Source organism: Neolamprologus brichardi, chromosome 1, assembly GCF_056152115.1.
Source record: "Neolamprologus brichardi isolate AB-2024 chromosome 1, ASM5615211v1, whole genome shotgun sequence".
Taxonomy (NCBI): Eukaryota; Metazoa; Chordata; class Actinopteri; order Cichliformes; family Cichlidae; genus Neolamprologus; species Neolamprologus brichardi.
Genome location: NC_142104.1, coordinates 17,613,171 through 17,875,301, shown reverse-complemented (window position 1 = coordinate 17,875,301; position 262,131 = coordinate 17,613,171). Strand labels below are relative to the sequence as shown.

Here is a 262,131-nt window from a genome sequence, read left to right as displayed (position 1 = left end):
CGATCTCGGTCCTGCGCAAAGTTCTTGAACTACTTGTAATTTCTTTATAGCTTGTTAGGAAATAGGTGCAGCAATTGTTTGTGATGTACAAACATTTGTGGAAACAGAGTATCTCCCAATTATCCCAAATGACTAAGCAGCACTTCCACCACCGTCATATTGTAGCTGTTGCTTTATCTGTTCAGCCATTCGTGGATATATTTGTGTCAGCATCTGTGGATGTAGAAGAAGCTGTTAAATCACCCTAACTGAGAAGGTTCACCTCAGAGGTTTCAGAAAAACAAACCAATAAATTAAACCGATATAAATAGTTGTTTATTAGTTCAGACAAGTTTGCAACCAGGATGGTGACCCTGAAATAATCCGAATGAAACAGTACAAATCTTTCATGTGAGTATAGGTCGAGTGAGATTAATCTGTAATATGGGTCAGTAATGGGGTCAAACCATTTAAAAACTGCCATTGTAAAAAGTAAGTTGTCTGGATTTTCATTATTTTGTTTAATACCATTCGAGTTTGATTGTCAGTGATCCAGTTTTCAGCTATAATCTGCAGAATCAGAAAGTTAAATTCCACTAATCTTTTTTTCCCTGTTTGCCCGTCTCCATTAACACCACCACCCCACACACAATTTAGACCACAGAGATTCATACAGATGTACGGTTTAGGAGATTTAATCCAGCAAAAATAGGAAAAAAATGGATAGGTTTGTTTAAAAAGTGTGTGTAAGAGAGAGACTGGGTTGTGTAACTTCAATATATTTCTTTCTCTGTGTAATATTCTTCTCCATTCTGCCTTTGCAAATTATGCACACACACATACACACTACCAAATAACTGAGTGTGTGTTGTTTCTGTTGATTCTGACCACGGGCCACTCTGGACTTGAAGTCATGCACAGTCAGTTAACTCAGTTCGACTCTCAGCAGTAAAGAATCCGCGAGACAGCGAGACTTTGACGGGCGATCGGCTTGAGTGAGGAGAGACTACAGACCGCAAACAAAAGAATTTGATTATTTGATTTTTGCTTTTATTTCAGGGTTGAGCAGAGTGTGTCTGTAGAGTAAAGATGTTGACAGTGAAACTCTCATTATGCAACAATAAAAAAAATAAAGACAGCAGGAAGATGCTGGTGAGGAGGGACATGTTCATCAGAGGGAATCAGTTCAGTCAGTTTTCTTTGTCTGATCTCACTTTCAGACAAGCTGTCTTGCTTGTTAGTCTCACTCTGCGACTTCAATCGCTAATCTGTGACAGAAATAAAATGGGTTGCAGTAAGTATTACCATTCCACAAAAACATACCTGTCAAAACAAAAAGACTACTAAACTCTTGGTTTTATTCTGTGCCTAGTTTTCATAATCCTGTTTCACATTAAATTTGCAAAGTGTTTGAAAAAGCTCTGCAACAGCTTCTGCAGCAGGTTTTTATCTGATCAACAGTGTTTTTCACCTTTAGGCCTCACGTGACTTCAAGGCTAAAGGGAGTCAAATAAAACAGCCTGCTGAGGGTTAAATGTCAAACACATGATTGATACAACAGTACAATAAAACTGACTTTTTTTTTCTTTTTTACAAAATACCCTCTGTGCACAGTTACACATTTTTTCTAATAAAACTATCAGAAAGCAAATAAAAAGACGATCAAAATATAAAAGATTATCAAAGGGATTAAACCTGAATTATCAGCGGGGGTGTGACTCCTGCCATTACAATACAAAAACGAGTCTGTTTATTAATCAAATCCCCAAAAGGAAAATAATTTCATAATAGGTCCATCTCACCCTGATCACCTACTCTTTGGGGTAATAAAGGAGATACAGAAGATACAGGTACAGAAAAATCAAAACAAGGACAAAAAGACAGATTTTACTGCAGAGCTGTACAGGCATTAAATGCTGCAATATCTATATGAATTGCTCTGTGCAATAAGGGTTTGTGCAGCCTGGGAGGCTGGTTCCTTTTATTTTTTGTTAATTTTTATGTCTTCATACACTTTTATATAGTTTATAGGTTTTATGATTGTTGCGAGTGATCTTCGCATTGCTGAAATTGCACTTAATTTTGCTGAGCATGTTACAGTGACAATAAAGATCCTGTCCTATTCATTTAGAATAAAACGATTTGAAGGTAAGCTAAAAAGCTGCTTGTGTACCTCACTGTTTATGTTTTTTTTTTAAACAACAAAAAAACAAAGACATCGTGGCCAAAATGCCAGAGGTGAGGACTGAATATGGTACTAGTTGGTGACATCATGGGTGACTACTTTCATCTATGATAAGACAGTCTTTTGTATGCCTATTACTGACAAACAGCTTCTCCTCAGTTGTTTTGTCAGGTCCCACCTGTCTGCTTGACAAAGCAGTTCCATCAACCATCATCACTTCGATGAATATATCAGCATGTTTTCCTTCATGATATTTGGTCAGTTGATGAAGCTGTCAAAACAGATGTTTTGCCAGATGCTGTATCATCTTTGTGATAGAAGAAGATAAAATTGGAACTAAGAGCTCAATATCTGCTGAATGGTCTACCAGGGTTCTCAAAATCTTCAACTAGGGGTAGCTCATACTCACGGCAGATCTGTAGCATCACAAACAGAGCTCCCGCATCGAAGAAAATTCATTTTTCTCCATCAAAGCCTTGATAAGTTTGACTTCTTAGTTTCTTGAGTCTTTGAAAATGTTGCCTATAGACCTCTGGCACAAGCTCATAGACTTTGAAATGGCAACTTCAAGTTTCTTATGGTCAAGACAAACAGACTTTCTGAGCCTTGTTTGGACCTGAAGCTAGTGGAGTGTGCTAGCTATCAGCTCAAAGACCTCAAAGTAACAGAGGGTTTATTTAGACTTCTGTGTTAAATCTGAGCTATAGCCTACGCTGTAACCTGACTTGCACATCCGTGGAAATGGAACTACACCACACAGCTCCCAGTCACTATTGGGCAACCGTGGCTCAGGGGGTTGGGAAGCTCATCTGTAACCAGAAGGTTGCCGGTTCGATCCGCAGGCTCTCTGTCCTGGTCGTTGTGCCCTACTGCCTACTGGTGTTGGCCAGAGGGGCTGATGGCGCGATATGGCAGCCTATATGGCAGGGCTGTGGCTAGAACTGTAGCTTGCCTTCACCAGTGTGTGAATGTGAGAGTGAATGAATAGTGGAATTGTAAAGTGCTTTGGGTGCCTAGAAAAGCGCTATATAAATGCAATCCATTTTTATTATTGTGAATGTTCAGGACTGTTGACCTGTCCACCTCCAACTCTGTCTTGAGCTGGTACTCCCTCTCAGCTGGAGCTGTGCTAGATCTCTACTATACTTCCACACCAAACAAACTGGTTAGCCAATGCTAGAGTTATTACCCAGTCTAAGCCTAATTAGCAAGCTGAAACGCTATCCACACATTCAGCAATGACAGTTTGACATTGAGGCAGAACTCAGTAGTAATAACCTTAATAGAGCTTGGTATGGTGTGAAAACCCTGATAGGACTACAAACTAAGGGTAACTGTAACATTTCTTTAGATGGGGTTACCTCTACCTTTGTCACATATTAACAGTTTTTATTTTAGCTTTGAGAATCTTGATTGTTCTATGCAGACGAGTACAATAAGAAAAAAGACTAACACTCCTACATTTTGTATGATAATGGGAGGTAGCTAATCTCTTTAGACACACTAAGGTTAAGACTCCTGGATCTGACTACATCTGTGGACAGGTACTGAAAGCTTGTGCTGGTCAGTTGAGTGGGATTTTTAATCACAGTTTTTCACTTTCTTTAGCGTTTCAGATGGTACCTAAGACTTGGAAACATGCTGTCATTTTTCCAGCTGCTAAGGGCAGTTCCTCTAAGGTACTGAACGATTTTCGACCAGTGGCTCTGACTTTCTTTAGTGATGAAGTCCTTTGAGAAGATAATTAAGAAAGAGATTTTAATGCAGGTTGAACATCACCTTGACCCCTTCCAGTTTGCATATAGGGCAGGAAGATGTTTGGAGGATGCTGTTGTCACACTCCTGCATTTCTTGCATAAGCATCTTGACAGCCCTATCACTCATTCAAGATTATTATTTGACTTTTCACCTGCATTCAACAATTTAGCTCCCCTTACTTGCTGATAGGCTTTATAATCACTTTAAGCTTGATCCAACTCAGTTGGGTGCTAGACCTTTTGACTAATAGGTCACAATGCGTAAAGGTGAACAGTGTACTTTCTGATGTGCTCTCCTCTTCTACTGGATCTCCCCACGGTTGCTGTTTCTCACCCCTTCTGTTCATTCTGTATACGAATGAGTGTCGCAGTAATTTCACTAGCAGACACATCCTGAAGTTTGCTGATGATACAGTGATGACATGGGCAGGTTGTAGAAGATTTTGTGGATTGGTGTGATGAGTCCTTCCTTCCATTAAATGTGTCAAAAACAAAAGAAATGATTATTGATTTTTAGGAACTCTTCTTATAGCTCATCAACTACTATCATTAAAGCTGCTGATATTTAGATTGTGGAGAGTTACAAGTATTTAGGGGTTGTTCTCGACCACAAACTGTGTTTTGATGCCATTACCAAAAGTTCAGCAAAGACTATTTTTAAGGAAAATTAGATCGGTCTCATCTGAAATGTTGTCCTTGTTTTACAGAAGTTTTATTGAAACTGTTATTTCTTTCTGTATCGTTGCTTGGTTTGGTAACGTGACTCTGTTGGAACCTTTTGGTAAAAACTGCCAGCAAAATCTCAGGGCATTGGCAAGTCTGAGGCAACTATAACAAGCATGGGCTGAGAAGGCTCATTCTATTGTTAATTGCTTAACCATCCACTTCACAGTGAGTTTGACTTGTTGCCCCCTGGCCGCTGTTTTAGAGTACCTGTGAGGAAGACTAAAAGACCCCAGGTTTCCTATATCCCTACTGTAACCTGTCTCCTTAATGGTAAATAACTGTCTTGTGGCTTTTTATTATTGTTTTGTTTACTCTTATTGTTGCCCTTACTGCTAAACTAATTTCCCCTTGTGGGACAATAAAGTAATTAATTGATTTTTGTTGCTGGATTGAAACACAAAAATCAACAACTACAGAACTTACCTAACATAAACGTAATCTTCCTATCCATTAATATCCTACTATTAATAATTATATATAAATATAAATTATTTATATAAATAGTAATTATTTATATAAATATAAATAATTACTATCCTACATTAATAGCCAGGTTCAAGGAGTTTTTAAACTCTCTGACTTCAGTGGCTGGAGCCCTGAATAACCTCCCCCCAACAAGGATGTAACTCCACCAAGGATTATTCAGAAAACAAAGGCAAAATTAATGACTGATACCTCAGTTAGACATTCACTTGTCTTAACTGTGTGAAACCATAGAAAGCTCTACAAAGGTAACTAAACATCCAGGAAACTATACTCATTAAAACAATGTTTGGCAAAAATTAATGAAACGTCAAAGCTGTTTGACTCTTTCAGCATAACCCATAACCTTGGCGACCTGGTCATCTGTACGGTCATCATGAAGGTTCCTGTTTATAGATTTTAGAACCAGATCTTATGGATGACTTCGTTCATCAATAATTTCTCATTTCCTGTGATTTGTAAGCAATTACACCAGGTTACGCTGTACTTTCGTCATTCACTGTGTCAAATATTTATTGAACAGGAACTTAAAAATATCAGCTAAGACTTCCAACAAGGAGGTCACTGGGAAGTTCTGGAGTTTTATACAGCAGGTGACTTCTGTATGAAAAGAGAAGTAGATTAGTTTGTGTAGTAGACAACGTCTGAAGACTTTGATCCACAGGGAGCGCGAGCCCTTCGGCTGAGCTAACACAGTTACAGAGAGAATATCAGATTGCCTGTTTACCACAACCACAGATGACAGTCTGTCAGACAATGGTAACTCGAGCTGGTTCAGAAGTCCTGGCGAGTGATTAGAAAGAAACAGTTAAGTAGAGCCTGCCCATGTCCACCTCAGAGCTAAGGAGAGATCAAGGCAAAGGAGAAAGTGTTATGGTTCTGGGTGTTTTACACTGCATTTTTAAAATTTTGGACCTTTGTTGATCCTGATGATTATCAGTTATCCTCAGTTTGTTTCTTAGTTTGTTGCTGTGTTTTTCAGCTTTGTGATTTTATTGCAGTTACTGTTATGTTTTTGATATATCGTCTTTCACTTTACCCTGCCTTTCTGGTGTTCCCCATGTTTTGTCAGATAGATATTACCCTGTCTCCCTTTGCCTACATCTCTTCGTTTAGCTATTTAATCCCTCAGGTTGTTTTAGTTAGTTGTCACATCATCCTATTTCTTGGTTCTTAGTTTCCTAGCTCCCGGTGTGTTTTTATGGATTTCACTTCACCTTCAATAAAACATTGGTTTTATTGGATACCTGCCTGCCTAAGAGTCTGAGTTTGGGATTGTCAGTCTTCACTACCCCTTAGAGGAAAAGGAGAAAATGAGGGGAAAAAACTAAAAGATTACCATGCCAACATCCTAAACAAAGAAATTATACTTTCCCTATAGCTTAATGTAGTCATTGTTAACATGCCAGACTGATGGAGGCCTTTAGTTTAAAGCATTGCTGTGCTTCTTTCAGGCTTTTCTGCCAGACACGCTCTCAGAGATTAGGGTGTATTTTAACCCAAATCATTTTCTTAAAATTCAGTCACATTTTTACGTTGGCTAAGCCAGGCAATCTGAGGCTGGAAACTGTCACTAATGCAAAAGAAGGAAATTCTCTGAGCCCTGTGACACACTGGCGACTTGTCCAGGGTGTCCCTTTCCTCTCGCCTTATGATAAGCTGGGTTAAGGTCCAGCCCCCACTCATGCCCCGTGATGCTGAAGAGAAGCAGAAGAGAATGGATGGAAAGTCTCTGGGGGAAAACCTTGAAGGGAAACCACTTGGTCATGCTCAGCACTGCATGCTTGATGACTATAGAGACTCTTTCTAGACTTAAGATAACAAATCAGTTCCAGTTATTTACTTGCCAAAATATATGTCATGTTAATATAATAAAAACATGCGCAGCACATATACACTGGTGAAGTAGTCATTATTATTATATAATCTCAGAACAGATACTAAATAACTACGTAAAACGCAAACATGCAGTGCTTGTAAAAGTTGGGTGAGTTTTGATAGTTACGCTCGAGGAATGTGAAGGATGACAGTTATGTATTATCTGTGACAAGGCGAGGAACAGAGCAGAAATAAACAGCGCTAAGCAATCACAGAGAACATCTGCTCTCTGTCACCAGCACACCACAGCGATGCAAACGAGTTGCTCTCTCTCCTCCTGCAGATGTTGTCTGACAGCAAACCCACTTTGTCTGTCTTATACAGGAAAGATGGATCATCTAAAAGCACACAGAGGAGAGGTCAACCTCTGAATTAGAATATGAGACACGAGGCATAGCACATCTGGCATGGTAGTAGCAAACAATGCTTTTACAGTATGAGCAAGGGCACAAACAAACATCGACATGTGGAAAAGGCACATTTTAATCTGTGGTAACAGCTCCCAGCAAGCAGCTTGAGAAGTTGCTGTCATGGCCAAAAGGCTTTTCAGAATCACAACCGAAAGCAAAGCCTTCTAAAATCTGCAGAGCAGTCACTGATAGCAGTGTCACGCCACTGTTTTCTGCAGCATTAGTAGAAATGTTAAGAGAAAAGACATTAAAAAACCCCATAGATAAGTAAACTATGACTGGCTGTTCATATAAGTCGCCCAGTGAGATAAAACCTAAATCCTAAATTTCTGATTGCTGCAGATAATATTTGAAGTGATACATACATAATCTTACATTAATTCTCGAGACCTTACTGAAAGAGAGTATGCGGTTTGGATGTATTAATCCTACTTTATACAGCTTAGGAGTCTGTGGGGAAAGAAAAAAATGCCACAGGAGGAGAAAGGAGGCATTTAAGGTTACAAATCTTTTTCTGTGACAGGTGTTTTCCATCTTCAAACAACAGAAACCTATTAACCTTTGAAACTCAGCCACACTTGGAGTGTAAATCTTTGTTGATTCTAGGGAATAAACATTTTAGTTCTGTTATAAAGGCTGTGTAAATCTTGTTAATCTCTAGAGACAAAACCAGCAGGTAAATCACCTTAGCACATGGGACTTTTTCCTTTTTCAGCCCCACCAACTGCACATATAGAGCCGTCTACACTAGAAAACATTTTCTTTCATTTTGATTGGTTGGCTTTTTGAATGTGTGGTTTGTAAGATGCTATTTAGAAGCTCTAGTGACACAGGATGGCCCATGGTATTTGTGTGTCGACAACCTTAATACAAATAGACCAATCAGCTTTTCCTGAACACAGATGGTTCTGTCGCATTAAACATGAATGTGTCCAATTCCAACAAATCAAAAGGTTATTTATTATATATTTAATCAGGTTACAAAAGCTGCAATAGTAAGTCAACATTTTAAATAATTCAGTTGGAGGTGGTCTGGGGCTGCGTTGCTACTTCAGGATCCAAGCAACTTGCTGTAATTGATGGAACCATGAATTCTGCTTTCTACCAGAAAACCCTAAATGTCCTGAAGCTCAAGTACACTTTGGTTATGCAGCAAGGAAACAATCTGAAACACACCAGCAAGTCCAGCTCTGAATGGCTTAAAACAACAAACCCAAAATGAAGGTTTTGGAGTGATCTCGTCAAAATTTGACTTTAATAATAATAATAATAATAATAATAATAATAATAATAATAATAATCATGTTAAGATACTTTGGCATGACCTTAAAGAGGACGTTGTTGCTCGAAAAGCCTCCAATGTGGCTGAATTTAAACAATCCTGCAAAGAAGAGTGGACCAATATTCCTCCATAGTAAATGGTAAATGGCCTGCATTTTTATAGCGCTTTACTCAGTCCCTAAGGGCTTTACACTACATTCAATCATTCACACACTGGCAATGGCAAGCTACATTGTAGCCACAGCTGCCCTGGGGCGCGCTGACAGAGGCAAGGCTGCCGGCACCACTGGGCCCTCTGACCACCACCAGTAGGCAAACATGGGGTTAGTATCTTGCCCAAGGATATTTGGCATGCAGCCAGGAGGCAGCCTGGGATCAAACCACCGACCTTCTGATTAGTGGTTGACCTGCTCTGCCACCTGAGCTACAGCCACCCCAGTGTAGTGTAGTGAATTAAAAAGTGTTTGATAATCTGAAACATGTAAGTGTGACAAATATGCAAATCCTAAAACTAAGTACTAAATACTTTTAACAGTGCTGTAGTTCAGACTGAATCAGGTGACCCTGACCCATCCTAAATTATGCTGTGATAAATTCAGGCAGCTGTGCAACTGTTTTACATTCACTAAGATTCACAACACAGTAATATTCTTTACAGCAGCTGGTGTTGGCAGTGCACCTCCAGTGTAGCCAAGAACAGAAGCCCTTGGTTTTAAGTAATTTATCTCTCATAGTCTGATACTCATAAATCCACTTCTCTGAAATTCTTCTCTTGGCTCCAGAGATGTTAAGCGCTAATGGAGCACATGGTCTGACCCTTTTGAGTATGTGACATGACTTTAGATCTTCAAATGTTAGCTGTGCTTAAAAGCTGGCAGTTTCTGCGACACTAAGGAATAAGTGTCAACCAAATATTAGCAGATGAGGTGCCAGTCCTCAGATAGACAGCTATAATCCCATGTTTGTGCTATTACTGCTATTAAAACATCTAATAAAATGTGAAAGCAAAGACAATGTAAAAAGACATACTACTGTCATGTTCAATTACTTTCTCAATAAAAGAGATAATGTTAAAAAAAAAAAAATCTGACTATAGAGAGTCACAGATTAGTTAGTTATTAGTTATAATTAGTTATTTTAATCGAAGTGCTTATGTTATAAAATGTTATTTAACATCTATTTTTTGTTTTAACTATAAAAGCCTTAAAAATGGGAAAACAGAAGATTGGAAAAATCTTGGTCTGATGAGTCTCAGTTTCTTCTGTGACAGATGGTTCAGAATCGCATCAAAAGTTTAGATTCATTGTGGTTGGTGTAATTGTGACATTTTTGCTTTGGGCCCCTTAATACTAGTTAAGCATAATTTAAATGCCACAGCCTACTTGAGTGTTGTTGCTGAACATATCCTTCCCTTCTTGACTCAGTGTGCTCATCTTCTTATGGCTGATTCCAGCTGGTTAAAGGAGAATTAAGGTAAAATACAGTCCAACCAAGTAGACACGTATAAATATGGAAAAGGGCATAAAAGGTAAATACTGAGTGCAGTCTGATGGTTTGTGTGAGACGTGGCTGGTATTTCCACGTGGTGTTATACTGGGATCATGTACAGTTAATCATATTGACAAATCTTCAATTGGGCACATAAAAGTAAAAAATATCTATATAAAAATAAAACAAATATATATGTTTTCGACACTGACAGTGTTTGAGGGGAATTTGAGGGAAAAAAACCCAAAGCCCAAAAGTCTAAAATGTTAATCTGACATTGCTAAAACCCGCCTGGCTTGTATTCTGAGCCAACAGCTTGCACTTTGAGCTCATTGTCTAATTTTCTGTCCAGAACATAAACATGAGGCAAAGCCAAAGCCTAAAAATGTGCAGCTGCCAGAGTGAGTGCTGGAAGCGGCTGTGTGTTTGTTGGGTTGCACATGTGTGTGTGTGTTTTTATCAGTTTGGCAGCTAGATTATAGACCATATGGACCACATTGGTTTTAGTTTAATTTGATTAATTTGCTTCAGCGTTGAGGATTTCACTAAGCATTTATTCTTTTCTACAGTTTGAACAATTCTAATCAATAACGGATGGATTTTTGCTCATTGCAGGTGCTGTTAACTGCACACTGGTGCCTCTCGCTCTCCCTGCCTCTCTGATGGGGTCTCGCTTTTTGCTTGAAGGCACATCAATAGTTTTCTCTTCAACCAGTGAATTGGATTGACTCAATAAAAAGGATTGCCTGCAGGGGCAGAGGGCACAAATCAGGCCACAGGGACACTTGTTGTTCACACACACACACATAGACTCAGAGTACAGTAGACGTCCATCTGACGGTGTGTTTGCTCGGGTGTGTGTGCTGGGCTGTCTATATGGGAGTGCTTGCTGTGCTTCATTGCATTTGTTTATGGAAACCTGTCAGCATGCAGATTCATCACAGCTGCATGTGTGTGATTCATGCTCGTACTCACACATTCATTTTTTGCCCCCAACAACACTGATGCTGCAGAGTGGATGTGCACGTTGGAGAGGCACTGCTTCCCACACTGACCGATGCTCCGGCTTCAATGCTTCAGTCAGGGCCACAGCCTAAAATAGACCACAGACTGAAGCAATGTGATAACAACTTCTAGATCGAGAGTATTTTTGACATATTTAACACACCAGCATCAAACTGAGGGACTGAAAAATGAAGCCAAAGCAGAAGTGACAAAGACTCCAATTTCTCTTGTTAACCCTTCAAACTCTAAAAGCATGTTAATTCACATGTTAAATGAACTCACATGTTAAAATGTGACTTGCATGTTAAAATGTTTACAGTCAGGCACCAAAGTTATTTTAGTCTACAGCCAGTCATTTGTTTTTCAACAAATATATAGACACTGTTTTCCCCCCCACAACCTTTGTATTTGTATTGCATAAGGAGTTAGAATTGTGCATTATACTCCCAAGTACACCCTACGCTCACGACTGGTGTTTGCCAGATAGTTGTGAACTGGTTTCTAGGCCTATGAGACCGGGGCTTATTTACTTGAGCCTGCACTGTCACCACGATTGTCACATGTCCAAAATGGAGGACAAGTTAATGTCATGTGGTCAGTGGTCACATGTCTAGAAAAGGTCAAAACAGTGTATGCTTACTGAGCTAACTAGCTCAGTAAGCTCCTAGCTCCTTTTTCTCCACTGTTTTCTATAAATGAAAAGTACCCACCACCATGAAACGTCTTCAAGTAACTTAAGTCCAGACGCTTTTCTTTGCAAGCTCCTTTGACTACGATGACCTAGATGACTGAGAACCTTCACAGACATACCCACCATCTCCACCAGGGGTCCCCAATCCCAGTCCACGAGGGCCGGTGTCCCTGCAGGTTTTAGATGTGTCCTTGATCCATCACCGCTGATTTAAATGGATAAATTACCTTCTCAACATGTCTTGAAGTTCTCCAGAGGCCTGGTAATGAACTAATCATGTGATTCAGGTGTGTTGACCCAGGGTGAGATCTAAAGGTGCACAAACTCTTCTGTAACCTGCAGTGCTTAATTTTTTTTGCTGACCTATGAAGTTGTTAGTTCACATCACTCCAGGGCTTGTTATTGCATGATGAGTGCAAATAGTCCCTTCTTGTCTCAGGTGACTCTATTCCACATGGTAGAGTTGTTTTCCAGTGTGCTCTTGGGAGGTCCACATCTTAATTGTTCCCTGTGGAAAGGGGAGAAGATGTTGTCCTGCTTTCATCTGTGAAAGCCACATGCTGATGTTTGGGTTGCAGTCTGTTTAGCTTCTATCTCCACAGGAGGCCACAGTGTGGAGGCAGAGAGTGTGAGATACTGTCTGTGAATCTGTATATATTTGCTGCTTATACAAAAAGCATGCACAGAATGATGATGCAGTTTTTGTCACTGTAAAGTGTTTATCTCTCGCGCTGTTAAGTCACAACATAATCTGCCAAAAAGAGCGAAAATTGGATTCTGCTTTATCTGTCTTCAGCGTAGCTTTTCAGCCTCTGGCAGCTCAAACTTCTCTGATGATTTCACTATGGTTATTCAGTCCACATTGTTCGGCTGATAAAACTGGCTGATTACGGCGATGAGGCACACTGTCACTCTAATTTACACAAATCGTACACTCCCACTCTGACTGCTGCTCAGCTACATTAACACTGGAGCAAATGTGTGGCAGTCAAACCCAGAAAGCGTAATTTAATCTACATGCACACTTCCACACAAATAATCCCGCCATGATATTCATTCCTACTAACAATATGCACATTTGGCATTTATTGTTTGTTAGAGCATGTAATTATGCAGTTGTAGATGCTGCCATTTCAGTGGCATCTCATAAGAGAGGAGGACTTTGTAAAATTTCAAATTTCAATCAATGTCCTGAGTGATCAGAAAGAGGCTTGTGGGAGGTTTGGTAGAGGAAGATGTGAAATAGCACATGAATGTGGCTAAACTGAATAGCCATGAGCTTGATTACTAGATCCAGGAAGTCTGTGAGTGCCCCCAAACATGATACCTACTGTTATCTGTAGAGTGTGAAGATGCCACCATAGTATCATCAGACCAAGAGTTTGTGACGGCACAAATAAAATAGTACCCTTATAAAGTGCACTTTGCTTCTCAGTCACAATTGTTATATATCATGGTAGTGGGATGAATATAACTGTCATAGCTGATGCCCTTGCTCTGCCTCAGAACAAGCTGTTCTGCATCACCCTGATCATTTCAGCTGCTTCATACTTGCCACAGTGGATTTAAATCAGTGTTCCTGCTTCTCTCTGTCACTTTATTGCGCTGCCTTTTATTCAAATTTTCTGTTACCAGCGAGATTTTTATAGTGGCACAAAGAGGGTGGTAGTTTTTTTGTTTTTTTTTATCCCAGCTGGTCCACCACTTTGGTCCAGACTCTCTGGATATCTAAACTACTGCTCAGTGTTCTTTGGATGAAAGAGCCAGACAATCTTTTGTGACTTTTCTGGGCCTGTTTTAATCCCTGAGGCATTAAATACTGTTTTGTCAAAGCAGCTGATGTATCATCATATTTACACAAAAGGCCTTCTTTGGCACCAGTATGACAGTGGCCATGCTAGTAGACTCATCCCATCTCTATGGGGTCTTAACATCGGGGCGGGGGGGCTGGGAAGAGATGCTGGCTGTCCGATTGGCCTCCCTGCTGCTGCGGAGCCTGGGGCGGTCTGCTTGCCTCCACCCCGGAGGGAAGGGTAACATCTCTTGGGTCTGGGTGCCGTTTCCCCCTCTGGGGGCGAGGATACCTGGACCCGGGGTATAGAGTATGTTTGGGGAGTGTGATTGTGTGTACATGTCCATTTACGTTTATTCCTACGTTGGGTGAGTGCTGAGTGTTTGTATATGTGTGCATGAGGGTGGGAATGCATGTCTGTGTCTGTGTGTGCCTGTTTGTCTGTGTCTATATGTCAGGTCGGGTCTTAGACTCCACCTCTCTGGGAACTCCCAGGCCCTCCAAGTGTGGAGGCCTATCTCCCCTCACCACACTCCCTGCTGGTGACTGATGCCCTCAGGGGTCGGTGCATTGTTGGTTCTTGGTGTCCGGGGCTGGGTGCTCAGGTCATGTGCCAGCTCACTCCCGGTGGCTACTTGGCGGGGCCTGGCGCCTGCTGCTCGGTCAGGCCTCTTCCGGGGCGCGGAGGGCCCTCGGGCCTCCGGCCTCTGTGCCTGCGGCTCGGTTCACTCTGGCACAGCTGGCTGCCGGCGGAGCCGGCGGGCACGCCAGTGCAGCCCCCTCTAGCTTCTGCCCGGTGGCTACTGGGTGACCCCTCGTCTGGGGATCCTCAGCCCTTCCCATGAAGGTGGCACGGATGCCCCTCCGGTGGTCCTCCTTGGGCTCTTGCACCCTGGGGCCTCTGGATGTCTGGGGCCTGGATCTCCTCCATGCCTGCTTCATGCCCTGGGGGACAGGGCTATGGCTCTCTACATCCTCTTGCAGACCATTACATGGGGAAACCATTTGAATACAAGCGCGCCGATCCACACAGGTGTGCACACGGGTGTTCACTGTTCGTAGACTTAAATCACACCTTTCTTGGCTGCTACTTCAAAGCACATTGTGCGCTGTCTGTCCTGCGTGCTGCACAACAACATTCAATATTTAGTATTTACTGCTGTTTACACTTAGCTAGATTAATGCGATGGTGTTGTGTATAGTATGTTGCTTTGTTTTGTTTTTTTTGCTTGTTTTCTATTCTTTTTCTCTCAACAGGTGATCCAGGAGATATTTTTTTTACCCCCCTTTCTCACTGTCCCTCTCCCCTTCTGTTTTTCTTTTCCTTCCTCTTTCTTTCTCCCTTTCCTATCCCTCACTCATGTCTGTCCCGTCTGTAACAACTGAAAATAAAATAAATAATAAAAACAAAGGTCGATCAAATGGACCAATACGGCAATGCCATGATGATCCATTTGGCAAAATAAATCCATTGCGTATCCTTGTTGGTCTTCAGACAACAATTCTGACGGCTAAAGAACCAAATGGGACAGGCAAAAGAAAAAAAAAAAAAAAAAAAAAAAAAAGACTCATCCCATCTCGAAATATTGGGGATAGACATCTTTGGAGATTAGGCATAGAAAAAAATGAGACATGTAGTAAGACAGCACTTTTAGTGCTCAAATTGAGGAGAAAACTCTTAAATAAGTACTAATCCATTTACCAGTTTCTATGGTTGCTGTATTATTTGGATATAGTTCTTTCAGTGTTTTCAAGTCTATTCCTTCTGCTTAATTTCTGTGCCCTGAGGCAACTGTTGTTGTGATTTGACACTATATAAAAAATAAACTGAATTGAATTAATGTCTTGACTCCTCATATCTGACTAAAGGGTTTGTATACCTGTCTGTACTAGTTCTGTATTTTATGCCTTGTACTGGTGTCTCTTACTACATGTAATTCATCTCAGCTATCCCCTGTTTCTTGTTCCCAGTTAGTCCACTGCATATAAATAGTCATATCAAATTGTTTTTGTGTATATAAATAGGCTTGTCAGGTTTTTTCTCTTTATATAATTAGTCCTGTCAGGACTATTGAGGTGGCTGTAGCTCAGGAGGTAGAGCAGGTTGGTGGGTTCGATCCCTGGCTCCTCCACTCTGCATGTGTGAATGTTGTTAGAAAAGCACTCAGTTTAGAGTCAGTGCTTGGGAGAATGGGTGTGATTGGGTGAATGTGGCATGTTGGATGCAGCGCTTTGAGTACTCCGGGAGAGTAGAAAAGCGCTATATAAGAATCAGTCCATTTACCATAATTTCACTGTAAATGTTCCTTCCAGATATATTTTTGTGTACATATACCCCTGTCAGGTTGTTTCTCTGTATGTAAATAGTCGTGTCAGATTATTTCTCTGTGTATAAATTGTTGTGTCAGATTATTTCTTTGTGTATAAATAGCCCTGTCAGATTTTTTTTCTGTGTATGGTTAATTAGCTTCCTGTGTTTCTCTGAGATTCCAGGTCATCTCTTGAATCTCTTTTTTTAAAAAAAAAATGTATTTAGTTTTTGGACTTTGATAACGGCACATAAAAACCTTGGTTTTGATTTACATTGTTAGGCTTTGCATTTTGCATTTGAGTTCACCTCAGCACAGTCCACTTTAACACTCATCCTGTCCATGGTCAGATTGGACTGTGGACCACAGTTAAATGGCTTCCATGTAGGAGAAAAATAATTTCTTATATGGATGGTTAGGAACTTAAGATGAAAAAATTATTACATTTTAACACTCAGAGGTTGCTGTAGAAGTAGGTGTAAGAGAAGGTGATATGCTATTTGCTATTTGTTCTTTATATCACTTGATTTCAATAATTTAATCAATTTTTTTCATGGTGGGTTTTTTTCTTCTTCTTCTTTCATTTATTTTCCCATCCTGGATTGCTGTTGCTCACATCCACCTGTAAACTTTATCAGAGTTCAGCTGATCTAAGCTAAAAGAAATGCCAGTGAGTATTTTAGAAGGATAAATGTTCAAGGCTCAGTTATTTATGAACCAGCTTCCTCAGTACGCATACCTCATGCACCCTGACCTCTCTTTTATGTGTGAACCTAAATTTATTCTGTTGTAATTAATGTGCCATATGGGTCACATTATTCATTTGTGTGCTGTTTGTTTATCCAATATCAAACAGAGATGCACAGAAATTCAAGCATTACATGTTGGCATGCAATAGCTGAAGCATTTTGGATTTCAGAGCATGCACATTAGTGAGGGGCTCATTAGGCAGGTATTATCCAACCCACAACCCTGTCCGCACTCCGCCTCTCCCTTCAAGTCAGCTGATATAGGCTCCAGCTCCCAGCAACCCTAAGTTAGAGTTTTACAAAAAAGGATGGATGACTGGATAATTTATCTCTAAGCACACTGGACTCTGCTTCATCAGTGTTTCTTGCTGGCTGCAGTAACTCATGCTAATCAGCAGTAGTGTGGATAAGCAGCGATGAGCCAGGGGCTACATTTAGACAAGGAGAGCATTCGTACAGCTGCATCATGTTATTTGGACGACGCTAATGTTTAATATAATACGCTGCAGCTGCTGCATCTTTCGCTCTCCGCTGTCTTATCGCATAAACCCCACACAGCTTGCCCCCAAATTAAATGAACAAATAAAAGAAAAACCTTTGCTGTACTTACTGAAAGGGTTGCATTTTGTGTTGGATCACGCTCACACTTTTGATTCCCTCCTTCTTTTGGATTAATGTCAGCCTTCTTAACAAAATGAATGGAACCTCATCCTTGGAGGCTCTTTTACAACATCACAGAAAAAACTTTGTGTGTTAGAAACACATGAAAGCACAAGGCCTCTTTCACCCAAGCCAGAAAGATTTATAATCTGAATCTGAATCTTTGGATGCACTTTCTTTCCTTGTGGAAAAAAAAGAGAGGTGAACAACTGAGAAAAACAGTTTCACCGATCAGAGCAGCACAGATGCAGAGAGAGAATTATCCTCTACAAATACCATCAACCGACAGCGTCAACCTGCAGTTACCAAACAATCTCCTCTTATTAAAATTCAGTGGATATTCATTCATATACATCCATGTGGGAAAAAAAGTTTTTACATAATCCTGTTAAAGGTCACCCTTAATGATTCCACAGGAAGCAAGAGGGCAGTAGCAGCCAGGTGCTGCAAACAAATGCACTTGATCATCAGCAAGTGTGATCACCTCTATAAAAGCACAAGCCTGATTGAAATGCTGTGGTGGGACTTCATGAGAGCTGTGATTAAGCAAATAAATGAAAAGCTCAAAGAAATGAAGTAACATTTCAAAGAAATGCTATATGAAATTCCTTTAATATGATGTTAGAGACTAATAATAAGTTTTTGGTAAATGGACTGATTCTTATATAGCGCTTTTCTACTCTCTCGGAGCACTCAAAGCGCTCTATACAACATGCCTCATTCACCCAATCACACCCATTCTCACAAACACTTTATCTATACTTAGTGCTATTTAACTACATTCACACACATTCATACTCCAATGGATGCATCGGAGAGCAACTTGGGGTTAGTATCTTGCCCAAGGATACTTGACATGCAGACTGGAGGAGCCAAGGATCGAACCACCAACCTTCCGATCAGTAGGTGACCTGCTCTACCTCCTGAGCTACAGCCTGAGCTACAGACACCACTTTTTGCTGCTAAAGGTGACTCAACAAATTATTGAATCATATGGTTTCCTTAGTATTTCACAGGACTCCCTGCAGTCCTGTGAAATACTACACTAAGTTAAAGTTTTCTTCACATGACTGTATATTGAAGCTACATTTTGACCACATGCTGGGTCATAAATTTGTTAAATAATCAGTTGTCTTTATGTGTAAACTTGTGCAGGTTTTGTGCTCTTGATCCTGAATAATTCTACATAAAACCAAAGATGCTATTTTGTTGTTGCCTTTCACAAAATGTAATCAAAGTGAACTAAAAAGCCTCTTAAACACCTGGCTGTCTGCACCATCCCCTCATCCTGATTTCATTTTCCATTTTAGATATCAACACTGAGCCACTTTAGCTAATCTAAATTTCATATGATATTTTTAATACACCGCTAACCAGATTGCATCATTATCCATAATCTGCAAACCACGAAAAGTATGAGTGGCATGCAACGCAAACACTAACGGGGGAACCGTCCTGATTTAAATTCATGATGCACGTGCACATCTTCACATGCCTTTTTTGTGTTTGGATAAGTCAGATCAAAGTCAGTTTAAAAGGTGATCAGTGGTCCAATAACAACCTCATCACTTATCCATCTTCACTATTCAGGGAATCGCTTTACTTCTGGCACTTTCATCAGAAAGTGCTCCGAGCTCTGCAAACAAATCCTATAAATTCTCTGATCATTATTCATACACTTCAGGCTTTAAGAGGGGAGTTCCTAAAAATACCCCCACTTTTTTCTGTCTTTCACACATACACAGTATTTACATATGCATTTTATCCTACACACACACACGCACACACACGCACACACAGAGACTTATAAGCTGCCCTCTCCTGCTCTCTCTCCTTCTTTTTTCTTCCATTTCTCTGCAGCACACAGCTCTGCAGTGAGGAGATAAAGTGTCTCCTTCTTTTTCTTCTTCTGCATCCTCATCGTCTAAGTCCCATCCCCCAGCACACCAACTATCCTTCTTTGGGGTCCAAACCAGAGAGGGATAAGAACCACAGAATGAGGGGAAGGTGAGGAAAAGGGGGACAACGGTGCACTGCAGAATGAACAAAAGAATTTAGGTGATTTAGTGGCCATTCAAGAACAGCTACTGCTGCTGCTGCTTGGATTGAAGCCAAGTACGTGTTTGATTGGCTGGGGAGACTGAGTTCCCCTCTCACCTGCACAGGTCGGGAAGATTGATGCTAAAGGGTGTGGAAGGTTGAGAGGGGAGGAGGTGATGGAAGGAAAGACAGATGGGTCATCTCAAAAGAAAAAGCAGTGGTGTAGGGATTTGTGAGAAAGGATGGCCCTCAGCCTTTCATTTTTATGAGTTCTTCCTCCTCCTCAGGTGTGCTTGGACATTAATTTAACACTTTATCTGACCATTCACATTTCAGGGAGATGCAGGACTGGCAGAGACAGGCATGACATAGATGTGAGTAGATCCACTGGAGCCAGCAGGGCGCCCTGCTTTAGAATAAATTGTTTGATGTAATTTTCCCCTTGCGGGAGCAGCAGGATTGGATGATGTATAATGATCCTTCTATGAAACCAGCAGCCTGGACGGCAGTTAATGGTGACTCATATACAAAGCCCAGAGGACACCCCCCCCCCCCCCTCCCCAAACACACACACTCCTCCTGTAATTGGTCTTCTGCTGTTGCTCTCTTCGCGGTCGAGACGCCCCCGTGTGGCGCACAGCAGAAGTGCGGGCATCGCGGGTGGTTTAAAAGCCCCGGCTGAGGAGGCGCATCCCACAGACCCGAGGAACTCTACACCGGGAAAAGTTTACCTCCAACTACTGTGGACGACTTAAAGCTGGGAGAAACAGCAAAGATGGCAACTCAACCGCAGCAGCCGCCCCAACTGCACCTGGCTGAGCTGACCGCAGCGCAGTTCATCGACATCTGGAAGCATTTTGACGTAGACGGTCAGTGCGCTCAAGTGTCCGCCTGTCTAATGACTGTGGAACTAGCCATCGGATCAATTTGTGTTTATTACTAAACAGTAATTATGTAGAAGGTGGGGTTGAAATTAGTGCATATAAGAGAATTTTGTGTCCAGCTAAAGTTGAAACCCTTTTGTGCGTTAAAAAAACATAATTCAGCGACTGTAAAATGTAGTAAAAATCTGCAGAATCAGTGCAGTAATGTCACAAACTGCAGTAAGAAAATTAACTAATAGGTTACTATATATAGGATACATTTGTGATATGAGTAAACAGTTTTTCTATTTTACTTAGTAAAATCCACCAGATTAAATCACTGTAGATCATTTACGTTGTGACTTTATTTACTATAGAAATGTGTCAGGGGGTCTGCAGTGGATTGTAAAGTTGTGTTACGAAGAGGATGCTGAAAAAGAGGGCGAAGGGAAAAAAACAGATCAGAAACAGTGAGAGGAAGGGCTGAAAGATAGAAAAGAGAGAGTGAAGGGGATATAGGGGAGAGAGCGATGTGGATGCAGAGGAGGGAGGGGAAAAGGGGTAGCAGGGTGGGGGATGGAGGGAGCGTGAAAAGGTAAGAGATGAGAGGATGCAAGAGTGAAGGAGTGTTTTTTTCTCTCTGGATTTTGTTGGGTGGAGCTTACAGTGAAGTGGAGAGTGGATAGTGTGTGTGTGTGTGTGTGTGTGTGTGTGTGTGTGTGTGTGTGTGTGTACTTGTACAGCTATCGTTATGAGGATCAGTTTGAGTTTTAGACCACTGGATTGAGGACATGTTGGATGATCCTGTCTATCACAGCCCTCCACTTGCTTTTAGGGTTAAGGATATAAACAGGTTCAGGTTAGGGTCGATGTTAAAAGATGGCCATGTAAATGTGCCAGAATGCATGCTCACTGGCAAACAGTTATATTCACTTATATTCATTAATGCAAGTGTTAATGTAATTTAATAAGATATAGGTATTTTTACTCTGGTCTGTATTTATCCATCTATATTGTTTTAGTGTGAGCTGTCGCATTGGAGAACAAGTGGAACTTTCTGTGTGGCATTTAAAGCACCAAAACAAGCAAACAAGCAAATAAAAACCTACCTTGAACTGTTGAGAGAGGTTTCAGGCCTATTTCCTACTTAGCAACCCAATCACTCTCCAGGAGAAAGTGACCATCTTCCCATGCCTCCCATGAGGGGCTCATGTGTGAGCTGCAATGTTAGCTACAGTCATGTAAAAAACTAGTTACACCCTACCTGCTTTCATAGGAATATGAATATGCAGCTAGGTGCTGCTGATCAGGTGACCTTGATTAAATGCTTATATGAGGACGTCTGCTGGTCTGAAACATTCACGTGTGTTAACACAATACCGCAATGTTCACGGGGGTAGACATCCCAGTCAATTGACCCCAAGGCTAGATGTCCAATGCTCAGAGAAACTGCAAAAAGCCCAGACTTTAGTGGCCCCAGTTAGCATGTTAAAAGTTAAACTAAAAAGCCAAACAAGTATGACTTGTTCGAACGGGTTGGCAGGACAAACTCTCTTCTCTCTAAAAAGAACGTTGCAGCACAGCTTAGTTTTGCAAAGTTGCATGTGAACAACCCACACAACTTCTGGAACAATGTCAATTGAAGCAGAAATGTTTGGCCATAATGCACAGCACATCAGCAAGAACACCTCAGGCCAGCTGAAGCTACTGAGGTGTTCGTTGGCGGGGGTGACGCGATGCCACTGATATGAATGAGCTTGTTAAACTTGTTACAGTCCAATAACTCCAGCCGTACTTATCTTGTTCATTTTGAATCTTTATTCCACTTCCCTCTGTTGTATTTGATGTCAACAGTTCTCTTTATCCAACACCATATCATGACAGCACAGCGGTCACAAACTGTTTGCTCCTTCCGAACAACAACACACCTGCCGCTAATTACGTGTGTCTACCTTAAATACATGTCCATAAACACCATGTCGTAAAACACAAAAGGTGACCCCTAGCGGCATACATAAGGTACCAACATAAAAAATGGCTCCTACATCAGCCGTTAAGCATCATGGTGGAGGGGTGGTGATTTGGGCTTGTTTTTGCAGCCACAGGATCTGAGCACCTTAAAATCGTTGAGTTAACCATGAACTGCTCTGTATACCAAAGTATTCTGGAATCAAATGTGAGGCCATCTGTCCAGCAGCTAAAGCTTGGCCAAAATTGGGTCATGCAACAGAACTATGATCCCAAGCACAGCAACAAATCTGCAAGAGAATGGCTGAAAAAGAAAAGAATCAACGTGCTGCGATGGTCCAAAGTCAAGACTTCAACCTGATTGATGTCCCCTGAAGGTATCTTAGAAGAACTGTAACTGCTCACAACCGTCAATGCAGTGAAGCAACATTGTAAAGTGGGCCACAGTGATAAAGCCATACAGAAAACAATTACTTGAATGTATTTCTGTGACAGATGTTTCTACAGGAACAGTCCTGATCTTTAGAGAACTGCAGCTATACGCTTTCTTTGTTTTGTTTTGAGGATGTGGATAGTAGAAAGAAAATTCTCAGTGCAAGCATGATGAATTTTTTTTTGAGTATCTGGGTCATGATTTCAAGAAAAAGACCAGATTTTGAAATGCATTTTCAAACTTTGAAAATTACAAGGCAGGAGGAGGCAGACATTTCTACAGCCAGCATTTCCGAAACTGGACAGTTTGCACTAAAATAAATATGAATATAGCGTAACTTGCATCACAGAGGAAAGCAATGATCAGTGTAATTAATTTTGAGGTAGACTTCATTATAACATATCTTTAAAGTAACATTAAGTGCTCAAGGTGGAATGAAATTTTCAGTGTTTTTTATTTTAATTTCTAAGATTTGAAATGAAAACAAATCTTATTTTAGTCTATAAATGGATCAAAACTACAAAAGCTGTTATATCAGTTTCAAGGAATAAAAGTAAATAAAATTCCTAAGTTTAGTTTAAGTTTAGTTGATGCATATTTGCAATTAGTGATATTATATCTGATATACAAATAGATATTCGTTTAACTGTGGGGCAGCTGAACTGCAGAAGAGTGCTTTCATCGCCTCACTTTGTTTCACGATGAGCCGATCCAGCTGTACATATTTTCATTTTGCAACTTCAGCTGAAAGATTACCCTCTGAAGCCATTGAGAAAAAGTCATGACCTTTATTTGTCCGATAAATTTGCAGTTTGTTTTCATCAAACAGCACAGCCTGACAGTACTGCAGTGGCCCACAGAGCTTTCACAATAAGCCTCACTGTAAATCCTGCTCCCTTTCAACACTTTAGTTCATTTTAACCCCAATTTGTTCCTAATCTAAGTTATTTTTGTGGCTTAACTGTGCCTGTAGAAGGAGAGGGTTAGGAGCACCTCAGTAAGGGTGAGGAGTAATTAATTCCCCACTCCAAGATGGACTCAATTGCAAAAGTGAGAGAAATGAGTTAACCACAACCTCGACAGTCTGTTTTGGGTGATATGTAGGCAGTGCGCTTTTGTTGACTAAAAGGGCATCAACAAATTCCTTTCTGTAGTGCAGCAAGGATTGTATAGTTACCAGACGGATGCAGTCACAGTGACACTAACCACCGGTTTGTAGATTCCTTCTTGGAGACCTCAGGTTAACCAGTTAGATTTTCTGAAAGCATATGTCATAGGTGAAAAGTGATAAACTGAGGACATTGCACCGGATGCTCAGTCATGAGGTAGTCACATCCTAAAGTATATCCTGCTGTATTATAAATTCTACTCTAAATGGGACCATATTAATGCAAAATGAACATTGCTTTGTATTAAAGAAGATTTTAAACTCATGATTGGTACCACAAACTCACGGGGAAAATGTTTATTAAGTTCATAAATCACTGTCGAGTATGATTATTTTCTTATAGATTTTTATTAAAAAACCAGAGGAACTGCCCCCTGTTGGTCATTAAAAAAAACAACAGCCGGGTTTCACTTTTCAGACCCGGTGACTTTATCCATCTTTGATATAAAGTGTATCCGACAGAAAACTTTGCTTTGCAGTGAATTAAACACAAAGAATGAATCAAATTTTCCTCTTTGTCATACAAACAAAAACAACTCATACAGCTGATACTGCAGCATGTAGTGCCTCATGAGGGTTTGTGTTCACACCTAGGGGTGAAACACTCAGGCGCCCTTTCTGAGAAATCTGTTTCCCACATGACCCTCTTTTGTCATTTTTAGTCATCGTGCATCAGCTGAATTGTTTCCGAGGTGTCACTGAGCAATCAGCAGTTGAGCTGTGTTTTTGTTTGGGGAGAGAAACGACTGCATCTGCTCAGTGTGCAGTGGTGCGCTCCATGTGACAGCTGAGATTCGGACTGCAACATAAACTCTGGCAGCGGGCGCCGATGAGCTGAGAGGGGTTGCTTATGTAGGCCCGGGGTGCGGACATATGATAGAAATATCACCACAGATTATGCGCTCTTTTCCAACCTCCTTAGCATCCACCCATTCACTTTCTTTGCTGGGAGGCTATCACATCTGGCAAAAGGTTAAAGGCAGTGGACACCCTGGTTTGAGCACCACTCCACCACAAGGCCAGCACAGAGAGAAAAACTGCCACGATCAATTTAAATTAACCAGTTCTGAAAGATAGTGGGAGGAAACAAGCACCCACTCACGCACATAGAGAACGCACAACATCCACATACAAACGCTCAAATCCACTCTTTTCACTATGAGACAACTCTGTACCATATCATTTAATAAAATGATATAAAATAAGGATTCCTCCTTATTTTAATAAATTTTATTTTAATACCAAAGATATTTTTTGTTTTTTGGACACAATGAATTTCCGTGAATTTTATCTTTGCTTGTTCGTCCACTCGTTCAGTTATTTATCTATACAAGTAATAGTGTGATGCAAAAATTAATGGTCAGACTGTTGACCCTTTCTCCTGACATCTTGATGACCAGATGATTTTTATAGCTTAAATTCTGCAATTTAAAAGCTTTCTATCATTAATTTGCACTTTGATAGAGATTATGGTCGTCCAGCCATTTTACCATTTAAATCCCAGCCTCTTAGAAATAGTAAAAAATAAAGGGAATCTCAACTGAACATCACTATATGCTGAACTGAGGCTGTGTAGTTTTTGCATGTTGTATCTTTTGGTTTTTTTGCACCCAAAGCTTTGTAATCTTTCTCTGAAAAACTGACATGTTTATGTCGAAACATACCATAACTAACCCGTAGCCCAGATGGTGACATGGAGCACCTATCAAATAAAGTGTCCAAATAATGCTGGGCACCGAGATGAGAGGAAGGGAGGAAAGGACGAAGAGAGGGAGAAAACGATCAAAAAGGAAGGGAGATGAGAGGATAAGAGATTAAGAGATGAAGATAGGAGCATAGTGCATCTCTGCATTTTACTCTGTTTTTATTTCAAATAACCTTTACATCGATGTCTATTTTTGCAACATAAAAAGCAACCCCTCCCCCCTTGGTATAGTACACAGATGGGACTCATTCTTATGATTAAAAAGAGACTGGGGAGTGTAATTTATGTTACCGTGTTACTGGCAAACCAGTGAAGTAAATTATTGTGTTAAATTATCTCGGGTCATGTGATCATCATAAGAAGCACAAACCCAGACAGAGGGACAGGATGCCCCAATAAGCATCAATCTGACCGAACACTTTCACCCTCTTAGGCAAGAAAACGAAGCGCTCATTATGCTGCTTACACTCTGGCAGCGCTTGACTGTTTTTTTTATTTATTTCAGCATGACACTGAATCGCCACACAGCTAAATATCAGCTTAGCATGACCTTGTTTTTGTGTAACATACCTTTCCAGTTCATCAGAGTGAGTTTTACTTCTGTAGAGATGATATAGCAGCTGGTCATCTTATTTCCCAGTGTGGCCGTCCTCCAGGATTCACTCATATCTTGTCCAGTGGTCATTCAGAGTTTTATTCAGATTTTTGTGCTGATTTGATGGATGGACCAGCCAAATATATTTAGAGAGTGATTTTGGTGAAGCTGTGGGCATGTACAGGCTCCATATACACTCCTGTAAACTGCTTACTGGGGTAAGAGGACTTGAGACTGAACTAGAGCTCAATGTTTGGTGGCTGTTGCCAAATTTAAAGAACCCCTGGTGACCTTTAATCACTCATCCACATCTGAGTCTTTAATTAAACTTTTGAACAGTCAACAAAACTTGAGGCGACTTAAAAGCCTCATAACATCATTTGTGCCAAACTAATTTTGTTCCTCTGATGCGCCGCAGGAAATGGTTACATTGAAGGGAAGGAGTTAGAAAACTTCTTCAGCGAGCTGGAGAATGCAAGACGAGGAGCAGGGATGGTGAGTGTGTTTACTCTTTGTACATCCATCAGTTTATTTTCTTCCACTTGTCCAATTCAGGGTTGTGGGGGTGTTGAAAAATTTGTCCCAGCTGTCATAGGGCAAGAGGCAAAGTACACCTTGGAAAGGTCGCCAGTCTATCATCAAGAGACAGACAACCATTTACGCTCCTATACACACCTACAGTCAATATAGAATCACCAATTAACCTAAGGTGGATGTCTTTGGAGAGAAATGGAGGCAAACTCCACATAGAAAGAGCCTGAATTTGAACCCAGGAAACCCGAAGCTTCCTGTTGTGAGGCAACAGCACTGACCACTGCACAACCGTGTTGCTCTAATCAGTTAATATAAATGGACAACTTGTCTATCGCTCAGCTTCAAGTGAAGTGAAGTCAAAATTTATCCTTGTATCATATTAGTTGACCAGAGTGCTGTACAGGCTGTTATATTATATATAACAGTCACTAAATTAAAAATAAATATGAACTATAAAATAAAATATACAGTAAAAAACATAAACCTTGATTGTAAAATATAAATCTTGGTTAAAAGAAGAAAAATAAAATAAAAAAATATTAGAAGTAAATTGCACAATAAAAAATATCACAAGGTGCTTTATATTGCAAGCTAAAAACACTACAATAATACAGAGAAAACCCCTGTAATCAATGCAAATTTTGCCTTTATATGTGCAAAATCTGCGTCACTTTATCACGAGAATGTGCATGTATTAATTTGGTGATACAGAAAATGTATAAATGTTGTTATGCTTGATTCTAATGTGCTACAAAGTGGATTTGACTCTGTTAGAATTTGAGCTATTCGAACACAAAATACACAACAAGAATACCCGTTCAGTCACTAAAATTAATTTCACATTGATACTAAAAACTAAACAAACTAAAGTGATTCTCACATTTCCTTCAGCACAAGACTGCGGTACGGTAACATTTTAAAGTTTAAATGTATCCAGTTTAAGGTTTCAGAGCTCTAATGTTCTGCTGCCACCTCAGAAATAAACACCACCATTAAGAGTGCATTCAATTATAATTGAATTAAAATCTTTGTCTTAGCACTTTATGCACTAAATCCCAAGATAAATGATTCTCTCCAACATTTATCTAATGGCTTATTTATAAAAATGTTGCATTATATTTTTTACCACCATTTTATTCATCATTATCATCATCATCTGATAATGTCTCAGATTGGAGTGGATGGCACTCATAGGGATCATTTTGTGCAGATCAAGAGTCATATGGCCGCGAAAAGCCACTTTTTATGCTTCTTCTGCCCCTCTGCAAAGGCAGAGCGTGTAAACCTAAAAGTATTCCACTGAAAGCCCCAAAATCATGTATTTATTTTTAGCCCATGATGTGCGGGGCTTAGAATAAAGAGGTTGAGAGCTGGAGGAAGAGAGCTGTCTATTTTCAGATTGTGGTGTTTTGTTCTGTTTTCAAGAGTTATGCCCATTACTAAACCTTACTCTATAAGAGTAACCTTTCTTATATTTCATATATCTTGATAAGTGTAATTCGATGTGTTTGCAGGATCCCTCACATGCCACATTCAAAGAAAAGATGAAAGAGTTCATGGCCAGCTTTGACAAGAATTCTGATGGGAGAATTGAGATGTCAGAGGTGAGAACAATTTATTTTCTTAGAAACTTTTTATCCAGCCTCATTCATCCTCTTTTGTTCCCTGTTTGTCTTCACTGTGAACGGCAATTGTTTATATGAAGCCTACATTTCAAATGCTTCACACTCTCTAACTACAAACCAATAACATAACATATGTGACGTTGGTTAATAATCGTCCCATTTCTTCATGTATCACTCTGCAGTTGGCTCAGATTCTGCCCACAGAAGAAAACTTCCTGATCTGTTTCAGAGAGTTTGTTGGATCCAGTTCTGAATTCATGGCAGTAAGTTGGCATATATGCACATCTGTGTCCCGGGCTTTAACTGTTGATATGCAGCGAGCACTCTTACATAACCCTACACATTTGGTCAGCCAAGCTCATATTCTTATCCAAAGCCATTCAGTTGAATGTAAAGAATTAGCCTCCTTCCTTCTGTGCTTCTTTTGAAGTCCCATATTTTGGAGGGAAAGTTGCTCAGTGACTAATAAATCTTAGTGAGCTATGAAATTTGCTCACAATCGCCTCTAGTCCGTGTGCCATTACAGCCCGTCCTGTGGGACGCCCGTTCAACTGACTCACATTTCCTTTAATTTTCCTGCCAAGTTAGGACACCTGTTTCATACAGAGACAATCCACTAAAGGTGTGAATTGTTAATTAGAACCCTGGATACTCATAAAATATTCGATATTGTCCTGAAAACTGCTGTGTTTGAGATCTAGGTCACACTCACGCCTGGCAGCAGAATGACATCACTGATGTGCATAAATTCTCTTTGGCCATTTTGATGAATAGTTGAAATAACCTAAAATTAGAAGCAAATAGAAAATAGAGTAAATAGTTATTTGATGACTCTGAGCCTGAGAAGCATCTTTATATCACCTATAATGGATTAATTACATTGAAGGAGTTTTTCCAAAGATATTTTAACAACTTGTACATAATAAAGCAGAGATTTCCTGTTTGAGAGAAAACATCTGGTGAGCTTAAATTGTAAATAAACTGTACAAACACACACTTGATGTGCACTACTTTAGAAGGTTTTTAGTGGTGTGATGTTCAGGCTGTTCTGTGTGTTAAAGCTATTCTCAGATAGCCATACATTATGAATGGAGCACAGCTTTGTGCAGGGGAAACGCAGAGAGCGCTGGAGGACTTTTAGGTATCCATCTTTGATGAGGTCTTTGACAGAGTCAACATTAACACAGTGTTTGTTTTTACTGGAGTTTTTATGAGTGTGTAAGGATTTAGTTTTATTATTTTACTGTCAAAGTGGTTAAAGATGATATGGTGTTTTCTGAAAACATTACTCTTGTCCGGCAGGCCTGGCGGAAGTATGACACTGACCGCAGTGGATACATTGAATCGAATGAGCTGAAGGTAAATCACAAATAAAGCAAAAATAAATGTAGTATCATTATGCAGATGGACAGTTTTGTTGGTTTTGTTCATGCATTTTAGAAATCTTCTCTGCAAACCATTTTCTTCAGACTCTAGGTAAATGTGACCCAGTGTGTGACCCTCGTATGTAGTCTTCTTCATGGACTATCCATGTATGTAATCCTAAACAGATTGAGTGGCTCCATCTCTGCATGCAGACACGCTTTGCTGCATCCACATAAAAGCATTAATTCAAACTTTAGGTCTTTTCCTCATTATTCAGGCCTACACAACACTGAAACAGCAAAATATGACTTCAGTAGTCTCTATGTGTGCTACTATACAGCAGATTGCTGCATGGGGCAGTGATCTGTGCAGTAAATTCAAATTGATCACTAGGGCTGCAGTATTGCCCCTACATGTGATAATAACTAATTAATATCACACGTAGGGGCAATTTACATAGACACACCAGTATTTAAGACATATTTAGAAAATATTTTGACTAGTTATACATGTCATTTTCCTTTCACAACCAAAAGGCAGCAGTAAGTAGATAAAATGTGGAGTGTGACTGGCTGTGCAGCGAATACACTAAACTAATCTGTCCTTGGTTGAGATGATTCATTTCTGTGTGTTACGCTGTTGGAACAATCGGTGCTACTGATTGAACTACTCTGAAACTGCACATGGACATGACACGCTCCATTAAAAATTCTGCCATGTGAAAAACAAAACGTCAACTTGAAAATGTCTGTGAAGGTTCTCACAGTTTGTTTTCAACTTGAAAACAAACACTCAGCTTGCTCATCTAATCAGTGGCTGAGGTGGTTATTTTGTTCTCACTTCAGGGTTTCCTGTCAGACCTGCTGAAGAAGGCGAACAGAAACTATGAAGACAAGAAGCTTAATGAATACACGCAGACGATTGTGAGTGCCACGAGGCAAAGATTGCAAAGATTGCAGCCCATTAGCACAGAATAACCCTGTATTTCTGTGGGCTAAACACTTAACTGCCGCATTTAAGCTCCCTTGAGTAGTTAATATGTGATACATTACTTCAATAATTTCCCTGTTAATTTTCTTTCTGTGTAGCTAAATATGTTTGATCTTAATGGCGATGGGAAGCTGGGCCTCTCTGAGATGGCCAGGTGAGTGTCGTCTTTGTGTTATTTGTATGCTAGGAACATTTTTAAAACTTTTCTTTAAGGACACCGTTCACATGTCTGTGTTTCACCACAGGCTCTTGCCGGTCCAGGAAAATTTCCTGCTGAAGTTCCAGGTAAGATTATACTTATAAGCGACAAAAGCCTGTTCCTTCAGATCCCGTCAGTTCCTTTTGATGTGAAAAAGTCAGAAACTGAAGAGCTCTCCAGAGATTCAGAACAAAATTATATATGATAGCTAAATATATGATAGTCTAAGTTCCCCTTCTGCGGCCAGATGGGCTCCATGTTTCTTGGTGTATTGGGATGGGATTTCTAGGTTCAACATCTTTCTCTGTGAATGCCTGATTGAGCTGGGATTTTGTAAACCACTGAGGCAGTCCAGCCAGGCAGATAAAACCTATCTGGCAGGACAACAACGTTGGTCAGGTACAGTCATGTAAGAAAGAAAGGTTTCACAGGAAGAGGCTTAGTAGCAGCTAGGTGCTGCTAATCAAATCTGCTTGATTAATTGATCATCGGGAAGTGTTAGCAACGTTATACAAAAAAACAGAGGTTTTGGCAGTTCACTGGTCTGTAGCACATCTGTAGCACTCAGATGTGTGTTAATACATCTCCACAAACTCACATAAAAACCCAAAACCCACATCCCAGATTCTACAGACTTCAGTTAGCACGCTAAGTGTTAAAGTTTGTGACAGTAAAATGAGAAAAAAGAACAAGTGTGGCCTGTTTGGCAGGGTTTCCAGCAAAAAGCTTCTCTCTCTAAAAAAAAGAAAAAAAATGGCAGCACATTTTATGTCTTCAACGTTACATCTGAACGAACCACTAGACTTTCAGAACTATGTCTTTTGGACACTTGCATGTCAGCACAAACACCTCATACCACCTGTCAGTGCAGTGGTGGTTGAGGATTGATGATTTTGGTTTGTTTTGCTGCCACAGGACCTAGGCACCTTGGAGTCAATGAGTAGACTATGAACGCATCTATATACCAAAGTGATCTAGAGTCGGATGTGAAGCCATCTGTCTGACAGCTAAAGCTTGGCCCAAAGTGAGTTATGCAAGAGGACAATGATCCCAAACACAGCAGCAAATCTACAACAGAAGGGCTGAAAAAGGAAAAAAATCAACGTGTTACAGTGACCCAGTTAAAGCTGAGACTCTGACCTGCTTGAAAAGCTGAAGAAGTCTGTTACGTAGCACTTATCAGCAGGTGTCTGTGTGAACCTTTAACTCCTAGTCACTCCTGGGAACATGCACCACTGTTCCAGGTTTTCTCCATTTGTTGATAATGGCCCTCATTGTGGTTCAGTAGAGTCTCAAAGCCTTAGAAATGGCTTTATAACCCTTTCCAGGCTTTGTTTCTCAGCTCTTCTTGGGCTCTTCTAGCCTGCTTCAGGGTCTATTTAAGTCACGTCTTGACTATACAGGTCTGGCTCAGGTGTGGTGAATGAAACTGAACCCAGCTTCCCAAAAAAATGTGGTTAATCACAGTTAACTCATTATTTAACAAGCGGGGGAACACTTTCTCACACAGCGGATTGGATAGATTTTTCCCTTTAGTATTTACTCAGGTTATTTTTGTCTAATGTTTATTTTTTTTGATGATCTGGATCATGTAAGTGTGACAAATATGCAAAATAAATAAGACATCAGGGAGAGGTGAAATACTTGTAAACAGCACTGTAGAAGATTATTATTAAAAAAAGAAAACATGACCTCTGTGTGTATAGGTTTCACCTTTCTTTCCACATATACATCCCATGTGTACCATGTCATGATATGTACAGCTGACTTGTGAGGGCAGATCCGCAATTTCTTTCGGACAGAGGATTAGTCTGTCTGCTGAGGATTAACTGAACTCTAGTCCCAGTTATCATAATCTGCATGGATTAATATCGGTTCTGGATCTGATGGGGCTTTTACCGCTTTCTAGAAATACCCATCAGTTTCTAACAAATTTCACTCCTCTCTGTTTTTCTCTTACACACAGGGTATCAGACTCACGGTTAAGGAGTTTGACTCCATCTTCACTTTCTACGATGAGGTGAAAACAGCATCTTCCTCAGCTTCTTCTGTCATAGTTTATATTCCCTTCCTGTGTATTATGCATGGTGTGTGGTACCTAAACAGATGTGTGCAGCTGTGCTAGCAGCTTTGTAAAGCTGTACTGGAGCTAGTTGCTCAGATCAGAATGCTAACACCCTTACAGATAACTCTGAATATCTTACATTGTCAAGTGCTTGATGATTTTGTTTTGCTCTCTACTATAAATGTCACCCTCATGGGGATTGGTGGAAAACTGAGGATCAAATAATTCTGGATCATCATCACGGGGAAATGTCTTGGCAGTCTATATAATGTCATGGATTTGGGGATAGAAACACTAGTGACTGATCCACATGTCACTGCAGGGATTAATAAAATCATTTTGATTTGATTATCATACAAAGTATCTGTGAAATACTTTCTAAACAAACACACTGGGTCAGACATGGACACGCTGGGGAGATTATGCCTCTCAGCTGGCTCAGGAGCGTATCTGTGTTGCCCTGGAAGAGCTGGAGGCTGTGACCAGCGATAAAAGGGTCTGGGCATCCCTGCTTAGGCTGCTGTTCCTGTGACCCGGGCCCAGATCAGCGGTAGAAAGTGGATAGTTTTAGTTCTGCTATCATCATGGGAATTTCAGTCTTTTGTTCTGCTTTAGTACAGAATGAATTACTTAAAAAACAAATTAATAGTGTAATGTAAAAAGCATCTGTCCTAATTAACAAAGAGGTAAGGTCTTAGTGTCTCAGTCTTAGCCTCAAAGAATTGCTGTGAGTGTTGATGAAGGGTGTACTGGCAGGTGTAGATGGATGGAGGAGGTTGCAACTCCTTGGCAATACCGGTAAGTCTGGATAACAGGTAAGCACAGCAGAGCCAGGACCCAGGAAAAAGAGGAAGACATGCAGTCAAAGTGCCTCATACAAATGAGGGAGACGAACAATTTGACGGAGTTCTGCTGTCCTTCTAGCCACTAAGTATTCAGGATAATGTGATTGAACACAGGTGTAGATGGCTCCCAGTGGAGGCCATGACCGAAGGGAGACTGAGGAAAACGTCAGCTTACTTCACCACCTGCACAGAAAAAGAAACTAAAGAAAGCACAATCGATGACAGAAGAAGGAAAACAAAACCCTTTAGCCTGGACCATGATAGTATCTGATCATGAATGAAAAAAATTGAATTGATTTTTCACTCTTGATGTGTTGACTGAGGGCATGGCAGAAGTAGCTCGTTGATAAGAAAATCATGGCGTCCCACACCTTCAAGAAAGACAATTTTTCTTTTATTAACGGTTTCTTGGTGAACCGTTAATGCTGCAGCTGCAAATACAGTTTTGGTCGCAGTATAATCAGAGTAATTATTTTAAGGTCATTTTTAAACTGAACAAATATGACAAATATGTACAGATTTGTACACACGAAACGTTTCTTGTGCAGTTTGTCACAGGATTTGTCTGCTAGCTAAGTGCTCAGTTGTTGTAAATGTGCGATACTGAAGGAAGAGCAACACAGGACGGGAGAGAAAGATGAGAGAATGTTTTCAAACACAAGAGAAATTTAATACATTGGATGTCCTAATTATGTTTTTGTGAAAAATCTTGCAAAAGTAATTGAAGTGTACTGTTTTTTGTATTGTTTAAAGGTTTCATGAGAATATCAGCTAGTTTGGCATATTTTGTGCAGTATTTTGGGGAAGATTACAGCAGGCTGTAGCTTACATGGTCAATGTTTGGATGTACATCAAGGGCAGCAGACATCAGTTTATATTTAAGGTCATGATTAGATTCACTCACTGAATTCAAATTTTTGCTTTACAGTGACAAATGGTGGAAAATCAGCCGAATAGCTCATGAAACATCTGCGTATATCTTGTTTAATTCAGTGGGATTATTCACAACGTGCACACTAAGAAACTCACAAAACAAGTTGTTATGTGACTTATTTCTAAGCAGTGTTTTCCCCTATGCTGCACCTCTACACCTGATCCGGTTCCCTCACCTGCTTTGATCCCTGCTTTTAGGAGAAATTTTCCTTGTCTGTATAATTCAAACCTCCTCTCTTGTCTCATCCACCAGGATGGTAACGGATGTATTGATGAGCAGGAGCTCGATGCTCTGCTGAAGGACCTCTGTGACAAGAACAAAATGGTAATGAATAGTCAACCTATTGATTAATCAGTTCAGGTTACTTGTCTACTTGCTAAATATAGAGGAGAGAGGAGATTGCTGTAGTGTAGAGTATGCTTATCCGCTGACTCGGTGTGCCCGTGTCATTTATGGCAGGACGTGGACTCAACCGGACTGGAGGATTACAAGAAGAGCATCATGGCTCTATCAGATGGAGGGAAACTGTACCGCACTGAGATGGAGATCGTCCTCTGCCGGGACTCCATGCTGTGACTCCTCTGCCTGGACTCCATCCTCCCCCCACGGCCTCCTCCTTCCTACCTCCTGATGTAACCTGCTGCATGTATGACCCCCAGCCTCGCTACACCACTTAGAGTGAAGACAAAAACGCTCCTGAAAGCACAGTGTACTGCAGCCCTGCTGTTTAGTCTTTGTACCATCAGAGTTTCTTCTTCTTCTTTTTTAAACATGCAGTTCAATAGTGAGACAGCTAGCAATGACTAAAGTAATATATTGAGTATTTATTCATTTGATGTCCCATTTTTGATATGCGTTTCTATTTTTTAATTAATTTCTGTCGACATATGTTCCCCTCCTGTTGAATTCAAGTTGAATGCTTCTGTTGAATTTGTTTATTTATTTCAAACTCATTCACCATTTATTATGATGAGCTTGTTTTATTTGATGAGGCTTGTACTGTTTACTAAAGATATTACCGAAAGAATGAATAAATATAACATGACAGCTCTTGTCCCAGTTATTCATTCGCATCAAAAGAAGTCCCACCAGCGCATAAATACTGTTTTGTTACACGTCAACTATCAGGGGGATTGTTTCCACTGTGCCACAGCTGCCGCAGTAAGACGTTGATGTAGTCTGTTCTCACTCCTAGTGTCTCGTGGCAAGTACAACTGCAGGACAGATGCCCAGAGCAAGAGTGTTTTCTCCAGAGCACTCCACCTTCACTTTCTAATCTCCTGGTACCAGAAAGTGTGATGTAAAAAGAGCTTGTGCTACTCCATTTTTTATAGAGGAGAGCCTCAGAGGCACTAGTCTTTGAGATGAAGTCAGCAGAGGAAGACGAGCCAGAATACAAACAACAAAACAGCAGTAGGATGATTGCCTCGCTCTTTCTGAAACAGATATAGCAAAAACCTGGTATAATGCAGCAAAATATAAGAAATGATTGGTGATGTTAGTTAACTGGAACATAGTCTCCACCACAAAAGTGATCTTCCAGATATTTTCTATAGATTATGTGTGGAATAGTTCACCAAAACTGGAATAACATGAGTAAGAAGGCTGTGAGATTACACATCACTGGTATTTACATACTGGCAATTTTCAGTTGCTTTCTATATGAGAAGAGGGTCAACACCCCCCCGTACTTCAGCGCAATGGAACAGTCTACCTTTCATCAATTAATCATCAGCTCTTTCATCTTTAATTAAACTCACTATCTTTAAAGCACACCCCTCCATGTACACCATCGCTGCCACTGCACACACTCTCAAAAAGTGCAGCAAATCTTAACTGTCACATACATGTGGGCATGCACACACACACGTAACTTCCACAGCAGAGCACAGAGTGAAAAACTGGGCTGCAGATCGAGCTGTTAACTGCTGACAACAAGGAAACGAGAGTTATATCCGCTCTGATTCCCTCACACTCATCAGTCCCACTCGGCGAGAGGAATGAGACAAGCAGATGAGAGCCGTGAGAGTGTTTATATTATACACACACTCACACAGGTTTTGAGTTTAAAAGCATTTGCTATGGAGCTTTTTTAAAATCTCATATATATTTATCTTTATGTTATGAGCAAATTATGTTAATATTAGAGGCTGCTGTAAAATATTTTCCTGTAGTTCTGTCTGTGCAGAACCCATACAGCCTGGCATTTCGTTTTTACGTGACTTATTCCATCTTTATCCTCTTTATCTCCTGTTTTACATCATACATTGCATTCTTTAACCTCCAGAGAGTCAAGCTTTTGGTTTGGGATGCATTTTTAATTCCCCTGAGTTATTTGGAATTAGTTGGACTTGATAAGTATTTGAATGCAATGTATGTTTTACATCATACATTGCATTCTTTAAGCTCCAGAGAGTCAAGCTTTTGGTTTGGGATGCATTTTTAATTATTAGTTATTTTATGAGTTATGAATTATGAGTTATTTGGGATTAGTTGGACTAACCATTGTCTTTGAAGAGAACATTGTTTTTTCTTTTTTTTTTAAACTATGCGCTCATATGGGTCATTGGCTGTTTCTACAGTACAACACAATTGTTTAACAAGTTCAAGAACAACTTTATTGAGTAAAATGAAGCATAAGGTGCAAAGAAACCAAAATGTAACATCCCAGTATGGGGACACAGGGTTTCAGGAGGACTCGCAGATACTTTACAAATTATTTTTTTCAAGTTGATTCGAGCATCTACCTCCTGGATCATGTGTTTCAGGCCCAACCGGGAGGAGACCCTGGGCTAGACTGGGACACACTAAAGAGATTATGTCTCTCAGATGGTTTTGGAACTCCTCACTGTCTTCCTAGAAGAGCTGCGAGTCACTGGGGAGACAGAGGTCCCTGCTTAGACTGCTGCACCCACCACTCTGACTCAGCTTAGAGACACAAACCTGATGTGTGGCAATTTTTGTTTTACGTCTTTCCACTGGTGCAGCAAGACTTGTTGAGATGTATATTAGTTTGATTTTTGCAGATTTCATGCTGCCTGTAAAAATCTGTACAAACGTTTTTTCCTTCTTATTGTCTGTCTCTTGCCCTCTACCTAAACCACACCAAGAACCGAAACGCACACTGAAGTGAAACACGAATATTTTTTATTTGAGTACCCTGTTTTAAATCTACACAGCTGAAGTCACAGTACTATTACAGGACAATTAAAAAGCAATAATGATGAATGCACTCATAGGTACAATATATAGTGTTCTTTGCAGCTGGATAGCCACAATGTGCATAATAACGACCATCCAAGCTTTTTTACACATTAAAATTCAAGGAAATATTGTTAAGGGCCCTGCACTCCCTCACAGGTGTTTCATTTATTCTGCTTTATGAGACCTCAGATTAACAATGACTGGAAAAAGCTGGGAACCAAGTTTTGATCCCAGTAAGAGTAATAAAACTATTATCCACTTTAGTTTCAGGGTCCTGGTTTGTGCATCCGGACTCACAGTGTTATGACTTACTGGGGCTCTTTAATAGAACAAAGCCATCATTTTTCCTGCATGTTTATTCCCAAATAAAATAAACCTCCTCCAAATGATTGCTATGAAAAAAAGACCAGTATGGAGCAAAGTAGTTGTTTATGTATGCACGGCTTCACATACTCATATATTCCTCCGATCACTGAGAAAGATAATAAACCTTACAGGTCTTAGATTTTTAAAAAAAAGTCTCTTTATTTCCTGGGACTGTGCACCACAGCAGACTGCACCAAACAAGCTCTATCTTGTTAGGAACCCTGTGCATCACCAACATGATTGCAAGAAGAATAAAACAATTGTGTACTGATATCTTCCTATTATGAAACTTTGTTTTCACCACTGGAAAGAGGATTTTTTTGCCATCTATAAATCAGAATTTCAGGTTATTATCTCAAATTTTTGACTTATTACCTCAAACTTCTGAGAAAATAACTAAACCCTGAATATAATAACACAATTTTTTGACTTATAGACTGAAAAATGTGTTTTCAGTGGCAGAAATGAGCTTCACTTGTTTTGTTCCTGTATATTTCTGTCAGTATTTCTATTGTCAGATTAAATTTGCCGTCAGAATTCTTTGCGTTAGTTTTTTTCCAAATAATAAAAATAAATAGACACTATTTAAGACACTATTTTACATTGTGCCGATTACTAAATGTGATAAATGGACTAAATGTAATGTTTGTTGGTTCTCTGCACTGCTTTGTGTCCTTTTATAATCACAAAGCTCTGCTTCCTCATATCTGTCCCTCTCAATCTATGAGCTCAGAACCTCACAGAGAATAAAGAGAAGTAAATAATGAGGAATTTTCATAAGCCATAGCAACAGAAACATATCACATGTATCCTACGTAATATTTTCCTAAAGGGCCTGTTCAAAAAATCTCAGCTAAGCAGTGAAACATCACTCAGCATTACAGTGAATAACAGGCTTCTCTCAACACTCCTTCCTCTATTCTTTTGCTGGTGCTTTTCCATTTTAATACTTCTTTCCACTCTGATCTGTTTACATCACAGTTCTTCAGCCTCCTTCTTCTCCTCATCACTTAAACTTCTTTCAGCTCAGTGGTTTTAGCAAAAATGTAGGATGACTTCAATTCTGCTTTGGGGTACGATTTAGTAGCTTTAACATTTTATATTACTATTTATTACATATTTATATTACTTGAATCATACTCAGACAAACATATGGTGCAGTCACTAATGATGAACCTTCAGCTCCAATCTATTCCAAGTCAAACCCTTGCATGTTACTTGTGACTAAACAAAAAGAAAAAGCTAAAATCTGCATTGCGCTCCTCCTCATGTCTGTCCCTCTCTCTGATGTGGGTTTGCTGGAAATATCCATATCTCCTTTGCACACTGGCAGTCCCACATAAGCCAAGTATACGTCCTGTTCTGTCACTGTGTTGGTGTGCCAGTGGAAGCTGCTGTTTTCTGTCAAGTTGCAGAAGAACGTTTTATGGACTTCCAGGCTCTGCTGTGTGATGCTCTTCCAGATTGCTCTTTCCTTCCACACAGACTGAGTGAAAGCGGGGTCGTTGTTCTTGCAAACTTGTTTGCTTCTGGAAGAAAATAAGCATGACTGACATCTTCATGTAGAGCAGCACTGACTGCAGAAGCCCCTTAACATCAAACCACAGCTCATTCGTGCACACTGAATGATTAGAGGGACACAAAGAATAAGGGTGTTTAACAGAAAAGGAGTTGGGCGACTGGATGTTAATATGGAAGCAAAGACTATTGCAATGCGTTTGTAAAGGTTGGATCCCAATGTAAACTCTCAGTCTTCCTGTCATTTGTTATGTTAGTGGAGCTGTTTAGCTCCCAGGTCACATTTGTGGGGTGCTGGCAGTTCTGGGCGGCTGTGTTGGGCTTTTCTGTGTACAGTTTACACACAGCCATGCTCCTGCTTTCTCTGGATGCTGACTTACTCCCACAGACCATATGCATGCATGTTAGCTTAATTGATGATTATCTATTTGCTAGGAGTGTGGATACGAATATAAATGGTTGTGGACCGGCAATTTGTACTCTGCCTCTTCCCCTGGATAAAACTGTCTGGATAAAAGGTTGGATAAATAGCTCATTTGGATCGTTGGCTGGTACACATATAGTGACATTTGACATATGTAGGTCTCCATCTAGTGGGAAGAACCTGTACACGGACACAGGAAATGGCAATTCTTAATTTTACTTCCTTGAAAGAAACAGCACAATCTTCTGCAGTGTTTCAGGTACAATCGTGTGCTTGATTTTTTATGTTAAACACTAAAGTGTGAATAAACCCCATCTTCTAATATTTTTCACAGTGATCATCAAGATTACTATGGTAAGGATGTATAAAGCTTTAAAAAAGACAGCCATAGTATGAGACACTGCCTATTGTCTAAGGAGCTTGGAAAGTAAAGCATCTGGACTTCTTTAAAATGCTTGAGGACGTTTCACCTCTCATCCGAGAAGCTTCTTCAGTTCTGACCTTACAGTCATCAGAACTGAAGAAGCTTCTCGGATGACTGAGAACCTTCACAGACAGACACTGCCTATTGTGTTATATTGCCCTCAAGTGGAAAATCAAGTAATTGCAGAATGCTGTTAATATGTGGCGGCATCGTTCCTGCAATCATTTTATTTCTTATTTATATTAAGTAAAATACCTGATTAGCAGGCGGTGGCTACAGATCATTAATCTGTCCTTATCCTTCCTTATCACGTCTACTTTTTTCTAGTGTTTAGTCATTTGTGGTAGCATGGGCTCCTGCTGCCCATTCAGCTTGTAAAGGTAGTCCAGCTCCTCCAGGATGACATCTAAACATGCTGTTGCAAGAAGGTTAGCTTTGTCTCCCAGCAGAGACAGCAGCATGACCCGAATTTGCTCCTTTGTATGAGGAGGATGAGGAAGATGACTGCCAGAGCCCTACAAAATGACCTCCAGGAAGCTTTAACTGACTTATACTGTGATGACTCAGTGTTCCCTTAATTATTATTTTTTAAAGTTTGTATTTATTTGTGCATATCCATTATGGTCTGTTAATCATTAAATCCAGAATCAGAATACTTTATTAATCCCTAAGGAAATTATGTAGTTACAGTTGCTCCAAGACAATAAGAACAGTAACAGACTGAACTTGATTAAAAAATATATTACAAAGTTACAAAGTAATAGTAAAAGTAATAGCAATAAAATATACAAATTGCTCATTTATAAATATCCAGAATATTACAGATATATATATGACTGACATTTTACTCTAATTTAAATTCTCTCTCATTTAACAAAAGATGTAATATATATATATATATATATATTCTCAATTACTTTTTCTACAAGTAAACAATGCCAAAAATTAGCATTCATGGTAAAAAAAAAAAAAAAAAAGAAAAAAAGGAAGAAAAAAAAAGAAATTAAGTTATCAGGGAACTAGGAATCATCTTAGACTCACATCTAAGATTTGAAAGACGTGAATAATGTGTGCAGAAAAATCCTGCTATAACCTAAAACTACCAATCACATGACTGTAAGGTCAGGTAATAAATTTATTTAAAAATGAACAAATACATTGGTTTTTTTTCTTTTCATTTTTTAGGAAAACAAAGTATGTTTAGCTTTAAAAGCCAACCTAAGGATTATTTTAAAATACATACAACGCCATGCTTCCTCAGTACTCAGAGATATTTTAGTGTCCAGACATCAGCACTGCAGTACAAACAGCACACAGGCCTCAATAAACAGTAACTGTCACATCACAATGCACAAAATCTTGTCCCACCATCATTAAAAGAGCAAAGGTTGTGATATAAAAATGCAAACCAGTTTCAGTGTTTTCAACAGAAGCAATAAACTATGGCTGAAATAAAAGCACACCCACACTATAACTCTGTATTCAACTTGAGCTTTATTTTTATATCTGTTTCATATTTTTATATATGGCTCCCTTTGTCTCACCTCAGGACAGGTGTTGTAAATTAGCTGCAGTGCATGTGGTGCTTGTGCATAACTGGGTGTTTCAATGCAGTGTTATTATGCCCGTGTCAAATAAATCAATTCCCCTGAAAATTTAGTGACTAAAAAGACGTAAAGCTCCTCTATTTGAGTCAGATGGCTTTTATCCAGGAGACGTTATGTAAATTAAAATAAGATTGCACTGCTCTTGTGTGGATTTATGTATGTATAGTGTCCCCCTCCCTCCTTCACTGCCCTCTCCATGCCACACTACTCTAGGAATTAAGAGTCAGATTATAATATCCAATTTTTTTTTAAAAATTTTATTTTATTTTCACTTGCTACACACGGGACAGACATGACTGGGGGAAAGAAAAGGGAGAAAGAAAGAGAGGTAGGGAAAGAAAAACAGCGGGGAAGAGGAACGGTGATAAAGGGCAAAAACCAACAAAACAAACAGACAAAAAATACATATATCAATCACCTGGATCACCTGTTGAGAAAGAAAAAAGAGAAAACAAGCAAAAAAAGAGAGCAATATAATAAACAACATCATTGCGATAATCTATGTGAATATAACAGTAACTACTAAATATTGAATATTATTGTGCAGCACGTAGGATTGACAGCGCACAGTGTGCTTTGAGGTAGGAGCCAAAAAGGGTGTAGTTTGTGTGTGTGAGCACCCGTGTGTACACCTGTGAGCATGAGCGCGCTTGTATTTAAAAGGTTCCTTCATGTAATGATCTGCTAGATGGTGTGGGGATCCACAGCCCCGTCCTCCAGGGCATGAAGCAGGTATGGAGGAGATCCAGGCTCCAGACATCCAGAGGCCCTCAGAGCACAAGAGACCAAAGAAGACCAACGGAGGGGCAGCTGTGCCACTCTCCCTGAGAGAGCTGAGGAGAGCCCCAGATGAGGGGTCACTCAGCAGCCGTGGAGCAGAAGCCAGGGGGGGTTGCAGTGACGTGCCCATGAGCTCTGCCGGCAGCCAGCTGTGCCAGAGTGACAGAGCCCCAGGCCGAGAGGCCGAGAGGCCGAGGGCACCCCACCCCCGAAGGGGCCTGAGCGAGCCCCAGGCTCCAGGCCCCGACCAGCAGCTACCAGGAGTGAGCCGGTGCGTACTTGGACGCCCACCCCCGGACACAAAGAACCACCAATGCACCGATGTCTGAGGGCGTCTGCCACTGGCAGGGGGAGTGGTGGGGGAGATAGGCCTCCATACCTTGGAGGGCCTGAGATGTCCCCAGAGAGGTGGCATCTGATACCCAACCTGACATATAGACACAGACAAACAGGCACACAAATACGAACTTCCATTCCCACCCTCATGCTTTCATAAGCAATTACTCAACACTCACCCAACGTGGAGACAGACATAAAGAGACATTGTACACACAATCACACTCCCCAAGCGTACTCTAAGCCCCAGGTCTAGGTACCCTTGCCCCTGGAGGGGGAAACTGCACCCAGACCCAGGTAGTGTTACCCTCTTCCCTGGGGTGGAGAGAAGCAGACTGCCCCGACTCCGCAGCAGCAGGGAGGCCCCACACTCCAGACCCCAATCGGATGACCAACTCCTCCTCCTCCTCCCTCGCCCCTCCCTGGGGCCAGCTCCCCCGCTGACCCCAGTAGGCACCCCCATACTCTGTAACCCGCCAGGGCAAGGGGGCCCAGGCCCATCCGGGCCGGGACCCAGTACAGCAGCGGAAAACTGCACCCACCCCGTCATCCACTCATCTTCCAGACTACACAAGACAATAGACACCCAGTCTGAGTTCTTCCTCCAGCTCTCCTATATCTCCCCCACCTGCAGAGTGAGTTCCTGGAGAGAGGGGACCTCCTGCAAGATGTAACAGCCTCCCCCACCAGTTGAAGAGCCCCCCAGGTGGCTCGATGCACTGGCGGCACCCCGCACCAGGGCTGAGCCCTCATACACCCACCCGCCAATAATCCCGGGGACACACCAACCAGGACCCAAGCCCCCAAGCCCAGCCAGGTCCCCAGCCCGGCGACGCAGCACCCCCAGAACCCCACGCCCTCCCCGGATCCACCCAGGGGCAGCTAGGCTACCAGGTCAGTAACCCACCTCCGTCAGCACAGACCCTCCCCTAGCCCCGCTGCACGCAGCCACGAGGAAACCATCACCTAAGAGCAAAACAGAGCCCTTAACAGGCCATGACCGCAACCCCGGGTTGAGCTCTCCAAGGAAGACGCTCCTGGGGAATCCCCTGACGTTCCATATAATAATATCGAATCTTAATCTTGTATCAACTGAGCTGACCCCGTACAGCCAAACTGTGTTATGGCCTCCTTTTACAGTGTGGACACTTGAAGTTATTGTAACTGAGGGAAGCAAATAAAAATGTTTGTTGGCTCTCCATAGGCAAATAAATATGCAAGCAAACACAGTCATTTTGCTTCTGTCATTTGAAGTGACAGCCACGCGGTGTTCAAAATGATGGACAATGTACTTAACAAGCTGGTAAAAGACTAAAAATTTCCAAAAAACCCCACTGATTTCCACCCACTTCACCCTGCCTGTACCTTCTTCTACACCTCTCTTAAGCACTATCTGTTGCTTTGCATGGCTGAGCCCAGGTATTTAAACTCATCTATCTTCACTACCTCTACTCCTTGCAGCTTCACCTCTCCACCTGTCCCACTCTCATCAGAAATTTTGCTTCCACTGACTTTCATTCAGTACTCTCCAAGATTGTGTTCTCTCTCTCCTGGATATCTCCATACCTCCAAAGATGTTTTATCTGCACCAACCACTTTCAGTTCTTCATCTTCTTCATAGATGTCCTCACCTCCTCCTTACTAATCATCCACACTTCCTGATTCACTAAAGTTCCATCTATCCATCTCTCATGTTGTTGTTTTCAAAATTATTGATACACATTTATTTCAACATTCACCTTCATTTAATTTGTTTTCTTTTTAAGAAATCTGGCAAATATGTCTTTTTCTAGCACACAGAAATTTATAATTAAGATCCACAGCGAGATGAAAGTTTTACCAGTGGCGGTCCTAGCCTCTTTGGTGCCCTGGGCGAACACTCCCTTGGTGCACCCCCCTCCCACGCACACACACACACACACACACACACACACACACACACACACACACACACACACACACACACACACACACACACAAATAAAACATACTAAGGATTGTACATTAACATAATACTGTTGTTGCTGAATTTCACCAGAGAAACATACACACAGACACACACATATATGAAGAGAGAGAGAGTATGCATAGTATGCAAATGGCTACCAAACAGCCATTCCAATTCGTCATACAATGAGAATAGGACAAATCAACTATTGACAATGACTAATTAATATTGTGCTGAACACAGTCAAAAATTCAGTAAGCTACATCAGTGTCTACTTTTTAATATCATAGCCAAGTGACACTTCACTATCCCTACTAATAAATGCTATCTTGTTGTATTTCTGTTGTGGTCAGTGCTATCCTCTAACACACTGTGAACACTGCAATAGTTACACCCTTTTTACACACGCTCTTTTCTACTCTCTAATATTCTTGTCAATTTTCTTGATAGTTATTTATATTCACCTCTGTTAATCCTTGATATTTAATGATAATGATCTGTATATATTAGTGCTATTTCTTAAATGTGTAAAATCAGTAACATAATGTATTGTTTGGAGCTTAGTCTGTTACTGTTACTATTTTTACCATTTCTTCTTGGAGCAACTGTAACCCACATAATTTCCTTAGGGATTAATAAAGTATTCTTTATTCCCTCAACCCAAGGATCACCACAACATGATCTAACACACCTACACCTTAGTTCACAGATTCACTTTGTCTAGGGTGTATTTCTGAGATTTCACACAACCCAGGATTGAAATCATGAATACATAATGGGCTTGGATTTACAACATTATAAATGAAATGTGCTCTATTTGGAAGCAGCAGGGCCCCCATCCTCTTTCGACGGGTTCTGTGTGAGACTTTAAATCATCAAACTGTAAATTTTAAATTGTTATTGATCCCTTTACCACTAGTCCTAAAGTGTATATTTATTTTCTTACTCTTCTTATATTTATTGTTTGTTTACTTGCACTGCTGTAACTGGAGCCTCGTCTCTCTATATACTGGACTGTATGTAGCGGAGATGACAATAAAGTTTACTTTGACTTCAGCAGCAAGCAGGTGCACCGAGGGCTCTCGCGCTCACTTTTCGTGTATAGAATTTCGAAAAAACATCGGTGCAAATTATAAGTCTGTATCATGATGTCTGCTGTTTTCGTGTTTGTTGTTTTGTTTTTATTTTCTTTTATTATGCGAGCTCTAGCCAGCCAGAGAATCCCCCGCCGCCCTGCCCTCTCCTCCCTGTGCCGCAAGCAGCAGGCGCACCTCGCAAACGAGGACGCCCTTACTCCCAGCGAAGGGGCGATAGAAAACCGATCGGTGCCTATGCCATCCCTAAAATGCGCTGGTTGTAGTGATGGGTCGTTCGCGAACGAAATGGCTCTTAGAGCCGGTTCTTTGACGTGAACGATGCGATCCGTCACGTGGGGTTTTTTTTCTTTCTCTCAGCCTCTCTCTCGCACTTTTTTTTCTGCTTCACTCAGCACACGAGCCTTGTGCTTTATGCTGGGCAGAGGGGGGAGGGGCGGTAGTTACACTCAGTAGTAGCACAGGAACAGAACCAGAGGGAGAGACAGAGAAAGAGAGCCAGGGACAACAACTTCACATTAGAAAGGTATAGTAATCATCCACAACTATTTTCAGTTGCAGATGATAAAGGATTCAGAAAGTTTATTCATGCAGGCCCATATGACAGAGAATATGTATGTTCTTTTCGTTTTCATATTTTATTTTTATATTTAATTGTGTTGTGGTTTGCAGTGTTTTGTGTTGTTTCACGTTAAATTTGTAAAAGGAAAAAGCTGAAAATTTAAATAGTTAAAAGTTGAAATGTGAATAGTTGATTTTTGTATTATATGATTTATTTATTACATTTTATGTGGAGTGAATAAATAAAAGTATATTTACGGTGGCCCCTAGAGACAAAGCACATACAAACTTCAAATCACGTACAAACCCTGAAGCACGTACAAACTCCAAAACACGTAAAAACACGTAAAAACTCAGAAGCACATAAAAACTCAAAACACGTACAAAAGACAACAGAAGTGCTCCAGGATGCTAGGGCGCACTGTTGAGTTTTTGTTACCTAGTGGCTACACAAGCCAGCAAGTACCAACGACCAGATTTGGTGTGTGGTAATAACAGGTAAATGAACATTTTTTTTAAATTATTTGAATATATATGAGTGCCTGTGTATAAATACACAAACAATACACACATGCTTTCAATTGTATAATTTAAGTGATCTAGTAGCTCTGCTTTGGAAGTTCAGTTCATGCTAGAAATGTGTTTTGGAGTTTGTACATGTTTTGTCTCTAGGGGCCACTGCATATATTTATATATAAACATATATAAATAAAACCACTTTTTTTACGTTAGTAATTCCTTTTGTGCATAATTTTATATTATTGTTAATAATAAATTAATTAAAGCAACAAAACAACCTGAAGAGCCGGTTCGGAGCCGAAAGAGCCGGCTCTTTTTAGTGAGCCGAACCGAAAGAGCCGGAAATCCCATCACTAGCTGGTTGATGTCGGGGCAGCATGAGTACGAGCATTTTTTTTTTTTGCCGATGTCTGTGATGCCGCCTCCCACCACGGGTAACCGCCCGTGTCGCCCGTATCAAAAACCGCTACTGAGTTTTACTATCTGGTTTCTGTGTGTATCTATAACAAATTACTCACGCTTCTTCTCCCTTTTCTCCTCTATAAATACAGACCAAACGACACCGTACGATCACTGGCGACTGCTCTGACGTCAGCGCGTATTCAGAGCGTAGGAGCGTGGTCTCGCCTGTCCTTCACATCCGTCCACATCCTTCTAGGCTCGCCTCCCAAACGCAGCAACGATGGCTCTGCTCAAGTCCAGCAAAATGGTCTACTGCCTGGGGAACATCTCCCCGTCCCTGGGAGTCCTGTCCACCCGCAACAGGTAAACGGCAGTAACGTGGACGTTCAGTTCGTTAAGCGCCACCTACGTGGTCGCATGAACTGTCACGTTTTGCAACTAGCTCAATGAACAAACGTTATTTGAAGGTTGACGTTACCTTATGTTTTATGGTGGAGCTTGGTTGCTCTGCGGTTAGTGTAGCCCCAATAGCCGGTCAGCTAACCTCAGACTGAGGTCAAAGGATTTTTAAACGGCCTGCTGTTGTCCGGGGTTTAGCATCTGCTCCCAGGTAGCAGCTAATATGTAGGTTAGCGATGTCCTCTTGTGACTTGATGGCCTGAAAGGTCAACAGCCATTGTTTAAGACAAACTTTCTCTTTGCTTACCTCTAACCTGACCTCAAAACAGTAACTTTGAGTTACCACAACTTTGAGTTGCTGTTAATGAGGTTAACGGTACTGATGAAAGTCACGCTGGTGTGTTAGCACCGGAGCATGGTGGAGACTGAAGCCCAGCCGGATTTGTTACGTTATCAAGAGCAGCTTAAGTTTACAGTATTAAACAGTTAACTTTATTGTTAATAAACGGTTTCGCCTTTTGCTCCTGAAAACATTTTGAGTGACTTAAACCATCGCGATAATTTCAGTTGCACAGTTTGAGCTAAGCGACTTGTCGTAGTTTGTAAAGTCGTGCGAGCTGATTGGCTGTCGCTTCCCACCTTTGAGCGCCGATTGGCTAATTTCTAGGTGGAAATTGAGACACTGGTGTGTCCTTTCAGGGTGTGCTTGGAGGACAAACTCGTCCTCAGTTACTCGTTTGTGCGATTAAAATATTTAACTTCAAGCTTTCGTAAATGCTGAGATTTGTGAACGTGGGAAACTGTATTTAGCTTACTCCTTCACTGCAGTAACTCTAGGTTTCGTTTTTCTAGCTTCTGCTTTCGTGATTCGGTGTCTTATGTTCAAGCACGCAGCCAGCCGTCATTGTGTAATTTTAGAGGGTAATGTCAGAAGTTGATAGGGGTGAACAACAATATTGCCCTTTACCGTGCCACAAAGGCCTCTGCTCTGCTGATCGCTGATAACTTCTCAGTAAATATTTAAATGAACGCTGAAGTTTGTCTGTTCAAAGGTTCTGCTTGCATGCACACTGCAAGTGTGATGAGACAAATGAACGCAAATAACACTTTAGTTGCTACGTTCCTGCTGTTAATGTCAACAGTAGTATGTTACACACAGTAAAACTAATACTGTTTGTATAGATGTTAATTAGGTGAAAAAAAGTTTGTGCCAAATGATAGGAAAAATATTTTAATGTCACTTTAGAGACACTTGCCCTTTGCAAAGTGTCCTGTCCTAAATTTAGACTCAAGTTTAGAAAGTAGAAGAAACCTGATACAATAACATGTCTGTGAGGGCAAGAGTGCAGCAAAAGTAAAATCATGCCACGTTACAAAAACGTGATAGTGGGTGTGGGTTTTCTAAATCTATGTACAAACTGAGATGTATTGTATTAATATCAGTTGACGATGTGAAAGCAGAAAAACGCCCAATGAACTGATTGACTTTTTTCTCTTCTTCTTTCTTTTTTCCAAAACCCATATATCCCCGTCTATGCTTAAATCAGACTTCAGTCTTTAGTCTGTGTTGTAAAATGTGAGATTGAAAAATAAGCCTTTCTAAGCCATTTGTCCCAAGGAAGAACTTTAGGTATCTGTCTTGCTTTCTGTAGTGTGTTTGTGTGGGTTTTTTTTTTTTTTTTTTTTAAATAATTACTAATAAGTACTGTTAATAAGAAATTCAAGGACTGTTTAGTTTCTTTACCTTAATCAGCCACTTAAACAAATATTTTAATTAGCATCAAGTATTTTGAAACAGCAAAAGATCAATAAGCTTAAAAAGAAAAGAATGATATTCAACAAGATGATGCTGAAAGCTGGAAGAGCATATAAAGGAAACGGTAATACTCGCTCAGTGGAATATAATACTCCACTGAGTGTTTGTTGTCGTGGGAACTGGGTAATTATGGCATTTTTGATCCTGATTAACTGTCACACTTGTTGTTGGACTCTGGACTTCCTGATGGGATTATGTTTCATGATGCTTGTACCAGCCAAGCATGTGTCATTCATGCGTCTCTAAGTCAGTGTGTTATCTCCAGGTCACATGAGGTGTTAAGCTGGCATTAGGCTCTGCAGCATGTTTCTTTTTTCTTTTATTGGCCTTTTCTGGAAAGGGGACCATCTACAATATTAACATAAATGTTGCCATTTGATGCATTGTATCAGTTTTAGCTTACTGCTAATTTGCATCTGCAGTCTGTTGGCAGGCTACATGCATTAAACTGTACAAGGTAATGGCACCTTAAAAGCAGTTTGCCCCTCTTCAAAGATGCACTAGTATTTGTTTGTGACCACAATCTAAGTACTATACTCATCTGCTTTGGTGCAGCTCCTGGTGGGGTGGAGTGCAGATGGGTCCCCCTGATCCCATCCTGGGGGTGACTGAAGCCTTCAAGAAGGACACAAACCCCAAGAAGATGAACTTGGGAGTGGGAGCCTACAGGGATGATCAAGGAAAGCCTTTTGTCCTCAGCTGTGTTCGCAAGGTAGATCCACCTCCTGATTAAATTATCAGATGCAAAGTGTGTGTGTGTTACATACATGCATAGATATGTATCTGTGTTGCCCACATACACACACCATTGTCAGCTGATGAAAAGGAGGATGTTTTATGCCTCATTTTCTTTGCCTTCTTCTAGGCAGAGGCTATCATTGCAGCTAAGCAGCTGGATAAGGAGTACCTTCCCATTGGTGGTTTGGCTGAATTCAGTAAAGCCTGTGCTCAGCTGGCTCTTGGTCCTGAAAATGAAGTTTTGAAAAGTAGCAGAGTAAGTTCAACTTAAAGTTCAGTTGACGATGGATAGTTTTTGTCTTTTAAAAGAAATCCATATCAGTACAGCAGTTTTCTTCTCCTGACAGAGCGTCACCGTCCAGACCATCTCAGGAACTGGATCTCTGCGTATTGGAGCCAATTTCTTGGTGGGGTCTTCTTGTATTGATCACCTGACATTTAAAACCTGTTTTTAAAAATGAGGTTTCTTGGTGTGCTATAGCTCATCAGCTTTTCCTGTGTCACAGGCTCGATTCCACCCTGGGCCACATGATGTGTACCTGCCCAAACCCTCCTGGGGGAACCACACACCCATCTTCAGAGATGCTGGCATGCAGCTCAAAGCTTACCGCTACTATGAACCTTCCACCTGTGGCTTTGACTTCAAAGGAGCGCTGGATGACATCTCTGTAAGAAATGTGTAAAATACATGCATCAAAAGAAAATGAAACATGTTCAGCATTTTTCCCAACAATTTGATTATTGTTGATTATTTTATCCTTTTTGAGTTGTCCAAATGATATCTATGATTTTGAAGAATAAGTTCGAGAGTAGTGATCAGATTTAAGAAATTTTCCTTTTATTGGGAAAGGAACGCAGGACATGGGACTCTGCTTTTTTACTTTTGTGGTGTGTAGTGCAAACGGTGTATTTATACTAAGAGCCATCCAAGAGGACTTTGGTCTTGCCCCACTTTCTGTTTACACACAGATATCAGGGAAGTTTCACTGGGCATAGTGTGAATTGTTGTTGCATCAGTGTATGAGGCTCTAATAAAGATTTGCTGAAATGTTCATGTAATTCTCATCCCCTTATCTTAGTATTTCCCAACCACTGTGCTACAGCACATAGGTGTACCGTGAGAAATGATCAGGTGTGCTGTGGAAAAATTATCTGGTTCCACATCTGGTAATCCAAGCAAGTGGCTTGAGTAACAAACAGAACAATTACATTCTCTTCCACTAGAGGGCAGTTCAACTACCTGCTCTAATTAAATCAGTTGCCTACTGCCAGTAAAACAGAAAACAGGAGAAATTGCATAATAGTCATGCGAGTGAGACAACACAGCGCGTAATAGCAATAGATAAGTATTTGAAAAGAAAATGTAGTGTATCTGACCTGGGTCCTGGAGTAAATTCCAACCCAGATGAAGGCCCTAGCATGAGTAATGGTCAAAGACAAAGCTATTATTAATATGCTTTTTGTGACATTTTTGTTTGACTTTCCTAATGTGAAATATGTGCCATGGCTCCAAAAGGTTGGGAAAACGCTGCTTTATCTCGTGGTGAGGAACCACTTCATGTTAGTCATATCTAGTGCATGAGCAGTGTAAGAGTACTGCTGCTGTGAGAACACTGTCAGGTCTGTAGTGTGTGGGTTTTTGTAGGCTGACTAACTGAAACCCTCGTTTATGTTGCAGAAAATCCCAGAGCAGAGCATCATCCTGCTGCATGCATGTGCCCACAACCCCACTGGTGTGGATCCAAGGCCCGAGCAGTGGAAGGAGATTGCTGACATTGTGAAGGTGAGACGTTATCAGAGGTTCTGAAAATGCTAATGATGAAACGGTTGCTTTGCTTTTATCTCATGAGGTCTCTGACAGTTAAGACAGCAAAATGGATGAGCTCTGCATAATTAACTGCTGTCTGTCTTTGTTCATCCACCACCACTCTTATAGAAAAGGAACCTGCTCGTGTTCTTCGACATGGCCTACCAGGGCTTTGCAAGTGGAGACATTAATCGCGATGCCTGGGCTGTCCGCCACTTCATTGAAAACGGTCACAACATTGTGCTGTCGCAATCCTTTGCCAAGAACATGGGACTCTATGGTCAGTCAGATTCAGTGCAGGCTCTTAAATGCAACACGATGGGTGTTTTCTGTTCTGAAATGAAACATTTGAGCAGATCTATCTTGATCCCTTAACAAGACCCACTGATACTAAAATATATTTATTTGGGTACAGCAGTAGTCCTTTTGAGTTTTGAATGTTGTCACACTTGTATGGCAACACTTATCCTCACTGTCCACATATGGTTAGAATAGTTTCCTTCTACGTAGTCTTTTATTTCTGTTTAGTGGTGTCTTGCAAACAGTCTGTAGGTGCATTACTGCCACCTTCTGACACTAGTGCCACATTAAAACCTACATGAGTCTGGGAAAATGTGACTAACATAAGAATCGCAAGATATTTAATTACACACGTGCGTGTGTTTCTGTCATCCTTGCTTATTTTTAACCTGTTCAATTTTCTTAAAATTGGTTGTTCAGTAGAGTTGGTGGTTTATCTTGTATTAAACCCTGAGTTTTTTTTGTCATCAGTGTTTATATTTTTTACTTGCTGTGCATGTTGACAGGTGAACGTGTTGGAGGCTTCACTGTCGTGTGCAAAGATGCAGAGGAGGCAAAGAGGGTGGAGTCTCAACTCAAGATCCTCATCAGGCCCATCTACTCCAACCCACCAGTGAATGGTGCCAGAATTGCAGCAACTATTCTCAACACGCCAGAGCTGCACTCACTGTGGTATGACCTTTTAAACATGGACATATCCACAGACGACCCCACTAGGGTTTAAATACTGGGCTCTTTCCTCCTTTAAGCTTCATGCAGAGGTTTCACTTCTCATCCAAGAGGCTTCTTCAGTTTTAAAACCAAATGAAGCCCAGTTGCTTTCTCTTCAAGCTCCTTAGGTTATCACAACACTGCACTTATGCTGCGTTCCTTTGGCCACAGAAATCAGAGCTGGGAGTGACACGACTACCTCAGTTGAGCATGTTCCAGGAGTAAAGTCAGGTTTTAGAGACACAGTTCCAGGACCTTCAGGGATGGATCCTGGTCAGTGCTCTATGCGCTGCTGCCAACTAGCAACTTAAACTCTGACACATCAAACTAATGTAGTCTGAATACTTTGGGAACGCTTCAAATCTTCAGCGTGCCCCAAAAAGGTTGATGCTTAGTTATGTGTATTTTTTTTATTTTTTATTTTATTTTTTATTTTTTTGTGTCCAGGCTGGAGGAGGTCCATGGTATGGCTAACCGCATCATCAAGATGAGAGAGCAGCTAGTGGCCGGTTTGAAAAAGAATGGCTCCTCCCACAACTGGCAGCACGTCATCGACCAGATCGGGATGTTTTGCTTCACAGGACTCAAGCCAGAACAGGTACTGAGACGATTAATGGCAGAGCAGGCAGAGAAATTGATAAGTTTTCATATTTAAACAAAGTGTAATGAATAATGTCATTCAGCAATAAACCTCACAGGTCATATCAGAGGAGAGTTTATCTCTTAGGAAAGGGACTTGCCTTTTGGCAGGCCCACTCTTACAGTCATATCTGTTGTGTAAAGCTGCTTTCTGTACTGACTAAGGTTTCACCGCCAGGGGGTAATGGTTTACTGCTATTTAACTTTTTAGTTGTTCCAAAGTTTAGTGGCGATTTGTATTGTGCAGGTTGCATTAAGAATGTGGTCTTAAACGCCTGCTGTCTCATTTAAAAACATGCATTCTTCAGTCTTATTTGTTTGACATTATGAGTCTTGATCCTGTAGATGAATGTTTATTTAAAACAAACAATAAAAAGTGCCTTTTTCCTCTGCCTCATTTGTGCTGTGTTTTCTTTCCCTGCAGGTCGAGCGCTTGACAAAAGAGTTCTCAGTGTACATGACCAAGGATGGCAGAATTTCCATGGCAGGTGTGACCTCTGGAAACGTGGGCTACCTTGCAGACGCGATCCACGCAGTCACCAAGTAGAGTGGATCGTGCTGGGAGAGCAGCAAAAATCAGAAGGAGCAGCACTAAAGAGGAGCTTCAAGCGTCATTTATTCTGTCTCCTTCATTCCACCTTTAGAAAACTTCCTTTTTTTCTTTTCTTTTTTTTCTAAGTTGTAGCCTTTTTGTTTCCTGACTGGCTTTCATCATGAGTTAAATTTGGAACGCTTGCTCTTGTTACAGGCACTTTCTTTCCTCTACATTTCACTAAAGGCTTCCCCTGCCAAATTGAGAGATTTCTTCCCATGACTGAATCATCTTTGCTTATTTATTATCAGAAATGAACTGTTGGCTGTACATTCGTGTCCTCCTACATGTATACTCTATCTGCTGTGGGCCCACACTCTAAAACGTTGAGGAAAAATTACCCAGGCGATGCTAGGCGGAGATGAGATCTCTTGTTCTTTGTGAAAGCTTGTAGTTGATCTGAGGTTTTCCTTTTAATTGTGGAGTTGTAGCACTTTAACCTGTGAGGCACTGTTTGAGTCTCAAGACATCACTGGCACTTCACTGGGCTTTACTGTACTAATGGGCATCTGCCAATCATGTAATCTCTTTACTCTGTGGATCTGCCCTAACAATGATTCAGCAGTTTACTCTTTATCTGTTCTGTTTCAGTAGAATTTGAATCTGTTTGATTTCTGTTTTAGTGATTACAGGGCAGCGGTCTCTCTCTGCTGGTCCTCTTGTAAGCCCAGATACAAACAAGCACATGGTTCAGCGTTGAGAATGGAGACAATAAATCTGTCGATCTCACTGCGAGGAATTTTTTTATTACACAAAACTTAACTTGTTCATCTCCCCAAATGAAAACTCTGTACTCTATGGTAAAGTTGTGTGGGGTACTTTCTTCGGGGGAACACAACAGTTCATGATGCACACACGCTGTTCATTCAGATGAACATCATGTTTTTAGTGTGTGAATCTGGACTGGGAGACACAGATGGCAATACAAAATGTGGGGTTTGCCCGAGTCTGCTCATACTTCTGGTACTCTGCCTCCATGTTTTTGCATTCTCTCTTATGGATCGTCGGTCTTGTACATCATTGAACAAATAATAAATCATTATAGAGTAAAGATGTGAAACCAGTCAATTTTGTCTGTTTACTTCACATTTACCCACCACATCATGCTCAGACAACCTACATCTTATCCCAAGTGATGGATTATTGCACTGAGGTCCAGGGCAGTTTCCTCACTCTTTGTTAGCTATGATAGGCTAAACTTGTATATAATGATCTTGACTTGCATAAGCACAAACAAAAGTACAGAGTGCTCTGACTTATCCATTTGCTTAAATGGATGTGGCTGCATTTTCATTGGTCTTTAAGTTTCTGATATGTTCTTGGATAATAGTTTACCCATGTAAGAAATGGTTACATGCGCCCTTTGTTCTGTTTTATTGACAGATAACAGCAATAAACAAATTTAAAAGACCACCTGTCATAAACATGATACAAACACCTTTAAACTAAAAATTATTTTAGGCAAAACTGAATTCATGTTCTTATAACCAGTTTGAACCAGCACACTGGATTCCTCTGAGAAGTCAGAAATGAACAACAGAGCATACACATATATTATAGAAACACAAAAACCGGTCTTTACCAATACTTTTAATTAAAAGCATAAAATGTACAGTAGTATATTTATAGCAAAAACAAAGGTTAAGTTAAAAAATTGGATTGAAAAAAGACAGGCTGTGCAAAAGAGTACGTTATATGTTCGCCATAAGTTTAAGAAACAGCGGCATTTAAGGAAGGGTAGAAACAATTTCCTGATTATGTCAAGAGTGAAGGCCTCAGGTAATCCCACAGGGTTTAAGAAAACGACAGGGGGAACTACATTACCCACAATTCTATTGTACCGCATGTGACTTGCTCGTCACGGTTACGGTCAAAACACTGAGGTCTCTCATTTCCAGCGGTGGCGGCATAAGGTAGGATACGAGCACTTTAGTCTTACACGAAACAGAGACGACTTTTTAATCCTTATTGTGAGTAACGCGGAGGCGTTTAAATGTGTGGACTTGTTGTTAAAAACGAGATCTCTTTAGCTCGGTGTGCTGTTTGCTAGCTAGCTAATGTAGGCACAATGGTGTATGGGTGTATTGATAAATGCCTTAGTGAAAACAAAAGCCTGAATCTGGCTACGATAAAAGGTGGATTACTTGACCAGTGTCTCCTGTAGATACCCGTGTGTGTGTGTGACAGTGACTGTGTTGGAGATCAGCTGGACACAACATTAATAAATCACCTCCATGCTTTATTCCTGGCAGCTTTGCGTGTTCTCCTACACTTCCTGCCGTACGCTTATTAGCTACTTTATAAGAGATCCACTTGTAAAACGACTGTTCTCTAAAACGTATGTTTGTTCTTGAGCTCACTGATTTAGATTTTTTTTTAAACATGGTGATTATAAGAATCATGTCATCTTTCTAAAATGAATAGTACCCCTTCACTGCCTTAAACTGGGTAATTTCTACATACAGTATATTATGGACTTCTAGGAATCAGTGAGCAGAAACTGTTTTACCAAACATGACTCGTGATTCAAACCACTTTTTTTTTTTTTTTTTAACTTCCCCATCTAATGTACTCAGTATGTTATTTTGATACCACACTTCTCCCAAATGCTTCTAAATGCAGGCAATATTGTATTACAGCTCAATCTCCAAATGGCTTCACCATCAAACCATCACCGTTGAGAAACCTCAGCTGGCTCCTGACTGGACATAAATATTCATCTGCAGCTGGGTTATATCTCGTAGCTTTCTTTCAAATTTCCTCACCTGATTTTCTGAGGTGCTTAACGCATCCCAGACTGAGCTGCACCCTGGTGACTCATGGCAATTAAAAATGATGTTGAGGACTGGGGTGGTGCTGGCAGCAGTGACTCTGGAGAAAGGGCGTGGCTCTTGCAGAGCCCCAGCGTGGATTCTGTTCGGCAACCCGAGTCTGACAGGAGGAGCTCGGGGGTGTCACCAATAGGCGCTGTTTTCATCGTGGTGAATGCAGCGCTGGGAGCAGGTCTACTCAATTTTCCTGCGGCCTTCAATATGGCAGGAGGTGTAACTGCAGGATTCGTGCTTCAGATGGTGAGGAGATTATGCGCTTCTGCTACACCTCTTTTGTCTTGCACGAAGCATGTATGTCATGAAGTACAGTTAAATTAGGATTCAGTTATAATTTGGTCTGCTCAGTTTTTATGAACTACATGCATTGATCATCTATAATATTAAAACCACTGAGTGTTGAGATGAATGGATCCTGTTTTTGTCCTAAAAGGTCTTGGGTCCTGGCATGGTCCTGGTCCCATGTTACTTTGAGACATACCACACACCTTAACATTGCTAGAGGCCAAGCACATCATTGGATAGAAATGGAAGCATCCTATAGCAGAACAATGCGTTCCATCATACTTGAGAAAATGCTTGGAAACAGCTTTAGAAACACAACCACGTTTGGTCTCCAATCTCCTGACATCCCAGTCTGACAGAGCATCAGCGGGATGTGCCAGAAGAATGTGAACCACACAAGTCACACCCTTTAATCTACGAGATCCACTGGCAGTGTTAGAGTATCAGACACCAAGGGATGTCTCGTGTTCATTGCCCAGTCCCCAGACCAGTTTTGGAGGGTCAAGAAGGACCTCCAGAATATAACTCTGATGTTTAATGTTGTGGCTGATCAATGTATACCCTCATTATACTGAGGGTGAAATATTTTTTGGCACTAAGAGAAGCTGAAAGGAAAAAAAAAAGTTATTTTATGTCACTACCCACAGTTATTATTAGGTTAGCTGGAAAGTGAGTCAGACTGAATATAGCATGAGCTTGTTCATTCCCAGAATATAAGCACTGACAATCAGAGCAGCTGCTTTCTCTGTATTCATGTGACAGCATATTCATATAGTGCTGCTTTGTGTTTCCTTGTGTTTCAGTTTATGCTGATCTTCATAATCACCGGGCTGGTGATCCTCGGATACTGCTCCCTGGTTTGTGTTGCCCCCGCCCCCAAACTTTCTTCACATTTCACTTGTTTTTCTTATATTTTCTCTGCCATGTTCTGGACCTCGAACTCCGAACAGTTTTGTCTCTCTTTTGTCTTCTTCCTTCATTCGTAGTGAAACAAACTGCGCAGGCTTCTTAAGTAACAACTTCTTTATTCTGTGGTTGTAATCCTGATCATATGGATAGGTTTGGACTTTCACTTCCTCACTAGCTAAGATTTGTGCTTACGTCTCGCAAAACACTGGAATAAAAGAGTAAAGCTAAGACTGAGTCAGCTGAATTAAGTAAATTTTAAGTGATGCAACAATATCCGCTGAAGAAAATCATTTACATTCAGCTGTTGGATGGTTGCTGGCTGTGTAAATGTGTGAGACTCCAACCTTAATTTTGCCAATAACTATGCAGACATCGGTAAATCAAGCTGTGGTAGCCAAGATAAAGTGTTTTTCTGTGTCTTTAACCTGCGTGCTGGCAGAATCCAATTAAGAGTGACTTGAATTACTCAAGTAGTAAACAGCGATGCTCCTGCTGCTCGGTTGTTTGTGGAGTTATGTAGAAAAACCTGTTTTAAATGCCGCACACTGCAGGAGGACTCCATGTTCTCAGTGAGTGCATGGATACATCAGTTTAGGCTTGCGGGAAATATCACAGGCTTGTGTTGAAAAACCTAATTTGGACAGTTAACCTTTGTTTCAGTGGCATTGAAACTCAACGGCTAATTTAAGTGTAACATTTTAATGATGATGATTTTAATGGTGGCAAATGAAAATTTAGGTAAATAAATACAGGCTACAGATGTGATTGCTAACCTTGTGAATTTAACTTGTGCAACTTTGTAAATTTTTTGTGTTAATTGAATAAAACCCAAATCACATAGGCCTAGAGACCGATTGCAGGCCATTTAGCAACCATTGGTTTCTAGGGGAAAAATGTGTGTGTGTGTGTTTCTTGACTGGTTGGTGAGTGATTGCTGGAGCTTGCTTGTCGAAATTGATGGTGAAGAGCTATATGGTGCTGACTCAAACACCTGTTTTTGGTTGCTTTGGTTACCATTGGAGAGTAGTTGGTGAGCATTTGAAGTGGGCGACTGTGATGATCTGCAAACCAACCACAATAAGGTGTTTGGGTCACCACCCTCTGTGCTACAGATTTTACCTAGTGACTGTCTCCAACCACCCGCCAGCCAGTTGGGGAATATACATTTTTCCCTAGGAACCAAAGGTTGCCAGGTGCAGTCACTGACTGGTCTCTAGGTCTGTTTGACTGGGGTCTAAGTGAGCGATAAACTTATTAAACATTAAGCATAAATGAGATAACCTGTCACAATTGTGAGTTAAAAAACATGTACACCCTCAACAGTCAATAGATTGCATCACCTCCAATATGGCAGGCAACTCTCGGATAATGAAGTCACACGAGAAACCTTAGTATCACTACCGTGTACCTACCTACTGTTTGATCAACGTCCTTTTTTTAATTATCTGTCTTTTTTATTCAGGTCAGTAATGAAGCTACTTACCAGGAAGTTGTTCGAGCCACTTGCGGGAAAGTCACAGGAGTTGTATGTGAAGTAGCCATTGCCATCTACACATTTGGCACATGCATTGCTTTCTTCATTGTCATCGGAGACCAGCTCGATCGCTGTAAGTGTACTTTATCAGACTGGTTAGCTCTTTTGTTTCGTCTCTAGAAAACCAAAACCTCTAAAACTGGAATGTAAAAGTCAAAAGATGCACCTGAATTAAATTTAGCTGTTCATCTCTTCAAAACCATCTTTAAAAAAAAATAAAATTCTGGCTACACAGTCGTTATTGACCACAAGCTCTGTTTCCTGGGTTTGACTCTGTGTGACTTTGACCACTTCCATAAAATGAAATCTGAGGTGAAGGATTTAATTTCATGTAAAGGACAAGATCCAGCGCACGCTGCAGAGGCAGGGACAGGACAGGACTTCCAGGAAGCCATCAAAAATATTAGTGACACTTAAAGTGGTCTGGGGTGGACAAGAGTATGATCTTTAAAAGGAAGATCAGCCAAATTTAAATCATATAAGGTTTTGATTTATTTTATTTATCTTTACACGGCCTAATTCATGAGATGTTCCGATCATCTCCTACATTTAAATGACATTTCTGCTTTCCTTTTGCATTTAGCTGTGATGTATTAAATAGGGGAAGTCTTTCTGTCATAGAGCAGTATAAAAAAGGCAGTGTCATCAATGATGAGGGCAAAGAACATCAGAGATGACACTACTCAGCTTTTTCGCTCCGTAAACGTGTCTCTCATGTGATTAACTCAACCCAGAGATGCTGACAGCGTTTAAAAGAATTCAACTCTGGCCTTTTGCTATTTAGAAATGAATGAAGTGTTTGTGACTTAGATCGTCTGCATTTCTACATCCCTCCTGTGTGTACAGCAGTTTAGCTAATCTCCTGCTCTGTACCCTTCTCCAGCAAACAGCAGATTGTACTCTGGCTCTTTCTCTTTGGGGCCTTCTCAAGTGTTTTTGAAATCCTTATTTTTTTGTTACAGTGATTGCTGCAGCGGGTCATAATGCAGAGGGTGAAGCCGATCACTTCTGGTACACTAACCGCAAATTTACCATCTCTCTGACTGCGATACTGGTCATTCTTCCTCTCTCCATCCCCAAAGAGATTGGCTTCCAGAAGTATGCCAGGTACAGAACTTTGCCCCTGTTAACCTGCAGCTTATTTTCATTCTGAGAATTGATTTCTTCTTCTTGTTATTATTATTATTATGTTGTTTTTTTTTAAAATTTACACTGATTATTTGAGTTGTTCGTTTTTTCTCTGGTAGTACTCTGAGTGTGATGGGAACCTGGTATGTTACCATAGTGGTCATCATTAAGTACTTCTGGCCGGACAAAGAGGTGACTCCGGGCTATGTTCCTACCAGGTGTGGACACATTTCACAACACTTTCTAAACATCTGCATCCTCATCTGGCTTTGTTTGAGTTGCTAAATCATTGTGTTTGTTACAGTTCTGCTTCCTGGACTGCAGTTTTTAATGCAATGCCCACCATATGCTTTGGCTTCCAGGTATCTCCTCATTTGGTATCATTTGATGAGATTTTAAGTTATGTGCCTTTATGATTGGACTTTAATATTAATAAACTGTATCTCCTGCCTTCTCCGTCCTGATCTCCGGTCACAGTGCCATGTCAGCTCCGTGCCAGTGTTCAACAGCATGAGGAGGAAAGAGATCAGACCCTGGGGGCTTGTTGTGACCTTCAGCATGTTAATCTGCCTTTTTGTTTACACTGGAACAGGTATTGTACATATATACTGAATAAGATGCATGTTTATAATTGACTTTTAAATACATTTGAGAAACTACATGTAAAAGGTACTTGAAGGTATTTTTATAGCATGGAAATATATTCCAGAAATGTAGTCAGCCTGCAGGTTTGCTTTTTTACAGTGAAACGATCCTTGGTGTGATTTTTGATTTGTTCAGGTGTCTGCGGCTTCCTGACATTTGGCTCCAGCGTCAGTCAGGATGTGTTGATGTCGTACCCCCCCGATGATATCGCCGTAGCCATTGCGAGAGCTTTCATCATCGTCTGTGTGGTCACCTCCTACCCTATTTTACACTTCTGTGGCAGGTAAGACACAACAAAACTAAAACGTGTGATACTAATGATGAAGCTGTAGTTGATATCTGGATATATTAATGGGTCAAGACAATACAGCAGAAAACCATATGCAGTGTAAAGATACAGTGGACTAAAGGTTTCCTCAGCAGAGAATAGAGTAATACTCACTGTGTCTGTCTGTTTCTGTTGTAATCTGAGCGTCTCAGTTTTTCTTGTGGCTGCTTCAGCTGCACATGTGTCTGAGTGCATATTGTTTCCTCCATTTCTAACTGTATTTCCTCCCCTTCATCTTGAGAAAAGCTTAAAGTGAGATGGCATAATCAAAATAAAGTATTTTATTTGTATCCCTTGTGAAAAATAAAAGCGAAGAACACTCTTAGGATAAGCAGCAGCTAAGTGGTGCTGATTGAAGGCAGCTGATTAATCGAGTGTAATCAAGCGTGATCACCCCTATAAAGGCAGAAGCTTTAGAGGTGGAGAGTGTGTCAAAACATTCCACAAGGCTCGCAAAATTTCAAAATCTCTGGTAGCCCTTCGGGCAGGCATTCTTCAGTTTTTGGTAGCCCAAAATAAATTTAAGTAGCCCGAATAAAAAAGAAAGCTATTTCTTAATGTTTTGTTTCCTTTACAATATTATACATTAAAGTATAATATTGTAACGGAAACAAAAATTAATCAAAAAAAATTGTTAAAATACAAATCACAACAACTGTATAAAAATTACAACCATCAACTCAAATACTTGGTTCAAATTGAACAGAAATTTCTATGAACTGAAAGAACTGTGTAGGACAGAATCAGTCTGTGTCAGATCCTAAATCTGAAATTTCCACTGAAGTCACGGGTAAGAGGTAAGTGGAACCAAGATCTAGGCCATTTGCTTTTTGAAGTTTGCAAAGAGTGCTAAATTTTGCCAATATAGTTCACTCTTATAGCACGCTGTTCTAAACAGCTTTTTCAGGAGTTCTTGTTGTGCTTGGTTTATTTTTAGTATGTTTTTTTGCAATTGCTGTTTGTTCTGGGAACGATACTGCAGACTGGGCAATAATGCATTTCTTGCATTTCTCATGGGTTCTGATGGGGTCTTTCTTAAAATTACTGGTCCCAGTAACAAAGGTGCTTGTCGACTCAGAAATCAAATGAAACTCACAACACACCTGGCAGAACATCATGTTATTTAGCTCGTCATATTCCAGCCACAGAAATTCTTTTGTCCATGAAACCAAAAAACCTGCGCTTTCTTTTTGCCTCATAGTCTGATTTGTTATAACTTTTCCGTTTTGTGGTAAGCTTTTCTTTGGCTGCCCCTTCTTCACCCTGACCTGTCTTATTTGGCTGAGCAGAACTAAAATACCAGCGTAAATCCTGCTGCTTTTACACACGTACTTACATAATGGTCAGCGATTCTTTGCGCACTCAACCTCTCACATGTTTAAGCCTGCTGCAAGAGATTTCACTTGTCGCGTTTGAATAGTAAGCTAATGAGTGATAAGACGATGTCAGAGGAATTGGTGCGCAATTAATCGTCACTCACCAATCAGTACTGCTGCTCCCTACACACCGTTCGCGCGATCGCAAAATGAAAGTGAAAGCAAAAAACAAGCGCAAATTCAAACGCGATTTCAATATGTCACATATTGACAGTGGCTCATCGATGCCAATGACATAATTACTCAGCTACATTGGCGAAAGAATGCAAAAGCATAGGCATATATTTTCCTTCCTACGATAGCCCGACGGGCAGGGCTGAGTTAGATTTTGGTAGCCCGACTGGAAAAATCGCTAGCCCCGGGACGTCGGGCTAGCGATTTTGCGAGCCCTGGATTCCATAATCTTCACAGGAGTGGACGTCCCAGTAAGTGGACCCTGAGACTAGACCCCCAATACTTGGAGAAACTGCAGAAACCCCCAAAGCTACATCTCAGACTCTATAGGGCTCAATGCGCATGTTAAATATTAAAGTTAATGACAGCACGATTTACTAGAGGAAAGCCTCTTCTCTCTAAAAATAATGACAGCATAGTTTAAGTTTACAAAGTTGCAAATGTAAGGAAAAAAATCCTGATGTAAAACCATAAACATTCCTATTTTATGTGCCCACGGTGAGTCTTTACTGCTAATTTGCTGCTCTCTCTCTCTTCAAGTGTGTATTTGTCAAATTAGACACACATACGGGTTGAAACACACGTGATGATGATTATGGGTTCAACATCTGTTGGCTTACTGTAGCATTTTATTGCATCATCCAGTGTATTTTACCATGTGAGCATTTCTTCTTCTTCTTCTTCTTCTTTTTTTTTTGCTCTGCTCTGTTTCCTTTACTTTATTTCTTTCCTATATTTATTACCTATTTCCTTTAGTGGTTGCATTTCAAGTGTCTAAAATATATAAACTGATTTTTATTATTTTTTTGGTAAGGCTCCCATTTAGATAATTTTATCAACACATGCACCGAGCTTGCATTTTCCAGCTGTCAGTTCTTACTAGTGAGAAACTTATGAAGCGATATCTGTGAGATTTCTCACTGCAGCCTGTTACTGGCATCAGATAATTTACATCTTTTCTGTTTTGGCCTTTTTGTCTCCTGTGATTTTTCTTTTTTTTCCATGCACTGAGATGCATTCAAATTATTGCCAGCAGAAGAAACTGACCATATTTATGTATTTGTTGTTGGCTAAATATAATCTGTCCTCATTAAATAATGTTTATTAGTGATTCTAGGGTTGCTAAATTTTCCAATATTTAGAAATAGAAAAGGAGCATTGATGTGGGATTTGTTTCAGGTGGTACCCCATGTGTAGTTTTTAAAATCTGTATCAGATGATTTAAAAATACAAGCCAGAAAAAGTCAAAGGGATTGGTGGTATGTCCTCGGTGTGTTTGTGTGTACTGAAGTCCTTGTTTAGTTTTTATGGATCTTTTCTTCTCAGTACTCTGCTGTGGTCATGTGTTGTTCTAGGGCAGTTATAGAGGGACTTTGGCTGCGTTTCCAAGGTGAACAGGTAGAGGTGTGTGTACGCCGTGAGAGGAGGAGGAGGATCCTGCAGACGCTGGTGTGGTTTATCATCACCCTCGTCCTTGCCCTCTTCATCCCAGACATTGGTCGAGTGATCTCTCTGATCGGAGGACTGGCAGCCTGCTTCATCTTTGTCTTCCCAGGTACACTGCACGCCATCTGTTCAGGTTTTCTGTGCAGCTTTTATTGACACGCTGTAAAGCCAACCAAGTGTTTCTTTAAATTTACAGGTTTGTGTTTGATGCAAGCCAAACTCTCAGAGACAGACGTCCGATCTGCAAGGTGAGGCACTGCTGATTTCTGGTCTTGTTTCTGCTTGTGTATAGAATTTTTTTTTTTTTAAATTTATTTATTTTTGAATCATGCAGTGGTTATTTTGCATGACGCTCTTTTCTCATCAGCTGACTACACATTCAAAACCTCAAAAGGCCCTCTGCATGTGAGGCTGTCATTGAGCTTGTGGGCATATTTGCACTCTTTTTAAAACTGCATTAATACTGGATGCTACATTATAGTTACCCTTCACAATTAAATGACTACAACAGATTACATACAGCATACCTTGATCTTAAGTGGGCCAGACCAGTGAAGCTCCCGTTTTTGCCGTTGTAAAAAGGTTTAACTACGTATTTAATCCCGGATATCCCTAATCCCCCCAATATAAGAAAAATAAGTGCAGTTTCAATAGTACCTGCCTTTTTCTACATATCAAAGAAATCCTGCTGTGATGACAGAAAAGCGTCAGCACAACTGTTTGGGTGTAAATGTTTAACATTGCAGAGGCTGTTCTGAGAGCTATTGATCAGACTACCCCTTAATTATAAAGCAGAAGGTTTTTGTTAATTTACAGAAAATGGGCAATTTTTTATTAATTAGTTTATTAATTACTGTGGAACTGAAATTTATAGAGTAAATATTGAAAAAAAACCTATTCTATAACTTCATTGTTTATCTATTAATTTAGTGCGGTATGAATGGCCATGGGGGACGTCTTTATTAGTAGCAAAAGCTGTAAAACTGGATAAGCCCGTCTTTTATGCCACTGTGATTCTGCATCTGTTTGATCTGTGACGAATCAAAGTTGAAGAAAAACTTTCCAGTTGAACACTTTTTAAAGATTCTTTAATCTTTTGACATTGGAGCCACATGATTCACTGTCATTATTGCAAAAAAGGTTATCCATGCTCAAACGAATGTATTTGCTCTCTTTCACAGCTGGCACGGGCTGGTGATCTTCAGTGTCGCCATGGTTACACTTGGAGCGTTCATATTCGGCCTCACCACGACGAACTCCATCTACCAGGACGTCGTCAACTGAAGGGAATGTTTTTCATGAGCCAGTGCTGCTCTCAGGCCTCTGGATGATACAAAGCATCTCGTGACCAAAAAAAAAACAACAACAACAAAGACAAACATCACCTTCTCCGTACTGACATGAAGGTCTAGAGAGTTTTGCTCAATCGGGGGGTCACCCCGTCATGCCGAGGGAATTCAGACGCTTCTAACAGCATGTTTCATGTGTTTTACTGTGTCATTATTTCCAGAGGGGACACACACTCCTTACTCCCCTCTGCGGATGTAACAATGACACGTTCCTGTTTACAAGAGCTGGAGGACTTAATCAGATTGATTATAACAAAAGAATTGTACCACTTTGTGTAATTTAATTAGCATGTCATAATGTAATTCATGTTCAGTACTAATTATGTCGCTGCTAATAGTTTGTCTACTCACCAGTGTAAAAAACAAAAACTGAATTACGTGATAGGTTACCACAGTAGGACAAAGCATATTAAATGTATGTAAAGGCGTAGAGTGGCATTAATGCAGAGCCAGGGCAGTTTGATTATGAGGTTTTCAATTATAGGGACAAAACAACCAAACATACTACACTTTAAAACTGATTTAGAAATGAGTTACTTTTTTTTTTTTTTGTTTATTGGTTTGTGTAATTTATTGTGCTATAGTACAAGGTAGTTTTACAAGTGAATTTTAGATTAGATTGTATTAGATTATTTGTACAAATGAGCAAAAGCCTACAAAGATATGCTCATTGAAGCCAGTGTGTAAAACAGGGTGAAAAGTGCAGCTCGGTGTCTGCACAAATGAGCACCACCTCCACAGGTTTGTAAAGAGAGGGAAGGATGTAACCTTCAAAGCATTCACTTTGCACTTTATTTACACAAAAGGGTTTTAAGACACGGCAGGAAGGAAACTAAGTGAACAAACTGCACATGTGACATTTTAAGTTAATGTGATGATAGAAATAATTTTACTTTTTGTTTGCCTCAAACCAAAGTGGGAGCTTTCTTTTTTTTCCTCAAATATCCCAAAACTCCAACACTAAAGACGTACAGAGCACAGATCACTGACATGGTTAAACTACATCAAATGACTTTACCCCTCATCTTTGTACCAACTGTAACTTTAATAACCATTTTTGCAGTACATGTTTTTTTTTTTTTTGTGACTCTGGTGATTTCATGTTTATGTAGTTATATTTTTCCCGTTTAATGAAACCCAGCAAGTATTTTTGTGAACACAACTGACAAAATAGAAAAAAGGGACTGTCAGAAACACGGGTATGCTACATGAGACTGCTGGACGGACACATTTATCATAATTGTGAAGAAAAACTACAAAATGAAAATTTCTTAAAATACTAAGTGCTGGGATACTTTTTTTTTTTAGACAATCATTGTTATGATCATTGTGTTTTTATGGTTTGGTGCTTTAACTTGTGTGTCAAACTTAATTTATCGATGATCAGCTGCATTTACGCCACTGATTAACAAAGCATTTGCTAATCACAATCATGTCCCTGTTGTCTCATAAAAGTGACTTGAAAATATGTTAATGGGAAGATTTGGTAGAAATATTTTAGTGAACATTTAATGCTACTTCAATTAATGAGGTGCAGTTAAAGCATGTGAATAAATGTAGACTGCTCAAATCTCATGAGTTGAACAAAAAATGTAATAAAAGACATTGAATTTACTTCGACTTACAGTTTTTGATCGGAGTTAAGGCATCATCAGACAACACGTTTAAAAAAAAAAAAATCCTTTTACATTGTTATTTTATTAACACGTCAACCATAAGGATGAAAAAAAAAAAACATTTACATAAGTGCCACAGACAGTACTTTATATACTTTTATTAAAGTTCAGCATCAAGTAACTGGACTCAGATCTGTCTGAGTCAATGAGAAGAAGCTTTGCAGAAACCACAGGATGCAGATGGTTCTTTTATACACAAGTAGCTCCCGAATTTACTGACAAAAATGGTAAAAATACACACGAACCAGCAGCTTTGGAGCGGGTTTGTGACCAAATCAGTTGTTAACTTCAATCTAAACGAACACAAGTTTCACCCATAAAAACAGATTGAGGGCAAAACAGTTATAACCATTTAATAACTATGGGTTATTCATTTCTTTGTTAATTTGATGAATTAAACTTTTGGGCACGCCCCTCCCCACAAAAAACAAAAACAAAGAAAGTGTTCTCCATTTGTTCTGTCAAGAGCCAGGCTGACAGCCTTGACCTATTAAAAGTGGAGGTAACTGAAAATGAACAAGTGCAGTACCAAAGAGTCATTTTTACATCTCAAATTTATTTCCCTGAGAACAACAATAACAAATAAAGAAAAAGTACATTCTCCGACTCAGTAAGGGGAATTTGTTATGAAAGACTGAAACATGTGGAGAGCTGGACCCGGAGCCCACTGAGGAACCATGTGACCTGCACCCTGAAACAGATCAAAGCAGTATTTTGAGTAACTGCGACATCTTCACATAAAACAAACCGACAATGCAAAAGCATTAATGCTTACCTTAACAGTCAGAAAAGTGATGTTTCCAAACATCTGATAAAAGCCAGCAATTTGGTCCTCATGAATCCAGGTTTGGTATTTAGTGGTTGCCTAAGAACATTTTAGTACAATTAAGTAGTGCCTGTAATTGGTGTGAAAAAGTATAATTTATGAATGTAGAATTAAAGCTACCTTCAAGCCGAGATCCTCCACGAACCACTGGTCACCCAGAAAGTTGCAGGCCATGTCGGTGTCTCCGTTATAGACGAGCGCACGGAGGCCCAGAGAGAGCAGCTTCAGGTACACGTCCTTCATTGTTGCATACAGCACTTTGTACTGCGCTCCAACTTTATCACTGCAACAAATACATACTTATCGTCACGGAAATCACACCATGCTAATTACAATCATACTCTGCATTCAGTCATTAGTTATTCATTTGTGCTTTTTCTGTCCTGTCTTCCTCCCCTCACCCCCATCGGTAGCGTCAGCTGGCCGCCCCTCCCCGAGCCCGTTTCTGCTGAAGGTTTATTCCTGTTAAAAGGGAGTTTTTTCTTCCCACTGTCACCAAGTCCTTGCTAACAGGGGGTTGTCTCATTGTTTGGGTTTTTCTATTATTTTAGGGTCTTTACCTTACAAAAGAAAGTACAACAACAGGAGGCCGTTGCCTGATTTGGTGCTATATAAATATAACTGAACTGAAGTGAACTGAACTAAGATAATGCTTTAAATGCGAGGGCCCTGGAAAGTTATACTGCCTTTGAGAAAGGTGTAGATTTCTTAAAAAGTGAAACTTAATCTTCATTTCGCCTTCCATCAACACCATCGTCCACACCAGGATTTATTTGAACTTGCTGTTATTGGCAGAAATGCTGATATATGTGAGGATGTATACATATAGAAGCCTCAGTGTCTGAGTTTATTGTTATTATTATTATTATTATTATGATGATGAGGAACAACCCACCATTAGAGAGCCACAGTCATGTGTTTACACACTTTCTGGAAATCCAATAAACTTCACTTCTCAAATATCACTGTGTGTGTCCTATATGATATATTTAACTGACATTTTTTATTGTAACAACCAACGATTTATACAGGAAAATAATGACTATTAACAAGGTTGCCCAAACTTTCGCATCCCACTGTATTCAGTAAAACTGCAACAAAGAGGACTTGAGGTGCACACATAGCATTATTTATCACCAATTTTGCAATAACCAGAAGATTTCATTATTTGCCGTACCTGCAGATATCCCAGGGAGGCAGGATAGCTGGAATGTGCAACGCTTTCCTCACGTCACCTCTGTTCAGCCAGTTCATCTGGGCTGTGCTGTTGATGCAGGGTGGGACTTCACCCAGAGTGGTGGAGGAACTTCTCTGTGCTGAAAACTTCAATAAACATTATCATTAAAACCCAGGACAAGTGAAGGACAGACATGGAGTTCACGAAAACTTGTTTTTGGAGGGTTACCTTGTGTGTATGTGGGTGATTCCTGTAGTTCCTAAACAGAAGACTCATGGTCCTCTCATAGACTCTACTGGATCTTCTCTGACCTTCACAGTCCAAGTAAAGGGCGTACTCATTAAGTCCACTATTATAGATGAGACCAAAGGCCACGTTTACCTGTAAAGGAGACAAAGAAGTATATGTCTGAAAGACTCTGAAGTCAACATGAGAAATTCCCAGTTGATTAAGGCAACAGTGAACACGTTACCAGTATCGTGCATGTCTCAGAACTGGAGTTGTAGAAATTGCAGGTCCCATCCTTACAGCAATTTATGTTCAGGTCACGCCACAAACTGCACAAGAAACAGCTCTGCATCAGCTCTGTGCAAATGATCTCTTAACTTGAAGGCAGATTACTTCTGTCATATTTTTATATGAAGAATGATATTAAAATGTAAAAATTTTAAATATGCTTCCCAGCTCCTGACTTTAATAGGAAAAATAATCTAAGTGATCAGATTTTTTTTTTTTATGTAGCAACTCAAGATAATTTATCTCGTGTGTAATGGAGCATGCAAACAATAAACACCATTGCTTCATAATAAAACAAGAAACCTTGGCAAAACTTACTCTTCTCCAAAGAGGCCGTGGTAGTAACCAAAGTAGATCAATGACTGGTCATTGAGATTAAAGCTGCTGAGGCCATTTCCCACTGCAAAGCCCTGGAAACAAGCAAATGCGTCACTTTAAACCACGTCAGTGGGCACAATATAGAGGAACAACTTCTCCTTCATCATGAAACTACATTAAGGAAATGAGGCAGATGAAGCATCTCACCTTAAAGTTTATTTTGGCTTTTCCCGTGGCCACAAGGAGGCTGAGTGTTGGTGCATAAATTCCACCGTAGCTCTCCCCGAAGATGAAGAACTTGTTCTGACTGAAGTTTGGGAACTTGGAGAAGAAATTCTGCAGGGCTTTGTAATTATCTTGGGCAACCTATGATAAACATTTCACATGTTTTCACATTTCACAATCACTTTTTCTTCCTTTGTAAAAATCTGCATTGGTTATTTAACACACTGAACTCACCTGGTCATCATCAGTTGCATATTTCTCATCATCAGAGTAGGAATATCCCACACCTGCAGGAGACTCGACATACAGCACATTGGCAATCTTGTTCCAGCTGAATTCGTTCTCGTACAGCGTAGCCCCATCATCATTTACCTGAAAATCAGATTCAAGACTTTTCTATTGAAATCCACTTTACTCAGTGCACGAGTATAGTTATGCACACAGTGAGCAAACTCACATGAAATGGTCCATTCTCTGAGAGGAACCCATCCAGCGAGCTGCAGCCAGGGCCTCCGTTCAACCAGAGCACCAGAGGGTCTTTGACTGGGTCCCTCTGAGAAGTTACAAACCTGCAGGAAATCAGGACACAAGCTATCACAAACTCAAAGTTACTCTTTCCAACTAACTAGATAATCTCTTGTGAATAGTGAAAGCAGATCTGCAGGCAAGAACGAGTATAATAAGGACCAATTGCTCCAATGCACTTTAACCTGAGAGCCAATACAATAATTGAGCTCAGAAAACCTTTGACACCACTCACACACCAAATAAGACCCAAGCTAGAACCACAAGAACAGTTTTGTTTGTCTGCATCAAAACCCGTGATCTAGAGCTTTTCTTGAAGTTCCTCAGTGATTTGGTGTTTAAGTTCAAGAAACCTGCTCAACTGGTTTGTCTTTCTGATTCAGGATAACACAAGGTGCTGCTGAAAACATGAAGTCATGTTTACCAGGCTTACATGAACTACGTAAGGAAATGCCTCAAGTGGACAAAAGCAACAGAAGCATTTAGGTGTACCGCTTAGTTATTGAATCCAATAATTTAATGGGATTGTTTTATGGGATTGTTGTGGGGCCCTTTAGTTCCAGAGAAGGAAAATTGTAATGCTTCAGCATTCCAAGACATTTTAGACAACTTTGTAGGCACAGTTTGGTGAAGGCCCTTTTCTGTTCCAGGATGGACCAAAGTCCATAAAGGTAAGGCCTGCACAGAGCCCTGACCTCAAACCCACAGAGCACCTTAGGGATGAACTAGAACTGAGACAGTGAGCCAGGTCATCTCCTCCGACAACAGTGTCTGACCTTACAAAAGCTCTTCTAGATGAATGGGCAAAAATTCCCCACAGACACACTCCAAAATCCTGCAGGAAAACTGAAAGCTGTAACATACCTGCAGATGGGTTTAGGGGGAAAGTATATATTATTATGTAGGTGGCCCAGTACTTTTGTCCATATACACTCAGGGGTAATTAATAGACTCTGTATTAGTGGGAAGAACGTGAAGGATGTACTTAGTTGTAATTAATATTATTATAAAAGCTGATTATGAGCCGATTATTTTCCCTTTTTTTACATTTGGGCTCTAAACTGAAAACTTAATCTGGCTCCCGTTGCAGATAATTTGTATAAGAGGTAAAAGTTTGCTAAAGTTGTTTATATTCTGTGTGCGGGATTAAAAAGAAAGCTTTGCGTGTCTCATCATAAAGAAATAGAAGTGTATATATACTGCATTTGCTCACAGAAACCACCGCGGTGTGGGCAACCTGTCATGCTCTGACGACGTTTCTGGCGCATTTACCACCGGTTCTTACCAGTAATGGAGAAACTTTCCAGGCCGTGCCTGCAGGTATCCTGACCACTGTCGGTAGTTCGGTTTGAACGTCATTCCGGGCAAGTGAGTCACTTCGTCCGGATGGTACTCAGCCCGCGAGCCGAGCGGAAACACGGCCAGCAAACACAGCAGCAGACCTCCACCGAGCATGGCTGAAGCCCGGGTCATGTCTCAAACACAAAACGAACCCCGAAAATAAATCCCTGCGCTCAGCGAGGAAAGAGGAAGAAGAAGCGTTCACTTCAACTTCCTCAATTACAGCTCCGCGTGAAACTGAACGTCATATGACCGGCGGGGTGGGTCACATGACTCACATGGCGCTGTCGAACACAAATGTTGAAGTTTAGAAACAGGTGTGAATAATTTAAATGACAGTTGTTGGTTGTTGTTTTTTAAGTTTTTTGTTTCGTTTTCAGTTTTACTTTTTATTGTTGAAAAACTAAACTAACTTTTAGTTTTTAGTAGTTTCACTGTTAGCTTTTTCTTTGTTAATTTTTTGTAAATAAAGGACATTCTCTATTTTTCAGAGTAGTTATAATAATAAAAATGTAGCTTTTTGAATGCAGTAGACATCCCAAATACGCCTAAGTATGACAAATCTGACAAGGGCTGAAACGATTCCTTGTTACCTTAATTTTGTTATATTTACTTTTAGTAGCACTGTTATAAAATATAATCCAAGTGCCTATTTGCTAAGTATATATTAAAGCAATATTAAAGTGTAATATTAAAGGCCAGCTTTGAGGGTTTATACACTGTGTTTTAGGTCATTAGACTGCTTGGCGACATGAAATTGTGATAAACAGGATCTTTAGTGCAGACTTTCCAGAGAGTCTCACTCATGTTTGTGCTGATAGATGATAACAACAGGAGACGACCTTCGGGTGAGTACCAGACGTGGGGAGCGGGGGTGTAGAGTATATTACACTCATCCTGTTGGTAATGCATTAGATTTTGTAGGAGGCTTCGCGCTGTGCACATCTCCCTCCCCGAAGGTTTTGTTGAATAAAGTATATATTTTGAATACACTGAGTTTGCGTCTTCTCTATCAAGCCTGAGGACAAAAGAATCGGGTCGATAGTACTCAATATCCAAAGCAACAACGGTGACAACAAAAGACAGTGGAGGAGCTGGTGAAGACGAGTGTCAGGGGTGCTTTGTGAGGACAGAAGAGTGAGAGGGGAGGTTTATGGGATATTGGTGAGGTCTGCAGTGATGTATGGTGTGGTTTTGTACTGCCATAAAGACAGGAGGCTGAACTGGAGCTGGCAGTGTTGATGATGCTTAGATGTTCATTGGGAGTGGCCAAGATGAACAAGATTAGAAAAAAATGAGTACATCAGAGGGATGTTGAATATAAAGCTGCCAGGCAGGAGGAAAACGGGAACACCTCAGAGAAGACTTGTGGATATCGTAAAGGAGGACATGCAGAGGGTTGGTGTGACAGAAGAGGATGGCAGAGGAGGCAGATGATCATCTGTGGTGACCCCAAAAGGAAGCAGCTGAAAGAAGAAGAGGAAAGATGCTGGTAAAAGTGGAAGTTCAATTAAGTTAAAGCTTTTAAACCCAGAGTATGGGACACAGTGTGACCAGTTTAGAGTGGTGACTTTTGCACATGCAGTTTTTATTTTTGTTGTATTAAATAAATGCTTCAAAAATAACTACTCAGATAAGTGCCTGGGGCCATTTCAGGATGGTAGAAATAGAGTAGATGAGTTAAATGACAACTCTCTGCCAAAGGATTCAAAGCAGAGACATTTTGGGTGACCAAATTGAAATTTACTCCCAAGGCGTAAAAGCTGCTGTGCGGGTTTCTGCAAATTAGAGCTGATCAAAATGTAGAACATGGCCGTAGTACTAAAGGGGTACAAGGGAATTCTGTGCAGTTCCTGATAACAGTCCCTAATCCAAAAACAGTCCTAGTGGGACATCTGATCCCTCTAATGATAAGGAGCATGACCAGGTTTCTGGATTTTAGCACTACTATATCTTCCATGACTCTGTTCAAAAAGTTTTTATCATTCTCAAATTGCAAATCTGGGTTTATCTATGTAACACAATATTATTATCCAGTAAATAATTGTAAATAATTATTTCCTGGATATAATGACTTATTTACTCATAAAAATGTAAATAATATACATTTATATACATTTATATGGACCGGTGTTGATGATATGAAGCTGGCTGTAGTTACAAAGTCAAGGTCAGGTTCCAATCACTGAATATAAATTGCTGTTTTTAACATAAAAATGCAAATACATACAACACATTTGCATTTCCACTAATACCAATTTTAAATACCAGATGCTTTTCAGATTTTATTAAAAAATAAATATTAAAAATGTTAATACTAATTTTTTTTCTTTTTATCAGACTGGAGTGTGACAAGGAATGGGTTTGCACCCGTCTGCAGCCACTTTAAACAACCATTCAGAATCTTTGTCACCGTTTTTTTTTTTAAAATAAGTCTTTAAATTACTGAGAATATATTTTTATCATATGATCATATTACTTACAGCACATATGTATAAAGATCGCTTGACTACAATAATTTTTCTTCTTGTCAACATACCTTTAATAAAGCAACAGCAAGTATAAACATTACTTTACAGTACTTAATAATTATCTATAACCTTTATATATGATTTTGCTGCAGATTTAAAGCTAAATCATTTACAGGCTTGTGATGAATTGTGTGCAGCATGTATATAGCACATTAATATGCATAGATGATTTTCATATTCACCTTTCATATCAATATTTAAATAAATTGATATTCAGCAAGCGTTCACTTATTATTACTTATTATGTGCTTATTTTCCATGAAATGTTTGCAGACATCTTTTCCATTATGCTAGCATAATGTCCACATTGTTGCTGCGTTGCTTGTAAATTTTATCTTTATGTGAAAATAAAGAAATTTGCTAAATGAAAACACGTTTTTGAAAACAAAAACAATCAAATTTTTACACTCTTTTTCATACGAGGATAAAGTCGCAGAAAATCTATTTTTGTCAGTGATTCACAGGTTTTGGATGTCCGACCAGACTGATTTTATTTTGGTTGGTCGAATGGTTAGGTTTTATTGTGAAGGCAGGTAAATGCAGCTACCGGAAAGCTCCGCGCCTAAACAGTTGGGAGTGGACTGTTACTAGAGTTAGCGCGGTGCTGTTTACCATGTAAATACTGTGTTTACATTAGAGGTTAAGAACGGATATATTTACTTGTCCGCCAAAACCTTTGTCTCAGTTTAAACACTGAAATCGGCTGTCGTTGTTGGGCTTGCTAACGTTAGCAACTCTGCGCTGCTACTTCCTCCAGCCATCAAGGTAAACACAGTTGTTTTGTCTTACGCTCGTCGCTTTTTGTATTCGTGTGGAAGTGATCTTTAGAAAAACTAAAGGGTTTTACCAGTTTGCAGGATAAACTACACCTCCCAAAACAGCTACTTTCGAGTGAAAAGCTAAACATTTTTTTGCATTTCCGACACAGTCTTTTCATAATAAATCAGCCCCAGGTAGCACTTATGGTGAAGGTGAATGTAAATCTAAAGAGCTCGACATTATTGATTAGCCAAAGCGCTTATTTACACAAGATATACCCGAAAACCCGACAAAGCAACGGCAGAGAGCATACACGGAAAACACTGAGAATATTTTATTTCGAAGGGAACTCTGCAGCTGTGTGAGGCGGGCTCATTCAAAGATCGGAGAGGCCCCATCTCGGGTTCATTTGTTTTGTGTTCCTACCCAGCAGTAGCTATGGATCCTGAAGATAGCCCACACAGCCCGGACGAAGACACCAGCATGCCAGAACAAACCCCCAAATACAAGAGGAGTCAGAGGAGTCTTCATGTGCTCACCACGAAGTTTGTCCAGTTACTGCAAGAGTCTAAAAGCGGCGAGCTGGACCTGAGAGACGTAAGTGAGCCCACACAGTACAGTAAACACCTAGGCCAGCATGTTGCATCAAATTATACGTGTGTGTTGTACAGTATTTTATAGCTTTGAAACTTTAGATTTGTGCTACTTTATACTGTATGCCTGCCATTTTTAAACTTCAGGCCTCCGTGGCCTAGTTTTCCTTTGTGTTTTCATTACTTCATTTTGGTCCTCAGAGGATTTACTGGTTGACCTGATTATTCATCAAGAGGTTTAGGAACACAGAGTACTTAAATGAAGGGAGCACAGTAAATACTTCAGTTTACTTTTTAAATGTAAACACAGTGGGTCTCAAAATCGAAAAATGTGCATATTTAATAAAATTATTCTCTAAGTCATCTGGATACTTTTGATTTTGTTTTATTCCGATTATGCTATCTTTCTTTTTGTGGTAGAACTTGATATTTTTTCAATCCAGAATGAATTTAGCATGAAAACAGCATTTTCTCCATTTGTGACGGAAAATTTGAAGTTAAAGATGTTCTACATGTTTTACTTTACATGTGATGATTTGGGATAGAATGACTCTTGTCCTGTAGGTTATAGACTTTTAAAATTTTAGATTAATATATCATTATATTTTTAAAATCTTATAAGAATAATTTCAGTTAACTGATTTAAAAAAAAGAAGAAAGTATTTATTATAAATAAATACTTGATGTCCACTGTGAGCGACTATCTTTGAACAGAGGCAGTGGCTTACGATACCAACTGTCTGCCATCAATAATCCAGTTTTGAGATCCTGTCCCAGACGTCTTAACGGCCACTCACACCCTGGGCCATCTGACCTCAGGAAATCACATGATAGGGTGGGGCTAGGTTTCACAATGAGCCCACCAGAAACCGTGGCTGATTGTGACCTACACTCGCTTTCACACCTTGGCTCATGTGATTAGGTAGAGGATCATCAGGGGGTCCTTTTGTCCCTCTTTGGGGGGAAACTCCCACAGGGTTTAAATCTGGGACTCTCCACCATTTTACCCTAGAACTGAAGAAACTTCTCGGATGAGAGGTGAAACATCTTCATGCAACCTAAAGAAAAAGATGACTGAGAACCTTCACAGACATATTGTAAATAAATTGCAGTACCTTCAAGGCTCACAAGGGGGCGACCGGTCACACTTTACTACATACTATCATCATCTGGTTACTGTACATGCAGATCTTCTGCTTCATATATATTAAATTAAGAGAGCCATACTAGCTCTGCTAAAGTAAGTGAAGGACCACACACTGCATAACTGAATTGACACATTGTTACAGGTTAGAATGAAAACATTACATCATTCATCTAACATGCTAAATAAACATTTAAATTAGTCTGTATGTTGCCATTTTTTTGATATGCACCACTAGATCTGTCACTAATGAAGCAAACTGGATTGAAGCCAAGTTAAATAGCAATAAAAACACTGCATCTTGAGATTCCTAAGCACGAGTTTTACACGTATTTATTTATTTTTCATTTTTGGGCTTTGTTTAGTTTGTGTTTTAGCATGCGGCAGCCCTTATTTGGCATGATCTGTGGGGCCCCGGGCTGTCCTTTCCCCATGTGTGGGTTTAGGGTTCGATTTCTTTAAAGTTCTTTAAGATGTTTTCTCTGATTTAAAGTCCATGGATTGTTCTGGCTACATTTTGGCATACATTTAAAAATTACACTTTATTTGTTAAGCAAAAGCTTTTGCTTCAGGAAATAAATAAGTGCATTAAACCCCACAAGAACAGCAGCTTGATTTTGTTAACATTGTGAGTGTAAAAACTAAGGAGTACATGCAGACTGGTGTGAAGAGACAGAGGCAGATGATCAACTTTGTTGACCCCTAAGGAGACCAGCTGACAGTACAGAACTAGAGCACATCTGGGGTGTTAGTGTAGGCCTGATGCATTGTCTTTGAAGAACTGCTGTGTGTGTGTGTGTGTGTCAGACACGGAGGCTGGGGTAGAAAAAGCATCTTTTTTTCCCCTGTTGTTTCAGGCGGTCAGGGCTCTGGCTGTTGGACAGAAGAGGCGAATCTACGACATCACAAATGTACTGGAGGGCATCGGCCTGATTATGAAAATATCCAAGAGCACCGTAAAGTGGATGTGAGTTTTTAACTCTTCTCTTGTGTGCATGCACATATGTCAAGAATATGAAGCAAAACATAAATAATAGTAAAAGTTAACATGTTCTCTTTTATTTTCCCCACGAATAAGAGGCCACACGTTGGGAGAGAATACACAGCTATTAGCCAACAGGCTGGTGGAGTTAAAGTCTGAGGTGAAGGGCTTGGAGCAAATGGAATGTGTTTTGGACCAGCAGAAACGCTGGGTCGAACAGAGCATCAAGAATATAACAGAAGACTGCAGAAAATATCCTTTTCTCTAATAACTGTTGAATATATTGCTGAGTCATTATTCTCCCCCTAGAAGGTAGGGAGTATGTAATTGCTTCTGTTTGTTTGTTTACAGCCTAGCCTTTAGTTTTCAAGGTATCTTTTTTAAATGCTGATTTCATTTAGGTAAAAACAGGGTTGAGGTGAAGGACACACCAAACGTGAAAATGGGTTAAAACGTTTTGTGAAACCATATCAAGTAACAAGTCATGAAAGGATGGAAGTTCTCACAGCTCGCAGAAGCCAAAGATTTCAGCCAATTCTGCTCCAATCATTTGGGTAAAGACAATAAAATACATAATTTAAGTATTTAATGCTTCAAGGTCAAAGGTCAGGGTCACTCGAATTAGGAAAAAGTTTTAGGTTCCATTGAATCATCTCCAAACTTTAGGGGCAATATATTAGTCATTGTGGGGTGTAAGCACTTTGTTTTTTGAGCTCTTTAAAACATTATTTTTTCAGTAAACCACTATATGACTTCACAATGACACAAATATGATTAATATACTACATTAGAGTTCCATAATAACAATCCTGACAGCAGTGCAAATGATCTATGAAAACAATACCGATGTCATTACTGAGGATTTCCAAAAGACAAGCTGATGTCAGCATGTTGTAATAAAAACATCAAAGTTGTAGTATAGTCCGTGGGCGTGTATGTGTTTACTTCTGTTTACCACAACGTAGGAACAGAATTATGTGTATTTGTACTAAATGTTTTATGCTTCCAGCTTTAACTGAAAATGAGATATTGGATATTTTTAGCAGATTTGATGAGATTTAATGTGTTTCTGTGACAGATACGCTGCATTTGCATTTGTGCCGTTACAGAAAATGCTGTGCAACAATCCATCACATCTCTTTTCTGAGTAGCAAAATATTTTAGGTTGAACCTTAACTCAGATCAACTCTGACATATGTGAATCATGAAGATATCTGCAACTGCTTTTGTGGTGATGTATAATCCCTCTTTTCAAGCAATTACTCTTTCTTCAGTATATTTTTATATAGTTAAAAAAATAAAGTAGAGTCAGTAAGCCTGAGATGGTGCTTTCTGCTCTTTGGAATAAATACATATAAATCGTATTTTGACTTGTCTGCATCTTGTTTCTTCTCAGGCCACACACTTTTAGCAGTGCAAGCACCACCTGGCACACAGCTAGATGTCCCCATTCCCAAAGCTGTAAGTTCTGCATCACTGAAAGCGACTGTACTTTATACTCCCGCTGCTGCCCTTAATTCAGACGGGGGTGATTTATGTGTGCTTCCTCCTCTTTTGTACAGGTCCAGAACTGCCCGGCAAGGTACCAGATCCATCTGAAAAGCGCCAGAGGTCCCATAGATGTCGTCCTTCTAAACAAATGCTCCGTCAGCTCTGCTCCTGTTGTACTTCCAGTCCCACCAGCAGAAGAAATTTTACAGAGCGCCAGCTTAGCTCTGTCTGCCTGGCGAGAAGAAAACAGTAAAGTCAGTAACAAAACTGATGAATCCAAAAGTGAGTCGGTTATCTTTCCTGGATACACCATTGAAAGAGAAACGAAAACTAATAAACCCTTCATTTTATAAGTTCCACGCCTTTTAATATTCATCCAACAGTTTTTTAACTTTTAAACTTTTAAAAGGCAACAAACTGCTGTGGATGATGTTGATGATGATAGCTGACCCTGCGTGGTGGCAGACTTGGTGTTTGAAGCAACCACTTTCGATCGTGCCACAGTTTTCACTGTTTTCCCCCATGTGACTGGAATCAGTTAATTAAAAAAAAAAAGCACATAATATTCTAACATGAAAAAGTGGATTCAATGCTTAGTTAAATAAGCTGTGTGACTAATGGTATCGTTAAATATTAAAGGAGGAAATGATACAGACAGGCTGTTCCTTCTTTCATGCTTACGCAGGCTTTACATTTAACGTATCTACATTTTCATGCTCGCAGTTTGTTCAAAAAAATCTTTTTTCCAGCGCCGGATCCATCGAACCAACGGCAGGACCAAACAGAGCCGCCCAGAGGTGCCGGTCTTCGCTCTTAAAAATACTAAAGTCAGATAATTTTACTGTAAATTGATATCTGGTTTGTTTTTCTTTTTGTAGGAATATTAAATACAAATCTAATCACAAAGCTCTTGTCCTCTGAAGGTAAGTACACTTTATTCATCTTTATAAAGTTATTAATGATTATTGCATATTGAATGTGTCAATTACACGTTTACATCTGCATAACCGTTTTTTCTCCTCTGCTCCGTTTGTCTCCATCCCTCATCTAAACAAGATTACACCTGTGATCTGGACGAGAGAGAAGGCATCTGCGACCTCTTCGACATCCCCATGCTCAAAGCCTGTGGTTACATAAGCTAATGTTTTTAATTGGGTGGGATTTTAAACACTGGTTTGTGATGAAATGCATTTAATCAGAACCGTGGGGCCTCGGCGAACGTGCAGCATTCTTCTTGAGCTTCCTGAAGATCCATATTTATGGTGTTTTCAGTGCTGTTGATGTAAAGTGTCCAAGAGTTTGAATTTGGAAGCAAACACCAAGGGCGTGGACAGAAAGCACACTCAGAGTTAAAGTATTTGTATTCTGATTGAACTGTCAAGCATTTCAGCTTTTAAACCAGTTACTACCAGAATTTTAGGCTCCATGTAAAAGCACAACAGGTGGCCTAGAGTCACAGCAGTTAGCCCTGTTGACTCACAACAGGAAGGTCCTGGGTTTGAATTTGAATCCAGCCTTTTGTGGGGGGCGTGGGTTTTTTCTGGGTATGCTGATGTCTCCCACAGTCCAAAGATATGCTAGGTTAACTGGTGACTGGTGCCTAGATTAACTGGCTAAATTAGCCACTATTATAAGTGTGAGTGTAAAACCTGTCTCTCTGTTGGCCTGATGATTGACTACCTCTCGCCTTGCTGGGACCTGTGACCATGATTTGGATAAGCTTTTTAGATGGGTGTAAGTGTACCCAGTGTTTTATCTGGAACTCAGCCCTATGTTCAAAAGTGAATATTCTCTTTTTAAATAATGATTTGTATTTAACTTTTAAGACATAACAACAATAAAATTATGCAAAAAGTTTCTTTGTATTTTCTAGAAAAATTGGAAATGGTAAAAGTACAAGACTGACAACAATAGATGAAATGTGGTCCCAAACCATGACGGAGCCTCCACCGTTTTCGATGACTGAAAACTTTCACTATTGTATTTCTTTTCTAATCGCCATACATATTGATTTGAACCACAAATGTCAACTTTGGATGCATCACTCCTTACATCCTTTCGCTAATTGATTGGCTGATTTATGGTCTAGTTCTTGGACAGTTTGACGTCCCTCAGCCTTTTCTTCCCGTTTCCCTTCCTTAATATGTCATTAAAACTATTCCTGATTAGTAGATCAGTAGGTCAATCAGCTGAAGCTCTAGATGCATCTGTCAGGTCTATCCTGAATTTCTTTCCTTTTTCTTAATGACAGGGCTTTCAGATGCTGTAGATAGTGTTTGTTTGTTTTTAAATTTTTTTATTAATGCCTCTTATTTATTTTCACCTCCACTTGTCCACTTTTTACTCATTTTTTAAGAACATAGTGCTAAGATATGAGTCTTCAGCTAATAGTTTTTTGTGAATCACCTCTGTGCAAAAATCCAATTTTTAATGTCTGTGAAATTGTTATCTTTAAAAAAATAAATAAATTGTAGCGCCAACTAAAGAAAAAACCCCCAAAAGCATCTAACACAGGGTGCCTTTATTGTCTTTCATAGGCTGGTGTAATTTAACAAATAAGCGAAAGCAAATATTCTGAAAATGAGTGGAATAGCAGCCAAAGGCCAACTTCAGAAAGTCTGGAGAACTACTGCTCCAGACCACCATGAACTATAGCCTCAGATTACAATATGTGTGAAATGTCGCTCAGATGAAATTTTACTCAGGTGTAAAGTATTAGTTTACGATATCGCTTGATTTTAAAATACCTGCATCACACCAAACGTGTGAATAACAGGCCTAAAGCTGTACAACTACACTCACATCTCTGATACTGTACTTTCTCTAAATACATCCATGACGAGGCAGTGCTTTGAGCTAAATGTTGGTGTCCTAATATTTTGAAGTTAAACATATATGTTTATTAAATACTGGTATGCCAACATTTGCCTATTAGCCTAGAAGAACAACTGAAACTGATGGGAATGCTGTTCCTCTTGTATGTGTTTAGTAATAAAGCTTTATGAATCTTGATGGGAGCAGCTGGGATAACCTGCACTGAGACATCTAATCTACTGGGGACAATGAAAGATCTGCATACTCTCATCACAATCTAAGCAGAGTTTAATATTTTAGTCTGGACCAAAGTGGCCTCAGTAGACCCATGCTATTAGCAAAACACTGTTGATTTAGCACTTAACCTTTGTTTACTATTTCTTGTCAATACTGTTTCACTTTCTAAACAAATTGTGTGGTATACAGTTAAATTTCTAAATATTCTATTTTCAAAGGCCAGCTCAACTATCAGTTGGCAGCACTCATGCCCATCAGATCATTTTGCTTTTAAGGAAATTATCTGGCAGGCTAAAAGGATAAATCTTTCCCCAAAAAATAAGCAGGACCAGAATATAAACTTATCTTTAATACTTGGTTCATATATGGCATATTTTTAAAGGACTTTTGGAGGGTTTTTTTTTTTTCTTTTTTCAAGTATTATCGGCTCTATTCCCATAGGTGACTGGATCAGGGGTGATAATAGTCTCTTCCTTTCTGCTGAAAAGCATGCTAAAATCTTTCTAGTAGGACGTCAACACTCTGCAGCAGTTGTGAATCCCCTCCTGTTACCCACCTTAACTTCTAATAAGTTGAAGGTTACATGAAAAGAACTGCATTAAAACCTGAAGCTCTATCACCGGCTTTAAAAGCACTGAAATATTTAATGAAAGATACGCACACTCGTAAACGCTGATGTTCTTTTTTTCCCCCTTGTTTAGTGCTTATGAGTATGTGCCTGTTTTGTGTGCAACAGACTCAGTAGAATTACCTGATAATTGTTAACCAATCATCCTGCTTGAAGAACCCTTCCTGTCCTATTTGATTGGTTTTCCGTCTGTAGATTCCGCCTCCTCAGCAGGTTTGTGTTTATGTTGCTATAACAACACTAGTACTTACTGAGTGTGCTGCTCTTTTCGCATCAAACCGAACACTTCTTTGCGTAATTTGAGCAGCGTACAAGATGGTGAGCATTAAATAATTAAGAAACAAGTGATTTTTGATTCTGTAGTAAATAACCAGCTTTATCTTTTATGCCGCTAGCAGCTGGGCGTGTGTATAAATGTAGCTTACTTTTGTATACTTCTCATTGCTAATTAAAAAACACACTCAAGGTTACCACCAATGACTATAGAAAACTTTTTCTTTTATAAATATAAAAGGATACATGGATCGATACATATATACTTTTATCTTTGATGCAGTCATTGGTTGCTAACCAGAAAGCAGTTTTAACTTTAAACAGCTGTGCTGACTCTTTTCCCCCCAGCCACCCAAAAAGAAAAGTGCAGATAAAAAACCAGCAAATCCAAGGACCCCCACGCTGATAAATGGCCTCACCAAGGATGAAATGTCCAAGGAGCAGGTCAGAGCTGAAGAGTGATAAAATGTGTCTGAATGTGTATTTTTTGTCAGGAGGAAACAAATAGGAACCTGTTCAAAGTGATCTGTGCATTGAGAGGGGTAGCACATAAAGCTGAGGCACAACATTTAAGTAACACTCAATGCAAGTGAGATTGACATATCTTGGCTCCTAATACGGATCAAGCTCTGTAAACACTCCGTTGGAATATTTTAATTAGAGCCTCCCTGCCTGCAAAAAGGCGTCATGATGCAGATAATGCAATTCAGATTTTTTTCTAACTTTGTAATGTGCCAAGCTTTCCCTGAAGACTTTTAAGATGCATAAATCCATCGAAGTACCAAAAAAAAGCAAAAACAACAAAAACAAAACATGGATATGGTAAAAGTTTACATGTACTTGTCATGGACATGGATGTTATAGCATTCTGGGGCTTTTAAAGATTTCTTTGAACTGTTGTTTCTCCAGGGTGGAATGATTGTACACGCTATATCTTTAATGAATTAGAAAAACAACAAAAAAACAAAACCAAGATTGGAGTGTGCAAGTTTGAATTAATTTAGGATTTTTTCTAATCCACACTCCTCCAAGTTAATGGGCCTTGGCCTTATCAAGTTAAGATACATTGTAGAACATGTAGGATCACTTATAAGACTTATGTGACTGTATGTGTATATATTTGAGCTGGTATGTAAACTTTTGATCCTTTGTTGGTTAGAGAAAAGCAACAAAGAAATCATTAAAAGGACCAAATTACCATGATATTGATGCCCATGATGAGTGTATGGAAATTGGAGAGTGATTTCTTCAGACTCTCCTAAAGCGTGAAAAAAAGTGACAATATGTTCATTTGGTTTGTCGACCACATAAAAACTACAGTCACACCTTTCTGTGTTTCAGCTGGAGGAGCACATTATGCGTCTTCGAGAGGAACTGGATAGAGAGCGGGAAGAGAGAAACTACTTTCAGTTGGAGAGGGACAAGATCCACAGCTTTTGGGAAATCACAGTTAGAAAACAGAAGGAGGTTGACTCTGAGCTGCAAAAGGTAGAAAAGGATGTAGAAGAAAATGAGGCCCGTCACCAATTAGACGTTAAGGTAAGATTTTACTGATTTTAAGAGAGAATATTAAAAAATAGATAGCTCTTCCATTTTGAAGGCTGGTCAGATGGAGTCAGGTGATGCTGAAGTTAAGTGTTCTTAAATTTAGTAAAACATTTCAAGAAACCTAAATCAGGACAAGTTTCTTATGCTAATATTTTAAGGTTTTTAGTGAAACCAGGATATGTGGTTCAGTGTTTACAGGTTATTCTATGATATATGTAGGAATCTGTTTATGGAGATTTGCTTATTAATGGCTACTGATAAATTTAAGGTACAGATGACTTTATTTTCTATGCCGCTAGCATAAAAGATAAAGATGGGTAACTGAGAGGGCTGTGGTGTTAATATTAAGTTGTCTATAAGGTTTGGCCAGAGATTATAATCTAACTCAGTGGTCGCCAACCTTTTTTGCGCCACGGACTGGTTTATATCCGACAATATTTTCACGGACCGGCCTTTAAGGTGTCGTGGATAAATACAACAAAATAAAACCAGTACCGGTACCAAAAACGATAGAAACGCTAAAAAAAATAACAATAAAAACTGATAAAAACCCTGAAAACCATACATTTCACACCCGAGCCTCAACTCTCACGGCCGGTCCGTGGCCCGGGGGTCGGAGACTGCTGACCTAACTTGAATAGGTACCAAGCCAGGGGTTTGGGTTAGGGCTAAAAGATGGTGGATGATACCAACTGCAAGGCTACGTGTTTTAGGAATACTGGATTTCCATATAAACGCTCACATGTAATTGTTTTTCCACCAGGTGTACAAGCAGAAGATCAAGCACCTCCAGCATGAACACCTGAATGATATCGCTGAACTGAATGCAGATTCTTTGGCGTCCAGTGAACTGATGGAGAAAGAGCAAGAGCACCTAGAGGAAGAGCTTCGTAAGACAATTACGCGGGTGGACATCCAAGAGATCAACTTTAAACACACCAAGAAGGAACTTGAACTGGTTTGTAGTACAAAACATACATTTCCCTTTACCTTAATCATATTCGTAGTGTTGACGGGGTGCTCTAGAATAATAGTCTGCCACCTGTTCCACTTTTGAGGAAAAAACCTTCATATTTCTCTATTTAAGTAGATTTTCGCTTCTACCCACACCCACGGCCACAAGCTGTGAGAAATGACCGAAACACTAAGACTGTGGACACAAGCAGTGGTAAATGAGCATCCTCCAAAGGATGTGCTCAGAGTAGATCTGCTAACCTTCTACATCAAAAGAAACCAGATGGGGTGGTTCAGGCTTCTGACATAAGTTAGGTGTTTGGGGCATGTCCTGCTGAGCGGAGAGAGCACTCGCTCGAGAGATCACATCTCATGGCTGGCCTTGGAACACCTCAGAGGAGCTGGAGGAAGTGGGTGTGGAGAGGAAGGTGTGGCCATGTCTGCTTAGACTGTTACTCCCATGACTTGGACACAGAAGAGGGTAGAACCTGGATGGATGGCTTAATTCACACACCACTGCATTTGGCTTTGCGGCATGTGGTCTGCTCAACCACCGAGCTAAACCAGTGTCCAAAAGCATAGCATTTTTTAACAATGCTTTTATTGTGAAACATTGTTAGGAACTTTATTGGTGAACTCACTGGAAATGAAATACAAGAAAACTCAGACTGGGTAGAAACCAGGAACTTACTAGGAACCTATGACAGTTACATAGACCAGAGTGAGCACGTGACAAAGGACAAGGGGAGACTACCACAATAAATATACAGACAAATAATGAGAGGATATGAAACCTTAATTTTTTGTAATTTCTTTTTATTACAACTTGCTGACATCAGCCTGCTTTGACCCATGACCTTGAACCATTAAATACTAAAACAGTGTACTTTATGATCTTTACCCATATGAATCAGTTGAAATCTTTGGCTCTATGAGCTGTAAGAACTTCAGATATTTTGATTTTGCAAAATTTATGGTGTCATTGTGATGTTGTAGGGTGTCGTATTAAAAAAAGTGCGTGTCGTACACCTCTCTACATGCCCTTTCATATGATAGATTATGGTTTCTTGATTTTTTTTTTTTCCGAGGTCAACTTTGACCTTGGGTGCTAACACATACTCATGTCCCCCAATACCTATTATCATGTTGTGAAGTTTAATAATCCACAAAAAAACTGTAGATAATATAAAGTTTTTACTAATTTTCACAAATGTGCCATGACCTTGACCTGGTTTTCATCAAAATGAAATCAGCTTGAGCTGTTATTGGTATCCAAGATATCATTTATCTAAAAATGATATCTTGAAAACTGTGCATGCTAGACTGCTTACAAGCACATACAAACAGTACTGATTGTATACTTTCTCCTGTTGTGGGGAGAACAAGGACTAAACTAGAACATAACCTAAGAATAAGATGGACTAAAAGGCAAAGTACAAACAGAGACTGTAAGTAAATAAATAGACGAGATAAGGGGAAAAATCACTAATGTTTATCAAAAGAGCAAAATTTGGTCAAAATTGATCCTCAAACAAAAAAGAATCACAAGTATGTGAATTCATAAAGTCTGGCTTCCATGAGCTGTAAGAACTTGACCACAAATTTGTTCATGGGGTCTTTTAAGGCTGATGAATTAGTGTAAAATCCTCACTGTGGTTTAACCGTGGGCATAGCTGTTATCTGTTGTTGCACCTCAGTACTGTATTACATAACTCTGCACGTCTGACCCTGATATACTTCAGCTTGCAAGAATAAACACTCCTAACTGGTTGTTATCTTAACAGAAACATGGTGAAGAACTGACCACAAGGAGCGACCACCTGGAGAAACAGCTTGCAGGTAAAAAACAACAAAAACACAACCCAAAAATAAAAACCGCATTCTGAGTTGAATTCATCGCTTCACGTTGTCGAGCACTGAACGCGGGCCATCCTTTTGTGTTACGGCTGGAGCAGAAATTACAGCGTCGTTTGAGATGAAAGTGCAGGCGCTAAAACAAGATCTGGACAACATCTGGAAAAGTGAGATCAGCGATAGAGAAAACCACTGGAACAGCCACATCGCTGCTCTTAAACAAGATCACGATGAAACCTACCGCAGCGCTGAGGAATTTGTCATTATCATGAAAACGGACGCAGACACGCTCACTGAACTCAAGGTGCGATCACAAACACAAGCTTTGTTTAAACCTATAACTCACTACTGATCAGTCTTCTGCTTGTGACTACAGCTTATAATTTTTAGAACGGTTTATCTATGAAATAGCAGAACCATTAGAGGGTATCTTTAAACCGGGTGAACTGATAATTGTTTTGATATTCTGTAAAATGCAAAACAAAAGCCTCCAAATTTGAAATGGTGACTGAAATTTTATTATTTATTGTTGCTGAACAGTTTTTCCACCAGCTTTGACCCAGATGTGTTTTATTTTCACATGCAATGTTTTATTTGAATTTTCCAGGGAGAAATTAATGAAGCAAAGAAGAAACAAAAGAACATGAAACTGGAGGTGGTAACTGTTTTGAAGGAGAACAAACATCTTGCTGAGCTTATCTCAAAGATCAAGGAAGAAAACGATGAAATTGCCAAGAAACTGAGACACTACTCAAGAAATAAGGTTCTTTTGGCACTTTTTTTCACAGAGTTTACTGTTGGACAGTTTCTCTTGCTTTTACCAGCATCTTTGTTGTTGTGCAGCATTGCTGTAGCCCAGTATGAGCATAATTTCTGTGCACTGCTTTTGACAGGATGTAATTGGAAACATCAAAAGAAAAAAGCTGAAAGATCTGAAAGCAGAGCACGAGGTGTTGGAACAGAAATTCAGCGAGGTAAAAACGAACAATCAGCTCCATTCATGTGTAGTTGCACACGTTTTATGTGAATGTTTTTGTGTGTTTGCTGCACAGCTCCAACTGGAAAGGGATGAACTTCGCAAGGCTTTCACTGAGATTGTTGAGAAGGCGCAGCATAATGGAGACATAGAGAACATGGTGGTGGAAAAGAAGCTGCAGGCTCTGACAGAGAGCCTGGAGGAGATGGAGGCTCAGCTCAGTGCGGTGCTTTCAGCCTCCAACATGGACCAAACAGCCCTCACCAGGGTCATAAAGAAAACTGAGGTAGTGTTGTACATCTACTTCATGTTTCTTCTTCAGCAGTCATCTAAACCTTTACACTGATTTTATATACACTTACTGGCCACTTTGTTAGATACACTAGTTCAACTGCGTATTTACGCAAATATCTAATCAGCCAGTGACGTGGTAGCAAGGCATTCGGCCTGCAGACATAGTCAGGATTTCACAAACTGCTGATCTGTTGGGATTTTCACACACATAACCATCTTGAAGGTTCACAGAGAATGATGAGGAAAAGAGAAGCAGCAACTTTCTGGGTGAAAATGCCTTGTTGATGTCAGAGGAGAATGGCCAGACTGCTTCAAGCTGATTGGAAGAACATCTCTGAACAAACCATTGAACCTTGAAGCGCACGGTCTGATGAGTGCCAAATTCTGCTGTGACATTTGGATAGCAGGGCCAGAATTTGGCTTAAACAACATGATCCACACTGCCTTGTGCCACTGTTTTAGGGTGCTGGTGGTGAGGTAATGGTGTGTTTGTGTGTGTGTGGTAGGGGGATTTTCTTGACCCGTCAGGACCAACTGAGTATCATTTAAACACCGCAGCCTACCGGAGTATTGTTGCTGACTGTATCCGCCCCTTTATGATCACGGTGTACCCATCTTTTGATGGTTGCGCCCAGCAGAATAACACACCATGTCACAAAGCTCAGATTATCTCAAACTGGTTTCTGGAACATGGCAATGAGTTCACTGGAGTCAAATAACCTCCACAGTCACCAGATCGCAATCCAATAAAGCACCTTTGGGCTGTGGTGGAACGGGAGAGTCACATTATGAATGTACAGCAATCGTGGGACCAAAAATCTGTGAGGAGTGTTTTCAGCACCTTGTTGAATCTGTGCCACAAAGAAATAGGAGAAAAAGCTCTGAAGGCAAAAGGTTCATTCTGGTATTAGCAAGGCGTTACCAACAAAGTGGCCCGTGAGTGTATATTTTTAAGTATATTTCTGGAAGTGTCATGTTTTTATAAGAACATTAAAGAAGCTCTTAATGTTTTTGCTTGCAGGCACATATTGACTGCAAAAATACTGCCATCAAGACCCTACAGCACAAAATAAATCAAATTTCCATGGTTAGTTGTCTATTTGTTTCCTGAAATTACTTTTAATGTATTTCATAACAATAAGCGCAGTGAAACTTTGTATCCTGCAGGTCCGCAAGCATTTTCTGCTGCACACTGAGGTAAAGGCAAAGGCTTTTGGTGTTCCTGCGGAAGAGCTCCTTTGTAATTCCCAATGAGAGGAATCCTCGTGGTAAAAATGTGGAGCAGCACTTGGATTAAAGTGAGAAGCAAAGATTGCAAAGACTGGAACACTTATGTTTCATTTACATCTTTTCTTTAATCTACCTTTAATGCTCATATGACTTTAAGTAGTAAAGAAATATAAATCAAAATTTAAAATGGGATCTCTTAATCCTGAGAAAAAAAAGAGTTGTGTTGTGTGTTGTTTTAGACTAAAGGGTATGTCATGCCTCTATCTGTAGCATCCTCTGTCACACCAACCCTCAGCATGTCCTCCTTCATCACCTCCATGAATTTTCTTTGTGGTCTTTCTCCTTTAGACCTGCGTGTCATCTGCATATTTGACATCCTTTGTCCAGTATGTCGTCTCTAAAGGGAGCAACTGAAAGATGAAGATACTTCATTGGTCATTTGTCAGGTGTTTTTAATGACAGCCAATAGGTGGCGCTATTCACATAATTCATCGTTGTGTCTCAGACGGTGTCATGGTCACAGATGTTGGCCTGGCTTCACTCTTTCTCTCCTTGTTTGCTCGGTCTGATGCTCTTTGTCATGGGAGCGAGACTCCTCCCAGAAGTGGGCGTGGTTACCCAAGACTCCCTGGTGCACCTGTTTCTTATCAACACCCACCTGCAGTATTTAACCACTGTTATCCCTACATTGCCAGATTGCTAAGCTATATCATGTGGCAGTGTCACTCAGGCCTCTTGTAGATGTTTTGGTACTTTCCTTGTTTATCCTCTTCCATCCAGATTGGGTGTGTGAGCCTGCCTAACTCCTGGTTTTTCCTGCCTGTTCCCCTCTGGCTTTACTGAGGAATACTCACATAAGTCTAGACCTGTGGGCAACAGGGAATTCTTATGTGAATCAACGTCAGTCTTTCTGAACGAGATCCCTGCCGAAAACTGAGCAGTTCAAGAATGCTGCAGTAACTGAACTCTATCCTGTGTAAAGAGTAGACTTGACCATTAGATTGCTGACCAGTGACCTTCCCTTGAACATTATTCAACTTTAATTCCTAAACTTGCTGCAGATGTTGTTACCATATCTTGAAGTTGTTCATTAAAATTGTTAAAACTCTTTCCATTGCTTCCTGCATTAAAGTGTTTTGTACATCAGCAAGAAGTTTCTGGGATTGCACCTCCTGGTTGACCTCAGCCTCTCTATGAAGTTCACATGGTCTTCCTTGTTTTTGTTTTTTTCCCACTGTCCCAGTGCTTCTTTTTTTTTTTTTTTTTAAATAACTGCTGTTTCAAAATGATCTATAGGGTGAGGGTGTGAGATACAGTGGATAGTGTCCATGTTGTTCTGCACTCACACCAAGACAGCTGAGATAGGCCCCATGACCCTGAAATGGATAAGTGTAAAACATATGTGTATATGTTTTGGGGTTTTTTTGCATATTTTTTGAACTTGTGTAACCATATTTTAGATCAAACAAGATCAAACAAGTACAAAGTACTATACCTTGATAAATAAAGTATAGAAAACAGTCAGTTTGCTAAAAACTGATTGTTGCTTCTGCCTTGTGACAGAAATGTTCTTTCTGGTTCAAAAGTACTGGATGTCATTCATGAGTGATATGTTTGGCATATTTTAGATTAATTATAGGCCAACAACCCATTTACAACAGTTTAAAAATCTGGTAAATAACTCAAAACCACTTTTTGGCACAACACAGGTCCATTGTTTCTCTTTCCTGGATGCTGCTGCTTGTTCTCACCATTTTAAGACACAGAAAACAGCAAAAACAATCAAACAAAACAATATCTCTCACACAAGCTGCAATTTAAATATATTACTTTTATATTTTGACTATTTGCAAGCTTTTTGGCCTCATGTAGGAATATGAGGTCAAAAAAGTTGACTCAAATCAAATATTCCAATCTCAACTGCTACTTTCATCAGATGATTTCCCCTCCGCCATGACTGAGTTTCCAGCAGAGAGAGGAGGAACGTATGTGGCAGATCCAGTTTCTCATTGCCTATTCCCGTGGTGAATCGAGCCCCGCTGCGCTGAGTGATCGCTGTTCCCCACTGCATCAATAATACAGGAGGAAGTTATTGTCCCGGTGCAGGCCACAGTATCATACAGCTAAAGCAAGTGGAGGGAGGGGATGGTCCTTTCACTCAACCCTCTAGGGTTTCAGCGCCTGCAGACAGTGGTCTGACTCTGGGGAGCCTGCTCCCGTCCCCTTGCACAGGGCTCAATTGTAAGTTTGCTTTACTGAGGGATAAATGTGTCCAAACACTGACAGCCTGCACAGTCCTGCTGGTCTGGCACTGCTGGTAAGACTACACCCTCAACAAACCCTGTGTCATAAGATGAGTCTCAGCTCAATGGAGAATTAAGCAGCAGGGGGACATGGGACAGTTAGGGGATAGATATCCTGGGTGTGATTAACATGATCCAGATTTTCATGTTCTTTGAGCACCTTGCTGAATGCTGTGACCTTCCTGTAGCCTCGAGGTGCTTCAAAATATACTGGGAGCACCTAAAACATGGGTATGCACTAGTAGTGACCAACAAGACTGAGACATGTGATGCCTTATTTCAAAGTGACCACTTTGCCTTGTCGATTATCTGCACAGTCAAATGAAGACAGATAGACCCCCCCCCCCCCCCCAAAAAAAACCCCCCAAACAATCCACACAACTAACACCATGAAATACTAATCCAAGCATCAGCCTGAACCCCAGAGACAAAGAAAAAGGTGCCACAAATAGTTAAAATAACAGAGTGATAGAGGACACTGGGGGGAGGGGTGGGGAAGGAGAGTGAAAGGTAGAGAAAGTCCAAGCGATGGTGAAATAGAGAGTGGCACTCAGGAAGAGGTCAGTGCAGAGCGTGCTGACACCGCTCAGTGTGAGGAGGTGTTAGACAAACACTTCAGAGGATACTTAGAGGCATGAATGCATAGGAACTGCGGGTAAGTTCAGAAAATAAGTTCTCTTCTTTTTGTCTTTAGTATAATTATCATTCAAAAGCATAGTTTTAATGAAACAGATGTATCCTGGTATTCTAAGGATGTACTGAAGTGTGAATATAAGAATCCTGTTTAACAGTCTTTAGATATCCATTCAGCGTAAAATGTGGACCCTTTAAATTTTCAGCCCCAACATTTGTAAGACTTAATCACATTACTGATACTTGTTTTAGCAGCCATGATGGTAAGGTGATGTGGTAGCCAGGCATTAAGGTTTAATATCCCCTTTCCACTGAGACACTTTACTCCTTAAGGCCAACCCCATCACCTAAAATGAAAAAGCATTTCAATGAGGGTTTTGTGAAATCAATAGCAGACTCAGTCTATAGAGCAACATGTGACACCAACGAGTCGCGGTGTGGGCTGGCATGAGATGAAGATGGCTATGAAAGGGTCGGAGATGGCTGCTCTTAAATTCACAAGCATCATAGTTTGTGCTGTTTTACTCAGACAAGGAGCACCTGAGAGGACAGGTGAGTAGGCCACCAAAACATGCTACCAAATCCACTTTTTTATGTATTTGGTTACTATCTGTTTATTACACAATGCTAGCTCAAGCTATCTCTGATGCTATTTTATAGGAGGTGGCAAGGAAGACCAGAAATACGCCATTCTGAAGGAGATCATTTCAGAGTGGAGTAAAGGAGGCGGTGCAAATCCACAGAGAGCTCCCACTGAGACAAACACCAAGGATCAGTCTGTGCCCACTTGGATGAGGAATATCGTGGGGGGCTTAAAAACGCTTGGTCTACTTCCCAGCAGGAATATGCCTTCTTTAAACAAGCCAATTAACAGACATCGTCTCTCTGGCTTCCTCTACAACATCTCCATGTATCTTCAGGAGATGGGTGCTGAGTTGGAGGAGGAGCCGGCAGAGCCAGACGAGGAGCAGCTTTGGGAGAAAGTGCTGCATTATTTCCTGCAGTCTGAAGGAAACGCTGCCCAGAATCAGTGGAACGGCCGGGTGCCACCCCGGCCCAGCGTTAGAGTGCAGGACTGGTTTCTGTCCCTCAGAGGTAGCCCACACTGGGACTGGCTCCTAGGCCTGCTGCAGAGCCTCATCACTCTATCAGAGCGTCAGTCTCACAGGCCCTTCTTGACTTTCATAGCTCAAAACTGGAGGACAGTGAGTGCTGTGCTGGAAGCTGCTCTTCAGGCTCTCGTCAGCGGGACCTACGGTCAGGCCAGTGCAGGCCTACAAAGCTTCATCTGTGCACTGAAGGGTCGCACTGACTGTGCCTTTAGTGTCAGCTGGCTTCAGCAGCTGCTGCTGTTCCTAGAAACACGCAACTGGAAGCCTGTAGTTAGTTTGCACCCAGCAGGGGAAGCTGCTGAACACAGCAAGGGCTCGAATGCATTCGGACGTTTAAAGCCCTTCAGCTTGCCCCCTGAGGCCATGAGAGAGAATGGGTTGTACGGAAATGCATCCATGAATGAAATGGTAGCCACCGAGGAGGAGGCAAACTCCATGCAAAGCTTGCTGCTGCAGGCTTTGTCACGTTCGGGTGGAGGTGAGCGAGGAGGCAATTTGGCACAGAAAAATTTAGCTCTCGTGCAGAGTTTGGATGGGCTGAGGAGGGGCCTCCTGCACAGGGTGGGCAGTTCTGTCTATGGCAACCTGAGGGAGAAAGTATCAAGAGTCACAATGGCGCTGCTTGATGACGTTAGCAGCCTGGTGGATACGCCACAGCCCAAAACCCGGAGCCGGTGCTCCGCTGGTGAGTATTTATATGAGATTTGGTCTAAAGTTGTTCTCACAATTAGAAGAAATAAAAAACAGGAGTTAAATTTATCTGATGTGGTTAGAAATCTTTGTTTTTTGCATTTAAACACAAACTAACATCAGAATCTTTTCATAATTTCATAATTAAATAAGGTCACACATTCTCTTCCGGTAGTTTCCATAAAAAGTGCTTGTTCAGAAAACAATTTTAACCCAGAGAAACCCCCCAGGGAGAGGACAGTGACAGTGAATGACACTGCTTTAAAAACGTTATAATCATCCTGGCCAGTGAGGGCATCTGTTAATCCTCCCATTGATGTCAGTAACTTTATATGTTGGGCATTGTTAGCCGAGCTGCAGTGTTACATCATCCATGGTTGTGTACTGCAGAAGCTTCCAGCTGCTTTTCCACTACTTATTCACTTTGATTTCCAAATAATGTTTCCTTTCTTATCGGTCTTCTTGAAGGCGACCTACGACAGCTCATCTTATGGTAAGAGATATTAGAAATATAAATGACTTAGTTTTTGATTTAATTTGATATATTTTGCATTAAATATCTAGCAAAACAAAACAGACATTGTTCTGTCTGTGGATTTGTAGGGGAATAAGACACAACGTGATGTGGAACACTCAAGCTTTGGGTGTAAGCTCCCGGGGCCTCCCGAGTTCCCTCCCATTCCTGTCCTGCCCTTCCACTGAAGGAGATGAGCCAAGATCACCAAAATCACCAGCTGAGTCAACCCCAAAAGCCACTCCCGCTTCACGTAAAGTCTCCAACAAAAAGCTTCACATTGAACCATTAACTGCACCTAACAGCCAGTCACAAACAGAGACTAAAGAGAGCACCGGTCAGCAGAAGGAGATGGAGTACTCCACCTCTACAGAAATCCTGGAGGCCGCATGTAATGAATCCATCCCAGGCTTGACCGGCGTCTCTAACTTCACTGTATTCCTCTATTGTAAACTGTTTGAAGGTGAGAATGGGTCAGTTAACCCTGCAATGGATCAGATGGAGCTCGACCTGCATGCTACGTGCTCTGATGCAGCCTGGTACCTGTCTGCTGCAGAGGAGGACTTCCTCTGGGTCCATGTCTGCAGCGAGTTCTTTGCCCATGAATTTAACAATACAGTGTGTGCCAACTCATCTTTCTGGCTGCAGAGAGCACATCAGGTAATGGATTACTTTTTAGATGAGTGAGCATGAGTGTCTTTTTGGAATTCAGCTTAGCAAGGAATACAAATTTGAGTTTTGGTTGCCTTTTTTTTTTTATCTTAACATACAGTCATGTGAAAAAATTAGGACATGCTGTGAAAGCCTGCAAGCATGTTTGGTCATATGGACATTTAATATTCATTTTAACAATGGTGGGAGGTTCAAATTATAAAACTAAACAATTATAACTGAAGAAAACACATTTTAATGTAAAATGCAATACTTGAGTTAGGACACCGCTGCATTAATTCACATTAAAAATGGCCAAGGATTCGCTCACAGGCGAATCACATCAGTTGCACATGATTAAAACATCCTTACTCAGCATTTTAAAGGAGGCTTGCCCTGTTTAAACCTAAGAGGCTGAGTTTGGTGTGCTCCTGACCATTGAAGTGAGAGTGAACACTATCATGAGATCAAAAGAGCTGTCTCAGGTCTTCAGATAGAAGATTGCAGCAGCTTATGAGTTTGGGAAGGGATTTGGAAAGATCTCAAAAGAATTTGAAGTCAGCAATTCCTTCCCAAAAATAGTCTACGAGCGGAGGACATTGAAAACAGGTCTGGCTGTCTGAGCAAGTTCACCCCCAGAGCAGAGTGCAAGATGCTAAAAGAAGTCTCCAAAAAAATGTCTTCACAGGACATACAGCAGGCTATTGCGACTGCTGATGTAAAATGCATGCCTCTACAATCAGAAATCAGACTGCTCATGTTTAACTTGCATGGGAGAGGCCAGGAGGCCAGAGAGAACAAAGACTAGGACTTCTGGGATAATGGGCTGTACATGCAAATAATTCCTCAAAAATCTCACAGCTGAAGGGATTCTGCTGGATTGGAGGAAACCTTCCTCAGACCATGTCAGAGACTGGTGGACGGCTACAAGAAGCATCACTGATGTTATTTCTGACAAAGGGGGTAACACTAGCTATTAGGGGGTTGGGTGTCCTAATGGTTTTCACAGTTAGAATACAAACAAACTTTTGTTAATATCGTTTGTTTAATTAATACATTTAATATTTGTTGTTAATGTGCAATTAAATCTTTTGTTTCCAGAGCTAAGTCGAAACAAGATTCTTAATAAAGAACTGAATATAAGGTGGGTTGACTAATTTCTTTTGTGCTGTTTCAGGCTGCAGTGACAAAAGACTATCATTTTTTTAACCAGACGAGCATAGATGAGCTGTGTGTGCAGCTTTCAGATGAGTCAATGTGGAATACAGGACTCAGTGAGAACTGTCTGGCTCAGTTGGGCAGCAGGTCTCTCAGTGCTCAGGCTTTCAGACACTGCTTTCTACCCAACAACTCAGTCCTGATCTCATCTCTGTGTGGCACTGACTCTCACCAGTCCTTGCCAGAGGGCAGGTGGGCTGCAGCATACTGTTCCAAAATACACAATGTCTCCCATGATGACACCACTTTGAAGACTTGTCAGTACAGAGAGTGGCCTGTGCAACATTTCACTAACTTCACCCTCCTGGAGCTCTGTGTGCAGACACGTGGACTGAGAGAGTACATCTGTCTGAATGCCACACTCTACTATCGGCTTTTAAGAACAAATCCTCAGTTTGCTGATGTCTGTGCTGATCTGCTGGCTGAACATGAAGACAGGAAGTGCTTCCTCCAGAGGTTTTTTGACATGCTTCCAGCACCTTATGACTTTGATACATCGCAGCTGTGCGTGGAGCCGGCACCACTGCTGATGGATGTCCTGCACAAGCTGAGCGTGTGTGAGGTCGAGATGGGAGAGCGTGAGGGTTTTTTAGTGGCGCTGGGATATGTGCTGCGAGTCTTAGATTTTATGGTGGGTCTCTCTTCGGGGCTGGACGAGGGAGAAAGAGAGGCAAGGCAGGGTCTGGGTCAGGCTATTCTCCTCTCCAGTCTCATCGACAACACATCCTGGTCCGCACTGCAGCCAGAAGCCTCCACGAGCGTTCTCCACACTGTGGGAGTGTTCCTACGCAGAGAGCAGAATGCCACACTAAAGGAGGACCTGCTGAGCTGCTTCAGTGTAAGATGCAGTTACTAACAGACATATTTGTTTAACAGACACACAATAAGTAAATAACCTGTTACTCCTGTTACATCAGCCAGTCCTCTGGGACCTCATCCAGCGTGATGACAACTCATCTGCTCTCAAGGTTCTGCTGCAGGTACTGAGCGTGTGCAGATTTACCCACATATAACACCTCACACATAGACACACTGAGAGTTAAATTCAACTGAATCTCCCACCAGGAGTACCTCCAGATGCCAAGAGACAGCATTCGTACTCTAGTGATGTCGGCTGAGAAGGATGCAGTCAAGAGATTTCTCTCCCACATGCATCGAAGCTGGGATCAGCTTCAGGTTGAAACCAGCCAGGTTTGTTCTTCAACTTTTTGTACTTAAATATGTTTATTGCTAAAGCTTCCTCTGTGTAAGAAGCTAATTAGCTGGATAAATACACATAAATGAGCCCTTGTTGATTTCACTCAGTAAAACTATTCATCACAGAGTAAGGAGATGGAGAAGAATTGTAATGTGTTTTCTTTCATATGCATTTCTTTTGATTGGTGGTTATTACAGTAGGTTGCACTGTGCTGCTTCTGCTTTATTTGGATTCACGTCATGGTCCATGCATAGTTAAAGAGTGCCAAATTGAATTCACGTCCATTCCTGTCCGACGTTTTGTTTTCTCTGTCAGGCCTCTCAAAAAGAGTTGCAGGCCATGGAAACAATGACAGCAGCTTTCATCCACAAGTTCCCGCGAGTGACCCCAGAGCTGTTTGTGGACCTTTCTCAGTTCATTCCCTTTATGTCTGTCTCTGACATAATGAGCTTCCCAGCCTCCCTCATCGTCAATGACAGCGTGTGAGTTGTGGGCCAAACGTGGTCATAGTTAATGTAAAACATCTCAATGTGACACTAACAGCTTCTGCAATGCTCTTCAGATTGACAGCCATCCGTGACCACAGCTCGGGGATGAAGTCCCTGCAGAAAAAGGCCTTTGTAAAAAGACTCCTGCAGTCTAGCGTGGTGGGTGATGTCCCTACATGGCCACCATACTTTCTCAGCTCCATCCTCCCACTTCTGCCTTACCTCCCAGTCAGTCATTTTCAGCAGCTGACATCACAGCAGGTTTGAGGGCATTTCTCTGATTGACATATTCTTACATGACTTTATCTCTTTTCATTAATGAATACCTACATGAATAAATGCTTCCATACACCAACCAATACCAACACGTATGTGAGGTTTTAGAGAAAAGTGTTCTCCACCACCACTATTAAAGACCTACTTTACCACCATGAAACTTTCTTTTCACTCTGCATGCTTTGTAATCCTCTCTGTCAGCTTGCTCCTTTGGTAGAGTTACTTGGCAATGGCAGTCTGGATGGAGTAAGGGGGCGCCATGTGCTGCGGACCCTCTTCAGTAGGAAGATAAATGTGACTGGTGACAACATAATGAGGTGGGACCCAGATACCTTAAACTTATCCAAGCTTATCCACGTCTGGAGTATTGTGCAAAAGTCTTGAGCCACCTCGCATTTCTTTAATTTTTTCTTCCAAGGAGTCGGACTTTCTTCAAAATTTCTGAGTAGTCTAGACCAATAGAGCAACAGTTTTTCTTTTTCTTTGGACATTGGCTGCTTTTTCACTCATTTTCAGACCAGTTCTGTGTGTGATCAACCACTTAACACCAGCCTGTGAGTCACTCAGATATACCACAATTTTCAATTGTATGTTTAGGTGCTGCAAAAACATATAATTTGTTCCCATTTTGTAGTTGAATCTTTGAAGAATACCAAAGATAATACAGTTTGACAAGCATAAAATAGTATTTTTGCACCAAAAAAAGTTGAAAACCTGGCATAGTGTGTAGTGAGTCCTTAAAAAATGAGGAAATTGGACAAGTGGAAGACAAAAACGTGTCAGGCCTAAAAAACTGTCCATAGCAGATGAACATGATCTCAAAACCAGGTCCTCAAGAAACAGGAAGAAAAAAAAAACAGCACAGACCTGACAGGTGAAAAATGCATCTGGTCCTTCAGCTGATCCGTCTGCTGTTCACTAAAGCCTCATCAGAATTAGACTCAGTGGAAGGGTGACTGCCATTCTTAAGAAAAGGGAAAAGGGGAGAAAAGGCAGAGGTATGCCTCAAGGACTGGACTGAAAATGAGTGGCAACATGTTGAAATCCTCATGACTATGTACAGAGGAGGTTAGGAGAGATAGTCTACAGCCATCTGTAAAACACAGCGGCGGCTCTGTCATGGTTTGGGCTGCGTTCCAGCCAGTGGTGATGAAGATCCTGTCAAAACTGATGGAAATATAAAAACTAACATCTAATTTTTATCCACCATCAAATAGCATATAGAAAGCATCTGATTGGCCTTTTTAAATGTTATTGTTATTTTTTTTTTCAGAATGACAACGATCCCATACACACTGTTAGTTCAGTAAAAGCAAATGGAAAAAACACACAATGGATAATTGGGGAGGCCAATCCATGACTATCAGTCATGGATTGGCCTCCCCAGAGCCCGGACCTCAACATGACTGAAGCAGAGTGGGATCGTATTAACAGAGCACAAAACAAAATGCAGCCAAAATCCAAAAAAGAGCTTTGAATGTCCTTCAAGAAGTCTGGAGAACTACTCCCAAAGACTACTTAGAGAAATTACAATAAAACTTGACTGACAAGAACTGACTTTCAAGCTTGTGAAAACTTTAAAAAACTTTTTTATTGTATTTTCATTTATGTTTACTCATGCTTAAATAAACTGGTGCCCCTATTTCCAATTTCCTGAGCCAACTGTAAAGAAATTAGGTATGTTTAAAGACTTTTGCACAATAATATTTGTTTGGTATTGTTTTAGCAAAGGAAGTTAACATGAATCTGTGGTCCATAGTTGTAGCTTAGAGGGTCCACAGCAATTTTCTTTTTTCCCCAGAAAGTCAAGCTGATGATGATTAATAACAATAGTGAATCTCATTTTAATCAGACCCAATGCAACATATGTTATCTTTATTGTGCTGTAGTTTATTCATTCTGTAAGGATCTCTGTATTTAGCTGTGATTTATCTCATAATAGATAGATATTGATAGATAGATAATATAAGTCTATTACAAAAAGCATTATGCCATACTTAATGTTAAATCAAGTGATCAGAAAAGTGAATGAGTGCCTTTTGCAGATTAGGAGTCCTTGCGTGCTACATGGATCCATCCGACTTGGGTTCATATCTTCAGGACTCTGCTGTGGCCTCCGCTCTGTGGCAGCAGCTGTCTCAGTGCATATCGAAGGGCTTTGTCAGTGCTGGTGGCAGGGTGAGGGGCACGGGACAACTTCAGGTTACAGTCTCCTCTCAAGTATGTTTTCATGGCATGTCTGACTAACTCTGTTTCACTGTGTCTTATGAATAGCTGTCTTCTTGGTTAATACCAGCAGTTCAGACCCTGAATGTCAGCAGCATGGCTCCTCTGGAGCTGTCTGCTCTCAGTGGTCTGCTTCCCCAGTTGGGAGCTTCTTTTCTGCTGTCACTCCCCTCAGATCAACTCCTGGAAGTCCTGTCACAGCCAGGATTACACACATATTCCCCAGCACAGGTCAGCAGGGAATTATTTCTCTTGTCATGCTTATCTTCTTCCTCCCCAAGTGTCACTGTAAATGTATAAATTTGAGTTGCATTTCAACAAAGTTTCCAATTTGTCAGGACAACTTCTAGTTGTTTTTATAAGGTGATGTGAAGCGTGTAGCAGTGGACCCCCCTTTTCAGAGAAATGAAATGCTAACCTTTACTGAAATATGTAATGCCAGGGATTTTTGGCATAAATGTAAGTCTACTATTAATTTGCATATAACTAATGAAAAACAGGGAATAAGCAGAGATGAAATATGTGTCCTGTGTGAACTTTCTTAAAATGTAGGTGTTTTGTTGGCAGACTTATTTTTTAATGCGCTTTGCAGGCATTTAAAATGTTATCCAAGATTTCGAAGGACGCCAACGTAAGTGGAAATTTTAAAAATATTTGTGCTGAATTCTGTCCAGCTGCACTCTCACCTCTGAGTTTTTCTCCTCCCGCTAGCTCACCATGGAAAAACTGTGCCGACTGAAGCCGTTACACTCCGGTCTCTCCCCCGCTGTGCTCAGAGACCTCCAGTGGGCTGAGATCAGTGAAGCTGTCCACTGCCAGTGCTGGAGAACATTGCTAACTGAGCTTAAGCCTGGCCATAGAGCCATGCTATACAATGCAATGCAGGAGGTGACGGAGCTTTGTTTCTTCTCCTCTGCGTCTTCTCACTTTTCTAATCTTATGGTTTATTATTTCCCCTCTGGTGCCGCATTGAGTAAAAAAGACATTTGAGCAGGTTGTGACAAATTAGATTCAATAAAGCATAAATTCACATTTCTTATTGTGGTTCTGTTTCAGCAGGCTCTGCACAGAGACACGAAGAACACCACTCTGCAGCTAAACTGTCTTTTACCATTTGTCCCTCTGAGGGAGCTGATGCAGACCATGAGTGCTGAAATCATTTCGAGACGCATCGGCGTGTACAGAGACATAGACTGGTCGCCACACCAGGTGCACCCTTTTACTTGAATCCCTTTTTTTGCGTGCTGTTTAACATCACATTCATATAACAACAATAGCTCTTTTACAAAAGAAGAAACTGTTAGCAGCTTCAGTTTTCGCCCCCGTTAATCTGCAACTCATAGGATATGCTTCAGGAGGCCCTTTCAGGATATTAATACTCCATTCACATCAGCTGCCATCAAGCTAATTAGTTTGGATGTTGTACAATGATGTGGAGGAGTACAGCATAAATTAATAATTGGCTACCTTAAAGGGGTTTTGTCACAGCCAAAATTGTTTCAGCCTGCTTTCACCACCTATTCTCAGCCCGACAAGACTTCAGTCAAACCAATGAAGTTCCTTTTCTCTCATTATCTTCCTTGATATGTGCAGTAATCGGACTGATCATTGGGTCAGTGTTAAACCTTAAATTTCCTCTTAAAAACAGTACTAAATGTTTATATGAGCATTATGAATTAAACACTTGTCAAAGTGATCTTAAATTTCACCTAAAACCAATACTGTTGCATATATATAGTATAGAGACATTTATGATTTCTGGGGCTGATGCCAGCAGAGAGGGTGTGGTCGTTTATGCTGGTCTATTATGAGGATCGCTCTACAGATTAAAGTGAATCTACAGTGATAAAATCTTGACTGTTCTACACATACTGCTGGCTGTTTGCTCCAATTCACATTTCCTCTAAGCTGGTAGCATAATTTCCCTTTTACTTTGCCATGTTTACAGTTGCACTTAGCTGTAGGGGAGAAAAATACCATCAACAGTAGGCAGAGCATCTGTGCTCATATTAGTCAGTCTCACATGAAGGAGAAAACTATTGTGAAGGACTGAGTGTCATATACAGTCTCCTTCTATTATGACGTGCTACATGGAAAAAAAGGATAGAATGGCAGCTGAGCTGAACTCACGTTTCTGGTTAAACAACGTGATGACACTATTTCTGAACTAACCTGCAATATGATTTTCATTTTGTACAATATACATATGATATCTCTGGTTAACCAGCGTCTGCTGATAAATATCCTCCAACCAGTGTGTGTGCATATAGAGTGGCTAAAATAAAAATTGAACACCAATTTTCTAAGTATATAGTGATGTGACATTTTCAGCAAACGTCTGTAACAACCCATCCAATTCACACATGTAAAGAAGTCAAACTATAGATGTCCATAAATTATGTCATGTGTAATAATGAGAAACGAGGGTACTGTTAGTTTCACAAATGGCAATGCTAAAGTATATAAGGGACCAATTGTTCGTCACCGTTTAGGGAATCGATTTTTATTTTCCTGTTGGGGCTAAAAAAACTTGCCTTATTGTAATATCTGGAAACTGGTTTGAGTTGTTTCTTGATTTTAAAGAAACGCACAGTCAAAATGCTGACTCATGCTGTTCCTTTTCTTTACAGACTCAGTTTCTATTCAGTAAGATCCATGAATTTCTAAACATTACCAGCAAGTCAGTGAGGTAGGTTTCACCCCAGCCAAAGCACTGATTTAATAATTCATTTAATATTTTGATTGCAAGCTAAAATAAAAAACACAACAGAAACATCTGAAGTTTCATTTTCAGTCAGACACCTGCTTTGAAGACAGTCTAAATAATGACTTCTTTCTCACTCATAGAGATCTGGGTCATATCGCTGGTGGAATGAGCTGTGACTTTCTGAAGCTCTGGACCAATGATACAGATTTTGTAGAGCTGCTTCAGTTTGTTAGTGAGCTGCCTGGAGGCACAAGACCTGCTCTGGTGAGGAATATGAGCCATAAAAATTTATGTTTCCATGAAAATGCATTTTTTTCCTGTACTAACAAGTTCAGATGTGCCACCAGCGAAAATGTATCATAGAGGAATTGAGAAGACAACCTAAACTTGACCTCAATATTTTGAGTTCTGCGTTTTCTGCAACATTGCCGTAAATATCACCTCCTTATATTTGTATTTTACTCTTTTTTTCTGAATAAATGTTTTACTGTTTCTCTCGGGTGACTGCATTTATACCTATGCTCTGCTCTTTTCCAGGGTGACCATGATAGAGAGACTCTCTAATACATCCCTCAGAGCCATTTTGGACCACGTACAAGCACAGTTTGCTGATTTTCTCAGACTGCCACATTATAAACAGACCAATTTAGCCGAGAAGGCCTTAACTGAGCTGGTAAAACACCCAAAATAACAGCTTATCATGCAAGATGGGCACAAGTTAGCACATGTTTTAGCACGTTTTAGACTTTCTGTTGCTGTAGGAAGTAAACTTTATCAAGCTCAAATACCAAATTCTGCAAATTCCCAAAGTAATAAAATTCTAAACCATTATAATGAGAATTCAGAGCAAACCGAAAAGAAGAAGAGCATTTTCTCGATGAGTTAAATCAGGGCTTCAGTTAGTGTTTGTGTGTCACGTATTTGATTTGTTTTAACTCATTAATTTTGCAGAAAGAACATTTGTGTGTTCAGGCTTTTCAAGCAGGCGGTTATAGTATTTAGAGAAAAACAGATGGAGAAAGTGCTCCGCAACATAACCCGCCTTTATCCTCTCAGCAGTGAAGTCATTTCAGTGTGAAATCCTGGTAATCCGGGACGTCTCTCTCTGTATGTCGTGCTCCGCAGGGCTCTTCTCTGTCTGAGGGGCAGATTGATGGCACCGCTCTGGATACCCTCGGACCTTTGCTGCCTTTCTTAGACAGGGACAGTTTGGCTCTGGTGGACAGACGAGCGGTGGCTCTGCGGCTGGAGGAGATGAGAATTTTCTGCCTTCCTAAAGAGGCTCTGAGGGATATCAGTGCTCTGCTCACCCAGAAAGACCTGTTTGGGTAAAGCAACACATGTGTAGGAGTTTTTGACACCTCAAGATAAGAATTAGAATATTGTTGTTATTATTATTTTGGATTTACACAAACAAGCAGCATAAGCACTGAAAAATGAATTAATTAGAAAAAAAAAGGTTGCACGATGAAAACTTAAATCGAAAATATATCAAACAGGACTGTGGAAGTCATGAAATGTAAGCCTGTAAAAATATATGTAAATAAATCAAGCCCACCACATCATTTTCTTTATCATATCTTATATAACTTGAAATATACTGACATAAAGGTCACGACTGCAGCATCAGCATTTATGTGATAGTTCAATCTGGACCGAAATAGTGCTGCTGCCCAGTGCTGTAGCAAATCGGAAATTTCACACACAAACTAATGTACCAGCTTGGTTGTCTGAACCATTTTTGTACATTTTAGCCCCAACTGATCTCAAGTGAGCCTGAAACCAGTACATACAATAATAACCTGTAACAAATTACCACCTCCAGTTCAATTCAGTTTCATTCATAGAGCACTAAATCACAACGAGAGTCGACTGAAGTGGTGTTATAGCGACCCTACAGTAATACAGAGAAAAACCTCAACAATGAGACGACGCCCTCTAAGCAAGCGCATGGTGACAGCGGGAAGGAAAAACTCCCTTTTAACAGGAAGACACCTCCAGCAGAACCAGGCTCAGGGAGGTGCAGCCATCTGTTACACATGGCTGGGTGGGAGGGGAGGGGGACAAGACAAAAGACACTGTGGAAGAGAAGCAGAGACGGATAATAACTAATGGTTAAATACAGTCTGCAGTCTGTCAAGCTGAGGATTATTCAGAGTGAAATGAAATTAAGAATCTGGATGAGTTGTCTCATTATGTGGTCTCAACTTTTAACAATTTGCAAAACAAAGCTTCTTGGTCCAAAATACAGTAAAATATACTAATCGTCTTACACTGACCTGCGAACTTTGTATTTCAGACACAAACCACATCCATTTGTGGAGAGTAGAATAATGGTGTAAAATACAAGTCCATTTGGGAAATCCCAGCACTGCTCCTGCACTAACACGTGGATTGTCACAATTCGGAGGATTAGGACCCAAATGTAAACTCAGGAGACGAGCAAGATTTAACAACTGTCAGCCGTTTAATGAGGCTGGGTGTAAAAGTCCCACACAGCAATACAAAATCCACAAAGGCACAAAGAGAAACACACAGGGCTTGATAACTGGTTAAAAAGACACTGAGACGAAGAACAAAGGAATGACAGGACTATATATACTCAAACACACACTGAGGGCTAGAGTCACAGCTGAAGAAACAACATGTAGATGGAACTAATTATGATTAAAGTGCAGGGAGAGAGCGACTTACAAAATAAAACAGGAAGTAAGAAATAATAACTGAACCTCTGTGGATGCAGAGACAGGAACACTGAGCTAACAAAACATACTAACAGAACACATACTCAGAACATAAGAGGAACAGACTTACTTGATAAACATCACTAAGAACCAGAAACCCTAAAAAAAGAATATAAATCAAATCCCAGACAATAAACACAACTCCTAAATTTCAAAGAACTAATAAAACCCCGGCTCCACAACCCAGGATAATAAGAGATTTCCCACTTTAAGCAGCAATAATGAATACCTACTCTTGTTTTCCAGAGAGCCATCCAAGTGGCAAATTGGAGATGTAGAACATTTGGGTCGACTGGTGTTTGCTCTCTCAACAAAGCAGATTAACTCCATTCCACTGGTAAGCAGCAAAAATCATTCAAATAACTACATTTATTTTACTTTCACTGGCTTTCTTGGAGACATTTTGACCTGCAGGAATTCATAATAAGGGTTTCTGCTGTACAGTCAGTGCTGAATAAAGACACTGTGGAGCAGGTCCTGGTGGGTCAAAGGCGCTGGGAAGACAGCATTACTGGTGGCGTGTGCATTACCCAGTGTATTGACCAGCATCGCCAGAGACAGCAGACTCAGAGCCTCATTCGGGGCATTGTGAAAGCACGGAGCCGGAGGGCAAAAAGTTCAGTAAATGTTTTTTTAAGTGCATGCTCTGTTTAATGCATTTTACATAGCTCTGTTAACTAGAACACATAATTGCCAACTTTTAGCATCTTTTCACTGAATCCGCATGTGTGTTTTTTTTTTTTTCTTGAGCAGTGCCGGTTCCAAGCTGTGCAGACATTAGAGGGACATATCCTTCAGCTTGGACATCCACTCAGCTCAGCCGAATGTCACAGGAGGAGCTGAAACAGTGCGTAGAGGTGTTTGGTCAGGATTCTTTGCTGAGCTCAGAGCAGCGCCGGTCACTGTGGGTGAAACTCAGACAGGTCAGTTAAACTCCACTTACAGGTCCTCCTCTTTATATTTCTCTGTATATATCATCCCTTAAGATTGCTTCAGGGTCTGTCAGAGCGGGGCTCTTCTGTCTCTCCTTCATGTTGAGATTTTGACCCCATGAGGTGGATCTAAAACAAAAGTGGTAGCAATATATGTTCCAAAAAAGTGATCAAAAATCTATAAGAGGTGCTAAAGAATTAAAATAATTATGAGATGTAGAGAAAAAAAAAATCTAGACTATTGTGTCTTAGCTAAAAAAAAAAAAAATCATTCAATCCAGTTGTTGAGTCCAGTGAGAGAGCTGAGTGAAGATCAGGTGCTGGAGCTGGGCTCACTGGTGACTGCAATGCGAGACAAGGACCTGCAAGACACTAACCTCTCTAATCCAGGTGTTTTGGCACATCTGGGCACACTGACAGACTGGAGCCCTAAAAAGGTGAGCTATTTTTTAAAATTTATTTATTAATTTATTCTCTAAAACAGATGGGTGACAAATTAAAGTAAAACCAGCCTAAACTGTTGGCACTGAATCTATGAGCATGTGGAGTTTTAAAGAAGGGTTTGAACTGGGTTCTTCTGTGTTTTGAAGTTTGAAAATAATGTCCAAATCTCCCACAGGGATGCAGATGGGTTGAGATCTAGAGACTCTGGGCTCTATTGCCTGATTCATGTCTTTTGCAAAGTCTTCAAACGATTTAGTGTCTGCCACCAGGATCATTTATTTCATTATGGGATAAAGATAGTCACTCAGGGCCAAGTATACTCAGCATACCCGATGCATAAGATTCACTGACTGCATTGTTGAAGGCTTTTCCTTTGAATTTGACCCCCAAATTTACGAAAATAAGTTGCAGAATCAAAACATGAGTGTGTTAATATGAAAATGTGTGGTTCCTGTCTGACTTTTCAGATGAGAGCAGTGATTTTGAATGTGCTGCGGAAACGCAAACTTAAAGTGGAGCAGTTAACAGTTGTTGATCTGGCAGCGTTTGGCCATCTGATCTGTGGTCTGCATCCCTCTGAGATAAAAAAACTGAGCCCCTACAACCTCAGGTCAGTGACATAAATTGCTTACCCACACTTCCTACATGCACTTAGCTCTAGCTCTAGCTACAACAGAAACATGTAAAAGCAAGAAGGAGGAAACACAGCGATCCAACTTTATAAACAAATTATCCAGCATATGTACGGGAACAATCACAAACTGGCAGATGTCAAACATAGCTATCAGCTTAGTTTGACATGATGGAGGAAAAAAAATATCTGTCAAATAATGCTACTCTCACAATCTGTCAAAGTAATAGCTCATAATGAAACTCCCTCCTGCTGCAACACAAAACTATCTGCTGTGGTTTTATGAATAAAAGAGCTGATATCACATGAACCTGCTAGCAGATGCTAACCAACAGCAGGCGGGAGCACGATTCTGAGCAAAACAAACCCAGTGAAAACGTTTTCTCCCCTCAGAGGAGGAATAAAATCTTGAATCTTTTCCCTCAAACTGCAGTATGGCTGTTGTGTTCCTGCGGGAGACATCCCTGCCATGCACAGAGCAGCAGATGGAGGCATTGACAAGCTGTTTGTCCAGACCACAGGCCTTTGGTCCAGTTAATACTTGGGGACCAGAAGTTTTCACTGAAATTGGGACGTTGGCAGGTATAGTAGAGTATAATATCCCTTGGGTGTAAACTCTTTTTGATTAACTTTTTTAAAAATTGTTTCTCTTTAAAGTGGAAATGACAGCTCTTAGATGGATAGGTACAATTAAAAGTATCCCTGAGGGTACAGGCTCGGAAGTAAGAGGAAATGTTTCTCTACACTCCTCCTGTGATGTGACATGAGAAACATTAATTATCTCACTATAGCGCTTCTCTCTCTCTCTCCCTCTATGTCCAGCGGGCCTGCCAGACATGGTGCTGTCAGCCCTGCTACAAGAACAAGTGGGGGGAATCACCCCTGAAGCTATCGCCCTGATATCACCAAAAAAGATGGCAGTGAGTTTCATCACTTGTTTTAAAGGGAATCTCGATTTTTAGCTCCATAATTTTATTCTTAGATCCATTAGAGTAGCTTTGCATGATTCACAGATTAAAATAATCTTTATTTTTTTTATTCTGGCCCTCGGTGAAGCAAGCAGTCTTAGGTCATTTACCTTTAAGTCAGCTCTCTTCTGATTGAGTGCCCTCTGCAAACAGAAGGTCTGCAGAGCAGGTGGGCAGCGATTTCCTTGCTTACAGCTGGAGGCATCTATGTATCTGAGACAATCATTTTAAGGACATGCATAGCCAAGAGCTCTCTCTTTTTCACATGACTACATATTCAGTCATTCTCTTTTATCTTTTTGAAAATGAGGAAAAACCTTTTTTTAAGCGTGTGATTTTCACCAAATGAATATTAAATAAGTAAATATTATGAATAATGCACTAACTTACAGTGGGCCTCAAAAGGGTTTGTCTGTGATTTTTTAATTGGACAGATAAACAGAACAGGATAGTTTTTTGCTGTAATACACATAATATAACATTTTATTTATATACAAGTTACTGAACTCGCCATAAAAATGTGCAACTCTGGAAATAACTGAGAAATGTCAAATCAAAGGAAATCTGATGCCATGTAATGTCTGCATTCCTGGAAATGAAAAATATATATTTTTTGTGTTGGGTGTGCGCCTGACAGGTGGTGTTTAGTGCAGTTCAGTTGTCATGGTTGAGTGTGGAGCAGGCGTGGGCTGTCACTGAGGAGCAGTGGGCAGAGCTGGACAAGGAACAGAGACATGCTGTTGGATTAGCTCAATACGAAGGAGATGTTCTGCTGGAGCTGAGAGGTGGGTGTCTTTAGAAACAATACAACTGATAACCTCCCCCATATTTAGTCTGTTAAAGCCACTCTGCATGATACTTGTTTCTGGTAAGCACTGAATAAGATTTGTGTGTTTGCTCATGATGTATTCTGTGTTCTCCTTCTTCCACAGGGAGAAACTTGGCTCCAGCAGCCCTGAACAAAGACATCTTCACTTTATGCTCACTGGCTTTGCACCTCTTCTTGTGGCAACTCATTTAAAAGACTGGAAGAACATTTAATTGTCCCTTTGACCTGGTATCATCATATTTGTACTTCAAATAAATAATTTGAACTGTTCCGTTTCGTCTGCGTGCTATTCCTTTAAATTGCATTGCTCTTGATTGTGCTTGGCTGCACATGTTTCTCTCTTATGTGGGTTATCAGCTTGGCAGAATATAAATGAGTTTATGTAGGTGTTTTGTCTGTAATGTTCTTTTGTTAGAACAATCTCACTGCAATAATTAATGTTTGACAGAGGATAAGACTTTCAGAAATTTGAGATATTTCATTACATTAATACACCGTGGTCTATACACTCATCAGACAATTTCTTAGGCTCTGTTTGCTGCTACTGGGTTGGACTTGCTGCAAATCTGTTGGTTGCACATCCATGATCTGAATCTCTTGTTTCATCACATCCTAAATGTGCTCTACTGAATAGAGATCTGGTCACTGTGGAGGCCATTTGAGTACAGTGAACTCTTGCCATGTTCAAGAAAGCACTTTGAGATGATTTGAGCTTTGTGACATGGCCCAAAGCAGCCATTAGAAGATGGATAAACTGCAGTCATAAAGGGGTAAGCCTGTGGTGTTTACACAATGCTCAGCTAGAACTATGGAACCTAAAGTGAGCCAAGAAAATATTCACCACACCATTACCGTGTCACCAGCAGCCTGAACAGTTGACATGAGGCAGAATCGTTCAATGCGCTCATGCTTTTTACTCCAAATTCTTACCCTACCATCTGAATAATGTAGCAGAAATCAATACTCATTGTACCAGGCAATATTTTTCAAATCTTCTATTGTCTAGTTTCAGTGAGCCAGTGTAAATTTGCAGTCTTAGTTTTCGCATCTTAGCTGACAGGACTGGCATGTGGTGTGGTCTTCTGCTGCTGAAACCAATGTGTGCTCTTCTGCACTCATTTGAGTTACACATGAATTATACTTCTGCATCAGATCTACGTCATAACTTAGGCCATAACCGCAACTTCATTTTAACCCTACACCGCAACCTTCTATGTAACCTGACGTGCACCTCCTGAGAAATGTAACTACACGTCGGGTCAAGGCATTCCACAACAGTCTGAATGGCGTGGAAGGTTGCGTGCAGGGGTAAAAGGAGTTTTTCGGTTACTACATAAATTAGGGCGTAGATTTCCCACAGAAGTCAAAATCAAGCTTTACTGTTGCCTTCCTATCAACTCAAAGCAGTCTGACCTTTGACCTCTTACATCAACAAGGCCTTTTCACCCAAAGAACTGCTGATCTGCTGGATATTTTGTGTGTGGGAAAAATTCCAGTAGATCAGCAGTTTCTGAAATACTCGGACGACCCTGTCTGACACCAACAACCACGCCAAATTCAAGTCTTTCTTCTCAATTCTGATGTTCAGTTTCAACTTCACTTTGATCGAGTCTATATGCCTTTTCAAAAAAAACAAAAACAAAACAGGAAACAAAGCCAAAAAACAAGACACATGAACAAACTAACTTTCAAAGTAAAAGAGGCTGTCACCACAAATAGGTAATAGCTAACGCTGAGAATTAAGACTGAAAGAAAACATGATAACAAAGAAAGTGGAACACAGAAGGCACAAGAAGTGGAAACCACAGGGACCACGACAGAGATGAAGCCCGCAGACTCTGCCCACCATGATTCTCTTCCCCTATCAATTACCCCGACTATAGCTGCATAATAATAGATTCTCAATCCTGTCAGAATGCTGGCTGCTTCTCAAAAGGTAGCAAGGCACAACTGCACATTATAACACCGCCACTGTGTCAGTGGAAATAGAGCTTTCAGTGCGCTTAAAAGATTTTTTCCCCCCTACAGCAGGATTTCATTTCATTTTATGAAATGCTGCATATTTGATGGAAGAATCCTTCAATACCGCAGGATATGGCCTTTGAGTGTGCCCAGCTTACCGTCTCTGGACAACAATACAATCACGTCATTTATGAATCTTGTATAAGCTTTGCAACAAACTCAATTTCTTTAATTTCTCTAAACAAACAACAAATAACAAAGAAACAAACAAATACTCTAAAATCTGCAGAATATGTTATTGTTTTAACTTATCAATAAAAATAAATAAATTGAAAAGAAGTAAGGGATAAAAATGAACATTTCTGTTTTTGTATTGTATTACTGAACTGGTCACTTTCAGTAAGTCAGTAATTAAAAGATGTAGCCTCAGTTAGCCATTGCTACAACCTTTTAGCTGTCATGATTTGAGACTTTAAAGTCTAAAACTGCAAATTGTCTGAATATTCACTTCAGTGTGTCAACTTTTAGGAGTGGATGTGAATGTGAAGTGTGAGTGTCTGTGTTGCCTGTGATGACATGATGATCTCTCTGGGTTTTACCCCTCTTTTTGCCCTGAGTCAGCTGTGACAGGCCCCCAGTGAGCTGAATAAGCACTCATGGAAAATGGGTAGTCAAGGAAACAGGTTTGAGCGGAGGCACCGTTGAATAGTTTAAACTATGCAACAGTTTAACATTTGATGAATGCAATAGCATTTGAAGTGTTTGTTCCATAGACTGTTGCAGGTCGCCTCACTAAATTATTGAAAGACGCTGATAGAAAGAGGCAAGTGAGAAACTGTTCACTGCTTATCATTTGGTTTCTGATTTAAGAAATGGGCCTGCCCACCGGGACCTGGAGTAGGTTTAACATCCTGCTTTATTCTGGAGGTTGTTTAATAAACTGGTTCCTGTATTATCTGAAAAAAAGTGAATAGTTTTTCTTGATATTATGTTAATTTTTTCCCATTATTTTTGAGGTAGTGTGTTAATTTATTAAAATGCTCCATTAGACAGTTGACAGAAAATGGAGTGAGAGAGATGAATTAATGACATGCAACCCTGGTGCTGAGTTTGTCCCCATATGGAAGGGAACCAGGCGCTGGCTTCAGGGGCAGCCCACATGGTGCGTGCATCTAATTAGAGTCGGGTTAAATCTGACACAGAAAAGCAGGGACTAGTCAGTATTATTAACATATGAGTTTTCCATCCATTCATTTACTTCCACTTATCTAGTTCAGGGTTAGGTTGGAGCCTACCCCAGCAATGGAAGGAGAGGCGGGGTACTCCCTAGCCAAGTCGCCAGTCTGTCCCAAGGCTGACCCACAGAGACAGACAACAATTCACTCTCACATTCACACCTGCAGCCAATTTAGAATCACCAGTTAACCCAACATGCATGTCTTTGCACTGTGGGGGAAAGCTGGGGTACCTCAAAGGCACACGGAGACCCTCCTACGGTGAGGCGATAGGGGTCCTCCTTGGTCTAAGCCAGTCATTTGCATGCTTTGAGGCAAACCCAGGTGTGCTTTGAGATTCTGTGTAAATGTAAATTTACTATACTGGTATACATCAAAGGGATTGATTGTGAAAAATTTAAACAGAATCAAAGTCCTTTACACTGGAAGGTAATTGGGAGAAAAACCCAATAATCCAACAACTCTGTATGAAGCCCTTGTGAAGGTGGCAAGGAAAAACTCCCTTTCAAAAGGAAAAGACCTTGGACAGGACCAGGCTCTGGGAGTGGCAGCATCATGAGATAAAACAAACAAACAAACAAACAAACAAAAAAACTATTAGAGTTTGTGTGGAGAAAACTGTAACAAAGGAAATTATAGCGATCAGGCTTGGACCAGATGCTGCAAATGTGCTTTTTAAAACGCATTGAACCTGTTTCAGATAACATATGGGTTGTTTTCCACATATGCCAAGAGGTCATAATCTGCACCGTGACATAAATTATGTTTTTTTCCCCCAACCTTTTAAAGGTTAAGGAAGCTGGTAAATTAATAGGCCCAACAGCAGTTTTCTCAACTACAGTAAGCTTTATTGGCATACAGTCTCGCACACGTAACAGATTGGCATCCACTGCGTGTTTTTCACTATAATAAATGACCCCTCTAGGAATCAATAGCGTGTTTGGCAGCTGCCGGACACAGCCTCTGTGTCGGCATGAGGGTGCGACGCCGCCTGTGGCCGGCAGGTGGGGCTGTAGCAGCGCCGCAGCTCGGTAGTTTTCCTCTAACGTCTCCGCTACATTCACGGCCGTGACGTATTTCCTGGGGCTTGTACGGACCACTCAGCCACACACCGGAGGGTTATCATGACTATTTATAACCAGCAGTTCGCTGTTATCAGTTTTTTTGCGGTTTCGTCGCGTCGTCGTCGGTTCTAACACCGCGGTGTGAGGCACCAACAAGCCGTGTGGAGCAGGATGTAAACGGCAGCTGGTAAGTTGAGCCGTCGGTAAGTTTCCTGTCTGCTTTAGCTTGTGTCGTTACTTGTTTGGGCTGCCAAGTTTACCGAGCCCTCGGTGTCAGGACCACCGGGTCCGTGACACAGGGCAGAACCGGACGACGTGTTGATGTTTTTTTTGTTATCCTGTCAGTTTGTGGGTGTCTGCTTGAAAAAGGGGGAGACCTCTCGCGTATACACACACACACATGCCGAGCTGACGTCGACTGCGCCGCGTCCGGTTTCTGTGGTTTTTCCTGCGGAGTGGAGGAGAAAAAAAATCGTGGCGTTCGTGATCCGTGCTGTGAGGAGTAAAATGTGAGGAAATGCTCGGCAGGGGCGGATGAGAGAGGGGGAAAAAAGGGGGAGGCACCTGTGAGACGGAACAGCCCAGTCTACCGCGGCGTCAAGTTTGTGTTAATCGCGGCGCGGTTACAGTTTCAGACATATTTGTCAAGCGCAGGAGTCATCATCGGATCAGCTCCAACCTCTTGCTCCGAGCCAAATTATGACAGCGTGTTGTTGTCACGGACTTAACCTGTGAATTGAGTTTAAGCGACCGCAAACTCCGCCGTCAGCTGACACACGAAAACCTCTCAACTTTAGCTGGTAAACATCAAAGCGTTTCTCCCCCCTTTTTTTTTTTCTTGGCATTTAAGGCCCGAGAAAGAAGTTTTTCCTCCTTCCTGATCTGTACTGCAGTTAATCTCTGCTACCGTCTTCTGAAGGCTAAGTACTTGTTGTTGCCACATGCAGCTTATAGGAACTCTTGTATATCCAATGAATATGGAGACTGAGACACACAGTTTTTCTTTGAGTAATGTCCTGATCAGCTATTGCTGTTATTTTGGCACATGTGAGTAGTTTAAATGCTGTTGTATTAACCTCGCTGTCTGGCCTGCTTTACATACAAGTCTTGTACAGTTTAAGACATAATCTGGATTAGCTTTCCCTGAAAATCTCGTTTGGGGTTTATGAAATGTGACTGAACATTGAATATTAAGTGTCACACTATATGCTGCACTGATCGTGGGAGCTGACCTGCTTTTGTTGTGCCTCTGTGTTTTCCCCATTATTGTTACACCTACTGATAATTTTACCTCTCTGCTGTGGCAATATAGAGCTGCTCATCGTTATGGATAAACATAAAAACAAGCTGTAAAGCTCCTTGCATGCAGTGACATGTACCACATTACAAAAACACAATGCATGTTGTTTTGAATGCAAGCATTTGATGCTTTATAGATCTGAGCAAGCTTTTCCTTATCATGCCAGATTTTTAACGGAATTCATCTGTGCACTTGGCTCTTTTAAGAAAAATTAAAACGTAGAAAGAGCTCTCGGGGTCAGAAAAAATATTACAGAGGTGTTTATATGATACATTAATGCTGAAATTGCAGCAGGAAGTCTGGAGAAGTAGTTAGATGACAACACTGGAACAGAACGCATGTTGGGGGGGGGGGGGGGGGGGGGGGGGGGGGGCAGATGAGCAAGTTTTTTTTGTTGTTTGCAAGCACTAATAGGGCAGGGTGATAATCAGTCCTCCAGTAACCCCACAAATAGGTTTAATAATAAAAATTATAGCTCACTCCTAAAAAATGATAGCAAAGCACATGATATTCTGTGGACAATGAAGGTTGTGTTTTGTTTTTGTTTTTTTTGTTTGTTTTTTTAAAACTGGGAACACTTCACTGATGATGTGTTTGGTTTTAGTTGTGTGTCTAAGAAGGTGTGATACGCAAAAAATGGGAAAATGGTGAGAACATGCACCCTGGGGATGAATAAAAAGCCACCCCTGCTATTAGAAACCTGCATTCAAGAGCATAAACAATACCAGGAGAGGTTCAGCTTGGATGTTTTTCATTGTACTCCTGGTATGTTGAATGAAAGGGTTTTATACTTGCAGCTCTGCCAGGTTTAGGTTTAACACAGGGCTTGTTCTATAAAGATGCACAGCGGTGTTTTTTTTATTTTTTATTTTATTTTATTTTTATAAAGCACATGTGAACCAGTAGTGGTCCCAAAGCTCTTTTTCTTTTTCGTTCTCTTCAATAATACAGGTATCTATTTCAAAAGCAGGCTTCATCTTGAGTTCTTTAGTTCTTCAGTGGAAATCTGTGACAGGAAGAAGTTAACACTGCAGTTACACTTAAAATGCCATGAATTCTGTTTTCCTGCTTTATTCAGCAGTGAAACCTGTGTGTCATCCACAGGCTTTCCTCAGCACATGGAAGGATAGAAACACGAATATTCTGCTGGTTCAGTCGGCTTCTTTTAAAAGGTTATTCTTAGGGAGAGGCCTCTGTCTCTAACAGGGGTGGGATAACCTATTAAGAGGTTATTGATAAATGCATTTTAGAAAAACAATCATTGCAAAGCTGATTGGGTTTTGCTCATCACCATTTAGAACAGCTGATTAATCAAAATGTTTTTAAAAAGTAAACGCGTGAGAAACTCCTTTCAACCATGTTCGAGATGTTGAGAATGCATATTGTGATAGTATTTTATTTTTATTTTTTTAAACCAGAGGGTACTCTGCAACTTCCTGTTTGCAACATGGGTTTGGAACGCAACAACCAACTGATCTTAGCAGAGCTGTAAACTATTAAATGCATATCAAATGTTAAGAAAATCTGTTTCTTTGTGTTTCTGAAAGGAGGGAAAAATATTGTCTGACATATTGGAACTTGAGATTTTGAAATTGCCAAATACTGCTAATGATACTAGGGGTGGGTGATATAGCCTCAAAATTATAACATGATATTTAAATGAAATTTGCAATAATGGTATTTATAAAGATGTATGAAAAACAGTGAAAGTGTTATTGGTGGTTGCAGCTTGCAGGCTACAGCATTTATTAGTGGGAACAAAATGAAGGGTAGTTTCCGATGACAGACTGCCTAATTCGAAATGTGCATCTGTTGTCACAGGGTGCCACCAGCAGTAGGAGCATTATAGTACAACAACAGTGACACATTAAAAGTCAAATGAAAGCATAAAAGTAGGCTACGTAATGTTTTACCTGGAAATTTTAAGAAACGCTTTTATTTTTAGCAGTCATTTCCATCCAGGCGAGTGTTTGGCTCAGTCATTTGTTTGACTGGGTTGCACGCCAACAGGTGCTCGTATATCCTCTTTGCATGCCTTTATATCCTGGTTGTACTCACTGGTGTGTTTTTTGCCACAAGCGGTTAAACAGGTTTATTTGCACTTTTGGCTACAACAGTGCTATTGCATATGTATGAAAGAAAAAATGTCTGGGGTTGTTGTTGGGAATACTAGGCAATGTAAACGTGTGGCATCCAACACAATTGATTGGAATTACCAGATTTTCCCTGAGGATTCTAATCTACACATTTAGAAACGCTGTGGTTTACCGTAGACGTCCAAGAACTGCTGACTTGTGCTTGTAGACAGTTTAAAGAAGTAGAAGTTGATGGTTTGTAGTATCCTGGATGCAAACGCTTACTGTGTATAATATTTTTGGCTTGAGCACTCCACTTCTCCGCTAATCTCTTGCAATATTTAGCAGAGAGCACTAATTAAATTTTTATTATGTTGTTCGTAGCATTTCCATGATTCAACTTATCACTATCGTTATTGTCATTTCATCACTCTGCTACACACACAGATTATTATCTTCAGAACCCTCTGGAGGCTCTTTGAGTCGCCAATGGAGAAATATTGTGACATACACAAAAATCAATGTGAGAGAGAATCCTAATTGCCAGATATTTGAATTTCTCAAAGGGTCATATGGGCTAAATGCATTTGAGTTCATTTTTATCTCATTAAAATGTAAACAATAAACTGATGAGGTGTAAACTGTTTTCCTTTCTAAATTGTCCTGATGAGATTGGTAATGAGGGCGGTATTATCCTTTGAGTTTAATGATACTTGGCTAATTATAATATGGTGCAGGTTTTTTCTGTAATAACCTGTGTTATCGCAGTCTGACATATGGTATCATTTACCGTGGTAACACTAAAGACCTCGCAGCCCAGCGGTCGGCTTCGTCTTTGTCTCTCGCAGACTGTAAAGTAGTTGAGTGGTTGTTGGGCCACGGTATGTGGGTTTTCCAAGCTGACGTTGGAGAAACTGAGTGGTTGAGCACTGAGGTGAGGTCACAGGCAAAAGTGCTTTAAAGAAGGTGCGTGTCAAACCAAACAGAGCACAGGGATCGGCCACTCGCTGATACTTACTGCATTACAGGAAAGAAGACAAAGTAAAGTGAGTTATGCCGTCATATTAGTCTGTAATATTTTGAGTGCTTGACTCCTTTTAATTAGAAAAATCTGATCATTTTAACCTAATTTTAATACTTATGCAAATATTTGTTTAAGTAGCTTGTAACCTTTGAGCTTTTCAGAAGGATGTAAAATCCACACAGGAGCAAACTCTTGTGTGTCTATTTCAGTACAAATTGAGTGGGCAATGAAAAGGTAAACGTGTAATTAATATGGCGCGTTTGGATTAATTTTTTAATTTAGCTAGATATTTCTGTGTTTGTAAAACAGGCTTATCTGAACAGAGAGAGGGAATTAACAGGCGATGGAGGGATTTGGGTGTTTTTGAGATGTATTTCTGACACCTGATTTGTTCTGCTCGCTTTCTTATACATGTTGCTTTTTATTTATAGTTGTTTCTGATGTGAAGGGATTTATGCAATGAAAATCTACTCTTGAAACGTCCTGACATAGATTAGCAGCTTGACATGTCAGCCAGAACCGGGGTGACCTGTTTGCTTGCTTTTTGCTAATGATGTGACCTGTGGCTTCACAACACACTGAACAAAGTCGGACCTAGTAAAGAGATGAGTAAATGTCTGGACTCTGATGTCTGATGTACACTTTTAAGTCCTCACCTCATGCAGCCTGTCAGTTCTACATGTGCATTATTTATTCCAGATAACAAGGAGCTTTTAAAAGGTAGATGTTGTTATTTCAAGCGAGTTGGCATGCTCTGCGTTAATCTGGTATTTGTGTTAGGCAATAAAGTTACCAAAGACATTTTCTTACAGTGTATAGCCTCTGGCAACAAAAGATAAAGATGTTTTGACATGTATGCAGAAGAGGAGGTTATGCCAGGAGACTTCCTCTGTGTTTCTGAGCAATAAGCTCCACCATTGGAGCAATAGTACAGCCACCATTGTTCTAGAAACTTTAATACTGAAGTGATGGAGATCTACCACATATTTTTATTTCATTTTTTTTTTACATCAAGGTTGATATAAACCTAACAAAAAAAGAAATCGCACTTAAAGTTGCACATTTAGGACAAATTGCTGTTAGAGGTGTTTTGACATTTGACAGTGCAGAGGTTCCTGGGAAGCAGCCTTGAGCTGTGTTGAGTGTTCAGCAGAGTATCAGCTTTTGATAACGACAAAATAGTGAGTAGATAATCATTGTTTATTTACTTCCACCAAGGAGGTCATAATCGATTTGATTTTGTTTGTTTATTGGTTAGTTTTCTCAGGCTTACTCAGTGTTACTAAAAGGTTTCCCGAATTACAAGTGATTAAACTTTGGTGTGGATGCAGGTCATTGTTATAGGAATTTTGGAAGGAGTTAAATCAGAAACCCAGAAGACATTGTCTTGATGTTCTAATGAAGAAAATGTAACAAACTAATCTGGATCCAAATGTCTTCCCTTATCTCAAGGCATGGACAGAAGTATCAGGCTGTTCTTGATGGCTCATGTATCAAGTTCTAAGTGATACACAAAGTTTGGTCACATATCTGTTGATTAATGGGTTTTTCTGGTGTAAAATCCTGGAATTCTAAGAGAAGTTGACAACCAGTGTCGGGCCACTTGAGCTGATTTGGACATCTGCCTTGGATGTCTCCCAAGTGAGATATTTTTGACATATCCAGCTGAAACGAGACCTCCAGGGCAGACTCAGAACTTGATGGAGAAATTATGTTGTCTCTTGCCTGGCTTGGGAATGCTGCAGTGTCTTCCTGGGAAGAACTGGAGGAAAAACGACAGGGAACAGGACAGGGATTAAACATTCCTATTTAGATTGCTTCCTATTGCACCTCAAACCTAGATAAGGTGTGTGTGTGTGTGTGTGTGTGTGTGTGATGTAAATATATGTAATATTCATATAGTAAAGATGTTGTTTTGTGTGCTGTTGTTGTGATGAATGGATTGGTGGGATATTTTTAATCTGTCTTTGCTAACACTAAAAGTGCACTAAAAGTGACAGCTAAATTTTCCTTCCACCTCTTAACGCATCATGCGTGCCTCACAACAAACTGCTCAGGGAAATCTCGAAGCGCTTGTTTGTTCATTCGGAGTGCGAGATAATTTCAAGTCTTTTAATTTGTCGAATGGATAACACAGAGGCTGTAACACCCGCGAAAGGATGGAAAGCTCCGTCCCACAGCAGAACAGATGCGATGAAAAGGCCGAATGGAAGCACTTTATTTAGTGCAGCATAGTGAGCTTAAGATTACAACAGAGTTAGCACTTTGGATAATGGTCTCAACAGCCACAGCTGACCTTGACTCTAAACAACAGCTCAGACGCGAAATTGTATCAGCAAACAATCACCGCAAGCTGAGATCTCTCGGCTCGCACTGGCTGCTGTGGCTTGATAAGATAAATTGCTTTGTCTCATTCATAAGATTGTGTTAGATGTTTTCCAATGAGTGGCTGATAACGCATCAGTTAGCATTTTACAAAGAAATGGCATCACTCAAATCGGAAACTTTTTTTTCTCTCCTCTAACACTTGATGTTCTGTCCTTGGCCTCAGCCATTCGGTGGCTGCCGCTGCTACCTTCAGGCATTCAAACTCCTCCCTCAAGCCGATCCTGCACCTCATACCAAAACTGCCTCTGCTGTGATCCCCCAGCATCCGGGGCGTAGTCTAGCTTTCCAACCACATTTCTCCACCTCTGCTGCCAACTTGGTATACCTCAGCATTTTTTTTATTTTTTATTTTGTAAACGGCATCTACTGTATCCTCCCAAGAGAGCGTGAACACCACAATTTGCCGCTGCGTGTCTGACCGCAACATCATTTTGGGGCTGGGCGTCCGGCTCTTCCTGTGGGATTATCAAATGGCTGTGTTTAGTTGGGCTGCAACGTGCGTGGTCAGAACTCCTGTTGGGGTGGATGAACAAAACAGATTAACATATTTAATGTGGTCAGTTTTCTTTGCAACACCTCTGCAGTCACTTTACAGTGTAATTTAAAATCTGTAAAGTTCCACACCAAGCCTATTTCTTTCTTGTTCCCCTTTATGTTCTTTAATCCACCAAATAAAGGAAGGCGATAAGGTTAAAATTAAACTGTTTACTTTCCCCTCTTTCCCTTGTGTGTGTTTGTTCTTGTGTTCTGTGGAAATTTGATTTGTGTATCTTTAAATCTTTTGTTAGTTTAAAACCTTACGGTATCTTGTTTTAATACTGTACCTTTTGTTATTTTTTGCCTTTTCTTTTCAGGTGATTTGTGACTTTCCTTTTCTCTGACGCTCCGTGCACCTGCATGTACTGTGAGCAGCCCCGGCCTGTTGGAGAGGCGCTGTGCTCAGTGACTGTGCTGCACTAGGGGAACCCATGGCTACTGGCCATCCATCTCCCTCCGTAGGCCGCAGGTTCAGGCTGCTGGAGTTGTTGCTTGTGCCTCTGTTGGTGTTGCTGGTTTGTGGACCGGTACAGGGTCAGAAGGTCTACACCAACACATGGGCTGTCCACATACCTGGAGGTCAGGAGGAGGCTGATCAAATTGCTAGCAAACATGGATTCATCAACTATGGACACGTAAGTAATAAACTGCATTTTCTTTTTCTTTTCCTGCATTTGCTGTTGCATTGTTTTCATATCGGAGTGTCAAAGACCTGAAGTACTCTTGATTAGGGGTAAACAGTTCATATGAAATTTAAACAAACCTCAATTTGACTATCTAAATATAGGGCTTATCTAATTCCTGAAGAAAGAAGGTGGGCTTGCAGCTATGAGCACAGTGTGCCCTTGTTATGTCTAATTTCTGATTTGGTAAATTCTGTTATTATATTCTCTAAACATTTATGAAATCCTTTATGAGAGTTTCTTGATGATTTTAGTGATTATTTTTAAAGCCATTGTTTTCTGGCTTGCTGTTTCTCAGCAGTCTGAGAGCAAATTTTGTCATCGGAAGACAAGCACTCTGATTTCTTCACATTGTTGATGTTTCCAGTTAAAACCGGTTTTCTGTTCTTTGGCCCATTGTGTGGCTGTATTGTTATGGTGTGATGAAGCATTATGTATTACCTGTCCTGCCAGTGTTTTTTTACATGATCATTGTTATGAGATGGGTTCTACAAGAAGCATGAATTTCTTCCAAGAAATCTGATTTTTAAATAGTCTTAAAAAAATGGTTTTCGTTTTCTTAGCGCTAGGTAGTGAGCTAGTTGGGACTGTAGGCTAAAACTGCAGTATACAAATATACAAACCTCCCCTAAATACAAACCTCCCCTAAAGCAGGAAACGCCTCATAACGTCTATAGTTTTTATTGATGACAATATTAAAGAATCTAAGTAAACAAGACATAGGTGAAAACACTGAATAATGAGCAGATTTTTGTGCATATTCGTAAACTTGGTACTGATCCTTTTTTTTTTTTTTTTTGAACTGCTTTCAATATGCGAAAGCTTTAAAATGAAGATTTTACAATTCCCATAGTTTTCAAACTCAGAAGAAATGGCCAGCAACTTACAGATAATTATTTCCTGTAATCTTCAGGCACTTTTTAATGACTTCCTGTTTGGACTCGATGGAAACCAATTAACAAAGTTATCCTTTAACTCCATCACACCCTCCCCTTGCAAAGGAAAAAGAGGGGAAAGGTTAATTTAGTCTTTCAGCATGAAGGAGTGTTTTCTTTGTCTTGACTACTGTTCAAAAGCTGAATTGTTGTCATGTATCGGTGATTAACAGCTAACCCAATAGGAGGGGAGAAATGGCTCAACAGGTGTCACACTAGAATAATAAGCTTTAAAGTCAACATAGAGCCAGTACCCATGTATGAAATAAAACCACAGATGTAATACTGCAGCTTGTGAAAAGTATCTAAATAAATAAATAACCTCCTTTTAAATTGTTTTATACGTCTGTATGGAATAGTAATGAGTCCCTATAAAGTTTTTATTATTTTTATTTCTTCTCGGAAAGGAAATGTGGCCAACATGTCTCGGGGAAATGGATTTTTCAAGCTTCAAAATTGTTTTGTTCTGTATGAAACAATCATAACAAGTAACTTTAAGTATATGTGACAGAGCTGTGTTACGTTGGATCTATTATTTCACCCCAAGAAAGTGAAAACTAGTGGATATATTTGTAAAATAAACTTTATTTAAACATTATTTAATTAGACTGGGGAATGGTTAAGTTGTTGGTGAGTGTTAAACACTCACCAACAACTCAAATCAATTCAAATTATACATGTAAATAATACTTTTTTTGCAATGTCGCATAAATTTTAATAAAGTTTCACGTGATTTTTTTTTTAAAAACACTAACAAGCTGACAGAGTTGGGACCGAGGTAAGCTCGTAGGTAGTGACCCATTTGTCTCCTTTTTAAATGCCAGTGTGCATTTGTATTACTTTTGTTTTTATAAATATACAATTTTTAAAAATGTTAATTTTGACTGGTTTAGAAAATGATTGAGGAGCAAGCAGATGTTTCAGTCCGTGTAGCCTCACCTTGTTTTCAGGGAACAATATTCCGCACTGCACCATATGGTATTACTGGTCGTGACTAGGAATGTTATTCTCGCTCTGAATCACAGCATGAAGACTAGTGAGTAATCCTACACATTTAATCCTTTAACTATGTATTGGCTGTGAATAACAAGAAACCCAGACAAAGCAATTACACCCATGTAGTTACAAAACTGCACCCTGGAGATGACGTTCCGCATGGTTCGGCCTGTCTCAGCAACTTAAAAGATTTTATGATGTTTTATGGAAGGAAAATGGACTGTTTTGTCTGACCAGAGGTAGATTGATGAGGTAGTCTTGACGCAGCATCTAGACAGGAAAAAGGGCAGAGCGTGGGTCTATCTAACAAAGCAGGCTTAATAAAGTTAACTGGAAAGATGCTGAGTAAAGCCTTGAGGTCTCTGAAGTCTGAAACATGAACTGAATGAAAAACAGATGTTCCAGGTTTTCACTTAAATCAGTTATCCCTCTTATTAAACCTCCCCCCCCCCCTTTTTGATCCACAACATGGTATACATGTTTGGTGTTTTTGAGAATAGGTGAGTAAATACAGCCCAACATTAGATCCACTATCCTGCTTAAAAAGGCATCAGCCCTGACCTCGTACATGTTCTGCAGGAAGAACTATGGCAGCCATCTTATGCTGCTAAGGAATTCCACCATTACCTGTGTCCTAATGTGCACATGCTGGGCTGCTGGCATCCTATGAAAACCTGGGTTTGATTTATCAAAGAGAAATTCACAAGACGGATTACCGATCGTTACCAGCATTAACTTCCTCTGTGTGCACTCAAGGTTAGTGTGGAAAGGACAAAAAAATGAATGATAACCTTTTTCTAATGATTTTGTCTTAACAAAGATGCAGCAGGCACTCAGTTTATTAAAGCAGTGAACACATTTCCAGAACTGTGTTTTGGTTTTAAGGGAATGGGTGGAAATGCTTTTTGTTCTAGAAGTCTGTGGTTCAAATGTCTTTTGGGTATTTTGAGCTGTTTGACACACAGAGACAAAGACATTTATAGATTTGTAAAACCGATGAGATGTTTTCACAGATGTCTTTTATTAAATCAATAGAATAGTTGGTGGTGAAAATGATCCCTCGTTGCAGCTCTAATTGAATTGACCGTTTTAGGCACAGGCTTCAGGAGACATCCAGTTGCATATGAAACCTTAAGAGTAAATGACATGAAACGCCCACATCTGTTCAGTCCTTGGCATTTTGCTAATGATCTTTGAAAGGTTAGCTATAACCATAAGTGATAACTAAAACAGAGACGCGCTCATGCTCTGCGCTGCCCCGACGGCATAACATCACTGCTCATTGATTAAAATGAAGTAAATCCTTCAGAGATGGAAACAAACAAATCTGTTTGCTGCTTCTGCCTACAGCTGATGGGAAGTGAGATTTGCTGTGTGAGCGATGTGTGGCCAGGCGTGGCGTGTGTGAGCAGCGGGGCTGTGCGTGTGGCTCGGTGTGTGCAGGTGTTCAAATTAAGCAGGGGAGCTGGAGGGGAGGATCAAAGACTGCAGCTGGGCAGGTTTTATAGCGCTGATGATGGTTGTTTTTATTTCGCCTTCACTTATGCTGCTCGCTCTATGGCATCCATACAAACCTCTCCCTTAGCCAACCCACAATTTTTATGTGACACGAGAGCATGTTCTCATGAAGGTGTCTGCATTAATTGCAGTTTATAGGTTAAAATTACCCATCAGTCCAACAGCCATCATTAGATATAGTTATCGCTGCTTGTCCCATCCTGGTCCTGTAAATTAGGTGATATGGGCGAAAATTGGGACCAAAAAAAAATCCTTCACATTAAAAGTTGGGGATAACGTGGTTGGCAGGAACGTCTGCTAATCAGGTTAGTGATTCGAACCACACTCATTTAGGTCACATGCTGACGTCTCTTTGGGCAAGATGCTGAACCCAGAGCGCCATTGTGGTTGTGTAAGATTATCCCGTTTTTCACATATGGGTTACTTCATATACTGTTCAAATTTCAGGATGCACAACCGAGAACATTGGGTTATTTCAGATAATGATGCTCGCTAGCAGTAGCTAGCTAGCTTCTTGTGGATTTCTTATGAGTCTTGACAGTTTAATGGAAACTTCCACAGTGGTGCTTTGTCTTACCTTTTAACTTACAATGTCAGGTCTCCACTGTTTAGATTTGCTAATCATACTATTAAGAATCTAGAGTAACATCTGTGTATAACTCTTTCAATACAACAAAAAGGAATGGTAAATGGACTGGTTCTTATATAGCTCTTTTCTGCTCTACCTGAGCACTCAAAGCACTTTATGCAATGTGCCCCATTCAGAAGTACTCTTTCTAGTGCTTTCTATCGAACATTCACACTCTGATAGTTGCATCGGAGAGCAACTTGGGGTTAGTTGCCAGGGATCAAACCAGCAACCTTCCGATTAGTAGATGGCCTGTTCTACCACTTGAGCTACAGCCGCCCAAGGAGGCCTCATCTTCAGACGGTTACCCTGTACAAGTCTGTAATTCACTGACATGTTCAAAAGAGGCAGAGAAGTAAATTGGCAAAATAAAACCCACCAATGATGGACATGTCCAAACTCTGATGTGCCTAGTGGACCAAACCCTGGGCGAAGACATTTCTGTAAACAAAAAGATGAAGAACAAATCGTACATGATGCATTGCACGAGTCGGGTAGATAAGTTTGAGATAATTTTGCTCAATGAGCGATTCGTTTTTATGTGGTGCATTCAGTTCATTATGTGTCTTTATATACCAGTCGGATTTATGACTGCAGCTACTGAGTACTTTTCCTTTTGAGTAATCTATGTGTCATCTGTTCTGTAGAGCAGGGGATTCACAGGCAACAAAAGTCTAGCTGGCTGACCCAAAGCAGTGAGTCAGGGTTATGTGTTTTCTTTTTTTAAATGGTAATGGATATTTAACTTTGATTTGACATTTTTGACATTTTCTCATTCAGTTTTTAGTATTTGTATTGGGGCTGCTGAATCAGAATCACAGTGCCATTAAATCAAGGGGTTTGTTTTTGTTTTTTTATACATGTATAGTTTTTGTTGTTGTTTGATCTCCCCTTTTTTTTTTTTTTTTTTTTTGTGTTAAGACAAAAATATCCACCCAGCTGGTGCAGCTCGTCAGTCTTTCTTTGCTGGTGCTAGTACTTTAAATTGTGTTGAAGGTAAACTTCACTTTAAGTCCAGTTTGTTTTCTTTTACTGCAAATCAATCAAACCGAGCCAGAGACTGTGAGACTCGAGCTGGTTGTTTTACGGTGCAGAAACTTGAAAGCTGCCATCAAGCTGTTGTCTGATGGCAGCAAATCATGTAAAACTCTTGACACACTAAGTGCACAAACTGTCACAACTGAGCTATACTGCCTCTATGTGCTACCCCTTACTTGGCTGCCTTTATAAGTCTTTCTTTTTTCTCATCCTCCCTTGATTGTTAAAGGCAGAGACGTTCCTGTAAATGTGCCTCAAATTAACCAGACTATCTCTTTTAAAAGTAAAGGGTTGCTCTGACCAAGTGGTCTGCAAATAGATTACGCCTCTCACTTTGACATTACGTCAAGATTATAGGGCCATTTAAGAATAAGGATAATAATTAAAACTAAGTAAAAGTAATAAAATTAGGAAACTGCTGACTCACACTGTGGCAAATGGGTATTAACTGCCAACTTGTGTCTCCGGATGGTTATTTTAAATTTTAAAGGCCCAGTTTCTTGCCCAGATCGTCAGACGTGCGTTGCAGTTTTTCAAGAGGACCTTAAATTTTCGTGGCACATCTGTTTCAATTGCTCCTCCATTATGCTGGTATTTAAATAAATGGTCAAATGGGATTAGGGGAATTGCTGTTGGTGGTAAGATGTGATTTGATAAGGACTGACACAATGTTAAAAATCATTATAGTGTGATCAGTGAATGGGATCAGATGGAATAAGATCAAAGGCATAATTGAAAATGCAGCAACATAGTTTCTGAAAATGTCGCAGGTCAACCTTGCGCTTTCTTTTATTGAAGAATCGTGCTGCTTGTACTCGTGAGGTATTTATGTAACACCATGTCTTGGAATTACTAAAGAATGGGGAAGTTGGCATGTCATCATTTTTAACTTGTGCTTCCTTGGAAGTCTTAGACGTTAACACAGTGTTGCTTTTACTGCAAAGAGCTTGTGTCAGTAGAACCTTTTTCTGCTTCCTCCTGCTCCTGAAATGTGAAGGATACTAGTGTTTGTTAATATGAAAAAATAATAATTTAAAGTAATTAAAATGTTTCCTTGGTATTGGTAAGTTTTTCCTCTGATTATTCATAAACAGAGGTGGAATCAAAAGGATAATGAATCAATAGCTCATTTATTTGTTCACTCACTTCAAAGCCAAAGTCCTCAGAAGCCTGTCACTTCCCTTCTTGTGAGCAGTGGTTTTATGTTGCTGCTGGTGGATAAAAACGCCTGTGTTCTTGATGCTGATCTATTTAGAGACCAACTGCCCTCCTGGCTTGTTCTGCTGGTCTACCCCAGGGCTTTGCTTGTAAGAGAGGATTGTTTCTGTATAGTGCTCTCACTGTACTCCATGGCACCATCTTGACCCGTTTCTGTTGTGTAATGTGCTCATTTCTTCCTCCTTTTTGAAGTGGTAAGACCCCCCCCCCCCTTAAAAAAAAGATGATTAATATTCTGTCCAGCACAAGATTAAAGGAGTAGCGAAAAAAGATGGAAATTATCTCCTTCTGATGAAGTGCATGTGATGAGTCTCCTGTGTCTCAGTAACTCATGACACAGCAGCACACTTAGGGCCCCCTGAACGTCTCTTCAATCTAGCCCACAGTTCTTAGTTCAAAAGATAAAGCTGAGTTTGTAAGCTTTTTTTTTTTTTTTTTTCTTTCCCCAGATTACTTTTAACTTAAACTTTTACAGGCAAATTAAAACTTTTTTCTTCATGGGGCATTGAGACAGTTTCTTGTTTTTCTTACCAAATACATTATTGCCAACAGAATTTTTATGATCACTTTTACACAGAAGTGTTAACTTGGTGTGTTGATTGTGTTGCAACATTTATTGTGCATCTAAGCCCACAGACCCACAAGCCTAGAGACCAGTTGGCGACACCCTGGCAACTACTGGTTACTGGGGAAACATGTGCATACCCCAAGTTTTTGCTGAAGGTTGGTGGGAGTCGACAGCTGAAATTGATTGCAAAGAGTTATATGGCGCGGCACCAAAAACCTCCTCGTTATTGTGAAAAGTAAGAGGCAAACTGGAACTTTTACTTTGAAGGTGATATTCCATTCAAACTACGTACGACCGCATCAGTCTGCCAGTGACCAGTGGTAGCACCCTGTCTGTGACTGATTTCACCTAGCAACAGCGAGCAAACACTTACCAATCAGTCATTGAGTTTTAAATGGGTAAAATGACATCAGAAAATGTCAAATCCCAGAACATAATGTTACGTTTAAGTAGGTGAGCCAGGTATATAGCTCTCCCCTCTTTCTTTAAAATGATCCAAGACCTGTCATATTTAATGGAAAAACATTTGGCGTAGGTGTCTAAAGAGTTTTGTGGTAAATTATGTGTATTGGAAGATTTTAAAGGTTTGCCACAGTGAAATAAAGTTTATTTAACTACTTTAATTTGCTGATGCAGGCTAAATAAAACATGTCACAAAGTATATTTACACTAATCCATAAACTGAACTAAAACAAAACATGGGACTGTCTGGCCCTGTTGAATTGAACTTGTCTACAGAGCTTGTTAAAAGTAAAGTTTCCTTTCATTTGAAGGAGGTTTCTGTGAGATTGGGTTATGATCAGTGTTTGTTTTCCTCGCTCACCGTCTTCTCATTTTTCATTTTCTGAATCAGACTTTGTCACACCCCGTGGACATGAGTAGTTTCTCATGCTTTAATCATTGAGTAAAGTGTGTTGTCAGCAGCACTGAATGGTTTCTGTTATTAAATTTGTTCAGTGTAGTATTATGGTATTTATGCAGTGTATGGGACATACAGTGAAGGCATATTTTCTTGACTTAAGCTGCCAGTTTGTCTTTTAAATAAGGCCTGTTTGAAGCACATTTTACATAATTAATTTTAAGACTTCTCCCTGGTTACTTGAGTGTACCTAGCATGTCATGCTTTGGCAGAACCGGTTTCTTAATTGTATTTTTTTAAAAAAATTTTTTTTTTAGCATAAATGTGCAGAAAATGAGATTTGATGAAGGGTCTAAGTCAGAAGTTTAGCGATAAAAGTGTTCTGGCTACAAAACCTGAAAACAGATTCTCTGGTCTGGTAAACGGTAAGTACCTGCTAAAAGGACTAATTATTTTCTGGTGAAACTTTATCACTATGCACAATAGCCTTGAATCAGAGAAAAGCATCAGCATAGAAAGACTGAAGGAACAGAATGCATAATTGGACTCTGGAGACCTGAAGTGATTAACTGTGGTTGGGGGGGGTTTGAAGAAATTTGCTGGAAAGTTTTCTGAGCTGTCATGATTGGCCCACAGATGATGGGGAAGAAACTACCTGCTGAGTGTTGAAAGGAGCTCCGCTGCATGATTTGTACAATCATGCGCAGGTGCTTCTGCTTTTTTTCTTTTTCTTCCCCCCCCCCCCCTTTGTGCTGCTAAGCACAGTGTTCATCTGCCGGAAAAGAGACTGATCAGCACCTTCATAATAGCTAAATAAGGGTTAAATCAACGCCTCTTTTCTGATTCACTGAGCTGTAGCTACCTAACATGATACTAGCAACATCCTACTTTGAAGTAAATATGAAGTGTGAAATGTCACAAACTGTGAAATTGTTCTTTGCTTTTTCTGTAGCTGACATGGAAAGTGGGTTCATCTGGGAAAAACGAAGCGCATGCAGGTCTGGGGAAAAGCCTTTCTGGACTTGATGTTGAGAAAGGCTTTTGTGTTTTTTCTTTTCTCTAATGTAAACACCAAAGGAAATATACAGTAGCCAGTGTAATTTATCTGGTAGATATGGTGTATAGAATTGATAAATTTACAAGGATCCTAAAATTATTCGGAATCGGTTGGTCTACAGTGTGTGTTTAGCAAAAGCTTCGAGGGACAACGGTTATTATACTGGGATCACGGTTTGTGCATCATCATGCATGATGTTACTGTTCCCAGAGGGCCTTTAAGGGTCCTTGAGTCAAATGTGGCTTAAACACACCAGCTGTGTTGATTGTACTTCTAAATATTTTAGTATACTTAAGCATATTTTGTAAGCTGATTTACTTGTGCCATATCTTCATAAATCTTTAACACACCACTCTATGTACTGTGGCTCTGGTCCACTTTAGCCAATGAGAGCTGATGGCTCCAATGGAGTGTGCAGCCCTGTACAGTCGTGTAGCATGTGCCTTAAAGACTTTGCTTCTTTGAAGTTCAGTAACGAATGGCGCAAACCAGTACTGAACTGTTGGATTTGGGCCGTTAGTTGGTACATAACTATTAAAAGATTTTTTTTAAATTTATTTTTGTTCTAATCTAGAGATGAATGTATCGTTTCTCTTCTTGGGACAGTTGCTCATCAGCGGGTGGTGTATCTCTGTAGTGTCTCTGGCCCTTGTGCTGTTGTTAATGAGAGAGGCTCCCTTTTATTCCACGCTTCAGCCTCTCTCTCACTAAGCAGACCCAGATCTCACTTCATCTCAGTGCAGCTGCACTTCTTTGAAAGTTAATGAACTGCAGAGATCGACTTATCCTGTTTGCTCTGCTGGAGACTTCTGTGTTGAAAGCAAGGACTTTAGAGCCACCTGAAATTAAATCCTAATCCATTACCAGCACAAAACGCTGTAACTGATATTGGAATCCTTTTTATTGATGAGCCAAGTATTAAATTACACTTATTGTGAAAGTTTTGTATTACACTATTTTTTTTTTTCATTAAATTTTGTCTGTGTTTGGAGCTTAGAAATTACCATAAAAATGCCAGCAAGGGTTGAAGGTTTGAGCTGATTAATCTTGCTTCATCTACAGATTTTGTCAGCAATTGAACATGCCTTGAACTTGTAATCAAAGGTTTTTTGTTTTGTTTTTTTTCTCTTTGAAAACCTCAAAACTATGACCAGGTTTCAGCCAGTGTTGTGCAAGCCCTGCAGGCCTGAGTTGACCCTCTTTGCCAGGCATCAGTTTTATAATGTATCTTATTAGCCCGCTCTTATATTTAGGCATAGAAAGACTGATTTAAAAAGTATGTTTGTAAAAAAAAAAATGACTTGTTACTTTCACTCTTATAGCTGATATACAGCCCCATTTGTTTACTAGAAGTCATTTATTGCTCCATGTGAATGAGGTGATCAGTGGTCTGTTCATTCTTGCTGGAAAAAAAATAAACACTTCTGTACTCATCTTGTCTCTCCTCACACCAGCAGCAGTGTGTCTGTGTCACAGAAGTAATTTGAGATGTGACTTGGCCACACATATTGTATGGTGATAGCGCATATCTTTTTCTTTTTTTTTCTTTTTCTCCCTCGTCTTTTTTCTCGCCTTTATGCTCAGTTAAGTCGATGCATTCATGGCTAGGCAGCAACTTTGTGTAAAGATGACAAAAAGGTAAACTGCTGGAAATCCTCGTAGATGAAATGCTTTCAGATGAGTAAATAGTGAATTTCTAGCAAAGTAATTATATTAATAACCAAGAAAGCTTCTGTCTGCCCATATCATGCATCAGCACGAGCTTCATACAGTTGGAGCAAAGCAGAACGACGCCTACTCATTTTTTTACAGCTGCAAAACAATTTGGACTGCTGGAGAAATGCCTTTCGTTCATTTGTTGCACGGTTGACCTTGTTGGTTCTTTTAATGCAATGAAGTTGTTGTTGCAGAATGTAAACGGAAAAAGCCAATGGACTTCTTATAATTGTGTCCAAGTATGACAGGCTTGTGTTCTCAAATCTTCCATACATCAAAAGGACTTTTTAACCACTCATTTATTAAGCAACATTTTCATCTGGCATGGGTTTGTTTTTGGTTTTTTCTGTTTAAATCGGTGCACATATTTGTGCAGAATGTCACAATAGTATGTGCAGGCTATCTTCCCCAAAGATGGAAAACAGTGTCTGGTATGGAGACAACTTCAAAGGCTCAGTGAAATTTATCGGCTCCGTTCTGTTTGGTATTCTCATTATAGTTCAGTCACTGATAAGTTTCTGTGAACCTCTGTTTTTTATCTTTTTAGATTGGGTTATTAATCAAAATGACACTGCTATAGGTCAAACTAATAAATGCTGTCTTGTCAAAAAACTCAGTGTTGCGACGTGCAGTAATCATGGAGAAGGCCAACATCATGAGAACATAGAAACAAATCCGTATTTATGGAGACACATTCTGACAACATAACTCTTGTTCTCCTTTTTAAAAAAATAAGTCAGACAAAAAAGACAAAGATTGGTGGGGGCGGGAGGAACAAACTGATCAGCAGGAGGCCATCTAAAGCCTTGAGCAAAGAAGTGAACCACCCATATTACCAGAGGTCCTGGGAAATGTAGCAGCAGAGGCCCAGCAGCACTCAGTCATTACTCTGCTCTCCCACAGCAGAGCGATGGGGGCTGGGATGGAGCAGAACCACACACAGGTCACAGGGGCTGTAACTAGAGCCAGATGTGCTGAGGGGACATGAAAACACGTGGACAGGCACCTCTGTAGCTTTTAAATATAAGCATGCTTACATGTACAAGCACGTACACATACTGAGAGAAGAGGTATTTTAGGAATGCCAGTATTGAAATGGAGAGTACTCTTGGTTTTGTACGCTGATTATGATGATGACAGTGGGGAATACCTACAAAATGTTCAGCTACTGGTTTGACTTAAATGCGTGACACATTTTTATGCCTATTAATGTATAAAACATCACAGGCGGTGCACTGTACTCATCAAAGTGTCATAAACCTATGTGCAGTGTGTGGGTTGTTGCAGAAATCATTTAAGGGAGCTACACTGAATTTTGGGAAGTGGTTTTCAGTTTTGACTTTGATTTTATACATTGAGGAAATAACATGCATATTGACTGAAATGGTCATTCATTGTATCCATTAAGAAGGTAGTTGGATGGCAGTTTTATTTCATGAGTGAGGTAATAATTCTGTTACCGTAATTAAAAAAAAAAAAAAATTAATAAATAAAACAAATGATCAATACTTTCTTAAAGGCAGTGTTTAAAACAAACAAAATGTAAGGCTAAACTCTAGGGTCTTGGTGGTCAGTGGATAACTGCAATATTGCCTTCACTTTTAGCTACGGGAACTTCCCAAACCCTCCCCATTAATGGTTGTCTTTCACTGGGTCAACACCTGAACAAAGGCACAAAAAGCCTCTGACGTTTGTTGTGTATGTGGAGCATGTACAGTTTTCCCAGAGTAAGACATCGGTGATTTTAATATCTTTGGTTTATGTTTAAGTAGAGTTCCTACAGAAAATGTAAAGTTAAAAAAAGCTTTGAATGTGTGGTCATAAATGTTATCGCTGACGCTGTAAATTTGGGTGGGGAAATGAACACATCACTTCAAGGAAGGAAGCCAATTTTTAGGGGCCGTTAGACTGTGTACTTACCCATCTGCTCCAGTGGCCACGAGATAAGACTGTGGTCGAACTGGGCACCTTCCAGGCGTGAACGTGTGTCACACTGAAAACCAGCATTCTTGCTAAATGTGTTCAAATGAGACTTAGTGGAGTTTTAAAACAGTAGAATGCATTATGCCGCTGTGGTTTCTCATTATGAAGCATTAGCAGATGCTGCTTGGTTTCCCTCATGTCAGTGGACGTTTGGGGATGGTTTAAGTGTTACGTTGCCGGGAGGTAAAGTGAGCCACATTGTTTAGCATTGTGTTAGACGGTAACTGATCTGTTTGTGAAAGTAGCTGGTTTTGGCTTTTGATGTCATGTCAGGGGCTCTAAACAAAGGCGCAACGATCTTCTTTGACCTACCTCTCCTCATGTTGTCAAGATACGCACGCAAGCTGCCGGGAGGTGGAGCAGTCATTTGCGTTGCAGTTTGAAAAGGTTAAAGGCTTAGATCTGATAAGCCCCTTACAATGAAAACAATGAAGTGAATGTTTAAAAGCCTGTAATAGCCTAATGGAGGCAGCAGCGTGGGAGGAATGCAGCATTTGGGTGGAGCTTTATTATGACGACTACGTGCAAACCCCCCCCTCCAACCCCACACCTTTGAAACAGGAGTCCTGCTAAATTGCAACACTTTTGAGGTCTTAGATTGTAGTGTAGCAGAGATGCTGGGTTTAGATTTCACATCAGGTGTCATCTTCAGCGATACAGGTAGTGTTGCTTTACAGCAGTGCCAGAGGTAGAGGTTTCTGCTCTGAGAGGAGTCTGGTTTTGTGTCACTGGTCACCATGAAAATCAGATTTTGAAAAATGTGATGGTCTCTTTGGCAACGTACATGATGCACAGCACATTTTTGTGGCTGCCAGTACAATTTGTTTGTTTACTGTATTGACGAGAAACATCTTGTTTTTGCCGTCAGTTACATTTCTTTGTCAGCCCGAATGAAACCAGCACGTCAGTACAGTTGCTTTCGTTCGCAGACCGAGTCCGTCTTGGAAGAATTCTCATCAAAGTACTGTTTGGCACGAACAACCAAATACCTCTCGGTCTCTTTTGTTGCACCTTGAATTAATTTTTCAGAGCTTCCAATCATGCACCATGGAGTTCCTGGCTTGCAATGTCTTACTCTGAGTAGGCGCTTATTTGTTTTTGAGTGTTTCCAGTAATGTTTTGCTATCATGCCAACTTGGCAGAGATATTTTCTAGATGTGCTGGAGGTAGTGTGTGTGTGTGTGTGTGTGTGTGTGTGTGTGTGTGTGTGTGTGTGTGTGTGTGTGTGTGTGTGTGTGTGTGTGTGTGTGTGTGTGTGTGTGTGTGTGTGTGTGTGTGTGTGTGTGTGTGTGTGTGTGTGTGTGTGTGTGTGTGTGTGCGCGCGTGTGTGTGTGCGCGCCTTGGAAAAAGTGTTTGTCCTTCCAGCGTGTTATATCATCTGTTTTATTGATGTGATGGGCTCATCGGGTCTTTGTTCTCTGGTTTCCATGGAAGTCCTCTCAGCTGGCTAGTTTGAGCTCTGCAGTCGAGTGACACAGACTGTAAAACACAGGGTTTCTTTCTAGGTCATCTATCCATGTTGCAAAGGAAGAGGAATCATCATATCAATGTACTGTATCAGTTGTTGGTGTGTACGCTCAAGTGTTCATGAATATTTTATTGCTGATGTAAGCTATGCATCAGTGGGTTGCAGCTCCCCCTCCCTCTCCCACCACCTCGTCAGATGTTTGTGAAATTGAATCCCAGGATGCTCGCTATTGATAGGATGCTCGTCTTCTTTATTGTGGATGATGATTTTGCTGACTGAAGACATGCTGGCTAAATTGGATTCTTTTTATGGCTGGTATTTAGTGGTGGGAGTTTGCAGCCACTGGTTTGTTGGATGGAGAATAATACTTTTATGTACATATCTGGATGTTGGCAGCTGAGGGGGAAGGCTGTGTCCTTTTTAATGGTTATGAAAGAGGTCCAAGCTGTAATCCTTTTTTCCATTTACATTAAGATGGGACGATCTGGTTCAACTCAAAACTACAATAACAAGATTTTTTTTCCCCCCCTGATATTCTCAAGGGCTGCAAACAGTGATTATCATTTTGATCCATAATTCCTTACATAGTGATTCCCACAGATAGACTTGGGCTGGCTTCCCAGTTATGTTAACATCCTCTCAAGTATATTTGGCAAATAATTCTAGCATTTTTGTGATCTTATTTTATTTTTTTTCATCTGACCAGCAGAATTATGTTCTCTGTTTTAATAGTTTTTAAAGTTATGTTGCTGCAAACCAGCCAGCTCTGGCCATTCCTATGTTGCTGACCAGTTAACCAGTCACTGCTGATACTATTTAGTGATTATCTCCACAGGGAGATGAACTCCACCTCCATCATGTTAGACTGCATCCTGGGAATGTAGTTCTTGCACGGTTCAGGAGCTGCGCTGTGAGCTTAGAGGGCCAGTCTAACCAGCCAGTTATTAAAATACCTGTTCGAGTATAAGCTTAAAAAATATGTTATTCAGACAGATTGTCTAATTTTGGCAACTTTAGACACATGCGCACAGTTACATATTAGATAAACTGGCATTTAAACGCTAAAATCCTTCCGGTTTCTGTGTATTATATCAGGAAATCTGAACACTTCTGTTGGAAGAGTACTGTAGCAAGACAGAAATTTGAGTGAAGTTGGCAACATGTAATCACAGCATCACAGAACTTCAAACCCCACTTAATCTCAGTGCACCTTAGGCTGTGCGTCGACTAAATCATAGCTGATCCCTTTTTAAAGATGCATGTCGCATTACATTTCTATGATTTGGAAATTGTGACCGCTACAATACAAGCATGTCTCCCTTAACTAATATAACTGCATAACAGCCCTAGATGCGCAACCAATACATGTAAAAGAGCTCTAGACATTATAGCTAAAAAAGGCTCAGAGCTGAATTGGCCTCTCAAAACCTAAAAATGTTAGATTCCAGCAGCATTTGGTGCAATGTAAAGGAAACGAGTAGCAAAGGAAACTGTGATGACTGTGTTTTGTGACAAGTGTCCATCTGTTTGGATCTGTTTCTGAAAAACTTCAGCTCAGGGAATGTTACAATGTTTTGGACGGGGTACTCTGATAGCTTTGATAGTTGGTGGGGCTCAGTAGCTCGCTCTCCTTCTCAGGGCAGTTGTCCAGACTACAGTACTTGTTCCCGTCAGCCTGCTCAGTCGCATGCTGCTGTGGGCCAGTGGAGATACTACAGTTTACAGGTTTCCCTCAGAGTCTAGTGCTGCCATTTCTCAATCTTCCAATGCACAAAGTAAACCCAGAGACCAGCAATTATGGTGCATGGGAAATAGCCGAGTCCTGTGCTGACTCTGAGGCAGCTTTCCCAGCAAGTGGGCTCAGTGTTTAGTCCACAGAAAACTGTCAGCCTCCCACTGCTTTCCAGACCTATAATACTAGCTGTATCATAACCCCCCTCAACACATGCACACAACACAGCCTGAAACCTTTTATTATCCTTTTTTTGGCACCAGGTCAGCTCGTTTGTCTATTTTAGTTCTGTTCCACTTTCTTCCTTGTTGTCCCAGCTCACAGTAACTCGGATACTGGTGCAACTTTTTAGGGTTTCAGGAGACATGCCTTCTGTTTTTGCTTAGTCACATATTAGTCAGTGAAGGGAAAACTTAAGAGAGTTATAAATGTGCGCCTCATGGTGGTTTTCTGTTTACCACTGACATATTTCCTTTTAACAAGACATTTATCATCAGAAATCATATATATGGCATATTATTAATCTTCTTAGATGCTAGGATAGGGCTGGCATTTATATCATTTTATTAAACCCTTTGCGTTGTCTTATAAACCCAATGCAGCCCTCATCTTTGTAATGGTGCACTCATCCCCGTTTCAAAACCCAAACTGACTCGGTGTTTTGAACAGCAAAGATCTGACTTGTTCTTGTGAAATGGACTTAATGGGCAGAAACACCCACTGGTGTCATCTGATTCAAATTCTTGATCCCATGTTCAGTTTTTATTTCTTTTAAAAATTTTGTTTCAGTTGAATTGTAATTAAAGGACATAATCTAAGTCAATTTAAAGTTGTTGTTTTTTTTGTTTGTTTGTTGTTTTTTTTTTTTAAATTTGGATAAATTGAATCTTTGTCTCAATGTTAATTGATCTTACACTTTTAAGCGGAGCAGTCTTGTACTGTGGGGAAATGAACCAGATGATGTGGATTAAAAGTCGAAGGAGGAAGGGAATCTCTTAAATAACAGAATGACCATGCTGGGTCTGTTAGTCTGGAGGAAATGGTTGTGGCCAGCTTTCCTGCCATTGTCCTTGCCTCCATGCAGCAGTGTGGTTTGGCCAGCCAGAAGTCTTAATCCAGCAGTTGTGGCAGCTGAACGGTCTGTGTGCTCAGAGCTATTCAAGAGAAAGGAATTTTCCTTTCCATAGAAATATGTGACCCGAAATGCCACCACAGTGCAAAACCTGAGAAAAATGGTCTATAAAAAGTTTTCGCATTAAGTAATGGGTTAAACTGGTAAGCTATGTCTTATACTCTGGGAAGTCAGCTTACTGACACTTCAATTTTTTATTTATTTATTTATTTTAATAGCTTGAGCTATGCTGGAAATTGTGAAATTTCCATACTTAATGAATTGAGTCACACTGTTATAAATAATCTGATCCTATGTGTCACGGCATCTAATTTACATTGTTTTAGTACTTTCTTTGGGCAAACTTTTTAGTTGCCCCAAGCGCGCGTGTGTGGGTCAACCATCAGTGTGGAGGGACTTTACCAGCAGCCCTGCCTCCGTACTGTACACATTGTTCTTTAATTTAATTCCCCACAGATGTTGCATCCATTGATTTATGTTTTTGAACCAGATTATTACTGGTTAACTTGTATTTTGATTGTTTACTGAATGGGAGACAGCTGTTGCCCATGTAGCTATTTACACCCCTTTATTTACTGTAACATAACTGATCCCCTTTCAGTCAGTTTCATGTTGTGCTTCCATCATTCTCTGCCAGCATGAAGCAAACACAGGTGTTTCTAACATACAGTTATTCCGGACTTGGTTTAGTATCTGTAGGCAGCGTATGATGTGTAATTACTTGTTTGAGTAGGTGTATGGCAACTGTGCTGCTGTGTGTAGGATTTATGTTTTAACCTCTGGATACACGACTTCAATCAGGCCTCAACTATACTAATTCTATATTAGCTGTGCCCAGTAAATGTACAATGCTTTAATGGTGATATGTGAGCATTTTGATTTGAATCTGATTAGTGTGCCAATAGTATCCACAGTACGACTCGATGCTGCTTAAGGTCACTGCTAGTATTCGGCGATTGTGTTATGTGCAGCTCTGCTGTTTTCACTCTCACCTGCTGTGAGTGAGATTGAGGAGGAGGTGCAGACAGAGTATGGCTCAGCATCTGTTCACGTTAGACGACGTGCAGTAATCCTCCTCCTAAGAGGAAACCGTCTTGCAGGTCCTCCTGAGAACAAAGAAAATTGTAAATTTTGGGTGATTTGTGTGTCCACTACAGAGGACATGAATGAATAGGCTGAGGATATTTACCAGTGTGCTCTTTAGACCTGTGTCACACACGTTGTGGACTTTTCTTATTGCGTTTATTGTGAGTTCTTCTTCTTTTTTTTCTTTTTTTTTTTTGTCCAAGTTGTGATTGCTAAAGAAAAGAACATTGGCACAGATGATGGATAAAGTTACCGGGAATTTACTTGCCAGTTGAGTGCGTTGATGTTGGGGAAGACTCACTGACATAACTGACAATACCACAGTTGCAAGAAAACATCCTGAAAGATGTGAAAAGAGCCCCAGAGTACACGGCATCAGTGTTTCCTCTTTTTGCCTTATTGTAGATTGACAGGCATCCCAAGACTGTAGAAATACTTTGGTAACCTCTTCCAACAGTATGATTCACTGACAGTTTAAAAGCTGGAAGTAGCTTTTGGGGCTGGAAAGTGAAGCCAATGTGGAAATGCCTTAAAGTTGTGTTCTTTTTAAAGGCCCATTGGCTTGTTTCCTCTGTGACCTCTGTAAACAATTTCCTGACAACTTTCTGATCTCAGTCACTAGTTTCAGGTCATATTGAGTACAATAAAGTTTATTTTGGAATTTATAGTCCTTCTAAGAGTTAGAAGGCAGGATTGCTCAGGATTTGCTCATCTGCGGTCAGTCGGTTGGTTATTGGCAAAAGATGTGCCAATCATAAGGGTACACCGAAGAGCCACAGTTCCTTTTGAAAATGTCAGTTTTCAGTGGTAGACACTTTACACACATTTTGAGAGACCATATGGTCTGACAGTGAATTTAAGTGAGCAAGTGAATTATTCTTATAATTGCTTTTGGTAATTCATCTTGCACACACAGTTCTCTCTACTCAGTGTTGTGTTACTTAAACTGTATTGATGTTTGGCTTGACTTTGATGTTTCCTGTGCCAGGATCACACACAATATGCAAGCCAGTACACACGGCTTAATGTCTGTACACTCTCCACTCTATGGAACGAGTGCGTAATTGATATTATTTTTAAGCCACACCTGCATCTTTATTTGACAGGGAGCTGAAATAAAGGCAGCCATGTCATATGAGTTTAATGATCCTTGACAAGGCAGTGACTGCTTTTCATTCTCATAATGTGGACATGAGTTGTTTTGCTCCATGGTGCTGTCTACTATGAATAATTCTGTTTTGCAAGTGCATTCAACATATCTTCCCTCGACTGCTGAATTATTTGGTTGGAAGAGTGTATTTGTTCATACTGCCTAGGGTAAGGAAATTATGAATAATTTTATTGATTGACATTCACCCACATAAATGAACACATCAGTTTCATATTCAAGGAACAAATAGGTGCAGCATGTATGGCAACAGTGGCGACTGCAGCAGGGCGCAGCTGTGATTTCTATGTTGATGTGCTTTCCTAAGATGATGATGATGATGGTTCATCATCAGCCACGGTGGCCCAGTTTCTCTGACAATCTGCTTGGAACTGATTTCACTTCTACGTTATTGCTGTTGACAGTATTTTCACTCAGCCTTATCGTAAATAAGACTACCGTGCTAATCACCATTTGCTCATTACACCCAGCGTGTGCGTAGTACTCCGCTTAGTCTTCTGATTTATTCGCTTATCAGCTCAGCTTCTATGTTGCTAACTGAGACGTGAAGGTCACCTGTGGAGTTTTTGTTCAACTTTTTTTTTTAGTTTTATTAAACAGTTTGATCCTCCACTGTTTTACATGCGTGGCTACTTTTTACCTTCTTCTTCTTCCCTGTATCTGCCAGCTAAGTTTATTTTTGCCTTCTTGCCACCTATTGATTAGCAAAAAATTGTGTAATGATGGGCAGGATTGTCTGTTGTGTCGCATCAAAAGACTTCTCATCCCAATAAACTAGACCAGTGCTCAGATGCTTGGAGGTAACATCCCATTTTAAACACTTGCAAATTCCTCATAATGAGGTTGGAGGGATGCTGCTGGCATAATCTCCTGGGTTTACGGCCGGAAAAGCCTGGCTCATATCCCTTTGGGTCCCCACACACTTTTTACTTCCACTGCCACTCGTTGTTAGAGCTTGACTAGTTTAACTGCAGACTGATATTATCAGCCAATATTGGGTGTTTGCCAATATATCATGTTGGCATTTATAATGGACAGTAGATTAAAATAATAAGTAAAGAGAAGATGTGGAGGGTGTTGGCTTTCAACAGTGTTATGAGTGTTTAGAGCACCACAACAGAAGCCAACTTGGCCAGAGTGTAAACAAGTAAATAACGTAACAAATGTTAGGGAATCTGTTTCATACATCTAAAAGGGGAAAAAATAATGGCTAATATATCATCGGGTTACTAGATTTTTAAATCTGCAGTCAGTAAGTTTACTGATTAGCTGTAGCAGTAAAGACAACTTGGTAAGGTTTAGGAAGTACATACAACTTTGTGTAGGGCAGCATGGTGGTTAGCACTGTTCCCTCAAAAAAGAAGGTCCTGTGTTAACATTCACTCTCTGGCCTTTGTGTGGAGTTTACATAATTTCTCTGGGTACTCTGTCTTCCTCCCATAGTCCAAAACATGCAGTTAGTAAGGTTAGGGTAATTGGTGAATCTAAAATTGCCCATAGGTGTGAATGAAAGTATGAATGGTGCTGTCAAGGTAGGCCTGGTGACCTGTCAAGGTATAGGCTGTTGCCCGAAGTTGAAGAAAGCGGATGAATATACAATTCTTGGGGTATTAAAAAGATTTCGGATCAACCCATTACCAAGTGTGACTTCTTGTGTATAAAAGTCACCTGTTTTGACACAATGATGCCCCAAGGATAGGAATGGTGAGGTGACTGAGAGCACTAAAACCCTGTCCTTGTTGCACATCATTTTTGGAGGTAACACTCTAATCCAGGGGTCTCGAACTCCAGTCCTCGAGGGCCGCTGTCCCGAAGCTTTTCCATGTGTCCCTGTTGCAACACGCCTGAGTAAAATTAGCAAGAGTATAGAACTTGACTGCATGCTGAAGTGCCAACCCCTAACCCTACTCAAGTAAATTTAAGTTAATGTAAGTGTTTGGAAAAATATACTTCTAAAAGTACTTTTATTGGACCATGTTCATTCACTCATGAGCTGCTGTAACATGAATCCAATAGCTGAATCACCACCTCAGCATGCAGTCACGTTCTATAGAGTCTTGCTAATGACCTACTAATTGTATTCAGGCGTGTTGCAACAGGGACACATGGAAAAGCTTCAGGACAGCGGCCATCGAGGACTGGAGTTCGAGACCCCTGCTCTAATCTGTTTACTAGTGAGTAAATTTAATTGGGAATCTACCTTTTTTTTTTTTTTTTTTTTTTTTTTTTTTTTTGTTCCTATGTCCCTTCTGATCTATAAACCTTTTAATGGATGTCATCCAACTCACCTTTGGATATTGAATCGATGGCGATGTTTGTGTTGTATGCTGTGATGTGACAGATTTGTTCTTTGCAAACTGGAAGATGCACAATAAAGTTGACTGGATGTGACTTAGGTTATGCTTATACTTAACCATTCTAACTGGATGGGATGGGGGGGGGAGAGAACAAATCTTCTTTGAAAGTCAAATCTCAGAAGTTGATGCGCTGAACTGTGACTATTAATCTTCTTTTGAATGTATTTGAATATAAAAGACATCCCACAAATTCCTCAGAAGAGCCAGCCAGCCATTATCCGCTACATAAAACCTAAGTGTAAAATGCTTTCCCTGTACTATCTACTTTAAAGATGACTGAGATATTCGGGGAAATGATCCTTTACTTACAGGATGTCCTTTGGTTTCTTACAACAGATAAATATCAAAAGTGCTTTCAGAAATGGTCCGTGGCTTTTTCTTGGTACCGTTCACAGTTGCGATGCAGTTCATTTATGGGAAACTTTGATATCAGTGCAGAGCTAAAAAAAAAAAAAAAAAAATCTTATCTCTTGCAGATAGCTAGAAAGTGGGTGTGCCTGTAATATGCATTTATGCACTGCTGCTGATGAGCCTCACTATGCTGGTGCCTCATTTAGACTGTTCAGTTACTTGGAAGCAGTTTTCTGAAGAAATATTTCACAACTTTTTTTTTTTTTTTTTTTTTTTAAATTTGTGTGTGTGTGTGCGCGCGCGTGTGTAGCATTTTGTTTTAGCACATATGTGTGAGTAGTCGCCGGAACACTTTTTGGCACCATCAATTTCTCGCCTATTGCTGCACGTTTATCTGTGAAATTGATGTTGAAATAAATTTAAGCTAAAGGGATGAAAGATGTGAGTGCATGTGTGTAGTGGCCCATAAGGCACCAGGTGCCCATTACTGAGGAGGAAGACTTTTTTTCCCCCCCAAATTAGCACCTTTACTGCAACATCATAAAAGCACAAAGCCCCAGCGTGTAGTCTTTCCTCAAGCAAGACAATGGCAGTACAGATAAGTAATGACTGATGAGACGGCTATTCAGCCTGAAATATGCGCTCAACATTTTTATTTATTTATTTTTTTAAATCATAAATGTTTGCAAAGCATACCATATCAAATGCACAGTGGTTGTGTCTAGTTTGGTGATGTTTTGAAAAGCCCTGCTGCACTTAAAAATAACACCGCATTACTTGTGGATGAATTCCAGTGTGCATAATCCCTTTCCTTACTCACCTAGGCTGTTCTTATTTTGACAAACCAAATTCTTTATCACCTTCCCTTGCCCTTCTAGCCCCCTTAAAAGATACCAGATTGTCAAAACTGAATCTCAGTCTCCATGGAAGCATCAGTAACAAACAGGCTTTAAGGGCTTCCCCTGTTCAAAATGTGTGCTGCGTCTTGTTTTGCGATCTTTCACCCGACTTCCCATATGGCGCATTGAGAAGTACTGAGTCAGTGACTGTTGTGGAATAACAGGGCGATCTCACACATGGACTAATGCATACAGCCTCGGGCCTTGGCAACAGTATTTAATGGCAGCACTGTGTAGCAGGATGTACTGGAATAAACAAACAAATAATGATTAAGGATATTCTGGGTGATTAATTTACTTGTTGTTTACACAATAGAGTCCAGACTAGTCAAAGATAACAGAACACTCAGAAAATGGTCAAAATGAGCCCAGTCTAATGAACAGTGTTAAATATTGTTCTTAGAAAGCCAGAGAGGAGCAACTCTTGAAGCTCTTTTCTGAGCTGATGAACACAATGACTGAGTTTGCCTCAGACGTTAGCTGTTAGAGAGAGATGATCCTCTAACCTTAGAAAAACTGGAAAATATTTTAATGGTCGTCAACCTGTGTGTGTGTGTGTGTGTGTGTGTGTGCACATATATACACTGAGGTGTCAGAACTCTTCATTAAGAGTACAGAGGTGGTCTTCAAATCACTTCTTTGTCGGGGAGCGAGTTGAGAGAAGCTGCTTGAAGTATAGAGTTTCCATATTGTGCTAAGGCCATCAAAAATAGCCAAGAAATGTTCTAACTTAAGGCAGTTTTCATTACAGAAATGTCCTTCACCTCACAATTTCCCTCAAACTCACTCTTAAAATGCAGCTGCTGTGCACCTTGGGGAGACCCTCATGACACTCCTTTAAATTGAAGTGCAGAGGGCTCAGCTACCTGTGGTGGTGTGGTGGGTGCAGAGACTAAAATGCTCAGTCCTCTGTGGCGGGAGAGGACAGTGATGGAAATGCTTTAGATGGAAATTAAGAGAGTGCAGCTTCCTCACATGGCCCCAGCGGTCCATCAGTGGTGGTGGGGGGAGAGCCTGTTTGGTATTACTGTCTTGCAGGAGTGCTCTATCTTTGCTCCGTGAGTTAAAAGGGGAGATAGAATTAGACTGCAGAATTAAATCTTATTAGCCCCTGTCCCACTGGCAATCACCTTTTGCACCATCTTCAGTGTGTGTGTGAGTGTGTGAGAGAGTCTGTGTGTGTGAGCAAGGAAGAGGGGAAGGTGGGAAGAAATTCAACAGGTTATTACTGACATTATATTTGAAATGAGCACAGAGGTGTGTGTGTGTGCGCGTGTCCTTGTGGTCTTAGAATTTACAATCCAAGTGCTACTTTGCTAGTTTAGATGCACTGTTAACTTCAGATTCAGCTGTTAAACTCCCCGTAAAGAACATCACCTCTGCATGTACATCATAAACTGACCTTAAAATAGGGAAATAAAAATAAAACAGAAACCAGGTGATGAGACCTACATTTCAGCCTAATCATATAATTCAGTGCGGTAATCTGACTCATTGCAGCATTAATATCAGCGCTCATGGTTATTCATCAGTGCATATTAATGGCATCCAATCCAAGATTTTTTATTTATTTATTTTTTTTGTGTGCACCCTGCTTTCATGTCTCCTTATATAATAGCTTTTATTCCAGCACTCCTGACAGGGGGCCTTTGGGGCTGAGAAGCAAACTACCTGCCAGTGAATTCATGGTGCATCTTCTGTTCTTCTCAGCACTGTCAGATTTTACTTTGTTCAGTGTTAAGGGGGGAAGAGAATCTTCATGAATGTGAAATGGTGTGACCTTTTTGAGAGCTGGAAAACCCCCCAAAACATTTCACCTCATCATGCGGATTACTTTCTCCATTTCCTAAAAAGTGTACATTTGCTGCATGTAGAGTGCTATCAAGAATGTTTCAGGTAACACAGACAAACCACTACAACCATGTTGGGGCATTTTTCATACTGCATTAGAACATAGCCAGTTATCATATGAAAATGTTGCTGTTTCAAAAGACTAGATAACTTTGCAAAAAATGAAGGGGAAAAAATGGAAACGCATTTGTTTCCACAGTAATGACCATATGCAGTTTTTCACGTGGTTTGGCTCTGCTGCTTGCACAGAGTATTGTTTACTGTGGTAGGGAGCGTCGGGCACAATGAGCTTTATATATTCAAAAACAAGGCAAGCAGGATGGTGTGATTTATGCAGAGCTGCTTGTATACCTGTACAGCACAGCCTGCAAAGCGGCTCTCTACCAACTGCCTTATAACTGTGTTAATATGACTGTCACAACCAAATTATTTTGAAATAAGTGGCAATATCATTGAACTGCCAGTACATATATTGTCACAAATAACCAACTGTTAAGCTTGGGTGAACATTAACAAGTTATACAGCAATGTAGTTGCAGGAAAGAAATTTTGTTGTAATGATCCATTCTTTATAGCTGTAGTTCTTCAAAGAAACTGTAATACACAAGGCTGCACAGATGTCAAAATGTCTGAGGGACGAGGAAGGTATCAGGAGAACCAGTTACTTCCTGTTTTGGCAGCAGTGTTGTTGCTCACTGTTTTAGCACTGCAACCGGAATAAATGCTGTGTATCGCCTTTTGTCTTTCTTGAACTTCGCAACCTTGGGCTACAGTCTCTAAGTAATTATTTAGCAATACAGCAATTAGCCAGAATGCCACAACAGTGTATTTACACAATAACAGGATTATTATTTGTTTCTGCATAGAGATTTTGCAGACACCAATAAAGGTTTTAGTAAGAGGAAAATCACCACCGTTCTAAAAACAAAAGATTAAACCGGTTTTGTTCAGTATGATTTTGTTCACTCAAACCTACTTTTAATTTTTATTTGTGAAATAGACCGAAATAACTGCAAAAGATAGAAGTTTGCTGGAAAAAGGGGGCAAAATAGGAAGAACCCCGAAGCGCAAAATGACTCCCTGGTATCTTTTTGGTTTTAAAGAGCATCATTTTCTCCATTTAAACTGTTTTGGTCAGTTTTCTGTACTTTTTATTTTTTTTATTTTTAAATACAGATTGAAAGCTCAGATTAGATTTAGTATTCCCTCGCAGTGTCAGAAGCAATCATACACTCTGCTCTCCCACTGATAGAATTGCCTCCCTTGTGATAAAAGCCTGCTTCCTCTCTGTCCCTCTCCAATTTCCTCCATCTCTGTATAGATGTCTTTCCTTTCCAGACACCCCCAGCCCCAATGCTCCCACCTCATCCCCCCCCCCCCCCCCCCCCCCCCCCCCCCCCCCCCCACACACACACACACACACACACACACACACACACACACACACACACACACACTCCAGTGATGGATACAGTCCACTAATGAGGAAGAGCTCATCAAGACATCTGCATGAGAGTTGTTGATGGGTTTAAAGAGATTATCTCTCAACTTTTAATACAAATCTAATGGGGCAATCTTTGATTTCCAGCAGGCTGATCATGAAAAGTAGTTTGTTTCCCGGCTGTAAGAGAGAGTGCACAATTGTGATTAGAGGTTCATCGTGTAAGAAGTTCTATGAGCATAATCACACATGTGCCTTATTTTTATTTTAATTTTTTAACATTATAGATATTTATTTCAGTTAACAAGAAGGGACGTTTTCACATCAGCCAAGTTTTTCGATTAGTAGTTTAGCATGTTTGCACTCTTCTAATTGAATCTTTTGTCCACTTTGAGGGAATTCTTTGCTCTGTTATTAACAATTAAAAGGATCAATGCAAGACGACTGCTCGAGTTAGACTATCACTTTATGCCTGCTTGGGGACATTGTATTGTATTAGTGAACTGCTTTAAAAAAAAGTGTGCATGCATATATGCACTGCAGCTGCCTGGGAGGTGTTTACAGCAAAATAAATTAGACTTAATTTTAAATATTAATGAAAGTAAAATGTTACTGGGAGAGTAATGAACAATATTGCAGTGCCACCACTGCTATCAGAATGAATACAAAAAAATGGGCTGTTGGACAAACCCTGATTTATTTTAGTCTGAATCATCTGCTGTGGATGATTCATATCTTGCACTTGCCTTTACCTTTGTGTTTCTTGTGAATACTGCTGGTTGTACATCAAAACCTTCAGTAGATGAATTTCCCAGTTCAGGAAATGGTGACGTGTGCACACTTCACTCTTTTTCTTCTTTTTCTAAAGCACTATGAATATCAAGACCTTCACATATATAGAGATTTTTAAACGTCTTATCTGTGACAGTTAAATCCCAGATACATTTTTGCACACATGTCCCAAGACAGCTGAGGAATTGATTCTTCAACCATCTCTGGGTATATTGTTGTATTATTGTAGGGTCTTTTCCCCACGGTGCAAAGTGCCTTAAGGCAGCTGCTGTTGTAATTTGTTGCTGTATAAATCAAATTGAATTGAACAATACTAAAGTGGTCCTGTGGTTGGCAATGTTTCCTCACAGCAGGGAGGTCTTGGGTTCGAACTCAACAACTCATCGCATCAAAAATCATGCTATGGCAATGCTGCCTATCTGGGCCCACAGAGCTCTTTTAAAAAGTCTGAATTATTTTTACTTGGTGGTTAAATAAAGGTTAATAATTGAAGGTATTTTTTTTGTGGTCAGCCATCATCCAATGAACCTTGTTTCATTTCTGAGAATATTTTCATGAATCCGTATCTCAGACATTTCCCCTACAGCACCTGCTGGTTGTAGTTGTGCTCAGGATGAGCTAATTTTTAGCGTGTTATCTGACTTCATCCTGAGGCCAGCTTTCAGTGTCTCACAGTAAGTCTTCAGTATTCAGCCAGAACATTCTGGCATTTTTTTTTTCTCCTTTCACTTTTTTAGACATTTGTTTTTAATGTGTGACCATGGAGACACTCGAGGAAACCATGTGATTCACAAATGGGGCTAAATACCTAAAGGGGAGAGGTGTGTGTGTGTGTGTGTGTGTGTGTGTGTGTGTGTGTATATATATTTATATCTCCATATATCATAACACGATTGCACAGATGGATTGGATTTCTACTGCTCAGATGTATTGGCTTTTCTATAATTGATTATGTTAGTCTGTACAAACTCAGTGCAGCTGGGACTTGGGTGTTAAAGCAGCTATGTATGTGTCTTGTCCTGTGCTTATGACTTTACCTTCACAGCACCATAAAGACACTGCGAGGAGTTAGTCATCTGAGAACAGCATGCATCGACCCGTGAGCTACCAGCCCTGCAGCACTCCTGCAATGACACTGTAAACTTTTTACACGCTCATCCTCTCTATAAAGTTGAGGTTGTGCTGCAGTGGCCGAGATGCTGAGTCCGTCATTTCCTAATGCAGGGACTCAATAAGAAAGGAACATATAATGAGCTAATATTTCTTTGTTTTTTTTATTAAGTAATTAGAAGGCAAACAATAGTTGCCTATTTTGTTTTATTGCATTGTTATTATAGAGGCTTGCCATAAATTTAAGCTGCGAGAATCAGTATTTTATTTGACTGCATCAGTGTAAATATTATTTATTTTAGTCAATAAAAAAATTGGCATTTACTGTGTAGTCAATGGTTAACAAGAAGTAAAAATGTGGCGAGGATTTCAAGTATTGCATTACATTGCTGAACAGAATCTGCCAATGTGCGCCTGCTGTGTTGCCAGCAGGTGGATGTAGGTGTGTTTGGGTTCATCAGAGGTCCCCAACTAGCCAACAAAAGCCAAGTGGCAGACCCCTGAGAAGGTTAATCATCTGCTAAAGGAGGGCATCCTGACCTTTTTGTTTTGCACATTAACCCATCCAGCCACATAATACAAAATGAGCTTAATCATTAGATCATTAACACTTAAACTGAGGCTCTCTTAACTCTGTGGGTCATTTTTTTTCTTTCAAGTGTAGATATTGAAACTGCCTATATCAGCCTGTCCTCTGTACAGAAATGTCAATTCTGTATTTAATCCATTTTCTTTTTTTGTTCAACATTAAATGAGCTAATTGGAGTTCTTCAAAACAGTTTGTGTAGACTGAATGGTCGACTGTGCCAAGAATTATAATCTCTGTTTACAGTATAAACAGAACTGAGGAATGAGGGCGGTAGCTTGTTGAGAATGGATTGGTTGTTGATAAATAAGGTAGCTTGCGTTTACCTTGTAAGGCTTCATATGTTTAACAGTTTGTTCCAGGTTGTATTATATTAATTTAGACATTTTTTGTTTGTCAAATTACCCACTGCTTAATGTACAGCTCTTCAACAGAAAACAAAAATGTTAAATTAAAGTTTGAAGCAAGTTCTTTTTGAGTAATTTTCTTTAACTCGTGCAAAATGTTTGCTGTCTGTATTTAGATCCTCATAGGATGGGTTAAAACTGGAGGCAGCTTATGCAAACACAGAGCACATACAAATCTTATACAAAACAGCCTTGTTGTGGCGAGGTTTCAAAACACGGTGTTCTTCCTGTGGGGCAACAGTGCCATTGAGCCACTGTGGTGAGGATTTAGCTTGTGTTCTTATTAAGTAAATACATAGCATAGTTGCCAAATAAAACTAAAGGTTAATGAGTAACTAGAGATGCCGTGTGCTAGGAAAATAATTAAGGGGGCAAGCAATGAGGAGAAAACATGTAATGACTAAATGCGGTTTGGCAGAAACATAGACCAGCTGTGAAAGCCCATTTTCAGGTGTGTGCGGGGAGCTCGGGTTGGTCTGTCTACTCTGTTGTTGTCTTTATTTTATTTCATTTATTTATTTTTTTAAGAAACAGTTTGTTATATCCAGCTGCCACTGTGGCCATCTGTGCCCTGTTCTGCCCATTCACCGCAGCGAGTAATTGGACTCTGGCCTCATTAAATAAACAAGTTGCTGAACTATTTTAGGATGATTACTTGTCCTATGAAAGTCTAATTTTTTTTTCTTCTTCAATTTATCTCTGCTTACTGATGCACGAGCAAAATGTGTAGGTAATGTCCTACATTGTGATTCTCTTAAATCAAACGCAATCCAAGTGAAAATGAAGTGTGGGGTGGTTTGATGTGTCCATAGTTGAACCACAATGATGGCTCCCCCTTGAATGGGATTTTCAAAAATCCACAGGCTCGATGTTCACAGCATCCGAAACTGTTTGCTATCGTCTTATTGCAGCCCCAAACCTCTTTCCCAATTTGTCTCCAGACATTGTTTGGCTCTTTGTAAGACATAATTGTGTCAACAGCCTCTGGAGATGAGACACCAAACCTTTCGATAAGTGCTTTGCCCAAAAGGTAAATTTGGCAGCTGAGGAGGGAGCCAACGTGCAAACAAAGCAGCAGACAGTAATTTTCCACTGTCTGTTACTATGCATATTAATGAGGTTGATGGATTAATGCCTCACTTCAGTAACAGGCCACTAGGTGAGCACCGGTTAAGTCTGTCATGCTCCAACGGTGCCCAGCTTATCGCATCAGAAGTTGTGGACCAGATCAGTTTTCCACGTGAATGTCTTTGCTGTAAATGGCCCTTTCTCTCTCAGTGGAAAGCAGTTAAAACCCCACAGAAACAGTGTGATCCTGAGATAAATTGTTAAACACAAGCTCTTAAGATTTGTTGCTGATTGCCTGATGATGATGATGATTAAGCTGCAGGGTAGACATTTAACAGGACTGGAATGGATTTCCTTTGGTTAAGTGTGGGTGAGTGTATGTGTGCGCATACATTTGTAACAGTTGAGATGTTTTCAGGGGAATTGACCTTTTTGTCCCTGCTCGAGTATGTGTGTGCATGCAAGGTGTTTTTTGTCCAAAAACTAATCACAAGCCAGATTGCCGTGGGTTTTTTTTTTTTTTTTTTGGGTAGGGAGGTTGGCATAACTTTGCAAATTTCCTAAAAATCTGATGACAAGATGCCTTAAAGTGAAATAATTATGACCTATGGAAATCAAATTTTCAGACACATATATTTAATTAAAAGGTTTCCCAAGTTGGATAAAAGTAACTTTTTCTTTTGTTTTGTTTTTTTTAACCTTGTTTATCTTCTTTGACCATCATTGCAATGAGTTTCAATTATTCCATTCAGCCAATCTTTTCACTGATGTTGGTGTTATTTAAGGTTGCTTAATGAATCCTGCCACTCTTTGCCCATGTCTTTGATCAGTGTCCAGCCTCCCAGGCTCTTATCTTGGCAAACACAATAGACACGCTACCTGCTTTCATTCTTTTATTCAGAAAAGGGTTGGTTGGCTCGGCTAATGCCTTTTGGTTGTCAGTGTTCTCTCCCCTTTTATATCCAGATTTGTTCTTTAATGATTTTTGCACACAGAGACTTGTGGTTTTGGTAGTCCCACCTCTGAGCTAAATATCACTGTAAAGTGTGTCCTCCCTCTCGGTTATTGCCTCCCTATTGTCCTTTGGTTTTTGTGTGCAGGAGCTTTTTGTGTCAGCCAGGCTGAATTGGCCTGTTTACTGTGATTAAATGGGAGCAGAGGAGGTTGGTGGGCTGAGCCGTATCTGTTTTAGAGTTGAGGAGTGTTGCACTACCTTAGCTCAACACCAATCTCTACTGGGACACACAACACACACACAAAAAAAATGTGTAAGTATGTTTTAGTTAACAGTTCAGAATATAAACAAGCCGAATGAGAAGCAAAAGCAGGACTCCAGCCGAATGAGCAGTTGAACTGAATTTGTTGCAGTACCATTGCCAGGATGCGCATGAGGTGGGGAGCAAGGAAACTGCTTAAGGTGGAGCAGGAAGGAGAGCGTGGCTGGAAGAGTGGATGTGGAAGAGGGGGCAGGGCTGGCAGGCTTGGTAGCACAAGAAAAAAACTGAACTAGAAGCTGTCCGTTGTATTTGGAACACATTGGCTAACTGCACAATGTGTGAGATAATCGAGTGAAGAGCCGGAATGTATCCAGCCGGAGGTTGATTAGTGGATCAGTGCAAGAGTGTGCAAGTGGCGGCTGGAGAGAAATCACACAAATGCAGAGCGGGAACAAGCAGGGAAACTGAGAAGAAACATAAGGAAGGGGAAAATCAGCTGCTACTCAATACAGTTTTTGATTGTTTGATTAGTTGAGCATACATGGGTATTTTTTTTTTCTCCAAAACTCATTGGTAATTTTTGCTCTAACTGATGAGTACATTTGCTTTCATAATTGATCAGAAAGTCAAAACACCAGTAGAGAACTAGTACAAAAGCAAGCTAAACCTTGAGTCAGTTTCTTTTTATTGAAAGATGATTTAAATTAGTAATAGACTATAAAATTGGATTCAGTGTCAATTAATTTATTTTTGGGGTGTGTAGATTCTCACCATTAATTCATTTAGTTAGTTTATTTAGTCATCACTCATTAGACAGACTGTATCAACAGTCCATGTAGCACGCAGTGACAAACGGGCTCAGGCAGACACTGATTATATATGGCTGTTCTCCACTCCTAATTAAGGCTACCCATCAACATTTTTAACACTCAAAACTGGCTTTGGAAATCCTTCTTTTGAAAACAAAAAGTGAAACTAAACTTTAAAAAAAAAAAAAAAAAAAAAAAAAAGCTTAATTAGAGGCACCGCTTCACCTCCACCCGAGAACATTTTACTTTCATTCATAGCCCTTTTAAAAAATGTTTAATTGCATTGTTTCTATAACATACTGAATCATTTCATAATGCGGGGCTTCTTTTCTTTTTTTGTTTTTTTAAATATATACTTTTTTAAAAAATAAAGTAAAACAAAGCTACCATGTTTCTTTCCCTCTGAAACTGCTCTGCTGTGATGTGAAGTGTTTTTCATTTGCTTAGACAACTTGTTCTCCCAAGTGTGCTGCTGCTCAATATTAATAACCTAGGTTCATACTGTATTAATGGACTGATTACAGAGGAATATGGGTCACGTATAGGATTTCCCAATGAGTAATGTGTAAGTCAAGTTTGTGGTACCATGAGTGGGGTGGGGTAGGTTTACACAAACAATGCGAGTACATCGTGTCATGCATTGCTGGCAGCCCATTAGCCTAATTAGGTGCCGCAAAATGTGGAGAGAAATGGTTGCAAAGATGGGAGAGATAAGCCAGGCCAAAATGGGTTTATAGATGGACTGTAGTAAATAGAAACATGATTTAGATTTTTTTTTTATCATCTGTTATGTTGCATTTTTCTTTAAGAATTTTATGTAACTACGTGTACACTTTATATGAGCATATGTATATATTTATGAAATATTTCTATAACTGCTGTGAAGGTCCTACCAATACCTGTGTATTATTTTATAAATTAACAGCCAGCTGCATGTTGCCTGACTTTGCACTGGCTCTGTACACACAGTTGTGATTTTCCTGGAAATATTGATTTATTGGTCGAGGATATGAAAGGATAGACTACAGTGATTTCATACTTTATTGAACCTATTATCATTTGAAGAGTTGTTATCAGACTACAGAGAGACTTAAATGGCTCTGATGTGATAATGGATCATATCTCCTTATCTCTGCAGGTATTTGGCGATTATTATCACTTCCGGCATCGCACAGTGGTGAAGAGATCACTGTCGGATCACAGGGGGACGCACGTCCGTCTACTAAACGATCCCAAGGTAAGACATTTGTTTTTGGTGCTACAGTCGTGCATGCAAAGGAAGTCTGTTGGTTTCTAATGCAATGATGACTGACTAGGTGTGAAGTGTTGAAACTGCTGCTTTATGCTAGAGCGCACTTTGTGGGATGGATTTTTGCAGTGTTGGGGTTTATTTTTTGGCATTTTGGATGAAGTTGGTAGTGAATCGGGCTTTAGAATTGTGTTTGACCTAGTAAACCGCACTCTCTTTAAAGCTTATAAATCCTACTTTGGATGTATTTTTTTTATTTATTTATTTTCAAATATAAAACCATCTCTTAAAATCATTTGCTATGGGTTGTCATCTAAAATGTCAGAAATGGGGGAACAAAATCTTGCAAAGTTTATAAGAACATAAACAGATAAACAGTAATGCTTTTAAGACTAACATAAATATTACACTAGTTTTATTTCCATACACAAACCTAAATAATGGCACTGGTGCTTTTCTTTGTTTTTTAAGATCAGTGCCTTGTGTGGGCTCACCAACCATTTTGTTAGGTACACCTCTTCAACTGCTTGTTCATACAAATATCTAATCAGAAAGTCCAATGGCAACAACTCGGTGCATTTAGTCATGCCGGTACAATCAAGACAAAGGTCAAACTGAGCGTCATAATGAGGGAGAAAATTCATTTAAGTGACTTTTGGATCATTGTTGGTGTCAGTCTGACTATTTCAGAAAGGCTGGGATTTTCCCACACAACCGAAAAAGAATCACATCTGCTGGCGTGAACAAACTGTGCTTTGGTGTCAATTTCGGTTGGTTTTGCACATCGATTTTGTCTAACCTCAGAAACGTTTCCAGCAACCTTGTTGAAACGATGCTATGAAGAATTAAAGCAGTTCCGTAGGCAAACCACTGTGTACCAAATAAAGTAGCTGTTCAGTGTACATGGGCTGGGATAATGGGGAATAAACGTGTTTAACATATTGAACAATTAGGTTGATAAAATAGATGACAACCCCATTATGTCACGCAGGCAGATTTTCTTGCATTTTATTACCATATGTTCAATATTAAAGTCATTCTGTTTTTATTGTTTGGCATTGTAATAATAATCTAACTTAAAAAATGTAAGAGATCTTTCTTCTGGTTCTGGTTTGTCAGTCCAAACAATTTCCTCTCTTTTTTTTTTTTTTTTTTTTTTTTTTTTTTTTTTTTTTTTTTTTTTTTAAACGCAGCATTTCAGTCCTAGCATCAACAGTTGCCTCCCCCCCCCCCCCCCCCCCCCCCCCCCCTCCTCATTTACTCAAGGGCTTGGAAGGTAAACATGCAGTTCTCTATCGACCTGATTCTTCCTCCTCCTTAACTGTTGTAATTTGAAAATTCACATGTCTGTGTTTTCTTGCTTTTTTGTAGGAGTTTGAGGTTAGTGTGAAAATGAGTCTGTGTCCTACCCCCACTGGGAGGGACAAAGGGAAGGGTGTGAAATTAACATTCATGGCTGTGGGAAAGCAAGTGAGAAAGAGAATGTTTGAAGGATTCTTTTTAATGCTTCTAAATGAAAAAAATTGTTCATTTTGAAAAAAGACACTTAAAACTAGAGATGGACCGATCCGATATTACGTATCAGTCCGATACTGACCTAAATTACTGGATCGGATATCGGAGAGAAATAAAAAATGTAATCCGATCCGAAGTATCACAAAATCACCTCACAAAACGCCCTACTTGGCGTAACCCAGATCGGAGCAGTATGTGTCACGTGACAGAGCGGCTGTTGGTGGTCTGTTGTTGCATTTGGAGACTCGCTACATGCTTCCTAACCGCGGCATTTCATCTCGGCGAAAACTGTCCCAGAGAAGTAAAGCAAGTGTGTAAGTTCATCCCTGAATGTTTGCATAGTATTTCCACATTAAGCTTAACAACTGATATGTTGAGCCACAGCTGGACTGGCCATTGGAGTTTCCATATTGAGGTGAAAAGGAAGCGATTTGTCCCGTACTTCAGCTAGAATTAAAAAATAGACACAAAGCTGGAGTTATTCTGTCTTTGCTGCGCAGTTGCATCTACTTCTCTCATTCACTCCTCCTTCCTCTCCTGTTATTACTTCAAACATGAAACTGATCAATGATCAGCTGATCGGCTTTTCTGCCGCAAGTCCCGTCTTTCTTGTTTGTTTATCGCCCACTTTGCGCTAGAAAGAGGAGACCAGCGGATAAACAACAGCAGCACTTTTCAGCGTGATCAGCTGTTGTTAGAATATATTTAATATTACTTTCTACTATCAGCTGATGGTTTGCTGGAGCCACAGCTGTAAAAGCTGCTGGTCATGACATCGGTTTGGATATGAGAGGGAAACATGAAGATAAAACCAGGAGATGTCCTTATTGAATCATCAGAGCTGAACAGGTGATGGAGAAACAGGTTTACCTTTTTAGGTGACATGAATGAGTTGAAGGGAAGTTATGAACTGTTTCTGAGAGACAAATAACAGCAGGATCCTTTTCTACATAGCTGACGGCTGGTAACTGTGCAGGGGCGGGTCTAGCAAAGTTTTGTCGGGGGCCAGTTTGGGATTAACAGAGAAAGGGGGGCACAAATAAATATTTTTCTTTGTTATGTCATTTAAAACCTTTGAATAAATAATTATCTGAATCTTACAAAAGTGGTCATCTGATTAAATGTATAGAAATCCATTATTGTATATAGTAACTAATAAGTCTAATATACACCCTAGTAAGCTATAGTACTTTTTCCTGAGATGTTAAATTTATTTAAATATTGTAGAAAAATAATTGATTTCTGTGCATTTGTTTTACACTCGCATTAAATTAAAGTTGATTACATCGATTAAGGGCAGGGGGTGGTTCCCTAATATTTTTGCTGGGAGTTGGCAACCCTATTAGTTAGGTTGCTTAATATTTCCACTAAGTACTCTTTAAAATACCAGAATAGGGAGGACGGTGTAGGTTTAAATTTATTAGATTGATCAGTGTTGCTGAACTGTAAAATGTTTTGGGTGGAGTGTATTTTTTGCATAAATTTAGTATGAACTTATACAAAATGCAACAAGATATTTATAAAAAAACATTTTATTGATTACAAAATACACTGTATCGGATTCATATCGGTATCGACAGATATCCAAATTTATGATATCGGAATTGGTATCGGACATTAATAAGTGGTATCGTGCTATCTCTACTTAAAACCAAATCAATATAGAAAAAAAATACAAAAACTTGTCAAACATGGCAGGTTTGTAGTAAACTTTTGTTTTTGTCTGTATCTGCTAACTACTAAAGTTGCTAAATTACTGACCACATAAGCATAAATGCAAACATCAACTAGTGTACCATTCAATGTATCAATTTGGATATAGATATATGACATGCCTCAACTTCACATGTAGCTAAAGCAGCAGGTTATTGTGCGACATGCTGGGGTGACCATCCGAAGCCAGTTTCAGTGTCTGGCCTGAGGGGTGCATAAAAAGGGAGCCGGAACTGAACCACCAACCTTGTAATTAATGAGCGACCCATTTTACCTCCTGAGATAATCCTTTGATCCATTAATTAAGCAATTATTACAGCTCTAAGCTCAGCTCAGTGGGTTTCCTATAGTGTTTTATGTAAAAAATTTTGCCCCGTTGTTGTGTAATCTTTGAAGGAGATGGAAATGACCTTCTGTTTTTGTGACAGGAGAGTTTAGGGTGACTTTCAGACCGAATCACATGCAGGAATCAAAAGTTAAATCATAACTTCCAGCTGATTGCAGTGGATTCTAAATTATGCAGAAAAGAAAAAACTATAACATTATATATAATATTATATATAATACTATACTTGCATATATTTTATTCTATTTATTTAAACGCTGATGGGTTTTTTGTTTTGTTTTTTTGTTTGTTTGTTTTTTGTTTCTCCCTGACACTGGATCACAGTGATCTGTGTGCACTGGGTTTCACTGAAAAAACCTGACTAAAATAACATGATGCATAACTGTGAATAGACTTTTATAATCTGGCTCCAGCTTCTCAACACTGTTCCTGTCCTCCTTGTAAATTGTAAAAAAGCTCCTCTTTGCTTTCGTACAAGTCTCTGGAAACGATATAAATGTATTTGCATTTAAATTGTGTCCTGTCTATTCTGTAAACCTCGAAATTTAATGCCCGTTACAGTAATCTCGACAGGTGCATCTGCAGAATCATTATGTGCATCAAAACTACTGCTGCCTCAGAAGAAAAGAAATGAAATCTGCCTTGAAGTATCTCTGGCCACACACTGCATCTCTGCAGTACAGGTGCACATTGGGAGTAGAACAACTTCTGCTGGGTTTGTTTGAGTACATGTTAGAAGTGGTCCACCTCCCTCTTTGGGATTTCCTTTAACGCTGGTGTTCCATTTCCTGTTTTTGAATCCTTTTTCCCCCCACAGCAACTCAGAGAAAGTGGAGCCTTACAGTTTCATGTCCTCCCGTCTAGTTCATGATGGTCAGATTAGTCTGACAGTATTCGTGAGTTTATTTTACCAGTAGAGCTTTGCACAATTATCATTAACTTGCAAACGTATTAGCATTGCTACACATTTTAAACTTTACTGTAATGAATGGTTTGATCAGAGCTTGAAAACCAGCAGGTCTGACTTGCATTTGCATCAGACCAAGTGCTTTTCCATAAAATATTGCAGAAATGCTTCAAATAAAAGGAATTTTAAATCTTAGCAAGGCCCTCTGCAGCTTTTAAACTGATTGAGATGAAGCCTGAACAAAAAGCTCAGTAAACTCTATTTGAAGAGCATCTAATTACTTACAAAAGCACCTGGACCTATGCCAGATCTCATAGAATGACGACAGAGCTAAGAGCACTGTTAATGGGGTCTGTTCAAGATTTAAAGCTTGGGTCTATCTACTACCTCCACGACTTCAGCTGTCCCGTTTTATGCTGTCTGTGCTTTTCTTTTTGGTTTGTTTTGGAAGTTTACTTCATTTCATTATTTTGTTGAATAGAAGAAAAAGAAGATGCGCGCACACACAGAGCACTGTAAGCTGGATTTGCTGTAATAGGTTTGGCTTTTTATGTCAAGAATAATAACAGCTCTGTAAACATAAATGACATTGTGACTGAGGTGTGATACGAATGGCACTCTACTGTATTCCTTTACGGGAATGATTCCTCATTTGAGGCTCCAACTTGGTCCCTGTGGGAGGATGCTGTGTTTGTATAATGAAGGGCAAAGCAGTGGTTGGGTAAGATGGGAAGGGTGGGGAGCCTATGTGTTGCAGAGATAGGACTCTCCACCTAAACATGAGCCAAGGCAGTCTGTTTGTAAACATTAGTTGTGCGTTGGCCGGTCTGGGCGTATGAGATAGACAGACAGTTTTTAATTTTCAAAGCCTCCTTTTAATAAAAGTGCCCATTTGACAACTTCATAGATACTTTGTGTTCTGTCACAGACTATTGAAGGTTTTCAAAAGACTCTTTTTAAAAGGTAGAAAGTGGAAATGCTTGCTACACTCCAGGAAAAAGTAGGAATCTGTCCAAGTTTGGCTTTGAAAAAGTATGTAACTTACACCATTTCTGTTCACCGTTTACTTAAGTATGGAGATGCTCAATTTATAGAAAAGACGCGCTATTAAAAATGATTGGTAAATAATGTAAGGTGTCAGCGGGGAGATGCATTTCTAAAAGTCTGCATCCTCATTGCGTGCATAGTTTATGGACACGCCTGGGCCACTAATCTCTGCTGTCAGTTCCTTGTGACTAGAACTAAAGTACTCCTCTCTAATACATTAATTAGTGGAAAATTATGTCTTTGTTCAGTTTGATGGACATTTCCAAGAACTGTGTGTGACATTAAGATGACTGACTGCACAAATTAGCTGGAAATAACTGGTGTCACTGAGATGCCTGAAGCTGAAAGGAGCAGGAACTGTAACGACTGCAGGGAAGCTATTCTGCATGTTTGCTGGAAGTCGAGTGTGTATGACTTGGCAGTCATCTATTATGACTAACATAGGAAAGATTAACTCTGTTTTAAGCAACCTTAACAGGTAATGGGACAAGTACTGATTTCTAAACAGCAGTGGCAGCTGTTTGTATCAAAAATAGTGTTTTCTTTTAGTCATGCAAAGATGAAAAAGACCCTAAAAGGATCAGTGATTTTATATTGGTTTTATTGTATAGAGTGTGATAAAGGTGGCATGCCTTCTCTGGCATGCCAGATATTGTTTTTGCATGGTTTTGTGTATGTGAATAGCTTTCAAGGGCACCAAAGGCATACAGTTGAACTATGACTTGCATTAATTGATGAGATTAGATCTAGTAGTATACACTCCACACACACCATGTTTATAGTGAAAATCCTCTGTTGCAAATTTTAGAATTTCCTGTGTTGCATCAGACTTTGCAAACATTTTCTGTCTTCCAAGAATCTTGATCTGTTTGAACAGAATCATTGTGGAAATGTTGCACAACAACCACCGACCCTGCGTAAGTGTGAAACCAAGATTAAGGTGTGATGAAAACATTGCAGAAAACGAAGAAGGGAAAGTCACATAGAACCACGTGGTGACGCAGGAGAAAATGTCATACTTTTTTCTTTTTATGACTGAAAATTACAAATTGGTCACGGCGTACAACTGACTGTAGACATCATCTTTGTCAGTTGTGCCCTTTTCCTTAGGAAGCCAATATTAGAGTGACTGAAAGACATTGCATATCATCAGCTCGCTTTATTTCTCTAAACTGTACTGTTACCTGCCCTTTTCAGAGTAATTAGGGTACTTGTTAAATCTCCTGCCTAGAGATTAGCAGTTTATTTGCTTCAAGACATCTTTTTTTTAAGGCTTCAAACCAACCCAACACTAGACTAACACAAAAAGCAAAAGCAAGACAGTTCTCTAACCTAAGGTCAAAAGCAGTATAAAACCAAATATCTACTAACTGCTACTAAGTAAAATTACAAGCATTAGCCAATAGCTCATATCAATAGGCAACTTCTAGTACTACTTCTCTCTCAGGGCAAAACCAAATGTTGTCTCTTTGTTGTGCCCTGAGAGAGAAGAGATGGTTGTCAGGTGGACTTTACAAAGCTGCTAACTCTACATAGCTTGGATTGAGGAGAGATCAGCATCAAGTGTTAGCAAATAGCACACATGATACAGGCAGGGATGGCTCCTGAATTTTTACATAGGGGTGACCAAATGGGGGCCACTAAAAAGTACAGTTTGTTTGGGTTTTTTTTTTTTTTTTTTTTTTTTTGTATGTCTAAGTTCTTTGGATGCATCTGGGCAACTCAAGGTTCAGTATCTTGCCTGAAGATACTTTAACATTCAGAACTACCAACCCTCCAGTTTGCAGACAATCCCCTCGACCCCCTGAGCCACAGCTGCCCCTGGACATAACATGCTGTGTGACTTGCAAAATGAATGGCTCGTTTGATTGCCTTCTTTTTTTTAGATTTGATAGAATTTGATTCAGTGCTGAGAAGCAATATTTAATATACTTTATTATGTTGTCTCTGTGTACAACATGACATTTGCTGTTAAGATATAAATAACAGTCTTGGAGAGAGAGAATCATAGTAACCTTTTAGTCTGAGATGTTGCACCACCTTGATCTCACTTCAAGAGAATTGAAAATGGAAAGGAAGTAAGCGTAGACATTTATTTTTCTGTGTATGGTAACATTTTTTTATTTAAATATGCGTGCTTGTCTGTATTTGTGGTTTGCTCTGTTATGGCCCTTATTTTCAGTCTGGTATAAACTGCCACAGTAACACCTCACCCCCGTTGACCCCGGATGAATCTGGATGTTAACATTTCCGCTTGGATAGATTGACCTCACGTACATACCTTAAGTGAAATACCTCCCTTTTGTCACTTTTTGAACTGGCATTGCTTCAGTGTAGCTGTCGAAATGACCTTCATTTACTTCTTGCTTCTCTCAGCCTTGTGTCTCTAGTGATCTGTAGAGGCGGGGAGAGGGGTGTGCTGCGATTTAGTCGTCCTTCAAATCAGGTGCTCGTCCTTGCAGCAGGCACTTCTCTGTCTTCCTCCTCTGACACATTTTTTTCCCCTCTCCTGTTCCCGTGTAACCAGCCGTTTTGCAGTACAGCAAGAACAATTCTGCAGAGGGTGTAAAAAGGCGGGCTTATATTCACTGTATTCTGCTTCTGTCAACAATTCCTGATAGAGCTCCCATGTTTTGAAAACCCAGTGCAGACTTGGTTACTGTTCTGTTTGGCGTTGGCTCAAAATCTGCCTCCGTTTGTCTGTTGTTGGTTTGCATACTTGTCTAGGTGCACCCACAAGCAAAGTGAGACAGAAATTTTTAATTAGTCCTGAGCTGCTCTGGAATTCAGTGAGTCTCATTAGTGAGGAGTCCATAGTGCTCCCGTGCCTCTAATCTCACCATTTCTGCTGTTGTCCTGCTGAGGACTCTCTATTAATTTATGTGACATGGTGACACTCGTGGCCAGTTCATTTTAATTTCTTGTACTATTTTCTGAGTGTGGTTAAAAGGTTTTTTTTATTTTATTTTATTTTATTTTTTAAGACTCACCATTGTTAAACTCCTAATGTGTCCTTTCTCTGTTTAGGTGACCTGGGCAGAGCAACAGGTGGTAAAACAGAGGAAAAAGAGGGATGTTTTTGAAGAGCCTTTAGATCCCAAGTTCAGAGACCAGTGGTACCTGGTAAGTATAAACAAGAGGCCATGGGTTTTTTCTTTTTCCTTTTTCTGTTCGTCTTTGAAAAATAATTCTGTGCTGCAGCCTAGTAGAGCTTTTTATCTGTCTAAAGTCAATATAGGTAATTACATTTAGAGCTGTGATATTTCCTCAGGGTCTGAAAATAAACCTGTATGAATCCAATATACTTTTTGTGTGTGTTTTTGGGGAGGGTGCTGTTTGTCTGGCTTGTTTGTAGAACAAGACACTCTAGTGTGACTTTACCTAAAGGATTCAGCTTTAACAATAGCATACTTTCGTACACCGAGCTCCCCTCAGCTCTGAATGGCATGTTTCTTGAAATTGATGGTTTACTTTGGTCCATAAACGGCACAGCAACAAAGAGCAAAAAGCGGAGTGAGAGAGGGGTGATTCATCTCGAAGTGCGCTTGTTTTCAGTCGATTGATTTTCACATTCGACTTGAAGAATGCCACTGATACACTGGCCTGTTAAAAGCAGCAGTAACAACTCTGGAGATTTTCTGTTCAGCCTCACTCTTCCTGCAATTACTGTGAGGTTGCTTGAGGCAGAAGATTATTCATGGTGATGCAAAGCACACTTGTTTCACCACTTGTTCAAAATGTCTTCGCTTTAACGCACTCTGTTCTCCACTGTGCTTGAACAGTTAGTGGCACTTTGATAAGTAAATGTGCCAAGTTCACAGCATTTAAGAGTTGAACTGTTTAATAAAAACCTGTCTGTGATACATGTAGATATGTTTTATGTGAAAGTTGGGGGAGTGCTTTTAGTGTCTTTCGAGGGCTGCAGCTAATGATTCTTATCATTCCTTCTGTCCAGCTAATCCACTGGAGAGCACAGAAGAGGATTATACTTCTGTCTGTTTCAGCCTTGCAGAAATAAAATAAAGAAAATAAGTAAATGGTTGTCATTATGCAAAATGCATTGGGTGGATTTGAATAATACTGGTAATACTCAATTGTCCAAAGAGGTCGTGAGCATCAGTAATGTGCTGCTCTTCTCTCAATGCACTAAATAAGTCTGATTCTCATTAAAACTGAACCAGCCTGACCACACGAGGGTGTGGGTGGGTCTGTTGGCAGGGTTTCCAGCATCTGCTGTTACAATGAATATTTAATAATGCTTATATTTATCAAGGAGGGAAAAAAGTCTGATTAGACTCATTCTTGTACAATTGATAAATCATGGGCAGATCTCATGCTCAGCTCTATATTTGCTCGAAATATGAGTGCGCCCAAGGAAATGCTAAAATTAAGAGAGATGGGAAAGATTTGATGAACAATATCCAAAGTGAAACCTTGGACATGCCTCTCAGATTTATTATTCAGCAAGTGTGTAAGCCACAAAAGACCTTTTCAGTCTGAATCAGCATTGCAGATCGCAGCGTTTACGTTTTAATTTATTTTCCTGTCGATGGTTTAAAAGTGTCAATGGCAGTACAAGCTTGAGAAATAAAAATAATTCTGTCTGGTAAACTGCACTCACAAGGGCTGGAAATTTAAGAGGAAAATACAGTAAACGCTACACTAGACACATTATATTTTAATGATGCACTTTGAAAATAAAAAGGGCTTTGAAGTAGTTGAAAGCAAGACGTGGCTTTTGACCAAAGGTCAAGCTGAATGTCGAAAGCCCATCAAAAAGCATACTGAATGATCATTGCTATTTTCCACGTCACTATATCTCTGGCTTACCAGGTATTAATAAAACACTGTTTTAAAAAAAAAAAAACAAACAACTATGCAAAAAGCTCAGCCTTCACCTAAACATGTTAAATTGCTCTTATTTTATTAATTTGTTTTTATTAAAGGTGTCCTTTTCACTTTTGGTTAAAACTGATTGTCATCCCACAGATATTTTTCTCATAGCTAAATTCTGTGTATTTCATTGCTCTCTGCCCCTCAGTACAACAGCAACCACCATGACTTGAATGCTAAAGCTGCATGGCAGTTGGGCTACACAGGTAAAGGTGTGGTGGTGTCAATCTTGGATGATGGAATCGAGAAGAACCATCCTGACCTGATGCAGAACTATGTGAGTAGCACTTCCTGAGTAGCACCTGCTAAGGTTTTTTTTTTTCATTGTACTTGTACAATTACAATAGAGGGCTATTCTAAGGATTTTCTAATTAATTCTGCAGTGTTACCCTGCTTTTATTTTTCTGTAGTAATGTTTCTAACATTTACATGCTTTTTAAGTTCATAAAAATGTCAGTAAACCATCTGTCCTTTCTAAGGACCCGGATGCCAGCTACGATGTGAACGATGGTGATCCAGATCCCCAGCCTCGATACACACAGCTTAATGACAACAGGTAAAACTCTACTCAGATAAAAACTTAATTTACTCTTGGCCTTCCCTGAAAACACCCTCTTGTTCTTCTTTGTCAAGATAAAACTTGTTTATTAATTTGTCCACCTCCCTGTGTAATAGCTCACAACTGAAATCTAGATAAGTCTGCGGCTGTTTCCCATCCTCTGTTTAGCCTGGAGGCATAAATTCTGAGGGCAGATACAATTAAATGTAAAAGGCTGTAGGTTTTGTTTTATTAAACAGCTTCTTTTTTTCTATTTATTCTATTTGATATTTCCGAAAATGTGCCGCTGTTTTCTAAAGTAAACCTTACTCCTGTCATATCCACAACATAAGTCTCTGATTTGATTTGGCCTTTAAAAATCGAGCGTTTCTTTAGCCCAGATAAATCTGCAGAAGGATTAAGGTAGTGTGCGAAGAAAACTACTTTCTTGCAGTGGCATCTGCAGATGGCATTAGGACTTGTTTACCATCACAGTGACGTCTTGCAGAGAATTGATTGAATTAAGTTCATCAGCATTAATGAAACAGCAAAGCTCTTGGCTCTGGAGGGTCTCTGTTTGCTTCTCTTCATTCTCAGTGCCTGCCTTCTTTCTGGGTTTAATTTCTGATTTGCTGTAATCTGCTGCTTGTGGGCCACTGGCCTGGGAGGCTTTTTTAACTTGAGGCTCACCATGATTACTGGTGAGAAGATTATACTTGGGCATGGATGAAAATGCAACAGGGCCCTGGAGCAGGCACCATCAGTATGGAGGCCAGAGGGATACAATCAGAGTGGCAGCATGGCCCAAACATATTGAAACTATGCTAATGCTGAATCAGCACCTTAAAGGCTTTGTCGAACATACAGGGGTTTGGGGCTGATTGTAGTAGCTAATTGCTTTCAAATTAAACATAGTTCACCGTAATTTAAAGCAGAAGCACAAACAGTTATCAGCAAACGCTTGGAACGGTGAGACAACGCAAACAGTATGTGCCATGCTTTCTGATTTAGCTCAGTTAAGTGTTTTTAACAGCGACATCAAGATTTTCTTGTGAAAGAATGTGGAAGAACATCCCTCTGGTGCGGCTCCATATATCCAAAATCTATGCCAAGGCACGCTTAAGCTCTTCTAGCTGCTCGTAGTGGCCTAGAGCCCAGCTAAGACACTTACTATTGATGTTTCCTTCATTTTTGGTTGCACCTCTTTCCAACCCTCGCTCACCTCGGCCCTTATCTCCTGCCACCCAGCTCCCTGTGTCTGTCTCATTGCTGGAACAAGTGTGTGTGTGTGTGTGTGTGTGTGTGTGTGTGACTGTGTGACTGCACGATGTGTGTTTGCCTGTTATCCTTGCTCTACTGTGAGGTTGGTGCAGATGCATGTGTAAACAGCCTGTGGGCAGGCATGAAACTGCGTAACGTTGTGTTAAACTGTAAGTGTCTGTTCCCTGCAGAAAGCCCAACTCTGTTCACCTACATAAAGCAGTCTTTCTCTCGCAGCATACAAGCAGCAATAAGGACCATTCACTGTCATGTTTATCTAAAACACCATGTGATCTAGATGTTTCTTTTTCCAAGTTTTCTCTCAGTTCTATCAGAACGGTTTCCAAATCTGCATTTCTTGATTAATGTTAAACTGACAATCTACAGGGATGCTTAAAAAAAATACATTTGAGCCTGTGAGCTTTTAGTGCTGCTGTAGCACAAAAACCATAGTCATGATTATTTTGCTCAATAGTTGGAATCTCAGTAATTTAGCAGAATTATTCATTAACTTAATAAACATGCAGCAGGGAATTTCCTTGAACTTTATATATAATTTATATGGAAAAAAATTGTGATAGGGGACACAGGGTGTCCAGTTGGCACTCAATCCCGGACTGGTGTGTTTTTGAATATAAAGCACTGCAACAGCACTGCCTTGCCTTGGTAGCTGCTACAAACTGGAGCAGACATGTACAGTAGCCACGGGGAGAGTGACTGAGAGCAAAAGCCAATAACTAACTGACACATTGGTTTTCAGTAGCGTGTGACCAACCAGCTGAGAGATCCTTAAACTCTCGGCAGCTACGAGCCTTAGTAACCCTTTCACAGAATCTCCACCACAAATCTTGCTGCTACTTTGAGATGCATCACATTGACCATGTCTTACTGTTTGTGACTCAAGCTGAACTAAACTGAATTTAGGCTTTTTGTTGGGTGAAAGTGTGCTTCATGTATGACACAAGTTGATCTGTATCCGTACACAGGACTGACTAAACATGTGACCTCAAAAGAATTCACTGCACAGCAATGGATAAAAAGCCTGCTAACAGTAACCTTGTGAATACTTTTCCAGACCTTACGTTGATCTCTCAGGACAATTTACCTCACATTCCTTACTTCACTTTCCTCTGCAAACATAACCAGACACTTTGACCTGTGGGTCTGATTGTTTGTTAACTGGCAAACCATCAATAGACTAAAGAATGAACAGAGAAGGTGGTTGTTCAGAGACCAGCCAGCAAGTATTCCTCGAGTTTGAGGACGACAATATCATGTCTGAGTGAAGCAGTTTAGGTTTTAAACAATGCTGATTGTTCTGCCAGCTGTGGGTCTGAATACTGATCGTGTGTTGGCCTTGAGCCTGCAGCCAGCTGTAGTTGCTGTAACCCAAGTCAGTCCTTGTGCCTCGAGTCTGCCATAGGGCTTGTTCCTGCTGTAATCTGAACAGGGCTTTGTTGAAACTGCTCTTTGTTCACCATAATTTTTTGTTAGAGACAAAGAATCCAGTTAATGAACAGTGTATCACATACAAAAGGTGTTTCAGCGTTTCTATGAAGCGTTTTTTTATTTCCAGGAAAAGGGAGATTTTATGGCAGCTCCGCAGAGAATGATAATTAAAGGTCTTTAGTTATTTATTTATTTTATTTATTTATTTAGGAGAACGTTTTCATACTGTAACTGCTAATGATTGTAATTGCTAATTTAGACAGCATAGCTATAAACCCACCAGTCAAAAAGTAAAGTTGGTAAAGTGGGAGGCATTTAATGACATTAATGTATACAGAAATCAGATTTAATTGTCCACATGATGATGGATAACATTGCTTTTATTTCTGTTTTCTTTGTACTCTATTCCATATAATAAGGGCTTTCTGACGCACTTGCCAAACTACATCTAACAGAATGGGAAAATGTATTTCGGAGGAAGGACACAGAAACAAGGCAAACAAGTTTTGTCCTGTGTAAATGTAGCATGATCAGTTTTCTTTTTAAGAAGTGTGTGCAACTGAGAGTTTAGAAGACTGTTTCATATTATCTGAGAGCCTCGCAGTGTCAGGGAATTTATCAGGACGATATTACAGCCGTGATAATTAATCTCCGGGACTTGTTAACAACTGATTGAACACTTCTACCCTTGTCTTGTCAGTCAGCTCTATGTTCCTGCTGACAATGTCTCTGAGTGGTTTCTCTGGAGTACTTCATGTGAAGATCTCCAGCACTGTGCTGTCAGCTCTTTAGCCTCCTGCCGGAACCCTGAGCACGAGGTTCAGTCCAGCTTTAATGTGATGTCTTCTCAGGAACTCGAAACAGTAGAAATGAGGACAGTCACTGAGCCAGCATTCATTCCTTCAATCACGGCTCGCTCTCATTATCGGGACTGGAAGCTCCCCGAGGCTAATCTTTGTGAATGATTATACTGTTGACAGATGAACTCAGAGTCATAGTTTCTAATTAGACATGGAATCAATCTGCATTTGGAGATTTTGGGCAATAAACTATTAAAATCTTTCACCGGGGTTCTATTTGATATTATTATAAAGGCTTCTCTCTTATTCCCCTTCCCCCCCCCCCCCCCCCCCTCCTCCCCTCCTCACCACCATTCATCCAATCTGCTTCACACCCAAGGAAGTGAAGTCCTATTTTGGGCTAAAAGTTGATTTCTGAAGAAAGAAAAAGTTTTGAGCACGACATCCTTAGTAGGCCACTGTCGATAGGGAGTGTTAGCAGCGTGATCACAACAGCTTATTGACTAGGGCTCAGTCTAAACTGCGAACAGTCATTGAGACAAACTTATTACCACCTGAGGTGAAGTTGTTGAGGAATGCTATCTTTACTAACTATCAGCTGTCCCACCATCTGTTTTATCACCACAGTGGTTATTTAACAGCAAGCAGCTAGTGAAAGTGGAGTTTGGGACTGATTAACTATTGTGGTCCGCTCGATAGGCACAAGCTCTGCAGCTAAAGCTCGCTTCACTTGTGTTTGAGCTTGCATGCAGTGAGAGACACGTATGAACTTATAGCTGTCCTCCTTTCAAAACTCACACAGTATTTATGTGTATGTGTGGATGTATGAGTTTCTGCACGCTGTACTTCTTATAAACACTCTGGCTGCTTGTTGTTTACTATGGCAGCACACATGCAGGGCAAGTATTAAAGCCTGTGCATATAAAATCAATCTAAATAATGTCATTTCTGGATCGCAGTCAAAGACTAATGCTGTTGGATCATTGCAGGTAAATGTTGAAAACCCAAATCAGCTGTGTATTTGCTGACATATCCCATTTCCCCCCCATGATAAATGACTGCAATAACTCAATTGTGCTGCAAAGTGCACTGGTCCCCCTCTAAACAGGGACAATGTGAACCTGCGCTGCACCAGTTTTAGAACACTGTACTGTCTCTGCAGAGAGAGGAGGTTTTGTGGATGTGTTGCCCTCACAACCTAAAAAACTGATACGGTAGAAAAATTTCATTTGAGTAAGGGAGTAAGCTTCTTTGCCCAATCAGAATTTGCTAGAATTTGGCCCAAAGATGCACCCTTCTCTCTTTCTCTCCCCCCCTTTTCTACTGACCTTAGCAACGAGTAGGAGGAGCAAAGAGATATCTTTGTGTATCCATTTCATTTCTCACAGGAAAATGATTCCCAAAACCCTGATTACGCAAGTCATTCTTGTATAATCAGGTTCAGAAGCCCAGGGCTCTCTCTGTGAATCATTTGTATCCCATGAACAGCCTAGCACGTAATTGACTTTAATGCATGTATTAGAGGAAGACTTCAGGAGGGATAGGCCTGTGCATGCCTGGGATCCCATCGCAGACAGCTGAGCTGTTCTTTATCATCAACTTTCTCATCAAAAACACGGATGCTGTAGGATCTAAGACTCCAAAGTCAACAAACGCACACTGCTGGGATTGCTGTGATAAAGTTCACTGGAAAATCCAGATGACGTGTGCATGCGTGTGTGAGTGTTTAACTTGGTGTCTGTAAAGATGTTTTTTATTATCCAACTGGGCCTCTGCTACCAGCTCTGTGGTAACAGAGGCCTTTAAGAGACGTGGCACTTTTGTTGCCTCTGGCATTGACATTAACCTTTGCCCTCTTATTTATTTAATGCTCTTTTAGAACTACTTATGACTTTAGTAGCCGTCTACCCTAGGGCTGTGCGATATGACCAAAATCTCATATCCTGATATAAAACATCTATCGTCCAATAACGATATAAATCACAAAAAATGTAATATTTTCTGTACATTCTGTGAATCTCAGGTAGGTGAAGTGTTTCCAGCTGGGCGTCTTGTACCTGGAGTTGAGTGTTTTAACCGATGCATGAAACTACACATTTTTAGACATGGGTTGTAACGGCCGCCGTTTTCTTTGCGAGTATTTATTACACGGCGTGCTGCGGGGAAAGCCTGTTCTAACGTTTGAGTCTAAGGTTTATTTTTTAGCACCTGACGACTCTTTTTTTGCTTCTCATCTGCCAATACTCTGCATACTTTTTCCACGTGATTCTGTTTATTTTGAAAATTCTCAACAGGATCTTGAGCTTTATTGTGAAAGGTTTATGTGGAAAATAAACAAGCGGACATGCGATGGTTTTACCGTCGTTGTTGCTAACCACAACCCATAAAAACAGGCGCTTGTCCGTCTGCAGTATGGTTATATTAAATATAAGAGGAAGAGAGAACTTTAAGAAATTAATATAGCCACTACAGTGACCATCAAAATGATGAAAAAAATATTGCCGTAAACAGTTTATTTTGCGACACCACGAAACAAACGATAGTGTAAAATGAAACGATAGACGTTTTTATATCGTCATCCGATATATATCGTTATATTGAACAGCCCTAGTCTACCCTCAGACTAAATGTCCGTGTTCTGACATCAGATGCAGCCCATTTTATCAGGGAAGGCTGTTCACTGCTGATAGGGTGTTTTGATTATTTGGTTTGTGGTTTGGCAGGTTACCCAGAGGGCCTCAATGAAAGCCTGCTGGCCTAGATAGTTCCTTCAGTAGTGAAGGTCCACTGTATCTGTTGTTTCCTGATGGATCCAGCATTCCTGTCTAGGAATGGCTGCAATCCAATGGGGATTGCGCCATGGTTTAGAGGGCATTAAGAGTGCATGTCCATCTGGCAAGCAATGGGAATGCACTTGACTGGAATATGTTCCCAAGCCCTTCTGTATCTGCTTTTTGTATCTCTGCCTACAGCTTTATCTTGCTAGAGAAGTTCAAACTTGATGAAATAGGCGTTTTAATAACAGCAGAAGTGATTCTCAGTTTCTTGCCACTAGTGTTATATGGCCATTTATTTTTTTCTTTCACTTGACCGTTTCAGGCTTTAGGCTTCCTAAGGTTTACTTTTTCTACAAGGACATGGTAATGCACAGTGGTTTTCAGTCAAACATTTTTTTCTTTAATGGTTGAATTCAGATTGTTTAAACAATCAAGGCCAAAGAGTGTGGGTGTGTTTTGTCTCGGTCTGCAGCTTAACCACAATGAAAGATGAAGTTGAGTATTTCACAAGTAACTTTTTGTTAGACAAGTGCACAACCTGCCGTGTGTGTGTGTGTGTGTGTGTGTGTGTGTTTATATATACAGCAAAATGCTGTCATTAGGCAAATAACATTAGGATAAGCAGTTTGTCTGACGTTCTCATTCTTTCTGTTAAGGCATGGGACCCGATGCGCAGGAGAAGTGGCGGCAGTTGCCAGCAATGGGATCTGTGGCGTTGGTGTGGCTTACAACGCAAAGATCGGAGGTATGGTGTGGATGATTGATTCGATCTCACAGAGGCAAAACCCAGTTTCATCTCAGGTTTTATTTTTTTCTTCCTTTTTTTCCCTCTGACTGCCAGAATGAGGTGAAATACTTGTTCTGCTGTGCCTGTGTTATTTTCAGCCCATTTCCCGGGCACAGCATGCCACTGAATCTCTTTGAACATCACCACAGTTGTTATGTGGATTGCCAGTGTGCTGTAAGTGTAATGGTTTTGCATGGAGTAGAAGTGCTGAAATGCACTGAAATGAGACAATCATATAGCTTTTATTGAATCTCCATTAGCCATAACAGTTTGTATACACACTACACATAAATAAAAATGGCTTTTATACTTCACTTTAGGTGTTCTCTTCAGGCAAACTGTTCTATCCCCGAACCCATAAAATTATTAGTTAAATTATCTCTTTAACATTTTGTGACAGTCCTTAGCCAAGGTCAGTGCCCTGCCTTACATTTTTAAGATTTGTATTGGCCCATTAGTCCAGCTCTCCACATAGATGCTTGAAATTAAGCTTTTTTTGGTGTAATTTTGCTGACAGACATCAGCGCAATAAATTGCAAACTCTGAATATTTACAGGCACCTTGTTGTGCTGATGGTGTCTCAGAAGAAATGAAGGGACTCCTCAAGGTTTTAACTAATTCAGCATAAATGTGAATCTGCAATCTTTAGTTGGTCAAAGGCAAATCCTGCTTCAGGTTTTTTGTCTTCTGTTTTTTTAAGCCAAGTCCCAGACAGCCAGAAGTCAGATTGCTGTTCTACACGTTTGGCAGGGTCTCGTTGGCACCCTGCTGTAATTTCAGCTCCTGCTGTTTTCAAGTGATGCAACCACAAATTGACTGTGTCACTCTAGCCAAAGAAATGCCATCACCTCGTGTCTGTGTCCATCACTGTGCACATGCAGGCTGTTGCTGGCTTTCATCTTCACTCGTTGTCTTTTTTTAATTTAAGAAAGCAAGTCCAATGAAATAAATCCCAAAGCATATTTGTACTTCATTGTTTCGGGTTTGCCTCGTTGTTCTTTGTTTTACAGATATATTTTCCATTTTCATCTACAAGGCAAACTACTAATGCAAAATTTATGTGGCAGATTGACCCAAAACAAATCGGTTGATAGAAAATGAATACAACCATTTTCTTAAAGTATTTCTCTTATTTCTTTTTATGAAATAAAACTAACCAATTTCCTGGTTGCAGCTTCTCAAAGATTCTTTTCTCACTTTTTCTCACAAGATAAATATTTCCATCACTTAAAAAGTCATATTTTTATTATTTTAAACTGTTTTAGATGTTTGATTGATCGGTTAATTAACCTATTAACGAGTTTCCTAATAATGAAAACCCTAGTCTCGGTGCTAATGCCTGTGATAATCTTGTTCTCTTGTTTTTTTTCTTAACGGCTTATTTTGCACTCCTAATGGTTTTCCTTGTTAATAAACGGTTTCAGTGAGCTAGCAGTTAACGTGTCAAGGTGCAACTCCACACAGATGAATAATCATATGCTGGTGTTTGGCCTTAGGGGTCGGAGTGTGCTGTGTACCACTGTTAGTTTTATCTTTAAATGATGAAGATGCGGAGCAGCAGTCGGAGCCTGCTCATTTATGAGAATATACAAAAGCGGAGAGCGTGGCAAAATATTTTGAAATATTAATTTGTTTGTTCTAAAAAGGATTTTGCACCCCGATGGGTTGTTTTGCTTCTGCCTAGAGGGAGAGAGCAGTTTTATCGTTTCTCTTCCCATCCTTCAAAAGAAACCTCAGTAGCTTTTTGATATTATAACAAATATCAGATTTGATTTGTACATCTTGCATATAAATTATTTCATCTTTAAAAAAAAAGTGTAATTTAATTTTTTTTCTCACATGCTAAAATTCCAGCCACATCAAATTTGATGTTGAAAATAAGTTGCTGTGGAGCTATTGCCAGTACATGTGCACATGTGTGCTGTGTTGATGATGATGATGATGATGGCTCAATGCCTGTTTTAGTGCAGAAGACATATTGTTTTGTCAGTGTTGTGGTAGTCTGATGACTCCAGGATGCAACCTAATGATGTTTAGTCCTTTTTAAGGACTGCACATGCTGTAGGAGCTTTTTTTATCTAAGTGCACGCTCTAGCTCACCATGTCTCTGCTTATCTCAATATCCTTCTGCCTACTTCCAGCTGTGATAAAGTTTAACTACTGTGTTCTTTATCTACACTTAAGGCTCTTTTCGATCGGTAAAGTCCAACCAAAACCACCATTCACAAATAACTAAAGGAAAAACAACAAAAAAGAATAACAATCTTTTTTCTTATTACAGGGTACAGACATTTTCCAAAAACTTTGCCTGACATAATACAACACAGTAACATGAGTTGTGCAGATTCTTCAATAGCTGTAAAGAAATGGAAGGAAATGTGTTCGTCAAACATCAGAAACAAGCGAGGGAAACCCATTTATTGTTCATGCTGTCATTATTCCAGCAGCATAAGCTGGGAGGTAGCGGTGCAGCAGTGCAAAGTTTTTTTGGGCTTTTTTGTTTTGTTTTTGTCTTTTCTTTTCTTTTTTTCCTGCACAAGATCACCTGCCATCTTATCACCTGCAGAACTGAACCCCATTGTTTAGCCAGAATCCTCTCCTGTGAGGTACTTTTATGGTTGTTCTTAAATTAGATTGATTGACTGGCTTCAGTATTCTTAAGATTAACTGGGGTAAAGAAACAAATAATCCTCACAATTAACTAGAAAAGCCCCAGTTCTAACAAAAGTAGAAGCTGATACAGTAGCTTTGACCAAAATCCAACATTAGGAGGGTCACCACCTCAAACTCTTTAAGTCTTCTCTGAAATGTTTCACTTCTTTGGGTTTATGGTAAATAGACTCAGACAATTACACTTTGATAGATGCATCTGGGGCTCAGTATCATGTTCTAAGATACTTTGGCATGCATACTAGAGCAGGATGGGATTGAACCACCAATATTCTGACCCTGTTAGGCCACAGCCGCTGCAGGATGAGCTCATCGTTCCTTCAGGCTGGTCAGCATATGGCATATAGAGGTGTCGGCTTGTTCACAAGAATTGAAACTCCTCCAACAGCGTTGGCCAGAATTTAATCAAAGCTGCACACAATTATCACCTAATGGGTCGTCACCAATTTTTTTTTTTATTTTTTTATTTTTTTATTTAACCTGTTTCTCTGTGGGGGATGGTGAGACGGATGAGCTAATAATTCACTGCCGCTTTGTGTTTCCTTCAACGTGTGGCACCTGGACATTACAATCAGTTATTTTATTTGTTCGTTTATTTTTTAAACACTTTAAAAAGATTATTGACAGAAATGCAAATAATTAATAAGATTCAGAGGCTGGAATGTAGAATCTGCTCTAGAACTGTATTGAACCTGTAGTATGGCTCTTAGCCTCTCTATTTTGGGGAGATTGTGATTCAGGATTTTGGACAGCTAGAGGAAATGCTTGAGTCTCCTCGTCGACCTACACATTCCTCTCACAAAAATGTATGCTGCCATGGAAACGCTAGTAGCAGTGACCGTTTGGAGCTTTTGGAGAACTTCAAAGAGCAGCGGCTTTGTTACTTATAGCCATATATAACAACATGAAGTAACCTGACCTGTAATCGGAGCAGCAAATTAGTTTGTTATTAAAGTGCCTTGGATTCCCCCACCCCTGTCACTTTTCTTGTGGAAGAACACTAGTTTCATTGCGAGACAAACGTCTGAAAAAAAATAATTGGATTGGACAAACACCTACTCTATATAGCCATCCTGCATTATGTGTGTTTTGTCACTGGCATAGCATATTCTTGCTATCATTTGCCTTATAAAGAAGCTTTAGTTTAACGGATGCCATTAGCCACTGTTAGGTGTTGAAATAAGAGTAACTTTGATCAAATTTACGCTCTCACAGCTGCACTAATTTCATGTAGACACAGAAGAAGAAGAAAATTTGTTTCCTTTCCTCTTTTTATCTGAGTTTTTAGTCACAGGAGTCTGCTTCACACTTGAGGAGGTAGTTCACCCACAAACCAGCTCAAAGACCAAAGAAAATCAATAGAGATAGTGTTTGATTTACGTGATGGGCTCCGTAATCACAGCAGGTAGACATAAAACTAACAGCAGCAAGCAGCACACCACTGCAGGAGATTTACAAATACACATGAACGCTGCATCGAAAACCCATGTGTAAATATGCAAATTAGACACTACAGCGGTAGTGTTCTGTGCCTACACCTTGCTGAGTACATTGTCATTTCATGCTGCGACACTATGGCAAAGAGCTACAGACTACAGTAACAGGTTTCTGCAAGATTGCCGTCAACATCAGCACTTTGCATTGTTCAGTTTTATTGAAAAACTGCACTAATTTAGCATTGCATTCATTCATATGTATGTATATATGTATGTAAAATACACATTTTATTGCATATATTTTTCTTTCTTGTCATGGCCGCAGGGTAGTTTGAGTGCTTATCGTTGGATTCAAGGTGAACCAAAACTAAGCTGTACACTGTACAGGTTAAAAAAACTCGAAACAACAACCAAAAAATAAAAACACCAAAAACATCTCAGTTAACAGACACAAAATTAAAAACTAGTCATTAAAAAAATTCTACTAAAATATTTATAACGCATGTATGTGAGACAGATTCCCAATTCTGCTTTAGTTTTTTGTATTTGATTGTAATGAAAATAAGTCTGTCTAAATCTCCGTATGGGCGACCAAATCTCTCTCAATTTTTAAAAAAAATCAATTTAGCTTTGAGATAATTTTCTGCACCGCAGATGTAGTTGTGATCTTATGATGGCTTAAGTGTTACACCCTCTACAAAATGCCTTGTTTAGATGAGTTGGTGAAATATTGATCAGCCATCTTGTGATAAAACATACATCCTCTTTATTGCATGAGGGTGTAATCATCGATAACCTTGCACCTGCCCATTACCAGCCATTTCATTTTGTACAAATTCACTCTTCCAGATGCAGCTTCGTACCTTATGCGGATGATTCTGTATCTGTAAAGGCTAAATGACACGCACATTTTCAGTTAACCTAAGCATGTCAGTAAATTCTCTGGCCCCTGGAGCAATTCTCATTTTCCAGAGTGACACGCAGTGAAACTGAATTAGCATCTTTGACTTACAGTATCGTAAGAATTATGGTGTAAAAGTAGTAATAAATCCATGTTTTGCCATGCTGTCTTTGACGTAGTTGACATTTGCATTTGTGAACGTACATGCAGGTGTGCGAATGCTGGACGGTGAGGTGACTGACATGGTGGAGGCACAGTCTCTCAGTCTGAATCCCCAGCACATTGACGTCTACAGCGCCAGTTGGGGTCCGGAGGACGACGGTAAAACTGTCGACGGACCGGCCAAACTCGCCAAAGAAGCTTTTATGCGTGGAGTTACAGAGGTGTGTGTGTTTGTGTTTGTGTGAAGAAATTATGCAGAAATTATTTACTGCCTGTGTGTCGCTTCCTTTCAGCAGTCAGTAATTGAACTGTTCAAGCATGAGAGGACACAAGCGGGAAGAACAAAGCATTTTTTGACCCCGACAATTACGAATAGAAAGGAATGTCCTCTGAAAGCCACCCAGGAAGAAAACTCCTAGAAAATGAAAAGCGGCAGCACTGGCAGAAATCAAATGTTTGTTTGTGTGTTTATGTCTCCCCCCCCCCCACCCTCCCTCCCTTTTTTGCTAGTTGAAGGGTACTTATTAAACTCTGAGTTCGTCTTTTATCTTTGCATCTTTTTTAGATAATCAGGTTGTGCTTTCTTTAAGTGTGAATTCATTGCTTATTTCCCACCTTCCCAAGGTTGTTTTTAAGAATTCCAATTAAATTCCATTAAGTTAGCGGAGCTTTAAATTGCTTAATGACAAGCATTTATAATCAAAAGCTTCCAAACACATGCTTATCTATATGCACATACACGTAGAGGGTTTGCAGAAAAGTAATTTCAGAAACTTTTCTGCCAACATCTAACGACGCGATCTGAATACTAAGCGACCATGCATACCGTCATGTCATCAGCCCTGTTGTTGACTTGTTTTAATGCATGTGACACACTGGGTGTGTGTCAGATATGTGAAATGAACAAGTTAACAGATTAGTAAGTATACAGATCACACCCCGACCTCTCACATCTGCACGCCATGAATAAACACATCCATCCCGCTAACACCGAGTCTTGTTATGGAGCAGTAGGATTCAAAGCATGTGCCATAAAGCTTGATTGGAACCGCTGACACTGACTACTAAGATAATTGCCACAGTGACAGCACTGTCAGATGGTGGTGTGGGTGGTGCATGGCTGGAAGTGATCAATGCAGAGAGAGAGAGAGAGACAGTGCCACTCAATACAATAAAGCCGCTCTTAGATGAAAATTATTGCACTTCAAAGGCTGAGAGGTTGGATGATTTATTACAATGAGCTGTTGTCGTATACTGCCTTTCCATATTGAATTGCTGTCATGCGATATTTGGCTCTTTGTAATTTAGTGAGTGACCACCCAGGCCTGTACGTTGGATTTTAATGGGACTCTTTTTGAAGCGAGCTCTGAAGTGAACTTGCCCCACTATAATTGGGCTTCCTATTAAAGATTGAATGAGATTTTGTTCTTCTGTGGATACTGTTAGTCTTTGGCACACATGGATGAAAGAACATGTGGTTGTCTTTTATTTTCCTGTTTGTTTAAATCTATGTTGTGTGTTCTCCAGGGACGCGGTGGTTTAGGCTCCATCTTTGTGTGGGCTTCTGGTAATGGAGGACGGGAGAAGGACAGCTGCAATTGTGACGGCTACACCAACAGCATCTACACGCTGTCCATCAGCAGCTCCACACAGAACGGCAATGTCCCCTGGTACAGCGAGGCTTGCTCTTCCACCCTTGCCACCACCTACAGCTCGGGAAATCTAAACGAGAAGCAGATAGTGAGTTGACTCTTTCCAGATTTTGCCGCCTGCTGCAAAGGTTGCACAAAAAGTACTAACGCACACTGCAAAAATACAGCTCACTACCACCTAAAACATCTGGAACAGTTTAAAGTCTGAGAAGCAGGAAGCCTGGAGAACTTAATAAATTGATGATTTTAATGGTTGGAGATAAATTTTAATCTCATTGCGATTAATTCTGCACACAGTACATTAAGCTTTTTCAGCATTTTCATTCTGTACCCTCCATGTGTGAATCACAGCTAGCTTCTTCATTCTTTGCTGCTTTTGTTTCCACTTCTTCACCATTCATTCAGTTTTGGGCCATTAAAATGATTATGAATTGTGACTGGCTGAAACTCCATCTGGCAATCTGTTGCTGCTTAACACTCTAGTCACAAATGCTGTTTCCCTCTTTGTCTCTCACACGTGTACACACACACACACACACACACACACACACACACACACACACACACACACACACACACACACACACACACACACACACACACACACACAGTTTCTTTCTCTTGCATGCACCCTAGCTGACAGACCAACTGGATGGGCAGATTATGACATCTCCGTGACGTGTGGCTGGTTCCTTAATGCTTCAGTGATGCACTCATTTAATAGTGTTGTCATTCATGAAGCCAGGAATAAAGAGCTAGAGTAGGTGGGAAGAGAGATCTGGATCTCTGAGGTTATACAGGAATATCTTCACTTGTTTTTTTTCTTTAAATCACATGTATTCCATCTGTCGCTTTCAAATTAAAGTGAGTTATATGTGAACCTAAGGCTCCTGAATGCATAATGACCATTAAAGTCATTCTTGCAGTGCATTTATTATTCCCTCAGTCTGTTAAAAGATCAGTTTCTGTATGCTCTGCACTGGTCAGCAGTTTCTGATCCAAGCTGCTTTTGTATCAGCTTCATTCAGTAGCACTGATTGATTTCACCTCCAGAATTATACAATGGGTGACTTGGGGTCTTATCACCAGGCAGTGTTTTGTAACCTTTATCTTCCAGCAGATGTTTTTTTTTTTTCCTGAGGACAAATACACCACAATTCTTTGTATTCATGTAGCTGCAGAAAATTCTCACCTGGGAGCTGCCCAGTACAACTACAGCAGAGTGCTGGGGGTCATTGAAACGATCTCTGCTAGAGCAGTCCAGTAAAAACAAGACTTGTTCAAAAGAAGCAAAACATAAGCTTATATGGTTTCTCTGGTTTTATTTTTCTGCTCTACCCATTAGATGATTTCTCTCTCCCTAGCAAATACATGAGATAATAAGTGAAGAAGTGATGGAGTGTCACAGTTTGCCGAGGCAAACTGCGTGGAGTGTGAAGAGTGGACCCAGGTGCAGACATTCTAAAACTCAAACTTAACTGATGAGCTGTTTATTAAGGCAGACAGAACAGTACAAAATAAAAGGGCAAAAACAATGCAAACTAAGCAATAACCTAAACTGGGTAAACTAGAAAGGAAGCACGAACTATGAAAAACCCTGGCAGAAAAACAAACAAAGAGATCTAGATCTAGATCTAGATCTCTAGATATATGAAAACCTGAACGCAGGACTTGACATGGGAACAACACAGACGATCCGACGAAGACTGAATGAGAACGCACAGACTAAATACACACAGGAGGCTAATGAGAGAAGTGGGAACACATGGGGGACAGCTGACACACATGAACATAATGATGTCACAGTGGAAGAGTAAAACTAAACACGATGAACACAGGAACACAAGATCTCTTCAAAATAAAACAGGAAACATGAGAGGCAGACATGACAACATAAGACACACAGACATGAAACACACGAAGGGCAAGGGAGACGTCACAGGGGTTGAAAACACAAGAGGGAGCTAATAAGCAAATGAACATAAGAAACCTAATAAGCTTAAACAAACACTATAAACATCAAAAGAACTAAAACTCAAAACACTGGGTCATAAGACCCAGGATCGTGACATGGAGGATAAAGGTTTTTACTCATTCGAGGGAAGCAAATTCCAATTTATCGGGTTACAAGAAAGTGAAATATCTTGTGAATTTAAAAATAATAATACAGCTGAGATTTGAATACCTTCATTGTCAAGTGATGAGCTACATAGAATTACATGAAGAAAATAGACACTGAGGACGGAGCACAGTTAGAATATTGCATTAGCTGTTTTCCTTCTAGCAGCGCCAAGTGAAATACGAGTTCATGAGAACAAAATGGAAACGTGAGAAAAAGGAGGAGGAATGCTGTGATACTTAAATTCACTGTGTTCATCTTGCTTAGGTGACTACAGACCTCAAATCAAAATGCACGGATTCTCACACAGGCACCTCTGCCTCTGCTCCTCTGGCTGCTGGGATCATCGCTCTTGCCCTTGAGGCCAAGTAAGTGCTTATCGCCATCATTTTTCTGAGTCCGACTAGTTCTTGCTATTCTTTTCAGCTGTACAGCCTTATTCTAGCGTTTAATATCTGCTGGCTTTTGTTTTTAGGGAGGGGAAAATGGCACAAGCTTGTTAGAGATTGCAACAGTTTCTTTCCAAACTCAGATATTGAAGTTTTCAGAATGCCAGAGTAGTTTGTAGAAATGCTCCACTGTTATCTCTTTCTAATGTTTCCCAACAGCAAACTCAATTTAAAAAAAACAACAACAAAAAACCCTGCATTTTTTCCAAAAAGTAAAATATTTACTTTTCCAGGCCCAGTTTTTAAACATTTTTTTTTTTTTTTTTTTTTTAATTCTTCTATTAAATTAAGCTTTTACTGCTGGTGCTGAATGTTTATACATTAGTTCTGCGTGATTATCCCATTTTATGAATTACTTTTTAACCCCTCTGCCACAGATTTCAACTGTGCACTTACAAACAACACCATTTGGATGTGAGCGCTAATCATTCTTATCTAGTCACGCAGCACTAATGGAGAGACAAACACGGACGTCAGAAGAGCGCCGAAAACGAGTAATTAGTCTTGTGGCAAAACAGAGTGAGGTGATGGAAAAAGACTGCAATTAGGAATGAATTTGATGACAAAGTGAGTCAGCAAAGTTATTATCTAAAAAGCCTCATTTTCTCCAAATCCACAATAAGACTAAAAAGCCTGTACGCATTTAATCACAACAGAGAGGCCAGTTGTGACTTCATGTAAGCCCTTTTTGCGTTTGGTAAATACCAACTTGCTTGCCTGCATAAAGATTAATGATGCTTTGGAAAATGTCTCGCAAAGGGCAGAAGAGGACTTGAAATACGTGTCGACTTAAGATTTTATGCAAGCCAAGAAAGAATGTGACTGCTAAATCGCTGTATTCTGAATTCAATCACCTGTCCATCAGCAGCTTAAGACTATAGGATGATGTAGTTTCAGTGGCTCAACTTGAATTTTAAGCCAAACTTACCATATATGTCGCTGTTTGTGTGCTGTCTGTCTCTTTCTGTGTGTGTGTCTGCGTGTGCACGTACACGTGTTCCAGTAAAAACCTGACCTGGAGGGACATGCAACATCTGGTTGTACGAACTTCTCAACCTGCCCACCTGCTCACCAATGACTGGAGAACCAATGGAGTCGGGCGCAAAGGTACAGCAGCTCCTTTCAAGTTTTCATCAACCCACTGCAGTTTGCAGATGCCTGCGAGGCTCATTATTAGTGTGCATCACATAAACCAGATTTAACTGGACAGAGGTTGAAATGCACACCAGCTGGGAGAGCCAGGATACCGGCTAACATTTCCTCTTGCTTTCTACAGTCAGCCACTCGTACGGATATGGTCTACTTGATGCCGGTGGTATCGTGTCCATGGCAAAAACGTGGACCAATGTGGGACCACAACGAAAATGCGTCATCACCATGGTCAGCGAGCCAAGGTTAGTACACCGGAGGCTCATTAATACCGCAGCTCGGTTTATCTCAGCACCCTGATCACAAGAAACTGTTAAGGTGACGCAAAGAGGGGAAACACACTGCAACAGACACACAAACACGTGTACATAAACACAACAGAAGCAAATTTATAGATATGTTTGCATTTAAGAACACAGTGTGTCCCGGCTCGGTTCACGTGTCTCCTGGAATCATTACCATTGTAGTCTGGGATACTTGCAGCACATTTTTTTGCTTATGTTGTATCTTCAGGTTTTTGATTGAATTGTGTTTTCTTAATTTGGTTGTTTTGTTTATTCGCATGTGTTTTCGTGAGACGCACTGTGTTGGTCTCCCATGGCCACTGTGGTCTGCACACGTTACAGCTGTCAATTTTCTAAAAACAACTTATTTGTTTAAATTGCTTTGACTAAAACCCACACAGCCTAGTTATTAAACTAAGTCATATGTGTCTCTGGAGGAAATTATCTCATTGGATTAGAGCAAATTGATGCTTCAGTGTTTTTGGAGCTTGACCCATATTATGGACCAAAAAACCCCCCAGCCCCAGTTATACTAATTACTAAATATTCTAATTATTTGTAATCATCTATGCAATTATGAACACTATTTTAATAGATAAAGTTTGAAGAGGTGAATGTTAAACGCAAAGAAAAAGAGGGGTAGAGCAATAACAGCAGTGAATGCTACATTAAAAGAGAATGCGCCAAATATCCATCAAAGACAGCTTGTTTATTTCTAGCCGCTTTGTTCTTTGACTTCAAACATTCGTTAAATACAATGATAAGAAGCCTACATTTTTCAGAAATGGTAAGTTAAAAGAGTAATGAAAACAGAAATCAACATTAAATTGGTAACTCATAACAAAACAAAGGTTTTGGAGATGCTTGTGACTTGAGACTGAGCTGTCAAGCTTTGGCGCAGCGACACATCGTGTCTTCATCATGTTGGCTTTGGGCGCCTGTTGAAATGCCTGTCATTTTGTGTGCGCGAGACTCAAACTTGAGACAAAACACTTAAAAGAAAGATAATAGTTTGTCAATTCATGTGTACCTCTCGCTGTTGAGACTATATATTTCTTCCTAGCCATTTTTTTCCTCCTCCTGCTGGTGTCTCAGTCTAAATCCAGTCCGACATCGCCTCTTCATTATGCGCTGCCTGTCACTTCCCTTGCTGGCTTTGAGGTTCCTCTCTTTTACTGGAGCTATGAGACGCTCAGAGCAGATGGTTTGAGCGTCTGGGAACAGCAGTCAAGGCAGGTTATTTAATTTACATTTTAGGTGTTTAGCTGACGTATTTATCAAGACTGTCTTGTAATAAGTGAGCAGGCAGGGTTTCAGTATCTTTCTCACTGTCAGTTACTTTCACTCATTACCTCTGACAGAGTCATGACCGCATGCTTACTGAGCCCATATTATGCTCATTTACCAGCTCATAATTTTATTTTGTGTTCTGCTAGCATACATTTACATGCTTTTATATTCAGTAACACATCAGTTTCCTGATACGGCGTATATTACACCAGAATACACTCAACAGACGCTCCATTTGAACCCTTTATCACCCGAGTATCAAACAGGCCGCTTGGACAGATTTTGTCATTTTGGCTGTAAAATTACAAAATAATTCTCATCTTTCAGAACTCATTTGAATTTTCTCTGTAACCCAAAATGGTTGTGGAGTTACAGTAATGTGAGGCACACATAGTTAAATCTGGGTGAGGCAGATTTTTCTGTCTGTGCAGACAGCTGTCCCGTGTGATTGCTTTGTGCTATCATGATGCAGTGAATATCTCTGTGTCTTTGTCTGAAACTGTTTGAATTTTGTCTATCGTCTAAACTGTAACGGTGTCACAGTCATTTAAAGAGGGCTTGTAAAAATGGGTTTGTGGGTTTTTTGTTTTAATTTTTTAAAAAAGGCTCCAATCTAACTAAGCTTAAATTGCTCTGATTGGTCAACTGGGTGAACAAATGGGACTGAGTGGTTATATCCATTAACTCCTGTCCTGTGAGTTTGTTGTTTTAGGATTATAGCTAGTAAGTATAAACAAGAGTTTAGCTGTATGAATTCGAACTGTAAGAAGACCTGGCTCAAGGAGAGACTCCCGCATTAGGCAAAACATGATGTTTTAACATTTTTAGGAATAACCTGAGTTACTAGTTCACATGTGTACTGTCAGGGAAACACTGGCTTTAAAAAAGCCAGCATGGTGAATATGATACCATGAAAACACAGTAACTCGCACCTCGTCCTTGTTTCAAATCCGTTCAATTTCTGATTGGCCATTTAAACATTTCAGCATAGTTCATCAAGGCAAAGTTATAGCTCTGCAGTGCTCAAACTCATTCTTGGGGACTTTTCTATCAAAATAACACTCCTCTGCCTTGTCCTGAGCTCCATAGATACCACGACTGAGATATTTTAGAGTTGGAGTTACTTAAAAGACTTGACTGATGTAGATTCCTGAAGGAAAACCAGCCAGTGGTTCAGAAGCAATGTTCTCTCTTTGGAAGGGCTGTGTAGCTATGCAGGCCTTTTACATGCACAAAAAAGCTGGAACACATTTGTCATTTTATGATGATATTATTATTATATTATTAAGTCCAACAATACTGCACAATTATTATATTTAAAGACCAAAGTGAATTATTATAACCATAATTACAGTAACATTAGGCCATTTACTTTTGTAGCCGTGAGATGGGGAATTAGGTTTGAGTGACACGAGCAGACAGAAAAGCTCCTGTATGCCTGACTGAACGAGGCAGGCTTTGTTGCAAATGTGTGTCAATGTACTGTAAGAACACTGAATGTGATCAATGTGTGCCCATTTCCTTCGCACAAAAGTTGATGCAAATTACTACCAGGTCTGCAAAATCTTTCGCAAATAAAAACTGTATGGCTTCAGTTAAAAGCTCTCGCATAGTTTTTAAAAAGCGATTTATAATTTGGAAACATCCCTTTTTGTTTTTCCTAGATTTTGCCAAACGCATGGGAATGCTTCACGTTTGGCTTACACATGTGGTGTTTGTTCAAAAGCTTTATGCACAACGAATTGAAATGAACACGTCTGTGCTGGAGGGATAGTTTTGATTATGCACATGTTGATTGGTTGATTTTTAGGTCTTTTTGCGTAACCCACTTTACGCACTTAAAAAGACAGCCAATTAAATTGGAAACAAAATGTTTCCAAAGGTGGTTTAATGCTACAGACAGACTTGGGGTAAGTGGTTGAAAGCATGGCGTGGCCAAATAATTGCAACCATGTGCAATAAATGTGCAGTCTCAATGCCTTTAGCTGCTTAGATCACGTCTTTGACCACTCAGTCAGTTGCCACCTGTAAAGCAATCTTGATGCATCAAAACGATGATAAAACTGCAATAAGATTGTGTCGGTCTTCTATCAGTTGGCAGTTGAAAGGAGACAAACTGGAACTTGCATGGAGTCTGTTTGTGATTTGCTGTGATAAATTAGTGAGATTGCAAATCTGCTTTTGTCTGCATACACAGAAATTCACATTAACTACTTGCATTCAGAGTCCAGCCATAACCTTATAGGCTTAAAATAGAACCAACCGTACTTTTCATAACAATATACCCAGAATACAAGCAGCTGACGACCAGATGAGTTGAGTTCCCTGTTCTAAGGAGAGCGCTCTAGGATGAGTTGTGCTCATTGGTGCACATTGAGTTAGATTCATTGACTGACTGTGATGAATTTAATTTGCATTTATAAATTAGACTGCAAATATTTGCAGACCTTTGCCAGCCTGTCTGAAAGTGATTGCAGTTGGTCCGAGCTATACTATACGCATGCTGGGCAACCAGCAATCTGTCTCTATGGCTTCCCCATATTTTTTTTTTTCTCCCCTAATCACAAGAACAATATTATCCTATTTTTACTTTAGTGTGGCTGAGCAATATAAGGAGAGGAAAAGAAAAATGACCCGAAATCAGCTGGCATGTTGAAGAAAAACCAACGTGCAAAAAAGTAAGGATTTATGTAACAGTTATTATGACAAATTGGAATCCGACAACATATGAAGTAAGAAAAAATAGATTTTTATTTTACTAGCTCTTGATATAAAGGGAAAGGGAGAGTAAGGTGTAGCTTCTCATTTACTTGTTGAGCTTTCACACTAAATGGCAGATTGATGGTTAGGTTTGCAGCTTTTTATTCTTCTTTCTTCTTCTTTTTTTTTTTTTTTAATTATTTATTTTTGTCTGAGTGTGCTTGTAAAAGCAGATTCTATGTTTCCAGTACTGCCACAAATTTAGCTGCTTCCAGACCCTAAATCACAGTCGCTTGTGCTGCAGCAGTCAACTGCCAATGATAAATCAACCTCAACAGCTCTCGGTATAAATTTCCATTTCTCTAAGATTTTCTGTCCCCACCTCGAGAAACCATGAAATACGTTTTGCAAGCATGCTTAAATGCTGCGTGGCTGTCAATTTGCATTATAATATTATCATGGGCAGTCACTATATGACTCATTGGCATCTGAATAGTGCAGAAAATTAACCTTTTACATGACTTTTCCCATGTGAGGCTGCTTTAAAGGTCAAAGGTGTTTACTGTATGCTGCCCTTTCATCGCTTCCTGAAAAATGTGACTTATCCTAAACCTGAAGGGACTCCGTCTGGATGCAGTTTAATGACCATCTTGTCTATAATTTGGCACATCTGTGCCACTAAAACCCTGCACCTTCCTCCTCCTCTAAACTGTTGTGGATGCGTATAATCTCCTAAGCGGATTTTAGTGGGGGGGAGGAAAAAAGAGGTGTGTTTACTTTCACAGAGGATAGGGGTGCTACAGGTCGAGACACTAATCCTGTTCAAGGCTTGAAACGAATCACCTTTTGTTGGCTTTCAGTGTCCAAGAGCAAAATGTGGTACACTTAGTAATAAGCCACTAATAATTCCACTGACACACAATCCGTAAGTAATGTCCATCACTGACTTAATGTGTCGGTTAACAGGAACATTGGCAGCCATTTATATATTAACAAGAGTGTGGACGGCTGCATGGGGACAGACAGTCATGTGACCTCATTAGAGCACGTCCAGGCCCGGCTCACTCTGTCCTACAACCGGAGGGGAAACCTGGCAATCCACCTCATTAGTCCTGCTGGCACACGCTCCACACTGCTCCACCCCAGGTAAAAAAATGCACAACTACACAAACATGGTGATCTACAGTGCGTGCTGGTAATCATAAAATACTTCCTTACGCTCCCGCTTGTTTTCCTGCAGGCCTCATGACTACTCATCAGAGGGGTTTAATGACTGGGCTTTCATGACCACCCACTCTTGGGATGAGGACCCTACTGGGGCGTGGATGCTTGAAATTGAGAATGTGGCAGGTGCCAGTGACTATGGTAAAGCAGTTTTGTTATTACATATAGATAATATACACCAGTTACCCACATCGTTACAACCACCTGGTAAATAATCCTCCTCCTTGTGCCATCCAACTGCTCAGACTCATCGGGGCATGGACAGGGCACTTCTGGGGCCTTCCTGTTGTGTCTGGCTTCACAGTGACGGTCCTGTAGGTTGCAGTTTAGTCCCATCATGAACTGATTTTATTACTTCTAAATTTTAAAATTGCTTAATTAAAGCTGAGGTCCAAGATTGTTGGAAGCCAAGTCAACACCTTGTGCTCTTTGACATTTTCCAAGCTCTTCCTGGGCTTTTAAATTTTATCAGTAGGGCACATTGTCGTCCTCCCCCTTACATGCTGTTGGGGATGGTGCTCAAAAGGTTGAGTAAACTTGGTATGCAGCAATCATGGGTGTGTGATATGTGCCAAAGTAACATCCAGCAGAGCATGATCTGATATCGTCGTGGTGTTGTTCCCAGATCATCATACTAAATGTTGTTCCAGGATCAACATTGCAAGTGACCAATCAGAATGTTGTGATGTCATACTTTTGCGACTTTGGGAAAAAACGCCGTAAAACAAAAAACTGTACTTAAGCTGCGAGAAACCGCCTCTGTCCGCCGATCAACGGACCCTGACCCTAACCGTTTAATAAACGGTAAGCAGAATTGATATTGTCCTTGCAACATTGGAATTTCATAAATGCACGAATGGCTTGGCGCGCAAAAGAATAACGTCACAACAATGTGATTGGTCACTTGCAATGTTGAACCTGGAACAACATTTTCATGATGATCTGGGAACAACACCAACACGACGATATCAGATCATCCTCCAGCAGAACATTATATTGTATCAAGATAATTGCTTCTCCTGGTTTAAATGTTGCGGCTGATCATTGTGCAATGATTGATTGCTTCCAGGCTTTATCTAATTTAGTATCAGTTTATCTTCCCTCTTTATCTGGAAAATGCTGATCGAAGATCCTCAGAGTCCACATTGAATGTTTTCAACAGTCTTAAACCTAAACGAGGTCACCACTAGGTCACCAGAATGACCCTGAATGACATTACTTGAGTGTTATTTAATGTAACCTTTAATCTGTTGGGCCTACAGTTCAGCTCAAGGGTTGAAGGGCTAGTGCCAAGAGATTAGAGATCAAGTGGCTTCTGTGTCCAAAGTGTTGTTGCTATTTTTATACTAGTCGACTGTATGGCTGTGCAGACTTTTTTCCTTATTGCAGGAAGGATGACAAATTCTTCAGTGTTTATGGTTGGCCGTGGATCATCACACAAAGCAGGTCCATCCACAGCACCATATTCAGCCAAAATACTTTAGAAAAAAAGATCTAGATTCAACTCTCACGCCTCCCTCCTCAGTAAGGAGTGATTTACTAAAGTGGAACCTCTCATGAGGCCCCACACTTCAATGATTTTTGAGAGATGTGCTCTTTACAACTTGTTAGGCACAGAGTGAAATCATGCTGTCTTTAAATTTGCAGCCCATATCAAGGAGTCATTTTCTGTCACTTTATGCAGAAAATCCAAGAGTCTAATAGGAGATGAGGGTACATTTACAAAAACCACCCAAGGGAGTGCTGGAGCCTTGCTGGGCTTGACAGGCCTACTTTTTTCACCCCCCCACAGTTAATTTTAGTTTTTCATCTGTCTCTCCGCCCAGGCACTCTGACCCAGTTCATCCTGGTGCTGTATGGCACCGGCTCAACAACTTCCAGCTCCTCTGAAAAGTCTCAGCCTGGCAATGACAGCTGCAAGACGTTGGATCTGAGGCAGATATGCATTGGTAAGACTGTTGTCTCTGCTTTGCTCCTCACAGGTCCTTTCAGCCACAGTAGAGGAGAAGTGTAGTGTTATGTTAAGGTGTTACACTTGAAGTAGCCCGTTCATGTGATCTCGGCTGCATCCATTTGCCTTTTGTCTGTATTTCTATGCAAACTTGTCTATGCACAACTCCATTGTGTAGCCTTATTATTTGCATAAAATTTAATATAAGAGCTGGTTTCTGCTCAGACTTGTTTACTCCACGTCTCTTTTTAATAACCTCATTTAAAATAAAGGTAATCCTTCTGCTGTGTTCTGCCGAGTCCAACTAGTGCTATAGGCAAGGTCTAAACATGCCACTGAGCACCAAGGCAGTGTGAAGTACGTTTCCTGAAACAGTGCCAGTCTGACCCCTACAGGCTTTCAGTGATACTTGCATGCTTATAAACAGGGTGAGTGCGATGTAGTTATCATGTATGTGATTATCATGTGTTGTCATATCCATGTGTCATATGGCACTGGGTGTGCTATGTCTCAGGGCTCAAAACTATAATTCTGTTTTTGAACAAGCAGACAAGATACAGCAGGAAGCAAAAATTTCTTCCTTCTGTTGGGTCTCCTGTTTTCAGCTCTATTACCCTCACCGTTGTCTGTTAATTGTCACTACAGGCGATGGTCTGCATCTGAACTTGGTGCCTATGGAAATGTGTCTTGTTTAAGTGTGCTGCACTCAGCATAGACATGTAAAGATTTAGTAAGTGAAAGCAGCTCTAGTAAAAGTGTAAGAACAAAACAAAAAATTGCCTTGAAACAGAGAGGGCAGGCACAGCCTTGTTAGATGTGCTCTCTGTGCTTTCACAGGGCACGAATCCTGGTTCTGTTTTCTGGTTGTGTGACTCATATGAAGAGCTGAAAGGTGCCGATGTTCATTTCTATTTCTCTATGTGTTACAGAGTGCAATGCAGGCTACTACCTCTTTCAGCAGGGCTGTGTGAAAGAATGTCCAGCAGGCTTCTCGGTGGGCTCCCAGCCTCTCAACTACACAGTGGGAAACTTTATGGAACCAGCTTCCGTCCCAGCCTGCCTGCCCTGCCCACAGCCCTGCCTGACCTGCAGCAGCCTCAGCCCTCGGTCCTGTCTGTCCTGCCCCCCGCACAGCTCCCTGGACCCCAACTCTGGCACCTGCCTGCATCTTAACCAGTACATGCGCGAGTCCCCTGATAGCTTCATGGTAGGGCCAGGTAACCAGAGATCGCAGCTAGAGTCAGGCTCCCGGCTCCCCATAACCATTGCTGTGCTCAGCTGCATGGCCATCATCGCCACCTTCGCTGGCATCTTCCTGATGCTGCAGCTGCGCTCCGGCGCGCTCATCAAGTTGCCCTCTCTGGAGGCTGGCGGTGGTCTCGGGGGCACCTTCAGTCTCGGCGGAAATAGGGTGGTGTCGTACCGTGGCATCCCAACAGTGTGGGGGGAGGAAGGGGTAAATACAGACTCGGAAAACGAAGAGTTTGACGTCCAAAATGAGAGGACTGCCTTTATCAAAACACAAAGTGCTCTTTAATGCCTCCTCCACGTCCCTCCCTCTCTCCTGCTTTTAAAATCCTCACACCACCATTTGTCTGATAATTCAGGGCTGTGGTGACTGTCTCCTCTCACAGTCTTTTTCTGGTTTAATCTCCAGTTCATTTTCTTTTTCTGTCCTATCGGATTCTCATCTGAGTTCTGTTTCGGGATCTGGTCGCTCCGCTGTGCTGTGGGAGACCTGATGGGAAGCTGTTGTCTCTCAGAGCTCGGGATGGCCTGAGCTTTGCTCTGTTCACACTTGGGCGCTTTTCTATTAAACTGGCTCTCTCCCTCCCCTTGCCCTCAATCACTAACAGTGTCTGTCTGTGCAGAGTCCATTTTCCCCTCCAGCTCCTTTTTGTTACAGTAAACAAATGATTATTATTTGCTTTCTTCCTCTTTTTTTTCTCCTCCCACTGTGTCGTTTAGTCTCAGTGCAGTAGCCAGATGAGATTGCGTGTATGTGTGTGTCTGTGCATGTATGCGTGTGCATCTCTAAATCATTGTGTGAATGTGAGCGTGTAAATCTAATGAACAGTGAACAGTGCAGAGAAGCTTAAGCGGGTCCTGTCATATTTAGTGCTTTAACTAAAACGTCATGGCCAAAAATTGTATTATGAACCATGAAATCCAATTTGAAAATATTTATTCTCTCTGAAGTGTCATTTAATGACCTCGCTGTCTATAATCTGTTGACAAATACAATGCTCTCAAGTTATTTACATTTTTAAAGTGCATTTTCAAGATCAAACAAATCTAAAGTGTAGCAGTTGATGAGAAAATATCCAGACTTCAATGGTTTATAATCCATCAGCAGTCAGACGTACAAAGCAGACCTTTCAGGATATGCCATCTCTGCAGTGTCTCTCTCTATGACATGACAATTGCAGTATCTACTGAAGATACAATTCTTATTTCATGCAGTCACTTTTAAGCCAGTACAGTTATTGTTCCTGTTATGTGAAAAGGTTTCTCCCAGCTCTGAAAGAACAAACTGTGAGTCATTCAGCGAGCAAAGCCTCCTTCAGCCTTTTGGGATTCCAGCTGAACTTATTCCTGTTTTGGAAGCTATAAATTCTCCTGTGCTCGTAACCTCCCCCAACCATTACATGGAAGGGTATCAAAACAAAAAAGTAAAAGGAAATTATAAGAAAACAAAACACACACGCGCACACACACACAGACACAAACTTGCAGGCTATTCAATCAACCCTGAGGCATAATCCCTGCCAGGGATATTTAATTTCTGTGTCTTAAGTGCTTACATCCTGGGGCTGTGGGAGAAGATGCAAGGCTGCTTAGAGAACCCAAAACAATGTGTGACTTGAGCGCAAAAGCTTCTCAAAGCAGCTGGAAGGTGTTGACTGACTTGTGACTGATTTCTTGACAGAGCTGTAACAATATACCAGCTCTCCTCTCATCACATCAGCACTACAAACACACCGCATATCTTAACGAGTGAAAGTTGCTTTGCGTGTGGGAGAGTGCGAGTGAGTGTTAGTTTATTGCATATGAGGTTCAGGAATGTTTATCTGCCCTCTGAAGTGAAGATTTCCTTCCTCCATCCTTCCAGTCTCTGCTTTCTTCTTCAAATTTCCGATATTGTTTAAAAATCCTGCAGCGAGACTCCACGTCTCATCAGCATCTCTGCACTTACCCTCCAGTCTGCATCTAATCTGAATTTCAGATGATGTCTTTAGTGTACTTGCCAATTAATTATATTCTGAATAATACTGCAGCAAACTATTTATTCTGAGAGATTTTATTCATTCCTTTAGGGAAAATTGCTTTAAGTTTTTTTCTTTTCTTCTTCTTCGTCCCCCTCCTCCTCCTCCTTCTTCTTTCCCTCCCTGGCTGGTCATCATCTGAAATTTGCATCTCATTATTTAATCCAGTGTAGCCATTTTGATTCCAGTGATCTTTTTTTGTTATGTTGAAATTATGATTTTCAAAATCAGTGGAGCTTGCTGAGAGAGGTTGTCATGGTGATGACATGCATTGGCGACTGCAGCTGCTCGTCCTTTTATCTACCTCTCATATCATTCAGCAAGGTTTCGTACGCCGTTTTGAGGAGCTGATAAATGATCATAGAGGTCAGATTATATGTAGGTTAGATATGAAATCGCTTCTGGGAAATGGTAATTTAAATTAAGGACTGTAGGTTTGTGTGTCACATTTATATTTTAGAGGAGAAACAAACAATTGCAATTCAGAAACTGTAAAGCTGCTGTGTAAATTTTACTCCCCTGGAACTCCTATCTGTCCTAAAAATTTATTGCCTTTAGGATCAGCATTCATGTGCAGACACACCTGGGTGTTAAAGCCTCTTACTCAAAGAGGCTGGGTAGGAGAATTCCTCTTACATCTTGTTGGCCAGCATTTAAGTGCTAAATCAACCTGAGATTGCTGGGGGCGTTTGTTTTCTTCATCTTTACCCAGGCATCTCCTCCTGGGGTTTCAGACCTTATTTTATTCTTTTTAAGTTTCTGTCACTGACAATCAATTCCTTTGTTTGTTTGTTTTCTTTTGGGGTGGGAGGGGGGCAAGGTGCAGAAGCACACAAACAAATGGATTTTAACTTTTAATTTAACCGCCTCACTAGAAAGGCCTCCACAGAAAATGTTATTCACTGTATGCAGATCATTTAAATTGCAGATTTAGAAATCAAGTCTTATTTGGAAAAAAGAAATTCTCCAAAGGCAAAAGAATAAAGATTTTGATTACCAATACCTGCCAAAAATACTCTTACAAAGAATGGAGGAAGATTGGTATGCATGCTTTCAAACACAGCGCTCAGCCAGGAAGCGTAATTCATCTCGAATGGCTGGTGCAGGTGTAACACATTTGGCTTACTGTGGCCGCTTCTGGATCAGAAGCCAAACTGAAAATGAGGATTTGGAGAAAATGCCCCCAAAAGGAACAAAGCTAATGTGGCAGACTTGTTCTGCAGGGGTCTGTGGGTTGTACATTAGTGCCTACTGCCATTTAGGCTTTGATTAGTTCCACTTTGAGGAGGGTGCTAATTTAAAAATGTAATAACTCCAGCTTCAGACTTGAGCCACCAAATCTTATTGACTTCCCAGCATGCTGTGAAGTGTATAAACAACAGATAATGGGCTAATGCAGAAACAAAATTGCTTCCATAAACCGTTTTTCTTAAACTCTGGATGCATCTTTTGAAGAGGTATAACATGGGATTCAACCAATGCGTTCCAATTACTGTGGGCTAATTGATTCCTGGTCTAGTCAAGATTATGCGCTGTGCATTTTCCTTTGGACTTGTATTGCTTCCAGGAAGAGTGGTTTTGTTTTTTCTTCTTAAAAATCCAACACTGCTGGGTGTTCAGACAGGTTTCTGTGGCCCCTCAAGTGCGCACACGAAATGATTTATTCATCTTGGCTAATGTTGTATTCACTGCAGCTTGAAAACTTAAAAAGAATTTTAAAAAAAAGTAAAAATAAAAAATACTTTAATCAGATGATCTCAAAGTGCTGCGCAATCGGGTGTTAAACTTGGGAAATCCATGAATGCAGGCAGAATTAAGTAGCTTCTGCTTCCGAAGCGCCGGAGCTGCAGAAAACCATCAGCAGCCAGCTGATTCTTTTAACGGTGAGAATACGATAAAAAAAAACAAAAAAACCCACACACTAAAATAAGACGAGTGCCAGAAAGCAGCTCGTAGCTTAAAAGCTCTACCACTTTACTGGCAGCGCCAACGTGTGGAGCTCTTAAATGTAGAAGGAAAAAAGCACTGCATGTCGCAAAACATCTGCCCTGGTTATAAAGAGAAGACTCCCTCATTGCTGCCATGAAGGCTCGTCTTTACATCGCTGATTTAAGTCATGTGGAGCTCGACGTTGCTCCCGTCCTGCTTTAGGATGTAGTCTAACGTGAGATTAATATGAAGTTGGATGAAGTTAATAGGAGCAATATCTTTGGCATAACCAAAGACAATCATTTTAATGCTGTTTAGTATGAATATGTGTTGCTTTCAGGTTGTCACAGTCCATCGACCCTTCGCTTGTGTTCAGAGTGTTTTTATTGAAACCATTCAGTCACCTCTGCCTTTTTTCTTTTTTCTTTTTGTTGTCGTTTTTGACGATCTGCGACGACACCTTGTATGTTCAGCAGCTGCGGAGGGAGGAGGTAGAATGTATCCCATCGCCATTAACTTAAGGGCTGAATCAGACCTGAGTGCGTCCGTGTGTGCACACGCGTGTTAAAGTAGAAAGGAAACACTTTGTGATGGAGGAGCGGTCAGTGGAGCAGCCTCAGTCAACTCCGTTGACCTCCTCCCGCCTCTTCTTGAGGTTCCTGACCTGTGGCTGCACACAGTACCTTACAGATACGTGTGACCTATGGTAATGTACAAGAATGAATATCCTACATGGGACATAACTCTAAAATAAGGCCTATTTTTGTACTATATGAAAGGTGCAGTGTAATTTTCTTGTAATTTAAGGATTTTTTTTTTTTTGCTCTTGTTTTCTCCTTTTTATTTAATTGATGTCAATTATAGATTCTACTAAAAATAAAGATCTATGCAAATTTGAATGTGTTTTTCTTTTACTTAAATGGTTCTTAAATGATTGAAACTTGATGCTGTTGTTGGTTAATGAATGCGAGAAGCACAGAGATGGTAGACAGTTTAATGGTACATAAAATAGTTTCAAGAAAATATCCTACATTAAAGTATTTTTAAATGAAAGTACTGAAGTATGAGCATTACATGTGGTTAAATGTCGGGGGTAAAAGCATCCTGCAGAAACTTTTATGCTATTTTAGCATCATGGATTTATGATAATAATATGTAAGGCTATTCCTACTGAGCTTGTAACAAGATCTAAATGCCAGGTGTGACGACAAAGTTCAGTGACTCCGCCCACTTATTTATAAATCTAAAAATGGCTGATTTGAAGCTTTGATTACCTCGTAAAGGTCATCTCCTCCTGCGCCGGAAACTGGCAGAGCTGCAAGATCACAGAGGAGGTTCTCGGAGTGATGAGACAAGCCGATGGTTTGTAATGGAGCCGATCATTAGCATTGTATCATCAGTGAGTGCAGTACTGGAAAATAACAATTTTGTGCTAATTTGTAGTTTTACTAAGCGAACGTGCTAAACAAACCTAATCGGACACTGTATTAGGTACAGCCTGCTAGTGCCGTATTGTGCGCTTGTCCTCAGAGCTGTTTTTATTCACAGCATAGATTCAAAAGGGGTGCTGGAAACATGCCTCAGAGACTTGTTTCCATGATGACGTGATGGCATCAGTCAGCTGCTGCAGATATGTCAGTTTGCACATCCATTATGAGAATCTCCTCTTTCTCCACATCCCAAGGATGCTCAGTTGAATTGACTGTGTAGGCCTTTTGGGTACCGTGATCTCGGTGTTATGTTTAAAAATAGCAGTCTGAGATGGTTTGAAGTTTGAAACACAGCGCGCTATCCTGCAGGAAGGATCCATCAGAGGATGTGTGCACTGTGGGCATAAAGGGATGACTGCCAACAATCCTCAGGTAGGCTGTGGTGTTTAAATGATGCTCAGGTGGTAACAAAAGATTCAAACTGTACCAAGAAATTATTCCCCACACCATCAGCAGCCCGAACCACTGATATGAAGAGGGATGGATCAGTGCTTTCATGCTGTTTGTCAAATTCTGACCCTACCAATTTCAGCTTTATTTGTCATATGTAAGTTAGCAAAGAGTCAACATTTTCAATGAAATGTGTTTAACCAAGTGCGGTATCATGAGAAAGCTCGCAGTTAAGCAGTTCTCAGATTACTATATGAATGTTGCAACCAAAATTGAGACTTTATCAGATCAGTCGTCGTCTTCTGTCCACTTTTGGTGAATCTGCATGAATTGTAGCCTCAGTTTCCTGTTCTTAGCTGACATCTGGAGCACCCAGTACAATGTTCTGCTTCAAGGTTCAACGTGTTTTGCATTCAGATTCAGAGATGCTCTTCTGCATATCTCGGTTCTGATGAGTGGTCATCCTTTAATTCTTCTTGACCGCTGGTATCAACAAGGCATTTTTGATCCAGATAACTGTCGCTTAATGGTTATTTAATCTATTTCACACTATTCTATTGTGTGAGGTTGTGATATAGTAATATTCATGTTGGTTGTAGGCCACTATGGCCATCACCATGTTATTGTGTCAGAGCCTGAGGGATCTTACTTGGACTAGCTGGAAAGCTACATCTGAAAATTTCATTGGTGGAATACACAGACGATTTATAATGGTAAAGAAACACAGTACTGGGAAATGTGACTGACGGGGCGAAGATGAAATTGCAGTACTGTACATGTTTTCTTGCACTGTCAGAAATATGTGGCTGAGAGAAGGGCAACTGATTCAAACCTTCACTAAGTAATGAGTATGGAAGTTAAACTGTTATTGATCTACTAGAAAAGGAATTGAAGCAAAAGCTACCAGGCCAGATTACATTTTCTGTTTGTGTGAGGAAGGGCATGGTGGAAAAATAATAATAATGCCGAATTAACTATGTGATGACACCTCGTGAATGAGTGAGCTGCTTAAAGTAGCTTTCTGGTTCACACTCCATACCAGTTGGTGGCGATAATGTACCATGGGGCATATGTGGGGCACCCCACATCTTTGAGGTTGCCTTAACTCAGGTGGTGGAGCAGGCCATCAGCTAATTGGAAGTTTAATGGTTAGATCCCTCCAGTTTGTATGCCAAATGTCCTAGCAGGATACTAACCCCAAGTTGCTCTCTGATGCATCTGTAGAAGTATGAATGTGTGTGTGTGCATGTTATATAGGAAGAGAATAGAAGAAAAAAAAAGTGTGAATGAGTTGCATAAAGTGCTATGAGCGCTGAGTAGAAAAGCGCTATATATGAACCATTTACACCTAAGGTAAGGGCATAGTTTGGGCAGCTGTGGGTCCAGAGTATGCCCATATTTGGCTCTGCTTACTGTAGGTTTTCAGTTTTGGAGCTAGTCTGTAGTCGTTTTCATTATTCAGCGTTCTTTGTATGGTAAGCAAATTATGTCCAGACAGCACAAAACTGTTAACTCTCTCTCAGCCACACCACAACACAGAGAAGAAACAGTAAACCGCTCTCACTGAGAAATAAACTGCTGATGTAAAAACAATGCACGTAAAGATTTGACACTATAAAATGCCACGGTTTAACCCCCCCCCCCCCAAAAAAAAACCATTCAAAGTAGGTATCAGGATCGTGCTAAATGGTTTTGCAGTTTAAGTGTCAAAACTCTTTTGTTGCACTTCTGCGTTTTTCTTTTGTCAGAGTTGCAACGTTCAGAATCCGAGTCAATGTACTTTCCATCCCTTCAACAGCTTTCATTTAAAGTAACTCACAAGTACAGCATTACAACATGATATAAAGTCTGCTGCAGAAGTGGCAGCATGAGGTGACATTAGGACATCAAACATGAAGAGTAGTCTCTAACTAAGAGCGTGGTCTGCAGCTCTTTGTTGACTCTGTAACTAAACATAAAAGCTGACATTTCCTCTGTGGTCTGTACAACCAACTCTGAGCAGAGCTCCATTTTTGTGTGTGTGTGTGTGTGTGTGTGTGTGTGTGTATGTTTGTGTCCCTTTGTCTTCCCTGCAGCCTGTATAATGAGTGTATCTGATGATGTATGGCCAGAATAATTACCCCAATGAATTTACAGCACAGTGGTTGCACCAGACACCAACCAAGTCATAAATGAAAGTAATGACGTGAGACTGGCTTCATACTGTGGTGTTAAAAAACAAGAGGAGTATTTGCATTATATGCAACAGGCACCCTCCGCGTTTACAGTCTGGTGTTGTTTAAAACTATTCTTCTAAAAAACAATAATGGTTACAAGACACCACCACTATAAACTTTTCTCAGTCTTTGCGGCAGTGCATTACTTCACCAGTAACCCTGTACTTTCCTGCATCATGCCGTTAGCTGCTTGTGGGGAAGTATGAAGCCACAATACTTCGGTCAGCTGCTCACACACAAGCAAGACAATAAGCCAAAAATCCATTGAAAGTATTGTGAAAATCCGAGACGTATTTCAGAAAGTATTAATGTCGAGCAGTAGCTTGTTGGAGCTGGGCAGCAGTTTGGTTGGTGCAGATCATTCATGTCTATGTTTCACTGAGGTTCGAGTGTTTTTACATTTCTGGTTTTGCAACTTGTCACATGTTCAGATCCATGTCAGGAGCTTATGATAATTAAAAAAACTATATGTGTGAAGCTTATAATTCACCCTAAGCTTTCTGCCCCAGAACACAGGGTTTTTGGGGGGTTTTTTTTGTTATAATGTTCTGTTAGCAGCTTTTTTTTGTTTTTGTTTTTTTCTTCCTGAGGTTCTCTACCTGATATTGTTATTGTGCCTGTGGGTCAGTCTCACTCTTCGGGAATCTGTTAAGCCTGGAGATTATTGGAAAACACTGCATCCCTCTTACCCTGATAGTTGTTGTCCCTCTGCCACAGGACTATCCAAACTGTGTGTTTATCCTTTTCCTCTCCCTCCCTGTGCTCTGTGTTTACACTTTCATTGGATCATTGAATGTCCTGGGACCTTTCTCTTTCCCCAGGTTATTGGTGCCTCATTCCACATGCTTCGAATCAGATTTTTATTTATTTTTTGTACTTATTCTGAGCCCCTCTGTTCTTACCCTCCTGTGTGCATTTTGTTGGCATATCTTTCTCTATGCTGTTTTTTTGTTGTTGTAAAAAGTCTTTCTTTCTCAGCTTATTTTTTGGTTTTAGTGCAGGAGGTAAAGTTTTGTGGCCCAGATCTTTGATTTGCTTGATCATCTTAACACTAGAAGTGTAGTATTTTATTAAAACATAAGTGGCCTTCAAGGCCTCTTGAAACACATTCAAAGCTCTTCTTTGGATATTGGCTGCCTTTTGTTCTGTTCTCTATCAAGATGATCCCACACTGTTTCAATAATGTTCATGTTCTGGGGAGGCCAATCCATGAAAGTATTCCAGTGTGTGTGTTTTTGTTTTTTCTATTGAGGTATGCTTTTACTGTGTTGTGCGTGTGCGTGCACCTAGCCACTTACTGATGTAGCTGTTTGCCAGGCCATGCATCCTGCTGACTCCTGAAAAGGAAATTTTGCAGACCTTTATTGTCCACATGACCTGTTTGTATAGGGTGTGCTGCTAGCACCACACCTTCTATTTTCCGTGGGGTAGTGCCTTCCTAGGTTTTGCAGTGGTTTTTCATCCAGGCGGGGAATGGGCTCCTCTCCTGCAACAAAGATGTTCCCTGCATGCAGTATGCCTTTCCTTCTTGATAGGCTTCTTGACTTTCCTGCCTTGACTGTCATGCTTGCCCAAGCAAGAAGCTCATGCAGAAGTCATGCATAGTGCTGTCTGAATGATGCTTGCCACATCATCCATATAGCTCCGTAGTGGTGGAACCCTCCACCTGATGGTAACTTGATGCCTCTGTCTGCCTGGCCCCTGAGAATTACCTCAAAGGCTACTACAAATAGGATGGGGAAGATGGCGCATCTCATAACTTTTCCACATTCTAGTTCTTGGCATCCAGTCATGAAGCCCTCCAGAGTTGAGCACATGTGCAGGTTACTGAAGTATTTGGTGATTATATGTTGCACACAACACAGGATATGTAAGAACCCCAGTGCAAAGTCTAAAGGTCTGCGCGATACTGAGCCACACGCATTGGTGGTGAGATCTAACTACGCCAGATGCAAGTTGCTCTTCTCTCTCAGCAGGATCTTGTTCCAAATCAGAGAGGAGTGCTTAGTGGAGATAGGAAAGCCTGGGATTCCCACATTCTGGCAGCTTGTATCAACATATCCATTCACCATGATGAAGTCAGTCTCCTTGTTAGGATGGAGAAAAAAACCTTCCTCTTTACGTTCAGCAAGGCGATGCTTCTGAACTGACTGATGGTCTGAAGGCTCTGTTCTTGGGAATGAACACGCCGACAATTTATTATCCTTCTGATGGGACCGGTTGTTTCCTCCAAGCTGTTTTCATCCGCTTCGACAGTGCCCTGAGCACCTGCACGCAGTTCTTAAAGAACTTGTGGGGAACCCCGTTCATCTTTACTATTTGTTGTAAATTCAGCTAAATGGGAACCGAGTGATGTGTTTCTTGTCAAGGTGCTAGATATAAATTGCTTAACCCTTTCATGCATGAATTATGACAACCACAATCAGGAGTTTTTCTTAAGTATATTTATTTATCTTTAGGCATGAAAAAAAGATTTTTGAACTTCATTTTTTTAAACATGTACTTCTCAACGAGTTTTTTACATGTCCACTTAAGCAGACAACTTATGTGTATGGAGTGACACATCAGTGTCAAATGTAGTGGTTTATGTGCAAATATACCATCAACACTGACACAAATACAAGAATACAGCCTTTGAATAGCTGTCCACTGTAGTGACCACTATGTGCGAAAGAGTTATGTTTAAAATTGGGTCTTTGCTAAGTTGTCTCTTATCTTTAAACACAACATCGATTCACCACTTGAGTCAGGTTTCTTTTTAAATACCTGCACGATGAGTAGGTCGGTATAAAGCAGCTTAACAAAACACATTAACAAAAAATAACAGGACTGTACTGAAGATGAGTGAAAGAGCAACTGATGTCCAAAGAAAAACTTTAAAAGACCTTTAGAAAGGCTGGAGAAATTATGTTTCAGACCAAACTATAGGAAAATCTGACTCTTTGGAAGCATAATATAAAGAAATAATGAGTGCCTTTCATAGTACTAGACCTGCTGGTACTGATTATCTTAGTAACAATTTCATTATGACCTGTAAAAAAGTCTTTCAATTCACTTTTTCAGTAGTGGGCCTTTGCTTATTTTAAGCCAGTAAGGCCCGCTAGGGTAAAAAAAGTGGTGCTCTGAACACAAGACATAAAATGCCATGTCTGTCTGACCTGGAACAGAGACTCATCTTCTATTGCACTTCGATTTTATGTGTATTTGAAAACTAAAAACATGGGGATACTACTACTACTAGTAGTAGTAGTTAAGAAGTTATTTTAAAGTAGTAATTCGTGGAATCATTCTGTTCTGTAATGTTATTAGAATAGGAATTAATAATTCAAGCAATACAATAAAAGCAGAGAAGTGAAAAGCACTTCTGTGTGTATAGATGTACAGAATTATCTGTAAACCATACTGAGCAATATGCGGTGGTGTTGCTCTGCTGCACTGAGGCACAGATAAGCAGTGGTCCCAGTTTAACATGCAGATAAGACACAGCTCAGTGCGAGCTCAGTGGTCTCTCTCAGGCTGCATTCAGCCTCTACGCGACTGTTTGGTTTTTGCATTTAATTAGATTTTTTAAAAACACATAATTATATAAGTGCTTTAGTGATGATATTATTTAGAAATAATTCAAGCTTAATGATCATTGCACCTCTTAAGGTCCTCAGAAATTGAAAGCAAAATGACAGTAACCGCATTCAAAGACACATGAGGAAGTGCCGCTTCACACAAACCTCTGTTGCTCACAGGGAAGTGAAACTCCTCGATGGTCACATTGAAATGAATACACTTGGTCATTAGCAGCTGCTACGGATTGCTGCTCCGCTCCTGCGTCTCTCACGAGAATTCCAATGTGCTGTAGGATTTACTGCTAACAACAATTCATTGCCAGGAGGAAAGCGTAATTATCCAGAGATGGGTTTTGGAGAGGACCTGAGGTGTCCACAGGCACATGCAGCAGTGTTGCGACTGCTGGACTCAGAGCTTCTCTTGATGGAAGTCATGAAGAAGTGGATGGGGCAGCGAGCGAAGAGCGAACGGGAATTTTCAGTGCAGCTGCACCACATGACTGGCCTGGCTGAGAAGCTGGACCGACCTCAGGCTAACACAGGACTGGACTACATCAGTCAGCTCAATAAGGTGAGGCCTTGCATATCGCACTGCGCCTGAAGCTTTAGATTTACCTCATCATCTGTTGTTTAGGTGGGAGAATGCCACTGCGCAATAGACTCATTCAGTGCATTTAAAATTAATCTTCTAATTTGATGCACATTTAGATTTTTCCCCCCCAAAAAAGGGTTTGCTTCACTCATGCATCATCAAGTGTTCAATGAGCAAAGTAAAAGAAAAACAGTAATATTAGCTGAGGAAATAAAATACAGAAGTTAGCACATGAATCTAAAACTGTCTTGTGTAGATCTAGAATGCCTCAAATAACCTCACATGACATACTCTAAAAGTAACTCCAGCGACTGCTGAGATCCCATTAGTGTTTAAAATAAGTACAAAGTATATCTGAATGGCATAGCAATGTCTCAACTAAATCTACAAAAGCTTGGTTTGCTTAGTTTCTTTGAAATATTGAAAGCTGACCTACACTTTGTCAAATTAAATGTGTTCTCAAATCAAATCGAGTAAGCACGTCTTTGATTGGCTCATCTGCACACATTGTGAAAACATTTAAAGAACCTACAACCGTGAAATGTGCTGCTGATGCGCTCGAAACTAGTTTTATTTCTGCATCTCAAAGTTTTTTTAAATAATAATTTGGTGGCTTTACCCACCAATAACCATTGCTTATTTGTACTGAATATATTTAGTAGCCTTTATTTTGGTAGAACACTGTGGAGAAGACAGGAGAGCTAGGAGAAAGACCAGGGGAAGTAAACGGCCTCATGATGGATTCAAACCCAAGTCTCTGTAGTATGAAATACCCAGTGAGCTGTATCTGTGTCCAGCATGACTTCATGCATTTTTTAAATCAGTTCCAACTAAGGAACAAATGAGCAAGTCTGGCTCCAAAAGCTGGTTACCAACATGTCAGGTAGTCACGGATTGTTTAGTGAGTTCCATTTATCGGTTTTCTCTTTATGTCCCCACGATGTGTCCCGCTGACTTCTGCCTCTGTCTGTCAGTCCTGGGGAGTGCTGGTCTCACAGACCGAGTCTCTCAGTCAGCTGATGAAAAAGCGCTCTGAAGATCTGCTGGACGGTCCAATCAGCAAACTCACGTTGCTCATCAGAGACAAACAGCAGCTCCGCAAAACGTACGCAGAGCAGTGGAACCTGCTGAGGCAGGAGCTCAACAAGGTGTGTGATTAACACGTGTACACACACACACACACCCATTACTTCAAAAGACATCATTCACACTGGCCTATATTCAGCTTTCGAAGACTTGAACCAGAACAATGACTTGTTGGGACTTCTTTAATTTCCCCGCAGCTTAAGCAATAAACTACACACATATACCACAAGCTAAAATATCTAGCTACTTTCAGTCCTGTCATGAGGCAGATTAAACTACTTTTGTACAGTCACACCTCTAATTATGGGGAAAAAAGCAAGGTGGTTTATTTCTGTGTTAATTTTCACAGCTGTTGCTCTCTAAATGTCCCTTTGTTTTACAGTTTTGCACACTTGTATCCCCACGAATTGAATAAAATAAATAAATAAAGGCGGAACTATATGAATGTTTATTATCAGTGGAAAATAATCTTGGTGCAGGTAAGTGACTACACTTACCTGTTCTACAGCTTTTTGGTCTCTAAAATTAAATATCACTTTGTGTTTACGTGCTTTTTTTGAAAAACAAAACAAAACAAACTTTGTCTAGTATGCAAAGACATCTTCAGCTGGTACAAATTTGTTTTGCAGCCGCTCACGGCCGTTTGAAACAGCACGGCGTACGGCAGGGTCTTCAGGAATTTGCTGAGATAATTGCTGCCTGCTTCTTTTTGTCACTGTGCTCATATCTAAATTGAAAGCAAACACACTAAATTACTTTTTACGAGAACAAAAAAGCAGTCAGAGCGCTAGAATGTTTACATATCCCACAGCACTCATGCAAAACCAGACGTTGGTAGTTGGAAATGTTTGTCTCGTTTTTCCTCATATGTCAACTTGACTTGCAGATGAGTGCTGTGATGGCAGCTTATAAATAGACAGCAGTCAAATGATATGAGATTCAATAGACTGGAAAGAGTGTCTGTAAATGCATTTTGATGCCATCTCATACTGGTAGCTGCCTCACACTGGGTTTTATTACCCAATTACATCAGGCAAATGATGTGTTCATTTTAGTGCAGTTTGAACGCCTGTCTGGTTGTTTGTTTAGTTTAATTTTCCTCCTTTGCTGTGCAGAAAAAGCCCGGTCAGCCTTTGAACCGTTTACATCACCGTGCAGTCACACTAGCGAGAGATTATTTTATATCACGACTGAAACAACGGCGACAGTGAATTTGATTGTATCTGTGATGTTGGTTTGTGTTGGTTTGATTTATTTTTTTGTCGCCAGCCACACAACAAAGGTCAGATCGTTTCCTTATGCTTTTCTCATGTTTTATGTTACTAGTAAAACCTAACACAACAGCAGTCCACTTCCTGTGCTAAATAGTACTGACAGCTTTTCAACCTTAAAGAAACTCGACTTGACACCCATCACACCCACGGCCCTTAAGTTATGTGTTTGTAAAAGATGTTTTATTTTTGTTTTTTAAACCGCTTAAAAATTCTTGGTTTTGTGTCTGTTAGGCACATCGGTAAATGTAGGCGAGTGCTTAGTATCAAGTAAAGCAACAGAAAACTTTAAAAGCAAACTGTTTCAGCTGGTTTTCCTCTGAAAAACAGTTGATTGTAGTTCCGTCTCTCTCTATAACACCTCCAACCATGAATCATTTAGTAAAATCTGTTTTTTAGACCTGCTGCTGTTAAATCTGTGTAATGTACAAGTTCTTTCCATAACTACAGTGACGACACACAGCTTTGTTTGCAGTTACAGGTCCTGACAGGTGAAAAATTCATTTCCTGCTTTGGTGTGTTTTAGATGCTATCATCGCTATAAGGCTGACAATAAAGCGGGGCTATTTCTCTCTGCTACGCTACTCCTGCCTACTGGTCGACAGGTTAGAGGAGCAAGCTTGATGCCCTCTAATTAGATGAGTCATAGAAAAAAAAAAACAAGATGTTATAAATAAATCATAATTGATGCAGAACTCAGCCAACGGAGAACTAAAACAAGGAAGCTAGTTACTGGCATTTTAAAGTCCTTAAACGGGTTGTCTGTAAGCCTGTGTGCTTATTGTAAATTCTTCCTCCCTGCAGTCCCTCCTTCTTGGTTCAGGATTTGTTGGCTTCTTTCCTGTTGCATCAGATTTGGAAGAGCTGCGTTTGGGAAATTGTAGAATAGAGTCGGTATCATCAGTGTAACTGAATGGTTGTTTGATTGCTGCTGTCTACCGTCTTATTAAAAAATGTCATTTTTTTTCTGCAAAAATATTTTTGGTCCACACTTTTCAAAAAGGTCAAAAATGAGCCATGACCTTTCGGTTTTGCTGTTTTTTTTATTGAGTACATTGGGTTTTTCTTCTTTCAGGTCAAATAGTTTAGGGCGAACTATATATGAGGCGGTTTTAACTTTTCATGCCCTGTTTTTTAATTGCCAACACAAAGCCTACGTTATTAGCGTTTTATCACTGTGTTCAAAATGTAAAATGCTGGGTTTTTTTTATGGATTGCTTCAGGTGACACAGACAGAACTGGAGAGGCTAAAGAGCAGCTACAGGCACGCAGTGAAAGATGCAACTCAGGCAAAGAGGAAGTACCAGGAGACCAGCAAAGGTGGGGATTTCTGGTATCACTTATGTTTCTGAATAGAATCGGTTTCATGTTGATGTCACGGTCTGTTTTTTTTTTTTTTGTTTGTTTTCTGCTTTCCTGTGTTTAGTCTGATATGTGTATTTCTATCGTGACCTATATTCTGTGATCATTTTCTGTACTGTGCTTGTGTGCCTGTGCGTGTCTGCAGAAAAAGACCGAGATAAGGCCAAAGAGCGTTACATAAAGGCTTCACTGAAACTCTACGAGGTCCATAATGAGTATGTCCTCTCCGTGCAAGCTGCTCAAGTTTACCATCAGCACCATTACAGTCAGATCCAGCCGGCCCTGCTCAGCGCCCTGCAGACTCTGCAGCAGGAGATGGTGCTCATACTGTAAGATCACACTCGCTGCGTGGATGTTTGGAAGAAAAACAGACACATTAAGAATGACAAGAAGCATTTCTGTACAGTGCTCATATTTACCGGTGCGTCCCTGCGAATCATCTCGGTGTTTTATTTCTGCTCGTCGTCACTCAGATACACATTTGATTGTGGCACGGCACGAATGTTTGCCAATTAATTTCAAATCTTGATAACACTCCACTGCTGCCATCAACAAGCATATCCCACAATCTACAGCAGCAGAACAAATGTTCTAATTACCATATGTGTAACTACAGTACTGTGCAAATGTTTTGAGTCACCACTCACGTCTTTCTATTTTGCTTCAGAGGAGCCAGACGCTTTAAATCGGTCTTGAGCAGTAGTTCTCCAGACTTTCCAAAGGTCATTCAATGTTTTTCTTCAGAAATTGGCTGCTTTTTCACTTCAGTCTAGTTTTTGTGCCAGACCAATTTTTTTGTTTGTTAGGCTGCTTAACAGCGACTTTTTCAAGCATTAAAAAACCTAACTCAAGGAATGAACCAGTGCTGTGTCTACACATCACAGACAATGTTAAATTCTGGGAATTTAGGTAATTAATTTCAATTTCATAGTTAAATCTGTGGACACTGTGTGTCCTGCGCTCGGCGTCAGCTGTCCTAGTATGTGCTGAGGTCATTGATCCACTTCTGGACCTAGAGAAAATGTCCCCCTGCCGCTTTGTGTCTGCAAACCAAGACAGATATTTTTTGCAGTTTTATTATTGTGGTACATTTTTCTGTGTGTAGCCTGTGTGTGTATAAGTGTGGTTTAAAGTAGCTCTGACGTGCATGGAAACTGACGGAGTTGTTTGCCCGTCCAGTTTATACATTGTGGTGTCGACTGGCGTGTCAGGCCTTAAAAACAATTTCCTGCAGATGAACAGAAATAGGAAAAAAACTCCACTTTTCAGCCACTGGTGTTGAAGATCTTGTCAAAATTGATGAAATTATTAACGCTGAAAGGCACTGTCAGATTTTCATCCACTATGCATCACCATCTGGAAAGCATCTGATTGGCAGTGGCCTCATTTGATATAACACTGCAGTAAAAACATGCCTGAATGGAAGAACACACACGCTGGAACTCCATGAGTCATGGACCGGCCTCCCCAGAGCCCGGACCGAATCATTAGTGAAGCAGTGTGGGATCATCTTGACAGAGAACAAACATATTTCCTTTTTTTTCCCCAGCAAAATGTAAAAAAAATGAGAGGTGATTCAAGAGTTTTGCAGAGTACTGCCTGTGTTTTCATTATGAACAAAAGCCTTTTCTGTGCAAACATTACCTACAAAGGCTTGACAGCTTTGAACACTACATGAACGTCTGAGTTTCAAAGCAGAGAGAAGAGTTCTGGGAGTTTAGACAATTAAAGGGTCTGAAAGGGTAAATCATAAAAGTCAAAGACAGAAACAAGCAGTCAAACCAGTAAAATGGATTGGCTGACTTTGGGGGCTCTGGGCAGGAAATGTTTGGCAGAGCTGACAGATCCAGTCTCTGTCTAACGGCTGAGGCTGAAAAACAGGCACTGCTCTCACTTTTATTATATTCTAAACAGGGAATAACAACATAAATATGACAGAGAAAGTGACGTGATGGGATACTTAACCGCAGACAAATCTCTCAAAGGACATTTTCACATCACTAATATGAGGCAACTTGCATCCAGCCAAACTGGAAATTGTGTTACGCTTTGGCAAATGAAAAGACGCAAAGTGATATATTTGCGCTTCGCATTGTGTCATTCTGTTTTCATCCTTCCAGAAAGGAGATCCTGCAGGAGTATTTTGACATCTGCACTCTCCTCCATCATGAAGTGGTGCGGATCCACAGAGAGATGGCATCAGCTCTAACAGCCATCGATCCTCACAGAGAGTATGAGAGCTTCATCCATCAGAACAGGTACGCAGAGGCGGACCGTTTCTGCTCAGCAACATGGCAATCACGGAAGCTTACCCTTCAGAGAAATGATACTGTGGACTGTGTGTCTGAAGGTCTGTGGGGGAGATTCCTGCCTGTGCCGATTTTGACCACAGCCTTCTGGAGGACACCGAGCAGCTAAGCACTAAGGAGATTGAACTGAATGACCTCACCCTCGAGACGATCCAGCACAAGTGAGAACAACAGTGCAATCGCATTCAGATTTCGTTTGTTAATCTTGCAACAGCTTCCTCCACACGGCTAACTCGTGTTCCTTTAACCTCCCGTTAACCTTCCCTTTCTGTTTTATATATGAAGTGCTTCCTCTTCACCTGGGATTTCTGTCTTCTTCTCACAGACTGACTACGATAGAGGAGGAGCTCCTGGACCTGGCTCGGTCTCTGGGCTCTCAGCAGACTTCAGTTGAGCAGCTGGAGCTGGAGTTAGGGGAAGAGCAGGAAGGTGTCAAAAAGGGCCAGAGGTGAGCAGACCACACCAGGCTGATGCTGAGCTGTCAGAGATTAGAGAGGGGGGTTCACAATGGAAAAAATACACTGTCCTGTGGTAGCTGTGAAGACAAATTACTAAAGTTTGCCTCAGTGGGCAGTCCTTCCCATCGGGGGAGTTCAGTGTGCTGTTGGCTGTGCAACGGCTAATAACCAGTGTGGTCTCAGCGGGCCATAAGTGCCTTATGAATTATAATACAGCAATATGTTGAGAGTTATGGAGCCCAAACCCTCTCATTTGTCTTGGTTGATGAGGGTGTCTAAAGGTGTTAGAGCCATACAGACCCGGGGGAGTGATCGAGTCATTAACGGGCTCTTGAAGGACAAGTGGAAACAATGTGTTTATATGCAACAGAGTCTGCATTATCAAAGGCAGCTGGGAGCACATATGGTGCAGGTGGTGGGGTGAGGTGACACTGACCTTTGCTTTGCATGGTGAAGAAACATTTTGCAAATCAACGGTGAAGAAACATTTTGCAAATCAACAGTGAAAAACTGAATTAAGGTGACCTAACCTGACCTCAGATGTCAGCCTGAGTAGTTCAGAGGGTCGGATCTCCAGCATTTTGAGGTCTTTGCAAATGTTTTCTTGAGTGAAACTTTCTTTGGTTCTAATGAGTGTAAGCACAGCTGATCAATCATCTTCATGTGCGCATTAATCATTTTGTTTATAAACACCTGGTTAGTAAAAATTCCTACAGTTTAAAACCCAAACATCTGGGCTCGCCTGTTCTTGAATTAAGCCATAGACCATAAACTTTTTGTCAGTGGAGATCCTAAATGCTTTTTTCTTTTCTGGGATTAGGTCTAATCTACATTTCTGTGATGATGACGAACCTGGGGCAACTTGTTTCTGATGAGCTTCAATGTCCAGCCCGTTCTCTCATTTAATGGCCAATTTAAGGGAACAAAGCACATAGAATTTTATGTTGTCATTAAAGGCTGTGTGATGATATGACGGCGTGTTGGGTGTCACCGGGGAAAAAACAAACAACAAAAACAATGTGATCTCCGGGTCAACCAAGCATGATTAGATTCTCCGCTGCACCTGCGCTCATATAAACATCCTCTGTGGTAATTAGCCATACACATGCTTAATCAACGTCCCATACACATATAGATGATGAACAGTTTCTTGTCAATTACTCAGCTCTCAGTGCCTCAGAGGAGAAATAATGTAATTCTGATTGTGGTGTTTGTAGTGTGTGCTGCACTTAGAGGTACTTAACAGGGAAGACCGAGTACATACGGAGGTTGATTAAGTACAAAACCTATTCTGAAAAAAGTTGAGACGCTGTATAAAATGTAAATAAAAACAGAATGCAATGATTTGCAAATCTCATAAACCCGTATTTTAGTCAAATTACAACATAGGAAACATTTCAGTTTCTAGAGCAGCATATGATCTGGATGATGTCTCAGTGAAGACGCTGCATATTTTCATGCTGTTGTTAAAGAAGGGGGGATGCTGCAAAGTGGTAAACATGGCCCTGTCCCACATTTTTTGAGATGTCTGGCATCATTGTCTAAATAATAATGTTTTCTTACAATGGTACATGTTCTGAGTTTAAACATTTGTTATGTCTTTTATATTCCATTGTGAATATAATATGGGTTTATGAGATTTCCATCCTGGTTTTATTACATTTTTGCGCTGTATTTCAGCTTTATTTGAGATGGGTTTGTTTCCAGGTGTCATTTGAGGTACAAATACCTCAAAAGATAAAAATCCTCAGATAATGAGGTGAAACAATTCTGTTTGTTTGTTCACTGTTGGGGTTTTATAAGTCTTATAGGCTCATTATCAGCATCTTAAGCATATGAATCAATATCAAGAACTGCAAACCTGCACAAGCAGGCGTTTTATTGATTTCTGTGCGCTTCTGTTTATTTCTGTCACTTGTGTTGTGATGCTGCACTTTGCTTTGTCCAGGGTCTACCAGTTCAGCAAGAGACATGCGATGGAAGAGTGCCGGCAGCAGGTCGCCCTAACTCAGGGCCAGAGAGCCAAACTGGAGGTTCAGAGGCTTCTTCTGAAAGAGAAACTGGACAAGCTGGGCTCCAGAGAACCTCCCTCTGCTCTGAATCTGGACACAGATACTGTTTCACTTTCATCCAGCACGAGCAACGTATGTCCTCGCTGACAGCAGCTTTCCCTCCTTTGTCTTTGATTAGCTCCTAATTACTGGTCCTGTCACTGGGCCAGCTGTACAAAATAAGCTGTGTGTTGCATGTAAACTCTGAAAACAACATGCTGAATTATAAAGCAGAAAAGCAGTTAGTCTTTCTGTAAGTCACAGACAGTTATCCTTTAGGCATGGATTGTACTTAACACTCAGAAAGTGTCAATCTAGTATTTTCCTCCAGGCTTTTGCATAAAGTTGCTAGCATGGAAAGAAACTCCAGTTTATCTATCTTCAGGCCAAACGCTACAAACTTGTGCTGTGCACCCAATCCTTTGTTACACTCTCACAGATCAATCATCCTAAATAATTTAATAGAGCCGGAGCAGCCTGATGTTGTCTTGCAGTTAGCGCTTAACCTGAAAAGCATATGAGCAAAGTGAGACATGACAATTCTAATGCCGACAGTAGACCTTGATAGGTTTTTTGTGACATGCGTAAAAAGCTCTGCGTCTTTTTTTTTGTCTTTTTTTTTTTCAGGACCACACTCCACCCAGGGTCCTTGTGGAAGGGATATTGAACAATCTCAGCAACCTCTTTAAACCCAAATTTGAGGTAAGTTAGTAATTAAATTGCAATTAACGCACAATAATTACAGTGACCGATAGAGAAGCTGCAATTGTAGCAACCTTTATGGTACATGCTAGTTTCTTTCTAAGGAAGGATGTTCGAGTGGAAGTTTTCTTCCCCCTCATCACTCTTGAACTTCTCTATTTCTACACAGTCCCCCCCCCCTTTTTTTTTTTTTTTTTTTAAACCACAGAACAATTGATCATGTTCTGGAGGAAATGGCAGCATCTCAGAGTACATCCTCTGAGTGGTTGAGCTTGCTCAGGCACACAATCTGTCTTTGGGGTCTCGTGCTCATGACCGTGCTTTGGGATTTTGACCGCCAAGTTTCTTCTTTCAAAATTCTTCTTGACCTCAAACCAAGCTCACTTTTCAGGCAGCCAGTGTACATTTAATCGTTTAATCATTCCTGAAAGACAGAAGCACTCAGGGAACCCGTGACACAGCTGCACAGTAACTCTGAATGGCCTGAAAAAAAACCCCCACCCTTTCTCACTTTTTATTGATTTATTGTTAAATCAGCTGGAAACGGATATATATAAAATTGTGTGCATGCTCCAAAAGATCATATCAGGTGAGTAATATTTTAATGCCCATATTGTGCTGTACTGTGAATCTGAACTATTTGCTATTTTTGTATGAACTACTTCTCCTTCTGTCTACCGGCCCTGTGGTACCCCGGGGGCACGAAAGCGGTGTGGTTATACTTTAAAGTTTTACAGACTCTTCTTTGATGTGCTTCCATTTAATCTCTGCAGATTCACCCAAAATCTATCCCTTCCCATTCTTATTGTTTCATTATTCATGTTGGCTTTTAAAGACCCTGCTTTTCTCTTTTCCTGCCTCCAGGTGCCTCCAGTCCTCAGTCTGGTGAAAGAAGTGGATCGTCCTCTGGGGCAGCAGGACTGGTACCACGGTGCCATTCCCAGACTGGAGGTCCAGCAGCTGCTGAAGAACGATGGTGACTTCTTAGTGAGGAAGAGTCAAGAGAAGCAGGGTTACGTGCTTTCTGTGCAATGGGAGGGCTCCTGTAAACATTTTCTCATCCAGAACACAGAAGTAAGTGAATCTAAAGTGTTTTTGAAGACACTATTTATACATTGCACGTTCTTGCATCATTCACTTCCTTATTAAGGTTTTTTCTCCACTTTTTCAATATGCAAAAAAAAGAGCAATTCTTTCTGTTACTGTTGTAATATGTGGCCTAAAAAGTAAATGTGAGAAAATAAAACTTGTTATTGTAAACTAAGCTTTAAACATTTTTTTTTTGGATAATGAGTCTTTTGTTTTTTAAATTCGGTAAGTTAATTTAAAAAACAAAAGACTTAAGTTTGTCTTCAGTACGCCTCTGTAAACCTCTGCTTCTCCATGTGTGCCAGTAGAATATGTACCGTCTGGATGGAGAAGGCTTTCCCAGCATCCCTCACCTGATCCATCATTTGCTGAACTCTCGACAGCATATTACCAAGAGGTGTGAAGTTGTGCTAAAGAAAGCTGTAGTAAAGGTAAAGTGACACACACAGACACACACCACACACATATGTTTGTCTTTAGATTAGAATAGCTTGTATCTGCTTACTGCAGACTTGTTATAATCTTTAGTACAACTTTAAATTTGTCCAAGACATGCTCTCATGTTATGTGCCAACAATAGGACACACCACATGTTTTTCTGTTGCTCTAAGGCTGTGTAGCTCCTGTTTTTTCACATATGTACTCATAAACTTGTCCTCTGCTGGCTTTTCCCTTAAACACTTTAATAGTTTAAAACTATTAAAATCACTGTGTGTTTCTCTTGCTTCATTTTTAACCCTTTTAGGACAAGTGGGTCCTGGAACATGATGATATTATCTTGGGACCTCTCATTGGACGGGTGTGTACACTTGACTTTTACTAACAGAATTATGCAAGTAAAGTAAAATGTATTCAGAGTTTTATTTGTGGCCAAAACTTTGCTTAGCAAAGTCATTTACGTGTTATAGCGTATGCCGTTCATTTTAGTACAAGTAAAATATTTAGTTTTAGACTAAAACGACGATGATGGTGGTGATGATGCTAACTTCCTCATGTGAACATTTTATTGAGCTTTAAATATGATGTAGACATGTTTGTATAAAAATGGGACTAATTCCTTAGCAGCTGGTACAGTGTTGTTGCTCTGTAGCTCTGAAAATGAAATCTAAAAGTCTGCACTTAAATTGTGATGCACGTTAGACTGATTGCTTTGGTTCAAATTTTGTTGTGGAGAAAAAAATCCTGAAATTGTCAGTACAGGAACTGACCAGGGCAGCACGGTGGCATGGTGGTTAGCACTGTTGCCGCACAGCAAGAAGGTCCTGAGTTCAATTCCAACATCAGGCCGGGGTCTTTCTGTGTGGAGTTTGCATGTTCTCCCTGTGTTTGCGTGGGTTCCCTCCGGGTACTCCGGCTTCCTCCCACCATCCAAAGACATGCAGCTTGTGGGCATAGGTTAATTGATTAATCCAAATTGTCACTAGGTGGGAATGTGTAAATGAATGTGAGTGCGAATGGTTGTCTGTCCCTGTGTGTTAGCCCTGCGACAGACTGGCGACCTGTCCAGGGTGTACCCCGCCTCTCGCCCTATGACAGCTGGGATAGGCTCCAGCGCCCCCCGCGACCCTGAAAAGGATAAGCGGAAGCGAATGGATGGATGGAGGAACTAACCATATCTGCTAGCTTTAACTTCCCTGACAATTTCAGCTCCGTGTGGTAAATTGGTTGAAACAATGACCAGTTAAATTCAATAATAGTGTACGTGTGGCTTAGTTCATGATCGAAATTGATAGTACCGTATTTTAAATGGTTTGAGCTTTAGGTAGAAATGCTCTTTGCTCAGTAGGAAGACAGAATTAGATTAGTACTAATCGTGTTCGTGATGGCACTGCACAGGGTAACTTTGGAGAGGTGTACAGCGGCCGTTTACGCACCGATAACTCTCCTGTAGCTGTGAAGTCTTGTAAAGAGAACCTAGCCCCAGAGCACAAGAGTAAGTTCCTGATGGAAGCCAGGTCAGTACACATGCACACACACACACGTTTCCATTACAGTAAATCACATCACAGTGACCTGTTTTAATTTCCTGAACAACTTATTTAAGTTGTGGCCTGCCAGAGAAGAGGCAGGCCCAAATCTTACCATGCAAACAGATTTACTGTGAAGTAAATGGCCTGCATTTGTATAGCGCATTTTCTAGTCCTTAAGGACCCCAAAGCGCTTTACACTACATTCAGTCATTCACCCATTCACACACGGGCGATGGCAAGCTACATTGTAGCCACAGCTGCCCTGGGGCGCACTGACAGAGGCGAGGCTGGCGGACACAGGCAGGTACACAGGCGCCACCGGGCCCTCTGACCACCACCAAATATGGGGTTAGTATCTTGCCCAAGGCATGCAGCCAGGAGGCAGCCTGGGATCGAACCACCGACCTTCTGATTAGTGGCTGACCTGCTCTGCCACCTGAGCTACAGCCACCCCAAGTAAGTACCCTTACTGCATGGGGTCAGAATTACAATTGTAAGTAAGCAGCTGGGTTGATAATCAAATCAACTTACTGGATTACTCAATCAAGATTTGATTATGTATGTTCAAGTGGCATCTGAACAAACCACAACGCTTCTGAGACCTAAAGCGGCTGCAAAGTGCCACATTTAAAAAAAGCCAATCACAGCATATCAGCACCAACACCTCATACCAACTGTCATGGGTGGAGGTGGTGGAGATTTGTGCTTGGTTTGCACCAACGGGGCCTGGGCTACTTGCAGTCTTTTCAAGTGTGAGGCCATCTGTCCAACACATCCCAAAATTGGGTCGTGCAACAGGTCAATGATCCCAAACACAGCAGCAAATTTACAACAGAATGGCTGAAAAGAAAAATAATCAATATTTTGCAGTGACCCAGTTAAAGTCCAGACCTCAACCACAATGAGATGCTGTGGTGGGATCTCAAGACAACTGTGCATGAACAAATGCCCACAAACCTCAGTGAACTGACGCAACGGTGCAGAACTGAGTGGCCAAACATTCCTCCACAATGATCTGAGAGGCTGATAGCATCATCCAGACAACAATTAGGTCAAGCTTGTAGAAACCACCTTTCTGCTAAAGGTGCTTTCTACAAGCTACTGAATCATGGGATGTACTTGGTTTTTCACAGAGGTTCAGGACTTCCTGTGAAAACATTTTCACAGCTCTGCTATTTTTCTGTTTTATTAAGCTGTGAGGACCACCACAGCTTAATAAAGAACAGTGCAAACATATATAAACCTGTTTACAAATGCAACTGTCAAAACTCTTCACTGCTTAAAAAAAATTGGTATATATATATATATATATATTTTTTTTTTTAAATTTTGTTTAAATGAACATTAGTCTTTAAATGTTCCTTTTTGTTGATAATGTTATAATATTCTGCCCATAAGTTTACAGGCTAAAATAAACGATTGCTAGTTTATTGTGAAGAGAAATCAGTGATGGTGTATAGACAAGTGGATTTACATTTATCAACTTTTTTGACCCTCACACAACAGCACTAAAATGTCTTCAGTATCCAAAAAGACTCAGACTGGTCCTTCAACATAGTGCACGTGTAACCAATATGTCAGCTTATCAAAGAATAAAACGTGAAACTGTATCAACTGAGGACAATTTATTCAGAGTTTTACAGCAGTTTAGCATCTGTGTCCAATATCTCATACCTTTTAGTGGACTGAAGCGTGTATGTTCTTAACAGCATCAAAACACCATCATCACCTTTCCCACATCCGCCATGCATTTAGAATTTAAAGGAAACTGCACTCACTCCAACAATAACCAAAACTTCCCATTGAGCGCGTTTGGGGAAATCTAAATTTCGGTCCACTTTAACTGATGATCAGAATTGAAACGGAAAGAAAAAAAATTCTTGCATTAGTTACAACACTTCCCCTTATGTTGTGTTACAACTCATTTCTGCTTAACCTTGGGACACGTGCAAATGTCCTTACAGTTACTGTGTCGGGTCTCCGTCCATAAAAAACAAACTATGATGGTTCTCAACATCAAAGTAAGAGAATGTCTGTAAATAGTCCTCGAAATAAAATTGTAGAAGCTGGCCAGCAGACTTAAAAAAAAGTATGCACATAGAGCTCTACATGAAAAGTATCTATGAGTTGTTTGATTGAAATACTTAATCAAACAGGAGAAAATGTAGCAGCTGCTGCTCGCTCTTCTCAGTGGTCCGTGTTGAAGACCGGAAAAGAAAGTCTGCTCAGTAGCAGGAGGATAAATGATAGTGATTTGAAGGCTATCACGAGTGAAATGTTCACAGCAGGCTCACACAAGCTACGTGAGCTCATAGCCCCTCTCGCCAGAGGTGACACTACCACCCTGTCATGAAACGGCAGTAGATCAACAACATCATAATACTTTCTATAAATTTAGCACATAGTGCACAGAACTGAATGTAACTGTACAGTAGACATCAGACAAGTAAACTAACAGCGGGTTACACACGCACACACCTGTCTTGTGTGTTGTCTAGGATCCTGAAGCAATACGATCACCCTAACATTGTGAAGCTTATTGGGGTGTGCACGCAGAAACAGCCCATCTACATTATCATGGAGCTCATTCAAGGTAAATGTGATCTTGTTAGACACGGTTTTTATGTCTTTCAACATGTCAACTCGGTGCCTTCAAAGATTTATTGAACCATTTTCACCACCCACTTTGTTCCTCCATCATCGTTCTCGCTCTCCGTATGTGTGTGTGTCTTTACACTTTTCAAGGTGGTGATTTTCTCTCCTTTTTGCGCACTGAGGGTCACAGTCTGATACCGAAGATGCTGGTCAAAATGACTGAAAATGTCGCATCTGGCATGGAGTACCTGGAGAGCAAAAAGTGCATTCACAGGTTGGTCAGACGATCACGCCGCTTTTATCTAATCTTTGAATCAGCCACGTGCAAATCTGTGACTTCAGCAATAAAGATTCTGCAATGCTCACTATTCATTTCCTTCACAGTTGCAGTCAGCTTAATCTTTCCTCATTGTTAACATGCCGGAATGCATAATGTTCACCTCTGTGTTCGGTTTGATAAATACTACATATTAAACGTTCATTTGAATACAGTGCAGTGTGGTTTCAGCAACAACTAAAGTGGTGCATCGCTCATGTACATGCAGGTGGATTTTCAGGTTTTTACTGTACACTTTACAAAGCATCACCCACCTTCCCAAGCTTTCACTTCACCTAACTGTTAACTGCACTTATCTGTAGCAGTTCCCCATATGTTGAGTAGCAGTAAAATGCTTGCCTTAAGTAAAGCTTCAGCTCAGCATCATATAAGGTGTCACACTGTAATCTCTAGAGAGATGTGCACAGAAAGATATTTAAGCAAATACAAGTTTCCAAATAAAAATAAAATCACTTTACAATAAAAACAAATAATGTGGCTGAAAAGTACCAAAACAGAAAGGCTTAATAAAGACAGAGGAGAACTACAGACATGATCCATGGCAGGAAAAATCTGCTTTACATTATTTCTTAAATACCATAGTCCTTGATGGCCTAAGGCTCCTGTTTAGGACCTTAAAGGAGTGCCTCCTAAACCCCTTTATACTGGTAGTAAGATTTATATATTAGATCTAAGGACCTGATGCAAAAATATCGAACTGGGTGTGATGAGACCGTTCTGAACATTTTTAATGACTGAGGAGAAAAACCAGCTCACAGCCCTGATTGTAACTACGCATCCTCCAAAGACCACAGAGCTGTGTAGGAGTTGCTTACAAAGATCAAACGTTGGGTTTTTGTGAGTAGCCTGCAAACAAAGCTTGCATTAAAAGACGAGACCATCTACAAACACATTCTGAAAACTCGACCATTTCCTTTAATTCAGCAATACGTATGCATGTATATATATTTAAGTAAATGATATACTGCATTCAGAATTGTTGTAGTGTTTTGGGGATATCTACAAATTGAACGTGGCCTCGGTGGCTGGCTGTAGGGGCACTAGAGGAGAGGAGGAGGTTGTGACATCCGGCTCATTACAGCAGCACTTGTATGGTTTGCCCAGCAGGGACGGATCAGACAGGCTGCTGGTAGCTGCTCAGCCTGTAACGCTGCATGTCAAATGGCACTCGCACACAACACAGAGATATGATAGGAACACCTCTCGTTTAAGTGCCATCTGTTCTGTTTTTTCATACAGAGCATGATTTTTTTTATGTTTCATTTGTTTCCACTTTTCCCCAGCCTCCATCCCTCTTACATTTCCTGTCTTGTGCTTTTTAAGGGACCTTGCAGCTAGAAACTGCCTGGTCGCAGAAGGCAACGTGGTGAAGATAAGTGACTTCGGGATGTCCCGTCAGGAAGATGACGGAGTCTACTCTGCAGAAGGCGGTCTCAGACAGATCCCTGTCAAATGGACAGCTCCTGAAGCCCTGAACTATGGTGCATCATTAGTGCCTCTGCCATAATACCACAACCAGACACATTTCTCCGGTTTCTACTGCCAACAGCCAGTTAAATACTCACAAAGAGCTGCGCCTATACCTTTGCTTACACTGCCCCCTGCTGTTGTTTTCAGGTCGTTATACCACAGAGAGTGACGTCTGGAGCTTTGGCATCTTACTGTGGGAGACCTTCTCCATGGGAATGACCCCCTACACCAGCATGACCAATCAACAGACACGTGAAGAGGTGGAGAAAGGTGAAGACGATAACGTGTCAAAGTGTTTGTGTTCACGTGACATTCAGGAGAATTCCTGCTGTCATTGTGATTGATTTTGACACTGATACATTTTCTGAGTCTCACGTGTATCAGAAAGCACGTTTACTGCCATCTGACCATCTCTCTCCCTGTTATGCTTCTCTGTGATGTGCTTCAGGGTACCGTATGCCTGCTCCGCACGGCTGCCCCATTGAAATCTCCAGGATTATGAACAGCTGTTGGCAGTATGATCCCAGAAACAGACCATCTTTTAAGAAACTCCGAATCGATCTCAATGCCATATACAGCAAAATTATATAATACACTCTTGTAAGTTGGATGTGTTTTAGACATTATTTTTTTGTTAGGTTGTATTTGTTCTTTCTAAAAATAGGTTGAGATTTAATATGAATACTAAAAGTAAAAATAAAAGGTCTAATTAAAACTTGATAAGTTGTGTAGCATTTCTTTTTAGACTTACTGCTGAAAATGAGAAGAAAGAAGTGCTGATGTGTGGCCTTGTAGAGCATAAGCTTGCCAGGTGGGGGCAGTACTTTCATTTCTTCCTTTGTTTCGAGAAGAGTGTCAGCAACTCATTTACAACTTATCTCCTTTTAAAGACATGTAACGAACTTGCAAACACTTGATTTTCTAAAAATCAGGATCCCAGAAGTTCTAATATAGACAAAAACACAAGTTTAATACCAGCTGTTACTGTTTTGGCTGGAATAGTCTTGGTTTCCAGCAGTGTACCTAGATTTAACCCCTTCAGCTCTGTACTGTTTGAAATTCTCAGGTGGAAAAAAACAACAGTACAGTTAATGTAAGGAAAATGAATAACGTGTATTGTTCTCACTGACATAATAGTTAAACATTTTCCCACAGCTTACTGGTGGTTCATTAGGATTCAAAGCTGCATGGTGATTCAAGCAGTTAAATTACTCCTTTGCCATTTTTTGTGTACTTGATCACAGAATTTACAAATATTTTCAGTTAAAAAAACAAAACAAAGATTTAGTATTTATAGTTTTCAGTGTTTGCAAATTAAAGGCTTTAATTTCAACTAGACATACAATAGTATTTTTGCTAGGTAAAAAGTTCAGAGACATTTGTCATGCCATTATCTGCTGAAACAATCTTCTGACAGTTGTAGCAGGGCATGATTTATTAACTTGGTCCCGGTAGGCAAAACAAAATTGGGCCTGCAGGAACTTGAAGTTTTAGTTTTATGTGGGTGGCTGTAGCTCAGGTGGTAGAGCAGGTCATCTACTGATCGGAAGGTTGGTGGTTCGATTCCTGGCTTCCCCTAGTCTGCATGCCAAATATCCTTGGGCAAGATACTAACCCCAAATTGCTCTCCGATGCATCCATCGGATGTATGAATGTGTGTGAATGTTAGCTATAAAGCACTTAGAAAGATGTGCTTGTGCGAATGGGTCTGAATGGGTGAATGCACAAGTTGTGTAAAGCGCTTTGAGTGCTCAGATGAGTAGAAAAGCGCTATATAAGAACCAGTCCATTTACCATTTATGTCTCCTTATAATTAGAAAGTGATATTTTTTATCTACAGTATTATTCTTATTGTTGTTTCTTTTTGTAGCACTTTGGGCTGCATGTGCATCAACAGTATAAATAAACCTGAGTTTTATCTTTACCTCAGCAACAGATGAGGTAAAGGTAGAACTCAGCGAAGAGAAAACACTGTGTATCAATGGAAGGCCCCAGCAGCCTGGAAATATTACAGTAAGAGGTTTCAGGTTCACCTGATCCATGTCTAACTATGAACTGTATCAAAAAGGAAAGTTTTAAGCCTGATATTAAACGTAAATACTCAAAAGAGATAGAGATGGCTGGAATATGACACAAGAAATACAAGGGGGATCGCTTTCTTTTTTTTTTTTTTTTTTGATTGACCAGCGACAACATCATGAGCAGTCTGCAATGCCAACTTGAACAACCTACTTCTTCTCTATCTGGTAACCATTTAGTGACCAGCAAACCATGCGTAGCACTGTTTATGTCACTACTGAGAGAGACCCGACTCAAAAGTAAGTAAGTTAGATTTCAAGAGAAAGATCACAAAGCGCTTCACAATAAAATGTCAGAGCATTAAAAAGAAGATTTAACCAAACAGAAGTCTAAAAAGCTATTGCAGGAAAGGATTTTCCTGCTGCTACTTCGCCAAAGAGTTGAATACAGGGAAATCAGTCAAAGAAACAACCTCCCCTGCAGGTGACGGAGTGACCTCAGCCTGCTCAGTTTTATTACTCTGAGCCCTGGTTATGGCACAGGCAGTAATACCTCTGGTAAATTCTGGTCTCTGACATCCTTTACTATTAGATTCGAGGACACTACTGGCAATGTAGGTAACTGTGGCCACATTTTTTCCTCTCAATAATGGTAACACCAGGAACAGGCAAAGAGGGACATACTCCTGAATCTCCCCCACTGCACCAAATCAGAGGTCAACGCCAAATGACAGAAAGGTGCAGAAAATGCATTCATCTCCATACCTCTGAACAGAACAGAATTAACAGGATCAGCTGTCAGAGAAAAAAGAAGAACACACTGAATAGATTTGGACTGGGGGGTGTATGCGGCGTGTATCCTGGAGCACATTCCTCTGAAGTTAAGCTGAATGAAAACTGTTACAGAAAAATCTAAACTTGATCTGCAACTGAGAACATTTTGTGTAAAGTTTGACAGCAGCTGCCTTATTACTGTGATGGATAGTAGCAGCTCCAACAACGATTATCTTTTCTCCAAAAACCTTGAGGGGACCTGACTGTTGAAGCTTTGTCTGATGTTTACCTGCCCGGTCCACCCAAAGTCATGCCTTACCAATTGGTCTGCAATGATTCTCGATAGTATCTCGATAAAAAATCCTTAATGCAACAATTTTTTTTTTATATCTAACCTACAACTCTAAGTTGTTTGCATACAAATTCAAGCATTTCATCCACATTTGTGACTAAAAATAGACCTGCAATAGAAATGTATCGGAGGACTGATAACACAACAGCAGCAGTGAAGATGAGCCTGTCCAAGTTTAACATGGAGCTGTAGTCTGTCTACACAGGGGTAGGAAACATAGGGTGCGGGGGCTAAAATTGGCCCGGCAAAGACTCCAACCCGGCCCAAATTTCACGTTTTTGTGAATCAACAAACTTTGTTTTATAATTACAGGACACTCTGAGCTACTGGAACTTGTTGCGTAAGCCCAAAGAGTCATGATGACACATTTCTTTAATTAACTAGAGCAGCATTTCTTTATGTAGAAAAACTCAGAGGCACAGTTGAAATTGTGCTTCCTTTTTCTAATACTAATATATCTCAGGGATTAAATGCTTTTACACTGTTAGACAGGATGGTCTGTCAAGGTTTCATTAATATTATTTTGCAGATTTAGATAAAATAATATTTAAAATTATAAATAAAATATAATATTAAACAAATTGGGATAATATTTACAAATATAAAAATATAAAAGCTTTTTTACTTTTTGGGGTTTTTTTCTGAGTGCCAGTGAAAACAAACAAAGGGCGGTGAAACTCTCAACCGCTGACCTTGGGTTGTTAAGCGGAGCACTGACTGATTACTACCTTTAATTATTAACATTAATTAATAATATCTGCATCACCAGAACATGTTTCCTGCAGCAGAAAATGTTCTGAGAACATTCAGCTCTGATAACGTTCACTTCAGAGAACGCTTACTTTTCTTCACTGTAACCACCAAATGGCTTAAGCTTAAACATGTAGAAACACACGCGCGCACAAAAACACATACACATGAACACACACCAAATACACAGCATCCAGCCTCATCCAGAACTCTTGTTTTGTTGCCTTCTACTAATGAAGAAAGCACTCCAAGGGACAGAGTAAAGGCTAACTTGTATTATGCTTTAGTTTACCTTATTTTATTTGACATTACTGTACTTGTAAGTATTTATTTTATATTAAAGAAAATGTTTTCATTTAAAAAATATATTTTTAATTGCGCACGTAAATGACAAGGGTTTTGTTTTTTGACAGATGTTGTAGCTGCAGTTAAACTATTAAAACATTTGTTTTTAAAATAGAAACCAATGAAAAGGCTTTTGAAAAAGATGTATTTTTTCTGTTTTGAACATTTATAATCGCTCATTAATAAGAAAAAACTGTATCTAATCTAATCACGTGAATAATGGATGAAATAATCAAGATCTGCGGCCCTGGTTTCGACTGTATTTAGTTTATGAGTTACAATGTGTTTGTGCTTACACCACTGCTTCAGATGCAATTTTCTCTCGCTCTCTTTTTTTTTTTTTTTTTTTTTAAAGCTGTTGTTCATTAAAGTATGTGGCAACACCCTCGGAGAGAATTTCTTTGAACTGGTCCAACAGAATGAACTCCTTTGACATCTCCTTGTGTTTCAATCTCAGGAAACTGCAGTTCACCAATTAAATGTATTGGTCAGCAAACAAACAAGTTCAACAGTTCTGATTTAGCTTCCTGAACAGCTAACAGGCACCAGTTAATATGCTTTAAGCAGTGCAGATGTAACTTTAGTCCCCAGCTGTGGTTAGAGAAGAAAATGCTTCTTGACCCTTACCAGTAAAAACTGGTCTTTTCTGGATCACACTATTGACTAAAGTGCTCAAACAGCACAAAAAGGTAGCAACATCCTTTATAAACGACATTAAACGTATCAAAAGGATGATCAGCAGAACCTGCGGAAAGTCTACCCTCGTTCACTAAGTCAAGCCTGTGCATTCATTTTGCATTTCAGAAGAAATGCACGGAACCCGGAAGTTAATTTTAACTTTTCCTCGTCCACCTCTTGGTGCTGAAGAAAAGCTCGGTCTTTACATGACAGTGCCTGTTCCTCTCGCTCGCCTTCCTGCTTGTACTGCAAAAGTCAAGTCACCAAAACTAGACAGAGTGGAACAGAGCTAATCAATGTATGTTTATGAGTACACCGTTCTTGTTTTCTGTTAAATTAACTCAAATAATGACTGACTGCACCTTTAAACAAATCAGAAAAATGGTTCAACAGTTCAGACTAACAGATACGACTAACTAAATTTATGTTTAGTGTGTTTTGCCATTTGCTATGAACCTGCTGGTTGAGTGTGTGAAACGGACCCACATTACTGCCACAATGACAAGAACATTTGACTCCTAGTAGAAAAAAAACCATGCTGTGTCCTCTCCATGCTCTCCAAAGCTCATCTGTGTCTCCTCGCTAAGAGAAGCAGCTCAAAGCAGCCAGTGGGTCAAACTGGCAGCATTCAAGCTTTGTGTGATTTGTTTTGACTTGAGTTCAGTAGCCTATAAACTTCATGTGGGTGGGTTTGTTTTTATTTTCTGACTTGTGGAATTCAGTACTTACTTATTTAAATTTAAGGGCAGGAAGTAAATGTTTGAAAGGCTGTTTTATCATCTTCATAAGTAGCTCTTTTGTTAAAGAAAATAAAACATCTTCATACATTCTTTGGTTCCACCCTACAACCCACGACAATAAACGCCTCAGAAAACATTTAGCGCACGTTCTTTAGATACTTATCATCCACAGCTGCCATTTTTCATTCATATCACTATGTTACCAGTGAATCAATAAAAAAGAAACAGAAATGCATCCAAATAAATGTTAAAATATTCAAATTAATTACAGTATGCTGCTTAAAGACATCATCGTTACAAAGTAATTAAGCCGATGATGATGGCCTGTTTTAGTGCAGAAGAATAAAATGTTTGGCTTCAATATTATAAAATATTTATTATGGGTTTGCTGTTTGCCTCCTTGAGGATTAATGACCTGAAAACATGGTGGCACTGATCCACTGTTTTGTTTTCTGCCATCTGAAATGACAAGGGATTTTTTTTTCATTCATTTACTTGGGTTATTTGCCTGAAGAAGGACTTGTTTGCTGTGAGATTTTCTGCTGTTTTCTATGATTCTACCTCAGTTCAACTGCCTGTTTTTAACCTCAGTGAGCTGTTTGACTTGTACACATAACTGTACTTGTACACTACATAATTTACAAAGGGAACCTAGACAAAAGCTACTGTTGCTTGATTCTGTAGAAATATGAGCTTAAAAAACCTCAGAGGTACCATTTATTGTTCGTGACTGTTGCATGAGAACAAACCCCTTCAAATCTGTTGCAAAGGTTTTGTTGGGACAAGGCAAGTCACATTTAGTGCCACATGACTACCAGTTTGGGTGTGTTATGTCATGAAGAGGTGAAGCTCAGCTGTGACACTGAAGCTACTGTGTTTCACTGAAATGGCTAAAATCAATGTCTATTCTGCTCTGAATGATAATTTGTGCTGTTTGTAGCATCTTCATTTTCTTTCTTTAAGCATTGTTGATTATGGATAAAACATGTGTTGTGGATAATCTAGATGAAGTTGCAGGGCTTCATGAACATTGTCCACTAGTGTCCACTTGTTTTAAAAAATGTTGTTTAACTTTTGCATCATTATTCAAACCTTATTTCTGCTTCTTTTGCTCTGACAAACAAATAGATATCTGCTAAACAGAAGGAGCACAGATTTAAAGTTTCTTCAAGGTCAGAATGTAGCAGAGTAAAAGTGTGGGTAGGAATGCAGTCGTGAGAAAAATATCGTTCATACAGAGTGAGAAAAATATGTTGGCACGACTTAATTTCTAAGATGAAAAATATTTGTGGTTAGTAAGGCGCGGTGTACATTACTTAACAGTCATCCACCCGAGGCCACTTTGTAATTGAAACCTCACCGGTTGAACATGTTCTGTAGCTTCTAGTTATCACATGAGTGTCTTGTGATGTTCAGGCCTGTTTTCATATTTTCTTTTTTTGGCTCCAAGGTAACAAAACATGTATGACTGCATGCATAGTGCACAAATCTTTCCACTGAAAAGCAAAAACGAAACAAACAATAAGCAAGGCAGTAATTTACCCCCCTCTAACATCTCTGATTTTCATATGTAGGCCCAGCTGTTACAACGCCTGAAAGCACTGTTGTTACATATCTGATGACCCCCCCTGGCTTACGCTCCGCGGCAGCTGAGTGACCCCTCATCTGGGACTCTCCTCAGCTCTTTCTGGGATATTTCTGGGATAGTGGCGCGGCTGCCCCTCTGTTGGTCTCTTGTGTTCTGAGGGCCTCCGGATGTCTGGAGTTTTGATCTCCTCCATACCTGCTTCATGCCCTGGTGGACGGGGCTGTGGCTCCCCACACCCTCTAACAGATCATTAAATGTAGGAACCTTTTAAAAACAAGTGCGTTCATGCTCACAGGTGTACACACGGGTGCTCACACACACAAACTACACCCTTTTTGGCTCCTACCTTAAAGCACACTGTGCGCTGTCGATCTTACGTGCTGCACAATAATGTTTAACATTTAGTATTTACTGTTATATTCCCATAGATCATCATGATGTTGTTTATTCTATTGCTCTAGTCTTCTGCTTGTTTTCTTTTTTCTTTCTCAACAGGTGATCCAGGAAAAGAAGAAGAGAAAAAAAAAAAGGACACAAAGACAAAGGTGATGAAGCAGATTTTCATTGTCATTTCTCTCTCTCTCTTTTCTCCTTTTTCTTTCCCTCTCCTTCTGTTAACTTTCTTCTGAACTTTTCTTCTTGTTTTTCTTTCCCGTCCCGAGTCCAGTCTGGCCTGATTACAATAACTTAGAATAAAAATAACTAATAAAGATCAAATAAACTATGACAATCAAGTGGACCAGTATAGCAAAAGGCCCACTTGGGAAAGTAAATCTGTTGGGCATTTTTCTTGGCCTTCAGACAATAATTCTGATTGCTACAGTACCAGACAGGACACACACAAAAAAAATTATTGTAAATTATTATAAAAAAATCTTCGGTAATATTGCATTAAATCTGCCGTTAATGATTGTTGAGATAGTTGTAGTACACCCTTTCTTATAATCTTGGTATTACTATCCAGACACGTGTGGGGAGAGAGACAGACACATGCTGCTGTTTGCAGATATTTCATAACCAGTTCTGCGGTCCAGCCTGCTGCTCTTGAAGCGTAATACTGAAAAAGTCTAGTAAGGGTAGCATTAGTAAGTGACCAGATAATTCCATTCAGTTTAGTTTTATTTATATAGCATTAAATCACATAAACAGTTGCTTTAAGGGACTTTATATTGTAAATGAAAGCGGGAAGGACAGATCATTCATATTCATGGATTAGCTAACAAACATCAGCTTTCCCTCCAATGGCAGACTGCTAATCTTAGCTAGCTAGCAAAGGGAAGATAAATCAACCGATTGACATAAAAATCACACATTTAACTCGGCACAAAACTGCGACAACGTCACTTTACTGCACTTTGCTGCAGAACACGTCACACTATTAAAAAGACAGTTGTGATTATGGAAAGTAACCAGTGGACTTTATCTAAGGGTCTGCATCCTAGCTTCAATTCCCAAACAGCAAGACACGTTTCTCTGTGACAACCAAATTTAACAACATCATATTAAGGGTTAAAGACAATAGAGACATTTTGGGTCCACTTTTGGGGAGCTGTTAGGTCCTCCATGTTTTTTGCAGTCATTGATTGTTAAAAATTAGGTCAGAGAACGGACAAAAGTATACCAACTTTTCTTTAATGAATATCAGCTTAACTGTCTTGATCAGAATATGCTTAAATTTTTTTGGGTACAACAAAATAGGAGAAGAAAATGCTGGAAAAAAATTTTATGCTGAAAAAAGTTTTATGCTCTCAAGTATGAATAGTGATGGAAATGAAATAAAGTAATGAAGAATCAAACTGCTAAGAGAGCAATGGTTTACAGATTATTGAGAATAACTGAGTGAATTTTAATCCAATTAAGGCAAGAGGAGAAAAAAATATATATGCATGACACAAACAGGAAATGGCAGCAAGAACAAATGCACAAAGCTATTTAACATTCTCATGTAAATATGAAACCTCTACTGTGTGCAATGTTAGCAGTGTCACCTGACTCTTGTTATGAGTGGTATTCAGTAGCTCTGTGCATCGCAACTGCTCAGATCTACAACAGGAACATGTATATACCATTTAAATTAAAAATTAGATATCTGAAATACATTTTGCACAAAAGCATGAAATGGCCAAGTGCTGGACTAAGTGTAAATGGCCTTTGTATAGCGCTTTACTAGTCCCCAAAGCGCTTTACACATTCAGTCATCCACCCATTCACACACACATTCACACAGTGGTGATGGTAAGCTACATTGTTGCCACAGCCATCCTGGGGCGCACTGACAGAGGTGAGGCTGCCGGACACTGGCGCCACCGGGCCCTCTGACCACCACCAGTAGGTAACGGGTGAAGTGTCTCGCCCAAGGACACAATGACCAAGACTGTCCAAGCCAGGGCTCGAACCGGCAACCTTCCGATTACAAGGCGAACTCCCTGAATGTGCCTCATTTCACATATATATAAAAAAAGAAAACACAGTTACAGAAGGAAGGTTAACAGGTTGAAACAACTAAAAACATTTAGGTGGACTCAACAAGACTGAGAGAAAAACTATCCAATAACTTTTTCTAATTTCTAAAAAAGTTCAGATGCATAATTGTTTCGCTATTAGTTTTGTGGATTGTTTGTGGGGAAAAATGGCATTAATGTACTGAGTATAACTGGAAATCAAGAATGTATGTATGCCTATAACAGGCAGCAAAAGAAGCTCTAACATATGGAAGCAAATGAGAGAAGCAGCAGAAAATCCTGTGCATAAGTCTTCAGCCAGGTGTGGCAGGGCTTTAAAAACAAACTTCACAGAGAAACATTCTTACTTCTCCCAGTGCCATCATGCTGCCACATTAGATCTCAGTTTATGACTACGTAAACTGGCAGATTGACACGGATACTTTGCCAGTGACTGTACTGTACAGTCACTGGCAAAGTACAGAGCTGTGTAAGTCTTGAACCACCCCTCATTATTCACACTTTGCTTCCAAGGAGCCAGACTTTCCTGTAATAAGAGTTTAAATAAGTCTTGAGCAATAGTTCTCAAGCCTTTCTGAAGCTCTTTCTAACCCTAACTCTAACTTGTATTTGTATGCACATTATTGCTAGCATCCTGCCACAAATTTCTTTAGCCAAATCTACAAATAATTCTAAAAATAACAGTGTGACAGAAATAAAATTTTTGCATCAACAAAGTGATTACGGGGCGATCGTGGCTCAAGAGTTGGGAGTTCGCCTTGTAATCAGAAGGTTACTGGTTCGAGCCCCGGCTTGGACATCACCAGTGTGTGATTGTGTGTGTGAATGGGTGGATGACTGGATATGTAAAGCGCTTTGGGGTCCTTAGGGACTAGTAAAAGCGCTATATAAATACAGGCCATTTACCATTACTTAAAAAGCTATTGGCACAAAACTTGATAGATCTCAGTCTGGTGTGCAGCATGTCCTTAAAACATTTGAGGTAACTGAACAAGTAGAGGAGAAAAGATCTGAATGATGAATATGGTCTTTCAGTTGATCCATATAATTTTCACTGAAAAAGGTCTTAATGGAAGACCTACTCAAGATTTTTGTACAGTGCTGTGTAGCTAAATCTCGTAAACGATGTGCATACAATGATTTGCTTATAAAAGGGACTTCTTTTTCTGTTTTCCATGCACTGTAATTGTAACAATTAAAGATGAAAAATTAGTATAAAACTAGTATAAAAGATTTTAAGAAATGCATAAAAAAGATAAACGTACTAAAACCGAAGCTGAATGGTTTAGGTGGTATGTAAGCGCTCCAAACAAAGGGTGTTAAAAATTTAATTAAAGATCCAGAAATTCAAAATGAAAACACAAACAATAGGGTTAACTTAGTTTGATGGTGATGACAGTAGAACATTGAGCACAAATCTGCAGCTCTAAAATGTTTAATTCCACTGAACTTTGTTTAATGTCCTAGTGTAGAGTTTCAATTTCCAAATCATTCAGGAAATCAATCACTTCTAGATAGAACTGTTTGAAGGAATGACGTAGAAGACAATGATTGACTGAATGCCTTGAGGACACAGAACAGATCCCAATTTCTCCTCAGTAGAAACAGTCATAGTCATAAAATCTGGACAAAGCAGTAGACACTGGATACATTCTTTTCTTAAACTCATTGAAGTTAATATGTTTCCAATTATTTAGCTTTTTTTTTAATTTAAAAAATTAAATTAATTTAATCAAATTATTCAAACAATCAAAATCAAATCAAATCTCAATCTAGTGTTTTAGCAACATGCAAAAAGCAACACATTCTACACCATGTGACTGACAAGTGAGAGACAAAGATGCTGTCTGACAAAGTAAAACTCTTGTCTTTTCTAAAATGCTTCTACAGGTAATCTGCATGTCAGATCATCTACAGGATTGTCCTGTAGGTTTCTGTCTGAGCCGACTGCCTGACGCAGTCCTATCGCTGCGACATCTTGCACGCTGTTGCTGTACATACCTGACAAGTTGTATAAAATTCCTTTCAGTTATGTCACTCTCCTCCAGGTCAACCTTCACAATCAATGGGCAATCAACGTGACTGACACTTTATTTTCTTTAGAAAACTTGCGCTATTAAGATTCATTTCATATGATGAACTCGTCTTTCATAAATCTGTAACAGAATACACAAAAGAAATATGCTGTAAAACCGAGAAGAATGATGACACAATAAAGAGGAAATGACGGAAATCAGTCATGTGAGGAGAAAGCAATTTTTTGATGCCTTTGTGCTGATAGGATTGAAGTGGTCAGCAGGTTGCTGATGTTTTTGATATGGAAAGTTCTTATGAAAACTATGGAAAAAGAAAAGGACACTTACAAGAGCATGATCATTTAAAGGAAATCAGTAAGGTGTTGGAACTTGACCATTTCAGAGCACCTTGATGTTGTTTCATCGAGCCTCATTAGACCCTGAGACTGCCGGAGTATCCCTGTCTTCCCTCAGTGTGTGTTTTACTGATTGCGATGGAGAGCACTGTTTAAAACTGTTGAGATTTGATATTTTTAATGCCACAGCTCATGGTTGAGATCATTTCCATATTAAACCCTCAAATATGCATTTAAACACAGTATATGACGCAAAAACAGAGATTACAATCTAATGGGCTTAAAATTCTTATTTGGTATGTCTCTATTAGCACGATCTCAGCTCTCTTGGGTAAGCTTTCTTGTAATTTCTTTAGGTAGTCTTCAGAAATAGCTCTTCAGGCAAGTTGGGGGACATTCAAAGGGCATCTTTGGACATTGGCTGCCTTTTCTTCTGTTCCCTGTCAAATAGATCCCACACTGCTTCAGTAATGTTGAGGTCCAGGCTCTGGGGAGGCCAATCCATGACTGATGATGATACAGTGTGTGTGTGTTTAGGGCAATGTCTAATAAAGAAACAGAAGACAATTGAAAAACTTTGTTTGAATACTTGCGGCGCACTGATCTGTGTCTACCTTACCTGCTGATTGACAGGAGCTCTTAATATCTCTACTGGGATCACTTAGAAGCTCTCTGTCGTCAATGCTGAACATGTGACACCAATTGACTATAGCATTTCTGAAATAACTTCATCAGATAAAATCTGAAACCTTCGTACTGTTCCTCTGTCACATGTTTGAACATACTGTATTTCTAGGCAACATTATATAATTTTTCCATCAACTATGCTGAATGACAATGGCTTTACAGATACACGATTGTGCCAACTGAAATACTCCATGTGGACTTTTTCTTTCCATCATAGACTAAAGACGCCATGATCACTGCAGCATTCATTCATGAAAGCATGGCTGCCTTTTGCCTTAGCGCATTTCAGTTAGGCTGTGCCAGGGCTTCAAAATTAAACTTCACTGAGAGACATTATTACTTAATGCCACCCTGCTGCCAGTTAAGATCCCTGTGTGCGACAATGTCAGCTAGCAGTCTTGACAAGGAAAGGATAATTTGCCAGTCGTCCCTCATTTCTTTATATTGTGCTAGGAAATTATTTTATTTCTCGAAATATGTGCAAACGTGCATGTTTTGCTATTTTTCAGTTAAACAAATCGTAGCAGACTTCTAATAACAAAGTGCCTAAATATATAGTTTTTCATCCCCAGAGTCAGGTGCTTTTTTTATGCTTGAGTTATAGATAAGCTTCAAACAGATTAACAAACCAACACAATTAAAACAAAAACAAAAAAACATGGAAATGGTCAGGACTTCAAATTAATGCTGCGACTACATAACCAAAACACATACACACACACACACACACACACACACACACACACACACACACACACACATACATGTATATGTGTATATCATAAACTGGTGCTTGCTCAAAATACAGATTGTTGTTGTTTCTTCTTACTCGGATAAAGCAATAAAGTAAAAGGTTTTTGGTATGTGGATCTTTTTTAGCCTTTATGAACTACATGCTCAACTTACATACTGAAGCCTTACTTTAGATTCGATTGAATAAGTTTTATTCCACATCAAAACGGAGCACTGTATAAGGATACATATACAATGCAGTGTGTTACAGCGCAAGCACCCTCAAAACATTACGATATGACGACTTATACACCTAAATGAAAGAAATTTCCTTCCAATCTTTTTGTACTTGACTTACGATGCAAGGAAGATTAATTGTCTATGAGGCAATTAAGCTGTTAAGCTCTATACAAATAATGTCTCATATGTTGCAGTTGAGCCGGAGGATATAAATGTGATTATATGATTTCTCAGTGCATTACATGACAAGTTGAAGAAGGTGGATTATCTTTGAAGAGAGAAACCAGATACAATCAAGAATGTTGCATGTGTCACTCAAGTGCAAGAGAGCTTCTACCCAGCACATGAGTTCTTAAACTGGAATCTCTTTGATGAGATAATCACCAAAACGTGGAAACACAGTGAGAACAAAACGTATCCAGATACTGTAAGCATTAGACATGTGAGGCACTGAGAGGACAACAGTCAGCAGCACCCTTTGCTCACTGTATATTTAAAAACAGCATCACGTACACAAAACTAACAAAAGCATTGTAGGTGGCTTTATGCAGATTTACAGACTAAATATTAGAGTGCTGATGTTTAATCTTGCATGTCAAGGATGTGGGCAGTGCACCGAGGAAGGTGGTTTGCATTGCTTTAGTCAGTTCGGCTGCGTAAAATTGATGTTCAAGTATAAAACTGGGAACAGGCCATGTTTGCTCACTTCATCCCGAGAAAACAGACACTGTTTCAAAGAGTAGTAAAGGTGCATGGCAGATATGGTGCTGTTACATAAAATAAAAATTGTAAAAGAAATTTAAAAAAAAATTTGGTACAGAAAAGAACCTAAATCGAGTATGAATCTCTACAATGTAGTATAACCCTTACTGACAAGTGTGTTCACCTGACGCCAGTTTCATGCCTGGACAGAGCACACGGCTGTCACGCATAACTGATTTTCAGTGCAGCATTAAATAAGCAGTAGTATCCTTTATTCCGGCTGCAAATATAGCTTCTGGTGTAATATTTACTGTTTTTGACCCATTGGACAACTTTGATATAATGGCATTTTAAGAAGTCATACTGGGTTAGTACTCTTCAAAACTCTTTAATGAATAATTTTAATCAATCACACACATATAGTGATGCAATCTGAGTATTTCCTGCTGCCTGTTCTAGGAATAACGTCCCCTACTTTTAACAGGAAGAGCAGAGCAACAGGTAAGGAGTGGTTTAGCTCATGAAAGATAACAGGAGCACACACCTTGCTTGTGAGTGGTAGAGAGAGTCACACCCCCTCCCAAAGTTCACAGTATATAAAGATGCTGACAGCCAGCTTGAAGTCACAGCTGAGTGAGGGCCTATCTGAGGAGCAATCAGAGCATCGTCAGAAGAAAGTCATCAAGATGGGAAACTGCTGTGAAAGAGCTGGAAATTTCTTCGGCCCGCAGAACAACACCTATATACGTGTTAGTTTACCGGCTGTTTGCTTCGTCTGGCAGATTGCTATGGTTATTCTCTTTGGAGTTTTTATCCGGTATGACGAGGAATCGGATGAAAAAGGATGGAATGAGTTCAAAAGGAGTCATAACATCACCAGCAACATTGAGAATGACTTCTACTTCAGATATCCAAGTAAGTACAACAACAGACAGCCTTTAAGAAATCTCTTTTTTATTTTCAAGTGCATTTGCTACTTTTAGCATATGCATGCTAAACGTAGCACGGACATGCATGCACTTTTGGGATACATGTATGTGTGAATAAATAAAAGTGCCGTGTTTGCTCGCTTAATGCTGTGAAAGCAGACACTGTTGTCTGAGATCTTTGGCAGTTTCCACTGATGTCTAAGGGATGACGGTGAATTCCTCCCCCACCAATATTTACAACAACAACACTAATAATAATAATTTAATAATAATAATAATAATAATTAATTAACAATAATTAATAATAATTAATAATAATTTTTACTTTCAAAGGCTGAATACTTTTACAGAAGGCATCTTTTTTTGTATGCCACAGGGGAAAAAAGCTGGAAATAGTAGTAATAAAAGATAATGATGGCAATGATAATAATAAAACATACTTTTTTCAGGCTTATGTGCGGTAATGTGGCAGTACTTAACTACTGAAAATGTTGTAATGTGCAATGTCCCTGAGAAACGAACCCCTGATAGATTGTCTGCCCAGTGATCTAGGTGCTGACATCCTTAAAGAAGAATTTACATTAAACTGGAAATATTAATATAACTTAAAAAAAGAAATAAGAAAGTGTTAAACAACATTTCAGACTCCTTCTGTTTTACTCAATATAATAATAAATAAATAATAATAAAAGGCAGGTGGGATCGCAACAACATTGAAATTTTTTTTTAAATCTCTGCAGGCTTCCAAGACGTCCATGTCATGATCTTTGTAGGCTTCGGCTTTCTCATGACTTTCCTGAAGCGCTACAGCTTCGGTGGTGTGGGCTTTAACTTTCTAATCGCCGCCTTTGGTCTACAGTGGGCTCTCCTCATGCAAGGTTGGTTCCACAGTTTGAACCCCGCCACTGGAAAAATCACCATCGGAATTGAGAGGTAAGTGCCATCGCTCCTTGGTGAGTTATGTAACTCAAAAATGAAACCACATTCTTTAACTTGTAAATGTTAATAACCGGCTTGGACTGTGGTTGCTTTCCTTCAGTCTGATTAACGCTGACTTCTGCTGTGCTGGATCTCTGATCGCCTATGGGGCTCTCCTGGGGAAAGTAAGCCCTGTCCAGACGATGGTTCTCACCTTATTTGGTGTCACACTTTTTGCTGTGGAGGAATACATCATCCTTGACCTCCTTCATGTGAGTCTCGGCAGCCACATTAAAAATTTGAACTTTCCTTCAGAGTTTAAAAATTGTATTGTGGGGATTTGCAGTTCTGTTTTTCTGCCCATTTAAAAAAGCGTAATTATTTTCACAGTGCAGAGATGCTGGTGGCTCCATGGTCATTCACACCTTTGGAGGGTACTATGGTTTGGCCATCTCCTGGGTGCTGTACCGACCAAACCTGAACTTAAGTAAACGTCTCCATGGGTCTGTCTACCACTCTGATGTGTTTGCTATGATTGGTGAGTGAATGGAAAATTACATAGTTTGCCAAACTCTGTATTTTGTTTAACCCACCTAACATGTGTCCTTGCCTTTCTTACACCTTGCAGGTACACTGTTCCTGTGGATGTTCTGGCCCAGTTTTAACTCAGCCATCACAAACCACGGTGCTGGACAGCATAGAACAGTCATCAACACTTACCTTTCCCTCGCTTCCTGTGTTCTTACCACTTTTGCCATCTCCAGTATGGGTCAAAAGAAAGGAAAATTGGACATGGTATGGCACACAAAGGGAAATAATTCAGAAGCTCATGAAATCGACTTATTTATGAACGCTAATGTTCCACTTTTACCTGACAGGTACATGTCCAGAATGCCTCTCTGGCTGCTGGGGTTGCAATGGGGACATCAGCAGAGTTTATGATCACTCCTTACGGTTCAATCATTGTGGGTTTCTGCTGTGGTATCATCTCCACCTTTGGGTACTTATATGTCACGGTGAGTGATGCCATTCTTTAACCCCCTAGCTTCTGTTCTGAGGGATTTTTGTGTTGTGGTGTTATCATAGGAAAAACAAAGAAAGAAGCCGTGACATGCAAAAACTGCTGTGTGGAAATCAGGAGTATGATAAGAACAATGAGGAATAATTTTAAGAGTGCAGTCACTGCATGGTTTTAATATTAAGTATAGGATAATACGTTACAATAAATGGAAGCAAGGTGTGGTGACTGTGAAATTGATGCCATCCAATTGCAAGTGTGCGAGGGTATTTAAATGGAAGACAACTGAAGGGACAAATTGATTAATAAAAGATCACTGACACAGGCAATTAGTAAAAAAAAAAAAAAAGCTAATTAGTTGTGACTTTATTTTTCTCAGCCCTTTTTGGAGAAAAGGCTCAAGCTCCAGGATACATGTGGCATCCACAACTTGCATGCCGTGCCAGGGATGCTCGGTGGCTTCGTAGGTGCCATAGTTGCTGCAGCAGCTACTGAAGACATATATGGCAAAGAAGGGTGAGTGACAAACGCTAATACACATAAAACTTGGAATTCAAAAACTGACCAGACCTGTTTACTGACTACTTCTAGGGATCCACACGCCCAGTTATTCGGCCTCCTTTTTTGAAAGACTCACATTAACTATGCAGTGACATTTGAACTTTCTACTTCAGTTATGATTAGTGCTGTCAGTGTTAATCTCACTAAAATGACGTTAACGGAGAGTTGACGTTAACGTGGTTATTTTTTAGCGAGATTAACGCTGACAGCACAAGTTGTGATGTGCTGAAAATGCACCGAAATTCAAGAGTTGTTGTTTGTTGTTTTTTTTTTTGTGCAGGCTGGTCGAGACATTTGGCTTGACTGGCAAGTTTCAAAACAGGACTATGTCAACGCAGGGAGCCTACCAGGCTGCTGGCACATGTGTAGCAATTGCATTTGGACTGGTTGGAGGAGTCTGTGTTGGTGAGTTTTATAACATTATTTTTGCTTTCACTTGGAAAGATTTATTTCTTTTTTAAAGAACTCCATGAAGTATTTAAAAGCAACATTAATGCAGAATTTTAAGAAAACTAGATAAAATGAAAATCAGGAAAAGCTATTGGACTATTTTTGAGACACCCTTTCTTTTTTAAATTTACAGTGAATAGTGCTATGATAGGCAAGGATAATGTAAGTAACAAATCTTAATGATATAATATTCTCTTTTTAAAGGTTTCATCCTGAGGTTTCCCCTCTGGGGAGATGCTGCTGATGACTTTTGCTTTGATGATGAAGCGTACTGGGAGGTGAGACTGCACTAGATGGTGTTCTTGCCCTTTGACTATGCAGGCCTTAAATACTGGTTCATTTTGGTTCGCTTTCTGATTTCATCTTTTGGTTCCAGCTTCCTGAGGATGAAGAGACAATCCCTCCTGTTTTGGAATACAACAACCACATGATAAACAAGCACCAAGACACGTAAGCTCAGAAACTTTAACTGTCTTCCTTACTTACCACTTCGTCCTCCTCATGAAATTCTTGTTAACTCATTTTCCTCTTTTCTTTCACAGACATGAGTCACAATTCTCTCTGGAGGAAAGTTAGAGACTTGCAGCAGGAGTCCAGTCACCTTTATATCCTCATGAACTTTATGCAGCTGACAAACATGAACTGATGAAGGAGCTTTGGAAAATAAGCCACAGGAAAATGTTTTAATATACAAGTATTGTTTTGCACAATTTATGTCTCATATAGTTGTCTATTAGAAGCTTTAAGTTAAAACAACATAAAATAATCAGTAAATGTCCAATTCAACAAAATATTATTTGGAATCAAGGTTTATAAAGCTGCTGGAGCTTCAAACTGTTCTCAAAATGTTGATTTTTACCTTCACTTTGGAAGCAACATATATCATTCTGACTTCAGAATGCCAAGTACATGTAAAAGATAATCTGTCTATAAGCTAATTATGCACTGAGGAATATTATTGTGCAGCCAAAACTGTAATAACAAAGACAAATTGTGTATTGTTATTAGTTGAATTATTTCTATAAAATTATTTATAGCTTTTTAACTCTAGGCCGCTATGTACATATAGTTCAACAATTAGTTTGCTGCATAAATTGCATATTGCCTCTTCAGAAGTTTTAATTATAGTAACTATGATTGCTGTTGAATGTTACCTCCAATAAAGAATGTAAGATTGTATGTAAGAACTTGCTTGATTTACTTCTGGCATATTATGGATTCAGTTTATTGGATAAACTGATGCGGTAAGGGAATCAATGCTAATATAACATTTGTGTGATGAATGAAACATGATTGTTGTTATTTTTAGTTTGTGAGAAATGTTCTAGATCTTGAAGACTCATCTGCTTGATCGTTTTACAGGATTTCAACTCCTCCACTAAATGTACTGAACTATCTTAAAATGTGATTTAATAACACAAAAGTGCTTAGATTATTTAGACTTAACACTTATTGGAAATGGTGTGACCAAAAATATTAAAGAAGCTTGTGTCAGTTTGATGGAATGAAAACAAACTGCTTTCCCAGAGTGCTGAATGAAGAAATGCACAGCTCTCTAAATTAGTTTCAACATTGTTGATCATTACAACCTTTGTGAGCGGAATAGTTTTAGGTCAGTATTACAAACAAAATGAAAAATTAATGTATTTTCAGTAGAAAACTGATAGGTTTGTAGCTTAAACCTATTCGCTGGAACGTTGAAGACAATATAATTACACAGCAAAGTAAGACACGAGTAGGCAAAGTTCTTCATGTTTCTCGTGCACGGGAGAGAACCGGACAAACGCCTTTCCTTCGCTTGACCCCAGTTGCTCTCATCCGCTCCCCCATAACATTGTTCTTTTATTGAGCTCACATGAATATACATAGGTTCATTAACATATTACGTCTACATACAAACAAAGACTACCTTGCCTGTGCGTTGTGTGTGTGTGTGTGTGTGTGTGTGTGTGTGTGTGTGTGTGTGTGTGTGTGTGGGGTCAGAGTATGACCCCATAAATGACTTCCCTAAACCTGCTGGTCTGGAAGTCCAGCAGTTCATCTAAACAAAAGGCACTTAGGCTAAAACAGATATAGTTACGTTTATCCTACCATAAAACAATAAGAGAAGGTACGCCCTCTCCCATGCTCCCAGAATGTGGGTGTGAATGCCAGAACACTCTGGAATGCACACAAAGCCTTTGCAGGCTATTAAGGATCACACATCCTATCACTACACAATCGATTATACACCTCTAAGCATATATGGTTAAATATTTCTAAGCATAAATGACAATAAACAATACAATCTAACAAAAACAATAAGAATTTCTTTACTATTCCCATGTCTAAATAACATCTAGGCAAATATGTGCCGTCCAATTTGTATTATGATAAGTAATCATTGCCAAGTGAATATAAAGTGAGAATGAGCTCACCCAAATCAATAAATGACTGGAGCTGCAAGGTTTTTTTCAGTCTTCTTTTAGATGAAGTTAAGAAACGTTTAGATACAGCCACACCATGTCATGTAAAGCCCACTGCGTTCAGAAAGCACACGGCCTTCTGGAATATGGGGATTTTCACAAGGCAGATTCTCACTCAACAAAATAACTATGTAGAGTATTTTAGTAATATTCTTTAATAAAGTATCTCAACTGCATTTATTCTTGACCATCAGCTGGTATACCAACTAGCCAGTATCTATGTTTATGTCCTGTAAAAAGGATACTGATATTTTGTGTGTTTTGCAGTTATATTAACATATTTTTTCCAATTTCCTACATAGCTTTATTTATATTTCAGCCACTTGTAAGCCTAAAAAATATGAATACAAAAAGAAGATGCACATTCTCTGTCATATGGGCCTGCATGAATAAACTTTCGGAATCCTTTATCATCTGCAACTGAAAATAGTTGTGGATGATTACTATATCTTTCTAATGTGAGGTTGTTGTCCCTGGCTCTTTCTCTGTCTCTCCCTCCCGCTCTTTTCCTGTGCTGCTGAGTGTAACTACCGCCCCTCCCCCCTCATCCCAGGGTAAAGCACAAGGCTCGCAAGTGGAGTGAAGCGGAAAAAAGTGCGAGAGAGAGGGTGAGAGAAGGGGAAAAAAAACAAACAAACCCACGGCTTGCGATAAGGAGCCGGCTCGCATCCTTCACGTCAAAGATCCGGCTCTAAGAGCCATTTCGTTCGCGACCAACACATCACTATTGCTGACAGAGTTTGCATTGCACAGTCAGATTTCACCCATCCCTTTCTTCTTTAAATGTGAAGTGGTGTCGTAATTTCCAAGTAAGAAATGCATTTCTGCCGGTGCACTGCTGGCTCTGTTGTGCTGGCTTCGGGTTGTGTAACTTTGTTCAGTTACGTTGTGTAACTGACGGCGCCAACATTATCAGGACGCTTACATTAGAGCCTCTTATTGCGTGTTTGTTTGGGTGTCTGGCAATGCATAGAATTACTAAAATTAGAGAGGGGATAGCCTAACATAGGAATCAGGAAAATACTGTAGTATAATTCATGTATTTCAACAAAGTATTCTACTTATCACCTATTTAAACTGTAACTGTAACGGAATACAGTTACCAAAATACTCATATTTTATATTTCAATACTAACGCTGGTACACGTATTCCGTAAAATGCCCATGACTTGCCCGTGACTCTCAAGCTGTTTGTGCAAAGAGCCATTGCAAGGTTGAGTGATAAACAATATGACCCTTATTTCACTTCAAATGTTAATTAAAAATGTGGATTGATTAGTGTAGCCACGCCATGTAATGTAAAGCCCACTGCATCCACATGACCTTTCACAAGGCAGCTTCTCACTCAACACAATAACTATGTCAAATATTCTAGCAGTATGCCTCAATAACTAACTAAATAAATAAATAAATCTCAACAGCATTTATTGTTGACCATCAGCTTTTATACCGAGTAGCCAGTCTATGTTTATGTCCTGTAAGAAGGATACTGGTATTTTGTGTGTGTGTTGTGTATTCTTTTTTCCAATTTCCTAAATAGCTTTATTTATATTTCAGCCACTTGTAGGCCTAAAAAATCTACTCACATCTGCAGCTAAGTCTCTGTTTATATGATCTGTATAGAAGCACAACTACAATCCATTGAGATTCTTGTTGTGGGGCAGATCCTACCTCTTAATACCTCTTTGACAATGTATTACCTTGGACTTCAAGGAAACAATAAACCTGTCTTAATACCATTCCGGAAAAGTTGTGCTGATGTCATGGTAAAAACGATCAAACTTAGCACTTGTCCATGACTCTCAAGCTTTTTGGGCATAGAGCCACTGCAAGGTTGAGTGACAACGAATATGAACTTTGTTTCACTTCAACTGCTAATTGAAGATTGTGGATTGATTAGTGTAAGCCGTCTTCTGAAGGTGAACATGCCAAAAAAAAGTTTACAACCTCTGTTGTATGGCAGGGGAAGTTAAGATTACAGCTTCTTTAGGCTATGATGCAACAAGATGCTCCAAACAACCAGAAGTCATCCTATCAATAAACCACACCAGGAGTGGTGCCAGTAACTTCTAAGACCACACCCATCATTGTATTTTATTGTGGTGTCATACATGCCGAGTATTGTGACTGCATCTTACAAGGGCATTAAGGTGCTGACAGAATTTCTCAACCCATGAATGATAGGTACATAGACATACCTGCCAACATAATCGAAACTGCTTAGTGTTTTTTTAAGCTAGGTGTACTTAAAAGTTAATTTTGCCATGGTGACACACACACAAGGTGAAAGCAAAACTGTCCAGTTTGTGTGTATACACACATATACATATATATACACACATATATATGTATATGTGTGTATACACACAAACTGGACAGTTTTGCTTTCACCTTGTGTGCGTGTCACCGTGTGTGTGTGTGTGTGTGTATGTGTGTGTACAGTAAAAAAGAACATTTTATTAATTTGTGGAAATTTATGAGTAGAAATTTTATTAATTTGCACACAATTCTGTGTATTTTATTCAACATTTCTACACTCTTGGTATTCCCAGCATTAGAAATGAATGCCAGAGGCAACAATTAGTGTAAATAACTGAGTTCAGGGACATCTTCACAGGGACATCCGCACACATGTATGCATTCATTCATGCATAAATGCATGCATTTATGCAAGTGTGTACACATATACGTGTGCTTATATACACACATGCACACGCACACACATCTTGGGTTCCCTGGCAACCACTACGGGAACTTTTGCCCACCAGAGCCTCTCTTCCACGGAAACAACTCGTGTGTTTGCAGTTCACACAGACAGACATAAACATTGAACTTTTCTCGTAGCTTTGGTGTATAATGCTATTTTAAGCTTTTTTTTGCTCACAGGTAACTGTGTGACAGCACCATAGCAGGTCCATATACCCTAAGTGAGGATTGATTGATTACATGGTCAGGAGAGAGCCCAGGAACCCGACAGTCAGCATGGATTTGAGGGGGAAGTGTCAGAAGCTGAAGACAGAACAAAATATAAGACAGACCAACAAAAGACTAATGAGGAGGAATCCACTGATGAAAAGGATGGCCTTGCAGAGGCTGCCGTCACATTCAAGTCAAAGAATGGGAAAATGTCATCAGGACCTACAAAATTTGCTGTATCCTGGATTGCTGACATCAAATCCAGCCCTAGAAATTTTACATGTTATTATGGGTGATTTGCTTTAGTGATGCAAGACCTGTGAGACCAGGCCAAGACAAACTGGCAGTGACCAGAGAGATTTGGGACAAGTGTGTGCAGTGCCAGCCACTCATCTATATCACAAGTCCAAATGTCACAGTGGATCTATTTGCTAGTCACTTTTAGGAGACCTTTAAAACAGTATATGCCAAGCAAGTAGTCTAAATATAGTATAACGATATTGGCAACATGTGATGTAGGTTTACTTGAATATAAAATAATTCATTTAACATAACATAACCAAGACACAAAGACCAGTAGGCTGATGCCAGGTGGAGTGGAAGAGAGACTGAGCAGTTCAGCTGGGCCAGCTTTTATAGCCTGCACAACGTAGGTAACCTGCATTAGCTGACGTTCCTCCCATGCCAGCCAAACAGCGGGCCACGGCTCTCATGAGAAATACAGTTCTATTCTTGCCTTTGAAAAAAATAAAAAAGGTTGTTTATCATAAGCAAATTTTAAATTCACAAGCAATACACAAAAGCAAACAAACAAGCAAACTAAAAACTAAACAAAGTATATCCATGCATCACATGCAACACAAACAAACAGCATTTGTGTTTGAAATTTTGTTTCTTCATAATACTTGTCTGTTATTCCACAAGGTGGTGCTATAAGACAACAATTGCATGTAACCTGAAAGCAGGATCAGCTGATATTTTCTCTATCCTACTGTGAAATAAGCCCTTGCTGCTCAGTGTGCTCAGAGAGATTTGAGATGTAAAGATGTGTATGATTTATTGATGTATGAAATTAAGACATTTCTGGGTGAACAGTCAGCAGTGCAAACATGGACTTTTCTTTCCACCTGAGTGCACACCATCTCATCATGATGCATGCATGTTTCAGATTACAGATTTAAGACAGATGTTGCTTTTTTCTTAAAGCTCAAAATATTTTTGCCTGTCATGTGCAGACATGATTGAAGAGGAAACAAAATGTTTTACTTTCCCTTTTGCTTTCATTTCCTTCTAAATAAGATATTCCTTTTTAAAAGGCTCAACTGGTGTCTGTTAATAAAGCTTAAAATGTTAAAGTAAATGAAGCTAAGCTTAATTTTACATTTTCAGCATCTATACCTTAGATTCACCTCTCCGATTATGTTTCAAATCTCACTCAAGTGGCAAAATTGATCTGTGAAGGATCTCCACAACTACAGTGCCCAAGTTCACTCTGACTTTGCTTAAGGTGGGATTCTGAAGAGGTGTTGTTAACAAGGCTCCCTTAGGTCATCACAGACACACTTGATGCCCCCCAGTCTCTGGACTCCCTTTATTTTGATGGTAATGAGGCCTGGACAGACCAGTCAATAGAATCACTTCCTGACCAGTCACTGTGACATTGATGAACTCTAAACACATTGAGTGGACAAGTGCTTTGCACTGGTTTTTGTCTGGTTGGCTTTACTGGGTGAAAAGGTCTCATAAAAGGTGTGATGGGGTTAAACAAACTAGCTGTGGGGTTAAGATATTGATGGGATTACCTCAGTTGGAGTTATCAGTTTAGTAAAATAGCATCACGTACTAGCTGCTATTATTTATTAAAACTTTTGTGTTGCTCTGCCCACCGGTAGATCTGTATAACTGGTATTAATGAAAGACAGATCAGAGTCTTAGTAAAAGACAGTATTTACTTGTTGAATGTTTATGCATGAAAAACGTATGCAGTATAAACATTTGTTTGTTTAAAATCTGAGATGGATATTTTATTTACTGGAATAGATTTCCAAAAATATTGCACACTAATTTTGTTTTTTAGATCTTTACACTGTTGAGAAGAATGTGATAGAAACTAAAGTTAGACATTTGAACAGGGCATTATGCTTGTTACCTAAACTAAATCAAGATTTTCCAGAATATTTTGCATGTTAGATGATGTCATGACAAGTTTTGATTATAGTTGTTCATTTTTGCAGAACAGCATCGATGTAAACTCCACCAGAGCAACATAAAGGCTAAAAAGTAAATTTATTATTATCTATAAGTCATGTTTAATAATTTTATTTAATCATTTATGTATTTATTTATTTTTACAAAGAAAGGTGTGGCAAGCATTACAGTTATTATAAACAAGTAGGTAAACACGGTTTGAACCTGTGAAACATATTGTAGCTAACGTGCTAACACAGCCAACAGTACAATGACTGATTTATGGTTAAAACATGATCTTCACCAGATTTTGCCACTGATAATGCTTGAAAGATTATTCATGTGGAGTCACAGTTAATGATTTCTAATCAAGGTGAGTGCTGTGGTCTTTTTGTTTGTTTAAAAACTGACATTAGTAGCGCTGAGTCCATCAAGTGTGTTGAGAAGTTGTGAGTCTGGGATCTGAGATGTCTTAAACTTTTGAAGCCAGGATTGCTTCAACAGAGATGTTTCTCTTACATCACTGTGCAGGCAGACCTTGTAGGGACCTGATGCCGTAGGAGAGTAAACGCACCTCCTCTTGTGAATCATATGACCCTGGCGAGAGTGTTTGTGAAACCACTTGGTCTGCTATTGTCCTCCTGGGACTGGCCTCCTCTGAAAAGCTGCAGAAAGCTTGTAATCAGATTAAAGGTTGCTGGGAAGGGGAGGGGGGGATTTTTGAGAAATAGCGAAGAGGTCGTGGAAGTTCTCTAATCAGTACCTGCCATTGAAGTGCAGAAGAGGGGCTAAATAACGCAGCAGGAGGGGAGGCGGGAGCCAAGTTGGAGGGACAAATTGGCCTGTTGTTGGAGGGGGATAATAGGACAATGAGGGAGGGGAGTATAATCAGTGTGTATTGAGCGGTAGAGAATAGGTGCAATGGGAAAAGGAGGAGACCGAAGAACTCCAAAGGCAGTGGGCCTTGTCCCATCTTGCACTGGCAATTATATCACCTTTGTGAGCTGATTGGAGCAGGCTGCAGTGTCCATCTGGGCTTATATATGGACGCAACAACCTACATTTTCTCACTGTCCTTGCCAAGTGGTCTCACCAGGCCACTGAGCAAGATATCAGGGGCTCTTGTGGTCTAAATTAATGACAGTGGCAATCATTAGTCAAATCTATATGCTTTTTCTCAGACAACCCAAGGCTAATGATGTTTATTGCCCTTAAGGATAGTCATATGACAAGCTTGTTGCTGATGCAATCAAATGCGATGAGAGATTATCTAACCAATAAAAGTAGCCACCTCGCTGACCCAAGCTTGCCTCTGTCACGAGACGTCCCAGTGAGTGCTGAGCTCCAGCGGTTTTTCTGTCGGATTCTTTCTGTCATTGTGATCACTCATCAAACGTCCACTGCCTGAACACCAGGCATCACTAAAGACCAATCCCTACTTTTTATTCAGTTGACAAGAGTCCATTTGTTGGGGTCAAAGGGGAAAGTCTCGGGGGGAAGACCCCTAGGCCGGCACTGGTGATGAGGAGAACCAGAAAAATCACTATTCATAGCAGGGGACTGCTTTGATTTGGGCACAAAGGCCACTAGTTCCCTGCCTAGATTAAACAAGTGGAAATAAGAGCTGGTTTAAAATGTGTGCAAGAGATCCAAATTGAATGGTTTAGATAATTTGGTGCACCTGCCAGCGAGTGCCTTAATTAATGCCTTTAAGATCATTTGTACTATTGTAATAAACCCTAAAATGCAATATTTCTCACCTCGTTTATTGCATCCAGTTTGATGGAGAGATATAAGATTTTGAATTTCATTTTACACAACACAAAAGTACAAACACATGAAATCTACAAAGTTAAACAAAAGTTACACAGTTCATTGAGGTTGAGTTAATGATCAGAGTTATCAAACACTGCGAGAAAAGCTAAATATCAATGCAATTTGGTCCTGCTTTGCTAGTTAAGATGTTAGTAAACCTGTACAATTTAAAATGACAGTCCACCTCAGCTCCAAATTATCCTACCATTAAAATCATTGTTACATCATTTAGCGGAGGGTTGAGAAGACATGTGAGGAGTCTTAAATGTATATCAAAGCAAGCAAATTGCAAAATATATGAATGAATGAAACGGGTTTCGCCTACCTGTTCACTTCATTTTAAAAATGTTAAAAAAGAGAGAGAGAAAGACGTGAGGGAGGATGGTGGTGGGCGAGTTGCCTGGTGAACTGTTTAAACAAGCTCGAGACTCCTACATAGATGTTTTAGCCCTTCTGTTCAGGCACGATGGGAAAGTAGCCTGCACACATATACTGACACACAACAAATAGGCCAGATTTAAAGAAAAAAAAAAACACTCAAAAGTTTGCTCTCCCTTTACCAATGTTTTGAAACACAAATTATTCATGATCAGCTGTTCAATACATCTATGCTGCTGGAAAGAAATGACTTGCGTTATTAAAGCAGACGTAGTTAGCAGAAGTCTGTGTAACTAAAGTCCTTCCCTTCCAAAAATCGTCCTTATAGACACCACGAGATGCTTTCTACCCTCAACTTTATGTGCTGTAAGAACTCTGTAGTGTACTTTTCTAAACCTACTTTAAACACGTGGCCTCACAGGTTAAATATAACAACAAATATCAGTTTACGTGACTTACAATACAGAGGGGTCAAGATTTGTAGAGTATTTTGAGCTGCAGTTTTTCAGTTTTTTTTTCTCATTCTTGATAAAAATTATCGTCATTTGATCTGTCACTGTATCTAGCTAGAGAAGGTTCAGATGTCTATTCCCACTCTGCATCAGTCAAGTTCTAGTATTTCTCTGCACATTTAGTCTCACAATAGTGATTCAAATTGTAATCCTTAAGCACAACAATCTGTTTTCCACAAACTAAACAGACAGCTCAAGCTCTGACTTCAGTAAATAAAAGCTTAAAAGACCGTAGCTTGTTATAAACTGTAGAAAGCTCAGATCGCTCAGAAAAGTTAGTTCCAATGGATTTACTGTGAAGCTGCGTTCACTTGCGCATGACGGTGTACCTATAAATAACAGTCACCTTAAAAATAAAAGCAACAAAGTTGCTTTGTGTAAATTTTTTGGGGGGTTTTCTCTAAACCCAAAAGGCTAAATGTCCCTTAGTAAATTCCACCTCATCACACATTTCTCCAGAAAGATTTTATGGGCTCAGTGTGGGCAGTTGCAAATTTTAGTCAAGCTTGGAGGTATAGATTTTGAAGCAGGGGGTTCTTTCTTTGTACCCTCTCGGTCCATGGTGACCCATTTCTCATCTGAGGGGGACAGTTTGGATCTTCTTCCAGAGCTCAGTAAAGTGGTGACACATCTGAATGTTTGAACTGATGGTCTTAAAATCAGCAGTTGTTTAGAAATGGTTCAAAAAGACATTGCAGAACCTTCAGCACTACTTATTAAAGGATTTAAGTGAGTGTATGTACATATTTGAACCTGTATGTATAAATTAAGCCTTTGTGGATTCGAAAAAATCAAAAATGAATTCAACTTTTAAAAAAATTAAATTCTTGAATTCTTGAACCCATTTTTTAAGTCAATAAAGAAATATCTTGTACAATCATTCCACCCTAGAAAAAGAGCAAAAAGCATCATTAAAAGCCCAAAATTGCTATGACATTCATGCCTATATAAGTATATTATGGGCAGTGTAAGGCTGTCCCTGGCCTCACACAGGAACAGCCAACAGGCTGTACAATGCCCACATCTTTCCCAGGATATTTTTATTTCTGTAAAGAAAATTACTGGCAAAGATAACCTTTGTGCTAAGATAACCTTTATTCATGCACAGATGCTAGGAACTGACTGCTCCTTCTGACAATTAATATCACATCCAAAATAACAGATACACATCTAATAATAAAGCAAAATAGCAGTAGAATCAAAGTGAAGTGCCATCATCACAGAAGTAAAGCACTCTACAACTGTAGGAAATCTAAATCTCCCATATATTTACAAAATGTTTCATTTCACTGCACCTCTTTTCACACCAATGAGAAGGTAATCAGTGTCTGATGCCCCACTTTAGAAACTGCACACAACAAGCAATATGTTGCAGAATGTAACAAATTTCCTTACAGTCGTAGCTACAAATTCAAAGTGGAACGTAAGCATATAAAGTTTGGTGGGGAGAAAAAAAATGTGGAGAAAAGATGTGGCATGCATCGTGTCAAAGCAATAAACAGTTTAGTAATAAATAGTTTGGTCCAGATTGATTTCTCCTGTGCTGTCTTTTTACAGACGTATGTTACCACCTGGAAAAACCAAGCTGATGAGACACACTGACAGGGAGGGGGCAGTAATCTCACACTTCACACTCCCACAAATGCAAAGGAGGGAAAGTCATGGAAAAAAGGAGGGAAGATGGGGACCGAGAAAGGTGGGGAGAGCAATGATTCTCTTGGGAAGGGAGGGTGTTTGGGTGAAAAGCAACAGCATATGTATTGTTGAAGGCCCTGACTCGCCACCCTGGAGAGCTCGCTGTTCCCACGGTTTGCTCAACAAACAAACGCACCCCTCCACCCCAAAACACACACACACACACACACACACACACACACACACACACACACACACACACACACACACCACCATGCTCTTGCACGCAGTGGTGATGTCATTAATTACCATCAAAATGAGCATGACAGCAAGCAAGTGTGCGTGCGTCCGCCAGCGAGGCTTTGTGCATGTTTGTGTGTACGTGTGTCTATGTGTGTGTGTGTGGTGAATGTGTGTGTGAGGGAGAGCGAGGGAGATGTTGGGAATGAGGAAGAAAGAGACCATTGTCCATTCTGAAATAAAGAAATCTCCACTGAAGCATTGTAAATGGAAAAGGCAGAAAAATGGACCAAATTCTGGGATCTTTGAGCGAGAGCCGGGCTGTCACATCTCGTCAGAGCCTCACAAAACCTGATGTGCACACATTGCCCTGCCTGGATACAGAGACACACTGTGGCCCTGTGCTTGTGTGCTTTCCTGATGAAATTCAAGCCTTTTCCCTCCCAGCTTCACGGGGATCTTGTTTTATGAACATCGTTTGTTTCGCACGTGCTTGTTGTTTTTATTTTCCACAAACAAGCAAAATTAACAGGTTTTAAAGCACAACTGTAGATTTTACAGTAATTTTACTGCATATTGCCACATTAAGTTCTCACTGGACGAATTTTGCATGAAACAGCTAATTAGAAAAACCAGTCAGCTTCGGCTTAAAGAACATTTTTCCCCCAAATGGTCAGTATCTTATTTTTTCACGATATTTGACATCTTTGCAACAATATATGATGAAATATAGGATAAATATGCTTTGGTTGAACATACTCAAATTTGTTATTGCACTCAGGCAACACGTAATTTTCCCATCTTAAAAATCTTGTCTTTGTTGTCACAGTTGTCTCTCTCTCTGTCTGTGTGTGTGTGTGTGTGTCCATGTGTGTCTTTTTAGTAAAACTTTGTTTTTTGTATTTTGCATTAAAATGATTAATAAACTTGAACTTGACACAGTTTTCAGCCCAAGTTAGCAGGACTCATGAATTACTTCCCTATAGCCAGTTTTACTTATTATGAAACAATGTAATTACATTGAGTCTACAGCCATGTTCAAAGCTATGTATGACCGAGTGGTGCGTTGAGCCCAATATTGTCACTAACATCCATATTTTTAACCAGGTTAATGATAATCACTGAAAATATAAATCTTCTATAATAATATAAAGTTAGTTTAACAGGCCCAAGATGAGTGTGTGTGCATGTGTGTGTGTCAGTGTTTTTGGCACTAAATGGATCATTGTGTGGACCTTCATTAGAGATCATTTGGTTTTTTGGTGCAGTGGGCCTCACTAAGCTTTGGCTGTGCAGTGAACCAAACCAGGGACTGAGATTACTATTGAATGTGTGGCCATAAATGCACAGGATTCCACCTCATCAAAGTTTGCACAGATAATTGCTACTATTTGATCTCCACTATCTGAAAAGACACCGTGTTAATTAGAGGCTTTGATTGAGACGGGAAGAGAAGAGAAACAAATGTGTGCTTTGTTGTCCTGTAGAAATCTCTCCTCTCAGGGGTTTATGTATCTGCAGAGCTGGAAGGCTTTTGTCGCCAAAAACTTTGATGAGGTCCTTGTTTCAGGACCGGTCCCATCCCTGTCTTTGGGAAAACATCCAACTGCCAACTCATCAAGCATCCCGGAGAGCTAAAACAATGCCCAGCATTGAAGACTTGAGATTGGCAGTTTGAAATCCTTTGCTCTGATCTGTAATACGCCTAAACTAATGGAAGCATAGTTATGTCCCTGAGATACATCTTGTTGTTTTCAAAACAGTTGTGACAAAATCACTTTATTTAAAAAAACAAAACCAGTCACAGAGAGTTTTTATTTATTCTTCTTTGACTTGAACCTGATGTAGAACACAGAGTTTAGTTAATGGGAAACAACCAGTCTGTTTGCTAAATGCATCCATTGAACCAAATCATTGGAGCCTAAGGCAGTCCCCAGATTTATGTGATCACTTATTAGAGACTCTTAAGTGGTGCTTGTAAAGCTGAGAGCTTTCTGAACTTGTTTTTTAGCAAATAAGGATGCTTCTATTTTCTTTGATTAACAGTCATGACAGTCATAGCAGCAAAAATGTTGGCTCCTCATCCGGTTGATCACTTTAATAAGACCTCCCTGCAGTCTGAGAATGAACTCTATTCAGGGGAAAAAACAAAGACAAAAAAAAAAAAAAAAGATAAATTCTCCTCACTCTTTGTCAAATAACAGCTGAAGATGGTTAATCCACATAAATGGCAGCACCTTCATCATCAGCACAATAGTACACCGTTTTCTTTGAAAGCCTTGTTGTCAAGCATTTTATGTTTAATTTCTTTAGTTTCTAATGATGTAAAATGGCCAAAAAAAATCTTGAACCACATATATTTTTAACACTCCATTAAAAAAAATCCACACCAGGTATGAATCATGTAGGTTGTACACTATCACACCCTGTAAACACAGGCATGCACTTAATTCCTGGATTACAATAATAAAAATAATTTAAAAAAAAAACCTTAAAACCTTTAAAAAGAGATCAATATTTAGCCCTCTTCTTGCTGTTATTACTGGAAACAACACTTTTTTTGCTGGAAACCTGATTCAATAAGTCAGCCTGAGTGGCGCTGATGCTTCTATATACGATTTATAATAGGAGAAGAGTTTACTATTAAAATTGTGTTCAGATTAAATTAAATCTTTCTGTGTGTTTGTTTCTGATTTGTCTTTGTGTTTCGATCACTCTCTGCTTATAAAGTATCAATTCTCACCATATACTGGATTAATAAATATATTAACACAGCACATGAAAGTAACTCTTGGTTAACAAGCCAAGTCACTTAATTTGTTTTTTAAATAAATACTTATCAGTGAATGCATTCGTGCTGATTTCTATTAGGAGCTAAAGTTTGGAGCTGTCCATGCCAGCAGCTGAAGAGATAAACTTCAATTTTAAACAACTAAAAATGTATAAGCTTATATAAAATGTATGTTGCATAAATGTGTGCATTTCATCGCTTAAAGAACTACAACAGAATAAAGGAAAAATCATGAACTCTGCACCCCTACAGTGAGGCCATCGCTCTGCTTTACTGTGGTTGACTTGGTGGGTGTTCTCTCTGAGTGATGAACTTTATGGTGAATCTTGATGCGAGTGGTCTCTCACACCATGAAGGCACAAGTGGTGTGCTGAGTATTAAAACAATGTGAATTATTTAAGCCCTTTGGGAGTTTTTGGACTGGTATCTTTGACAGTGCTCTTTTACTGCCTGTCAGAATCAGTGCCATACGGAGACACAGACATGACAAGGCCCAGCGGCTTACTAAAACACCTTATATTGGTTCTTTCTTTCAACATGGAGACTAGCTGAGACAGGATGCAGAATCACCGTCCACATTTGTATTCAACTATTAAGAATAAAGACAGGAAATGTGCACAGGAACTTCGTCATGAGCATAATCATCGAGGTGTTCTCTCTGACAGTGAGGACAGTCAGGATCAGTCAGGGCAGGTTTACTGATACCTCTGTGAAGCACTTTGTGATTGGTCTTAAAAGACACTATGAAAAAATTTTACTTACTTAATTACTTTGAGAGATTTTAGTTTTCTGTTGATAATCACAGTGACAACACTATATGTATCATGATGTCATTGCATAACTGTAGACCTCCACCACACAGTTTAGTTACTTTAAACTAGCATCAAGAGTTAGGTTTGATCGTGTATGTATATTTGTTCCCACAAGACAAAAATTCAGGCCACTGAGGATATTACACTTTAAGTGAGATAAATGAATAGTCAGACTCTTTCATCACCCTGTTCATCGGCTATGTGGTGCGATTTCCCTCTTTTATTAAAATCAAAAGACTGAACAACAATAGAAAATACTTTTTCTAATTATTTGACGCTAAGGCTTATTTAGCTACTAATAGGGTACTTGTAGTACCACAGCAGCTCCTTAAATTTGCCGCTGAGTATCACTGATGAGGCCAGAAGCAGAGAATGCCTAAAACAAACTGTAGAGGGGCTTCAGCAAAACAGCCAGAGGCTTAAGATATATTAAATTACCATGATTGGGACTTAAAGCATGGTTAAAGCCTGTTTGAGAGGCTGGGGAGCCTCAAAGCAGTCCCATTCATTGCTGGGGAGTTGGGTCAATAGGTTGGGGAACTTCACAGGACCAGATTTTATTCTTATGCAAACGAGGGGAACAAGACCTAAAGTTCACTGAGTTGGAAGATATAAATGACTGGACAATCATCTGCAGCCCTCCACAGACACAAGCTTGGACCACAGCTGTGTGAGGAAGTACAACTACATCTGAGTTCACTTTAAACATCTCTCTTTCTTTGAAAATGCTGATAAACTATTGGAAAGAGTGAAAGTGTCACCTAGTTTAAAATCAGTGTAATGGATGGAAATGTCATAATAAATATAATAAAATGTTTGCTTTCTTCTTGATAGTAAGGTATAAAAATTAATTTCTCAGCTTTAGTTATTAGATTTCTAGTGTCTTCTAACAAAAATAAACCATGTCCATCTATCTACATGTGCCAACTACTAGAATATCTGAGCAGAATGAATGTATGAATGAATGAACACACACTGAGTGCCATGAGAGAGAACACCTGCAGCCTGCTCCTCATCCTCACGTCAGCTGGGTCTCACACACGCATCACTCACGCATACAGTGCAGCATAAATGTACTGTTACTCTGTGCACAACATGAAAGGAGGAGAACTGAAGGCAGTGCTGTCTGCATTTAAAATGAGGTGTGTTTAAACTTAAGAATCGGGCATTGCACGACTTACAAATAAAGAAGTGCACTGCAAATGTGTACAGCGTGCATGTTCCCATCAGTGGTATCAGGTGGACACCGATGCTTTCTTTCTTTCTTTCTTTCTTTCTTTCTTTATTTCTTTCTTTCTTTCTTTCTTACTTACTTACTTACGATGACGATTTCATTTAATAAGGCGTTGTTCAGGTGTAACACCAGCATCTGCGATTCAGAGTTTTACAGGCTGAAAGAGCCATGACGTAAGAGGAATGACGCAAACTTCACCAACCATGAGGTCGCGCCGTGGATCGAAGAAGGCGCACGTGTCCGACGGGTTGTGTTGGGTCAAGTTGTGTCCCAGGAGAGTAAAGGGTCACGACCCTCTTTCCAGCAGCAGACAAGTTCTCGGGAACTGGGGTCGGGTTGATCTCCAGAAAAGCAGCAACTAGAGGAAGGGCAACATGCTGAAGTCTGCCTTACGCTGTCATCAACAGCTGGATTGAATTACATTTATTTGACCTGTTTTACTTTACGATCGAATCAACAGCAGGGGCAGGAAAATAATTTTAAGCTTGTCGTAGAGTATATATCATGCCATCTTTGTTTCAAATTTGTCATAATTCACCTGTTTAAAAAAAAAAAACTAAACTAAACTAAACTAAAATAAAATAAATAGTCGTCTTTCATTCTTCACCCTCCAAACGTGGAGCGCTCGTTGCAGTCTGCCTCTGTCCAAGGTGCTGACCGAAACGGCCTTTGTGAAGATTTTGGCTCAGTTTGGCTCAGATTTTAATAATAATGACAGAGCCAGCTCATTTCTGTTTTTTTTTTAATTACATTTTTATTAATTAAATAGGTTTCAGTCACTTTGCTGTGATCCAGTTTAAAAGGGTTACTCCAAAAAGATGCATTAATACACTGTCGACGTAAAGAAATTTTACATTACACGTTTATTGGGTTAATTTATGAGCAAGTTATTAAAATGACGAAATACAAAGACCTGAATACAATATGATTGTAGTAATAACTTTCAGGGACAAATTTACATTTAAATAAATAGACAAAAAAATAAAAAATTTGTACACATTTTAGCTTATTTTCCAAAATAAGAAAAAGCATGAATCTTCTGCAAAGAGTATGAGAACATTTTTGGTTTTGTTTTGTTCGCAGAGCAATTTTATTTGTAATCTGCTTGAAGTGAGATCTGTTTGCACAGCTCTGCTCGCATGTGGTGATAGAAAACTTTGAGTCCAGTAGCGGAGACGGGATTCCTCACAGTGACCCCTGATCCTCCACAGCTTGATGAGTCTGGTACCATTTTGGTCCTCATCTGAGGGGAAAAAACAGAAAGAAAAATAAGAGGACAAACGACATCAGCTGGAATTTAATATACAAAAAATAAATTAAATATTAAAAAAAAAAAAATTTGTGAACCGCTCTAAACATTTACTTTATTCTTTAACTGGTTGCATCATCTCAGCATATATGTAACTCCTTTCAAATGAAGCTCAGGCTCGGGCTCGGTGTAGGATCAGACTGAATTCAGCCCTGTGGCCATGCTGCTGCCATATTCACCAAATTATATATAAAGAGGCTCCTGGACAATTTAATCCCACTGGGAGACATGGTAAAGTCCTTTCTCTGCCAATTTTCACCCTCTCTCTTATTCAAACCTCCTCTTTCTTCCTGCAGCCCTACAATGCAGGATTGTGCTCTTTTTTTATGTTCTCTTATATCTTTTCTCTGTATGGCTGCCACCCCCAAACCCCTCAGACAGCATGCAGTTTATGCAAATGATCAGCCTTTCATGCTCAAAGTTGAATGAGACCTCAACAAAATCTCTCCCTTGTTCTCCCACACACACAGACACACACACACACACACACTGCATGACTGAGTGTAAAAATACGCTCAAGTATCATCTTCAATTTTTGCATTTGAATTACCATTTTTTTAAATCTGAAATTCCTTACTTGATCCCACAGTACACCTGTGTCAGAGGGGCAGGCATCTCTCTAAGTGTGGGTAGTATTTTAAAGGAGTATTTTAAATATTGGATGGATGAATTGATGGGTAACAGAGTTAGGATTTGGTTGGGGAGAAAAAGTGGAAGAAGGTTGAGAGGGGTGTGCAGGGAGTGTGTGATGAATGATGAATGTGAAATTCTCAGTGTTCCCAGGGTCTGGGTGGTGTTTGAAAGGCTGGAGGGGGCGGCTGGAGGCTGGAAGGGGGGTGATTGTGCCCAGCTGTTGAGGGGGGTATCCTGAGTCTCTCTCTTCCTCTCCCTCTCTCTCTGTCTCTGACAGGCTGTCTTTTTCACCAGCACATACCCGGGCCATCCAGCCTGCTGCCATAACAACGCCACAGCCTCTGTGTCATAGTAATGCCATGCAGTCAACGCAGAGCATGGGAGCAGGGGAGACGGGGGGAGTCCAGGGGAGGAATGAGAGGAGTGAATGAAGAGTCCAGACGTTCCAACCCCTGTGAACTTGAACTTGACTGACAGCCAAATGACGACTGGCGGGAAGAGAATGCAAAATCCACTCCTGAGAGATTTTGTCCTTTGATATGGTCAAATTACATACTGTGTATGCATTTTAACTCACAAATAAATAAATGTTTAATTGGGAGGAAGACAGGGATTTCATTTTTGTAATGATTATAATATGATTGGTGCATAAATTACATATGAATTGGTCATTTGCAATTATAGTACTACAAGTTGGCCTCTTATAAAATAAAATAAAATAAATAAAATAATGTACATGTTAGAGTGAAATAGGGACTTGTGCCTATAAATGAATCCCAGTTACAGTTACATTAATAATAGAGATCTAATATTGGGAGAAAAAATAACACATTAT

At 40.1% G+C, this 262,131-nt stretch overlaps 10 protein-coding genes across 13 annotated transcripts; 9 read left to right on the top strand and 1 right to left on the bottom strand.

Annotated features, from left to right (window-relative positions):
- Positions 1-20,131: 20,131 nt before the first annotated feature.
- Positions 20,132-35,769, top strand: LOC102776911 (calretinin-like). Its single transcript, XM_006780042.2, has 11 exons — positions 20,132-20,302; positions 26,584-26,660; positions 28,214-28,303; positions 28,507-28,587; positions 29,627-29,683; positions 30,535-30,612; positions 30,778-30,833; positions 30,925-30,964; positions 32,845-32,898; positions 34,975-35,046; positions 35,182-35,769. Exons 1-11 carry the CDS (start codon positions 20,209-20,211, stop codon positions 35,296-35,298), a joined length of 816 nt encoding a protein of 271 aa, XP_006780105.2. The 5' UTR covers positions 20,132-20,208; the 3' UTR covers positions 35,299-35,769.
- Positions 35,770-48,096: 12,327 nt separating this feature from the next.
- Positions 48,097-55,967, top strand: got2b (glutamic-oxaloacetic transaminase 2b, mitochondrial). Its single transcript, XM_006780041.3, has 10 exons — positions 48,097-48,268; positions 50,676-50,832; positions 50,986-51,114; positions 51,206-51,265; positions 51,365-51,526; positions 52,537-52,641; positions 52,795-52,945; positions 53,472-53,637; positions 54,124-54,274; positions 54,740-55,967. The coding sequence occupies exons 1-10, from the start codon at positions 48,186-48,188 to the stop codon at positions 54,860-54,862; spliced, it is 1,287 nt and encodes a 428-aa protein (XP_006780104.1). The 5' UTR covers positions 48,097-48,185; the 3' UTR covers positions 54,863-55,967.
- Positions 55,968-56,752: 785 nt separating this feature from the next.
- slc38a7 (solute carrier family 38 member 7) lies at positions 56,753-68,507 on the top strand. Its single transcript, XM_006780040.3, has 12 exons — positions 56,753-56,820; positions 57,547-57,978; positions 58,824-58,877; positions 60,392-60,536; positions 61,426-61,570; positions 61,711-61,809; positions 61,896-61,953; positions 62,069-62,183; positions 62,372-62,519; positions 65,470-65,669; positions 65,757-65,808; positions 66,742-68,507. The coding sequence occupies exons 2-12, from the start codon at positions 57,727-57,729 to the stop codon at positions 66,842-66,844; spliced, it is 1,371 nt and encodes a 456-aa protein (XP_006780103.1). The 5' UTR covers positions 56,753-56,820; positions 57,547-57,726; the 3' UTR covers positions 66,845-68,507.
- Positions 68,508-69,121: 614 nt separating this feature from the next.
- Positions 69,122-73,771, bottom strand: si:ch211-122f10.4 (Cathepsin A-like protein). Its single transcript, XM_006780039.3, has 11 exons — positions 73,458-73,771; positions 72,105-72,216; positions 71,882-72,019; positions 71,630-71,788; positions 71,423-71,514; positions 71,061-71,145; positions 70,817-70,969; positions 70,589-70,734; positions 69,532-69,694; positions 69,361-69,450; positions 69,122-69,276 (listed from the first exon to the last, which is right to left on the bottom strand). The coding sequence occupies exons 1-11, from the start codon at positions 73,643-73,645 to the stop codon at positions 69,193-69,195; spliced, it is 1,410 nt and encodes a 469-aa protein (XP_006780102.1). The 5' UTR covers positions 73,646-73,771; the 3' UTR covers positions 69,122-69,192.
- Positions 73,772-76,582: 2,811 nt separating this feature from the next.
- LOC102775572 (transcription factor E2F5-like) lies at positions 76,583-82,867 on the top strand. Of its 2 annotated transcripts, none has more exons than XM_006780038.3 (10): positions 76,583-76,809; positions 77,237-77,400; positions 79,398-79,507; positions 79,619-79,774; positions 80,710-80,753; positions 80,919-80,983; positions 81,085-81,295; positions 81,763-81,810; positions 81,892-81,936; positions 82,070-82,867. In XM_006780038.3, the coding sequence occupies exons 2-10, from the start codon at positions 77,242-77,244 to the stop codon at positions 82,153-82,155; spliced, it is 924 nt and encodes a 307-aa protein (XP_006780101.2). In that variant the 5' UTR covers positions 76,583-76,809; positions 77,237-77,241; the 3' UTR covers positions 82,156-82,867. The 2 variants fall into 2 exon arrangements, with proteins under 2 accessions (XP_006780101.2, XP_006780100.2); XM_006780037.3 differs by having other exon boundaries at positions 77,234-77,400.
- A 2,060-nt stretch (positions 82,868-84,927) lies between these two features.
- Positions 84,928-92,931, top strand: LOC102799819 (dynein regulatory complex subunit 4-like). The gene is made up of 12 exons (XM_006780036.3): positions 84,928-85,010; positions 85,314-85,409; positions 86,307-86,504; positions 87,277-87,471; positions 89,252-89,306; positions 89,423-89,625; positions 89,929-90,084; positions 90,215-90,295; positions 90,374-90,583; positions 91,613-91,678; positions 91,759-91,889; positions 92,170-92,931. Exons 1-11 carry the CDS (start codon positions 85,008-85,010, stop codon positions 91,843-91,845), a joined length of 1,350 nt encoding a protein of 449 aa, XP_006780099.2. The 5' UTR covers positions 84,928-85,007; the 3' UTR covers positions 91,846-91,889; positions 92,170-92,931.
- A 2,302-nt stretch (positions 92,932-95,233) lies between these two features.
- Positions 95,234-112,597, top strand: LOC102778251 (stereocilin). Its single transcript, XM_035905729.2, has 29 exons — positions 95,234-95,309; positions 95,418-96,554; positions 97,028-97,052; positions 97,163-97,733; positions 98,902-99,780; positions 99,860-99,922; positions 100,008-100,133; positions 100,456-100,622; positions 100,703-100,889; positions 101,106-101,221; positions 102,950-103,082; positions 103,179-103,361; positions 103,723-103,761; positions 103,842-104,018; positions 104,190-104,339; positions 105,761-105,819; positions 105,978-106,101; positions 106,185-106,267; positions 106,375-106,510; positions 106,963-107,165; positions 108,828-108,918; positions 109,026-109,197; positions 109,335-109,504; positions 109,795-109,950; positions 110,425-110,567; positions 111,022-111,170; positions 111,411-111,508; positions 112,194-112,341; positions 112,489-112,597. Exons 1-29 carry the CDS (start codon positions 95,237-95,239, stop codon positions 112,575-112,577), a joined length of 5,847 nt encoding a protein of 1,948 aa, XP_035761622.2. The 5' UTR covers positions 95,234-95,236; the 3' UTR covers positions 112,578-112,597.
- Positions 112,598-116,646: 4,049 nt separating this feature from the next.
- On the top strand, positions 116,647-200,005 carry furina (furin (paired basic amino acid cleaving enzyme) a). Of its 3 annotated transcripts, none has more exons than XM_087838120.1 (16): positions 116,647-116,833; positions 124,288-124,605; positions 157,782-157,880; positions 166,448-166,543; positions 168,462-168,590; positions 168,793-168,869; positions 175,794-175,882; positions 181,142-181,314; positions 182,621-182,833; positions 185,132-185,232; positions 186,317-186,420; positions 186,590-186,707; positions 191,703-191,882; positions 191,977-192,101; positions 193,787-193,909; positions 194,841-200,005. In XM_087838120.1, the coding sequence occupies exons 2-16, from the start codon at positions 124,402-124,404 to the stop codon at positions 195,446-195,448; spliced, it is 2,439 nt and encodes an 812-aa protein (XP_087694246.1). In that variant the 5' UTR covers positions 116,647-116,833; positions 124,288-124,401; the 3' UTR covers positions 195,449-200,005. The 3 variants fall into 3 exon arrangements, with proteins under 3 accessions (XP_087694246.1, XP_087694261.1, XP_087694253.1); XM_087838135.1 differs by lacking the exon at positions 116,647-116,833 and adding an exon at positions 117,202-117,446; XM_087838127.1 differs by lacking the exon at positions 116,647-116,833 and adding an exon at positions 120,991-121,067.
- A 6,997-nt stretch (positions 200,006-207,002) lies between these two features.
- fes (FES proto-oncogene, tyrosine kinase) lies at positions 207,003-224,645 on the top strand. Its single transcript, XM_087844363.1, has 18 exons — positions 207,003-207,333; positions 208,329-208,502; positions 210,935-211,031; positions 211,219-211,402; positions 213,194-213,331; positions 213,424-213,543; positions 213,708-213,830; positions 215,789-215,984; positions 216,519-216,593; positions 217,458-217,667; positions 217,991-218,113; positions 218,428-218,481; positions 219,519-219,637; positions 222,151-222,245; positions 222,398-222,521; positions 223,908-224,065; positions 224,202-224,324; positions 224,503-224,645. Exons 1-18 carry the CDS (start codon positions 207,109-207,111, stop codon positions 224,643-224,645), a joined length of 2,481 nt encoding a protein of 826 aa, XP_087700489.1. The 5' UTR covers positions 207,003-207,108.
- Positions 224,646-239,134: 14,489 nt separating this feature from the next.
- On the top strand, positions 239,135-243,556 carry rhcga (Rh family C glycoprotein a). Its single transcript, XM_006780033.3, has 11 exons — positions 239,135-239,408; positions 240,163-240,355; positions 240,462-240,612; positions 240,731-240,878; positions 240,969-241,135; positions 241,219-241,356; positions 241,738-241,874; positions 242,200-242,324; positions 242,574-242,647; positions 242,746-242,819; positions 242,912-243,556. The coding sequence occupies exons 1-11, from the start codon at positions 239,180-239,182 to the stop codon at positions 242,943-242,945; spliced, it is 1,470 nt and encodes a 489-aa protein (XP_006780096.2). The 5' UTR covers positions 239,135-239,179; the 3' UTR covers positions 242,946-243,556.
- Positions 243,557-262,131: the final 18,575 nt, after the last annotated feature.

Coding starts and splice junctions, on each gene's coding strand:
- LOC102799819 (XM_006780036.3), top strand. Junction 89,307..89,422: donor CCTGGAGAAACAGCTTGCAG/GTAAAAAACAAC, acceptor CGGCTGGAGCAG/AAATTACAGCGTCGTTTGAG. Junction 90,584..91,612: donor GGGTCATAAAGAAAACTGAG/GTAGTGTTGTAC, acceptor TTTTGCTTGCAG/GCACATATTGACTGCAAAAA.
- furina (XM_087838120.1), top strand. CDS start 124,402: ATGGCTACTGGCCATCCATCTCCCTCCGTAGGCCGCAGGTTCAGGCTG. Junction 166,544..168,461: donor TCAGAGACCAGTGGTACCTG/GTAAGTATAAAC, acceptor TCTGCCCCTCAG/TACAACAGCAACCACCATGA. Junction 181,315..182,620: donor TTATGCGTGGAGTTACAGAG/GTGTGTGTGTTT, acceptor TGTGTTCTCCAG/GGACGCGGTGGTTTAGGCTC.
- fes (XM_087844363.1), top strand. CDS start 207,109: ATGGGTTTTGGAGAGGACCTGAGGTGTCCACAGGCACATGCAGCAGTG. Junction 217,668..217,990: donor TTCTCATCCAGAACACAGAA/GTAAGTGAATCT, acceptor GTGTGCCAGTAG/AATATGTACCGTCTGGATGG. Junction 218,482..219,518: donor TGGGACCTCTCATTGGACGG/GTGTGTACACTT, acceptor GGCACTGCACAG/GGTAACTTTGGAGAGGTGTA.
- LOC102776911 (XM_006780042.2), top strand. CDS start 20,209: ATGGCAACTCAACCGCAGCAGCCGCCCCAACTGCACCTGGCTGAGCTG. Junction 20,303..26,583: donor GAAGCATTTTGACGTAGACG/GTCAGTGCGCTC, acceptor GATGCGCCGCAG/GAAATGGTTACATTGAAGGG. Junction 32,899..34,974: donor TCTTCACTTTCTACGATGAG/GTGAAAACAGCA, acceptor CTCATCCACCAG/GATGGTAACGGATGTATTGA.
- si:ch211-122f10.4 (XM_006780039.3), bottom strand. CDS start 73,645: ATGACCCGGGCTTCAGCCATGCTCGGTGGAGGTCTGCTGCTGTGTTTG. Junction 71,515..71,629: donor AAGCCAAAATAAACTTTAAG/GTGAGATGCTTC, acceptor GCTTGTTTCCAG/GGCTTTGCAGTGGGAAATGG. Junction 70,735..70,816: donor ATCACCCACATACACACAAG/GTAACCCTCCAA, acceptor TGTTTATTGAAG/TTTTCAGCACAGAGAAGTTC.
- LOC102775572 (XM_006780038.3), top strand. CDS start 77,242: ATGGATCCTGAAGATAGCCCACACAGCCCGGACGAAGACACCAGCATG. Junction 81,811..81,891: donor CCAAACAGAGCCGCCCAGAG/GTGCCGGTCTTC, acceptor TTCTTTTTGTAG/GAATATTAAATACAAATCTA. Junction 81,937..82,069: donor AAAGCTCTTGTCCTCTGAAG/GTAAGTACACTT, acceptor CATCTAAACAAG/ATTACACCTGTGATCTGGAC.
- rhcga (XM_006780033.3), top strand. CDS start 239,180: ATGGGAAACTGCTGTGAAAGAGCTGGAAATTTCTTCGGCCCGCAGAAC. Junction 241,357..241,737: donor TTGGGTACTTATATGTCACG/GTGAGTGATGCC, acceptor TATTTTTCTCAG/CCCTTTTTGGAGAAAAGGCT. Junction 242,325..242,573: donor GGTTGGAGGAGTCTGTGTTG/GTGAGTTTTATA, acceptor CTCTTTTTAAAG/GTTTCATCCTGAGGTTTCCC.
- LOC102778251 (XM_035905729.2), top strand. CDS start 95,237: ATGGCTGCTCTTAAATTCACAAGCATCATAGTTTGTGCTGTTTTACTC. Junction 97,053..97,162: donor CTACGACAGCTCATCTTATG/GTAAGAGATATT, acceptor GTGGATTTGTAG/GGGAATAAGACACAACGTGA. Junction 107,166..108,827: donor ACCCAGAAAGACCTGTTTGG/GTAAAGCAACAC, acceptor CTTGTTTTCCAG/AGAGCCATCCAAGTGGCAAA.
- got2b (XM_006780041.3), top strand. CDS start 48,186: ATGGCTCTGCTCAAGTCCAGCAAAATGGTCTACTGCCTGGGGAACATC. Junction 52,946..53,471: donor CAAGAACATGGGACTCTATG/GTCAGTCAGATT, acceptor GCATGTTGACAG/GTGAACGTGTTGGAGGCTTC. Junction 54,275..54,739: donor CAGGACTCAAGCCAGAACAG/GTACTGAGACGA, acceptor CTTTCCCTGCAG/GTCGAGCGCTTGACAAAAGA.
- slc38a7 (XM_006780040.3), top strand. CDS start 57,727: ATGGCAATTAAAAATGATGTTGAGGACTGGGGTGGTGCTGGCAGCAGT. Junction 61,571..61,710: donor GGCTTCCAGAAGTATGCCAG/GTACAGAACTTT, acceptor TTTCTCTGGTAG/TACTCTGAGTGTGATGGGAA. Junction 62,184..62,371: donor TTTTGTTTACACTGGAACAG/GTATTGTACATA, acceptor TGATTTGTTCAG/GTGTCTGCGGCTTCCTGACA.